Consider the following 263,874-nt stretch of genomic DNA (forward strand, 5'->3'; position numbering starts at 1 on the left):
GATTTGGAAGATCATAGATTTTAGGAACTGGTAGACACTTTTGGATTCATCAAATGGTTTTTCCTACACAAGACAAAACAAAAAGGAAATCTCCTCAACAAAATGGTGGCCCTCCAGGATCCGCTTGAATAAGTAATGAGCTTCCCTATTACAACTGTGTTTTCATTCAAATTCAGTCCAACAATATGCCCTCTACTGTGCTACAGTCATGAAGCTCAAAAAGAAATTTTTTAAAAAAGACACAACTTGAACCTACACGTGCCACTGAAATATGCAAATGCAGTCTCCCAGAGGCTGGCTTGCATCTTCCTGCAAGCGCGTAGCAATCATTTGGGTCTCAAAACTAGCCCCGCAGATTCTGCCAAGGTGTGGGAGCAGATGTAAAAGATGAAGCTCACCATTCAATCTATATGGATTATTCTTCAATAAGGTGGAACTTTACCACATAATTACTATGCTTATAATTTTTACGAAAGAATTGTGATGAAGGAAGTAGAAAACAAACAGAACACCTAGGTAAACATCATAAACTTTGTGATAACTTCAGCAACTATTCGAGTAACTTTCATTTCTGCTTGAAGAAAATCCTTTAAATTCTCATGTCTATAATACTTCTGGGTATTGTACTTATACTTCCAGCTTTAGCAATTACACGCTTTTGAAGGTATCTTTCATGCCCTGTTGTGACAGTCATTATTAATAGCTGAATTTGTCTCCAGCAGTAACCACTGATCTCTTCCCAACAACCAGATTTAGGTAAGGCTTAAAATAGCCCTCTCTCTAGCTATACCCTCTGTTCATTCACATTTCCTTTGCTAGGTTGGAAACAGAGAAGATGGAAAAATGCTCTCTTTTTTTTCACCTACCTGAGATCCTCTGACTTTCACTTTCCAGTGGGAATCTGGTTGCCTGAGTTAGTAAATTTCTAACCAGGCCAGCTCCTACACCCTCTGTGCAGCCTCCTCCTCTGATTTCCCTCACTTTTCTAATAAACAGCTAATTAATCTTTTAAAAGACCGTCTTTAGTGAAATTGACTTTCCCATAGTTCTTAAACAGCTATGAAAAGATTATAGAGAGAATTTAAGATCCTAGGTCAGATATCAGCACGCTTTTCCTATAACAACTAAATGATAAAATATTTTAGGATTTAGGCTGTATTTGTTTTCTGTTAAGACTCAAGTCTCCCCTTTTTGGCTTTCAGCTAGGAGGAGGCTAAGGTGCAACTTTCTTCGGCCGTACTAAGTTCGCCTCCACCAAGCTGCCCAAGTTCGACCCCAACGAGGTCAAAATCGTGTACCTGAGGTGCACCTGTGGTGAAGTCGGTGCTACATCTGCCCTGGACCCCAGGATCGGTCCCCTGTCTGTCTCCGAACAAGGTGGGTGATGACATCCCCAAGGCAACTGGTGACTGGAAGGGTTTGAGGATTACGGTGAAGGTGACAATTCAGAACAGACAGGCTCAGAATGAGGTGGTGCCTTCTGCTTCTGCCCTGATCATCAAAGGCCTCAAGGAGCCGCCAAGAGATAGAAAGAAGCAGAAAAACATTAAACACAGTGGAAATATCACTTTTGATGAGATTGTTAACATTGCCCGACAGATGCAGCACCAGTCTTTAGCCAGAGAAGTTTCCAGAGCCATTAAAGAGATCCTGGGGACCGCCCAGTCTGTGGGTTGCAATGTGGATGGCCAGCACCCTCATGACATCAGAGACAACATCAACAGCGGTACTGTGCAGTGCCCATCTAGCTAAGAATAAGAAGCCTAAGAAAGAAAATATTTCAATAAAAAGACGATCTGACAAAAAAAAGACAAGTCTCCCACTTGTAGCTTGAAAACAGCTGTAGACAACATGTAAACATATAGGTTTGTCTATGCTCTAATAAAACTTTATTTGTGGGCACTGAAGTTTGAATTTGATATCATTTTCATGTGTTACAAAATAGTCTTCCTTTAAAATTTTAATATAAAACCATTCTTAGCTCATAGGCAGCAGGCCAAATTTGATTCAAGGTCATAAATTGTAAGTCCCTGCCATAGATGATTAAATGTCCAAGCATGCAAAAATAGTAAATTATATGATAATAAATAGTAGTAGAACAATGAAGAAAGACATCAGCTAGGTCCAAAAAAGTCAAAAGCTTCCTGGGGAAAATGAGATTTGGGTTGAGCTTTAAAGGAAAGGTAGAATATAGACAGAGGGAAAAAAAGATGTCTTTCTCTGACCTCTGGGTGATAACAAGAGACACATAATGAAAGAAGACTCAGTATAATGATTAAAAAGGTTCAGGAAACATGGAAGGGTCCTGATATCAGAATAAAGAATTTTTAAAAAAGAATAAAGAATTTAACCTTAGTAGGGCATGGAGGTACAATCCTATAATCTCAGTTACTGAGAAGGGTTGAGTAAGAGTACTATAATTTTAAGGCTTGCTTGGGCAATTTAGTAAGACCCTATCTCCAAAAAAAGAACCTGTTGTGCTCGCTTCAGCAGTACATATACAAAAAAAGACCCTGTTTTAAAGGGGGGGAGGGGTGGGGATGTAGCTCAGTGGCACCGTGCCTGCCTCGCAAGCTGGAGGTCCTGAGTTCGATCCCTGGTACCAAAAAAAATATATATATATATATGTATATATATATGTATATGTATATATGTGTATATATATACATATATATATAGAGAGAGAGAGAGAGAGGAGAGAAAGGATGAGGGCCTGGAGATATAGTTCAATGGTAGAGTACTTCTTAGTGTGACTTGGTTCTGGGGTGCTGGAGACTCCTAGAATGCTTTCTAGGTTCTTCTTGTCCTGAGCAAAGCATTGGACAAAACAAGCAAAAAAGTGAAAAAAGTGATGTTTTACATTTATTAAAGGTAGGAAAAGAAATATGCTGTGTGGAGTGAGTGCAGGCCAATTAAAAGTAAGAAAAGAAGTGTGAGAGTGGTCCACTGTGAGAGAGACAACTCAGTGGCCAGGAGCTTAATGGCAGCCATCCACTCCTCAGGCTGAGGTCAGGTCTAGGCCTCTTATTTTTTGGTACCGGGGATCAAACTTGGGTCCTTGCACTTGCAACGCAGGTGGCAGAACCACTGAGCTAAATCCCCAGCCCAGGTCTAGGCCTCTTATCAAAAACCTGCTTGGATTCTCATGAGGAGAACTGAAGATAGTGCTTTCTGATTGGCTCCAGGTGCAGGACTTGGGCATGTCTCCTGGATCTCCATGAATGACAGATCAGGTCATACCCACTTGCCCAGCTAGTTTGCGTATCCTAATCTCTTGCCTTACTAGCATGGGTAGGGCTCTGGATTCAATCTCCAGTATTACCACTACTACTACTACTACTACTACTACTAATAATGATAATAACACATTGTTATTAAAAGAATTTACCAAAAAAAAGTTTAAAAAAAAAGCAGGGGATATAGCTCAGGGGCACCTCATCGGCCTGGCAAGCGTAAGGGCCTGAGCTCAATTCCCAATACCAAAAAAAAAAAGTTTTAAGAATTTAGAAAAGGAGACCAGGGATTTAGCTCAATGGTGCCGCCACCTGCTTTGCAAGCACAAGGTCCTGAGTTTAATCCCCAGTACAAAAAAAAATTTAGAAAAAGGTTCAAAGTGACTCTTGGAATTCAGAGCCATGGAATACAGGAAATTGTGCAATCCTTCATCAACTGCTAAGCACACATTAGGGTCACATATTATTATTTTTTGGGGGGGTATCAGGGATCGAACTCGGGACCTTGCGCTTGGGAGGCAGGTGGCAGAACCACTGAGCTAAATCCCCAGTCCAGGGTCACATATTATTGGGTGTTGGGATAGAAAACCCCATGCCACATAGACCTTACAGTCCAGTAGGAGACAGTCATGTGAACGCAAAGGCATGGTATATTTATAAGCTCTATGATGGAAGTTTGGGCAAGTACAGTGGAAATCCAGAGAAAAGAATATAATAAAATTTAGCTTGAGGAGGCATCAGAAATGACTGCTAAGAATAGCAAGATCCCATGGAACCAAATTTGTAGATTTTGGAAACGTGTGTATTCTAAGACGAGGATAAGTGAAATAAAACAGTATAAAGGTGCTCCAAAAGCTGTGATATTAAGATGTTAGCTATTTTTACATTTTACCAGAGCCTTGTAAGTAGTTGAAGTGTTAGGAAGTAATACAAAAGAAAGATAGCAAGACTGAGATTGAGCCTGGGGCAGGGTGTGGGGGTGGTGGGCACAGTTTTCCCTAACCTACACTTGGGAAAAAAGAGAATCCACCAGAAGAGAGGGGAAAGGGAGCAATTAGAATACAGATGGAAAAGATGAGGGTTCGGCGTAGCAGAGTGTGCACCTAGCATGTGTGAGGCCTTGTGTGATAGTTAACTGATATGTCAACCTGAATAAGAAATACCCAGCTACATTAGATCAGCATAGTTCTGATTGTGGCTGAAGGGATTTACTGAAGACAGAAGACCCACCCTGGGTGTGAGTGACACCAACCAATAGGCTTGTCGTCTGAGCGGAATAAAAGAGGAATGAAGAAGGAAGGCTCGCTTTCATTACTTTGGAGGAGCTCCAGTCTTCACCTTCACTTTGGATGTTGTCCCCTGGCTTCCAGCACAGACCCTTGGGCTTCCTGATATGGACTTGCACGGGACAATGCAGTGAGCTCCTGGCCTTTGACTGGATCCTTCAGATCTCCAGTGCACAGAGAGCTCTTTTGCACTTTTCCACACCTGACTCTGCAGGCGGCCACTGTAAGACAAACTTGTAAATTCTTATACATTCGTATATCTTGCATTAAATCTGTTTCTCTAGTAAGCACTGACTGATACAACCTGGATTTGATTCCCAGCACCAGAAGAAAAAGAAAAAAGGAAAAGGAAAGGAGGAAAAGATCCAAAGGATGTATAATGTCATCCATAGAGATTAGGGATAAAAAGTTTCAAAGGAAAAAATGTCAGGGATTCAAAAGCAATAAGGAGCTTGATTGGGAGAAATGGAAGAGAAAGCCCATTAAATTCAACAGACCATGGGTGAATTAAAAAAAAAACAAAACTAGATAATAAAGCTCAAATGAAAGGAACCCATCATCTTCAATAAGTGTTTGTGCCAGCACTGGGTGGAGGGAGGTGCAAATAGGATAGAGCAGGCCCAGATTGGAAATTTGGCTCAATGGACAACACAGTGAGGTCGGCCAGATATCAAATGCAAACATGGCAGGTAGGAACAGTGTGCAGCAACAGTTCAGAAGTCAGAAAGGACTCAGGAATCAGACCAAAAGACTGATGGAAACCTCCCAAAGAGTCGGGACAACAAAGGATAATCAGCTATGACAGACAGCAGCTAAAAGGAAAATAGGAACATATCCAGATGACACTTTGGAACCTACAGTACTAGCAAAATGCCTGCTCAAAATAGATACCCATTAAATATTTATTGAATGAATGAATATGTTCATTTGATACTTAGTGAATGAATGAATGCCACAAATAATAGCATATGATGCCACATGGAAAAGCATGAGTTTGAAATCAGACCTTAATTCATACCCTAGTCTATTTATTCAACCCACAAATGTTTATTATATGTGCCTGGAATATATGAGACCCTAAGAAACCAAAATAAAAGATTCTGCCTTAACTTCAGCAACTCACAATTGATTGACAGTCAGAAAGAAGCAAGCAATTGTTCTGCAATGTGATAAGTACTGTGACAAATTTGTGCACAGAGGAATAGCTCTAACCCCCAAACCCCTGGAAGAGATGTGCACCTGGGATCTAAAGGGCCAAAGGGATCAGTGGGACTGGGCAGGAAAGCTTGGCAGTGCGGAGGGGAGGTGTGATTCCAACCAGACAAGCAACAAGGGCAGATGTTCCGAAGTGAGTGAGCACAGTTTGTCCAGGGAACTCTAAATGTTTACATCTAGAGCCAAAGTGTGATGTGCTAGGTCAAGGGTGAGAAGCAGGGATGAAATAAAAGAGGTCAGAGCAATAGTGACATAGGGGTCAGAACTCAAAGGACTTTGTGTGACATGCTAAAGAAACTGGATTTTTTTACCCTGAAGGTGATGGAAATCAAATGAAGAATTTTAAGTAGGGGAAAGACATGATCAAATTTGTATTTTAGAAATAGCAACAGCATGGAGGATGGGTTGGAAGATGAGGCTGAAATTAGGGAGAATAATTTAATGGGCTACTGCAGTGATAAGTCAAAAATGATGAGGGCCCGAACTCAGCCAAGGGATAGTCAGGCATTTGGAGGTCAGGAGACAAAAGTGACAAGTCACAGCTTTTGGTCATTTTTAGGGAGTGAGGGATAGAAGAAGGCTAGGTGACCCTCATTTTCTGTCTTGGAATCTGGGAGAGGGAAACAATATAGAGGGAGGAAGTAGGCGGGGAAGGGACTGAACATCCATCAGTTTCCTTCCATGTTCTAGTCAATGTGTGAGGAACTTTACAGATATTACTTTATTTAATTTTTATACCAAACCTGGATAATGAGTGTTATTAAACCTTTTCTTCAGATTAAAAAAAACACCTAGAATTCCAAGAGCTTAACTCACCACGCCATGACAGGTCATTTTCGGAGCCTGGCCTGGGATAAGTATGTTGGAAGAAGGTGAGGACATCAGTTCACCCTGAAAGCCTATTCACCAGGGATGCCAGGAGTCTCCTGGAGCTGATTCCAGTTGTGGTGTGCTCCACAGAGGGGACTTTAATGCTGAGGGGGCCTTTCTGTATATAGAAGAACAAGTTCAGAGAGGTCTGTTCCCAAGGCAACCGTCTCTCAAAGAACTGCAAGTTGGACTTCTCCAAGAAGAATGTTATGGCTTATATTTAGATGTCCCCCCAAAGCCTCATGGCCTCATAAGTGGGGCTTTTGGGAGGTGGCTGGATCATGGGTGTGTGATACTGGATTATGGGTGTGATAACTGGATTAGTCTGTTGATTAGTTTAGCATGGTTTTGGGCGATAGAATTGCTGAAGAGGGAAGTCCTACCCTGAGTGTGGGTGGTATCAACCAATAGGTTTGATGGAATGGATGGAATATAAAGGGAAAGAGGGAAGGAAGGCTCACTGCTTTCTGCCTGCCTTGTCATGGACTGTTTCTCCTCTACCCTGCCCCTCTGCCATGCTGCCCTGCCTTGGTGCCAGCTGACTGTGGACTGAAAACTCTACAAACTATGAGCTAAAATAAACCTTTTCTCCTTTAACTTGTGGATGTTGGATATTTTGTCCCAGCAACGACAAATAACAAGACAAAGAACAAGGCTCAGAGTAATCCCTACACCCCCATTGAAGGGACAGCCCTGGACTAGAACATTTTTCTTCACTGTATGACTATCCTTAAGCATTTAATCCTGCCCTAGGGAGAGGAAGAATGCCTCCCTTCTCTGGTCTGGGATTGGTCCACTATGATGATATCTGATTCCCATGTCCTGTGGAGCTGGGTCTCAGTTGTGTCAAATTACTAAGGAAGTGCAAAAAAAATAATTCATTTATCCAGAATGATGAGAATCAAGCTGGTACAGTGGCACACACCTCTAATCCCAGCTACTCAGGAGGCCAAGGCAAGAAGATTGCAAATTTGAGGCCAGCCTGGGAAATTTAGGTAGACTCTCAAAAATTTTAAAAATTAAAATGACAATGCTGGGTATGGAGGTGCACGCCTATAATCCCAGCACTCAGAAGGCTGAGATAGGAGGATCGCTGAGTTTGAGGGCCTTCTGGGAGATCAGGATCATCTTAAACTATGTATCAAGACCCTATCCCAAAAATAAAGAAAAAAGTTCTAACAGAACTTTTTAAAATAAAAAAGGCTGAGGATATAGCTCAGTGGCAGAGCACTGATGAGTTCGATCTCCAATACCAATAAATAAATGAATAAATAAATAAATAATAGATAGATAGATAGATAAATAGATAGATAGCCAGAGTTAGAATTTGAATCTAAGTCTGTGTGATTCTAACGCTTATGCTGCTGGGGATTTAGTTCAGTGGTTCCGCCACCTGCCTTTCAAGCGAAAGGTCCCGAGTTCGATCCCTGGCACCAAAAAAAAAAACCAAATAAGGCTTATGTTCTTTCCACTTCCCACCAACTTAGATCTTATGGGAGAAGTTAGTTTGTAGAGGATTGACAATGATTCCATTTTAGACATATTGAACCTGAAATGCCCTTCTGACATTCAAGCGAAGTCATCTAATAAACTGTTGGGTACTATATATTGGTCCTTATACAAGTGATTTAAAGTCATTGAGCCTCCATTTTCTCATCTGTAAAATGGTGATATTATCTATCTTTGTGGGGGGGTGAGACAGGGTCTTGAACTGTAATTCAGACTGGCCTTAAACTCACTGTGTAGCCCAGGCTGGCCTTGAATTTGTGGCAATCCTCCTGCCTCAGCCTCCCAGAGTTCTGGGATTACAGGTGTGCACCACCATGCCTGGCTTTGATATTACCTATTTTAAAGGGTTACCACAGGTAGGTTCTTACATACTATGCTCATGTCAAGCACTCAATAAGAATAAAGAAACTCTGCACAAGTGCAAGGACCCAAGTTCAATCCCCGGTACAAAATAATAATAATAATAAAATAAAATTTTAAAAAAGAAACTAATACCTATGATATTGTACATGTTCTTTCCAGGTGTGGTGGCACATGCCTATAATCCAAGCACTTAGGAGGGTGAGGCAGGAGGATCACTGCAAGGTCAAGGCTATTCTGGGCTACACAGTGAGTTCAACATATGTAGTCTGAACTACATAGCGAGTCTCTATTGTCATGAGCCATTCTATATAGTTTTTTTTGGGGGGGGGTCATTTCATAATTAAATTGTGGTTAGGGCCTGTCTAAAGCCTAGTGTCTTCTTGCCATCCTAGCCTGCTCTGGCATTTGGAAACATAGCTCCATGTGCTTCAGTCACAGCTAAGGCCTCAATGGTCCCATGATGCTGTCATGCTCTAGGACAAGATTACATCAGTTGAAGACATCCTAGTTCCTTGAGAACTGAGTAATAATAAAAAGAGAGAAAGGTTCTTCCTGGAGGAAAGGAAAAGTTCTTTATTCGCCTGCTATCTCATCCCACCTACTATTGTAAGAATGCTTTACCATCTCACCATCCTCCTCAACCCACCATCCTCATCAACATAAGATCCTCATCAAATTGGATTACTGCCACCCCCTGAGTGACCTGATAAATAATGGCAAGCTTGGAGTGTCTTTGTCTTTGCCCACTCTGGCATGGACCTCCAACCCCCCACAAACTTTGAAAGTGTGTCTCTTTGTCTTTCTTTACCCCTTCTCTAGACAGATTGGAGGACTGATCAGCCTCCGATACTCTACCTCAAAAAAATTTATATATATTCTTTATTACACAATTTAGAGTTTGATTACTTTTTCAAGGTCTACTAAATTCCTTTATTTGGTCTTCATAAATGAGACTACAAATGTCTTTGTAATAGGAACCCTCTCTTTTCTCCCTTCTCCATGGTACCTAACCACAAAGTAGGGACTCGATAATGAGTTGCTACAGTAAGTTGTCAAGTGTGGAAGGGGATCAAGACCCAAGCATGGAGACCCTTGGTCTCCTCCAGCAGCATCTTTCCCATTTGGTGGTACCACCCTCTGCTCACATCTGTGCTACAAGCCTGGAGTCATCTGCAACTCCTCTCCCTCTTTCTCAGACAGACATTCTAGTAGTCACCAAATTCCAATGATTTCACTTCACCTGTATTTTTAAAAGCCTTCCTCTCTTCTACATCCTATCATTATCCTAGATGAGACTTAACTTGTCTCTTTGCCTCTGGTCTTCCCTCCTCAAATCCATCTTCCAAACAGCCAGCACAGTAGATAAACTGTTTAGAGTATACATCTGAGCATGTCATTTCCCAGTTTACCCTTTATAAGCTCCCTGATGCTTAGACTGACACAGGAAGTCTCCTGTGATCCTGCCCTGCCCTGCCTCCATCCTGACCTTATATCCCATCTTTCTAGCCTGGTATCTCTTCCTGCTCTCAGCCTGAAATGCTGCGCTCATAGACGTCCCCCCCCTCCGCCCCGCCCCCAGTAATGGGGATCAAACTCAGGACTCTGCGCTTGCCAGGCAGGCTCCATGCCACTGAGCTACATCCCCAGTCCTCATATCTGCCTTTTTTGTATCCAGCCTCTTGAACTTCTCAGGTTGCACCTTCTGCCTAGATTTGCTTTTTTGTTTGCTTGTTTGTTTTTGTTTTTCCTCCTGCCCAATTTGTCATCATCCTTTACAAGTGAACTCAGAGCCAGGTGTGGTGGCACATGCCTATAACCCTAGCACTCTTCAAGGCTGAGGTAGAAAGAGTGAAAGTTTGAGTTGAGCCTGAGCAATTTAGTGATTTAAGCAAGACCCTGTCTTATAATAAAAAATAAGAAAGGGCTGGAGATATAGCTCAGTGCAAAGGCTCTGGGTCCAATTCTCAGTACTAAAAAGCAAAATAAACAAACAAAAAAAACAAGGCCCCTTGTTTTAAAAAATCATTATTTCAAGCCAGGCAAGGTGGCCCCTGTTGGGGACCAGCTGTGATATGTATAGACTTGTGGGGGCCAGGAAACAGGCCCTGAAGTCCCAAGGTAGATGTTAACCTGCCTCAGGATCAAAGAAGTATGCAAAAGGCCTAGACTTCCTGGCTGTGTGGGAAAGCTGTGGTCACAGCACTCCTGAGACAAGATAATTTCTACTGAGGGCGATAAAAAATGCAAACATCCCCGTGTGGGGAAGGACCTTAACTTCCCCCTTTGAGGTGCTAAACTTGGTCCCTATCCTGGTACCCTATACTACAGTTGCTGCTCCTGGGATAGTACATTACCCCTCCCCTGTGCTCCTTGCTGACTAAATAAAAGTGGGCCCACGGTGGAGTTCATTGAAGCCTATCCACTAGAGATGGATTCCTCCCCTCCCAGTCCCCCACTACAAATTGAATTTTTTGTCGGGGGGGAGGGTACCGGGGATCAAACTCAGGACCTGTGCTTTCAAGGCAGTCAGGGCGCCACTGAGCTGCATCCATAGGCCTCAAATTGAATATTGTTTCTGTCTCTTTCTTTTATTCCCTGTTGTTCCCCCTACAGATATTCAGGAGTCTAAAGAGCTCCTGATAATGTATGCCTGTAATCCCAGCACTCTGGAGGCTGAAGCAGGAGGATGGCCATGACTTCAAGGCCAGCCTGGGCTACATACTGAGTTCAAGACCAGCCTGAATTACAGAGTGAGACCTTGTCTTAAAAAACAAAGCAAAACAAGGGCCGGAGATTTAGCTCAGTGTTTCCACTGCCTGCCTTACAAGCGCAAGGACCCTAGTTCAATCCCCAGTACCAAAAACAAAAAAAGAAACAAAACAAAACAACAACAGAATCATTATTTCAAAGCACAGCATTGCACCAAGCTGGGACTTCTCTGAATGTGGGCTCTTGTGTGACTGCACAGGTCACACACTTGTGAAGCCAGCCATGCCAGAGTTCTCAAATCCACCCCAACTTCCTCTAACTTATTAGCAGTCACTCTGTTTTCATTCTCAGCTATCCCTAGTAAGGAAGTGGGACTCCTTCCAGTCCTATACCTAGGCTTCATTTTATAGTTCTTTGTTTGTTTTCAGATAGGGTCTCATTTGTAATTCAGCCTGGCTTCAAACTCACAATCCTCCTGACTCAGCCTCCCAATTCCCTGCTAGAATTACAGGTATGCATGTGCCCACCTGGCTTAAAGTCTTTCTTTAAAAACTTCCTTCTGGGAGTCTGATGCTACATCTCTTCTTTCACTACTGGCATACACAGCTGTGAAAAGGCTCACGCTGACTCTTTGACTGTCTTCCCAGCTTATTCAGAACCTATGTACACAGGAGGCCACAGTTGTAGTTTTGAAGCTCAGCAGTTGGGAAACTTTCTGTAAATTTTTTTTTTTTTTTTTGGTACCAGAGATTGAACTCAGGTCCTTCCACTTGCAAGGTAGGCATGGTGCCACTAAGCTACATCTCTGGTACCCTTTGTAAATTTGATAAGGAGCAGCTTCTAATGAGTCATTAGGTCCTTGCCCAACACAGTCCCTCATGTGCCACCAACCAGCACTTTGTGCATGCTGGGTGAACCTCCCACCCAGGCCTTTGCCCTGGGTCCAGGGACTGTGTCCTATTGACACAGGGCACCTGAGGACTCAGAGGCCGCATATAACACATGCTCCTTGTTTTCCAGCCATTGAGAACCATTTCGTGCTACTCCAGAGACCATGGAAAGCTGGGTCAGCATGGGAGCTTGGGAAAGTTATCCCACAGCAGATTCTGTGGCCTGCATGCCATGTGTTGCTGAAAGGGAACAGGTAGGAAATCTGTTGGGACCCAGCAATAAAAAGGAACTTTCTTGTTTCTAGAATAGATAATGTTGGGAACCAGGTCCGGGGCAGGTTTGGGGAGAGGCTGTGCAGAAAGGAGACAGAAGGTCAAGTGTTTTCCAGAGCTGGCTGCTGACTCCTCCCACATTCAGGGGTCTGTGATGGCCACCTCAACACCTGAATCTACATCCAGTGGCGAAGATGAGCCCAGGAACTGTGTGGTGTGTGGGGACCAAGCCACAGGCTATCACTTCCATGCCCTGACCTGTGAGGGCTGCAAGGGCTTCTTCAGGTGAGACCCTCCTCCCCAGTAGATACAACCCCCCGCCCCAGCCAGACTCCTATCAGTCCACTTTTCCTCCCTGGAACATGCCTGAGCTTGTCCAGGTACATTACTTTCTGTATCTGAGTCTACTCTGTGGTTATTACCCTCTACTCTGGTGACCACAGCACTGTTTAAACTGCTGGCATAACAAACAGAGAAGGCCAACCATCCCATGCACATAGCCTATCAGTCAAGAGTTTTTATGGGCCTACTATCTGCAAAGCAGCCAGGCTTGCCTCAGTGATCTGGTGTCCCCATAAAAATACTTGAGATGTGTCACACCCTGTCCACTCCCAAGGACCTTTGGACACAGCTCTGATTGGCCCATGCCACCAGCTTCCCAAGTCTTTCAGACCACAGCCTCTCTATTCCGCACATGCTCACCTGCCCATTCCCTACCATCCCAGACCCTACATCCACTCTGTCACTTACAGACGAACAGTCAGCAAAAGCACTGGTCTCGTCTGCCCTTTTTCTGGAAGCTGTGAAGTCAGCAAGACCCAGAGGCGGCACTGCCCTGCCTGCAGGCTGCAGAAGTGTCTAGATGCTGGCATGAGGAAAGACAGTGAGTTGGCATCCCACTACCCCAAGAATCCATTGCCTGTGTCTGCGCTTAGTCCCTGTTCCCAACAGCACATTTCCCACATAGCAGGCTAAACAAGCGTTTTGAAGCTAGCTGGACTATGTCATTATTACTCCCAAAACCTCCAGGGGCTCCCCATCACTCTTAAAGTATGTGATTTCACGGCTGAGCTCCTGCACCCCACCTTTCAGGCTTTATTTCCTAACTCTTTCCCCCTTGCTCTGTCCATTCCAGCCACACCGACGTCCTCGAACACATCAAGTGCTCTCCTCCCCAGGGGTTGCATTCTCTCTACCTGAAATGCCCATCCCTGGATATCATAGCTTGCTTTTCCTCTCCTGTCGCCTAGCACATACTCAGTAATGGTCCAATTAATCACTGTTTTCTCTGTTCTGCATAACCAGTCTCTGCTCCCCGCAGATGATATAACGGACTCACAGACAATAACTTGTTCAAGTTCATTCAGCATAAAAGTTGTAGAGTCAGTACTCAAAGGGAAGTCTGTCTGACTCCCAGACTCACTTTTTCCATGATATCAACTACTTTATAATATGGAGCAACACAAAGAAAACCATAGAAGCCAAACATTTTGGTGTGAATTCAGTCTGCATCACTTATTTTATGACTTTGGATCTGTCACTGGAATCTAAGCTTGTTTACATTTCTGAAGTAGATGAATACTATCTGCCCTGTCTACCTCAGAGTTGGCTTTTTTGTTTGTTTGTTTATTTTGGTACCGGGGCTCAAACTCAGGACCTTGCACTTGAAAAGCTGAGACAGGAGGATTATAAGTTCCAGCTCAGCTGGGGCAACTTTGGGACTGAACTTGTCTCAAAATAAAAAAGCCTCTGTTTCAAAATTATCTTTTTTGGGGCAGGAATTTAGTTCAGTGGTCCCGGCACTTCCCTTGCAGGCACAAGGTCCCGAGTTTGATCCCTGGTACCAAAAAAAAATTATCTTTTTTTTCTTTTTGCTACGGGGAATCAAACTCAGTGTCTCACACTTGCCAGACAGGTACGGTGCTACTGAGCTACATCCCCAGCACCTGTCTTAAAATGTAAAAAGATTTAGCTCAGTGGCACTGCACCTGCCTGGCAAGTGTGAGACACTGAGTTCGATCCCCAGTACCAAAAAATAAAAAATAAAAATATAAAAGATTGTGTCTCAAAATAGAAAATAAAAAGAAGGGCTAGGAATTATAGCTCAGTGGTGAAAGCCCTGGGTTTAATCCCCAGTACTGCACACACAAAAATTACAATGTAATGCAAGCATAAAGTGGTGCATTAGGTACTAAGATCCTCAATGTTCTTCCAGAAGCCAAACACCTTACAGCTTTCCCACTTTGCCCTCCGCTCTTCCCTCTTTCTGGCAGTGAAGTTTTCTACTTTAGTGCCTCATGGGCACCTATGAGGTTGATGGAAATGTGCAAGAGCCCCCTGCCACCAGGAGCAGCCAATTTCAAGGAAGTTCTAAGAGTTGAGCCAAGCTCAAGGAAGCGTCAGAAACTCTCCTCCTCCCCCACTGTTCCTTGCGCAGGGCATCTGGAGGGCCCATCAGGGACTGGGAGATACGTGCAGTCTGCTGGGCTCAGTGCCTGGTCACATCTCTCATCCCCCGGCACAGTGATACTGTCAGCAGAAGCCCTGGCATTGCGGCGAGCCAAGCAGGCCCAGCGGCGGGCCCAGCAAATGACTCTGCAGCTGAGTAAGGAGCAGAAAAAGATGGTCCAGACCCTGCTGGAGGCCCACGCTCGCCACGTGGTGACTATGTTTGACCAGTTTGTTCAGTTCAGGGTGAGCCCCTACAGGATTTGGGCTGAGATGTAATCAAAAGGGTTCCCAAAAGGTGGCCCAAGGGAGAGGGCTGTGTGCCCTGCACCAAGAGAGGGCAAGACCTCAGTTCCCCAGCCTGGGGAAGCCCTTCAGCAAATTAGGCTTCATCCTTGGGGCCAGGGCCTCTCACACACATTCGGATCTCTGCAGCCCCCTGCTCACCTGTTCATCCATCACCAGCACTCGACCGCCATGGCTCCAGTGCTGCCTCTGCTCACACACTTTGCAGAAATCAACACTTTCATGATGGAGCAAATTATCAAGTTCACCAAGGAACTGCCCCTTTTCCGGTGAGTGGCCTCCCCTCAACTTCCAGGAAGCAAATGCTTCATAAATTGTATAGGCTCTTACCCCGCAAAAGCCACTGACCAAGTTAACACTTCTGTCTTTCTAAGCACCAGGTCTCAAATTTCATTTATTTATTTATTTATTTATTTATTTATTTATTTTTGGTACCAGGGATTGAATTCAGGACCTTAAGCTCGTGAGGCAGGTGCGGAGCCATTGAGCTACATCCCTGGCCCTATCCATTTATTTTTAAATGGTACTGTGGGATAAACCCAGAGGCCGTATGCATGTTAAGCAAACACTGTGCCACTGAGCTAAATCCCCAGCATGCTGCCCCATTTCTTTGGAGACAGGGCCTCACTATGCTGCCCAGACTAGCTTTGAATTTAAATCTTCCTGCTTCAGCCTCCCAGGTAGCTGAGATTATATTCTTGTTCCACCACACCCAGCTCCAACTTTGTGGCCATCAGGACTAAGGGTCCCTCTCCCTCTCTGAAGTTCAGGCTTACGATTCAAGCGCCCTTTTTTATGGCAACCCACAGGTCCCTGCCCATGGAGGACCAAATCTCCCTTCTCAAGGGAGCAGTGATAGAAATGGGTCAGCTTGCACTCAATACCACTTTCTGTCTCCAAACACAAAACTTCTTCTGTGGGCCTCTTCGCTACACTTTGGAAGATGGAGTTCATGGTGAGGTGCTGCCAGAGCAGTCGAAGGCACGTGTCCCTGGGCTATGGGGTGTGGTAAGGTGACTTGCAGGCTCCTAAATCCAATATCTACAACAGCCGGATTCCAGAGAGACTTTCTGGAGGGATTTTTTCGCTTCCATGGGACACTGAGACAACTGCAGCTCCAGGAGCCCGAGTATGTGCTCATGGCTGCCATGGCCCTCTTCTCTCCTGGTGAGCATCTCCCACGGCCCAGAAACTTTGGCCCTGCCATCTGTGCCCAAATGCTCAGCCCCTTGGATCCATCCACCCCCAGCCATTCAGCCTCCAAACCTAGAGGATCAGTAGCATCCACAGCCCCAGGGGCACCATGCAGGCCTCCCCCAACCTTGGCCTTCCCTGGTCCTTATCCTACAGACCGGCCTGGAGTTACCCAGAGGAAAGAGATCGATCAGCTGCAAGAGGAGATGGCACTGACTCTGGACAGCTACATCAACGGCAAGCAGCCAAGGCCTCGAAATCAGTAAGTGGGAAACTGGGGGCTTGGAGGCTACACCAGGGAAGGAAGGCTTAGGGAAACAGAACTCAGGATAAATGCTTTTTACCCTTTTGCTTTGGGAAACCAGGTGTCTTGAGGTTCTGGTCCTTCCTGCATGCCATCCCTGTCTCACATAGCTCCAGCATTCCAATTGCATTTACTGCAGCTTCATCTCACTTTTTCCAGATTTTTTTTTTATTCAGTAGAGATGCAAAGTGGTAGCTCACAGGCTCGGTATAACAGCATTCCTGAGATTGATGACATCCATCACCTCACCACTCCAACATCTCCAGACACTTCTTCCTAGGCCCTTCCTCTCCTCTCTAGTTGGTCAATTCCTTGGATTTTTCATTTCCTTTGAAGTTATGGTCATTCGTAGTTTCATGGCCAAAGCCAATCCCTGGTTCAATAGTCTATGATCTATATAGGTTCTGAGGTATGCACCACTTCTGTCTTGCTCATCGCTTAATGAATGAGTCAGTTTTCCAGAAAGGGGACACTTTATACCACAGAACAACAAGCCCACTTTCTAGAACTTGCTCCAGAAGGCCAGACCCTCAGATTCTGTACAGATGAAGTTCTGGCCAAGTCTGGGGCTTTCTTTACACTTGGCCCTCAGAGCTCTGGGTTCAGGAAAAGCTGGGCATGGTGAGAGAAGACAGTGTCAGAGGCCCTCTTGGGGACCTTTGGAATTTTTGATGTATTTGTCATACCAGAGGTTGATTTTCTTTAATCTTCTGACTTAATATCACTGAGGGATGGTTCAGGAGATCAGGGCGTCAGAACAGAACTCCCAGCTGCCTTATTTCCCTCCTGTCTCCCTGATACTTCCTCCAAAGGTTTCGGTATGCAAAGCTGCTGGGCCTGTTGGTGGAGCTCCGGAGCATTCAGAACACATACTGGCACCAAGTCCAGCGCATCCAGGGATTTCTCGCCATGATGCCCCTGCTCCAGGAGATCTGCAGCTGAGGCGGGGCTCGCCTCCTTCCCCAGCCCCCCTGGGCCACACTGGACTGGAAAGGGAAAATTGTTGGGACAACATATTGGGACCAGGAGGAAGAGAGTTCAGTGATTACAATGAAAGACAAAAGCAACTGTTGCCTCTTCATGCAGTAGTGGGGTTGACCATGGGGACAAAGTTGTTTTCTGGAAGCACAGAATATGGAGGAGGAAGCCTCAGGGAAAAGAGGTAATGCTCCTTCTGGGAATGGGGGGACACTTTCTGAGGCCACAGATTTAGCTTCTCAGCCTTGGGAGGCTGGGGGATGGGAAAACAGGATGGGGAGCTGAGTCCCATGCAGACTTTCCTGCTCTGAAGAGGAGGGGCTAGGTGCTAATCCAAAGGATTAAGGAATTTTTTCCTTAATCCAAAGGAAAAGAGAAGGATGTGAGGAGGGATAGTCAGTCAGACACACCCCTTAATCCTTCTCCCGTTGTCCAGAGCCACAAGGCTGAAGAAGGGGATATTGGGGCCAGTGGCAGAAGTGGGAGCCTCAAATCATTCCCTCATCAGCTGACCCTGTGGCAGCTCCAGTTCTGAGGAGGGTGTGGCCCTGTCCCCCACTCTGCTCCTGAGACCTGAAGGTCACCCAGCAAGGCTCTGGAGAGGGGCCTAGTGTTTGGCCCTAGGGCACCTGACTCAGGTTCAAGCTGCTGTGGGCCCAGCTCGGAACAACCTCAGCCCACAGTGATGCTGAAGCCACAGTGGAATCTGTTGCGCCAGTGATTGAGGAAGGCTCCGAGGGCCAGGGTGACAGGCAATGGCGGCATCTTCTTCTCCAGCACAGCACCTACACACCAGTTACTATCCACCAAGCCTGCAGGGGAAGGTGTATCAGCTAGGTTATTTAACTGGCCTTGGAGAAAGGAGGCTGCAGAAGTGAGGTAGAGCCCTCTCCCTGTGCGTGCCCCCCAATCCCCCCGATCCCTCAGCACTTCCCAATGTCATCGAAGTGACGCTGACCTCTAAACACCATGTTGGCCTGGGGCACACTCAGGTGGTAACCAAAGGAGAAGGTTGTGTCTTGTAGCCTTGTGTTTGCCTCAAACTCCACTCCAACCTGAACCTGAGAAACATGGGCAAGGAGAGGGCATCCATCTCAGTGAAGACCAGAGGGGTCCTCACAAGGGACCAGCAGAAGGAAGGCAGTGTGACAATGTACACCCACTGTGAGTAGGAAGAACATTAGGCTGAGATGATCAAAGCATGTTATGCACAGAGATAAATATGCAAAACTGAAACCCACTGGTCTGTATAACTACTATGCATTCTTTTTAAAAATGCCAGTGAGAAAAAAAATCCAGCCAGCAGAACTTGTGGAGATCTAGAGGGGCAAAAGTTGACAACTTTTTTGTCAGGGTAGGGAATGAGATCAGAAGTCTTACCTGTTCATTTGCCCTGTGGTAATAACTTGCATGGGCCCCACCTGATCCCACATTCAATGTAGCTACCCAGTGTACAGCTGTAAGAACCAAAAGATGGCAAAAAGGAACATTATGGTAGGGCACAGGCCAGGAACTTCAACAAAGTTCAGAATCGCCCCTCCCTGTCACTACCCCACTTCACTCCATACCCGAGTACTTCCCAGCCAGGGTCAGGATGGCCCCCTCTTCGCCTGGCCGCCGGTGATAAACTAGCTCTCCGCCTAGCACCAGCCGATGAGTGAGGCTCTGCAGGAAGTGAGCAACCATGATCACTGTGGGGGAGTGGAGAGGCATGGAGTCAGTCACAGAGACCACGGTCAGGTCTGCACCCCACCCCTAGTTACCCCCACCCCGCCTACTACCCAAGAAGTTCCTTTCCCAACCCCTAAACCAGTGGTGGCAAACCTATGGCATGCATGCCAGAGTGGGCACACAAAGCCCTCTCTGTCAGCACTCTAGCGAAGTGTATGAGTTGTTTTTTCTAAACTAAAACCTCAATATTGAGGTTTAATTGCAGTGTTGGCACTTTGCAATAAATAAGTGGGTTTGGGGTTGCAGTTTCGGCACTTGATCTCTAAAAGGTTTGTCTTCACTGCCTTAAACTATACAGAAGATGAAGAGCCAGAGCCAACATTAGCAAATAGGAAACAAAGACCAAAAAACCCTGTCCCAATTTCTCACCCGATTCCCCAATCAGGTCAGGATTTCCTAGGGTCAGAGTGGCTGTGTAATCATCTCCCCGATATTCGCCATCAAACTGCCATGTCAGGAACTTGGCCTGCTGCGTCTGAGTCGGGAGAGGGAGACAAGAAGTCAAATCTCCCTCCTTCTTTTTAATGATTACTATTGCCTCTGTTCCTCCCCTGGGGGAGGACACCCATGGAGGAGAAAGAGAAGTGCCTCAGTGGATGGAGGCAGGAACTGGGGGTCACCTGGAAGACAGCCTTAGCTCGGAGCCGCTCTGCCAACAGAAGCAGGACCTGGGCGTTGAGGCTGCCACTGCTGTCCATATCCCCTACCACAGTGGGGAAGACCTGTTGAGGAGTGTAGATAGTAAGGCTGAGCGGGGGAGCAACAATCCAAATACTACTGCGGGATTTCATTAACATTACCTAGCGCCCCCTGGTGGCGGCACAAAGACAAACTCTGGCATCTTCACAGATAGGAATGTTGCTCTACCCTCTCCAATTCAGAAGAAACTCAAAGAATCCAGTTACTGCCCATTTTTCCCCATAACATATGCATTTCCTCTTCCTCCAGCCCTAAGTCCCAGGTGAGCTTTTAAGGAGTGTGGTGCCCTCACCTCAGTAGGGCTAAGCTGCCAGTCCCCTGCATAGGCAGCATGGAGGTGATAGCCCGGCAGGCCCAGGCCACTCACGTGCACAGTGTGAGACACCTGAGGAAAGAAAAGAAAATGGAGAAGACAGCATTCCTGGTTCATTTCAATCCCTCATCCCACTCTTCATGTTCTTCCCATCTAGGGAGATTTAAGAATCTCAAATATTCCAGCATATGCCAAGTCACTAGATTTAAAGCACAGGTCCAACAGACAAGGGAGGTACAGAGAGCCCCACACGCTCCCTCATTTGTTCTACATAGCCTGATTAAGGCTGGAGTGCAAAGGAAAGGAGAAGAGGATCTAGGGACGGGCAGAGAGGGATTGTAAGAAGGGGCCAGCGATGGGGCTGGGATTTAGCTCAGTGGTACTGCGCCAGCCTTGCAAGTGCAAGGTCCTGGGTTCGATCCCCGGTACCAGAAAAGAATAAGAAGGGGCCAGAGAAGTGGGAGCACCTGGAAATGGCTGCTCAGAACCTTGTTGACCACGAGCTTCACTCCTTCCATCTGTGCTGGGAATACATCTGAAGGGGGTGAAGGGAAGGGAAGAAATGAGCACAGACGAGGAAGCCCTACCCAAAGAGGTAGTCTCCCCTTCCAATCCCAAAGGAAGCACTGGAGGAACTGATCTCCTTTCAAATCCTGCAACAAAATGCTCCACTTCATTTGGGCACCTGAACCTCCCTGAGGCTGGATGCCCCGGATGTGTTCTCCCCTTTTCTGCTCCCATCACATTCAGTATTCAAGACCTCTTCAACTTGAGACACCCTGGTGCCAAGTTCTCACCTTTGCAGAGCCGGTGCAGCTCATCGAAGCTCCCAGGATTGGGCAGAGGTTCTTCTCGGCGGGGGCTTCGGCGGGGCAAAGGCCCCATCGGTGCCAGGCCCAGAGTGTTCCCCATTTTAGTCCAAAGGACAAGGAGGGGCCGGGGTTAGCCTGGGAAAAAACGCTGTTGCTCCCTCTACCCCTCACGAGCCGCACCCCCCATCATCCAGCTCCCCAGTCCCAGAAACTTCCATATGGTCCAATGCTAGACCTAGAACAGGAAGAGTTGGGGGAGAGAGCACCGATGAGAAGCCTGAACCTCAGGCACACTCCCGCCCTATTTTTGATCCCTCGCCCCCACCTGTCACCCCTGTCCTTTCTCCCATTCTTTAATCACAGACCTCATCTATCTTGCCAGTCTCCCTACTCTTCATTCCCACGTCCCCAAAATAGCCCCACAATGGAGCAATAGTCCTTACCATCTCAGACCATCCTACTGCCCCTTTCCCTCAGGCACACCCCGGTCATCTTGATGGGGGCAGCCATCTTGAGTGCTGGCAGAACTGAGGCTTCACGCTGTATTCCCAGCGTGGTCATGAGCGCCATCTTGGAACCGGGCAAAGAAATGACTCAAAGACCCAACCCTCTCCTCTGGGCCCCTCCCAATGGACGAAAAAGGGCACCTCAATCCCCACCCAAGGAGCCAATGGGAAAGAAGGAAGTAAAAGACGGAGAACATCCCAGCCCTGCAGAGGCGGGTGGAATTCGATTCGTGGCTTATTGGTAGAAGGTTTTAGAAGTCCCGCCTCCTGGGCCGGGGATTCAGCTCAGTGGTTCTGGTGCCTGCCTCGCAAACACAAGTACCCGAGTTCGATCCCTGGTACCAAAAAAGAAAGAAAAAAAAAAAAATCCCGCCTCTCCAAAGTCAGGATAAACCTATGAAAGTACGAAACGCTAGAGGGAGCATCTCGTCGCTTAGTCCAATGAAGCTCTTTCCATTTCCCTTGAGAAAAAAAAATTATAGCCTTGAAGCTTGCGTTTTGTGAAGGGTGACAGAGGGAACAACTGTGAAGACTTTGTTTTGTTTTGTTTTTTTGTACTGGGGATTGAACCCAGGGCCTTCGCGCTGAGCTATTTCCCTAGCCCTTTTTTCTATTTCAGAGTTTGAGACAGGGTCTCCCTAAATCCCTTACGTTGCCCAAGCTAGATTCCAATTTGAGATCCTTCCACCTCAGCCTTCTAGAGTGCTGGGACTGCAGGCGTGTGCCACCACACCAGGGTAAAAAACTTTTTTTTGTATCGGGTGATCGAACTCTTAACCTTGGGCTTGCGAGGCAGGCGGTGGAACCACTGAGCTAAATCCCCAGCCCTAAAGAACTTCTTTTGAACCCTGGTTCATGTCACCTCCACCACCCAACTACCCACAGTTCCCACAGAGGCTCTGGGTAATTCTCCCATTCCTTCACGGTACACCTCCAAATGATTACCACTCACAAGGACACAGACCTGGGAAAAAAAGAGCCATTCAGATACATAGGAATAGTTTGGGCTGTAATATCAGTTGGTTTCCTAGACTTCATTGTATGAACACATCATATAATCCCAGTAGGAATAGATGTTGGTACACGGCTACTATTATCGTCTACTATTATCGTTGCTATTCCTACAAGAAGGAGGTCTACAGCTCTCCTATTCACCCTCTTGGTGAAATGCGAATGGGGATAAGAGGGGTAGAGCAGCAGGTTCTGGCAGAATGATTTCCTATAACAGCTGCCCTGAAAAGTCAACCTGCCCCTCTCCCAGTCTCAAGGCATAATGGGCAAATCAAATCAAGGAATAGGACTCCAGCCTGAGAATATGCTCCACCCCAGAGCCAGAGGCACGCAACAGAGTGACCCGCAAGCACTCTCTACTCCACAGGGAAAATAGAAGATTTCTTGGTCTTTGGTCACTACCTCCCTCACTAGCTCCCACATCTCCACCCCCAACTCTCAGGAGTGGTCTGTGTACATAGCAAGTAAGCTTTGGGGGCAAAAGAGTGAAGGATACAAATGTTCCTGGGATGTGTTTGGCTGATTCCACCTAAATGCTCTGGGCCAGAAGGATGCACCTCTTTCCTCTCTCACAGTAAGGGCTGGGACAAGGGCCAGCGCCTTGCTGACAGGAATGCTATTTGCCCCTCTGATTCAATATTGGCTTACCACCTCCTGGAACAGATAAGGTAAATAAGTGACCAGGCACCTTCATCCTTTATCCAGACAGAAGCCTCTTTCCTTGTGAGAGCTCTGGTCAGAACAGGGAGGGTAAAGGCTATTTCCTAAATTTGTTTTACTGGGAGGTAGGGTATGCTCATTGATCAGTGCCCAGGGGGTCATTCTGGGCACTCATGTTTTTCTCCCCCATCTCATTACACATTTACTCAAATGGGACAGACTTGATAGCACCTGCCCTTGGACCCTGACCCTCATTCCCCTCCCCCCAACCCCTTCACCACTTCCCCTGATTTCTCAACTCCCTTCTTTCTTCTGTTCCCCAATATCTCCTTGCTAAATTGCAGTAATGGGAGGTAGGTTTTGGGAGATGAAATCTACCCGTAGTAGGATAGAGATACCAAGGGCTGGATGTCAGAACTAAGACTCCTGTTTTTCCACTGCATAAAAACCAAGGACTGATAATCATGGGTCCCAAAAGAATACATCTTAAGCAGATCTGAAGTGTTCCCTCTTGGCCTCTTGGCCTCCACCAAGGCCTTACCCCCTGCCCCTCTCCCCATCACAATGAGTCCCCCTTGGTTGTCCCCACCTCCCCCATTTTTCCAGCTTGTTTCTCCCACAAGGTCCCTCCCCACAGTCTCTGTCACCTGACAGTGGGAGGGGAAGTGGACCTGAATATAGCTCTGCCTCTCCAGCCAGGCCAGGAACAGCCGTCAAGGACAGAGACATTGATGAGGTATGGTGAGCAAACAAGTGGGGTGGGCAGCATGCAAAGAAGGGAACCAGATTGGAATGGGCATCTATGGGAGGGGCTCCCCAGGGAGGGTCAGAAGCCCATTTGTCTACAGTGTCCCTTCGCACCACCAGCATTGTTCCTTGGCCACCTTTCCACCATGAAGCTGCTTGCAATGACTGTGCTGCTCGTTACCATCTGCAGCCTCGACGGTGAGTGTAATATGGAGAAGGAGCCCAAAGAGAGACAGTGCCAGAGGTCCTGGCCACTCATCTGTGTGTGCTCCTTTGGCCAGATCTGGTGACCAAAGGGCTCAAACATAAATAAGTAAATAAAGACCCTACCCTCTCTAAAGCCTGGAAAGCCCATCAAAGACATGGCAGGAGACCTTTTGGGGAGAGGGTGGAGAGCCGGGGCGGGTACTGGCAGAGGTGTGGCAGGAGACCGGGATTCATTCTGGAGACCCCGCTGAGAGAGTATGCATGTGTGTGCAGGGGCTCTGGTTCGGAGGCAGGCAGAGGAGCCAGATCTGCAGGGCCTGTTCTCTCAGTACTTCCAGACCGTGACCAGCTATGGCAAGGACCTGCTCCAGAAGACCAAGCCCCAGGACCTTCAGGCTCAAGTCCAGTAAGTCTCAAGGAGAGGGGTTGAGGGGCTGTGGGACCACGGGGAGAAGGAAAGGAAGATGGGAGGTCTCACAGGAGACTGAGCTCAGGGTGACAGTTTGGGTGGATTAGATTTAAATTGGAGAGAAAAACTACTCCGTCACCTGAAGATCCCATGCACCTGTTAGACAGATGAGGGCAGCAGGGAAGTGGGTCTGAATTTCAGTGTCTAGAGTCTATTCCTCTAGCCAGGAGAGGGTTTGCTTCTCCTTCTAGCAGTTTTGCTGTGCCAGGATGGACTAGGTCTACAGTCTGGGGACCTAGGTCAAGTTGTTCTGACCTCTCCCAGTGACTAAGGTCCTTCACACTGACCTCTAATCCCTCTCTACCCAGGTCTTACTTTGAAAAGACACAGGAGCAGCTGGTACCTTTGGTCAAGAAGGCTGGAACTGAACTGTTTAACATGCTGAGCAATATGATAGAGCTCAAAAAAACACAGCCTGCTACCGCGTGAGGTGTCTAGATCATTGTCCTCCAACCCCAGCTGGCCCCTAGAACACCCATGGGCCAGGTCTAGAGCCCTTCTCTCTACCTACTCTCCATTTTCTACAATAAATGCGGGAGTCAAACTGTGAGCCTTGTGTGTTTGAGTGACAGGGAGAATAGCAGAGTGGGGGAGGAGTAGGAGGAGTAGGAGGAAGGAAAAAGATAAATCAGCTTCAAAAAGGAGAAGGATGCCAGGCATGGTGGTGCACGCCTATAATCTCAGCACTCAGGAGGCTGAGACAAGTGGACTGCTGCAAGTTCAAGGCCAGCCTGGGCTACATAGTGAGACCCTGCCCTGTCTCCAAAACCAAGACAAACAAATTGTTTTATATACCTTTTCCACAACCCCCAACCCCTCCTCTGCACATAATTCGGCGACTAATTATTTTCCAGGGAAAAGGTCAAATGTATCTTTACAACTCTGGGAATAACGTTCCCTTGCACTGCAGACATTCGAACTCTTTCTATTTAACCACTCTCGTTACAAGTAACCATCCTTGCTTTTGTGCCAGCTGCATATCCAGGATTCATTATGTTCTCAAGAGACTCAGAGGTCTCTCAAGGTTATTTCAACCTTTCGCTCTCCACAGAGCAGTCCATAAACTGACTCCTTAGACTTCTGGATATTGTAGAAATGAGGGCATTGTAAGAAGGAAAGAGGGACACACGTGGGTCCACATGCAAACCTTTCTAACTGAGCCAGGCACCATGGCTCAGGGTATATTTCCCAGCACTCAGGAGGCTGAGGCAGGAGGGCTGTGGGTTCGAGGCCAGCCTGAGCTACATGGGGAGACTCTATCTCAGAATAATAAATAACGTTTTTCCCGGTATTTTCCCCCCAGTACTGGGAATCGAACTCAGGACCTTGCACTTGCCAGGCAAGCGCAGTGCCTCTCAGCTAAATTCCCAGCAAAGTTTTTAATCATACATTAAAAAAAAAGAAAGAAAGAAGGAAGGAAAGACTTGCAGCAAGGACATACTTCACTTGAGATAGAGACCTGAGAGGCGCTGCTGGCTCCGAAGGGCCAGGCGCAGCTCTTTTCAGACTAAAGGGTTGACATCCGGGGCTGGAGTAGCCGGGAATGAGGACGCTGGAAACAACTATTCTGGGATCAAGTCATCTATCTTAATGGTCACTGGTCCATTTCATGTTTGAGTAAGGTTCTTTTTTTTTTTTTAAGGGACCTCTTGGTCTGGAATGGTCTGTTCTATGAACGGGACTTAATTAGGGGTACTGATGTTTCTACAGGGCTGAAACAATATGGGGAAGTGTCAGAACTCATGGGAAGATGTCCTTCAGACTTTTCCTTACAGGCATCCCTCAGAATTTCTTCCTAATTATTCTATGAAGAGAAAAAAAGCTCCTCCAAAATTAGCCCAGTGTGCTAAGATTCTCTCTGAGCTGAGGGGACTCTGTGTTTCTTCCATCCCATAATAAAAGAGAAAGCTGCACTTACTCTACTCCCCAAAAGTGCTCTCGTCCCTCCATTCTAAACCTCTGATTTGGACCCTGTGTGAGGAAGGCCCATTCTCAGCCCTTTGCTTACCATTATCCAGGACCTGTTCATAGACAGGCTGGGCAGCCATCTTACAGCCAGGAGGTGGTAGCCATGATAGCCATTTATAGGCCTTACAGGTAATTAATTGGGTGGACACATTGGACTAGAGAAAATTTGGGAGCTGTCATACCTGAATTAAGTCAAAATGGAACAGAGATCAGGCTTAGTCAATGAGAGGAGAAATACAAACCAAAAATGTAGGACAATGGAAAATGAGGCGTTTTCCAATAAAAATGTCTTCCCACTTTATTTATTACAATGCCAGGGACTGAATCCAAGGCTTTTTGCATATTAGGTAAGGGCTCTATCACTGAGCTACACTCCCAGCTCCCTATATTATAATACTTGCTCGCCTACCCTGGCTCATTTCTTATACCTCATCTGAAATCACCTTTTTCCCAGAGACTGCAGATGGTTCCAATTTCTTCCAGGTAGTGATCGACCTCCTTAGTCTCACCTTCAAGACTCTCTCCATTCGTGATTATTCTTCTCCCTTTTTCTTTCAAATTGTCCACACTTTCTCACAAGGCAAATGTCCGGGGACAAAGAGATCTCAGTCACTCACTTGCATCAAGGTGGCTTTGGATGTGTTAATTACAGAGAGCCTGAATTTCTCCTGGGGCTTGCAAGCAGACCAGCTGGTACAAGTAGCTGAAAAATAGTTTGGAAAGTGTAAGCCACTATGCAGTGCAAAGTACTGCCCAGCACAGGGTGTTGCCGGGAGTTATCTGGAGACTCTAGTCCCATTCTGGAAGGACTTCTGGATCAGAGGTAGAACTGGAAGAGCTCTGGGAAACTCTAGGGATTCCTTGGCCATCCACCCATGTGCTGGGCAAAATGACTTCCCACCTGGAGCCAACTTGTTCCCCTCTGCCTTACCCACCTCCAACCCCTATCTGACCCCCTCGCTAAGGTCCCTCTTGCCCCAGAGTCCCCTGGAAAGTCACTGACTTCCATAAAACCATTCACTGGGAGGTTCACGTAACCTATCTCTCCTGCATATTTGAATCAGTTATGCTATTTCTCAGATGCATGTGTGGCTTGGTCCTATCTGGGCTGGTGACTATTTGGGATTAGACAGACAGGCTCCCCACAACATAACCTTGAAGACACTGAAGGCCACATTGGGTGCAGAAGTCATTTCTTCTGTCCAAATGTTTCCAAAGGTGCCTGCACTCCCAAAAGAGTGGCAGTGTACTCTCTGCTCCAGGGTCATCCTAGAGCACCTGGGTCAAGAGTTTCATCCGTCCCCCAGCCAGTCAGCATCCAGCCAGCCAGCCAGCAAAGCAGCCCTGAAGCCCATTAGACTGTGAGTTCTGTGAGGTCAGGAACTGAGCTTGCCTTTCTTAGAACTGTCTTGCCAGTACTCAGTATAGTGCTTAATGGAGGCTGAATAAACAGATGCTGAATCAATGAATCAATGGAGTCCAGTCTGTGGCAGCTTTATTGGTGGTACTCCCTTGCCATTGTTTAGTAGGAGCTGGGAATGGGGAAGAGAAGAAGGGCAGGGAAAGGGAGTGGGACTAGAAAAGAAACATCAATGAATAGCATCTGAGCCCAAGTCTTTAACAGGGAGGAGGACTGGTAGGCATTACTCTGGAGTTCAGCGTCACTATGGGTAGGGCCAGCTGGCATTAACAGTGGGGAGGCAGAGGCGAGGCCAAGAGGGGTGGGAGGAAAACTGGAAGCTGAAGAAGGATGTGACAAGGACATCTGGTCTGAAGTTACTGGGGTGGCTTCTCATGCTTCAGTGTTTCATAAGTCTCCTGGTTCCGGGTGCTCAGGCCCTGAAGGTGGAAGTCAAAGGATGAGGAGAAGCTTGAGCCCATCACAGTGCCCCCCTTTCCAAAGCTCAAAGTCCCATCCTCCTCTGCTGACTGGGGGCAGGGGGGAGCAGCTCACTCACCGTGTAAATGCCATCTGATTTCTGCAGAGATAAGAGGCAAGGCGTTAAGAGATCCACGTGCCCTGGGCGAGCCCTCAGCTCCTTTCCCACCCCAGGAGGCGGCTGGGTTAGGGCTCGGGGCAGCTGCCTTAGGCGGGAGGGGGCTCACATGGGTGCCCCCAGACTTGAACATACTTTTGTCCATGTGGCTACAAACACACATCAACACACAGCACACAGCACCCAACTCTCATGTGTTCGTTTTCCTCCTCTGCTAGATTGTGCCCCATCACCTGATGGATATTTCACTTGTGGTTTAGCTAGGTGGCTGGGTGTGTAGACTGAGGTGAGAGGAGCCTCTGGGCTATATGCAGAGCAGCCAAAGAGACACAAGCCCTCCCAGAGGCCTCCCACCAAAAGCTTGAGCCCCAGGAGAGCTGGGGGCCTGGAGAATTGCAGCAGGGTCTGTACCTCAAAGCTGGCTATAGCTGCCTTTCGCACTTGGATCTGGAGTGGAGAAAAAGCTGATCAGTAAGGGGGAAGTTAGAGGCTCATCCCTAAAACTTTGGGGGAGAATCCCTTTGATTCCCCTTCCTTCAATCCATGATGCTGCCACCCTCCCACTTCTCCTTTGAGTCCTCACCCCACCCTGCCTTACCTTGAGTCGACAATAGAGCAGAGTCAGGATTATACCATACAAGAACAAGATGGCATCCAGGATATAGCAGAGCTGAGGCTCCCCCAGGGCCGCTGAAGGGAAAGAGGGTGGGATCAGGGGCATCAGCAGGGATCTAGTGCTCGAAGGAGAGAAGGACAGGGCTCTGGGAGGCGGGTCAGGGCCTGGAGAGGAGCCCTATATGGAAGTAGCTATCTCCCTTTCTAGACTCCTATTTCTCTTTCCTTCCCTCTTCTATCACCTACCCTAGGGTAGAGGTAGGACAGGCAGCATGAAGGATTCTATTGTGGGACTTACAAGCACTAGGAGCCAATGACTCCCCCCTCAGCCCAACCCTGTCTTTTCAGCACTGCAGCTCCTCTGGCAGCATTGAGCACTTCATTCACCTCAAGGGCTCATCTAAGTTCACTGAGCTGAGACCAAAACCTCAGCCCAGCGGGGGAAGGGGAGAGAGGCAGTGCCAATTTCAGTGAAGAAACCACAGGAGTGTCTCTGCTCAGTCCTGTGACCTGTGGCTGAGGGCTGGACAGGAAGGATGTGAGCCGGGGAAGGGAGGGAAGGCAATTGCTCTATTATTGGTCATCTAGCCTGAGCCTCATGCTTTCTGCCTGGCAAGACATTTCTGAAAAAAGCAAAGTGTCCCCTTTCCTTGGCTGTACAGACACCACTGGCCCTGCACACAAGGCTGGGAGAATGATGAGAAGCTCAAGGAAATGACCACAAACTAAATCCAAATTGTAGATTCCTCCTCCATCTACTCTGCCCTTTTACTCACCCTGGGCCTCTGAGAAGGGAAGTTTTGCGTAATTTTAAAAAATCACATAGGGCCTGGGCTCCAGAGACCATTCCTGGCTCTGATCGGGGCCGACAGAGTGCATGTGACTAATATGGGTCAAGTACTGACACTGGCCAAGTACTCTTCTACTACACTCTCTCACACAAGCTGTTGCATAAATGTCAAAACTACCCTGTGAGAGAAACATCATCTTCGCCATTTTACGGATGACGAAACCCAGGCGCTCAGCAAAACTAACGTATTGAGGGCTAGAGTTGAGCGACAGCCGACTCAAATCCAGGTTGTCTGTCTCCAAAGCCTGTGCTTTCCTTATGTCCTGCCGCCCCAGCCTCCTTCATCCAGGGCAGCTGCCTAGCAGCTCACTTAATCCTTCTCTTAATCCTCACTTAAACCTTCTCAGGCTGGGTGGCGGAACTCCTCCCCTGGCACTCGCTTTCAATTTCCCCAGTTTTGCTAGTTTCCGAACTGCCTCTTCCCCAAAACTCAGCTGGCACCAACCCTCTCCAAAATATGCACACAAGGCAGCAAGAAGAGCTCCTAACTGACTAGAGCCTTTGAGCTGCTGGGGCCTTCCCTCGTCTGCCTCTACTTCTCAGCTGTGGCTCAGGTCTCCAGGACTGGGCATTTCATGGTGCCCACCCTCCTCTCAGCTGTCGACAGAATAGTGCCTTAGTGACAACCCCCAGAAGCAGAGACTGGGTCTACCTCGACTACCCCTTGCCTCCCTGCCAAGCCTAAGGACAGGCCCCTGCCGGTAGCTAGAGCTGCTCCCAGCGCACAAGACCGAAGGCACCCCAGGAGGAATGTTGAGCAGGGGAAATCGTTTCTTCCCAGACCAGCTCTTCATGCCATACAAATACCCTCTTCCCCTGCCAAACTGACCTTTCATGTCAATCCTGAAAACAGCCTGGAATGAGGTAGGGAAGGGACTAAAAAGGAGGGATCCAGAACTAGCACTCGGAGGAGGGGGTGCTGGATAGGACTAGCCTCAGGGTCTCAGTCTGAGCCCCGTGCCCGCCACCAGCCTTCTTCCTTCTGTCCTTGACCCAGCCCTTGGACACATGTCCTTGATGCCCACCCTGGAGCCCAACTCACTGGCCCTCACTGAACCCTCTCACCTGCTTGTTCAACCAAAAGGAGTAAGAGTAAGAGCACTGCTGGAAACATCATGGGCAGGGGGCTGAGGGGCCGTGAGCTGGGGATCGGACGCTCTGACAGCGCTGTGCAGCTGTGCTCGGCTAGCAGTTCCCTGACCACAGAGTTCCCCCCCTTCCTGCCCCGCCTTCTCCCACACTTTGGCCCCTTCCCCTTCCTGCACCAGAGGCCGGGCGGCACCCGGAAGGGCCAACGAGAGGAGCCAGATCTGGGCTCAGCCTCTGCCCCTCAATGACCAACCTCTCTGCCCTTGCAACCAGTGAGGAGACTCATGCTTCTGAAAGGCTGTTTTCGCCATCTTTCACTCTGCCCCACTCAGCTACTTCTGCAAGAAAGTGCCCCTCAAGTTTCCCACTAAAGCCCTTTCCTTCCCATTAGGTGTTGATATTAGTTTTTTGGCTTTTTTTTTGGTAAGAGCTTAGAACTCGGGTCCTTGCGCTTGCGCAGCAGGCGGTGAAACCACTGAGCTAAATCCCTGGCCCTCCTTCCCATTAGGAACTTTATACACAGCTTGATTTGAGGGGTTTACCAATTTGTGTGGACAGAAAGGTTTGGGCAGGGAGAACTGAGGGGAAAGGGGGAAATGGGGAATGCAAATGTGGAAAGGACAAGAGACAAAGAAGGGGATGGAGATGAGAAAGAAAAATTGCTAAGAGCTAAGCCTAACAGAAACACAAGTGAAACCCAAGAAGACAACAAGAAAGACACATCCAGCCAGGTGTGGTGATGCACACCTGTGATCCCAGCACTCAGAAGGCTGAAGCATGAGGATGGCAAGTTTGAGGCCAGCCTGGGCTACATAGTGAGTTCAAGGTCAGCCTGAACTACAGAGTGAGACCGTGTCTCAAAAAAACAAAAAAACAATAAAAAAGACATACCAGATGTTTGTGTGTAGGGGCTACAAGGCAGCTAATTTATTATTTCTCCTTTTCTAGTACATGCACAGCTAAGTGCACATGTACACACGCGCACACAGCCTCATTTCCAGTAAGGGACAGGCTCCGCAGAGGCAGCTGCTAGACAGGCGAGATCAAATGTTGTTCCCTGCTCACCGATCAACTTCTCCAAACACAATATCTTGGGTACCTAGAAGGTCAAAAGACAGAGAGGTGATGTTACCAAAGATCCAGAACTCACTGCCTCAGGAGATGGATATGCCAGTCCATGCAGAACAGGGACTATTCAGTTTCTGTCCCTACCAGAGTCCCAAACTCCCAGACTGGACACCTCCACTACATAAGAAGCTTCATACCTATGATGGCGACAACATCCGCCAACATGTGTCCCTTAGACATCATGTCCAAGCCAGCCTGGAGAGACAGAGATAGAGGCAGGGTTAGCCTGATTTGCAGCAGGGAGGAGGAGAACTCACAAAAACCTTAACAAAGGGCAATTCAGTAGTAGACTTATTTAAGTTAGAATCACCGGGATTGCTTCTTACCAGGTGGGCAAAACCAGGAGCCTTGATCTTGCAACGGTAAGGGCGGCTGCTGCCATCCGACACCAGGTACACCCCAAACTCTCCCTGCCCGAAGAGTGGGGGGAGCCTTGTTAATGGGAAGAGCACTCTTTGCCAACAGACCTCTCTGTTTATCCTCATGCCCTCTCCTCTCCCTCACTGACAGGTGAGCATTTTGTTCCCACCCACTCTCCATACAACCATTCCTCCCCCCTTCTCCTCACCTTAGGAGCCTCAATAGCAGTGTACGTGGCTCCTGGGGGGACTTGGTAGCCCTCAGTATACAACTTAAAGTGATGAATCAATGACTCCATGGAAGTCTGAAGGCGGACAAAGGGAGCATCACTGAGCCAGACCCAGTCTGCCTCCTAGGCCTTCCCTCGGCAGAGAATATAATCTCCACCCTCTGGAGACTAAAACCCACATGGAAGTCAGTAAGCAGAGAAGACACAGAATAAAAAAGGAGAGGTAGGAGAGGTTCAGAATCTTACGCAGTGAATTTTTTTGAAGAGGTAAACCTGAAAAGTAGAATTTAACCCAAGGATACTGCTCCCTGACCACTGACCCCTTCCAATACCCCACCGTCCCTCTCCCTGCAGCCGACCTTCATCTCTGAGCGCTTGGGTGGAGACACTTTGGCATCGTCAACCTTGATCTCTCCAGGAGGCATCTTGTTCAGACACTGCTCGATGATGCGAAGGGACTGGCGCATCTCCTCCACCCGACACAGGTACCTGGAGTGGATGAGAGACTCAGAGCAAGGGAAGGGCAGGCAGAGCAGCAGCTATGGGGCTGGGAACACACCTAGTGGCTGACCTCAAGAGTCAGGTAAACGTTCTTCACTCCTCTGCTAGTACAGCATCTCTTCGTGGCTTGGCTGCTCATATAAAGCCTGTAGTACTCTGATCCTACATTGAGTCCTTCCTCAAATCCATGGCCTGTAGTATTTCCCTCCTTACCCTCTTAAATACTTTTTGAACTACAGAAAGGGGGTGGGGGTTTTCAAATGGAAAACAAACAAAAACCTCACAGCAAAGCTTAGGGCCAGTAAAGAGGAATGGAATTTTAAACTTAGAATTCAGTGGAAAAGAGCACCCGACTAGGAAGATTCTAGTTTTAACCACTAACAAAATAATCTCAGGTTAATTCCTAACTTTTATGCCTCAGTTTTACCAATTACAAAATGCAGCCCAAACTAGTTCTATGTAAAACAGGGATTATATAAGGGTAAAATAAGCTGCCACAGATGTGTAACCTAGTCTTTTCTTTTGGTCCTGGGGTTAGAAGCCAGGGCCTTACAAATGCTAAACATGGGCTCTGCCATTGAGTTATATCCCCAGGCCATGGAACCACGAGTTCCCATAGATACTTGGAAGGAAATTGGAGAGGAAAGCGGCAAGAAGAAGAACCTGGACAGTGAGCTGAGAAAGGATCTGGGCCTTACCTATCATAGCAGTCCCCTCGAGAACCAACAGGGACATCAAACTCGACCTGGTCGTAAACATCATAAGGCTGGGTCTTCCGCAGATCCCACTGGATACCTGAGCCCCGGAGCATCACTCCACTGTAGGGTACAAAGGGCATCAAGGACTGCGCCCCACAAACCAAGAAAGGAGGCACATTTTTGTCTTCCCTTGCCCTCCCCCACACTTCTGTTGTGGGAATCAAATTCAGGAGATGGCAAGCGGGGTGTCCAACATCCTTGAAAGCCAAGATACTGGGCTAGAACTCCCCACTGTCCCCCCCATCCCCACGGAAAGAAGTTGTATTCTCTCACCTAAAACCATAGTTAAGTGCATCTTCGGCTTTTACAACTCCAATGTCCACTGTGCGATTCTGCCAGATCCTATTGTTAGTCAGCATCTATCAATCAGGAAAACTAGTGTGGTAACACTCTTCATAACAATCCTCAAATTCCTCTGTGTATCTTCGCAAACAGAATTAAAACCTCACAAGCCCTTTTGAGAGGAAAGGAGACTTTTCCCACCAATTTCTACCTTACCTCCTCCACTTCGTCAATCCGAAGAGAGAAGTTCTTGGAAAACTCATAAATGTCATCCATAAGGCCAAGGGGTAGGTCCTAGAAGAAGCCAAGCCGAGGAGACACTGAACACAGCCCGGCTGCTCACTCCTTTTCCAGGGGGCAGGGTTAATTCCCATCAGCCGGCACTGCCCTCCAGTGGCCATGGAGGGAAGAGGCCAGGGCTGGAAATCCCCAGGCAGAGGAGCCCACTCACCTGGTGCACACCTCCCGGGCGAATATAAGCAGCGTGCATTCGGGCTCCAGACACCCGCTCGTAGAACTCAAACAGCTTGATAGAACACAGTAGGATTTAGTGACACAGTCCTGGGCCCCTAAGTCCGACAACATGGTGGCCGACTACCTTGCCTTCTGCCTTATCCCAACCAACCTCTCAGGATACAGGGTTCCAAGTGAATTTACCTTTCTCCCCATAAATGGTCTCCCTCTTCTTTTAATCTTGTCTCCTTCATACCTTCCCTATTTCCTATACTTCCTTCCCTAACCCTGCCCGTGCTTCCCTCTCCTACCTTTTCCCTTTCCTCAAACATCCAGAAGAAAGGGGTCATGGCCCCAACGTCCAGGGCATGTGTGGTCACAGCCATGATGTGGTTCAAAAGTCTTGTGATTTCTCCAAACAGCACTATGGCAAGGGGGAGACAAGAAGAGATGCATACAGAAGCTGCAGACCCAGCCTGAAGAGCAGTCTGGGCAGACCATAGGGTCCGAATACTAAGCTTGGGTTCCAAAATGCTCCTGTGATGGGGAAGCAGTGGGCAGCAGGGCTAAGGGTCAGCGCAAACCTCGGATCCACTGTGCCCGGGGTGGAGGCTGGATGTTCAGCAGCTTCTCCACAGCCAGTGAATACGCCTGCTCGTTACACATCATGGACACGTAGTCTAGCCGGTCAAAGTATGGAAGGGCCTGGGGAAGGGAGAATCCAAGTCATATCTAAGAGGCCCATGAGCCTGGAGGCTGGTTGCCAGAAGCCTGGCATCAGAAGGTGGTGCTGCATAAGCGCTCTTTGTCTCAGCAGTCCCAGCAAGGCAGGAAGGGTATCCAGTAACCAACAGCAAGCTGAGAATCATTTCAAACCTGCCTCTCCACGGGGAGGGAGAAGCCTGATCTGTCAATTTCCATGGTAAAAATATTCCCACCCTGGCCAACTTTAAGTTGCCAACATTACACAACTGAATGCAGCACTGGGAAGAGCAACAGACCTTTACACAGTATTTCCACTGCATTTGTGTGAGCAAAGTAAATACCTCAAAGGCACAGCATAGGAAAATACACGAATAAGGAAATGAGTTTTGAGTATTTAAATTTTTTTTTTTTTTTTTTGAGACAAGGTCTCACTCTGTAGTTCAGGCTGGTCTTGAACTCACTATGTAGCCCAGACTGGCCTCAAACTTGTAGTGATCCTCCAGCCTCAGCCTCAAGAGTACTGGGATTACAGGTGGGCACCACTACACCTGGCTTTAAATTTATTTTTTAAGTAGTAGACAAAAACCTAACAACTGTACATATTAATGGGGTACCCCATAATGTTTCAATACATGTAAAGTTTCGAGTATTTCTTACTTTTGTTTTTAATATAATACACTGTCATAAACTTTAAAAAATCACAACTTTACAGAACTCAATTTTTTGTTTTGTTTTGTTTTGGTACCGGAGATCGAACTCAGGACCTTGCGCTCATGAGGCAGGCACGGTGCTACTGAGATAAATCCCTGGCCCTTTGTTTTGTTTTTTGAGATGAGTTTTCCTATGTAGCCCAGGCTGGGCTCAAACATGTGATACTACTGCCTCAGCCATCAGCAACTGGCTCCCAAAGTTCCTGAAAACAGCATTCAGGCTTTGGCAAGCCAGTATGCACTGGCTCAAGCACATCACGATAAACAGACCTCTGGTCTGGTCTGAGTAACGCCACTGTCAGAGAGTGCCTTGGACTTCTAAGTCTCTTTTTTCTCTTAAGTCTCTTATAATTGAGATAGTGAAATGTAATGAGTCATGGGAGTATCTGGGAGTGTGGGATTTGAGGAAGACAGAACACCAGGTAAAAATGGCCATCCTCCAGAGTGCCTCTAAGGCCAAGTACTAGCTGTGTACTGAACCAGTGTCAGCTTCCAGTAAGGAGGCGGGGCTAAGACCAGCTCCTTGGGACAGCCTGTTCTTGTCCTGACGTCATTGTGACACAGGATAGTTAACCGGCAGATGCTGGGCCCAGAATCCATCACGGCTAGACTCTGGGGAATCACATCCTTGTCACTGTTCACCCTGACACTGGGCTAGGTCTAAATTCAAACCCCACCATCCTGTTTTCAGGACCCCGTCTCATGGCACTAAGGAAAAACTTCAGATCTTTCCACATCCAACTCCTTCCAGTCTGAGTTTTATCATTGGGGTCACACAGCTCTGAAAACAGCACTGTCACAAACCCACTGCTGGTCACTCTGACTCATTGTTTTGAAAACAAACTTAGCTGGAAGATACAAGAATCAGCTGCAAATCCTAGGAGCAGACGTCTCTCTCCTCTCCTATGATTTTAAGGGCACTGGCTTTGACGTATTAGTATAAGAGCAGGGAAACTGAGGCACTAGAATAATGGTAAAGGGGTCAGCAAAAAGTCAGCCAGAGAAGCTTGGAGTTATAGCTCCATCTCCAAAGCACTGCTGCTGCCAGATAAACCAAATCCAAACAATTCATGCATCCTCAACACCTCCCTCCATCCTCCCAACCAAGCCTCCACTAATAACCTCAAAGGGCTATTACCCTAACACCCTCCTCCCCTGAAGTTCTGGGGACAATGCCCAGATCCTGTCAGTGGGCCCCTGTTTACCCCCACACCTGCAGGTAAGTCTTGTACTCAATGAGCTTCTCAGTGCCCCGGTGCAGGAGACCGATGTGAGGGTCGCACTTCTGCACCATCTCTCCACTCAGCTCCATCACTAGCCGCAGGACTCCATGGGCTGCTGGGTGCTGGGGTCCAAAGTTCAGGGTTAGGTTGGAAACTGTTTGTTCCTTTGGAGGGTCCACATCTGAGAAGTGGGAAACAGTACAAAGCCAAATGGTAATTCCCCTGAGAACCCCAAGAGACAGTAAGGAGTTGGTCTCTCCCATCTCACCATTCCATAGCTTGTTAATTTTCTAATCTGCAATGTAACTAAGAAGAGAACCATTAGATAAGAAAAAGGTGGCCGGGGATTTAGCTCAGTGGTTCTGCCACCTGCCTCGCAAGCGCAAGGTCCCAAGTTCGATACTTGGTAAAAAAAAAAAAAAGAAAAAGGCAAGAGAGAGACCTAAACTTCCTGATGAAAGCAACCACAAATCTGTCTCCTAGAACATCTTTTTAATAATTACAGATAACATTTTCTACCCTATGCACTTTGACTTAATTCTCACAACAATCATACTATTATCCCCATTTTATTGGAGAGACTGAGGCAAGAGAGCTCAAATGATTCCTCCAGGATCAGAGAGCAAATTAAGTGGCAGAATTGGGCCTGTTTAGTGACAGGGTCCACACACGCTTTGTGTGTGAGGGAGGATACTGGGGATGGGACCCGGGTGCTTTATCACTGAGCATCCCCAAGCCTTTTAGTTTTTTGGTTTTGTTTTGTTTTTATTTTGAGACATAGTCTTGGTAAGTTGCCCGCGCTGGCCTCAAACTTGTAATCCTCCTGCCTCGTGGTATGTGTTGCCACGCCCAGCTATACACTCTTAACTACTAGAATATAATGCCCTCCAAATGTATTTGATCAATGCCAAATAATCAGGAAACATACACTTAATGCTTAATACTACTAAATGACACTTTTTACCCTCTAGGAGCTTATATTTTAATTTGGGAAAATAAATGCATGTGAAAAATGATAACAAGTCAAATTTATAAGTTACCAAGTAAGCAAATCAGCTATTAAGTATTTAAGGGAAGGAAAGAGCACAGTGAAGACTTCATGTAGAAAGGATCTGAGCTGGTTTTTAAATACAGAAAATGGGGGCCGGGGATTTAGCTCAGTGGTTCTGCTGCCTGCCTCACAAGAGTAAGGTCCAGAGTTCGATCTCTGGTACCAAAAAAAAAAAAAAAGAGAGAGAGAAAATGGGCCAGGCGTGGTGGCGCTCACCTGTGATCTCAGCGCTTGGGAGGCTGAGGGAGAAGGACTGCTTCAAGTTTAAGGCCAGCTTGGGCTACACAGTAAGTCAGGACCAGCCTAAATTACATAGTGAGACCCTGTCTCTAGACAGATAGATAGACAGACAGACAGACAGATAATTTTTTTTTATTCTGTACCAGGAATCAAACTTAGGACCTTGTGCTTGCCAGGCAGGCACGGTGCCACTGAGGTACATCCCCGGCCTCAAGGTAGATAGATTTTCAAAAAACTATTCAAATAGGCAGAGGTCCTTTGAAATCAACACAGGTAAAATATTAGAAACAAGAATTTCTGTGGAACTCCTATCAGGACTTTCAAGAGGCAGAAGAGCAGTGCTGGGAGGCAGCACGGGGTTAGTGGTGATCATCAGTAATGTTAATAATAATTAACATTTATTAAAGACTTACATGTACCAGGCAGACACAAGGATCAGAATTTACATGTGCAAGGCATTTAATTCTTACAATAATTCTATGAATATGTTAGTTCTTTATTCATTGACAAATGGAGAGTTGAAATTGGAAGACAGAGAACACCTTTCAGCCAAAATTCTTCATTACAGGCCTTAGAGTCAGAAAAACTTGAATACAAATCTGGCCGTGTGTCCTAGATCAAATTTTAATGTCCCTATATCATAGTTTTCTCATATTTTGAATAATACTATCATAGGGTTGTAAAGATTCAGTGAAATAATGCATTCGAGAATGGTTAGCATATGATATAGCTTTGTAACCCAAGTTTTTAAAAAGTAATTGGAAATGCCGCGTTTTTAAGCAAAAGAATGAATGACATGGTAAAATGGGGAAGACGAAAGCGATGACATTGTAATGAATAGCTGGAGAAGAAAAGATAAATGGTGGAAATTCAATGAATACAATTCTGAAACAATCAAGGTCTAATACAGAGTGAGGAACAACAGTGATGGCAGTGAAAATTAAAAAGGACACAAGACCAGATATGAAACATTATGAAAGAATCCACATGGTTGTTGACTTACTGGTCAAAGATATGAAGGGCCAAAGAGAAAAAAGAACCAAAGATAGCTAAAAAGTTTTAATCCTGAAGGATTAGGAGAACAAGGATACCAATGATCAAAATCAAAGTCAAGAGGAAGTGCTAATTTTTTTTTTTTTGGTATTGGGGATCAAACTTGGGACCTTGCATTTGTGAGGCAGGTGATGGAACTACTGAGCTAAATCCCCAGCCCGGAAGTGCTAACTTTGATGGGAGGAAAAAATGATTTGTTTTGAAGTAGGTGTCATTTGAGTGCCAGTGGGAAAACCACATTGTCCATAGAGGCAAATGAAAAAAGATGATGCTAAATATTTAAATCTTTCCCCTTCTAGGTATCTTCCCAAAAGAGATAAAGTCATCATATTACAATGGTGTATGCATACTAATGTTTACAACACAATTCATAATAGCTCAATCTTGGAACACTCTGTATGTTCATTAGCAGATGAATGAAGAAAATGTGGTATTTATACACAATGAAGTACTACTCTGCCATAAAGGATAAATTTGAGTAATTTGTAAGAAAATGGATGCACCTTGAGACCATTAGTTAAGTGAAATAAATCTTAAATATCTTTTTTTTTTGGTACCAGGGATTGAACTCAGGTCCTTGCGCTTGCGAGGCAGGCAGCGGAACCACTGAGCTAAATCCCCAGCCCAATCTTGAATATCTTAATAAATCTTTTTTTTTTTTGGTACTGGGGATCGAACTCCGGTCCTTGCGCTTGCACAGCAGGCGGCGAAACCACTGAGCTAAATCCCTGGCCCCCTTAATAAATCTTAAATCTTTTTTTTTTTTGGTACCAGGGATCGAACTCGGGTCTTCGCGCTTGCAAGGCAGGCACCAGCACCACTGAGCCAAATCCCTGGCCCACAATAAATCTTAAATCTTAATATTTATCTTAAATAAAGCTTAAATATCATATGGTTTCTCTTACAGGAGAAACACAAAGTATAAGTAAGTTAAAGAGGTGTGGCTCGTGCCCAGCGCACATTGGATGCCTGGGAGCCCCAGTCGTTGGGCTCCAGCCCCTGGCTCCTGGCTGTTTTTGAGGCAAGATGTTAAGGCGCAACCTGGAAAGCCAGGACGCTCAAACCAGACAACTGCAAGACGATGTCACAAATATGGAGAAGCATTTTGGGGAGCTGTGCCAAATCTTTGCTGCTTATGTGCGGAAAACTGCCAGACTGCGAGACAAAGCAGACCTCCTGGTAAATGAAATTAACATGTATGCCTCTACAGAGACCCCAAATTTAAAGCAAGGGCTGAAAAACTTCTCTGATGAGTGCAAAACTTCAGGATTATCGACAAGGAAAGGTTGAAAGACTTGAAGCCAAAGTGGTTGAACCTTTGAAAGCTTATGGACCAATTATAAAATTGAAACGGGATGATCTCAAAGCAGTATTAACAGCAAAGAATAGAGAAGCTAAGCAGCTAACTCAGTTAGAAAGAACCTGGCAATGAAACCCATCTGATCGACATGTAATTTCACAGGCAGAAGCCAAATTACACATAGCTTCAACAGATGTTACCTGAATAACTTGTCATCTGGAAGAAACTATTGACAATTTCGAAAATCAGAAAGTAAAGGATATCAAGAATATATTTTCAGGGCCAGGGATTTAGCGCAGTGGTTTCGCTGCCTGCTGCACAAGCACAAGGACCCGAGTTCCATCCCCGGAACCAAAAAAAAAAAAAAGAATATATTTTCAGAATTTATCACAATCGAAATGTTATTTCATGGCAAAGCTTTAGAGGTCTACACTGCTGCCTACCAAAATATACATAAGATTGATGAGGATGAAGATTTAGAGGTTTTCTGAAATTCTCTATATCCACTAGATTATCCATCTCATTTCGATATTGTAAAAGCAAATTCAAAGTCACCTCTTCAGAGATCACTGTCAGCTAAGGGTGTATCTGGAACAGGACAGATATCTACCTGTTGATTAAGAAAGGATCAACATGCAGAAGATGATGAAGATGAAGAGGTAGACTTTACAGAAGAAAATTAATTTTAAGTTAATTTCCACATGTCCATTTTCATCTTAAATGACTTGGAAACTTTATACTCACTTGATAAGGAAAACCTCAAAACAAAATGATACCATAAAATGCAAAAATAAAGGAAATTTATGCTGACCAAAAATGCCCAAATGGGGATAAGGAAAAGGGGCCCAACTGTGGCTGGGCAGGTCTGAGAGCTCCTGCCAAACAACAATAACAACAAAAAAAGATAGAAACATGCCATGCATGGTGGTGCATGCCTGTAATCCCTGCAGTCGGGAGGCTGAGGCAGGAGGATCTCCATGAGGCCAGCCTGGGCTATATAGTGAGTTCAAGGCCAGCCTGAACTACAGGAGACCCTGGGGGGGGGGGGGAGTCCAAGGCCACCAGCACTGGTGGAGGGGTGCTGGAGTGTGAAGGAACTACCTCATCCCAGACAGGGGGAGGGGAGGTCCTCTGTGGGTGACCCTGACATCCGCAGGGCTTCCTGAATCACAGACCAGGTCAGCGCCCTCAGAAATGCCTCATGCTCCAAGACCATTCTTGGCCAGTCTTTTCCCTCATGTCTTTCATATCCTGCCACAGTCCTTCCCAGTAGTGGCCAATAGCATAGAAGTATAAGAGCACCAGGACTCCGATCCCAATCCACATGGATGGGGATAATGTAATGTAATATTTTTAAAAAATATTACATTTCAACATCCAAAAAAAAATAAAAACAAGTTAAAGAGATAGGTAATTGCCCATCAACTGGATAAAGAAAATGTGGTTTTTTTATAAAATGGAGTACTACTCAGCCATAAAAAATGAGAAATTAGAGACATTTATAGCTAAGTGGATGCACATTGAGGTGATACTCTTAAGTGAAATAAATAGGACACACACGTGCAAATACCGAATAGTTTCTCTGGTGTGAGAAACTGAAAGTGTAAATAAGGACTAAATGTATAATAGGTAATGTGAAATAGGAAGAAAAGGGGCAAAGGGGAAGGAAGTGGGAGGGCCAGGGGAAAGGATAGAAGGGAATGGGATTAATATGAGAAAATGGAAAAATAGGAACAAAATCTTTGTAAATAGGGAGCACTGGAGGGGTTGAAGGGAGGGCTGGGCAAGAGTGAAAAATAAGAACCAAGAGAGAATATGTAAAGGTGCAAATTTCCAATGATGAATGTCATTATATTGTATACCTAAAATGTACCAATGATTAGAATGAATAATCGATAATGTAAAATAGGAAGAAAAGGTCCAAAGGGGTAGGGGTAGTGGGAGGGGCAGGGGAAAGGAAAGAAGGGAAAGGAAAAATGATGAGAAATGGAAAAAATGGAAATAAAGTCTTTGTAAATAGGGAAGGGTGGAGGGCGTGAAGGGAGGGCTAGGAATGGGGAAAAAATAAGAACCAAGATGCATTATGTAAAGGTACAATTCCCAATGAGAAATGTATTGTGTTGTATACCTACAATGTACCAATAAAAGAATTTAATACAAAAAAAAAAAAAAGAGAGATAGGTAATAAGAAACACATAGCGCTTTTACAAAAGGGAAGGGAACCAAGAGATTGGAGGGGGAAGGGGATGAAAAAGGAATTAAGATGTGTTATGTACATGTACCAACTTCCCATGATGAATGTAATCATTATATACTATAAACAAGTACTAACGAAAATAAAAAATTTTTAAGTGGAAAAAAAATTAAATCTGGGGATTTAATTAGGGACTTTTTGGTATTGGCTGGGACCTACCCTTTCTTTCCTTTTGGAATCTTTCTGCCCTCTACCTGACAAATATGTTATTGTTGCTTTTACTGTACTATGTTCATGGCATGGTGAAAGAAGCAAGCAAGATAGGGACTAAAACTTGCTTCAGGCAAAGGGTTCAAATGCAAGTAGAAATCAGCTTGGGGCAGGGATGGGTTTGGTTTGAGACAGCAGCTCTGGACACTCACCATTCCAAGGTGGAGGTTTCCAGTGGGCTGTTTCCTTGGTGGGGTACATGACAGCGCCCCCAAACTGCTCTGCCCATTCCACATCGGGTTGCCACTGCCGAGCGCCTCTGAGGAGTTAAAGACAGATCTAAAAAAAAAGGTGCCTAACCAATGCTTGGTTCCTCCGTTCCCATTCACTCTCAAGAGATTCCAAGGAAGGATGTTCTGCATTCATCGATGCCAAGCTACTGACAGTCAAAATAAGGCGGAACTCTAGAGGTTCCATTCCTATTACCAACTCATTCCCGGAGTCACTTCACCCATCACCCTTGAACGTGTAGGTTTGGAGGTCCTAACTCCTTCATATTTTCATCATATTCCCATTCCCATCCAGGAGAATATGAATGTAAGAAAGGTGTTTATTTAAAGACAACCTAAGATAACGGAGAGAATGAATGGGAGAATTCTGCCTCCTCTGCTGAGCTCTTGAGGAGAGGTGCAGGTAAATCACTAAAGTTGAAGGGTAGGGTCTCCCACTCCACTAATTTCACGTCTTGCAAAACGGGCTCAAAACCCTCTTCCCTTTTTCGGCCGCAGTGGACGCCACAGCATTTTGGAACATGAGAAATCAGGCCTGGTGAGAGGGTCACAGGCCTGGGTCATTCGGTCACAGGGCTCACGGAGTGTCCTCTGGTTCGAGAAACTCTACCCTTGGGAAAAACGCATAGAGGGCTGCCCTCGGTCTCACCTGCTGGGCTGCACAGGCAGTCGGACTGCAGGCCCGAGTCGCAGTACTTGGGCCCCGACGCCCCGGAGGGTGCAAAGTGCCCTCAGCGCCGCCATCTTGCCCCGGCTGCAGCCTGCGGGAGGGAGAACCGGGCGGAAGTGACTCCTGCGCGCCTCCTTGTGGGCTTCCCGTAGAACACGGGAACGCAATACTGGAAGCCGGCAGAGCCGTCAATCAGGAACCTGACAATTTCCGGCTTCTTCGTTTCAGCTTCACTTACACTTAGATAACGGTGACTGTCGTCATCTTTACTAAGGGCGGGTGGTCTCTCCCGCCCCTCCTCGACGCCTGCTTAGGGGGTTTCTTCCCACTCCCTTCTGCTTTGTCCGCTTCCCGTGGTAGTTGTGCTCTGCGAAAATTGTGTCTGAGTCTTGCCCTTGCCAATTACCTCCCTATGAGGGAATCCAAAAGATTTGGAGCAGCTAAAGCCAGCTAATTTCCAGATGCCCGAATGGGGATAAGGAAAAGGGACCCAACTGCGGCTGGGCAGGTCTGAGAGCTCCTGCCAAACAACAACAATAACAGCAAAAAAAGATAGAAACATGCCATGCATGGTGGCGCACGCCTGTAATCCCTGCAGTCGGGAGGCTGAGGCAGGAGGATCGCCATGAGTTCGAGGCCAGCCTGGGCTACATAATGAGTTCAAGGCCAGCCTGAACTACAGGAGACCCTGGAGGGGGGGGAGGGGGAGTCCAAGGCCACCAGCACTGGTGGAGGGGTGCTGGAGTGTGAAGGAACTACCTCATCCCAGACAGGGGGAGGGGAGGTCCTCTGTGGGTGACCCTGACATCCGCAGGGCTTCCTGAATCACAGACCATGTCAGCGCCCTCAGAAATGCCTCATGCTCCAAGTCCATTCTTGGCCAGTCTTTTCCCTCATGTCTTTCATATCCTGCCACAGTCCTTCCCAGTAGTGGCCAATAGCATAGAAGTATAAGAGCACCAGGGCTCCGATCCCAGTCCACATGGATGAAGATTTTGTCCGCACCGCTTTGAAGGCCAGTTCCTGTCTTTCCCTCTGCCTCCAACCCCAGCTCCAGCTGGCCCACCCACCCGTCAATTTTATACAACTTTCCCACCCTGAAATTGGAAAGAAGCCTTCTCTAGTTCTCCCCTAGACAGGGTCCCTGGGACACAGCCCACCAGCAGTGTAGCAGGGTGGAACAGGCAGACCAGGGGAGTGGCAAAAACAGAGCATTCCTTGCGGCAGAGAAAGAACAGAAAGCCAGACTTATACCCTGAGAACTGACCTAATGGGAACCATACCAATGGGTGGGGCCAGATCCCTGTCTGTGGGAACTGACCGGGACCTGGGATAGACAGGCAGTCCCCACAGAGCCAGGGCAGAGGCTTAGTCCCTTACCCTCCACATTCCTCAGCCTTTCCTTAGCTTTTTCTCATTCTACAGTTGAAACAGTAAATGTGATGATAGGAGTGGGGTGGGAGGGGCTGCATTTATTTGGCTTAGTCCAGCCTAGAAATCAGGATAGACTCTGAGCTGTGTGGCCTCAGGGGGCAGCTTCAGCTGGGACTGGAGTGAGGGCTCCTGGGGGGCTGCTTAGGACACTGCATCTTTTGTGCCTTCTCCCTGCTGTAACACCACCCACACACAAGCTGGGGGCACCACTCTAAGGCCCTTTGTCTTTCTCTGCTTAGTCACCCTCTTTGTCTTCATCTCAGATGGGGGGATGGAAAGGGGCAGGAAGAGCCCTCCGGTGATAGCTCCTCTTGCCCCTGCCCCTCTGGCTCCCCATCCCTTGTGTGATCCTACAGCCCCAGCCCCAGCCCTCTCCACTTAGGACCAGAGAGGGTTAGGGTGTGTAGTGGGTCTAAAGTGGGTGTAGCAGTCACAATGGGTAGGTGATACAGGAAGTGATGGGCACGAGGGCAGGTCTTAGTGACCTGATCAGGAAGGGAGGAGGAGAGGAAGTACTCTGGTGGATATGATGTGGAGAACAGGAGGTGACCAGGCAGAGAATGAATAAGGGGATGGGGTCAAGGGGAGGTGGTCCCCCTCTGGGAAAGGGAAGTGACTGCTGACTACATTCTCCTTCCTGGGGATTTCCTGGGGAAACAGTGTCCATGGAATGGTGTGAGTAGAAATTGCCCCAGACTTCTGAACCCTTGACTTTTTTGTCTTGAGAGTCTACCCTAAGACCTCTTTTCTGAGCCCCCTCCAATCCAGAACCAAAGGAATCATTTGCTCATTTTCTCTGACAGCAATTCTGCTCCCCAGGCACTTTCCCTGCCCCAAGGAGAATGAGAAATCAAAGATTACTAGATATTCCAGGAACTATCAGGTTTTCAGGGCATGACAGGGACAGAGGAGGGAGCCAGGTGGGGATTCCCTCCACTGGGCAATTCTTGGTTCCCGAGAGCAAGTCCTTGCCTATGCTAGGTGCTCGTTGACTTGAGGCTAGGGGAGGTCTTAGGACAGTTGGGAGTGGGTAGCATCAGGGCCAAGAGGCTGGGGAAAACTGCTGAGAGCTGGGCCAGGGAAATGGGGAGTCAGGAAGTGGGGTGGGGTGGGGATGGGAAGTGGTGGCTGGGAGGGCTGTTGAGGCTCAGGAGGGGGCAAAAGGGAGGGGTGGGGGTAATTTAGGAATGAGGAGCCTGCAATGCTACCCTGGAGCCTCCCATAAAAAGAAAAGTCATTAACATTCCTGATTGCCTGCCTCCTTTTGCATATCCATTCCAGCAGAACCAGCCTACCTTTGGGCAATGAACTTCCTGATCTCTGTCTCCTGCCTCCCCAATTTGTCTCTCCGGCCCTCTCTTGCTACTTGGTCTCATCCGGAGCTATGTTGAGCTACCTCCTTCTCGGTTCTTCCTTACCTGTTCCCACCCTCTTTTCCCCAAGCTGCCCACTTGGTCCTAGAAATCAGCCTGTCGGCACAGAGGGCACCATGAAGGAGCCTTCAGAAAGGAGAGGCCTTGAGGGGTTAGACAGTAGGAGCAGAAATTCCCCCAGGACCTGATCTGCGTCGCCCAGGCCCTTTCCCTGACTCCCCACCTCCCCTGGGGCTCTGTCCCACCAAAAAGAAAAAAGAGACAGCTGAGGTTCCTTTTGGGCTTTGGGGGAAAAAAAGCTATGTCATCAGCTGGCTCAGTGCCTTTAAAATTCATCCAGCTGCTAGAGAGTCCCCTCCCCTGGGCAAGTCCCTTTTTTTTTTTAAATTAAGGAAACAAAAACTAGGATTTTGGGAAGCAATGAGACACCCTTCCACTCATCCGGGTCCCACCGACAGAACTCCGGACTGAGTGGCTTACAGATCAGCCAATCAATCGCAGGGCTCTGATTGCTTAAAAGAGCTGGCGGGGAGAGAGACTGGGAGAGCCCACGGGGAGACCCACAGACTCATAAATACGGAGAGATAGAGGAGCAGAGAGACTGAGACAAAGGCACGGCAGGAGAGGCAAAGAGGAGGGCGCAGGGGAATTTGGAGGAGCTCTCCTAAGTCTAAGGGTTAAGTTCTCATCTCCTGAGAAGGTCCTCAGCCCCTCTGAAAACTGCCTGTGGCCTTGGCATAAGGGAGCCCTAAACTTCAGACAGGAACTTTCTAGCTAAGGTGTGGCGGACTTGGTGCCCCCAGATGGCCTCTGTCCCTGCCAGCGGCAGCCCTTGTGCCATGTCCCGGACAGGCTCGCATCCCGGGAGGGGCCTGGCCGGGTGCGGGCCGTGGAGAGTCCAACCCCGCCTGCTGCCCCCCGCGGCACCTCTCTCAGGGCTGGTGTGGCTGCTTCTGCTCCCACTGGTGTCCCTGCTGCCCTCGGCCCGGCCGGCCAGCCCCCTTCCCCGGGAGGAGGAAATCGTGTTTCCAGAGAAGCTCAACGGCAGCGTCCTACCTGGCTCTGGCGCCCCCGCCAGGCTCTTGTGTCGTTTGCCGGCCTTTGGGGAGACGCTGCTGCTAGAGCTGGAGCAGGATCCTGGAGTGCGGGTCGAGGGGCTGACTGTGCAGTACCTGGGCCAGGCGCCTGAGTTACTGGGCGGAGCGGAGCCGGGCACCTACCTGACTGGCACCATCAACGGAGACCCGGAGTCCGTGGCATCTCTGCACTGGGATGGGGGAGCCCTATTAGGGGTGTTGCAGTACCGAGGGGCTGAGCTCCACCTCCAGCCCTTGGAAGGGGGCACCCTTAACTCTGCTGGGGGGCCTGGGGCTCACATCCTTCGCCGGAAGAGTCCTGCCAGCGGCCAGGGTCCCATGTGCAACGTCAAGGCTCCTCCTAGGAGTCCCCATCCGAGCCCCCGGAGAGCTAAGGTAGGCACCCCGAGGAGCGTGTGCCCCGCAGTGTCTTCTCGCCATGTCTGTCCCACTGACCCCTATTCACCCTCTCTCCACCCACTTCCACTGCTGGCCATTCTGCTCCCTGGCTTGTCTGCCTCTTTCCTTCCTCTCCACGGGCCTCCTGTCTCGGGAAGGCTCTGGCTTCTCTGCTCAGCCCTTCTTCTAACCAGACCCCCATCCACTCTGAGGGTTCCTGGAGGTGGGCCACCTATGCTAGGCTGGGAATGACCGCTCCCCCTCCCTTCTTCCCCTGCCTGGCCACAGCATCCCCTGTTGGCACCGTCCCCAGCAGTAAAGCTCTAACAGCCCCTTGGCCTTGGCTCTTTTCTCTGCCCCAATAATTTTCACCCCCACACCCAGCTAAAGGAGTGAGGTTTGAGGCCAAGCCAGAGGGATTGGCCTCCGGCTTCTGATGCTGCCTTCAAAATTGTTCTGGCAAACTGCAAAGTAGGACAGGAGTGGGCAGGGGAGGGAAGGGTCCCATACCTCCTCCTGGTCAGTCGCCATCCCACACTGTAGAGTGACTGTGGGGCTGACTGGGGCTCCATCCTTTCCCTCTTCCCTTTCCCTTACTTCCTCCCTCCTCCCTCCTCCCTCCTAGCTTTAATCCAGAGCAGACCTCCCTCCACACCACCAGGCTGAGATCTGGCCCCAGCCCTAGCTGCTGACTGAATTGTTCCTCCAACCGCATAGGGCAGACACGTTGCAGCCCAGCCTTCCAGCCCTAGTTCCGCAGGCCCCAGCCATACATACTCAGGCCTGGGAGTCCCCAAAGCTCCTCCCAGAGGCAACCCAGTGGCTTTTCACCTCAGGGGCCCACACAGCCCTGGGACGTGGCATCTCTCTCTCTCCTCCCATTCAGAACCGACAGCTGATTCCTCAGCATTACCACAAAAGTGAGGGGAGGGCCCAACCCAGACCAGCAGGAATCCGTGGGGTATGCAGGGTTCAGCTGGCTCCGCTTATTTCCAGGCCCAGGAAGCGAGGGAGGGGAGAAGCGATCCAGGGTCTGGGAAGCTATTTCAGGATCCTCCTCTCCCTCTTCCTCTCCAGCGCTTTGCGTCACTGAGTAGATTTGTGGAGACCCTGGTGGTGGCCGATGACAAGATGGCAGCATTCCACGGCGCAGGCCTAAAGCGCTATCTGCTGACAGTTATGGCAGCAGCGGCCAAGGCCTTCAAGCACCCAAGCATCCGCAATCCTGTCAGCTTGGTGGTGACTCGACTAGTGATTCTGGGGTCAGGCCAGGAGGGGCCTCAAGTGGGGCCCAGTGCCGCCCAGACACTACGCAGCTTCTGTGCCTGGCAGCAGGGCCTCAACACCCGCGAGGACTCAGACCCTGACCACTTTGATACAGCCATTCTGTTTACCCGTCAGGTGAGGCCCCACTCAGTACCACAGGCTGGGCACTGCACAACCAAGAGGCACCACTCCATAAATTGTGATGGAAATGGAGCCTGGCCCCAGCCACACTGCCATGTGGGGCTCTCTGGGCCCTGACAGTGCCGGATCCTCAGAGCCCGGGCCCCACCACCAACCAAGATTTCACCCCCATGTGTCTGCATGTTGTGGCTCTCTCCATGCACCTTCTATGACCCCTCTTCACAGGACCTGTGTGGGGTCTCCACTTGCGACACCCTGGGTATGGCTGATGTGGGGACTGTGTGTGACCCGGCTCGGAGTTGTGCTATCGTGGAGGACGACGGGCTTCAGTCAGCCTTCACTGCTGCTCATGAGCTGGGTAAGGAGGGCCTGCGAGAAGGGAGCCCCTGGGGTGGGTGGACGAGGTGTTGTAAATGAGGTGAAGGGATTGTGAGCACCGGGGTGCAAATAGGGGTCCCAAGGTAACTTCCTACTCCCTAGGCCTAGATCCAGGACCATAATTCTCTGTTCTGGGCAGAGACAAACATAAATTTTCCTATTGAATAAGACAGTATGTGGAAACCTACCATGAAGGGTGTGTGTGTGTGTGTGTGTGTGTGTGTGTGTGTGTGTGTGTGTGTGTGGAGGAGGAGGAGGAGAAAGTGAGGGAATGGGAGTTCAGGACTGAGAGTGTTGGTTCCAGTGAAAATAAGCAAGGAAAGGTCTTTCCTTTGGGGAAGGGGAGCCAGAACAGTGGGGGCTCCATGTGAGGAGCTGTCAGCATCAGCAGGAGACTGGGGCAGGGTAGGGTGGGAATGGCATCCCTAGCTGCAACCAGACTCCTGAGTCTGGGCACAGGCATGGGCCCCTGGACACTAGCAGGACCTCTACCCTCCCAGGCCATGTCTTCAACATGCTTCATGACAACTCCAAGCCATGCATCAGTTTGAATGGGCAGGGAAGTACCTCCCACCACGTCATGGCTCCTGTGATGGCCCACGTGGACCCCGAGGAGCCCTGGTCCCCCTGCAGTGCCCGCTTCATCACTGACTTCCTGGACAATGGCTACGGTAAGCAGATGGCCCTCACCTTTCCCTGGGCAGGACTCAATTGCATCACACCGACTCCTTCAAGTGCCTCCTCTGTGTGTGGAGGGTATGAGAAACTGCCTTCTTTGTGTGCCTCCCACTTCCTAACAAAATGAACAGCACAGTGAGGGGAGCAAAGTTGTGGCTCAAGAGAATTAGAACTGACCTTCTAAGGGCGAGAACTGTCCGACACTGGAGTGAGCTGGATGTGAAGGTGATTACCTTGTCACCTAGTGAGTAGCATGACTGTCACTAGGCAGAGCTGTTGATGAGAAGCAGACATGAGAATTCGAGTCAGGTAGGAAGACTTAGTGCTTCGGGTTCCTATCCTGATTCTGTACCTTAGGTGTATGCAGATGGGTAGCTGTTGGTTACTTCATCTCTTGCTGCTTGCAGCTGATATGTAAACTAGGTATAATAATGGTAATGGCCTCCTAGGTATTTGCCACAATTAAATATCACCGGTCACACACTTAGCCTGTATTCATCACATAATAAGCATCCAGTCACATGTAACTGCTATTTAAATCCTTCTATAGCCCTAGGATTTTTTTTTCTGGGATTCCCCCAGGCCTCACCAAGCCTAAGCTTTCAGCTGGGAATCCTGAATGCTCCCCTCAGCCCCTTGCTGACTTTGTGCCTCGGCTTCCTCCCAGGACACTGTCTCTTAGACAAGCCAGAGGCTCCCCTGAATCTGCCTGTGACTTTTCCTGGCAAGGACTATGATGCTGACCGCCAATGCCAGCTGACCTTCGGGCCAGACTCACACCACTGTCCACAGCTGCCACCACCCTGTGCTGCTCTCTGGTGTTCTGGCCACCTCAATGGCCATGCCATGTGCCAAACCAAGCACTCACCCTGGGCCGATGGCACCCCCTGTGGGCCCACACAGGCTTGCATGGGTGGTCGCTGCCTCCACATGGACCAGCTCAAGGACTTCAATGTGAGGTCACAGGGCAGGGGTGGGAAAAGGGCCTGAGGAGTGGGGACTCCCTAAGCCCAGGAGAGTACATTTATCCCTCCTGTCCATTTTATGCCTCTGCAGGTTCCTCAGGCTGGTGGCTGGGGTCCTTGGGGACCATGGGGTGACTGCTCTCGGAGCTGTGGGGGAGGAATCCAGTTCTCCTCCCGGGATTGCACAAAGCCTGTCCCCAGGAATGGTGGCAAGTACTGTGAAGGCCGTCACACTCGCTTCCGATCCTGCAACACGGAGAATTGCCCAACTGGCTCAGGTGAGGGTGGGAGTGCGGGGTCTCCTTGGGAAGGGAGGACTGTCCAGAATATAGGCCAAGGAGGTGTTCGCTGGGCATAGTGATGCACACCTATAAGCCTAGCACTCAGGAGGCTGAGGCAGGGGATTGTAATGAGTTTGAGGCCAGCCTGGGCTTAAAAAATACTTGTTGATGGACCCTGCAGTTGGCCGGGAGTGACTTCACCTTTCTGGAACTGTCCCTGGCAGTCTGATGTCTAAGGTTCTGAGGGGCTGGGTGAAGAGCTTTGAGGGTTGAGTGGACAGAGTGAGGAGAGGGGCTCTGACTGTCCATTTTACCCTACAGCATTGACCTTCCGTGAGGAGCAGTGTGCTGCCTATAACCATCGCACTGACCTCTTCAAGAGCTTCCCGGGGCCCATGGACTGGGTTCCTCGATACGCGGGTGTGGCCCCCCAGGACCAGTGCAAACTCACCTGCCAGGCCCAGGCACTGGGCTACTACTATGTGCTGGAACCACGGGTAAGGGCCAGGAAGACCCCAGCCCTGTCTATGCTTAGACACTCCCCAGCTGTCCCTTGCTTTCTAACAATGAAGATCCTTCTGGGCCCCCTGCCTGCCTGGCAAGTGCAAGGTCCTGAACTCATGCTGGCTTTTCCACAGCCCGCCCAGCCCAGGGGTCCGTTCAGACCTGTCTATCCGTGGGTATTGGGAAAACAAGCCCTAGGCTGGATAAGCGGCCAGTGAGGCTGCTCTGACCTGTCACATTTCCCTGCTTCTTTTCCCTCTCTCATCTCCTTCCCCAGCATCTGGTGAGATTGGAAGTGCGTGGCCTTTTGGGCAAGTCCTTAAACCTCCTTAGAGATTTCTCTCAAATTCCAGTGGTGGCAGCAGTCGGCTCATGGACAGGTGGTCCCTCAAAGGACAGGCTTCCTGGAGATGACTGATGTCCCTACACTACCTCTGTGTGACAGGGGCGGTGGGCTGAAGGCAGAGGAAGAAAAAAACCACTCCGGACAGCACTGAACTCCCTCCCTGTCCCCAATCTGCGGAGAATGCCTGTTGGTTGGCGCCCTCTAGCGTCCACGTGGAGACAGTAGCATCAGGTTTAGGGACTGGTTTCAGGGCTGAGATCTAAAATTTCCACCTTGGCACATTTGCTCGTCGTTTGTGTAGGCTTTAGGCAAGTTCCTCGACCTTTCTGAATCTCAGCGTTTTATCTCTAGAAACCTCAAATTGTAGTTGGAAGGAGTTTATGTTCATGTGTATAAAACATTTGGTACACTGCCTGGTTCATAATGTGTTTAAAAAATGTTTTTTTTCAGTATAGGGATTGAACCCATGGCCTTTGCAGTGAGCTACATCCCCAGCTGTTTTTACTTTTGAGACAAGGTCTCACAAAGTTGCTACATTGCCTAGGCTGGGCTCAAACTTGTGATCCTCCTGCCTCAGCGACCAAGTGTGCTGGGATTACAGGTGCTCACCACTGGCCTGGTGAAAACAGTGGCTTTTAGAATTATTATGATGATTATCATCTTACACAGTGGCTGGGACTCACCCTACACACCATCCACATCCCACAGGTCACTCAGCCTTTCGGATGCCCCTTCCCAGATGGGACCTAAGTCTTGTTGGCTTACCCACCCCTCCTGATTTAGGAAGAACCACTTACATCATTCCTTCTCTTCTGTTCAGGTATTAGACGGGACCCCCTGCTCCCCAGATAGCACCTCAGTCTGTGTCCAGGGCCGCTGCATCCACGCTGGCTGTGACCGCATCATTGGCTCCAAAAAGAAGTTTGACAAGTGCATGGTGTGCGGTGGGGACGGTTCTAGCTGCAGCAAGCAGTCCGGCTCCTTCAGAAAATTCAGGTTCCTTCATCATTTCTGCCCTCCTCCCTCCCCTAGATGTTGTTCTGGGTTCTGAGGATAGAGAGGTGAATTCAACCCTGTTTCCATAGCATAGTGGGGAGGCAGAGGAGGCAGTTTCTGTGCAGCGTCCCTGTGTTCGGCAGAGCACCAGGAAGACTTCCTTGGGAAGTGACTGCTGAGCTGAGTCTTGGAAGGAGATAGAAACTGGACAGGCACTGAGGAAGTGGGAGGGAAGGCACCTGGCACCCATGTCCAGAGAGGAGGGGAGAGGGCGCATGAGGCCCCAGCTCTGATTTAGGCTGCCCTGCTCCTGTAGGAGAGGAGACAACCCTCCGCACATACAAATGCACACATTTCAGATAACAGCTCAGAAGGCTCAAGGTACTTGGGAGATGCTGAGCACCCCATCTGCTCCTTCCCCACAGGTACGGATACAACACTGTGGTCACTATCCCCGCAGGGGCCACCCATATCCTTGTTCGCCAGCAAGGGCCCACTGGCCCTCGGAGCACTTACTTGGCCCTGAAGCTCGAAGATGGCTCCTATGCCCTGAATGGTGAATACACACTCATGCCTTCCGCCACAGACGTGATACTGCCTGGGGCAGTCACCTTGCGCTACAGTGGGGCCAGTTCGGCCTCGGAGACACTGTCAGGCCATGGGCCACTGGCCCAGCCCTTGATGCTACAAGTCCTGGTGGCTGGCAACACACAGAATGCTCGCCTTCGGTACAGCTTTTTTGTGCCCCGGCCAACCCCTTCCACACCACGCCTGCCACCCCAGGACTGGCTGCACCGCCGGGCACAGATTCTGGAGATCCTCCGGCGTCGCCCCTGGGCCGGCAGGGAATAACCTCCCCATCCCGGCAGCCCTTTCTGGGTGCCGGGGCCTCGGACTCAGCTGGGAAAATGAGGGGGCTTCTGCCGCTGCCTCAGGCTAAGACACGGTGGGGAGGGGCTGTGGGGTGAGGCCCGCCGCTCCTCTCTGGCCTGCTGTGCAGGCTGGCCCTGCCGTGGGGGGCAGTGATGGGTTGGTGAGGGAAAGGGGCTAGAAGACAGTCTCCTGCCTCCGCTGTCCCCTCTTCCCTGCAGGCCACAGGTGGCAGGGGGGAAGGCAGGGTGGGTCCTGGGCCCCAGTTGTATTTATTTAGTATTTATTCACTTTTATTTAGCACCAGGGAAGGGGACAAGGACTAAAGTCCTGGGGAAACTGACCCCACCCCTGGCTCAGAAATCCAGGGTGGCAATAAGTGTAAGTGCTGTGTGTGTGTGTGTGTGTGTGTGTGTGTGTGTGTGTGAGAGAGAGAGAGAGAGAGAGAGAGAGAGAGAGAATGTGTGTGTGCTTATGTATGAGGTACAACCTGCCCTGCTTTCCTCTCTCTGAATTTAATTTGCTGGGAAAGGAAAAGCCAAGGGTAGGATAGGACTTCAGGGAGTGACAGATCATCATATTTGTAAGATATATGTGGAATTCTGCTATTTATGTGCTCCTTTTGAGTCAGACAAATGTGGATTGCGTCTTGACTCCATGACTCTGAGCATAAGTTTTCTAATTTTCCAGTAATAATACCTCCTTAGAGATTCATTGTTGTGTGGATTAAATGATGTAAATAAAGGACTAGCACAACGCCCACCACTTGGTAGGTGCTCAACAAACAACAGCTGCTGTTAGTTATTATCGTCACCTTTCTGTCCATGACCACCTGCCACAGAGTCTACCAGGTACTCAAAGGTGGCAAAGAGCCATGTTAGTGGTGCCTCTCTGGCCCCCGGCCTCGGCACCTTTGATTGGCAGAACGCTGTCCCAGATTCCAAGGGACTGAGAGAAAGAGCACTCTGTCCCCCACCTCTATAAGCTCCCAATCGAGTGAAGGCGACACAGCAAACACTTGGCAACTACAGTGAATGAGAACATGAAGGTGCAAAAATAAAAAGCCCAACAGGTGCTTAGTGATAGCAGCAAGAGGAGCAGGGCTGTTGACATTGGAAGAGCCCTGGAGCAAAAGCCCATGATCTGGATTTGTGCTGGGGGCCAGCATCTTATTAGTTGGGTGGTGTTGGGTCACATGCTGAGCCTCAGGTTACTCATATATGGAATGGGACTAAACTCTGTTCCTGCAGGGTTGTTCTGGGAGCAAAGGTTTCCATACTGTCAAATAGTAAAGGCTCTGGAAATGTGAGAGGTTACTCTTGTGACTGTTGAGTGTCACTGGGGACAGGGTCCCCAGAATCAACTAATGTAAACCCAGCAAACATCTCTGAAGATGTGGAGATATGGGGTTAGAATGGAATTCAACAGGAGGAACAGGACGTGGCCCACTTGGGGACAAGTGGAGAAGCAAAAAGAACAGCATGAAGCAGAATCGGAGGGGAGGGGAGCTGGGTGTCCAGTCATGGCTGAATGTGAGAGGTGAAGGTGCTGGAATGGCTGCACTTGTCTGTCTGAGCAGGTGACTTTGCTGGAGCGAGGACCTGGGCAGTCCTGTGTGAGTGGTGGAAGGGCAGCAGCCGGACCCTGTAAGAATTTGGAGTTTTGAGTGGCAAAAGTAGGACTGCTGGGAATCAGGGAATGTACCAAATATGGAGGGGAGAGAGGAACTATGGGAAAAGAAGACCCTGAGCTGAGGGTGGAAGAGAGGAGAATGGAGAGACCAAGGATGCCTCACCCTGCCACAGCAGCCTCTGCTGGGTACGGAGCTGAGACGGTGGGGTGGAGGCAGGCCATGGAGGTGTGGCGGCTGCGTGTGCTGTGTTCACTGGAGCCAAGCTGCACCAGTCAAGGTCTGTACAGGCAGAGCTTCCTCCATGGCCCTCACTTTGCATGGCCCAGCACTGCACCTGCTCCCGCTGTGACAGTGAGAAGAGGGCCACCCATGCGCCACTTCAGTAAACCTGGCCCCACTGCTGGGCTCAGTGCCCTGGTCTCCTCCCAACCAGGCAGGAGGAGGTGGGAACAGGACAGTGGGACTAGGCCAAGCCATTGTCCATTGTTTCATCTAATTAGCAAAAGTGGACCACCAAGAATACATGCAAGGACCTCGCTGCTATGAGCTCATGGTACAGTGAGCAGAGCTCTGTGCCAAGCTACTGTGAGGCACAAACACAATACATGACCACATCCTGAAGAAGTGAACGCTGCATTCACGGGAGGAGAAGAGAAACCCTGGGACAATACAAGGAACTAGAAGATAAGGGCAAAATGAACAGTGTAGAGACTGAGCCTGGACTTAATGGGCTGTGAGGGCTGCAGAGGGTGTGCCTTGGGCTGGGTCCTGGGGACAGGTAATCACAATACCCCTTCTCACTTTCTTAACAGCTCTTGGTGATTCACCATTTGTAAATCGCTTTTATATGTGCTATTTTAAGAAGAAATCTTTTGCCCAGTGGGTAGGGTTTTTACTGGGATAAAGAAGTCTTGTTTTGAAATCACAGCAGCCTCCTCTGTGATTGGGTGGGAAGATAGGTGGGTAGAACATAGAGTGAAAGGGGGCAGAGAGAGTCAGAGCTCTTCAAAAAGAAACGATGGGGGGCCGGGGATCTAGCTCAATGGTTTCATCGCCTGCTGCACAAGCACAAGGACCCAAGTTTGATTCCTGGTACCAAAAAAAAAAAAAAAAAAGAAAGAAAGAAAGAAATGATGGGCGCCCAGTTCTCAATCCCAGGCAAAGCCTGACCCCTTTCTAGAGTGATCATTTCTGTACCACTCCTCCCAGGTTATGGGCTCCACCTAATATCCCAAACCCAGGAGTCCAAGAGGTCCTTACACGGGATACAGGGAGCACATACCTCCCAATAAGAGCCCAGGTGACCTCTGTCTCCCCCCTCCCGCCTACATACGCCATGGGCCTGAGCTAGGAGGGTGTGGATACACAAGCAGGAACAGAAACAGGAATAAAAGCAAGAGAGGCAACACTGAAACTGTTTAAGTATCTGATCTTAGAGATGAAAAGAGGGAACAAGGAGGCACTGGAAAAAGAAAAGGCAGTGGCTAGCTGATCAGGAAGTAAGCACCTCATCCCTAGCGAAGTTCAAGCAGAGTTTGGACAACTGTGAGATGCCAAGTGTTGTGCATGAGTATGTGTTTGAGGTGGGGAAGAAGACTAGAGCAAAAAAAAGAATTGGACCAATTTCTTTAAGTTCCTCCTGCCCCTGAGATTCTCTGCTTCTGTGGTTAGAACAGAGGAAATCTGGGCATTTGTCCAACCCTAATTTTTGTGGTGGAGGTGGGAGAGGCAGCTTTCTGGAGAATGCAGAGCAATGCACATTTACACTTCTACTCCATCTCTAGCTCCACTTATTTAATCTCCATACATTACTACAGTATTTTGTTTTCTAAAATACCACATTGACAGTAAGGGACCAAACCAGCCTCTCATTGGTCAGGGCTTGTGAGGAGCAAGGGGCAAGGAAGTGAAGTTCAATATATTTACATTTGATTGGCTAAGAAAATGCTTCTGAGCCAATTGAATGCTTTCCCCATTGACTGTTGCTGGGGAAAAGTTAAAATCCTTGACAGCAAGAGTAACCGGCAGCTGCAGGAAACCACCAGTTCTAAAAATGCTCGGAAAGAGTGGGGTGTGGGGAGGTGCAGGAGCAACAGTACTAAACAACTTCCCCAGACAGGACCTTATATGGGGATGGGCCCAGAGTACTTAAGTAGTCTTAGGAAGGAAAGGGAGGGGAGGAAGTAGATTTAGGCATCCTTCACAGCAACAGGCCCCACAAACCAATACAAACAGTGACACACATGTTACACACACATCCAGCTTCATAGACATACACTAGCACACTCTCCTGATAATGTAGATGCAACTAACCATTACAGAGCTGAAAATATTTTTTTTAAATGGCCTGAAAATAAGTCTGAATCAAAGGGCACACTATATTAATTGACTTAATCTCCCCCATTGAGAATGACTGCTTTTATGCCATTTATTTGTTCAATAAATAAACCATTGGCTTGTAAACTGTGGTCATCACGCTCTTGGAGCATTTGGAAAGGAGTTGGGAACTTTGAAGTCAAACTGAATCCAATCCTTGCTACTTACTCAAATGTAACAATGTGGATATAATCCACTTGTATTCTGCAAACTTTGCTTTCCTTACCTGTAAAATGAGTTTGCTACTACCTGCCTTATGGAGAGGTTGTCAAAATTTAAGAATATAACAATGTAAAAAAAAAAGAAAGAATATAACAATGTAAATGCTTAGCACTGCCTGTCATCTAGCACGTGGGCAATGTGTGCTGATTCTCTGTCCCTTGAATCTCTTCCTTTGCCTGACCTGCCTTTTAATCCTCACATGAAACCAAGGAACTGTCTAGATGAGAGCTAAGATGAGATTTTTATGGATTTTTTTTTTTAACTGCAGTGGTGATCTTTATTAGGAGGCTTCTGTGGGGCAGGGCTGAGAAGGCTGGGGTGGCCTAACCCACCCAGCTGCAGGCTTCTGCGACTTCTCAGAGCTGGGAGTGGGGTCCTGCAGGCCCAGAGGAATCAGTCCTGCTCAGGCTGGGTTGCCCGATTTTTTTTTTTTTTTTCCTGAGACAGAATCTCACTATGTAGCCCAGCCTGGCTTCAAACTCACATTCTTGCCTCAGCCTCTAGGGTACTGAGATTTCTTGTACCCACCACAGTGCCTAGTTTTTTGTAGAATTTGTGCTAAAAGTTCTGGTTACATTCAGAGGATGATAAAAGGGAATACATGGTCTCTATCCTCGGAGAGTTTATAATCTGTGACTGACATGGTCAGGTAGGACAAAGATTCCAGAGTGGCAGGTGCCATGAAAGAGGAGGAGCACTTGGAACAGAACACAAGGTCACAAAAGTGGTCCTGGAGGAGGTGTCTGCCTCCCCTTCTAGAAGTAAGCTGTAAGATGCAGGGACCCCATGGAGTCCCATAGGGTAGTGCAGGTATGGGGGAAGGATTTCTGTCTACCAGGTCAGCTCCAGAGCCCTATGTTATGAAAACTCAAAGTGAAGTGAAGGGAACTGATCAGAAACTGGAAGATGATAGGATAAGATAAGGAACAGAGTGGAGAGAGATCAGGACAAACTGTGTGGGCTGGGAGTAGGCGGGTAAGGGATGTGTTTGTTTGTCTGTGTTTTCAAGAGAAGGAAAATTTATTGGAGAATAGGAATGGGGAAAAGGATAGCTTCTGGGAGTCAGGAGGGGCCCCAAATGGGTTGCCCTGTTTGTTTTATTTTTGTTTTGTTTTTTTTGAAATAGAGTCTCTCTATGTAGTTCAGGCTGGCCTTGAACTCACTGTAGCCAGACTGGCCTCATATTTACGGCTATCTTTCTGCCTCAGCCTTGAGAGTGCTGGGATCACAGGCATGTGCCACCACGTCCAGCTTTCAGGGAGTATTTTTGGAGAGAAGCTACCATGTAGGTGGAAAATGTTAAGTGGTAGAGAGGACTTTAAAGACATTGGACAATACATTAAAATGTGATTCTGCTCGGTCTTCCTTCCCCTGCCTCCAATGTTTGCTTGGGAAACAAAGCATAGGTTAAATTATTTAATTAATTAATTAATTAATTTATTTATTTATTTTTTGGTACTGGGGATCGAACTTGAGACCTTACGCTTGCGAGGCAGGCGCTGGAACCACTGAGCTAAATCCCCGGCCCCAAATTATTTTAAATTAGCTGTAGTTACTAGACTGTGTTTCTTCTATTGTATTGTATGTCATGAATGGACTACTAGGGCCTCAGGATTTACTCAGAATATAAAAATACAGGATGTTGTGGTGGAAAGCAGCAGATTAGAATTTCAGTTTTCAGAACTGTGGCAATTATAAGCAATGAGTAAGTTCAGGGTGTAAGTATCCAGGGTGAAGTTTCTTGAAAACAGCTCAGGAAGATGTGTAGGGGTGTGGTCAGGAGATGGCAGATAGATAGCTGGGAATTTAGCTCAGTGGTGCCACTCCTGCCTTCCAAGCAAGTGCAAGGTCCTGAGTTCGATCCCTGGTGCCAAAAAGAAAAAAGAAAAAAAAATTATAAGGAGGTGGCAGGTAAAGAGGGAAGAAAGTGAAGATTAGGTCTGAAAGAGCAAAGTACCACAGTGGGACAGAGGCTCAGAGGGAGGGTCCTCTTGGAGAGACACATTTCAATGATCTGTAGATGTCAGTTTTTACTCCAAAAGCTTTTTTAAGCTTTTTTTTTTTAAAAAAAAAAAAACAAACACCAGGGCTTTGGGCTGGGAATGTAGCTCAGAGACCTAGCAGTTGCCTGGCATGTGGAAGGCCCTGGGTGAAATCACCAGCACTGCAAAAAAACTAAAACCAAACCAAAACAAAACCCAGGGCTCTTCTGGTCATGGCAGCATATGCCTGTAATCCCAGCTACAAGGGAGACTGAGGCAGAAGGATCACACATTTGAGGCCAGCCTGGGCAAGTTAGTGAGTGAGACCCTCTCTCAAAAATCAAAAAGGCTGGTAGTATAACTCAGTGGTAGAGTAGTTGTCTAACATGTGTGAAGCCTTGGGTTCAATCCCTAGTACCACAACAATAACAAAACAAAAGCCAAACAGCAATTTAAAAAGGGGCTTTTATTTGATTAGTTTGTGTCCAAAATTCAGATGTATTGAATATTGGCTGGTTGCTAGCACTTTCCCATAGTTCCCACTGTTATCACAAAACATCCTAACAATGGGTTCAATTTACCAGTGAAACTCAGAGAATGTATTGGTCACCCACACAGCCAGTGGATTTCAAAGCTGCTATAAAGTTTTCTACTCTGCAACTAGGTGAGTCAACCAGTGCCAAGTCCTGCCTGTCTCCTGAAAGTTCTCAGAGTTACCTTCTTCCCTCTCATCCTACTGATGGTACCTTATTTTGCAAGAATTTCATCTACTCTGGAGTTGTTTTTGTTTTTTTCGGTACTGGGGATCGAACTCTGGACCTTGCGCTTGCAAGGCAGGAAGCAGAACCACTGAGCTAAATCCCTGGCCCTTAGGGGTTGTTTTTTTTTTTTAAACAACACAAGAAAATGGTTATGACCATGTTCAGAGAGAACAGTAAAACATAAAAACTGTAAATACAGCATGATGAAATTACATTCAAATGATTATGCAGATCAGGGAAAAAAAAAAAAAGACTGCAAGGAAATGGTCACAAATAGTGACCAAATAGTCACAGTAGTTTTGCTTGTCTTCATATCATAATTTCCTTCCTATTTTTCTCCCTTTACCAAATAGTCAATCAACACACACACACTTCTTTTATAACAAAGAAGAGACATCATGTAAAAAAAACCCCAATATATTCATGGTTAAAATATTTGGAAGGGGCCAGGGATTTAGCTCAGTGGTTCCGGCGCCTGCCTCGCAAGTGCAAGGTCCCAAGTTCAATCCCTGGTACAAAAAAAAAAAAAAACCAACTTAAAACTGGCCTGAGGATTTAGGTCAGTGGCTCCGGTGCCTGCCTCATAAGCACAAGGTCCTGAGTTCGATCCCCGGTACCAAAAAAAGAAAATATTTGGAAATGTGCTGCCTCCTCTTCAACTTCCTGTCCTTCCAATCCCTCCAAAGATGAAGTTTTCAGGTCTTGGCAACCATAACCAAGAAACAAGGAAGGAGTTTGGGATCAATTGTTCCTTCCACAGGTGGCCAGCTCCTCCTCCCCTCCACCAGTGCCTTGACCCAGAGTCCTTACATGGCCCTGGGAGGTTGCCTCCCAGACTAGAGATGACACCTGTCATGCCAGGTGAGGAGCTGTCTCAGGAATTTTTGTCATAAATTCTAAATAGCCTTCTTGCCTCTGATCTTTACTACTTCAATAATTCTCCACATTCACCAAACTTCTGACCATACTGCTCTCTGTTTAGAATATTTCAATGCCTTCTTTTTGCCCTTGGGATAAAACCCATTTCCCCCTCAGTACTGAACCCAGGGCCTTGTTGATCTACCACTCTGCTATAACCCTAGCTCCAACCTGTTTAAAATGGTGAGTCTTTCATTATCTTGCTCATCTCCAGGCTCATATCTCAGCATTCCCTTCATGCTATTGTCCAGCCTTACTGATCTGATTTTAATTTCCCAAATGCCCTAATTTCTTCCTCATTTTCAGATTTTTGCACTTAGGGTTTTCTCTGCCTGGAACACAGATAATTTTCAGAAATAGGTAAAAAGTATGACTCACATCCTGCTAAAGAAAAAACTAGTCTGACAGTTGTTAAGACAGTGACAGCTGGTGGAACATGCCTGTAATTCCAGCACTGGGGAAGCTGAGGCAGGAGGATCAGGCTAGCCTACATAGTGAATTCAAGGCCAGTCTGAACCACATAGTGAGACCCTGTCTCAAAACAAACAAAGAAACACACACCACACACACACACACACACTAAAGAAAGAAAACACCAAAGATAACTTTATTTAGGACTATGGTGAGAGGTAAAAGGATTATTCCAATAAGGGAAGCAGGGGGTGGGGGATGGATATCAAATCCTATGCCAGGGGTGGTAGCACACACCTGTACTGCCAGCACGTGGCTTGGGAGGCTGAAGCAGGAGGATTGCTGTGAATTCGGGGCCAACCTGGGCTATATAGTGAGTTCAAAGCCAACCTGAACTGCAACAAACAAACAAACAAACAAACAAACAGAAAACCTAATACAACAAGGGCAAGGGGGAATTTATAGGTAGAATAAGGGTGTCAGTACATGGAAGGAAAATTACATCAAGGAAAGGGAAATTTCTAGTAAACTTACTTAAGGAGGTTCTTCCTGAAGACAGGTGAGGGTGATAGGTATCAAGTATGTGTGTGTGTGGGGGGGGGGCAGGCTCACTTATCTGGTTTGGGAGGATTCTTGCTAAAACTGGCTAGGCAGGCCCAAGATACATCCCAAGGATAAGAGCTAATTAAAAAGAGGACTCAGAGGAGCCTGTCCAAAGTTTTAAAAGACAATCTCCTTCAATATCCACATAAAATGAACACATGTATTATAACTGGTACAGGAGAAAATCTAGAGAACAGACATATTTACAGATCAGGTTTACAACACTGAATTAAGAAAACGGAGGTAAAACCTGCTTCTTTTGCACAAGTGGGGAGTAGGAGGTTAATTGAACCTCTACTAGACATGAGAATTTGCATGGGGATCATTAACCTATCCTCAGTTGTAAAATAACTCCCACGAAAACAGAAAACAGAATCTATAAAGCAGGATGTGCTATAGATAAATCCTTTGGGTTTCCCATTAGCCAGCACTATTTTTGGAAAGCCTTACCGGAATCCCTACGTGTGAATGTGGCATCAATTCTGTGTTATCGTATTTATCACACTATTGTTTACATCCCTTCTTCCCCACACACACAGAGACCAGAAGCTTTCTGAGGTAGACACAATGAGTAATTCAAGTCTCTTATTGTTTCCCCACCCTGCCCATTTGCTTCTGAGAAACACAATATACTAAGGGTGAGTACATAAACATATTTCTCGGAAATGTGGCCTTCATTTTACTCTAATACCTAGGGAAACACATTTTAACATTAAAGCAGATGCTGCTTTTCCCTCCACACTCAATGTTTCATTATTTTATTAACCGTTTCTATTTCAAGGTCTGCCGGATACCATGGAGATACAAAAATGCGCCAGAGCAGTCTGCAACGATGTAGCCTCAGCGAGAAACAATTTTGATACGAAGTAGCACTAAGCTGCAGGGGGCGCCATTAACACAGTGGAGAAGGACTCAGCCTGCCCCTGATGATGGTGAAGTCGTCGGATGTACCAGAAACTGTTCCCTCGGCCCCGTGGAAAACGAAAGGCGTGAGCTGCTGCCTCTACAAATTTAAGGGATGAGAAATGGAGTCTCGTTAGGACACTGCGGGTGGGAAGACTCCTGCACCCACTCGGATCCACCGCCTGCACCGCGACCCAGCAGGGCACTCCGGGATGTGCGCGCCCGGCGGCCCCGCCCTGTGACGCGAGGCCCCGCCCCGCGGCGCCCGCTTCCAAGATGGCGGCAACGAAGCATGCCCGGCTGTAGGGGTGGCGGTGACGCCGGGAAGCTGGAGGCCAGGTACGTAAGCTGGGGACCGTGGAGAGAAAGAGAGAGGGCTCGCAGAAAGGTTTGGACGGTCTGGAGAGTGCGTGTTGGGTCAAGGCTGGAGAGAAGCTTGAGCAGGGCCGGACTTCATGGGGGAATGTGGTCGGGGGCCGGTTGGCCTCACGTAGCACCGGAGGGCCGAAGCGAAAGGAGACTGGGATGAGATGGGCGTGCTCGGAAAGAACCGGATTCTAACCCCTGGCCGAGCGCTGACCACGCCTCTCCAGGTGAGCCCGCCCGGGTACCCCGGCCGTCTCTGCCCCAGCCCTTCTCTCCATCAGTGACCCTTCATCAGCCAGAAGGGAAAGGTGGAAAAGGTAGAGGACGCCACCCCCACCCTGCTCCCCGCCGCTCCCCGGTGCACACACTCCCTGCACCTGCGGAGCTAGAGCCCCGGCACGTGAAGAACGCAAGGAGCCTTTTTCCTACTTCCCTGGGTGCTCCCGAGGCCACTCCATGGTCCTGTCAAGACCGTGTCGCTCCTTGAACGGGTTTTCGGTGTGGAGGAAGCAATATCTCCAGTAGTTGCCATGTCCCCACTCCCCACACAAATCCGTCCTGGTGGGGTGGGAGCAAGAGATTGAGTACAAACCTGACAGTGTCTATACGATCACTCCAGGGAGCCTGGGAGAAAGGCCAGTGACCTGGCATCTGCTGCTCCTCTTCTTTCCAACCAGTTTTCCTCACTTCCCTGGGAAACCGGCTTCACCCTGCTCTTGATCTATGCCCATGCAGGTGGCTGGTTATCCTTGACCGCTTCTGTTCCAGCTGGTCCCAGATTCGCTGGTGGAGAGCTGGATGGAGCCTTTTTTTGTCCTCTGTGGCATTTCCAATTTTAGATAATGCCTCACATCTCTGCACCCCCGGGACCCCCTGTAGCCCCCATGATTGGGAAGAAGACAGCTTGAATCTGGGTGAGTCTCTTTTCCTCTAAAATTGGAGGGGGGAGTGCTCTCCAGAGACTTCTGACAGGGACATGGGACTTGAATGATGTAAGCATCCTTGGGGGAGGGGACTGAAAGTAGATGATGGGAGTGGTTGGGGGAGCGTGAAACTTTGGCTGGAAGTTACAGGTGGTTACTTACAGAATGTGGTGCTTACATTCTGTTTCTTTTCCTTGCGTGATTGTACACCTGTGTGCTCCTTGCTGTGACTTTGTTCTATACCTGTTTTTCCTCTTTGCCCCCGGCACCACCTTCACCCCTATCCACTTGTCTTCGTGCTGGTTTGCTCTTTTCCTGCCTGCTCCCAGCACTCCCCTCTCTCCCTCCCCAGACCTCACCTCAGGATGTTGCGGAGGCTGCTGGAGCGGCCCTGTACGCTGGCCCTGCTTGTGGGCTCCCAGCTGGCCGTCATGATGTACCTGTCACTAGGGGGATTCCGAAGCCTTAGTGCTCTATTTGGCCGGGATCAGGGGCCAACATTTGACTATTCTCACCCCCGAGATGTCTACAGTAACCTCAGCCACCTGCCCGGGGCCCCTGTAGCCCCAGGGGGTCCTCCAGGTCCTCAAGGTCTGCCCTACTGTCCAGAAAGATCTCCTCTCTTAGGTGAGTGCAAAAGGAAGAAGTCCAAGGAAAGGACAAGGTGTGGGGTGAGAAGCCTTGGGCAGGCATGGAGTGGCAGGAATGGGGCTTAGGAGATGCAGGTACTCTGAAGGTGAGCTGAGGTGGAGATAGAGGGGCCTCTGAATTCGAAGTTTAGACCAGGCTCTCCGTGTTGAGCCACAACTTTCCATTGTCTGCCCATTTATGAGCTCTTTCTGCCCCAGGCAAGGAATTATTTCTGCAGTAGATGAGCCCTGGTTTAATTAGTTGGTAGCCTTGTTCTTTTCCACCCCCATCTGCAGCTTTAAATCCTATGGAGCAAAACAAAGTTATGGAACCCTAAAAGAAGGCAAGCTAGGTAGGAACTTGTACCTTCCAGGCTTTTTATGGCAATAGGGGGAAACCCAAGGCTTATGAGATTTCTGAGAGAGGTCTGGGGGAAACTGGGCCCAGAACCAAACTGCTGGAGCCAGAGCTGTTCCCAAGCCCTGGTGCTCATTCTTTCCTCCTTGCCCCTCTAACTCTTGAACTTACATTCCCTCCCAATAGTGGGTCCTGTGTCGGTGTCCTTTAGCCCAGTGCCATCATTAGCAGAGATTGTGGAGCGGAATCCCCGGGTAGAGCCTGGGGGCCGGTACCGCCCTTCAGGCTGTGAGCCCCGCTCCCGAACAGCCATCATTGTGCCCCATCGTGCCCGGGAGCACCACCTGCGCCTGCTGCTCTATCACTTGCACCCCTTCCTGCAGCGCCAGCAACTTGCTTATGGCATCTATGTCATCCACCAGGTACCTGCTACCTACCCTCTCTGTCGTTTGTGTAAGGAGGCCTCAAATAAATGCCATTCTCCTCTCATCTAATGGGTCCCAGAGAAGCACCTGGCCTTGTTCTTCTGAACTTGTTAGTCCAGTACTTCTCATTATTCTGTGTAGGGTACTCCTTCTGTCCTATATTACTCCTTGATTTTTCCTTTTTTAAATGGCTTATGCATATTTGAATTGGGAAGATGGAAGCTATTCTAGTTCTGCAATTTGTGACATGCATGACTTTGAGCAACATACTTAAGACTCTTAAAATGAGACAAACAAGCCAGGCATGGTGGTGCATGCCTATAATCCCAGCTCTCAGGAAGCTAAGGCAGGAGAATCTCAGTGAGTTCAAGGTCAGCCTGGGCTACATAGTGAGACTGTCTCAAAAAAACAAAAAGAGAGACAAACAGCAGTAGATGATTAATATGCTCACCTGTTCCACACAGTTGTTATCTGGATGAAATGCTAAACTGCACCTTAATATCAGGCACATACTGCTATGCAAAGATTTAAAAAAAAATTGGGCTGGGGATTTAGCTCAGTGGCACTGCCCCTGCCTCTCAAGGGCAAGGTCCTGAGTTCAATCCCTGGTACTGCAAACAAACAAACAAACAGCAAACAACAACAAAATTTTTTTTAAATTATTGAATGATTAAGTGAAAAAGATAATTTATCTTTCCCTTCATTCTCCTACCCTACCTCCTACTTAGCTTTCCTTCTTAACCCTTTTGTACTTCATCCTGCTCTTCTTTATGCTACCTATCACATAACCTAGTCCTCCCATTATCTTCCAGGCTGGCAATGGGACATTTAACAGGGCAAAGCTGTTAAATGTTGGGGTGCGGGAGGCCCTGCGTGATGAAGAGTGGGACTGCCTGTTCTTACATGATGTGGACCTCCTGCCAGAAAATGACCACAATCTCTATGTGTGTGACCCCCGGGGACCCCGCCACGTTGCTGTTGCCATGAACAAGTTTGGATACAGGTAGAGGGCATGGAAGGGTGCTGGGCAGCAGGGAGATTAACCATCTTGTGGAAGGACAGCTGAGGGAATTGTGGGTTGGGATGTCTCTCCAAAAGACCTGTGGGATACGAGGATCTCTCTCTCCTAGCCTCCCATATCCCCAGTACTTCGGAGGGGTCTCAGCGCTCACTCCTGACCAGTACCTGAAGATGAATGGCTTCCCCAATGAATATTGGGGCTGGGGTGGTGAGGATGACGACATTGCTACCAGGTTAGACTTCCTGCCACCACCTCCCTCCCCATCCTAGCCTTTAAGACCACCCCTGGCATAGCCTTCCAATGCTAACCTTTGGTTCTCTGGTCCTGTACTGAGTCTACCCAAGTCAGCCTTTGCATGCTGCTTCCCATTCTGTTATCTTTGTTTTCTATGTGTGGTTAATTATATTCCTAGGAGAGCAGATAAGAGCAATAGGAAATACTGTCACGGGATTCCAGAGCTGGAAAGGGGCCTGCAGACAGTTTAGTTCTGCCTTCTTCTGGGCTTTCATCCAGACCACTTCCTATGGAGATGGGGGAGAGGGGTTCTGCTCCATGGGGCCTAGAATCACTTAGGGAAGGAAAAATGGCTGTGTCACTTGGCATGATGCCAATTCATTTTTTAGCAGCATGTGAAACATTCTGACCTCCAGCCTCAGCTGACCCAGTTTAATGTCTGGTGTGAATATTTGGGTTTGGTATGCTGGACCCATTCTTCTCCTCCCCCTTGTGTCCTCTGGGGTGACATTTACATGAATTCTCATCCTGTATGTGTGTGCAAAGCACCCAGCAAATTCAAAATGTATTCTTTTAGTTCTTTCCCAGGCCAACTCCACTTCTTGCTTCTGTGAGAATTGAGATTTGATTACCCATTTCTACCCCTTTCATAACACATAGAGGCAGGAGGACAGCAGTGGGGATAGTTTAGCTACTACTCTAAATAAGAATTGCTGGGCCAGGGCCAGGTGTAGTGGTGCATACCTGTAATCTCAGCTGAAATCTCAGCTGGGAGGCTGAAACAGGAGGATTGCTACAAGTTTGAGGCCAGCCTGGGTTATGTAGTGAGTTCAAGGCCAGCCTGGACTACATAGTGAGACCTTGTCTCAAACAAACAAACAAAAAAGGATAAGAAAGGCCTAGGGATTTGGCTCAGTGGTGCCGACACCTGTCTTGCAAGCACAAGGTCCTGAGTTTGATCCCTGGTACCAGAAAAAAAAAAAGGAGCTAAGAATTGCTGGTCTAGGGGTGTAGCTTAGTGGTAGAGCATGCACTGGTGTGTGCACGTGCACACACACACACACACACACACACACACACACGGCTGAGTTTGGGTTTATAATGTTTTGTACAATTTTGGCAAAATGGCCTTTCTCCTTGTCCTTCCCAGACTGCAAGGGCAGCTCCTGGGGCCCATTTAAGAAGCGAAGGTAGGCGGTACAAACCCACCTTTGCTAACTGCTTAAAGGCCCCAGGTGCCACCTGGCACTGGGCCCTGTGGATTTGGATACATCCAGCTTTTACATTCTCTTCACCCTTTTCCTTCTTTCTGTTTGACTTTCTCTCACCTTTTTGAACTTTGCATTTTTTCTACCTAACTAGTAATATTTGCCCTTTGTGCCTAAGGCTGTAGCTCAGTGGTAGAGCACTTACTTACCTAGCATATGTGAGAACCTGGGTTCTATCCTCAGTGCTGGAAAAAAATTTGTCCTTTTGTTTACAGAAACAGTGCAACCCCTGCCTTGCTGGCCTTTATTCTTTTTTTTTTTGGTACCGGGGATCAAACTCAGGTCCTTGTGCTTGCACAGCAGGCGGCAAAACCACTGAGCTAAATCCCTGGCCCTACTGGCCTTTATTCTTATTCACTGTCAGCAGCTTTGCACCACTCTGCATTCTCCAAGATCCTCTCACTTTTCCCATAGGGTGCGCCTGGCTGGGATGAAGATCTCTCGGCCCCCCACATCTGTGGGGCACTATAAGATGGTAAAGCACCGAGGAGATAAGGGCAACGAGGAAAATCCCCACAGGTAGGAAGGGAGAACTGCTTGGAAATTGTTACTGGATTCTCAGGGCTCTGTATCCCCAGCCAGGAAACTCCCAAGGGTCCCTAGATTCCTCACTGTTCCTTCTGCATCTTAGTGTCCAACTTTTCACCCTCAGATTTGACCTCCTGGTCCGTACCCAGAATTCCTGGACACAAGATGGGATGAACTCACTGACATACCGATTGCTGGCTCGAGAGCTGGGTCCTCTCTATACCAACGTCACAGCAGACATTGGGACTGACCCTCGGGGTCCCCGGGCTCCCTCTGGTCTCCGTTACCCACCTGGTTCTTCCCAGGCCTTCCGTCAAGAGATGCTGCAGCGCCGGCCCCCAGCTAGGCCTGGCCCTCTGCCTACTGCCAACCACACAGCCCACCTTGGTTCACACTGACCCCTTCTTGCCCACCTTACTCATGAAACTGAATCAGAGGGTTGTATTCTTCCCACCCTCAGCTCCTCATGCTCTTAGAGGGATGTGGGGGAACTGAACTTCAGTACTATGCTGGGGGTTAGGGGCCTCGCTGCACTGTTGGGCTGGAGCTGGGCTCCTCTAGACCTGGGGGATCACTCTTTCTAGGGTCACCTGCCAGGCTTTATGAATGTGAATCTTTGATGTCATGACTTTACGTGACGACTCCTGGGAGTCCCCTACCCCTGGGGTAGGAGCAGGGCTGGACCCCAAGCCCCTTCCTCTTCCATGGAGATCACTCTCTTCCAAGAGTAATCTGGCTTCTCCTGGGACCTCTGTGAATATTTATTCTATTTATGGTTCCTGGGAAGCTGTTTGGTGAAGGAAACCTTTCCCTGGTACTTTCTGCCAGTGCTGGAGAGCTCCCTTTTCTGGCCCAGGCTCACGGGCTGGGATTTTGATATATTTTCTAATAAAGGACTTTGTCTCGTCTTTGCTCCTGCTTTCTGTATCTTAGGCACACTTTACCTCTCCTTGTCTTTCTCTACCACAGATGACAGAATAGCTAGATCAGGTTAAGCGCCAGCAACTTTTATTTTCATGAGTGGGAGCTGGGGATTAGCTGTTACGTTCTGTGCCCAGGATACGGACTGCTGCCTGGCGCCCACTCTCTATACAGTCATTGACAGCAACCCCATCATAGGAGGCTCCAGCCAGAGTCAGGGGCAACCTCTGAGCAGCCAGAAACTGCATAGCCGACTCTGGAAGGAAAGGATGAAAGGAATGTTGCTGGGATCTCAATTTCTCGGCCCTCCTCAACCCAGCTGCTTTACAAGCTTACCCATTTTTTGCCAGTGACCTAATGTGTACTGGGGGATGCAGTTCTGGGGAGAGAGGAGAGGAGGCAAAAGTTTACTGTTGATTTTCCAAGTTATGGCTGACATATAAGGACAAATGTATCAATCCCTGCCTTCAAGGCAGACAATGGGGAGCTGATGGGTTTGGCCCCAACTCACCTTGTGTAGATGGACCAAGCAGTGACTTGGCTGTTCCTTCAGTCCTAATTGTGTGGCAACTGCTTCCTGTGCCTGCTGTAGGAACAGCTCCTGAGACAAGGCACAGCCACTAGCTTCCAGTGTGTGTAACCAGGAACCTCCCATCATCACCTGGGGAGAGAATACAGCACTGTCCAGCCTGGCCTTGCCTATGCTGGAACACAGGAGCCCTTTGGAAACCCCACTAAACAAAGCTGTCCCCTCTCACAGTCACTCTGAGGCCAGGGGAGCTCCCATCCTGCTCAGGGAAAGCAACTGAGTCATATACAATTCCCAGAACAACTGGGTCTTCGGAGGATGGCACTAAATGTCCAAATCCCTGAAGAGGAAGAAACCAATGGGTTAGGGGAAGGACTCCAGCTCAGCCCATATCTCCCCTTCCCCTTTTTGTCACACCTGGACAGGCAGATTAGCTCCTTGGTACTGCAGGTTCACCACAGCTACAGACACAGCAGTGATGGTACTCAGGACATGAGCCAGAGGTGCAGCATCAGCAGGGAGCAGCTTGCTGAGCTCTGGAGATCATGCAGAGGCCCGATTCAGGAAGCATTCATACCACAGTTACACCAGCTTTGGGATTAGGCTCCCATAGAGCTGACTGGTTTAGGAGCTGGGTGTGGTCTGAAGGACAGGGGGCTGCCCCATTACCTGAAGCTGGAATGGCACTAATAACATGGTCAGCCTCCAGACTGCTGTCCCCTAGACAGACCTGAGAGGATAAAAACATTTGAGAGACACTGATAATGAATTTCATGGGTAGGGTAAGACTTCTACTGCCTCACTTTTAAGTTTCCCAGGCACTCAAGTGGCAGGAAAGGCTGGGTGCTGACCCAGGATGAAGACACTGAATGACTCATCCTCACAAAGATTGCTCTTCTACATGCTCTGGGAAGTGGACCAGATGCCAGAGTGGCCACTCTGAAGTGTTCAGTGACACTAGATTGTCCTTTCTCCGTCCCTGGGCCACACAAGCACCACTTCTATCCACGGACTTGCATCAAAGGAGTCTGAGGAAGGTCCACAAAAAGGCCTAGGACTCTGGGGTACCCTCAGTCTAAATAGCTTCTAAGGCAAGCAATGAGTAACTCCAGTTCTATCAACCCTGGCCTAGTTGAACCTCTTAGACAAAGATAAAAACACTGACACAGGTTTATTATATCCAGAGGGTTCCCCTACCTTCCAGTGCCCTTCTGCCTGAAGGCTGAGCCCATAGACTGGCTGGTCTCTGAGAACATGGACCCCACTACTAGTCAGGTGGCTTTCAAAGGCCTGGGGCAACATCTCCAGTCCTCCACGGAGTGACCACTGGCTCCAGCGCTCAGCCCTAGCCTGGCGAATAAGTGCCGAGTCTGGCTGTGGCTTCTGCCCTGCAGCAGAAGCAGCAAAAAAGAATGATCAAACTAGCACCTCTTGTGCCCATCTCTCACTTGGCAGTCCTTAATATCTTCACCCTTTGAACCAATCTCCCCTCACCTGCCCCCAGCAGCAGCCCCAGGATTACAGAACGATGGCTCTGTTCAGCTTGGAAGAGACTGGGAAAGCAGGACCTGATGCTGAGCTCATGGCTGTTACCTGCAAACACTCCACGGCAGAGACTGTCCATGGCTAGAGATGCCACCTTAAGGATAAGACTGGGAATGAGAGGCCAAGGAATAAGCTGTGCTGACTGGTTTCCACCACCCCTGCTTGGTGGGGAATGGGGTGGGGAGAGGGTGAGGTGGGCGGCAGTCCTACTGCAACAGAAGGATGGGAAGGAAGCGAAGGCATTCACCCCCAACATTGAGTTTTGGAGATTACCGGGTATAAAGAGAAGAGGGCATCCCTAAGTGATACAAAAGAGCCCCTCTGCAGCTGGTTTAGGAGGGGGAGAGGCTTGAGGCCTCTGAGCAGTGTCACCTCAGGTCCAAGGCGGCGCTGGGTAAAACTGTGCACAGTTTCATCAGGTTCTTTCCCCCGGGGTTTGGTCAAGTCCCTCAGTCCAGCCCAAAACAGAGGTTTGGAGAAGGGGGGTGAAGGGCGAAGTAGCCCCCTGCATGGAAGAAGTTACAGTGAAGAGGGAGCACCTGATTTACCCACCTTCTCAGCTCCAGGGGGTCATTTCCATTCATTTGGTCCCCTTTTGCTGAAAGAGCTGACAGGGGATAACTAACTGGTAGGGAGGTGAGGATGGGGCCAAGTGGAAGGATGTGCAGTAAGGGAGAGTTGGAGTTACCTGAGGCCAGTGGGGAGAGGATGCAGCGCACCACCCACATATAGGAACCTGTTCTGGGCAGCCGGATGGTCTCCCCGGACAGGCAACACTTCTGAGTCCAAGCCAAGCTCAGAAACCTGCTCTCCACTCCCCCCCGCCCCCCAGAGAGAGCAGAAATTAAGGAAAAGTCTGACCCACCAAGTTTACTTCTTCCCCTCAGCTCTAACCCCTTAGTGAAAGCTCCCTCCACCATCTCTCTTACACATTCCATCAGCCTCTCACCAGGAGCAAGGTCTGAGCTCCCAGCACTCCCGCTGGCCGAATTCCCCGAGGTCCAAGTTCAAAGATTGCACCATCCGGCCCTCGAATCGAACGGATCCAGCCTCCCAGACGCTTGCTGCCCTCCACCAGGACCACCTGGCAACAAGTGGGGGATACTGTAGCACCATCTGCAGTTGGGGTTGGGGATGAGCCAGGACGCATCTAACTTTGGCTCTGGCGTAGGTGGGGTACTCACCTTTGGGGGGCAGGGGGCTCGGCTCAGATAGTAACTGGCGGCCAAGCCGCTGATGCCTCCGCCCAGCACGACCACGGTACGACCCATCGGGAAGCCTGGGGAAAGCGGGAGATCCTGACAGACCTAGAGGCGCCCTGCGCTCCAGAGGCCTCGCGGTTCCGCGTTCCACCCTAGGCCACTTACTGATTAATGGAAAGTCACCGCACGCGAGTGAATGGGCGGGTGGAACAGCAGTCTTCGCCCAGGGCCCAGAACTCATCCACCAGATAGCGAGAAGCAAGAGAAAATGAGGGACAGAGGAGGTAGAAGTGCTAAGACCTCCCTCGGCCGATCCCCGCTGAGTTCAGATAACGTCACACCCACGTTATCTGCTCTCTCAGGCCTCTGCCGGCGGGCTGGAAAACTGAGTTTTGAGGGGCTCTGCTTCCCGCTTCTCACCCAGCTAATTAAGTACAGTACTTCGAGAAGGCTACCCCCGCCCCCAACCTTTTCGGTCCCTCCGAGTCTCCGTCTACTCTATTTGGCGGCGCGTGTCCGAGTTTCTCTTCTCTGGTTCTGGATTGGTTGAGTCCTCGAAGGCCCCGCTCACATTCGCCAATGAGAGCACTGAACTGGCATTGACGCCATGAGGCGGAGTGAAGGCTGCTGTAGGAGTCTGATCAGTGCGACTGGAGGTTAACTAGTTCGGTGCTGAGTCGGAGAGAGTTGCTGCATCCAGCACCGCCCTCCTCAGGGGCTAGACGGCAAGAGGCGAGTCCGGGAGTTAGCATTCCCCAGCTCAAGCTTCCCAGGCCCAGCTAGGGTGAGAACCCTGGAGGGAGGGCCCCGTGAGCTTTGGTGTTAGGAAAGGTAGATAGGGACACTGGGGGCCAGTCCGCGGGGAGGCGGCTCCATAAACAGCTCCTTGATGTTAGCAACAGGGCAGGCCTACGGGAGGTAGGGCCGCCCGGCAACGTAGCCAGTGTTTGTCAACAGGGGTTTCGGGTGCATCGCCCTCGAGGGGCAGCCCCCAAATTCGGCAGAACCTATAGCCCAGTGCCTGCGCTCTAGTTTCAGGCCTCCCGCAAGAGTTGCCTTCCTTCTCCCAATACTAAATCCTCACTGCTTGGAACACAGGTCCGTCCCACTCCACTCCTGACCCTTCCCTCCTAGCCCTGAGAGCGCCCCCACCTGCTCAGAGGTGGAACTGGGTCCCAGAAGACTCCCTTTAAACTGTTTTGTTATCTGCCCCCAAGCATAAGCACAAATACGACCATCACTTTTTCTTACTAAATTTATTCACAAAAAGTGAGATTGCAGGGGTTCTGGGGGCTGTACATGGTCAAGGGCCTGGTGAGCTCTGTACACGGGGCTGGGAGACAAGGGAGCCTCCAGGTAGAAGTGTAATTTTTAATAAAAAAAATAATGGGAGCTACAACCACCCCTCCCCCCTCCCCGATTAAAAAGACACAAAAATAGACGTCTCTGAGGTAAATGGGGAGCCTGGGGGCTTAAGGGTGTTGGAAGGGTTTCACAGGTGCCAGGGCTTAAAGGGGGTGTCACAGGCACCGGGATGACTCCTGCATTAGTTGGTAGAACAGCACGTAGCCCTCACTGGATGCCACCTGGTTTTCACTGACAGGGGAGACACTAGGAAGAAGGGAGATGAGGAAGGAGTTGTAGTCATTACTATATATTCCCTCCTCCCCACAAGACAAGGTCAGAGCCCTCCGGAAGAGATAAGGAGACCACCCACCTTTCACCAAGCACTCTGCCTCCTGGGGTTTCACAGAAGGTGAGTGTTTTAGGGCTGCAGTGGGAATAGGAAAGGAGTTGAATAGGAGGCTGTTCTCACCGAGAGTCATTGTAGACATGCCAACCAGTCTGGCACCGACACAGGGCTGTGTAGTGGCCATAGTGGACACTGCCCGAGTGGTTGCAAAGGGCATACAGCTGGTATACAGGGCTTCCTGTCGGGTTACAGATGATCAACTTACACCGTCAGAGCTGTGGCCCCTCCTGAGGCACGTCAGGACCCTCTTCCCTACCAGACTCACCGGCTTTGTCACTGGCAAAGTCCCCTAGGCTCAGTCGCTGCAATGGGAAGTCTACACCTACTGAACTTTTCTTGATGGAGCCTCGAGAGGTGGAAAATCGATTCAGATCTAAGTCCTAGTTAAGGAGCATTTAGGAGGTGGAGGGTGTCTAAGAGGGACTGCAGTCCTAAATGCTGTCCCTCCCTTCCCCCAACACATACTGGGAAATGGTAGGGAAAGGTGGGCTGGTAGGCTTTTCCAAAGGAAAACTCAACTCCCAAACCTCTGCAAACATGGAAGGTGAGGAAAGACAATGTATGGGAGATTGCCTAAGAGAATTAAGAATTTGAGGATTAGGATATGAAGCACGAGGATTCGAGGGAATCTTTGTACTGTCAACTTTTTGGTACTTCGGGTTTTCTGCCGACATCGATCACACACCTGAACAAATGGCAAACAGTGTTAGGTTAATGTGCTGTCACCTCATCTGGCTTTTCTAAAACACCAGTCCACATACAAATTTAGTATACTCTCCATTATTTCTGTATCCTCTGAACCACAACCCTCTGCCCTATGAGTTATAGGATATACCTGACAAAAACCCAGACATATAACTATTATTCCTCATTCAAAGGTGACATGCATACCCTTTTATCCACATGCCCCCCCCCTTCCTGGCCTTATATGTCCCTTGTGAACCTCCACATACTGGAGCATTCTCTGATTCTAGCTCTTCTTCCTTGGTGAAAAGGCTGAAACAATCCCGCAGAGATACCTTGCCCCCAGCAAATCCTTTCTGGGGGAAAGAGGAAATAAGGATCAGCATGTTCTGAATTTCCCTTTCCAACTTCTCAGTCAATCCGGGCTTCAGCCATAATATGCTCTAGAGACCCACAGCGTTCCCGCCCACACACTGGGAGTAGGTTGGGTTGGGTCACAGAACCTGTGTTCCAGCCACCCCTGGAATCCTCTGGAATCCCACCTTGGGGATGGGCAGGGACAGGTCACAAAAAACCTCGAAGGTCGTGGAGCGATACCCACAGGCCTGGCACTTGAGACAGCTTTTCAACTGGCCCACAAACAGATCTAGACAGAAGCAAATGGGCAGAAGTCACTGCTAGATGCCTGAGATGCTTTCTTGGAATCTTCTCTTCCCACCCCTTTGCTTGACCCTCCTTTCTCACTACTAATGCTCCTAACAACTCTTGACACCAATTCACATCTTCATCCAGTCTTGGTTCCCATCCCCCTTGATAGCATAAGCTTTTCTTTCCCTCAGTCCCCCCATCTCTTCCCCCTTGCTTTGTCCCATTCCATACCCACAATCTTGCTGTCCTCTCGCTCCAGGTAACGTTTCCACATTACGTTGGCCCGGTCATCATCACTACCATAGATCAAGGGGATTGGGGGGGAGGGGTTACCCATGAGACAGCAGAAACCCTGAGTACCCCCAACACTGCTGCAGTAATCCAGAGCCCTGTATGCCCTGTACCCACACCCCAGCTCCTTCCCTAAATTTCAATTTTATTTTGTGTGTTTGGTTTTTAATTTTTTTTATTTTTTGAGAGAGGGTCTTGCTTTGTAGTCCAGGCCAGCCTCAAACTCATTATGTAGGCTGGCTTTTGACTTGCACCTATCCTCCTACCTCTGCCTCCTACCACCACACCCAACATCCTTCCCTAAATTTCTAATTAAAGGAGTAATGCTTCAGGAACTTTCTGGAAGAATCCAAAGTAAGAGGGAAAAAAATGAATGTACACAGAGAAGAACATGCTATTTTCCTCCACCTGGCTTCAAGCCCTTTTTATGTACTTTGCTGTAAATTCATTATCCCCTCCTCCCTCGATTTGGTAACATTATCTAGCACTGTCTTCTGTCTCCATCTGCATCAGCCTCCCTCCTCCTTCCTTCCTTCCTTCCTTCTACTTCCACACTGTTTCTCAAATCATTTTTTATGCTAATGGATTTCCTCTAATTTTAACTAGCTTAGTTCCATGAAAGATGGATATGGACAGTGACTACTGGGGAGAGGAGGGAGGGGAAGCACCCCTTACCTTAAATCAGGTTCTTCTAGCAGAGCCCCTCCTCGGCGGGGTGGAGAGGGAACTGGAGCATTGGCTAGGATGGGCGGAGCCCTGCGGCCTCGTCGGTTAATTTCAAGGTGTAGCCGCTCCATGAGGAGCTTCAGGAACTCTTGGGCATCCTGCTGGCTACAGCCAGACAGAGAATATGAGCAACTGACCCCCTCCCAGTCCACAGAGCTATCCTCTGCCCAGACATGGATCCCCACTTCCTAGAGGGACAGCACATCAAGGCTCAGGACAGTGCTTCAGGGGCCCTGGCTTGGCCTACCCCCAGATATGGCCAGTGAGAAATCTGATACCCTCCAGTTCTCCCACCTGTATCCAGAGAAGGAGGGAACATATTTCTGGAAGACAGCTCGGAATCGAGTAGGATTCACAGCTTCACAGGAGTCGGGGTGCCATAGGGCACCAATCACATCTGCAAAGGCTATTGGGGTGGGAGTGAGGAAGGGAAACAAAAATTAATGTCTCAAAGAGGCAAGAGGACATTCAGAGGGTAAAAAAACATAACCCCTAGGAAAAGAGACTGTGGGAAAGTGGATACAACTGTCGGACTGAAGGGTTGGGGACCATGAGCACTGGCACACAGACCTGCAAGGGGCTTGGGGAAAAGGGAACAGCAGTTGTTACCGGACCTTCAGTGAGCTCTTGGGCTCGGCCCCCTCCAGGCACCTCTTGCCGGAAGTCCCTTCGAAGACAGAAGTCCCGAAGAGGCCGAGTGCTGCTCAAACACTGTAGCACAGCATTCAGGAAGCACTGGGGAGCAGCAGGGACATTGCTGTTATCTCTCCAGACCGATGCCCAGGAGCCTTAGGAGAGCTTCAATGCGCTTTCCACATCTTTCCCAAATCCACAGGTTTTCCCCACCCCTAGCATCATTTCACATCCATTTAGAGAGGAAGGACAGGAGAATGGCTCTTACTGTATTTCCCAGATTTCGGAGGCCAACATGACCAGAGCCCAGAAGCAGTGTGTGATGAGCCTAGAAAGTCAGAATACAGTCAGTAGCCTCCCCTACATCCTACCTGACACTGATCTCTTTCAACAGCATGCTGCCCACTGCCTCCCCTGGCCCATTCATGCCCAACCTCTATCCTCTTTCCCTCACTGGTCTCCCTACCTCACTGGTCATGAGCAGTAATCCCATCACAGCTGAGTTCACCACGGACTCAGCCATGGCTGTCCCACCTATTCCCCACTTATTCCTCCGCCCAGCTAGTCGGCGTTGCAGCTCCTGGGGCAACTCCCCAAGCACTGGCATGGCTGCCCAGCTGCTCCCCACTCCCACCTTGCTGACCCCAAAGCCCCCTCCTGCCCCCGTGGCCCTTTCCTGCACCCTCTCCTGCTGGCTCTAACTGCAGTCAGCCTAGCTCACTTAGCTCAGGAAATGGGCAACCACATTGGCTCAGATGTGCTGATCCCGCCCCTCTTCAGCTCCAGAGATTAATTAGGCCTAGACAGAGTCCCAGGAGAGAAGGTGCAGTAAGGGAAACGAAGGGCCTTGGGTCTCCAAGAAGAATTCTAAATAGTTGGGTTAATTCCCTGGGGACTGAAATGGCACACCATGCTTCAGAGTCACAGAGAACCCAGAAAAGGGTCTAAAAGGCCCCAGAAATAAGGGACAGGAAAGAGTCTACTGCTGTCATGAAGGATTAAGAAAGGAATTTTTTTTTTTAAAAAAAAGGAATTTTGGGAAAAGGGGACAAGAGAGCCAATAGATGGCAAGAAAGCTGGAGACAGAGGAGCATGAGGCTGGAAGACCATGTGTTCCGGCAAGTCCTCACCATCTTGTCATCAGAGTAGAAAGGCTCGGAGGGCCGGGCAGATATCATGTGGAAGGAGCCATGGGAAGCAGGGGGCTCTGTCCGTATGCTGAGCAGAGTGGGGGGTCCAGGAAACCCCCCAAGTCGGCGGAGAGAAGTGCTGCGTCTCAAAGTAGGTGGCTCAGGCCGGAGGGCCAAGCGGCTCAGTGCAGTCCCCAAATCTCCAGCTCCTCGGTGCCCTCCCAAGGCAATCCCCATTGGACGCAAGTCCCCACTGCTCACAGACTTAGAACGGGCTAAGTTGGTCCGGGATGGGAGGGGCAGAGCCACAGTTGGGGGTGGTGAGCCAGGTAGAGGAACCCCATGATCTGCCCGAAGGGGGCCTCTGGATCGAGGGCCTGAGGTCCGTCCCCGTCCAAGCTCCAGTTTCTTGAGTCGTTCATCAGGGAGACCTGGCCGGGGAGGCAGAGGTCGTAACATGGGGTTTGGCCCAGGAGCTGGGTTGCGGCGCTCCTTGCTTCGGGCTCGGGGGGCGAATGGTAGCTTGGATCCCACTCGGGGCTGGACATTAACAGGTGGCTCTCGGGTCCGGCCCAGGCGGTGCTCGGAAGCCTGGGGCATTGTGGACACGGCAGGCTGCACCTGGGAGGAGAAGAGAGGGTCAACATTTGAGTTACGGAGGAATATGAGAACCCTTCTCTGTGTTCTGAGAGCAAGAATAGTGTCTATCAAATCAGTCATTGTATCCCCAGTACTTAGCATAGTGTCTGGCACAAAGAAAATATTTAGTATCCCTTGAGTGAACAAATAACTAAATGACTAAGCAGCTCACGACTTTGACCCTTTCTATATCCCACCTCCTCCCTACAGAATACAGCTTTACTGGAAAGCCTTTCAACCTCAATCTCAATTGTCTTTACAATCTATAAACCTGTAACAAGAGCCCCCCTCATTCCTGGCTAGTCAAGTGGGATGTACCCTGAAGCTGTGGTCAAATGGGAGTGTGGATGCAAGGACAACAACCCAAAAGACAGCACTCCATCTTCAAACCCCTGCCCCTCTGGGTTGCTGAAGCAGCAGATTGAATGGGTAATTTGCAACCCATTCCCTCCCCCACCTCCGAGCTCCGACATGGATTGGGGCTCAGGGGGCAATACTTAGGGGTGGAGGATGCACAACTCCTAGACCCCTAATCTCTGCACCTCTCCCACCACAACAGGCTTTACCCGGGTCCGCCCCCCTTGAGGGCAGAAAGGTCGAGGCCGCTGATTGGCTACAAGGTCTGGCAGCGTATTCCCCGCAGTCCCGGAATGCTGTCCCTCTAGCCCAGTTCTCCCAGGCCGCACCGGGTCCCCACGAGCCTCTGCCTTTGAGCAGAACATCCTCTGGGGTCTGGAGCAGTCTTCCCTGCCCCCCACTCCACCATGATGCCCCGGCTCATACCTGTCCCCCGTTGAGGCAGCGGGGGAGGCCAGCCGGGGCCAGGCTCCAGCTCAAGGCCACCCCCTCCTACCCCTGTGGAGCCCCCCTGCGGGCCAGGCTGCAGCTTTAACCGCAGCTGCTGCCCAGGTCGATCCCGCCGCAAGGACCGCCGCCATCTTTGTTCGTCCGGCCCGGGCACTGGCCACCGGCTTCACTGTCTCTCAAGGCGCATGCGCAACCAGACTCAGCGGTTCCACTCGCCTCCTCGGCGCTTGCGTGAGCCCGCCCCCACGGCTCCGCGGCCGACACCATGGAAACGAAGCCAACTTTAGAACCGCTAGTTCCCAGTCTGAGCCAGAGTAGTCTTTAAGCCGTTTCTCCAGAGCGAGTCCTTTAAGTATAGCCTCCAGTCACCCATACTGTGGATGTGGACCTGACAGTTGAAAAATTGTCACGAGGTTTGCAACATACATCCTTCCCGGTCAGGCAGGGTGCCAATGTAGCAAGCTGCAAGCCTGGGTCCAGCATGCAGATCAGTGAAGAAGCATCTAGCACTCTGCATATGCATGAGAAGATCCTAGAAGGAAGGGAATGCTGGACCTGTAAAACCATTCCTCAAGTTCCTTGCAGGCTCAAGCAAGGGGGCAAAACATGCTTCACTGCTGAAGGACAAACGCAGATCTCAGCAGAAGGGAGAGCAAATCTCCTTTCATTCCCTCAGCTCCTGATGACGGTAACTTCCGTTTTTCCTTCTCTAGTATAACTGTTCACGTGTCTCCACTTTTAGCCTGCTCATCCTATTAAAAACCACCAATGAAGCTGAGAGTGGTGGCACACTCTTGTTATCTCAGCACTCAGAAGGCTGAGGCAGGAGAATTATTATGAGTTCGAGGTCAGCCTGAGCTACATAGAGACCCTGTCTCAAAAAACAAAACAAGGGGCCGGGGATTTAGCTCAGTGGTTCCAGTGCCTGCCTCGAAAGCGCAAGGTCCTGAGTTTGATCCCTGGTACCAAATAAAAAAAACAAAAGCCATCAATGAAAACCACAGGCTACCACAGGAAGCAGCTTTTATTGATGGATTATCTCCAGAAACCAAAAGGGCTATGTACTCATTTTCCCCCTATGATTCCGGGAAAAAGGCCTCCATTGTCCTATCTGGGGAGAGGATATAAATTGCCTCTTGGATTCCCAAAGCCCAAGTCTTACCTCTCCCCGTACAGCCTAATTTAGAAACTCTGACATTAGTGTGTTGCTAGTTTTTTCCCCCCAGCAATGCCTGTGGCAGCTACTTAGTAACAACCAGAGGTAGAGGGTAAGGGGGGGGGGAAGCAGTCAGATGAATAAGAGCCATACACAAGAAAACAGAAACATGGCCCATCAAAGGTCCCTCTATCCCTTCTCAGTGGCTTGAGTCTTCATTGCTTGCATTTCTCTTTGTGCTGGATCACACCCTTCTGAATCAGATCAGGAATTTCCACTGCCAGCCATGGACCCAGCTGCAATGCAAGGGAGACCCCATGAGACTACTATCACCGAATCAACACCCCTTGCTCCACTGGTTCCATCTCTGCAGAGATTGTAGGGGAACATGCCAAAGGGACAACAGTTACTGTATTCCTTGTTCACTCTCAGGTACTTTTCTTATGCTGCTCAGCCCTGCCCCCACCCCAATTTACCAAATCTACTAAACTTACCCCCAGGGCCATGAGATGAGCTAGTCCAAACTTGGGTACATTCCTGGCCCACAAAGGTTTGAAGTGATCAGTCAGGCATATTTTGCCACCCCTGTTAGAGGGACAAGAGGATCGTGTTGACATGCAAAGTTTACCATACAGCATTGCAGCCTCTGGAAACACAGAAGACTACTACTGCTCAGAATAGAGAACAAAGTCAGTTAAGTACTTTGCCCAAGCTTGGCAGAGGGAGGTCTGGAGCCCCTCTAAGCCAGCAGATTCTGGGAAAATCTGCCCCTCGAGTTCTTCCCTTAGGCCTTCTTTGGTTCCTTCACATCTCCTGTTCAGTCCTACCTGTACATCTTTGCTGTTTTTCCATCCAGCTCAGGAACTGCAATCTCTGGAGCAGTAGTAGGATATGTGATAGGAATCTGGAAGAATTATAAAGCCTTAATAAAACAGAGAATCAGGATAGAGAGGAACTAATCTAATCAAACATACATATTGCTTGGTTGAGGTTCTGGGGATTTAGCTCAGTGGCACCACGCCTGCCTTGCAAACATACATACTGGTTGGTTGAACTAAAATGTTCAGTGAACTCAAGTGGCATGTACATACCAGGATTCTAGATAGGGAAATTAGTAACTGTAACTTGTTTGCTTCAAACCTCAACTGTCCCCTCCCATTTTTAAAGTTTTCTTTTCTTTTTTTTGTCTTCTGAGCAATTTAGGCAACTTAGGAAGAACCTGTCTCAAAATAAAAAATAAAAAAGGGCTGGGGAGGTAGGTCATTGTGCAGGTCTTGGGTTCAATCCCTAGTACCACACACCCACACACAAAAAGTTGTCTTGTAACAATCACCTAATCTTTCCCCTTCTACTAACCTTCATATTTCCCACTCCAACACACTCACATCAAACTCGATGTCAAACTCGTATTTGAGGAGGTCATGGATGTACCAGCATTTCCCAAACCACCTGTAATAAAGACCCAACCTCAGTCCAATTGTTCATTCCTCTCGTGTTCAGTGACTTACCTTATGTGGTCACTTACTTCAGTGATCAACCTAGGAGACTCCTGAGACAGGAACTGGGGAACTCTGGAGTGTGGAAGTAAACAGCTAACATGTTGTGTGGCAGCTCTGGCAGTGGGTTCTGGGATGCCAAATTGCTTAAGCCAAGTAAGTCTCCCACCCTATACCTCCCCAGAGAGTCTGCTTACCGGGTCCCTTCCTTGTTGGACTCTAGTCGGAACCAATCATTGTCTGCATTCTTGTTATTCTCCACATACTAAAAGTAGAAGAAGAAATCTTTGACAGGGTGTTACGGTCATGGGCTGTCCCCTTCCCCTCAAAAGAGAAATGTGATTACTTTCTTCTTCAGTATGTTTCCCTAACTTTTCTGATATAAGAAAAACTGAAGACAAGGCTATACTGGTAAACTGGGGGTTTGCCCAGAGAAGAGAATAGAATGCTTGGGTCCCATCCTATTTAGCAGGCACAAAAGATTTGCAGTTATCATCTTTTCCTACTTGTGACAATGTCTACCCTCAGCCACAACTCCATGGTATTCTCTGTCCCTTGGTGACCTCATATAGCCCAGGTTTCCACTTTCACTCATGGGCATGACTCCCAAATCATTTTTGTTTTTGTTTTTTTTAAGACAGAGTTGGGCTGGGGATTTAGCTCAGTGATTCCACCGCCTGCTTTGGAAGCGCAAGGACCTGAGTTCGATCCCCAGCACCAAAAAAAAGAAAGAAAGAAAGAAAGAAAGAAAGAAAGACAGAGTCTCACTGTGTAGTTATTATACTGGCCTTGAACTCACAGTGATTCTCCTGCCTCAGCCTTCCTACTGGGATTATGGACATTCATCACCATACCTGACTCCGAATCTTAATTTTTTATCCAGACCTTTCCTCAGAACATTAGACTCCAGTATCCAACTAAGTGTTCAAATTTTTTACCTTCATTTCATAGATACCTGAAGCTCAGAACTTCCACCTGGAATTTATACTATTTTTTCAGACCTGTTTTTCTTCCCGCATTCCCAGTGTTAGGTGGCAGCATTAGCATTCACTTAATCAGTCAAGCTAAAAACCTGGGAATCATCCTTAATTTCCCCACTGCTCTCCAGCAATCCTTCATGATGTCCTACTGATGTTGACCTACTGATTTCTGAATACTCTTCAAATCTTCCTTCTCTTTATCCTCACAACTAATTTAGATCATCACTTTTTCTCGTGAATTAATGACAACCTAACTTGTCTCCTACCTTCAATTTTACTCCTGTCAATTGTATTTTTCTCTCAATCTGACCATGTTACTACTCATCTTAAATTTCTTTGGTGGTATCTCAAAGCCTCTAAAACTCAAGTGCTCAAACCTATCTCCCCAGCCTTGTTCACCACTCCCTGCCTCACATTTTATGTTCTAGCAACTCTAGACCGCTTATTTCTTTGTACATTTCATGCTGTCTCCAGCATCTATGCTTTTGTTCATGCTGTCCTTGTGCCCTGAGTATCCTCCCACCCTTGTTTTTTCAAGCTAACATGTTTATCCTTTAAGTCTTAGCCCAAGCATTACCACTTCCAGGAAGCCGTCCCTGACCATATTCAAGCTGGACTAGTTATCTCTCATGCTTTCAAAGCATAGTAACCATTTCTCTGTGTTTCTCTCTCCACATCAACACTACCATAATGTTTTTCTCTACCTAAGTACCACCTTATTCGGCTTTGTAGCTTCCCTGGTTTCTTGAAGCACAGAAAAAAAACATATTTTTAAAAACAATACATAAATGTTGGGCTTTGAAGTAAAAATGAAGAAAAGTAAAAAAGAAGAAAAATGTTCTTCTCTTCCAATAGCAGGAAGAATGGATGAGATAGCTCGTTTCTATCTACGGGCTTTACTCGCCAAATCCACAACTAACGCCTCTGAATTTTCAGCGCTAGTACGCGTTCCTCCCTCACTAAAACTGAAGGAGGGAGCAAAGCGGTGTGTGGGGGCTAGGGCTCTAAGAAGTACTGTTGATCACTTCTGCATCCACTAGAGCAAGAGAGACACGTCACCTTCTGGGGAGGTCTAACTCCAAAATACTGCTGTTTAAACTAGAAGGTCTAGCCCCACTGTACTCCTAATGTGAGTCTTTTTTGGCTCCTCTTCAATACATGCCCTTAATCTCCCAGCTCGAGAGTCATTCCATTTCTATGCATTTTTAAATTAAATTTTAAAAACCGGAAGGGGCTTCCACACGGAGCCTATTTCAGGGGACACCTGATTTACCCGCAACCCAATTGCGAACGCAGTAGACCATAGACGCCCAACTGACCCGGATAAGGGACTGATATTCCTCCTTTAGTCGCTGCACCCACAACTCCCGATCTCGGGGTCCGGCGTTTGTCTTCAGCACTGGGATCTCAGACACAACACGGCGAGTGGCCTCGTCAGCCATCTTGGACCAGGGCACGAGAAGTGCGGAAGTGGTGTTGCCTGTAACGTACGGTCAGGGCGTCGCCATCTTTACTATGGGAAGATGAGGCGTTGGCTAAGGACTTCTGTGAATACAATCTTTATCTTGCCACAACGAAAACAAATTTGCTACCTGATCACCAGCTTGTGGGTGCATCGGGAAAACCAGAATGGAAGTGGATTATTCTGTCCTGAAGATGGCACCTATCCGTAAATCACCGGAGACGACTCAGAGTGACTTCCGTTCATGCTCAGAGACCCAATTTTAGAAAACCCTCTGACACCTTCCCAAACTTGGAGAGTCAACATTTCTGGCTCTTCTTCGCACTGTGCAAGGCGCTGCCTTCCTAAGACGCACATCTACGTGTTTCTGCTTCAGGGAAACTTCCTTAATTTACACGAACAGTGCAGCTGGGGTAGCAGAGGTCAAAGCAGTTATGGAAAGGTGTTAAACTGATAGTTATCTCTAAATATAATGTACAATTGCTGTTCTGAAGATTTAACACAACCGAATTAGAAAACTCTCTCTCTCTCTCTCTTTTTTTTTTTTGAGGCCGGGTCTCCCTTTGTAGTTAAGGCTGGCCCTGAACTCACTCCGTAGCCCAGGCTGGCCTCCAACTCGAGGCAATCCTGCTTCAGCCTCTCGAGTGCTGGGATTACAGAAGTGCACCACCACGCCTTGGCTGAGAATTCTTAATGGGTGCCAAAAAGTTTAGAAATTACAAGATTTGTTTTAGTCTATCCCAGAATTGGCATTCAACTGGCTAACTCCTGGACAGTTTTTGGAATTAATTCATCCAAGAAGGAATTGTGTCGTTTTATAACCAGTGATATACCAGTGATATAATCAGTGATAGGAATTACAGCCCTGCTCACTAGACCCGGCTTCCTTTGTAAAATTTTGTAACTTCCAGCCTGTGGCAGTAATTTTGAATCCAGCTCTGTCATCAATATGACCCATCTACAAATTCGATAGCCATCTTATTTTCCTGGTTGAAACGTCAGTACAATTTTTTCTAGTACAATATTGAATAAGTGTTTAGATATCTTTGTCTTGTGGTTCCCCTCCCCCACTGGAAATTGAACTCAGTGTCCTTTGCATTGAGTTGTATCTCAACCTCCCTCACTCATCTTCCCCCCGCCCCAAGACAGGGTCTTGCTGTATATTTCAGGCTGGCCTTGAACTCTTGGTGATCCTTCTGCCTCAGCTTCCCAAGTGCTGGGATTACAGGTGTGTGCAACTATGGCAGATTTTTTTTTTTTTTTTTTTTAAATAGCCTTTTACCTAAATTCTTAAATTGCCCAGCCTGGACTTGATCTTACAATCCTTCCAAGATGCTGGGATTACATGTGTGCACCACTCATCTGGCTTTGTTTTGGTCTGATTTTAGCGGGGAAAATCAGTCAATCTTTCTTTGTTAAGTATGATGTTAGCATTAAATTTTTCATAGATGCCCTTTATCAGGTTGGAGTTCCCTTCTATTCCTCCTATGTTGAGGGTTTGGTTTTTTTAAAATCATAAATGGATGTCAGATATATTTCAAAGGTTTTTTTTCCTGTGTTAAGTGTGGGTTTTGCCTTTTATTAGTATGCTGTACATCTCTTTCATGAGAATATTGGATACTGGATAAAGCTAAGGCAAATCTTTGTAAAACTTCACTAAGGATCACTTAGTAAATAAAGATTTATACCATTTTGGGTGTAGGCACTGTGGTGTGGTACAGACAGTAGAGATTTGAAATAAGGCTTTGCAATTTGACTGCCACAAGACTTTGTTGAGTTACAACTCTGTGAACTGGTTCTTGAAACTCTATGTATAATGTCATAATCCACATAATGAGCTCTCAGGATGAAATTCAAATAAATAAATGGTACAGCAGTTTTAAAATTTTCTTGTAGTAGTTGGGCCAGGTTTACAAACAAAATCTTACTAGGATTCTCAAAACATGAAAGTGATCAGTGCAAAACTGTCCTTGTCCAAGTGCAGGCCAAAGACTTCCAGTCCTGAAAGTTCTGTACTTCACCTATGGAAACTACTGACCGCACTTTATTGTTTCATGGTCTTGATAGCCTGGAAGCTCAAGCTAGGTAGGGAGTGTGTATCTGTCTTATCCAGTGCTATATTTCTAAAACCTAGTAAAGTGCTTAGAACAGATCAAGTGCTCAATCAATATTTTAAAAGTTAATAAATACCTTGATGTATAAGGTAAGTACTAGAAACCCTTCTTTTTTTCCAGTTCTGGGGGGGAATGAGTCCAAGGCCTTCACATTGAGTGATTTACCCAGCACCCCATTCCCTTAAATTTTTTTTTCTTCCACCACCTGCCTCGAAAGCACAAGGTCCTGAGTTCGATCCCCGGTACCAAAAAAAAAAAAAATTGTTTTTTTCCAGGTACCGGGGGTCGGACTCAGGACCTTGTACTTGCCAGGGAGGCGTGGTGCCACTGAGCTAAATCCCTGGCCCCACTCCCTTTAAATTTTGAGACAGGGTCTCACTAAGTTGCTAAATTCTCCCAGGCTAGTGCTCGCGTCGACAGCACATATACTAAATTGTCCCAGGCTAGACTTAAACTTGTGATCTTCCTGCCTCAGCCTCCAAAGTGCTGGGATTACAAGTGTTTACCACCATGCCCCACTGAAAATATTTATTTTTAAATTAAGGATTTAGCTCATTCTTGTTTTAAGTAATTCTGACAGCAGATCAAAGCTAAAATAAAAAATATTAAAGGAATAATGTATAAGCCCAAGTTTCCTTTTTTTTTCCCAGAGGAAGAATTCATTTGTGAGCAGATGTTGGTGGAATTCCTAATCTGTTCCAGGTACTGGAAATGCAGTAGTATGCAAGGCAAGCAGAGTCCCTGTCCTCATGGAAATTATCCTAAAACAGCTATGAAAAGGAAGAAGGCAGGATTGGCCAAATAACTCAATCCCGGGAAATGTACCCATGGCAGACTTGCTTGGTGGAACGGTACAGTTGTGTGCATGGGAAAGCCCCTCAAACTGGTTGAAAGTCCCATTGTCAGTCATCAGCAAAAGGCAGCTCCTGGGACAGAGAAATCAGTATTGCAGTAGAGAGACTTCAGGTTAGGGAAAAGGAGAAAGATTTCCTTTCTCTGGTCTTTAAGGCACTGGGCTCTACCATGTGAGAAGATACCTCCAAGTGGAAATGTGGACTCTCTGTAGGGAGGGAACCACTCTAGAAGATCAGTGTAGGTGGGCAGCCAGCGTTCGAGACTTTTGTTATTGTTATTGCCTTTAATTATCCTGGTGATTTTAACAAAGAATTACTGTACATTATAGCTTGGTCTTTGTTAATGCTATAGAAAATTGGGTTCACACTTAAAATTGCTTGGGAAAGACAGTAACAGTATTCAATGTTTACAGATGGTTATGTGCTGGGCACAGTCCTAAAAATTTTACACACATTAGCTCCTTTAATAGTAGCAACAACCCTGAGTGAGTACTTTGTTACCATTTACATTGGAAGAAACTGAAGCACAGAGAGGGTCCATGAAAGAAAGCTTCAGATGAATTCAGTGACAGGCCATGCAGTCTGGCTCTACAAATCACATCCTTCATCGATCAACAAACATTTTTACTCTCTCAGACCAATAAGCAATTAGCAGCAGGAAGCTGAGGCGGTGGGGTGGTTGTGGAGGGTCAGGCCAGGCACTGATGGCCCTAAAGGCTGAACAGCAATTAATCATGAAGTTGTTTATGAAAGCACAAGGAGACTGGTAGTTCAGAATCAAGGTCAGCGGAGCTGCAGCACAGATGAGACAATGAACCCCTCTCCCTCCTTTTTTTTTGTACCGGGGATCGAACTTGGTCCTTGCGCTTGCAAGGCAGGCAGCATAACCACTGAGCAAAATCCCAGGCCTTTAATTTGACTTCAACTCTACCTATTAGGAAGGTAGATCTGGGTGAGGGGTAAGGGTGTCGGAGGGCTTGGTTAACAAAGATGAAAAGACATTCTTTGAGGAAGAGAAGGTAGTACGTGGATAATTACCATGAAATAAGAAATTTTTATTGTTTAAGCAACTATGCCTGGGAGAATCAGGTAAGGGTGCTAGGAAATGAACTGGAATCCTTAGGAAGAGTACAGCAGACATGCAGGCAAGGGGAGGTGGGGGAAGTATGGGATCCGGAACAGACCAAGGAGCATGTGTAAAGGCAGGAAGGCATGAGGGAATACACGATTATATTAATAATAGCAAGTGTCCAGATCATTATTTATAATAGATGGGGGGGGGGAGCTCCTAGAAACCCTCATTATAGGGGCGAGAAGAAATTTTTGCTCCACCCTCTAAAGGTTTGATGGAATGAACTGAAAATAAACAGATTAACTAGGGAGAAAAGGCATAAAATGTATTAATATGCAAAATGGGAAATCATAGCATTGGGGAAAATCATAGGAGTGTGATTACTTACTATCATCCTAACATAATTCAGAAATGTATATACCCTTCTCTCTCTGGGGAAGGGGATAAGGAATGTCAGGAATTTTAGGGAACTCCATGGGCTTGCAGAACAAATGGCCTGGGACAAAGTTCGTTGGGCCTGGCTTGTGAATGATTCTCTATGGGACTGAAATAGAGGACGAGGTGTGTGACAGAAATCTTCTGGGAGTGCTGGGAGACTTCAAAGTTTGTTTCTACATTATGTGTTTATAGTTTTCTCTGGAAACTTGATGAAATTTCAGTAAGGAGACTGAAAGTAATTATGTTCCCCTTTTGGTGGAGCCAGCCAGGCAGATAAGGGAACTTTGCAAAACATTCTCCCTGGGTTGGGAGAAGAAACAAGGTAGGATCCAAGGCCTTTCAGAAAGACAAAGCACTAGTTTTTAGAGGATCATTTTAACTCCATTAGTCTGTTAGTTTTATGCAATAAGCTATATGGAAACAAAAATGTTTATTAAAAAAATGATAAAATCAGAACACAAAATTTCATATATGATTTAAAATATTTACTCCTGGGAACTGGAGGTGTACCCCAGTGGTACACCAGTTGCCTAGCGTGCACAAAGCCCTGGGTGTGGTCCCCAGTGCAGGAGCAGGGTGACTTGAATAGGTGATACACACATCTGCCCAAATTTAAAAAGGTACGAAAACATATACAATGGAACTTAAACCCCAATTTAATGGCTTAGTTTTCCCCCAAGGGAGTCCTCCTCCCCAGCTAGTTTTTGTCTATCTTACAGATAATTCTGTAGACATACCAATATGTACACATTTACATTCTTTTAAAAGTTCGTATGAGTCCAGTGGGGTGACACACGCCTGTAATCCCAATACTTGGGAGGCTGAGGCAGGAGGATCATAACAAGTTCAAGGCCAGCCTGGGGTACATAGTGAGTTCAAGGCCAGCCTGAACTACATAGAGAGACCTTGTCTCAAACAAACAGACATGCCTGCCTCACAAGCGCAAGGTCCTGAGTTCAATCCCCAGTACCAAAAAAAAACCCAACAAAAAAACAAAAACAAATACAAAGACAAAAAAAGTTTGTATGTTAATGGTAGCGTACTATACACATTTATGTACCTTTTGTCCTTGAATAAATGGATCTTAGCGACTGTTCCATGTTAATGGAGATAGACCTGAATCTTCTCTTCCTTTCCTTCCCCTCTTTCTCTTCTCATCCTTTAGGAAATGTATTCTGTCGTATAGATTTGCCCTAATCAATTCAATGAGACCTTCATGATGGATATTTATTTTCTCTTGCTGTGCAGAAGCTTTTTTCTTTTTCTGGTACTGAGGGTTGGGCTGCAGATGGATATTTATTTTGTTATTATATATATTTTCTCCCTATGTAGTTCAGAATGGCCTTGAACTCACTATGTACCCCAGGCTGGCCTTGAACTCACAGTGATCCTCCTGCCTCAGCCTCCTGAATGCTGGGACTACTCTTGGCTCATGATGGATATTTAGATTTTCTTTCTTTTGCAATTATAATGCTGCAGTGAAAAGCCTTGTTTATTCATTGTTTTTAGCATGTGTAATACATACTTACATATGGAACTCCCCCAACCTCCCCACAGGTTCTCATTATGTAGTCCAGGCTGGCTTTAAACTTGAGATCCTCCTGCCTCAGCCTCTCTCAAGTTTGGGGAGTATGGGTGTATGCCACCATGCTGGCAGTGCTCTCATATGGAACTCTTGCCTCAAGATTTCTGCAGATTTATTTTAGATGCTGGAGACTGAAGCAGGACCTCACACGTGCTAGGCAAGTACCCTAACACTGACCTGAGCTACCTCCCCAGCCTGCTTCCGGGAATTACTGTGTACATTTCCTTTCTTTTACATCTTTTGGGTCTAATGTTCTAGGTCTTGAGATGTATGCAAACCTCTCCAATGCACTCCCCACCCCAGTATGGCAGACTGAACTCCGGGGTTCTCTAGCACTGAGCTACATCCCCAGTCCTTTTTATTTTTAAAATTTAATTTTGTTTTTGAGACAGGGTCTTAGTAATGTACTTGAGGGTTGCCTTGAAGTCACTATGAAGCCCAGGCTGGCCTCAAACTTGTGGTGGTCCTCCTGCCTCAGCTTTCTGAGTGCTGGTATTATAGGTGTGTGATACCACACCCAGATCTTAACTTCTAAAAATAGGAATTTTCTAGTTATCTTGTTACTGACTTCTAGTTTAACTGCCATGTAGGCAAGAAACATACATTGTATAATTTCAACCCTTTAAAATTTGTCAAAACTTGCTTTATAGCACAATCTAACCAGTTTTTACTTTTTTTTTTTTGGTACTGGGGATCAAACTCAGGACCTTGCGCTTGCCAGGCAGGTGTGGCGCCACTGAGCGAAATCCCCAGCCCCCCTTTTTTCAGGTTTTTCCATGATAGGTCAGCACTCTATCAGTACGATAGATCTCCATCCCCGGCCAGTTTCTTAAGTGTTTTGTTTTGTTGTAACGAGGTCTCACTATGTAGTTCAAGTTGGACTTGAACTTACAGTTGTAGCCCTTGCTGGCCTCGAAGTCATACCATGATAGCATCCCAAGTGCTGAGATTACAGGGGTGTGCCACCACATCTGGCTCCCCACCAGCCCTTTTAAATTTTGAGATAGGGTCTCACTAAATTGCCTAGGCTGGGCTCAAACTTATGAGCCTCCAGCCTCTACCTCCTGAACTGCTGGAATTACAGGTGTATACCACCAGGTCCTGCTTCTGGGTCTTTATCCCATTATATCTTTCTCTCTCTCTCTCTCTCTCTCTCTCTGTGTGTGTGTGTGTGTGTGTGTGTGTGTGTGTGTGTGTGTTTCAGTACTGGCTACTGAACCCGGAATCTTTGCACTGGGCTATGTCCCAGCCCTTTTTTATTTTTTTGAAACAGTTTTACTAAGTTGCTAAATTGCCCGGGCTGGGCTCAAACTTTGAATCCTCCTCGTTTTCAGCCTTCCAGGGTGTTGGGATTACAGGCCTGTGCCACCAGACCCACTGTTTTTTGTTAGTATGTATGTCATTCATTCACTCAGTCATTCATTTATGGAAGCAAGGTCACTGTGTAGCCCAGGCTGGCTTTTAACTCAAGATATTCTTGCCTCAGGATCTTTTTTTTTTTTTGGTACCAGGGATCGAACTCTGGACCTTGTGCTTTCATGGCAGGTGGCGGCACCACTGAGCTAAATACCTGGCCCTTCAGCTTCTTAATTGAGCAACAAATCAAAAGAAAATTGATTAAATCTTAATTAGCTAGTGGAGTTGATGAGACAGGGCTATTATTTGTCAGGGCTGCAAAATAACAAGGAGCTTGGAAAAAGTCATCCGCATGGGGGCAGTAGAGAGTCATTGACAAAGAGCCTGTGGAATTGCTGAAAACAGTGAAACTTGTAATAGTAGTAGTGGCTTTTTGTTTTTTTGAGACAGGTTCTTGCTATGTAGTCCAGGCTGGCCTATAACTCAGAGTGATCCTCTTGCTTCAGCCTCCCTAGCGCTGGGATTACAGGCATGCACTACTATGCCCAGCTAAAATTTGTAATATCCTGAAAGTAAGGCCTAACTGGAAAATAAGCCCTAGCAGGATTTTTCAGGATGCTGGTGATATAAGCTCTACCCCAAAAGTAAGTGCCAGTTAAGGTGGTCAGTCAGACCGACCCACTTAGTATATTGCAACATAAAAAGGATGAATTGGCGGGGGGGCGGTTAGCTCAGTGGTTTCGCTGCCTGTTGCACAAGCACAAGGACCCGAGTTCGATGCCTGGTACCAAAAAAAAAAAAAGATGAATTGAATTTATTAATATATATTTAAATATAAATAATTGTATTGACATTAGTACTTAAAATAAACGATAGTATCAATTATAATTAAGAATTTGTGAATACCCAAGCAGGTGTCTTTGGACGAGAAATGCCCATGTAAACAGATGAACTCAAGATTTATTGCCAAATGATCAAATGGAGCAGACATAAGGCACAAATAATGTGCATGCACTTGATAACAGATGGACATGGCTGTATCTAATGTTAACCTTCATAATTCAGAACACTGCATGTTGTAGTGATACACTACAAGCATGCTACATTGACAGAAGCATTCATGTAAGGAGAGCTCTATTGCTGGACATGAGAGACAGGGGCCAATGGTTCTACAGGAAATGGAGTTGCAAGAAATTCAGGGTGGATTTCGGAGTTTGGAGATAGGATGGTGATCCAGAAGATGACATGACTGTATTTAAATAAATGTAGATTTTTGTACATGAATAAATGAATATAAATTTTGTTGTAGATGAATAAATAAGACATTCCCTTAAAATAAGCCTTATTGCACCTTTTGGAGAAAAAATGAATGTAAGACCCAGACTTATTTTGGGGGAAATACATTAGTTACCAAGCACTAGGCCTTGTGTAACACTTCTAATACATTGTTTAATAGGACCATTAAAAAAATGATATATGCCGTGGATGTTACACTTCTCCCTTTTACAGATGAGAAAACAAATTTAGAGAGGTTATGGAACTTGCCCAGTCATATTAGTGAAGTCACAGCTTCAGAATGAAGAAAAGGGGACAAATTGGGGAGACTTTTGTACAACAGATCATTAAGATTCAACAAATGAATGTGGCCTCTATGCTTCTATTCAGGAACCAAGAGACACCAGCAGGGCTTACAACTAGGTCTGAAACTCAACTGAGACTGAAAGCCAGTATGATCACGGGGTAAAATGAGTAAATGGTGCATCTTAGAGCTACTGGAGAACGAAGAACTAGAGCAAACTTTCAGGTTAGGAAGTTGTAGGATAAACTTCAACCCAGGGTTAGGGATATAGTTCACTGGTAAACCACTTCATGTGCGAGGCCCTGGGTTCAATGCCTAGGATCAGAGGAAGGGAGGGGTGGAAGAATCATGAAAATATTTGTGACAATAGGCTAACAGGACAGAAACTTCTTTGAGGGAATGTTTGATGTGAAAAGAGTAAGTCTATCAAAGCTGCGAAGTGGCATGGGCTGAGACAACCACCAAGGCCTTGGGTTCAATTCCCAGCACCAAAAAAAAAAAAAAAAGTATTTAGTGGAAACATGGTAGTTATCTGAAGAACTGACATGTACATATGACCTGCTGATCCAGAGAGGGAAGAATAGGACCAATGAGTGACTTTTTTGTTTGTTTTGAGACAGGATCTCCCTACGTAGTTCAGGCTGGTCTTGAACTCACTATGTAGCCCAGGCTGACCTTGAACTCATGACAATCCTTCTGCCTCAGCCTCTGAGTGCTGGAACTACAGGGGTATGCCACCTCTCCAGCTTAAAAAAAATGCCCCTGTTAATCACAGAGGATTACAGAGCATTGAGGAGAGTGTAGGAAACAGTGGAAAGAGGAGTACTTGAAGAGGAAGCTAAAGGTTGCCATGCTAAAAGTTCCAGTGAAGTGAGCTGTGAATGATGGAGCACACCTGTAATAACAACACTGAGGAAGGCTGAAGCAGGAGGATTGCAAATTGAAGCCGAGCCAACTTAGTGTCTTAGTGAGACTTTGCCTCAAAATAAAAAATGGCTGGGTCCACTGCCTGCCTCACAAGTGCAAGGCCCAGAGTTCAATCCCTGGTACCAAAACAACAACAAAAAAGGCTGGGGACATATCTCAGTGGTACAGTACCCCTGGGTGCCACCCTCAGTAGTTCTGTACCAGGGTGGGGGAAGTTCTAGTGAAGGAAGAGACAAGAATGGGAATGGAGTGTGCTGAGGAGAGAAGGCTGGCACAGGGGAGGTCTGAAGAGGCTGATCTCTGAAAGCTGGAGAGGTGCTTTCTTAGCTGAGGAAGAGACAGAGACTGCTGTGAAAGAAGGAATATGACAGGCAAAAGACCTGAGTAATGAAGAACCTACATAGGATTCTCAAGCTCTTCAGTGGAGTTCCCCCAAGTTTTGTTTTTGGTTTTTTCAGTACCAGGGATCAAACTCAGGTGTAGTGCCACTGAGCTAAATCCCCGGCGCCCCAAGTTTTTAGTTGAAGCAAGTAAGGTGGGAAAAGAACATAAGGCAAGAGACAAGTTTTTGTCTCCTCCTTTTCTTCCTCCCAGTTTGAACTCAGGGCTTCCTGTCTTCGAGGCAAGGGCTCCACCACTGAGCTACATGCCAGCCTCTCCCTTTCACTCTGAGACAGTCTTGCTAAATTGCCCAGGCTGTCCTTGAACTTATGGTCCTCTTGCCTCAGCCTCCAGAGTAAAGGTTTTTAACTATACAAATGACGTATAGAGTTTAAATTAAGGAATAATAGCTGTTTAGCTATGGCTTACAAAAAATCCTAAATGGCTGGAAACTTCCTCAGCAATGGACACGAGTGCCCATCTGGTACACAGTCATTCCTTAGGTTTAGTTCCTATTCACTCCATTCCACCTTGGAAAATCTGCTCAGCTCTCCTGATGCTGTGACCTCAAGGCTTCACAATGAGTGAATTTCCAGGGCTCCCCAAACATTCCTCAAATGGATGACTTTAGGGACAGCCAGTAAGGCAACTGTCTCAAGGCTTGGAATTTGGAAAGTGTGATTGTTAAGGTCGGGTCTCAGGGAAAAGGACTGAGTCCTACAAGTCCTGGAAAGGAAGCTCATTATTATCATCATCATTATTATTTTATTATTATTTTGGTGTGTTGAGACAGGGTCTCACTCTGTAATTCTGGCTGGCTTCGAACTCACAGTGATCCTCCTGCCTCTGCCTCCTGAGTGCTGGGATTATAGGCATGCACCACCACGCCTAGTAGCAGATTACTTTAGAAAGCCCAATGAAGACAAATCCCAGCCTTTCCTTCAGCTTTCCATTCTGAGTTCAGAAGGCAGTATCTCTCCCATAGGCTGTGATGAGCCACTGCCCGCACACTGACTAGAGAGGGTGACTCTGAGCACGGGCTCTTTTCTCTCATCCTCTAAATGACCTGGATTAGTGGAGATGGGCTCGTGGAAAGGAATTACTGCCACTGTGCCAAGACTGCTAGGTGTCAAATGGATATGAAATGATATTATTCTACTTTTAAAAAATTATTATCATTCTACTATAAGCAGTAGCACAGCTGAAGCCGGGCATGGTGGTACATGCCTATAATCCCAGCACTCTGAGAGGCTGAGGGATGATGACAGGCTTGAGCCCAGCCCAGGCAATTAACTAGTGAGACCTTATCGAAAAATATAAAATTAAAAGGGCCGGGGATTTAGCTCAGTGGCACCTCACCTGCCTCCAAGTGTAAGGTCCTGAGTTTAATCCCTGGTACAAAATTAAATATATAAAGGGCTGGAGATATCTCTCAGCCCGAAGGCCTTGGGTTCAATCCCCAGTAACACACACACACACACACGCACGCGCACACACACACACACACACACAGCTACCCCATCCCCCAAAAAAGTACCTGTGTCTACCTCTCTTTTGTGGGCAAATAAAGGACACATTACATTAAACATCACAGCTAGCTACCTCTGTCCTGATGACCATTCTTCTAAGAAAGGCTAATAAATGCTCTGTGAAGAAAACGATAAAGTGGAGGTGGTTTACAAAGGAATAATTCCAGTGGGTATGGAAGGAAAAAATGGTCAGAAGTAGAAGAGATTTTTTTACCTTTTTTTTTGTGTGTGTGTGTGTGGTACCAGGGATTCAATCCAAAGCCTCCACACAGAAGTGTATCCCCAGCCCTTTTTATTTTTATTTTTTTGAGACAGGGTCTCACTATGTAGTTCAGGCTGGCCTGAACTCACTTTGTAGCTCAGGCTGGCCTTGAACTTGCAGCAATTCTCCTGCCTCAGGCTCCCAAGTGCTGGATTACAGGCCTGCACCACCTTGCCCAGCAATTTTTATAAAGGGTCTCACTAAATTGCCTGGACTGGGTTCGAACTTTTGATCCTCCCTCAGGCTCCGAGAGTGTTAGAATTACAGATGGGGGCCCCCAAGGCTGGCTTTTTTTTTCTCTTATGTCTTGGGTGCTGGGGATTGAACCTAGGGTCTCCGGCAAGCAAGCCCTTCTGCTGAGCTATACCCTCCAGGCTTTGTCTAATGCATTCTCTCTTCCCTTTAACCTAGAGATTTTACTCTCCCATTCCTGAAACAACCCTCTCTGTGCTACACACTGCTACTTTCAGATCACTGTGCTTCCACCTTCTTGCAAAAACTCTTCCTTTTTTGAAATGCCACATGGCTCTACTTCCCTTTAGTCCTCATACTGAGGACTTCGGCACCTGTTAAATACTTCTCTTTGAGTCAACTCTTACTAATATCCTGGGCAATTTTAGGAAAACTCATAAAACATGCAGATAGTTCTTGGTCTTCTCTGCTACAACTTATACTCTCACTTAAAAATTTTTTAAAAAACATTTCTAAAAAACCATGTTTTATTGATGGCAGCTATAGGGCCATAGTAAGGACTGGAAGAGGGTAGCACTTTTTTGGGGGGTGGCTACTGGGGATCAAACTTAGGACCTTGTGCTTGTGAGGCAGGTGCCACAGAGCTAAGTTCCCAGCCCTAGGGTAGCAATTCTTGACTGCAGTAAGACTGGTGGTTTCAGATCAAGCTGGTATCAATTTCAAGAGCCAATGAAAGACCTGTACTGGAAGATGTGATGTATAAGGTACAACACGAAGCGGGCTGGATTGCCCAGTGATTCTTGGGGAAGGGGAAGTTTGAGATCTGAATTTGAGCCTTAGGCCAATCTTCCTAGAAACCTGGGTTCTGGAGCGAAAAGGCTTTTTCCTTTCCTTGCCTCTCTAGGGACACCTGACACTTGTCAACTTCTACTCTGTCGAACCATCTGCTCTGATCCTGTTTTTTGTTGTTGTTATTGCTCTTCTTCTTCATTCACTGTCCTTGCCATTAAAAGGGCTCTTCTACTTGTGCCTTAAATGTTGGAATTTCCCAGAATGCTATCAGCACTCTGCTCTTCTCTGGGGAGCTGATCCAAATCTATGGTCTCAACTACGTCCAAAATGTTGGTATTTCAGAATTTCTGGCTATAAAACTAGAGTGTTCTTAAACAGTATCTTTTTTTCCTTTTTTTTGATAATGGGGATTGAACTCAGGACCTTGTGCTTGTGAAGCAGGCGCTGTGTCACTGAACCAAATTGCCAGCCCTAACAGAAGTATCTTACCAAAAAATATGCTTACAGTAAAACAAATTCAAACAGCAAAGATGGATCTAAAGTAAAAAGTGTCTCATCCCTCCCAGACCCAGTCCTCATGGTTAATTTTCTCCGCCAATCCTAAAAACCAAGGCCTTGCACATGAAAGGCAAATGCTCTACCACTGAACTAACACCCAGCCTCATGCTAATTTTTTAATATAAGTGTAAATGTGCCATATTCTCCTGCACTTGCTTTTTTCAACTTACTATATTTTGCTAAGTTTTAGATCTGTCCAAGTATATTCAACTGCTATATTATCTCCATCTAGTGGTCCCACGTTACCTAAAACTTTGCAAATTTCCCTCATGCAAAACTCTGCAGCTATCCTCCTTTTCAGTCTACACTTTGGTTGTTTTGTTTTTGTTTTTGTTTTTTTTTGATACCAGGGATCGAACTTGGGTCCTTGTGCTTGTGCAGCAGGCAGTGAAACCACTGAGTTAAATCCCTGGCTTCACCTTGGAAAAAACTGTCTTTATACATTGTGCCTTCCCAGTGCAATTTGGTTTCTATCTCACATCTTTATGAAACAGAGTGCTCTAAATTTACTAAGTGACTTTGTTGCAAAATCCAAGGACCACGTTTTAGTCCACATCTTACCTGAGCTTCCTGTTACATTTAGCACTGGACCAGTTTCTTTGATACTTTTCTCCTGATTTTTTTCTTTCCTTCGTCTTTGCTCAGTGTCCTCTTTTCAGCTTTCTTCCCTCATCCCATTCCTGAAAAGCATGGCATCCTCTGTCCAGACCATTTTACAATTATCTATATACACACAAACACAGCTCAAACCTTTTAGGTTCCCAACCGGCATTATCTAATATTGTCTAATGGGCATCCCACAGGCACCTAAAATTCATTCTCTCCCCCCAAACAAAAAACAAAGACGAGCGGGGTGTGGTGGTGCACGCCTGTAATCTCAGCACTCAGGGGGCTGAGACAGGAGGATCACTGAGTGCAAAGCCAGCCTGAGACCCTGTCTCAAAAAACAAAACAAAACATTATCACTCAAGAAACGTTTACATCTCCTAATACAATCTTTGTCTCCTATGCCCATCCCACTTCTTTAGAATTTAATTTTTGCTGGACTGGGAACCCAATCCAAGGCCTCAAGCAGCTCTATTGCTGAGTCACACTTCTATCTCTTCTGAACCCCTAAGAATAACACAGTTGTCCTCATCGTCTCTAACTCTGGGCCCTCCAATCCATCCTTCACATTGCAAACAGTGATTTATTATTTTTTTCTTCGCCATAGATTTAACCTAAGGTCTTACTTATGGTAAGCACGCACTCTACCACTGAACCACACCTCCCCGCTCCTTTTAAACCCAAGCTGCCCTCTAAGGCTTCAGCAATCCTGATCCTCCGGCCTCGGTGTCCTAAGTTGCTGGGACTACAAGGCAGGCGCCCGCCACCACCCCCGTCCCGGGCAAGCACCTTTGCTTAGACCCTTCAAAGACTCTTCATTTCCCTTAGGATTAAAATTAATTTACAAGGCCTGGTGTAACCTAGCCGCTCACGATCTCACAAGCCTTGTGGATTACCTCTCTCCTTGGCCTGCCGAGCTGTGGGCAGCTCCGGAACGTACCTGCGCCCCCTCCTCCCTGCCCCGGTTAGGTTCCCCAGTCCTTCAAGAGTCAGCTCTGGCGACACTTCCCACAAGAAGCAGTCGCTCAAAAGGCAAATGCTGAAAGACTGAATTCCGAGAGAGGATCAGAGAATCAGAGCAGCGATCCCTGCTCCACGTCCGGGTTTACCGAACGTCCGGGTGACCAGGAAGCCCAAAGCAAAGGTCAAATCCAGATCTTGAACCTTCACCCAAGTTCACGCGACAGTCCAACCCCAGTGCTATTCCGCCCTTATGCGTCATGGCTACCAAGCTCAGTGTTTCAGTGGGTCTCGAAGTCGACACCAGCCAATTCTGGCGCCACCTATATTTCCACGCTGAAGAATGTTCTATCCCTTCCTACCGCCCGGAAAACTTCGTCTGGACAAACCTGTGTTGCCAGCTTGCCCCAAAGCAAGATGGCCGCCAATCTCTATTCTCCCCTCCCAGAGTGAGGCCATCCACTCCCCGCTTAACGCTGCTGCCAGGCTGCCCTCATTTAGTATGGCTACTCTGGTTCATGCCTCGCTATGGTCTCGAAGCCGCCGATAACCGGCCAGGTTCCGGGAGGCGCTGTGCAGGATGCAGCCGCCCCCGCCCGCCTCTCCCCTCCCCCACGCCGGCGGCGGCGGCGGCGGCGGCCGGAGCCCGGATGCGGCGCCGTGAGACGGGACGGGAAGGCGGTGCGGATGGATCCAACATGGCGGCGCCGAGCCTGAACCAAGAGTGAGGCGGCGGGGCGGCCGGAGTGGGGAGGGGGAGTAGAGCGGGACGGGGCGGGGCCGGGCGGGGCCGCAAAAGGCTCAGGGAAGGAAAGTGGAGGGGGAGGCGGTGGCGACGTCCAGCCTGAGAACCTCCGGAGAGGGAGGTGACGGGACGCTGCGAGGTGGGGGGAGGGGCGCGGCCGAAGGGGGCGTGCAGGGGAGGTGGCAACTGTGGCAGAGTGCAGGGGTCGCGGCGCGGGGTGGGGGCGTGGAGAGGGGCGTCAACAAGGGCCGGGCCGGGCCGGGCCAGGCCCGGGGTATTAGGCCGAGGTGGGGAGCTGGGCTGGAGACGGCCGGATGGGAGGGAGGTGGGAGCTGGAGGGAGAGGCTGAGGGTGCTCGGGGAAGGGGCTTGTGGCATGTGGTTGGAGGGAGGGCTGGACTCAGAGCTGTTGTGAGGTGGTAGGAGAAGGTGAGAATTGGACTTGAGACGCTTCGTGGAGGGAGGTTTTGAAAGTGTTAAATTGCAAGTGGGAGGGGGCAGGGCCTAGGCGAGAATTTGGGTGGAAAAGGAGAGAACGAAGGTTTGGGGACTGGAAAGAGTGTCGGTGTGACAAGGCAATGGGGAAAGTGAGAGACGGGAGGAAAGTTTGGGAGGAAGGGGAATGGGATGGGAGATAGGACAGTGGAGCTGCACGGGTGATACGGATTCGGGGGTTTCCCTTCCCTCTGTGGCAAGGAAGAGAGCCAAGTTAAGCAGCATCACTTGCAGCCAATTCTAATTGCCAGGGCCTTAGCTTTTAATAGGGTGGGAAGGGCAGGAGGGAATGGTCATGTGGGTTAGGAGAATTGGGGTTGAATGAGGGTTCAACTGGATTTGCTTTCCAAAAGGCTCTCTAGCTTACTGCTTCCTTGTTTTTCCTGGTTACAGAAAGAAGGGGAAATGGGGAAGCTGGTGTAGAGTGTGGAGGAGTAAAGGACTTTTCTAGGTTTTAGTCATTAGCAATACAAGACTGGGGAAACAGATGTGGCTATATTGGAGCCCTGTATGCTGAGAAGTCTGAGGAGAAAACAGAAAAGACAAGACTGGCATCTAGGCAGGCTAATTCAGAGTCATTTAGTTTTCAGACTCTTCTTTTGCTCTTTAAGTGCTAGGAGAGAGGGGGTCAATATACATATATAGAAAAACGTTCCCTGCTGAGATGTAGATGTGTGAGTGGATGCTGCCCCAGTGGATATTTTGTTCTCATTCTGTGTTAGAGAAAAGGGCAAAGATAGAATTTGAAGGATAGTTCTAGTCTGATAAATGATGGGAAATAGTGCTTTCTTTGACTGTAACCACTTTCTTCCCAGTTCTCTCTAAAGACGAAAGACAACAATAATATTGTAACTAAATGGAATAAAGAATTGAGAAGAACGGTGAGAAAGTTACCAGAGGGTAATGGGCTTTCCTGGAAGCTGTCCAATTTGAGACCTTTCTTGCCAGGAGACATTGGGACTGGAAATTCTTAGAGCTGGTATTATTTTGTGAATTGACTAACAGGGAGTTAGGGAAGCTTAAAGGTTTTGTTGTGAGTTGGTTCTTTATCTTGGAGTGGATCAATTTGATTGAAATAGCTTTAGGCTTCTTTGAATTTTTGCGACTGAAATTGACTAGCACTGTCAAAATAAAGCTCCAAGTTTGACTCCCTACCCCATTTGTTTTTGTTTTTCTGCTGGCTTTGAAACTTGTGCTAGGAAGAGACCTGGGAAATTAAGTTTCTTCCAGAGGTAAGTCTGGAACTTTTTACTTTTTTTCAAACAATGGAACAGAATGAAAATGGCATAAGCTATGTATTGGGGTAGATGCCAGGGAAAATGAGTTTTCACTCACCTAACTGAGTGCGTTAAGCTCTGTTGCACGCACTGTCTCTTCAGGTACCAGAAGATAGGAGGGAAAAGAGAGGGGAAATTAGGTGGCTTGGGACAAATCCTCAGCTTTGGTTCTTGGTCCACACTAAGAGAAACACTTTAACATATGGAAAGCTGTACTAGTGCCCTGTCTACTAAATCTTGTCCTTAGAGGGTTGCTGAAGCACTTTTGGCTTTCCTTTAGCTTTCTTTCTCTCCCAGCTGTTCAGAGTTCCTGGAATCTTCTTTTGAAAACATACTTTGTAAACTCTGACTTCCAGATACTTCGTTATATTTTCCTAGTCCCATCGTCACAAAGAACACTTTATGTCCTCCTAACCATGGATAGCATTTCTTTTATTCTTTTTTCCTCCTATGTTGTTTTCACTTGGAGTTTCAAGAGATCCCTCTTTTTTTCACTTCTTCCATATGATTTTCCTCTTAAGAACTTATGAGAGTCGAGTACCTATAGTTCTCCTGTGAACCTACAGATATCCCTTTGGGGAAGAAACTAGATTGCCATTTTCATTTCAAAGCATTACTGTTTTTTTTATTTCTTTCACATGACTTTCCTCAGGGCTTCTGAGAAAGTCAGTACTCCCAAAAAGTACATGTATCACCCCCGGATGGGATGACACTAGACTGCTTGACCATGGAAACTCAACAGAGAATGACCCATTAGGGAGAAATCCTGTAAATACATGTGGAATGTCAATTGGCCCTGGGTTTACCTAGACCCTCCAAAAGAAAGTCAGGCGTGGTGCCACACGCCTGTACTCCCAGCACTTAGAAAGCTGAGGCAGAAGGATTCCAGGTTCCAGGCCAGTCTGGATTACACACTGGAGTCAAGGCCGCCCTGGACTACTTAGTGAGACAGTGTCTCAAAAACACCACCACCTCCACACCTAGAACTTGAGAAATACAATTCAGGCTGGGGATTTAGCTCAGTGGTTCCGCCACCTGCCTTGAAAGCAGAAGGTCCCAAGTTCGATCCCCGGTACCAAAAAAAAAAAAAAGAAAAAAGAAATACAGCAGTTGACATAATTAAAAATTATTCTTGGAGGGGAGGGAGCTTGCAAGGGGGCAAATGGGATTTTAATAAAACCAGAATATACATTCAAATCCTGTTATTACTTTCTTTTCCCATGTTTATTAGAGGTTGTATTCATATTGGCCAAATCAACATAGTTAATCTAAACTCCTCAGTAAATGTGTATGCATTATCTATTCAATAAATACTCAGTTAAAAAAAAATTATTCTTGGGAAACTCCAGTGGGGGCATCATTTTAGTATCTCAAATAGATCCAGACAAGCCAGTAGTAAGATATTGTTTTCTGGAGTGTTTGTCTCTTAGTCTGTAGTGGTGTTTTAGATGCCCAGATTCAAGTTCTTTTTTTTTTTTTTTTTTTGTGGTACCGGGTATCGAACTTGGGTCCTTGCGCTTGCGAGACAGGCGGTGTAACCACTGAGCTAAATCCCCAGCTCCCAGATTCGAGTTCTTTATAATCCTCATTTTAGAGAACATTCTCCTCACCACTCTGATACCTTTCAACTAGATATTTATATTTTATACTGAGCTCCTTTGCTTCACTGCCACAGAAAGCTGAGTATATTTTGGTTTATGAGGAGGTTGATCATGTTTTTTTAATCCTGAAGATAGATTTCCAGAACCTCCATCTTAGTTGCTGAGTTAATTCATAACCCTAGATGATAATTAAGTGAGAGAGCTGCCTATTAGCCTGTGTGTCAGCCTCCTGACATTTCTCCCAAGGACATGGCCTTGGGAAACTTCTGCTATGTTTTGCCTCATTGACTAAGTAGTATAAGTCTGATCAGTGACCTAACAAGGAAGGATCTGCTTCTGGCTAGTCTCAGAATTTTAAAAATGCACCAAGGGCTGGGGATTTAGCTCAGTGGCACCTCAGTGGCCTGCCTCAAAAGCCCAAGATCCCGAGTTTGATCCCTGGTACAGGTGTGTGTGTGTGTGTGTGTGCGCACGCGCACGCCTGAAGCTTAAGAGCAGAATCCTTTGTGTCTGTCTTGAAGAGGATGGCATTTCTCCTGTTGTCACAGAACTCCAGATTGAACTAGGTCAAAGTAGAACTCCTGGGATGGGGCAGAAGGGATTGTAGCCCTACCACCTGCTGTTCACCTGAAATGGCAACAGCCTGTGACAGAGGAGCCAAGCCTGAGGTTGGATGAAACTCCTTTGTGCTAGTTGGACTCAAGAGTTAAATGATCTGACATCTTTTCCTCTGGAATATTGTTTGATGGATTTTTTTGCGGGGGGAGAGACCTGATGTCTTCCTTCTCCAATTCTAGTATGGAAAATATGTGCATTCTTTTAGCCCTTCACATGCTTCACTCAGAATAGGATTTCTCATCCTTAGCATTATTGACATTTTTAGTTAGACAACTCTGTAATGGGGGACTCTCCTGTGCATTATAGGATGTTTAGCAGCAACCCTGGCCTTGTTACATGATGGTAGCAACCCCTTTTCCTTAGGCACGACAATCAAAAATGTCTCCAGACATTGTCAAATATCCCCTGGGGCACAAATTTGCCCTTGATTGAGAACCACTGACCTAGAAGCTCTGATAATTCCTAGTACCTTGGATAATTCAGCCTAGGATTAAGGACTTAAAGGTGGCTAGAAAGGTCCCCCTTTCTCAAAATAGGGAGTTAACCCTCAGGGGATTGAGGTCTGTTGTAGAATTGCATCCATTGATGGATAATGGGGACCACAGTTTTCCCATATTTTATCTCATTTTTCAGTGGCAACGCATGTGTGGACATTATTTCTTCATTCCCTGGGTTATAAGGACCCTCCAATAGGGAACTGTAGGGCAACCTGCTGTTCTGATTGGTTGAATGTGAAATCTGCCCATCTGCTTTCTTTGGGAACCTCATAATCAGCAGCTGGCCAAAGGGAACAGGTGGGATAGGGAACACAGAAGTTGTAGGGACTCTAAAGAGGCTCAGTTTTCTCCTGCTGCCTGCTATGAGCAAGATGTTATTTTCCTTCAGCACTTCCATTTGTACCCAGTGACAGCAGCAGGTGAAACAAGAGGAAGAGACAAGGAAAACCAGTCAGTAGTTGAATAGCTATTTCCTGTGCTTTGGGTGGGGGCATCTAGGCTCTAAACTATATATGTTAGATTTCCTTCCCGCATATCAGAACCCATGGTCTGGTGTTAAGTGACTCTTAAGGGGATAGGTACCTTTGTGCTTCCATCCTTGGCTTACTTGGTCCTCAGCTTTCTGAATCCTCATCAGTTTGGTTCTGCTCAAATAGCTTATCATCTTATCCACCCCCCTGCTTGGTGCTGGGGATCCAACTCAGGGCTTTGCACATCCTGAACATGCATCCCACTATTGAACTATATCCTCTACCCCTCATTTTATAACTGATCTTATTGTTGAGTAAGGTAGTATGGTATAAATAGTTCTCTGTGGTATAGGGCCAGCACTGTCTAGGCAGAATATATACAAGGTAACCTATGTCTGTTTTTTTTTGTTTTTTGTTTTTGGTACCAGGCATTGAACTCAGAACCTTGTGCTTTCAAGGCAGGCAGCGGAACCAGTGAGCTAAATCCCTGGCCCATCTTGCACTTCTTTTTTTTTTTTTTGGAATCTTGCACTTCTTAATTGGTATTGGATGTGGTGATCTCTTAGAGATTAAGTTCAGTTCAACAGCAGATTGTTCTGTAAATGCCAGGGTCTGTCCACCACTTGGCACTAGGGATATAAAGATGAATTTGATTTAGTTTCTCTCCACGAGTTTTATAGGATCTAATGGGATAATAAAATACACAAAATAATTTTAGTACATTGATATAAAGGAAACATGCACACTGTTCCATAAGAGGACTCCCTAACCCAGGCTAGGGGTGTAGAGAATGCATTTTGAAGATGGCGTCTGAACCAGCTCTTACAGGATTGAGTTAGGAGTTAGCCATCTGAAAAAGGGTGGTTATGGGGGTGTGGAATAGAGAAGGGGGCATTCAGGCAACGGCAATAGATTGAAGAAAAGTAGAGTAAATTGCTAAACAAACTGATAATGTTAGAGAATAAAATAGATCAATGTTAAAGAAAAGAAAGTGGGATGTGGTGGGAGATGAGGTTGGATCTTGGAAGGCCTGGTCCACTGTATAAGGAATTTGGAGTGTTCTAGGTAAGGAAGGGTACTTGATTCTTAAACAGAAAAGTGATGTGGTCTTTTGTGCATGTTAGATAGCTAACTCAGATGTGGGGGATGGATTGGTGGTAAGAACTCTTTAAAATAGGTAGTTGCAGTAGTCCGGGTGAGAGGGTATTGGAGTCTAAACCGTGGCAGTAGAGGTGACAAGGTGGGGCAGATTTAAGAAACAGAAGTAGCATCCGCAGGAAGTTAGCATCAGTTGGGTGACTGGAGGTTGTGATCAGAGGGTGGACTAGTACTGGTGGTACTGGCAGGGCAGTAAGAATGAAAGACTAAGGCCGGGGATTTAGCTCAGTGGTTTTGCAAGCACAAGGACCCGAGTTCGATCCCTGGTACCAAAAAAAATAAAATAAAAAAGAATGACAGACTAGAGTGGAGGTGAAAGTTGTTAGACTGGAGGGCTAAAAATAGCTGGGTCATTGGCATTACGCAGGATGATGGAAGAACTTTGTGAATCAAATGCCAAATTATATAATGTATATAGGGTTCTGAAGTTTTGGTGAATATCATTAACCTTCTGAGCAGTTATGCTTTTGGACTTGATTGGATTGTAAGAAAAATGAGAGTTTTGTAGGGGTTGTGTCTGAGACACAGGTAAAGGATGCTTATATCTTTAGTCTTTTTCATGACTATATAAGGTTTAAAAAGTGATGTGTGTGTGTGTGTGTGTGTGTGTGTGTGTGTGGTACTTGTTAAAAATCCAATGAGAAAATACACAAAAATAGTGATGTGTGTGTGCATTTTCTCACTGGATTCTGTTTTTTTTCATCCCTTTTTATAGATGAAGGCACCTGAGGCTTTGAAGTTAGTGACTTTCTTGAAGTCACACAGGTGCCAGGTGTGGTGGTGCATGTTTATAATCCCAGCAGGAGTATTGCAAGTTGGAGCCCACCTTGGGGAATTCAGCAACTTAGTGAGACCCTGTCTTAAAAAGGTCTAGGGATGTAGCTCAGTGTGAAGGCCCCAGGTTTAATCCCCTGTACCAGGTGGAAAAATGTCACATTGCTACATAACTTGTTAATGATGTAACATAGCCAGAATTTAGTTGTAACTATTCTCAGTTTTCTTATTGTTAATCCCTAAATGCACCTTCCATATTATTTAAGAGTAAATTCCCTGTTTTGAAATCCTGGCGTGGTAGTACAGGCTGTAATCTTAGCACTTGGTAGGCTGCGGCAGTAGTATCATGAGTTCAAGGCCAGCCTGGACTACATAGCAGGTCCCCATGTTAAAAACAAACGAACCAACAAAAAAAGAAATGAAGTGAACTGGGGAGGAGAGGAGGCAGAGTTTAAATTTTCAAGAAACAAAAACTATCGTTTTGGGGGCAAGAGGAATAATCAGAGGAATATGTATAGCAACTTTTGCTGAAAAAGTAGTACTAAAGGGCTGGGGATTTAGCTCAGTGGTTCTGCCGATTGCCTCACAAGCGCAAGGTCCTGAGTTCAATCCCTGATTAAAAAAAAAAAAGTAGTACTACTAAAATTGATGCAACATTCTCATTCAGGGGAAGTGATTATATTTCTTCAGTAGAATCTGGACTTAGGGAATCATCTGTTGGGGTACAGGGAGCTATAGGGTTTATTTTTTGTTTAACACTTTAAAACATTTAATAAACTTGTATTAAGTAAGAAACTGTACCAGGTATTATGTTAGGCACTAGGATGAATAAAACTGGCTCCTACCATTGAGCAGCTCACAGGTTCTTGCCCTGTCCTCACAGTGCACTGGGGATTATAGCTGCTGAGCAGAGATTCTGGACAGCATTGTGTTCCTGAGCCCCCAGCATGGCGGGGCTAAAGCGGCGGGCAAGCCAGGTGTGGCCAGAAGAGCATGGCGAGCAGGAACATGGGCTATACAGCCTGCACCGCATGTTTGACATCGTGGGCACCCACCTGACACACAGAGATGTGCGTGTGCTTTCTTTCCTCTTTGTCGACGTCATTGATGATCATGAGCGTGGACTCATCAGAAATGGACGTGACTTCTTACTGGCTTTGGAGCGCCAGGGCCGCTGTGATGAGAGTAACTTTCGCCAGGTGCTGCAGCTGCTACGCATCATCACTCGCCATGACCTGCTGCCATACGTCACCCTCAAGAGGAGAAGGGCTGGTGAGGGTTTTTGGGTGGCTGGGAACACTGGAATCAGGGATGAGTTCTAGGGGGCCTGGAGTGAGTAGCATAGGAGCTTAAGTGGGAGGAGGGCTTGACCTTGGGGAGTATCTAGGACAATCATGAGGCCCACAGGAAGAAGTGAGGGGTGTACTTTCCCCTGAATGACTATTTTCCCCACTGCAGTGTGCCCTGACCTTGTAGACAAGTATCTGGAGGAGACGTCAATTCGTTATGTGACCCCAAGAACCCTCAGTGATCCAGAACCGAGGCCTCCCCAGCCCCCCAAAACAGGTGAGAAGATAGTACTCCTCCTAATTTCCATAATTAAGCAAGAGGACACTGATCATATCACATTCCTGGTTTTGCCAGCTTACATGAAAGGATGCCGTCTCCGCACATCTAACACCATAAAAAAATCAGGTGAGGTGTAAATGCTTCATCTGTGCCCTGTGTTGCTCTTACGTTGTGTCCTTTCAGGTCACAGTATAGATAATGCTTTCAGTGCTAAGTCTAAATGATTCCTTCCACATTCCCAGAAGAGTGTTTGAATTTCTGCCTTTACCTTACTGTATTTTCTTTCCTTCTACTTTCTGGTCAGTGCCTCCCCATTATCCTGTGGTGTGCTGCCCCACTTCGGGTCCTCAGATGTGTAGTAAGCGGCCAGCCCGAGGGAGAGCCACACTTGGGAGCCAGCGAAAACGCCGGAAGTCAGTGACACCAGATCCCAAGGAAAAGCAGACATGTGGTGAGGAAGTTCATAAATTCCAGAGGTGGAGTAGCCTTGAGGAAAAATAGAACCGTTGGGATACTGGGCAGCTTATGTTGTTTGGTGTAAAGCTCACATCCATTGTTGTTGCAAAGTGAGGTTAAATGTTTCAATTTCCAGAACTCTTCATCTTCATAGGAGAATACATTTCAACTCTTTGGAGTTAATACTCAAAGGGATGCCAAGATGACACCCTTACCATAGGAGTAACCAAATATTAAAATGAGCTCTGATGCCTATAAGCAGGAAATGATCTCCTACAAGCAGGGTGCTTTTTTTTTTTTTTTTTTTGCGGTACCAGAGATTGAACTCAGGACCTTGTGCTTGTGAGGCACGGAGTGGAACCACTGAGCTAAATCCCCAACCTAGGGTGCTGTTTTTGAGTGATACAAATAATGCTGACTTGGCTTTGTCCCATTTAAGGCAACCTCTTGCATTTAGCCAGGAATTTCAGTGATTTGTAGAAAAGGACTAATTCTGGGGAAGTGGTAGAGAAGCTGTCAGGTCATGTTCCCTACTTGGCTACTCTGCTGTTCTTTTCATTTTTCAGACTTGGGTTGTAACTTATTCCTCACTGTAACCTCATTTGCTCCCTGTCTTCTTTCCCGCAGACATCAGACTGCGGGTTCGGGCTGAATACTGCCAGCACGACACTGCTCTGCAAGGCAATGTGTTCTCTAACAAGCAGGACCCACTTGAGCGCCAGTTTGAGCGCTTTAGCCAGGCCAACACCATCCTCAAGTCCCGGGACCTGGGCTCCATCATCTGTGACATCAAGTTCTCTGAGCTCACCTACCTCGACGCATTCTGGCGCGACTACATCAATGGCTCGTTACTAGAGGCACTTAAAGGTGTCTTCATCACAGACTCACTCAAGCAAGCTGTGGGGCATGAAGCCATTAAGCTGCTGGTGAATGTGGATGAGGAGGACTATGAGCTGGGCCGACAGAAACTCCTGAGGAACTTGATGCTGCAAGCATTGCCCTGACCTTTCCCCTTCTAACTTCTCTGGGGACTGTTCCCACCACCTGCCTCTGGAGCTTACATACAGTTCTGGGGTTTGTTCTCTGCCCTTCCAACCAATCACACCCCTGCCTTTTTTTTTTTTTTTTTTTTTAAAGGAAAAGACAAAGGAGTGTGGAAGTGGTGTTCCCCAGCCCTCTCCGCACCCATGTGCCTGGGCTTACCCTGGTCCCCATTCCCACCTACCCCAATGTGTGTCTGCAGCCACCTCACCACTGAGCCGTAAGACAAACATGTAGGGAGATGCAAAGTCTATAGGACACAGTCTTTGTAAGGGATTGAAGTGAACACTGCTTTTGGGTGCATTGAGGGGTTATCAATACTTCTGGCTTTATGAGGGCTCTTAAATTTTGTCTGAAAAACCAAAGGGCTGTGAGTAAGGGAGCTGTATGGAAGGTGGGATTCGGAAGTGTATTTTGGAAATTAATCACTACCCTCTTCCAAATTACAGAATTTTTAAGAAACAGAAGCTGTGGCCCTTTCCACTCTCTCCTGGCCTCTGGTGCTGCTCCTCTCTGCCGCCTTTTCTCCATTCAAACTGCTACCTGGTGTGGCTCCTTCCTTTCTCCCCTTTGTCAATCCCTCTTCAAGGGAGTAACGTAAGAGAACTTGGTCAGCCTCATCACCCCTCCCAACTGTGGGGTGTGCTGTGTGTGTGCACACACACAGGGTGGGTGGTGAAGAGGCTGCTGACTGAAATACACTCCCCCTAAAAAGGGGAAGGGGACGTGTGACACTTTCCATGTTCACGTAAAAATAAATAACATACCCTGTAGCCCTTCTCCCCTTTGCTTTCTTCTGGCTTGGACAAAGGGCACCATAAGAGAAGGTGAAGTAATCAGTATTGACTCCTTTTTCCTTCCTCCTCTCCTACCCACCCTCCCACTTCCAGGCCTGGGAGAATGGGACTGGTACATGCACTGAGTGTTGCACTTTTTTTTAGGTAGGGGGATATGCTGAATGAGCCAGGAGGCCTAGAACTGGAGCCTAGTCCAGCAGGTACAATACCACCTCCCCGTCAGCTCCCAAAGGAGATGTCCAGACACAGACTTTGATTATTATATTTCTTTCAATGCTAGTGCTGGTCAGCCCTCAGCATAACTTCAATTTTCATGAAATAAACAGTGACTATATAAAATTCCACTTTTCTGAAACTGAAATCTGAGCTCAGGTGAAAGCCTTCTCCTTTCCCAAGAAGTTGGGCCTGTGTTCCATCAAGACAGTCAAGGTTTTCCAAGTGAGGGGAGCTGTGCTTGGGTCCTGCCTATAAGTCACAGCAGTAGCACCTCACAGTGGGGGTCTCAACTTGCAAAAGTGAAAAACCTTAAGACAGTGGGTGACCCAGCTTGCCATAGAGGTCAGGCCTGCGGTGCTGAAACACAGGCAGAAGTTGGCGCACCTGTCGAAGGTACTTGAGGTCGATTCGGGCAAGGCAGAGGCCCGGCCCCTCAGAGCAGCGGGCCACGACTGTTCCCCAAGGGTCCACCACCATGCTGTGGCCATGACTTGCTCTTTTTGCATGGTGGCGTCCACACTGTGCTGCTGCCACTACATAGCACTGGGTTTCAATGGCACGGGCCCTCAGCAGCACCTGAGGACAAGATGAGAAACACTCAAGAACAGAGCAGTTAGTGGGGAAATGATAGGAAATGGGTACTCTACCCATTATGACCATTCTGATAATTGCTTAGGAATGATTTAGTGATTTACTACACTATAATATATAAGCCACAACTCTCTGGGGCAATGAATTTTCTCACTAGGTGGGAAGAGGAAGAAAATCAACTTGTAAAGCCAAGGAGTGTGGAGGGAATGAAGTTAAAAGAAAGTCCTTATGTTTTGAAGAGGTGTCCTCTTACCTCCCAGTGGGCTGGGCCTGTAATAGGTCCAAAAGCTGACGGGTAGGTAAGTATTTCTGCTCCAGCTTGAGCCAATGCTAGAGAGAGTTCAGGGAACCGAATGTCATAGCAGATAGCAAGGCCAATCTGAAATGAAAAGCAGCATACTTAGCATCCCCGTCCTGTTTGTCACAGCATCTAGTACACCCAAGGTCCCACTCCTTAGGGCTATCTTCTGTTACCACTTCATGTATTCCTATTCCTCTCCCTCTCTCACCTTCATTCTCACAACTCCTACCTTGCCTGCTGGGGTGCTCACAGGTGACTCAAAACTGGGCCCAGGTATGGTAGAGTTGCTTTCACGCATAGGTTCCTGCCCTGGAATCTCTACATCACACAGATGCGTCTTCCTGTAAGTGGCCACTACTGATCCTAGGGTAAGAGGAAGAAGAAATGCTGATTACTGGTACTTTAGAAGCCAAGCTTAGTGACTCTTCCGCCTAAGAAGGAGACAGTTTACAAGCTCAAGGGCTAGGGATTTAGCTCAGTGGTTCTGCTGCCTGCCTCGCAAGTGCAAGGTCCTGAGTTCGATCCCCAGTACCAAAAAAAACAACTATAGGCTCAGAAGTATAAGCACCCCTAAAACCTTGGGCCAAGGAAATAGAGAAATAAAACAGTTCTGAAGAATCCAAGTTTAGGTACAAGAGCTTGGGAAGAGGCAGGCTAAAGGGTTATGATGTCTCACCCTTGCTGTTCAGAAGCACATGACAATTGTAGATTTTCTGAGTCTGCTCCCAGTCTTGGCCACGCTCATGGAAACCACCCAAGGACAGCCAGAGTCCACATTCCCTGGGGGAGGAGGGGACACTGACAACTCTTCTCAAGCCTCTACCCTCCTCTGACAATCCAGTGACATGGGCCAACAAAGATTCTACTCCCTTCCCCATTCCCTGTTACCTGGCAAGCTGGGCATAATTTTCCAAAAGGTTCCCACCCAGTGGCTCAGACAAGCGTAGTGTCTCTGCAGGGTCGTGTGCAATAAAGTCAAACGCCTCAGGCAGGAAAGCCAGGCAAGCACCCAGTCGGGCAGCCTCTTGAACCAGCTCAGCACATGTTTTAAAGTTCTGTTGCTTGTCTGGTGTCGATGTTACCTGGCACACAGCCACTAGGGGCAGTTCCCAGGAAGATGAGCTAGCCATGGCTCTGGGCCTGTGGAGTGCAGAGGCAGGGTTCTCAGATTTCCCGGCATGAAGAAACTCGTTTAATGACGGGTTCAAACCGGGAGGCAGGAAAACTTGACTTTCTTTTGACGATGCTCTTACAGAGAATACTAACCCAGGGCCCGGTGGTGCTTTTCTATCAAGTGTTCTGTGGATGACTGATGCCTTCTACCATCCAGTTAACACTGAACATCTACTGTGTACCAGGTACTGAGGACAAAACAAAACATGTTACCTGGTCTGAGCACAAAGTACTGAGAGTCCACGTATCCGGAGTCCAGGACACAGAAAGGACAGGAGCTGGTTGTTGATGAAGCCCAGCCTGTGGAAAGTGAGAAATCAAGAAATCAACCCCCTTCAAACAATACATTTCTAGGGTTCTCTGATGTCTCTTTTCATATTGTGAGTCTGAATCAGGGCCCTGACAGTAAAGGCACCCCCAAGTCTTCAAAAACATTTTTTACTGTAAGTATGGGCTATCAGAAGAGATCGTAAGGTAGGAATATAGAGGAGATTATGATCAGTGCCTGAATATCTCAACTTCCAGTGATCTGAAAATAAACTGAATCCCTTTTCTTCCGCAGTCCAAAAGTCACCTCGGGGAGACCTTAGTTTTCTCCAGCCTCTCTCTCGGATTGTGCGCTCCCACAGTTTATTGACTCAAAGCATATTTCCCTCTTTACACCAAAACTTTCGTGGGGAAGTTCACCCTCCCTCGCCCCCTACCACCCCAAGGTGGGCAATGGGCACAGGACCACACCTCAGCCTGAGCCCCCCATCCCAAGAATAGCCCGCCTTCCCCGCCTCTCCCTGGGGCGAGAATCTCTGTTGCACAAGTTAAAGCACCGCAGACAGAATTCACCGCAGCAGGAAGGGTAGGGAGTAGCTCCTACATGAAAAGGCGGCCAAAACCATTCACGGGATCCGAACCGAGCAGCGGCCTATAGCCTGCGGAACCCGGGCGAGTGGGAAGTAACTCTCGGATCGGATGTGACGCAAGGAGGGCAGGGCTATGCAGGCCGGAAGCCTGGCGGGCGGCGAAGATGGCGGAGAGCAGTGGTCGCTCCGGCAAGAGCAGCGGGAGCGGCGCGGGGAAGGGGTCGGTATCGGCCGAGCAGGTGAGGAGCCAAGAGCGTGCCAGAGGGCACCTGGCTGGGTCTGAAGTCAATGCGAGGCGGGGAGGGGTTGTCTGCCGCTTTTGGTGGCCTTCATCCCCACGTTGCGTGGCCACCCGGAGGGGAGGGTCTTGGAGAAGCCGGCTGAGCCTCTAAGGAGAGAGTAGGCGGGTGGTGAGAGCCACGCCCCCGGGTGCTGGGGAGTCGGGGAGGGGGACGCCTGACACGCAGGATCTGGGAAGATGCCCAGGTTTGAGAGCAGATGGATCATCGCTTTCTCCACCACTCTTTAGCACCCTGAACGCGATATGGTTGGTCATGGCAGCTCGTAAAAAAGCCCAGAGGACTAGTCAGCGGGCTGGTTGTGTAGTCAGTTATGTGATCCTGAAATCACGTTGACAGTCGCCGTCATTGTGCAGAGTCACGTGACTCACTCCACCAGTCCAGGGTTCTATACTGTTTTGATTCGGGAGTCACTAGTGGATTGACTTTCTTCTTTTTTTTTTTTTTGGTACCGGGGATCGAACTCGGGTCCTTGCGCTTGCGAAGCAGGCGGCGGAACCACTGAGCTAAATCCCCGGCCCGTGGATTGACTTTCTTTAGAGACCATCAGCCCTAACAGTTTTCTGACATGGGGAAACGTATGGTGTGACAAATTAATCAAAAGGCCCTTTGTGGCTTGGAAAGCGTGGGCTGCTAGTAGTAGGGCTACCGTTTAACGGAAATGGGAAGAAATCTACATGATAGAAATGAATACTGTTAGCACGTTCACGACGGGTCTGTAATTTGTTTGTCTCGCTGCCCGGTGGCTTGAACCATTGGTAGTACATGCATGACTATCCCATCGGGCAGCTTTTAAATTATTTTTATTAGTGAAAAGACAGATAAAAGTGATTAGATCCGTTTGTATCACCTGGCTGCCAGATTCAACAATATTCCATATATCACCAGTGGGGTCAAGCTGGTGGGAACCTGTTAAGCAAGTTACAATGTTTTATTTTATTTTATGTTTTGAGACAGGGTCCCACTATGTAGTTTAGGCTAGTCTTGAACTCACTATGTAGTGTAGGCTGGCTTCAGCCTCCCGAGTGCTGGGATCACAGGTGTGGGCCACCATGCCTGGCTAGTTATATTTTAATCATAGGTTCACTAATCAGTTATTATTGAACAATTAATATAGGCAAAGGTATTTGCAAAAGATTTTTCAAAACTCCTACAGTTGGGTGTGGTGGCCCAGGGCTGTAATCCCAGCACTCAGGGAGGCTGAAGTTGGAGGATCACAAGTTGGAACCCAGCCTGGGAAATTTATTGACTTAGGGAAACCTTGTCTCAAAATAAACCATAAAAGTGTTGGGCTTGGTGATGCATTTCTGTAATTGTAGCATTCAGGAGGCTGAGGGAGGAAGATCACTGAGTTCATGACCACCCTGAACTACACAGCAAGACCCCCATCTCAAGAAACTAAAAATTAATATTAATAAAAAAAGCACTAAGGATGTAGGTTAGTATGAAGGCCTTGGGTTCCATATCCAGTGCACATATGTGCGTGCGCGCACACGCGCACACACACACACACACGTAAAAACCCAAAACTGTTCTACCATCAAAGAGCGTAGTCTGGTGGGTAAACACCATATGCAAAAAGCTAATATGAGGGGGCTGGGGATTTAGCTCAATGGTTCCACTGGCTGCCTTGAAAGCGTAAGGACCAGAGTTCGATCCCCAGTACCAGAAAAAAAAAAAGGGCTAATATGAGGCAGAAGCTGTTTTAGTTTTTGTAGCCGTGGGGATTTAACCCAGGGCTCCAAGCATGCTAGGCAAGTGTTCTACCTACAACTGAACTACATCCCCAGTCTGGAAGATGTTTTCTAAGAAAAGTATAAAGTGCTGTGGGATTTGAGGAAGAGAGGAGGAGGTGATGTATAACATAGTAAGATGAAAGAACCTACTATTTTTTTGTGGGTCAGCCATGTCCTAGGCCAGTGATGGCAAACCTTTTAGAGCTTCAGTGATAACAGCTGGCTGCAGCATGCTTGCCATAGGTTCGCCACCACTGTACCTAGGCATTCTGCTGGATAGAAAGAAACAAGTATGTTTTTTGTGGTACCAGGGATTGAACTTGGGTCCTTGTGCTTGCACAGTAGGCGTCGAAACCACTGAGCTAAATCCCCGGGCCAGAAACAAGTATATGAAGACCTCTTAATGTTGCTCAGAGACTCATTTCAGAAAAGACAATAAAGATTTTTGTCCCTTCTTTATGATAGTAGAAGAGAAACTCCTGCCTGGGGTTTGGCAGGTGAGTGGAAGGGGAACTATGGTATAGTGGGATGGGTAAGAGCATTCTTGTATACTGGGCTCAGACCTGGATTTGACTTCATTTCTACTATTTACTATTTATATATGACCTCCCATGAGTTACTGCTGAGACCTCCTATCTGTACAAACATAGTAGCACTTACCTCATTACTGTATTTAGAGTATTAGGCAAGACAACCCATACAAACTTCAGTACAATGGTTAGAATACAGTATTAATACATTCTAGTTACCTTTTGTTTTTAGAAGAGAAAATTCTTCAACTTAATTCCAAAGATCAAGAAAAGTTAGTCAAGCAAAGAAAGAAGTGAAAGATTTTCTAGAGAGAGGTAATAATTTGTTCAAAAGCATTAAGGCATGAAACTGCCGGGCAGTTTGGAACGCAGGTGGAGTTAAAATTTCAGGTGGAGGGCCGGGGATTTAGCTCAGTGGTTCCGCCACCTGCCTTGGAAGTGTAAGGTCCTGAGTTCCGATCCCTGGTACCAAAAAAAAAAATTTGAGGTGGATTGCAAGACTTGAATATGGAGGAAAAGGGATACAAGGGAAGTATAGATGTCTCTCAGGTTTCTGTATTTGGTAGCTAGTAGTGCCATAGGGAATGTTGGAAGTCCGGCATGTTCGGGGAAAAAGATAAATTTATTTTAGGATTTTTGTTATTTTTTTATTTTTTGGTTCCAGGAATTAAACTCAGGTCCTTGCACTTGCTAGGCTGGCGGCAAAACCATTGAGCTAAATCCCTGGCCCTTTTTTTAAAAACTTTGAGGCAGGACCTCACTAATTTGTCCAGGCTGGTCATAAACTTGTGATACTCTAGCCTCATCCTCCCATGTAGCTAGGATTATAGACTGTGCCACTATGCCTGGCCTGGTTTACAAATTTTAATACAGGAATTTTAAGTTAGAGATCTGATCAGAGGATTGAACTTTTGAATGGTAGGAAAAACCATGGTTATAGATGAAAATCATAATTTTCTGTAGTTTGTACAGAAAGTGAAAAAAAGAAATGGAACAAGGGGTGGTGGGAAAACTTTTTAAGGAGACTGAGGAAATGTAATAACTGAGTCTAAGCCTGTTGAGTTTTGTTTTGTTTTGAGACATGGTTTTGCTATACAAACCTTTGGCACCATGTCCTGCTAAGGCTGTTTCTTTCTTTCTTTCTTTCTTTTTTTTTTTTTGATAACAAGGATCGAACTTGAGACCTTCCGCTTGCAAGGCAGGTGGAGGAACCACTGAGCTAAATCCCTAGCCCAAGGCTGTTTTTTGATTAATGTTCTCTGGCCTTTTGTTTGTGTTCCAGAGGGAACACTGAGTAAAAAAGTGCTTTCTAAAACAATCACAGGCTACAAAGGGCAGGGGATTTAGCTCAGTGGTTCCATCGCCTGCCTTCCAAGCACAAGGTCCTGAGTTCGATCCCTGGTACCAAAAATAAAATAAAATAAAAAATCACTGCTACAAATGTGAACTACACATGTTCTTTACAAATAAAATGGAAGTGGGCTGGGGATTTAGCTCAGTGGTTCCGGCGCCTGCCTCACAAGCGCAAGGTCCTGAGTTTGATCCCCGGTACCGGAAAAAAACAAAACAAAAAATCCAAATAAAATGGAAGTGAGTAACCCATTGTGCCAGGCCCTTTGTTTTATCATCTTTTGTTTAATTATTGCCATTTGAAATGAGACTTGAATTTCAGAGGCTTTGGATAGCTTGTCCAAAGTCAAAAACTGGAATAGCAGACTTTTTAATTGAGAGAATTGAGAATCAGACAAATCTATTTTTCCATTTATACCATGTTTACATTAGGGCTAATTGAACTGAGCCCTGAAATAGGTGGCAGTGGAATAGAAAATAGGGAATAGGGTAGGAAGAGGAGAGTTAGGAAAAGCATAGATTGACATAAAGTTTAGTAACTGGTTAGTATAGCTAAGTCATAAGGCACAGTATAAGTTAAAAGAATGTGCTCCTAGTTGGACATGATGGCACATGCCTGTAATCCCAGCACTCTGGGAGGCTGAGGCAGGAAGATCCCAAGCTTGAACCCATTATAGTTAATTTAACAACTTAGTGAGACCATTTCTCAAAATAAGAAATGCAGAGGCCAGGGATTTAGCTCAATGACACCATGCCTGCCTTGCAAGTGCAAGGTCCTGAGTTCAATTCTTGGTACCAAAAAACAAAAACCAAAACCAAAACACCTCAAAAAAAAAAAAAACCCAATTAAAAAGAAATGCAGAATCCCCAGTATCAAAAAAAAAAAAAAAGAAATGCAGAGCTGGGCATGGTGGGACATGCCTCTAATCCCAGCACTCAGGAGGCTGAGGCAGCAAGTTTGAGGCCAACCTGGGCTACATAGTGAGTTCAGGGCTAGCCTGGACTACACAGTGAGACCCTGTCTCAAAAAACAAACAAAACAACAAGACAAAATCAAAATAAGAAAGGGAAAAGAGCCGGGGATATAGCTCAGTGTGAAAGTATTGGTTTCAATCCTTATTACTGCAAAAAAAAAAATTAAAAAGTGGTCCTTATAGCATATTAAGTCAGGTTTTTGAGTACATAGCTAAGAATTTGGGACTTTTTAATATAAGTACTGAGGAACTTACAGAAGGATATATGTTGTGGTATTAATGTTTTTCCTATTATATAAAATAGTACATGTTTACTCTAGGGGATGTAGAAAACATAAGAAAAAGCACAGACTAGGAAATAAGTCACCCATAATCCTACTATCCAGTGGTAACTATTCTTACCATGTTGGAGTATACCCTTTGAGGGGTCTCTTCTTGCCTTATGCCTTTGTATATGTGTGTGTGATGGAAAGGGAAGTGTCTTAGTCCATTTCCTGTTGCTATAAAAGGATACCAGAGACTAGATTGCTGTAACTTCTAGAAGTTTGGGGATTCCATGGGCACAGTGTTCAGCATCTGGTAAGGCCATGGTAACATAGTAGAAAGTTGCCAGACACTCCTGGAGTAGTCTCTAGTCCCCACCTGCCCAGTGTGCGATGCAGGATTAAATCTTAAGACAGAGTTAAAGAGAAAGTGTGAACTGGGACAGCCAATGCTCCTTTGGCAAAAGGCACTGACCCATCTCTTTCACTGAATTTTATTATTCATCATTCAGGGTAAAAGGTGAAGTATGTGTATAGATGTGTAATACATGAAATTTTCATGGAAACCAATGCAGGCAAGGCTTTAAAGAGAAGAGTCAAAGCATTTTTAAATTAGAAGCAAGATAGACAAAATATATGGTTGTAATTAGAACATTGTCCTTCACGCTATGGAGAAACTAAATGTATGAATGGAATTTGGGTGTGATTACTCTAACCTCAGCTATGGATGTTATCTCGTATTAGCCCACAGCTTTATAGGCCATTACTCTTCTCTTGGCTGTGGCCGTTAGCGGGGAGGTCTTACTGACCTGGGTGCTAGTGCAGTCCTTATTAGATACTTCTGTGAATCACTTAGCTTCAGTCAGACTCACTTCTTAAAATAAGCCAATTGAGGGATTTAACTTTGCAGCCTGCGCTGCTTACAGCATGTTTTGGGCATAGTCAATATTTCGGGCTGTGGCAGAAGGTGAAGGACAAGTGAGCATTTGTAGAAGGGAGAAAGGATGAGGGCTGGCCTCACTTTATAACAAGTTAGCAGCAGTGTGCGGATGAATTTGGAGAGTCCAAAAATAGGAGATCATTTAGAAGATGATTGTAGTAGTTCAGACCAGAGGGTAATGAAGGCCTGAACTAGGATGATGTCAAAGAGCCTAAGAGAAATTGCTAAGTATATGTTTTGCAGTTGGTGACATAAGGGTGTGTTCAGAGACGAAAAGAGTGTTGGCCCTACGAGAAACAAGAACAATTTTACCATCATTTGCGGGTTTTTTTTTGTTTTGTTTTGTTTTGGTACTGGGGATCGAACTCAGGTCCTTGTGCTTGCACAGCAGGCGGCGAAACCACTGAGCTAAATCCCCGGCGCCAAGAACAATTTTAAATGACCAGCATTGAACAACCTGAGTTGAAGGTATGCATGCTGTATTTAGGTGGATGATGATCTGCAATAATAGCAGCAAGACAGGTATCTCTATTTTTTTATAAAGAGATTCAGAAAAGAAGTAATGCTGAGCATGATGGTGCACGCCTGTGATCCCAACATTCTGGAGACTGAAGCAGGAGGATGGCCATGAGTTTTGAGGCCAGACTGAACTACATAGCAAGACACTGTCTCAAAAAATAAAAAAGTAACTTGCTCATCGTCAGATTTTAAAGGCATTTCTGTCTGACACACAGGCTTCTTTCTCTAAGGGCTGAGGATATGGCTTCCCTGGTATGTGTGAGGTCCTGGGGTTGATGCTCAGCCCCTTGGGAAACAACAAAAACCCTTCTTCCTTTAACTGATAGAAGGTGTGGGTTTGCAGGCAGTTGTTGAAAGGTAGCCAGGAATGTCAACTGAAGTAGTGTAGGTATTAAAGTGAGAAGTACATCCTGTTTGCATTGTAGGAGTGAGAGAGGAAGAACTTTCAGAAAGGGAAAAGGAGTGTGGAGAGAGGACTCCTAATGGCTTTTGGTGGACAGAGTCCAGGGATGTTGCTAAACATCATAAAATGCACAATACAGCCCTGACAGAAAAATCTGTCCCAAAATGTCAGTAGTACCAGTGTCAAGAAACCCTGTTCTAGGGCCGGAGATTTAGCTCAGTGGTTCCGGCGCCTGCCTTGCAAGTGCAAGTTCCCGAGTTTGATCCCTGGTACCAAAAATAAAAATAAATAAATAAAAAAAAAGAAACCCTGTTCTATGCTATATTAGCTGCGTTTTAAAAATGGAGAAAAAGAGAAGTAATTTAGTCATTTAGCAAGTACAGTAAATGACAGAACTGGGATTTGAACCGAGGTCAGCAAGTTCAGGCTCTTTCCCCATACAGTGTTGCCACTTATAGAAAAAGAGTTTCAAGAAGCTGTAGCCTGAGAAAACATGATTGGATTATGTAATTTTGTAGGAGGTCATTCAAGATTTTTGAGGATTGTTTGATAACCAGTAATAGTTTAGTGCCTGTTACATACAGAAGACAGAAGGCAATTTAAAGTGGGTTGGGAATGAAGTAGAAGCAGTGAATATATAGTACTAAAAAGTCTGATGAAGAAAAGAGGTGAGTATTATTACTGGATAGAGTGCTAAAGTTAAAAAAGTTTTCTTAGCTGGGTGTGGTGGCACGTGCCTGTAATCCCAGAACTTGAGGCTGAGGCCCGAGGATCACCATGAGTTCCAGGCCAGCCTGGGCTACATAGTGAGTTCAGAGCTCACCAGAACTACATAGTGAGACACTGGCTCAAAAAACAAACAAACAGAAAAACCCCAAAAACAAAATAAAAAGTTTTCTTTGAGAGTTGAGTATGTTTGTCATAAAGGGGGGTGGGCACTGAACTGAAAAGAATGTTAATTAGTGGAGCAATATCACAGGAAATGATTCTGCAGATGCATCCAGTCATAATTCTCTACTTATCCTATTCTTCATTGAATCCAACCGGAGCAATTGTCATGTAAGATGAACAAAGAACATTTTGGGGGGAAAGTAATGATTGTAGATTTTTTCCTTAAGTTATTGCATTACCTTTCTCATGGCTGAGACAAAATACTCAACACCCAAAGTTAAAGGGAAAAGGTTTATTTAGCTCACAGTTTATAGAGATTACAGTTCATTGCTGGCTCCAAGGCAAAATGGCACATGGCAGAGGGGCAGCAGGTCATGGCCTCAGAACACAGCAAAGGCAGCAAGAGACAGCATCTTTCCTCCCCTTTTATTCAGACTACTTAGGGCAGGTAACACTCAGGACTAGCCCCACCATGAATCAGTCACACACTCTAGATTCAGCCACCTCCAAAATAGCCTGTGACCACCTGAGGCTTTGGGAGGACATCTAGACACAAACCATAACACTTATCAAAACTATTTGATATTGGGCCAGGGATTTAGCTCAGTGGTTTCACCGCCTGGTGTGCAAGCGCAAGGACCCGAGTTCGATCCCCAGTACCAAAAAAACAAAAACAAAAACAAAAAAACTATATGATATTAATAAGAGAAAACAAAACAGAAACAAGTCAAATGGAACTAATTTGATATTTTTAAGAGATTAATATAGGCAGCTGGGACTAAGCTATTAGTAGAAAATGGACTATTTTTCTTATTTTTTTTGTGTTTTGAGACAAGGTCTCATTATGTAGCTCAGGTTGGCCTCCAGCTTGTGATCCTCCTACCCACGTCTTCTGAGTGCTGGGGTTATGGGCATGCACCACAGCCTGGCCAAAATAGATTTTTAAGAGATGAATCTGAGTACTAGTTCTGTAGTTCGCTGTTATTTGGGGGGGGGGGGGTTGGTACCGGGGATTGAACTCCGGTCCTTGCGCTTGCAGGGCAGGTGGCGGAACCACTGAGCTAAATCCCCGGCCCCATTTCACTGTTATTTTAACCAACTCCCGTCACTCCACCAGCGTTGGATTTCTAAATTGAAGGTACTATACTCATAATCTTTTTCAGGGAGAGCTGAATTGTGGATTGAATCTAGGGCCTTCATACTAAGCTACATCTCAGCCCCTTTTTTTTTTTTTTGGTACCAGGGATTGAACTTGGGTCCTTGCGCTTGCACAGCAGGCGGCGAAACCACTGAGCTAAATCCCTGGCCCTCAGCCCTTTTCTTTTAAATTTTTTGTTTGTTTATTGTTTTTTTCAGACAGAGTCTCGCTATGTAGTTCAGACTGGCCTGGAACTCACTGTAGCCCAGGCTGGCCTAGAACTTCTGGCAGTCTTCCTGCCTAAGGAATGAGAGGGCTTTAGAGAAGTATACCTGGTAGGATGAAGATTCCACACACATGCCAGAAAGCAAATTACTCATGGCTTAAGACACTATGAATACTGAGTTAAGATTGGAGGGAAGGACTGATTGGGAGAGGTAAGCAGGAACCTAGTCTACCCTCTCCCACACTACCCTCCTCCATGTCTACCCGCCCACTCACCCATTATGGGGACTGAACCCAGGGCCTTGCACTAAGCTACCTCCTCTCAGCCCTTTTATTTTGAGACAAGGGTTTACTAAATTGCCCAGGCTGGCTTCGAACCTGGGATCCTCCTGCCTCAGCCTCCTGTGCAGCTGGAATTACAGATGCCATCACCCCCCAGCAGATATCAGATCTTTCTAGGACTTGTTCACTGTGTTGAGGTGAAAAAGAGGTCACACTCTAGATCCAGCCACCTCTGAAAAAGCCCCACCTATGACCACATGAGGCTATGAGGGGACATCTAAACACAAGCCATAACAGCTACATAGTGACTCCTGTCTTAAAATTTACAAAAAAGGGGGGTGCTTATTTTGCATTTAGAGTTGCAGTTAGCTGATTTGAGTTTGGTATTTGATTAAAAGTTTATAAATTGAACAAAAAGAAACAGGGATTTATATTAGCAAGAATGTTGGCTGGGGGTGTGGTTCAGTGGAAGTGCACATATTTAGCATGCATGAGGCCCTGGATTTAAACCCCTACTGCCATGTTGAAGAAAGGTTGACATTTTGGGGGAAAAAAAGAGAAGTCTTTGATTCCTGCTAGGCATGGTGGCATGCGCCTGTACCCAGCACTGGGGAGGCTGAGGCAGTATTGCCATGAGTTCGAGGCCAGCCTGGGCTACATAGTAAAACCTTGTAACAAACAAACAAAATTCCTTCTGTTCCTTCTAATTACTAAGGAAAATAAGTTCAGGTCTCAGAAATTTTAGACATTTAAGCTGATTGATTGATGTATTTAATAGCATACATCCAGCATCATTTGGGAGGTTTGGAGAGGGGTCTCACAGTGTTGCTCAGGCTGATCTTGAATGATTGGGCTCAAGTGATCCTGAATGCTGCCAAGCCCAGGGAATGAAATGGATATTAGCAGAATATGAACCTTGCAGAGAACAAACTAGTGATAAGGAGCCCTAGTAAGGGGAGGTGGGCTCGGCTTGGTGGCACACGCCTGTAATCCCAGAACTTGGGAGGTTGAGGCCAGAGGATTGCCATGAGTTCAAGGCCAGCCTGGACTACATAGTGAGACCCTGCCTTTAAATAAATGAATGCATGGGAGATGGTTGATCATCCGTACTAGGGCAAGGTTTCTGACAGTGAGACTGGAGATACTGCAAATGGGAATGAGAGATTTGGCAGGGGTTTGCATAGATATGTCTGAGGGGCCACTTCTGGATTTGTGGAGAAGGCCTTGAGAGTAATTACCTCTTACAGAGCTGTTTCATGCTCTTTGGTTCACAGGGTACAACAGCCTTATAAGTATCATGCACATTTTCTAGGCAAGAAAACAAAGGCTCAAAGAGGATTACCCAGTGATTCTTAGTTCTGGCTGCCTATTAAAATTATGTGGGAAGTCAAGGATGGTGATCCTTGCTTGTAATCCCAGCTACTCCAGAGGCTGATACAATAGGATTGCACATTTGAGGCCAGCCTGGGCAATTTAGCCAGACCTAGTCTCAAAATAAAAAGTAGATTAGGGGTAGAATGCTTGTCTAGCATGCATGAGGCATCGAGTTTAATGCCCAGTTCTGTAAAAAGAAAAAAAAATGAGGTGGTAGATCTTTTTTAAAACAGCAAGGCCTGACAGGCATAGTGGTGCACACAGGAGGCTGAGGCAGGAGGAACACCATGAGATCGAGGCCAGCCTGGGCTACACAGTGAGTTCAAGGCCAGCCTGAACTACATAGTGAGACCTTGTCTCAAAAAAAAAAAACTAAGTTGGGCATGGTGGTGCACGCCTGTGATCCCAGCTCTTGGGAAGCTGAGGCAGAAAGATTGCTGCTAGTTTGAGGCCACTCCGAACTACATAGTGAGACCCTGCCTGAAAATCAAAAACCAAAAACCAGGTTCCCCAGTAGCTCTCCACCCCATCAACTTGTTTTGTTTTGCTTTTGCATTGCTGCTGGAGTTTGAATCTCAGGCCTTTTGCATGCTAGGCAAGTGCTCTGCAACTGAGCTATATTCCAGCCCTATATTATAAATGTTTTCTCACCAAGTTACAAAGCTACAAGAAGGCAGAGGCAAAAATCTATTCTTTTACACCCGCTAGTGCCCAGCAGATCTCCCAGTAAGTACCTACTGCAAAATGCAGTTCTGCACAGACCTAAGAAATTGCAAACTTGTGTCCAACCCCTTTTTCAAAGTAGGTATCCACTGCTGCACCTTTGTGAAATTTGCCACCCTATGTACTTACTATCTTTACTGTCGTTTCCACTGTCTCGTCTCATCTCTTCTCTTACACCTAAGGTAATTGCTGGCTTCAACCGCCTTCGGCAGGAACAGCGGGGCCTGGCATCCAAAGCAGCTGAGCTGGAGATGGAGTTGAATGAGCACAGGTGAGAAAGTCAGAGTGGCACAAACAGTAGAGCAGGTGGGCGGGCCATTTCATAACAGAGGGGTGCAGTAGAGTGGGAGTGAAATCTGAGGTTTTGCCTTGTCCTATTCCAGCCTAGTGATCGACACGCTGAAGGAGGTAGATGAAACTCGCAAGTGCTTCCGCATGGTTGGAGGTGTGCTGGTGGAGCGGACTGTCAAAGAAGTGCTGCCTGCCTTGGAGAATAACAAGGAGCAGGTGGGTGAGCAAGAATCCTGAGTAGAAATTTTGGGCAACCAAGGAATAATGAAGGAGGGGAGGCCAGGGATTTAGGAAATATGATGGAGAGTCTGGGTAGAAACTCATGTTGAAGATAGTAGCCTGTGCCATTTGCACTATACTAAGTCCAGCTGCTTAGATGAGGAATTGCTTGCCCTACCCTTCTTCATGGGCTCGTTGATGTAGTTGAGTTGGGTAAGGAGTTCGAGCAGTGTGGTCCATGGATACCTACTTCAAAATCACTTGAAGAATTAGCTTATAGTACAACTTCCTCTTGTATTAGTGTATCATACGACTTCCTTGGACCCACTGCCATAGTGCTTTGGGACTGCTATAAGTGACATTTTAAATATAAGCAGCTAAGGTGATTCTTGTGAATATTAAAATTTATAAACAACTGTGTTTGAGAAAGGAACCACTTTTGTGTCTAGGCTAGGCTTAAAAATGTCATCGCTTTTACTTCCCCTTACCTTACATTCCAGATAGGGGAGGAAAGGCCCGAAATCCTTATATAATTCCTGTTGTTTGCCCTGTAGATACAGAAGATCATCGAAACACTGACCCAGCAACTTCAGGCAAAGGGAAAAGAACTCAATGAATTCCGGGAAAAGCACAACATTCGTCTCATGGGGGAAGATGAGAAGCCAGCAGCCAAGGAAAACTCGGAAGGGGCTGGGGCTAAAGCCAGCTCAGCTGGAGTATTGGTCTCCTAGGGACCCAGCCTCTGTATTTTTTTTTTTTTTTGGTACTGGGGATCGAACTATGGACCTTTCGCTTGTGAGGCAGGCGGTGGCACCACTGAGCTAAATCCCCGGCCCCTCTGTACTTTTTTCTACCCTGATCCCCACTTCTGATTTCTCTATTATTGTTATTATTATTATTATTTTCTCTGCTATTGTAATATTTTTTTGTTCTTGATTAAATGTTTTGGTCAGAATGGTTAGCTGTAGCCTGAAACTTTATTCCAATTTAAGGATGGAAATCATTTAAGGGCAAAGGATAGCATATGATTTGTGGCTTTTATTACCATCAGGACAGTGGCTTAACAGTATCAGAAAGGACCCATACTTTGTTCTTTTCCTTGCAAATAAAGATGTTTCTGTTTATTTACTTCCCCCCCTCCAAGAAAAAAGGATTCAAAGACAAATGCTGACTCTCAGGTTGAAATTTAATAAGCCTTGGAAGTGAGGCAGACAGCTCTGGGTGCAGTGCTTTACGGCACTATTCTTTAGATAAAGAGATCCAGGGAGCAAACCTGTGGGCTCGCTGTCCTGCCGTCCTCACCGAAGCCCCCAAGCAGGTAAAGCTGATCATTCCAGAGGCAGGTGCGATGGCCCACACGTTTCAGCCCCCGGTCTGCAGAAGGGAAGTGGAACCACAGAGAAGGAGACTTGCCTGTTGAGTAGGGGCACAGGGTGGTTATTGAGGCAAGCGATATTATCACCCATGGACACAACCAAATGCTTGCTCATTTCTCCTCACTTCGTTTGTGGGTGTCTTCAAATTTTATTCTATATACTCCTTTTTTTCAGGTTTTTAGGGGTTTTTTTTGATAACAGATCAAACTCAGGACCTTGTGCTTTCGAGGCAAGCAATGGAACTGCTGAGCTAAATCCCCGGCTGTATATACTCCTTTAATTCTTATCAATTCTTCCTCCTTCCTGCCATTCAATTACTCCATCATTTTTCTGAAGTCTAGGTTCTGTGTTGTTGTCTCCCCCACCCCGGCCACCTGCCTACCTGCCCCCCTCAACCATTAGTTTGGCTCTCACGGGTGTCATAGATGTAGAGGTCATTGCAGATGGTGTCTCTAGCTCTGGTCAGACTTTCTCCACCAAATAGCACAACAAAGGGCCCCACCACAGAACAGGAGTGATGCCGCAGTCCACGGGGCCCCTGTCGAGCCCCCTTTCCACTGCTTACAAGCCTTGCAAGCTGTTCTGTCAAGTGAGGGGCAACAGGTGGCTGCTCCTTGAGGGAGAAAGAAGGGACTCTGAAGGAATTTGGGCATCACAATTTTAGCCCTTTTCACCCTAAACAAGATAGGAGTAGATAATACCTTAATCTTCCCATGACTCCACTGCCCAGCTACTTCTGGTTCAGCTGAATTGCACCCCCCAAACAGCAAAAGCTGATGTCCTGGGTGGGGCCCAGGAGTTTGGATCAGGGCAGCAGAGTGACCCGAGCGAGAGGATGTGCGGCAGCCTTCTTCCTTGTAGCTGTGGGTATGCAGAAATGTGGGCCTGAATGGGGCTTTCTGGAAAATACGTGCTGTAGTGTTTTTTACCCTACTCCCCTTGCCAAGGATAGAAAGGCCAGGGGCAGACCCCTGGAAGGTAATAATTGGAGATCTCAGCTGTCTTAGACACAGCAGATTCTGGGAAACAAGGTGCCAGCGTGAGCCCGTGCCTAAACTGCCCGAGGGGTTTTCTCTCGCTTTTTGTTCTTCCAGAGTTGGGGAAGAAAGGTTTGAGGTTTTGGGGGAGGGATGCCATACCAGTAGGTGCGGGCGCCAGGGTCCAGCTTTAACGCGTAGATGTTTCCATAGCGTCGCTGAGTGCGGACCCCACCCTCTCGGCCGGCAACCAGCAGCTCCCGGTCTGAGAGCCGAGTGCACGTGTGACTGCTGAGGCCAGCAGGGGGACAGTTGCCAGGGGCCGCTTTCCACTCCTCCCACGCTCCACGCTCCGTGTCTAGCGCGGCCACAGCGGCCAGGCGCCGCGACCCGTCCCAGCCGCCCACGATGCAGAGCCAGCGGCCGTCCACGGGAGCTGCGTCGTGGTGACTGCGCGGGGCACTGCCTTGGGCTCCCAAGCGCACAGCCTGGGCCCCCGCCGGGTCGAAGAGCACCGTGTCACTGCTGGGAGCTGTCGCTCCACCAGCTAGGAGCCCTCCCACCAGATAGAATCGCCCTCCCAGTTCAGTGCTTGAATGAAAGGCCCGAGCCAGAAGCGCATCGCATGCCACTGGCCTCCAGGTCCAGCCCGAGCCCCCAGCCCGACCCCCCGGAGCCGCGGCCGCCGCCATGGGTCCAGGGGCGGGGGTGTGTGGCGCCCCCACTTAGCAGGCCAGATCAGCACCTCCAGACTCTGCCCGTACTCCGCCGTAGCCCAGCAACCACTGCGGTGGCTGCAGCGCGACTGCTGCAAACCGAAGTCGCAAAGGGCCAGTTACCGTGGAGACCAGAGATCGGGTGGCTCCTGGGGGTCTGACAGTGATGTTGCCCTGGCGACCGGAGACGAGCGCGGTCAGTAAGCATCCTGAAAGATCGCTAACCTCAGAAAGTCAGGAAGCAAACAGTTCTTCGAAGAACCCCTGTAGCCGCAGCTGCAAGCTGATTTGGAATTTGGACACTAGAGAGGCAGGTGTTGCTCCATGGCAGGGGCCCCGTCCTCTCAGCTTCAGGATTTCTTACTCGAACTGGCTTCCCAGAGGTGAGGGAGAAAGAAGTCAGGGTGAGGAAGTGAAAGTGGAGTCGGGAGACTTGGGCTGTAGTCCCAACTATTTCCCCTGACTCTCTAGGCCTCCTCAGTGTTCTCATTTATAACATGTGCTGTTGGTTTATCCAGTAGGCCACTAGAGGGTAGCAGAACCCAGTTTGTCAAGGTGCAATCACACACACACACACACACACACACACACACACACACACGAATGGGAATAGAATATGTGTGCGTGACTGCTGGTGAGCTTCGTTGAATTGGATAGAGGAGGAAAAATACTTGAGGCATGATTGAAGCTTGAAAAACTCAGAACTGCATCTTAGTAAGAGGAATTATTTCATCTTGCCTCATCAGGTTCATACAGCACAAGGAAACTGAGGCACCGTGGTACCTGGAACTCAGGATTAACGACAGGGAGTTTCTCTTGATAAGATCCACAGTAGAAGCTGCCCAGCCTTACAAGCTGGGTGAGGGTGAAATGGGGGAGGAGCGAGAAAAGCGGACTTGCCCCTCCCTGATACCTTCCTTTTGTTCAACAAGGTCCCTTAACTTCGTAACTCTGTCCCTCCAGGACCCAGTGAAGAGTAGTAAAGCCCAGATCTGAGCTAACTCGATTCAGCTGCAGGAGGAAATGCATAGTTCTATTCCTAGCCCAGCTGTGGTGGGTCAGAAATAGGATCTGTGGCCCCCAGGGCTGGGCTATCAGGAATAATGGCTGCTACTTTTGCCTTTGGTTTTTATACCAAAGTTGATATTCCAAGTTGATAAACCAAAGTTTTATACCAAGTTGATGAACTTGCTCCTCATTATGCCTGAGAAATTGAAGTTGTAGAGACGGGCTGCAGTGGGGGTGCACATTTAGAGGGACGACAGCATAGCAGGGCTTTTGGCGCCTGTCCTCAACTCTTGGTTGTCAGAGAACACAGCATGGGGAAGGTGTGGGCAGGAAGGCAAATTAAACTAGAAGGTTACCAGAACCTGTTACCCACCTGTATCTGAAAGCTGAGATTTAACATTGCTTTGAGACTCTCTGCCCACCCAGCTATAGTTTTCCTTATGCCTGACACGCAGGATTCTTGGTTTTCCAAGACCATGGTAAAAATCTCTTCAACAAACAAACTAACTAACTTCTAATATCTTTGGCTGAAATCTGAAAGCCAGTTTTCTCCCTAAGGCTCCTCACTGGTTCACCTCCCAACAGCTGGACCCAGATCTGACACACTCCTAAGATTAGGCAAGGAGCAAAGGGGGCGGGGTCATTTTGCTTCAACCTGATTGGCCTACATGCCCATTTTAGGCTCTTGCTTTTGCCTGTCTTTGGATGTTCTACTAGATTTTGTCTTAGCCACTTTGTCTCTTTGAATTCCCCCTCTTTAATAACTCTCTCTGTATGTGTATGTATCTGTCTCTCTCACTAGAACTTTTTTCTTATTTCTTTTTTTTTTTTTTTTTTTTTTGGTACTGGGGATCGAACTCGGGTCCTTGCACTTGCAAGGCAGGTGGCTAAACCACTGAGCTAAATCCCCGGCCCTTTTTCTTATTTCTTATTAGAGTTTTTTTTAGATAAAGTCTCACTAAGTAGTTCAGGCTAACCTTGAACTCACTGTATAGCCCAAGCTGGCTCCAACTCCCAGTCATCCTCCTGTCTCAGCCTCCCATGTGCTTGGATTGCAGGTGTGTGCCACCACACCTGAGTTAAAATTTTTTTAAAAATTTGTTGTTGTTGAGACAGGGTCTCACTATGTAGTTTAGGCTGGCCTTGAATTCACTATGTAACTCATACTGGCCTTGAACTCTTGGTGATCCGAGCGCTGGGATTACAGGTGTCTACCACCATGCCTAGTTTCAAAGAAAAATTTTAAAAAGGGCTGGGGATGTAGCTCAGTGGTAGAATGCTCATCTAACATGTGTGAGACTCTGGGTTTAATCCCCAATACTACAAAAAGAAAGAGAGAGAGGGAGAGAGAATGAAAGAAAAATGAAGTAGACCAGCTGTAGTGGTGCATACCTGTAATCCCAGCTCTTGGGGAGGCTGAAGCGGGAGGATTGCCTTGAGTTTGAGTCCAGTCTGGGCTATATAGTGAGTTCAAGGCCAGCCTGGACTACATAGAGAGACCCTGTCTCAAAAAAAAGAAAGAAAGAAAAAAGGAAAGAAGAAAAATGGGGGATATGAATCATGTCTTGTGGGAGTGGGGGTGTTGTAGAAGGCACTCAGATGCTCAGAAGGGAGTCAGGCCTTGCTCTATGTGGCTTCCACTCCCTGCTTCTCACATAGACCAAGACTCACCACCTCTCTCCTCAGCTCACAGGCTTTACTTCATTGTCTCTGGGACTAAAAACCAGTCTGGGCAGGATCCAAAGTCTCTGGGTGCAGGGAGCAAGGCCAGAAACTTGTCCTGCTGCAGCAGGGCCTCGGGGTGGGGGCTGGGAGTTGGGACCAAGAATCTGACCCCTGCTTCCCAGGCCCAGGCAGAGGGAAAGCCTGGGACCCTTGCAGCTAGGGTTCCTCTACAGACGCACCATGCCCTGGCCTCTAACTGAGGCAACTGCACCTGAGTGCTCAGCAGTGACAGTGGAAACAGGGCAGAGTTGCAGATCTGGTGACTTCTGGGTCTTATAGAGAGAGGAAAAAGGAAACTAGGGCTTACAAGATGGAGAGAGATATATGTTTGTAATCTATAGAAGAAGAAGTATGCTAAGGACCTTGAAAAGAAAATCCACCCTCTAGTCCCACTTTACACTGTGTCCTCTTAGCTCCTGCCCCTCTCCTCTAAGGTCATCCCACAGGGGCTGGAGCTCAGGCCAGGAAATGGCCATCTTCGTCCTGGAGAGGAGCCATGCCATCAGCATGCAAGCCGGGTGCTTGCAGACTGGAGTGTGAGAGACTCTAGAGCACAGGAGTTGCTTGGGGTGTCTCTGAGGGTGCAGCCTCAATGGCCAGGTTGGGCTCTGGGCGCTGCTTCCACAGGGCCCAACAGATTATCTCTCTGTGGCTAGGTGTGGGGACCACCCAGGTTCTCTCCAGAACCCACCCTCTCACCAGACTCTCAGGACCTTTGTCCTGCCCCCTCCTCACTGCAGCACTTTCCCCTGTGTTGTCACCACTGGAAGACTGAGTTCCATTAGGGTTCCTACTCTTAACCTGTACTAGCCAGCACCTATGCAAGAACCTTCTCTTTTTCTTTTTTTCTTCCCAGTACTAAGATTAAAACCAGAGCCTTCACACTCAGCTACATCCCCAGCCTTTTTTATTTTTTAAAATCTTGAGACAGGGTCTTGCTAAATTGCTAAATTGCCCTGGTTGAGCTTGAACTTGCAACCTCCTGCCTCAGCTTCCTAGAATGCTGGGATTACAAGTGTATGCCACTACACCTGGCTTCCAAGAGCCTTCTAGAAGTGCCAGTCCATCCAGAGATGTGGAATGAAATAATTAAGGTATTTGTCTCTTAGCGTGTGCTTTGCTCCCCACCTTTGTGGTAATGTGTTTACAGAACCTTGGCAAGGGCAAGGAGGTGGGACTCTGCACACAACTGGGCCTATTGAAAAGCAGGCCCAACTGTGCCTTGCCTCATGTGCAACCTTTCGCCCTGGGTGGCTCACTCCAGTTTTAGGGCCCCTGAAGTTGGGGGGATGCTGTGAGGCCATCAGGAAGAGTGGCTGTTGGTAAAGGATGGGACTGGGTATTGGGGAACCAACAGATAAGAACAACACAGCACATGGCAATGTTTAGATGGAAAATCCTGGAAAGCCCGATGCCACCATCCCAATACTGGGCACATTGATGGTGGCCCTGGAGAGGAGCAAAGCTGGCTGTCAGCAGAGGAGAATTGGGGCACCCCTGGGTCCTGCATGGGCTCTCTCCCCACACCTCCAGGGTGGGGGCCGTCCTCGGGAGAAGCAGGAGGTGTGAATTTGATGCTGCTCCCTGCAGCAGCTTCCATCCTGGGATGGGATCAAGTCCTGGTTCAGTAATCACCACATCAATCAGCTCAGCGCCTTTCTGTGCAGACTGTGTGGAACCAGGGCAAGAAGCAGACCAGGAATAGTTTACTCCACTGAGAGACAAAGCTGTCCAGAAATGGACTGCAAGCCAGGCATGGCGGTGCATGTCTGTAATCCCAGCACTTGGGAGACTGAGGCAGGAGGATCATCACAAGTAAGGCCAGCCTGAACTACACAGCGAGACCCTGTCTCCAGAACAAAATGAAAGAAAACAAAAAGGAGGGGGAGTGGGGGGGAGGGGAGGGGGAGGGGAGGAGGGGGAGGAGGGAGGAGGAGGAGGGAGGAGGAGGAGGAGGGAGGAGGAGGAAGAGGAAGCGGCATCAGACTGCAAACATTTAATCCACACTCCTTTTTTCACCTACTTGCATTCAATTTATTATTCACCCTCCTCTCTCCCAAAGCCCAAGGGTCTCCCCAGCAGCCTCTGACTCTCCTTTGACCTGAAATCTCCCTGCAGACAAATAGGATATTACTCAGCAGGAGCTCTGTCAGCTACTGTCCGTCTACCAAACCCATCCTCCCCACCCCCCACTCCAGCCCTTCCCGCTCACTCAGTCCAGTCCGACCCTCACTCTCACTCTTCCTCTCCCCCACCCCACCCCGCCCATCCTCGCCCCTCCCTGACTCACCTCAGGTCCCACTGACACAAACAGAAATTTCAGCACAACCCACTCCAACCGGTTTGGCTTAGGTGTGCAGCCTGTCATGGGGACAGGGACAGGTCTAAGTGGATGCTTGGACTTACAGTGCGCAGTTGATGACCATCCACAGTCACACACAGACAGCTCTGTGTATGTGCATGACACGTATTCACAGAGACACACAGAAGACGCGTGATGCTGGGATGGAATGTGTTATAGATGTTTTTTGTTTTGGTTTGTTTTGGTTTGGTTTTTTTGGTACCGGGGATCGAACTCGGGTCCTTGCGCTTGCGAGGCAGGCGACGGAACCACTGGGCTAAATCCCTAGCCCTGTTATAGATGTTTATGATCTGTCTTCCTTTGACTTCGGGCTCCCTGGGGACAGGGTCCGTGTGTTGTGTGTTTCCGTCACCTCCCTTCAGCCTGACACTGAGAGGTTCTCACTGAATGTCTGTCAAGGGCTGGTGGTGTGGTTCACAGACAGTGTGCTGGGTTTAATCTCTGAAAAAGAAAACAAAATCTGTTGAATGAATGCATGCATATGGGCATGCACGCAATAATGCCTCACAAATACACACGCTAAAGATGCCACCATGGCTTGAATTGTTCCAATTCTTAAGGCCCGGAATGTGGGTGGGAGGAGGGTAGGTGGTGAGGCATGAGGGGAATAGGGATTCAGTGTAGAAGAAAAAACTGAACCCCATACACAAGCCACTGATCTTGAAAAATCTCCTGGAAGCCATATTTTCTTCCAGCCCCTTTCCTGGAACGTTACTTCTCCAGGCTTCATCCCAGAAGAGGGTAAGAAAGGCCTAAGTATGTGACATAATCCCCAGGACCATGGCCCTTATGAGACTTGGTACAGGCCTGAGGGGACAAGGGCACAGAGGGACAGGGATAGATGTTTGTAGATGAGGAGAGAGGCCTCAAAGGGCTTGGTGGTAGCAGGGCTCCTGTGCTCCCTCTCAGGCCCAGAGGTGTTTACTGGGGCGTGAACATACCTATGAAGACACTCGGATGGCCCTTACCTTGACACTCCCTGTGGGAAGTTCTGCTTCCCTTCAGTGTGCCACATGGCTGGACCTGGGGTGAGTGACTGAGGGGCCCCTCTGTGGGCTCAGAGACGTCCTGACTGGTAGCACTTTGGAAGAAGGAGCACACAGAATGGACAGGCTGCAGGAGGCTGGGTAGCCAACTTGTGATCTAACTGCTTTCCCATCCCCATGCCTCAGTTTCTCCTGTAGTTTCCTGTACCTGGAGGGGAGAGTCCGTGGGAAGGAAAAGAGCTCCTCTGAAAGCAGCTGATAGGATCCAAGGTGTGATCATTATAATTATAACACAGGATGCTCCCCCTCACTTCCCCGCTGGCCCTACCCCACCCCGCCACACTGGATCTCAAAGCGGCATCGGGGTGGGGCTGTCCCCCTGGCATAGGTGGGGACCTGAGTCCTGAAGAGGGGAAGGGGTTTGCCAAGGTGGAGGTAAAGAGAAACTGAGGAGTGCTGGCATGAAGCCTGCAGGAAACAGCCCTTGAAGAAGAGGTCGCTGTGCCCCTTGCTGAGACGGTGTCACAGCCCAGAGGCAGCGTTGATGTCCAGACCACAACCCAGTTCAGGACCAGGACGGGAACACACACTTGGTCAGGATCTCCGCTCATTGATCCCACCTGACCACCTTCTCCATCCTGCTGCTCATTTGTTCAGCAATGAAGTCCTTTGACAAAAATGCATTCGGTACTCATTAGGTGCCATGAACCATCCCAGCATCCATGACTGAGATATGATTAAAAAACAAGCCTGACTTTCACAGAGTTCACAGACCACAGCTCCTCCTGTCCCTCAATTTAACGTATTTACTAAATCCCTGGCACACAGCAGGCTTCAATCAATGTTTCTTGAATTAAAGCTTACAATTTAGTTACGGAGATAAGATGTGCACAAATTATGAGCACATAAGCTATAATAAAGGGACGAGCAAAGGCTGAGGAAGAACAGAAGAGAGAAAGATTAATTTGGGGTGGGAGGAGCTGAGAAGGCTTCATGAGAGAGATGGTATTTGAAGTCACTTTGTAGAGACTGGTAAGATTTGACAGGCAAGTAGCTGGAGCTCTAGCTCAGTGGCAGAGTGCTTGTACGCATGAAGCCCCTGATTACCCTACCATAAACAAAGAAGATCTGACAGGTAGAGTTGGTGGGGTAGTAGTAGAAAATATTGTACATGAAATGACTTTCCCTGCCTTACTGGCTGTGTATGTGTGTGTGTGTGTGTGTGTGTGTGTGTGTGTGTGTGTTATTCTCCTTGAGACTGAACCCAGGGCCTTCAAGCTGAATTATATTCCCAGCTCTTTGTATTTTTCATTTTGAGATAAAATCTTGCTAAATTGCTTGGGTTAAGCTCAAACCTGTGATTGTCCTGCCTCAGCCTCCCGGACTACTGCGATTACAGGTGCGGCCATGTACCTGGTCCCAGCCCCATACTGCATCTTGATCTCTCCTTCCTTCTCCTCTCAAACATAAGGACCCTGCTGCAAGATTTTCACCCATATTTTTCTTCTTTCATTTCTATCTCTATATTTACCTGTCTTGTTTCGTTTTGTGGGGATTTTTTTGGTCCCAGTCTGCCAGAAGATCTTGCTCTTCCCGTTCACTAAGTTTTTTTTTTTTGGTACCGGGGATCGAACTCAGGTCCTTGCGCTTGCACAGCAGGTGGTGAAATCCCTGAGCTAAATCCCCAGCCCCCTTCACTAAGTTTTGAGGGGATTCACAACAGGCTCCCTTCCTCTGGCTCTCCCAGGTAGGCCAGCAGGGTTCTGACCTGAGGGTCACTTTTACACATCAAAGTGGAAGCTCATGACCAGACAATATGAGTGTACTTATGGGAGCACAGGGACACGGTATTGGAAATCAAGATTGTCCTTACAATGTCCAGACACGTGGTCTTCCCTCTGCCTGTGGGATAAAACGGAAAAGATAGCCATGGAGCTGATGGCAGAGACCCCCACACCATGCAATTTGTGCTGATGCACTTTGGGGGCTCCTGGCCAGGCATCAAGGTGCTGAAGCTTCGAGGGCCCTGAGAGGGAAGCCGGCCATCTCCACCCAGGTGAATTCCTGGCTCAGCCCCTGGCTTCTACTATACAGGATAGGGGTGGATCACTTAGGCTCTTTCTCAGGGGTCTTTGAACTGTTCCCCGCCTCAGAGACAGAGGAGTCTGAGCAAACCATGATCCTAAAATTTGTGTGTGTGTGTGGCTGTACATGATGGGGCAGGCCTGTAATCCCAACACCTGGGAGGCTGAGGCAGGAGGATCAATCACCATGAGTTTGAGGCCAGCCAGGGCTACATAGTGAGACCCTGTCTCACATACAAAAAAATTGTATGTGTCCTCTGGAAAGTCCCTTTCCCTCTTGGGGTCTGTTTCCCTCTGAAGAATGCAGTATATGGGCCAGCAGGCAGGAGGATCCTTCTTTGTTCTGGCCTTTGTCCATTCTGTGGCTCCAAAGCTAAGCCCCTGCAGAAATTCAGAAATTCGGGGAACTCGGCAAGGTCTCCCTCCAGGCTTTGCACAAGGGCCTTGTCCCTGTTTGTCCTGGCCAGGCCTGGTGCCTCCCTCTCTGAGACAGCCTGGTCCTCCCTACCCCGCCCTTGCCGCTCCCTTCACAGCCCCTTCCACACACTCAAGGGTGAAGCCCAGAGCTGAGGATGGGATCCCATCGCCCCCACCCAGGTCCTTCCTCCTTCTTTCCTCCCTCCCTGGCGCCCATTAGCTAGCTCAGGCAGTGGGGGCGGCGGCTGCCGAGCCTCCGTGCCAGGCCCAGCCCCCAGAGACGCACCTGTTCTGACCTGCTGAGCAGGTTCCCAGGTTTCTGCCGTCGTTGTTGGCCACGGCGTGGGAAGCAGCTCTGGGGGAGCTCGGAGCTCCCGATCACGGCTTTTAGGGGTAGCCACGGCTGGGTGGGTAGAACAGGGCTGGGTCCCCTAGTGGAGACCCAAGTGGGATAGGTAGGTACGTCAGCAGCGGGGGACTCTACGGCCTCCTGCCTTCCGGGCCGGTGGCTCATCCAGTGCTAGAGCCGGCTCCCAGGGAGACCTCGGTGGAACTTCAGAAACTGGGCAGGTCTCCTTCTGACCAATGCCCCTGTCCCTGGGAGCCGAGATGTGGGGGCCTGAAGCCTGGCTGCTGCTGCTGCTCCTGGCATCGTTCACAGGTAGGACTTGCCTGAACCATCAGGACCCCAGCTTCTGCGCTCAGCCTGGCACAGATGCGTGCGCACAGATACACAAACACGCACGCACACAAACATTCTCTTTCCTTGGATTCTGGATGGAAGAACCAATAACTCTCATCCCGGGTGCCAGTAGTACCCCCAGAAGAGCCTTTGTAGCTCTTCTCCATCAGGTCCCTTCTTGGCCCCCAGGCAGGTCACCACTTCTGGGGTCCCTGACCTCTGCCAAAGCCTGAGCTGTCAGGGGTGGAGGTAGCTATGGTGACCCAGGGCAAGTGGGCAAGTGGGTGGAACGGGTGAGGACCCTGCTCACCCCGGGGCTTCTTGAAGATGCCTTGGCCTGTGCCAGGGCTCCCAAGCTGCTGTTGAGAGCAAGGGCTGACTCAGGGCTGAGCTGGCCTCAGCAGTCTTGGGGCAGGAAGCCTGCTGTCTGGGGAGCAGATGGGGGATTTCTCTTTCCTCTTCTCTTTAGGGCTATCTTGGCTACCAGGACTGAGGTGCCTGTTGAGGGCTGTGGGGAAGCTGAGAACTCTTATGTGGCCCCTCTGTTGCCCAGGGCACACACACTGTTAGGTACCAGGGCAGCAGAACAGTTAGTGGGCTGGAGATCTGGGGTAGGGGGCTTCCTAGATAGGGTGTGGTCCCTTTTGTTCAGGCCTGGTCCCTCATTTCCTCAATCAGATGCCTGTACTACTCTGTACTTCCGGGCTGTCTAATGTCTGTGGAGCAGACATCAGTGATAGGAATTTATACTCTTCGGAGTGGGGGTCTCTGAGGGTGTGTGTGTGTGTGTGTGTGTGTGCATGGTGAGGCCACAGTGGGATGCCATAGGCTGTTTATTGAGTAATGAAGAACTGAGACTTTCTCTTTGGAAAGATGGGGCCCATGTGACAGGACAGTTGTATTCTCAGCCTCAGAAGCAGGAGTGAGGGAGCTTTGGTTGTCCAGCAGGCCCTGGCCATGACCCCCACCTCCACTCTCCCAGCTGAATCTCTCAGGAAGAGAACAAGGCCTGGGTGGCTGGATTGGCAGGGCTGAGGGCTGCTCTCACTCTGGTCTCACCATGGAAGGATCATGGAGGCAGCCTCCAATCTCAGGATCTGGAGCTCCAACCCCTGCTATTCCCACCTCCCATTTCCCTGTGTTTTAATTTCCATCTTCCAAACAACCCTTCTCCCTTGCTTAGGCCAAGAGGGTGGGGCCTGGTTGCTGGGGCCAGAGAACCCAGCAGGCTCTTTCCTGTGGGATCTACCTACACCTGCCGAATGGAGTCACCCTGTCTCAGGACTTGGAAGGGATCAAAGAGATCACTCCAACTTCATTTTACAGATGGCAGACCAGAGCTACAGGCAGGTGAGAGCTGCAAGATCATCCATGTTAGAAGCATAGCCAGGATTAGTGTCTTGGTCTGCTGACTCCTCATTGCATGCACACTGGGTACAGCAAGGGTACTAGATGCTGCTGAATAAGACACAATTCCTACCTTCCTTCTCCATGAAGCAAAACTGTTCTTTCCGCTAGGGATTTAGCTCAGTGGTTTCACCTCCTGCTGTGCAAGCGCAAGGACCCGAGTTGGATCCTTGGTACCAAACAAAACAAAACAAAACAAAAACAACCTGTTCTTTCCAAGAGAAGCCCAGGGAAGGGGAAAGGAAACCCCCTCCTAGTTAGGAAATTATCCCTGACCTCCCCCCAGTGCCTGACAGAAGAGCTATGTGAGGGAGGAAGCCTGGCTCCAGGATTCAGGTACCTACAGAGACCACTCTGCAGCTACTCTGTAACTGCACAGGACCAAAGGTTGCTTTCAGAGCTGAGAACTTGGTTGGATCCTAGCTTTCTAGCTCAAGGATCAGACATTCCCACCTCTACTGCCAGCTCTACTCTGGCTCTTCTGAATGTAGATATCTTCTTAGGGGCCCAGGAACCTGGAATGTTCTACATTTCTGAAAAATCCTTGGATTGAGCAGTTCTTGGGTTCTGATCCTATGTCTGCTATTGAACTAGGTGAGACCATGAGTGACTAAGAAACTTAACTTCAATAGACCAAGAGCTAGGGCTCAACCTTCTGTCTCTGAAATCCTGGGACTCTGAGTGTCCCGCCCCTGGCTAAAGGGGTCCTCTGGCTGTTGGAAGAGCGGGTCCATGTGGCTATGGAGATGGAAGGGAGAAAGGGTCCTAGCCCTATCTCTAGTGGGAATGGAGAGGCTCTTTCCCCGGGATACTGCCTTCTTTGCCTTTCCGCAACCTGGCTCCTCCAACTTGCGGGCCTTTAGAGCTCCAAGCCCCAGGGCCCTGCCCCACCCCTGTCAGGGAGAGAAGCCCAGGCTTGGGAGACGCATCCAACACCGCAGCTCTTTGTCTCTCCTTAATGAGATGAGTTTCCGGGTGAAGTCCCCTCCCTTTCCCTCCCCCATCTGCTGCCCTGGGGCTTAAGGACCCAAATCTGAGAGATGCCCCCGTTAGGATTCTGGTCCCTAGGTCTATGTCTGGGCCCAGTAGGCCCTGCAAGACCAGAGAGTGAGTGGTGCTCTGAACCCTGAGATCTGTCCTCTCATTGTTAACATCAGCTTTCTGTCTGAGGTCAGCTTCCTAAGAAGGGAGGGGCCCCATCCTTGCTTTTCTACTCCTGTTTACAGAGGGGAGCGGGCCCTTTCCTGTAGGACCTACCCAAACCCAGAGAAGCCAGAAAGGAAGGCTTTCTTCTGTGCCCAAGTGGCAAGAACTAGGAGAACCCCAGGCAAGCCCTTGGCCCTAGTGACCTTGGCTCTGCCCTTGTGTTTGAGGGAGCTGGGCTGAGAAGACCCCAGGCACAAAGATGGGGGTGGGAGCATAGGGTCCACAGCCTTAGAATTCCAAGGTCCCCCAGACAAAATGGAGTCAGCCGTGGTGGGGAGCTAGGCCAGAGTGTGTGTCTGTGTCCACCTTTTTGGCCTCTAAAACATGCCCTTGCACTGACCACAAAGTCTAGGCCGAGAGAAGGAGGGAGGTGAAGCAGGGCAACTGAGTCTGGAGGAAAGGGAGTAGAGGAGCCTTGGGGTCTGGATCTGGGAACAGCATCTACAGTGAGAGAAGTTCAGAACCAGGAATCATCCCCGCACCTCCCAGAGGAGGCTTTGGAGAGGGCGCCCGGATCCCTCTCACTGGGACAGGAGACAACCGGAGCCATGGGCCTTGGAGCTTTCCCCATGGTGTCCTACCCACCCCACCCAGGTCCTGAGAGCTGGGCTTGAGACTGAGTTGGGTGGGGAAGAGCTGGCCTTGGAGGGGGTTGTAGGCCTGGGGGTGGGGTGGGGGTGAGCATCTCAGGAGGTTGAGAGAAGCCCAGTTCTGGGTCTCCCACCCACAGTGTGGCTGTTGCGGTGACTCAGCGGGGCTCAGACTCTGGCTCCGGGGGGTTTAGGGGACTTATCTGTGCTGGGAGCTGTGTCTGGGCCAGAGCTGGCTGCCTGCAGGCCTGTCCTCCCACATTGTTCCCTCCCTCTGTGATTGCTGTGCCCCCTCCCCAGACAGTAATCTGCGGTGGGCGCTTTGCCCGGGTCGGGAAGCTCTCGCTAAGCTGGGGGGCTTAGGACAATGGGGGGTAAGTGAGGGAGGTGGATGAAGGCGGCGAGAGAAACTCTTGCGGTTTTCAAAGTCCCTTAGCACTCCAAGGCCAAGGTGATGGGGGAAGGAGGACCCAAAGGGGCTTGCTGAGGTTCATGGCACCTGTGTGGGCTGGAGGGCTTCAGTGCTTTCCTCCTAGATCTTTCTTACCACAAACTCACCCACATCCACAGCTCTGCCTGGTGGAGCAGGGGCTCAGGGGTAAGGGGAGGCAAGAGTTAAACAGGAGAATGAGACCCTCCCCCCAGCCCCCAGGCAGACCCCCCTTCCCAGCAAACCCATACCACACAGCCTTTACCCTGGGCCTGGAGCTGAAGCTGGTTTTTCTGGTGGTGGCAACGGCAGAGCCCTGACAGTTTCCCAGGGTGAGGCCTCCTTGGGGGGCCAGAGGTACTGGGGGGCCCAGGGGAGTGGCTGGGGGTGGTGAGAAGGGTGGGAGCCCCTGTAGGGAGAACCTGAGGACTAAGGGAAAGGGAGCTTTTGTTTTGTTCTGTTGGGGAGGTTTGGTGGCAATTTCCCATCACCCGGAGGGCCTGTGACCTCATCTCTGGGTACCTCCACCTTGAGCCTGAGATGAATCTGCCCTCAAGTGTGAGGGTGAGCTAAGGAGAGCTGCCAGGGGCCGCACTCCAGGCAGGCCAGATGAGCAAAGGCCTGGAGCCACACACTGACTGAGGGCAGCTGAGACAGAGAGACATTCGGAAGCCAAGATAAACGACGTGAAAATATTTACTCTGTGTGCAGAGTTCTTCGGAGAGGCTCGCATGCCGTGCACACAGGGATGTGAAGCTCACATGTCATGGTGCACGCATACAAGTTCACGCGCCAATATATAGCTCTTCCCTCTGGGCATAGAAAAGCAAGTACATGGACTCCGCTGAGGATCAGACATGAACACATATATGTGTGAAACATTGCTAAGATCCTGTGAGGAGATAGCCTTACATGCACATGAGCTAGAAAGAGCAGCAGGCCCTCCGCCAAAGATAAACATATACTCAGACACAAAAGACACAGACTTGCTCCCTCCTCCTTCCTGCAGACCCACCTCGAGGACCCCTAGGTGCACCCTATATGTCCCAGCAGAGGATGCTGAAGGATAAAGGGCCTCATAAAAAAAAGATTTCTTCCACAATGAGGCTGCCGTGGCTGGGTGTCTGCAGGTACCAGCCTCAGTTTCCCCTTCTGAGACCAGAGGCCAGGCCTCACACAGAAAGGAAAGCTGGGACGCAGGCACCCAGGGTGGGGTGCAGCCAGCCAGCCCAAGCCAGGAATGGAGGGCCTGTCTGGGAGCGGGCGGGGTACACAAAGGGCAGGGCCCCAAAGAGGCCCGAGGGGGCCTGGCCAGGGGTGGGGGAGGCTGAGGGCAGGGATCCCGTCTGGCCAGTTGGGCCTGTTCTCCTTGCGCAAGGTGGCGGCGGCTGTGGCTAGGCCTGCTGCTGCGTGGCGGCTTCTGAGTCACCAAGGCTCCTGACCAGCGTCCTGGTGCTCCCGGGACAAGGGTGGGGATGGTCAGGAGGAGGAGTGCCCAGCTAGCTAGAGAGTCCACCGGCCTCAGCAAGGTTTGCAGGAGGGTCCATGGGCCTGACCTAGCCTGGCCACCGCGTGCCCGCAGGGTGACCTCATTAGGCAGTCCGTGTGTCTCCTGGAGTCTGGTGACATCATCATGCTGACGCCAGGCAGGCACTGGGTAGGGGAGAGGAGGAGGCAGTCCTGGCCTGCCTTGGTCTGTGAGCCTGAGCTCCTGGGTCCATTTAGTCCAGGACAAAGGCTCTGGGGCCAGGTCCTCTTCACTCTGCAGCTCAGTGGATGAACAGGAGGAGGGCTTAGCCTCATCCCAAGATGCTCCTACTGAACAGTGGATTTACGACCATAAGGGGCTATAGGAGTCATCCAGAAGAGACTTTCCTGTTTTACTGGGTTCTTCATTCTGCAAAGCTTGGGCTTGTCCCTTGGAAGTGGGGATCTTGGGCTTTTTTTTTTTTTTTTGGTACCGGGGATTGAACTCGGGACCTTGACCTTTTGAGGCAGGCGGCGGCACCACTGAGCTAAATCCCTGGCCCGATCTTGGGCTTTTATAAATAGGTACAAGGAGATTAGGTTCAGATAGGTGCTTGGTACCCAATTTCTGCTGTGCCTAAGAAAAGTACCTTCTGGGAGAAATGTGGGTTACTTGTGGTGAGGAGGGGCAGTGAGCATGACTTGGAACCCCATGGCCTGAACAGATACCAGTGTTTGAAGCAGAGGATGTGCTGGGGGGCTCCCATCCCAAGTCCACCCCCAACCCTTCTTTGGTAGCCCTGCCCCCTCCAGTGCCAGGAGAAGGAGCCTGGGAGGAGTGCAAGTGGTTAGCTGGACTCCCAGGCTGGGCAGGGTGGGACCATCAACAGCTTAGGCAGGTCAGGGCCCTGGTATCTGGCCCTGCAGGTCTGTCCCGTCCAGTCCGGGCCCTCCCAGGTCCCAGCAGCATCCTCCCTCCCTCCACTCCTGCTAGTACCAGGGCACAGGGCCCCTCCTCTGCTTGAATGGAACCCTCTGGTCCAGTCTGTGCTTCACTTCCCCCCTTCATGTCTTCCTCCCTCCATTGTCCTTTCTTCCCCTGTCTAGTTCAGAGGTGCTCCCTTTGGCTGTGAACCCAGAGAGCCAGCCTATCCTGTCTCCACCCTAAGGTTGCCATGCCACCACTCTTCCTTGGGGGCCAAACAGGAACTGCTCATTCCTCCTCAGTCTACCTTTTCCTTCTGCCCATCTCACTCATTCCTTTGCTATTCATTCATTCATTCATTCCATAAATATTCATTAAACACCAATTATGTGGCAGGAATGGACAGCACATACCACTGAGCGTGAAATCAGAAACCATGTTTCCATATGTGATGGGTGACCCTGTGTCCTACTCTTACAGAGCTCAATTTGGTGGAGGGGGCAGACAAGAAAATAGTAAGTACAATCTGTGGGATAAAGTACCATGGTGCAGTAAAAGTAGTGTGCTAGGGGAGGACCAGGTACAGGCACCCAAGGCTGCCAGGGGGTGTGGTGGGGGAGGATTCCAGGAGGAAGTGATGCCTAAGCAGAGTCTTAAGGTGTGAGTAGGAGTTCTCCAGACAATGATGAGTAGGAGCTACCAGACATAGGGAGGAGGGCATTCCAGGCAGCGACAGTCTGAGCAAAGGTGAGGAACAGCAGGGTGTGTGGGGTGCTGGGCAGAGGCAGGGACTACAACCCGATGGAGTTGGTGGAGTATAGATCCCAAGGCCAGGAGCTCTTTGCCGCACCACAGTAGCCTTCCACTCTGATCCAGCCCCTGGCCCTGTAGTTCCCGTTTTACTCCAGGACTCCATGTTTCTTTCTTTCCAGCCTCAGGCTCTGCTCCCTCATAAATTACCCACCCTGGAAATGCAACTGTCTTTGAGTCTTTCCTCTCCCTCATCTCTCTTTCTAGTCAATGACCAAATCCCTGTCAAATCTCCCCAGGAACTGTGTCCTCCTTCCGCCCCAGCACCACTGTGCCTGGGCTGGAGCTGCAGCTCCTGGGTGAGTGGCTTGTCTTCCATCAGCCTGCGTTCTGCGAAGGCTGCACATTGCCACATGCCTCACACCACTCGGTGCTTAAGGAAACTTAGGTGACTCCCCATTTCCTCTTGACCGAATCTGAAGCCCTGATCCTGGCGTGGATGGTTCTGGACAATTTGGCCCCACCCTATCCCAGCCATAGTTTCCATTCTGCTCAACACACACACACACCCTACCTTAGGTTGGGTCCTCTCCTTCTTCTTCCTGAATCAGCCATTGGCTCACCTTGTTCCTTCACCCTGAATGCCTTTCTGGGTCTCTCCTCTCCCAATCCGACTGACCTCAGCACACCATGGCCTGCAACACACCACTGAGCACTAAATCAGAACCCACCATTATGAGCTTCTTTGCACCTCTCCCTCCTGTCCAGACCACAGGTCCCATGAGGGCAGGGACCAGGTGTGTATTTGCAGATAAGGTCACACAATGGGCCTCTGATTCTGAGATCCTGAGGGCTTCATCCTGCTGTTTGTCAGCATGCATGCAAAACACTGCTCCTTCGTCCCCCAGGGCTCTGATGTTAGCACTCTATCCCAACCCTGTCGCTGTGTCTTCTCTGACCTCATCTCTTTAGCCTCTGACAGGGGACCTTTCTGTCTTCAATGACTTGCTCATTCCCGCCTCTGAGCCCTGGTTCATGCCATTCCTCCCACATGGAATACCTCTCTCTTCCTGGGAATCCAGGGCTCTCATCTGCAAGCCATGAGAAGAATGTTCTGAGGGCCGACTGGTATGGCCCTTTTCCTCCCCATGTGGCCCATCCCAGACACCAGTGCTTCAGGATGCTTGCTGAAGCTCCTGGCCACACGTCCTGCATCCCACTGGGAGGTTGAGCTTGCTGTCAGTTTGTTCATGACTGTCCTGTTACTGTTTGCATCGGTCCCATTTGCTCAAGGACTCTGAGCTCCCTGAGGGCAGAGCTTGATTTCTGGTCCTGTTATAGCCTCCTGTTTTGCAGACAACTCAGGATTCAATCCTAGGCTGCAGGACGGTGTGAGCAGTCCATAAATCCTGCCTGTGTGGCCTTAGGCAAGCCACTTCCTCTCTCTGAATCTCAGTTTCCTCATCTGTTAAATGGGGATAATAACGCCTACCTCTTGCGAATGTTTTGTGGATCTAATGAGGTAATGAACTGAATGCGCTTTGCAAGCATAAAACGCTCCACTAGTTCCGGCTGGTTTTGCTGTCATTATGATGAATGTGTCCCCCGGCTCCTCCGCCAGGTCCCCTAATCCTGGCTGCTCCTGTCTGCCCCCTGCAGGCCGGTGCCGGGCGGGTGAGCTGGAGACCTCGGACCTGGTGACCGTGGTGCTGGGCCAGGATGCAAACCTGCCCTGCATCTACAGAGGGGATCCCGAAGAGCAGGTGGCACAAGTGGCGTGGGCTCGGGTGGACGCGAACGAGGCCGCGGGGGAGCTGGCGCTGCTGCACTCCAAATACGGGCTACATGTGAGCTCGGCCTATGAGGGCCGGGTGGAACAACCACCGCCCCCTCGGGACCCGCTGGACGGCTCAGTGCTCCTGCGCAATGCTGTGCAAGCGGACGAGGGCGAGTACGAGTGTCGCGTGAGCACTTTCCCTTCGGGCAGCTTCCAGGCACGACTGCGACTGCGCGTGCTGGGTAAGTGGGGCTGCTGGGCATGGTCCAGGCCGCTGCGCCAGGGCCCCAGGCTCAGGTCGAGGAGGGGAGAAGCTGCAGGCAAGAGGAGCAGAGACGGGGACTGCAGAGATAGATGAGCCAGGGGCAGAACAGGAGCAAAAGGTGGGGTCCTGTAGGCCACAGGGAGGGCCGCCCAACCCATCCTCCCACCCAATCCGGAAATTCTCTCCAACTGACTCTCTAAGATTAAAATGGGGAGGAATCCACTTACTAGGAAGTTCTTCCTTCTGATGACCTGAAATCTGCCCATGTTACTTTTGCCCTCTAGAGAAACCTAGCACAGGACTTTCAAAAAGTTGAGGACCTTCGTCATATTGCATCCAAATCTACTCTTCCCCAAGCTACATGGATTGGCTCCACCACATTTCCACAAAGCCATTGATTCAAACACTCCCTCACCATCCTGGACTCCATAGCTGTAAAATGTGGGGTTCAGATGTGGGCATGAGCCCCACCTGTTGTAGGGCCACACATGACTGGTGAGGTTAATCAGTTCCTTGGTCTGGACCTTCAGAGAATGTAGTCTGAGATTGCAGTTGCCTTTGAAACTGCTTTTATTTTTTTTGGTACCAGGGATCGAACTTGGGACCTTGAGCTTGCAAGACAGGCAGCAGAACCACTGAGCTAAATCCCTGGCCCTGAAACTGCTCTTTTACACTGTGAGCACCTGTGGCCCACCTGGACTTACATTTACCTGAAGTCTTTAACATTCTGTGCTCCGGCTGTTAGTATTTTGAAGCTAGGGGCTGGGGATTTAGCGCAGTGATTTCGCCGCCTGCTGCGCAAGCGCAAGGACCTGAGTCCGATCCCCGGTACCAAAAAAAAAATTTTTTTTGAAGCTAAAATGAAAGGCCTGTATTGGTTCCCTTTATCTGCAGGGAAGTTAGTTACACCAGCTTTGGAGTAGAAAAACCTGAGTGTGACTCTAGACTTTGTCACCTAAGAGCTGATGACCTACAGCAAGTCATTTTCACCTCCCTGAGTTTTCATTTCCTTACCTGAAAAGAGTGATAATAATGCCTACCTCACTGGTTTATTGACAGAATTAAATGAGATAACATTTGTAAAGTGTTTCACATAATAGCTGGAACATAGTGCTTAGTAAATGGTGCTATTATTATTATTATTATATAGATAATATCTAGTTTTTAAATTGCTTTGTTATTTTTATTTTAAAAAGTGAACCATGCTCATTGTAAAAAAAAATTCAAATAATGGGGAAAAATGCAAAGTCACCCAGAATTCTACCACTTACCTGGTGTCTTTGTTGGTGAAATAAGAGAGAGAAAGGGGGGCTTACAATCTGCAAGGCTGAAATGGAGCAGGGCCTCCTGGTAGGGGCTGTGCATATCCATGACCCCTGTGTCCCCACCTGCAGTGCCTCCCCTGCCCTCACTGAACCCTGGTCCACCGCTGGAGGAGGGTCAGGGCCTGACGTTGGCAGCCTCCTGCACAGCTGAGGGCAGCCCAGCCCCCAGTGTGACCTGGGACACACAGGTCAAAGGCACAACATCCAGCCGCTCCTTCAAGCACTCTCGCTCGGCCGCCATCACGTCAGAGTTCCACCTAGTGCCTAGTCGCAGCATGAATGGGCAGCCACTGACCTGCGTGGTGTCCCACCCTGGCCTGCTCCAGGACCAAAGGATCACCCACACCCTCCAAGTGGCCTGTGAGTACTTAGATGCTTGGATAGGGGGCCCCATGGGCTCCGAAAGAATTAGTGAGACACTGTGAGGCCCATGTCAGGTTGGCCCTGGGATCTACAGGGTACGTGTGTGAGAGCACTCACAGATGTAGAACCTGGAGCCCAATCTCAGGGGACCTTGGCAAATTGCCTTGCTCTCCCGAGCTCAGAGTCTTTGTCTTTTCTTTTTGCAGTACTGAGGATTGAAGCAGGGCTTTTGCACTGAGCTCCATACCCAGCACCCCCCAACCTTTTTTTTTTGGTACCGGGGATTGAACTCAGTTCCTTGCGCTTGTGCAGCAGGCGGCAAAACCACTGAGCTGAATCCCCAGCCCCTAGTACCCTTTTTATTTAGAGCCAAGGTCTTGTTAAGTCACTTAGTTGCTCACATAGGGATCACACTTGCTCTCCTCCTGCCTCAGCCTCCCAGAGTGCTGGAATTACAGTCCTGTGCCACCGCAACCAGCCACTGTCCTATCTTTGCAGAAGAGATTGCTTTGCTTCACAGTGTTGTTGGGAGAAGCAAATATAAATATGGAATTGAAAACACTTTGCAGAATACACAGTTTAGGGTTTGGAAACAGACTTGGGACAAGTCCTCATTCTGCTGTTTACCAGCTGTTATTTAATCTTGTTAGGCTTCATTTTCTTCATCAGCAAAATGAATGTAATTATGCCAACTTGACAGGATTTTGATGGGAATTAGCAACCAATGCAAAGTATCTCACACATGGCTTAAAGCAGAGGAGGCACTCAAGAGATGGTAGAGGGCCAGGGATTTAGCTCAGTAGTTCCAGCGCCTGCCTCGAAACTGCAAGGTCCCAAGTTCAATCCCCGGTACCAAAAAAAAAAGGTAGAACTGCATTTTCAGCATGAGACACTTCAAGCCCCTGGGGGATAAGAGCATTTCAGCTCATACTGTTCTAGCATTGGGCACAAAGTAAGTCTTCAACATGTGGGGTTTTTTGTTTACTGGGGATCAAACTCGGGACCTTGCACTTGTGAGGCAGGCGTTGGAACCACTGAGCTAAATCCCTGGCCCTTCAACATGTGTTTTTAAGGGAATGAATTAATAAACTAGGCGTGGTGGCGCAGGCCTGTAAATGCCAGGACTCTGAGGGGCTGAGGCAGGAGGATCACAAGTTGGAGTCCAGCCTGGGCAACTTAGCAAGACCTTGTTTTTGTTTTTTGCTTTTTTGAGACAGGGTTTCTGTATGTAGTCCAGGCTGGCCTTGAGCTCACTGTGTACCCCAGGCTGGCCTTGAACTTGTAGCGATCCTTTGCTTCAGTCTTTTGAGTGCTGGGATTACAGGTGTGCACCACCATGCCAGCTCAAGAACTTGTCTTAAAAAAAAAAAAAAGATTGGGGCCGGGGATTTAGCTCAATGGTTCCTCCCCTGCCTTGCAAGCTCAAGGTCCCAAGTTCGATCCCCGGTACCAAAAAAAAAAAAGATTGAGGATGTACCTCGGTAAGAAGGCCCTGGATTCAATCCCTAGTATGTAGTGGCACAGGGGTAAATGAACTAGCAGGGTTGTTAGGCCTTCGAAGAATCTGGCAGCATCGACGGAGCACCTGTTCTGTGACTAGCACTATGCTAAGGACCACAGGAGATCCAGAAAAAAAATGTGACGTGGGACTTCTGGGCTCGTGGCACAGGTAAACCAGTATAGATTGAGCTTGTAGAAGAGAGGGAACCACATGGCCAGAAGCCATCAGAAAGGTGGGGCCCAGTTAGGTTTGGCAGCAGATGAGTGGGCTGAGAAGGGCAGGTGGAGGTGGCTCCATGCAGGGCAGGGTTCAGGGTGCAGGGTGGGCATCCTCTGAGGAACCACATGGTTAAAGACATTGTTCCCATTCTTTCTCCTCCCACCTCCTGTTGCAGTCCTGGCCGAGGCCTCTGTGCGGGGGCTGGAGGACCAAAAGCTGTGGCATGTTGGCAGAGAGGGCGCCATGCTCAAGTGCCTGAGTGAGGGGCAGCCGCCTCCTTCGTACAACTGGACACGGTAAAGGCCTGGGCCTGGAGAAGGCCTACCTTGGGACAGGGGTCCTTCTTTCTCTGGGGTAGGATGTACTTATTTGGGCTGGGACCATATATTCTGAACGCTAGGTAAGTTGGGGCACAAGTTCCTACCAATACTAGAATATGCATGCTCATGCAATGCCTGTAATTCCAGCACTCTGGGAGGCTGAGGCAGGAAAACAACAAGTTCAAGCCCAGTTGGGCAACTTAGTGACTTAGTGAGACCCTATCTCAAAATAAAAAATTTAAAAAAAGATTGGAGATGTAGTTCAGTTCAATCCCCAGTACCACCAAAAGTGAAATATAATATAAATATTAGCATTTTATACATTTATGTGAGTGTGTGCAGTGAACAGGACAGAAAGCCAGCTGCCTGTAACTTTGTTGCACCAGCACTCCTGTAACACCACAGTGCTGCTAGTACCTCAAAAACAGCCACCCGCCTGTGCCAGTTACCTCAGGAGTCCTTGGCTCTTTTCCAGGGCCTGAGATGTCTGGAGAATGAGGGAGGGGTAGGGTGCACATGTGTGTGAGCCCATGCTAAGCATGTTCTCCTGTGTGGGCATATGAGCAAGGCATGTGGCCTTGAGCCTGGGGCGAGGTTCATTACCCTGCCATCAGCATCGCTGGTGCTGGAGCACACAGCCACATTTTCCAAGAACCTCTGAGCTCGGAGTAGAGTGTCCTGTTGTGGGGACCTGGTACCTAGTGCCGATGACGTGATGCGGTGGGAGCATGTGGGATGGCACACGTGTGGATCTTCCCCGAGTGTGTGTGGGGGTGCCCCGGTCAGGCTGGGCAGCAGGGAGAAGGCCCCTGCCTAGACCTGCCTGGGGGAGGGTGGAGCACCGTGGGAACAGCCGGGGGCTCTGGGTGACGTCATGGGCGAGAGGGGCGGAGGGCTGCCTGGGCATGTTGGGTGGTGGCAGCTCGGCCTGCTCCAGCCGGCACCCTTCAGCTTCCCTGTCCTCCAGGCTGGACGGGCCTCTCCCCACTGGGGCACGAGTGGAAGGGGGCACGCTGGGCTTTCCCCCGCTGACCGCTGAGCACAGTGGCATCTACGTCTGCCACGTCAGCAATGAGCTTTCCTCGCGGGATTCCCGGGTCACTGTGGATGTTCTTGGTGAGCAGGAGGGTGAACGTGGGCCAGGTCTGGGAAGGGGCAGCAGGAAGCAAGACCGAGAGTGGGAAGGGGGGAAGTTTATTTGGCGGAGGCTGGACGGTGGTGTGTTTTGCAGAGGGCGAGCTGAGCGGGTGTGTGTTGTGTGAGGATGGTGGAGGTGGGGACGGGTCTGGGGTGGGGCAGGGATCTGCGCAGGCACCTCAGACATCGGCCTGTCTGCAGCAGACCCTGAGGACCCAGGGAAGCAGGTGGACCTGGTGTCGGCTTCGGTGGTGGTGGTGGGTGTGATCGCCGCGCTCCTGTTCTGCCTCCTGGTGGTGGTGGTGGTGCTCATGTCCAGATACCACCGGCGCAAGGCCCAGCAAATGACCCAGAAGTAGTGAGTACTGGCTGCTCCCAGGTGGACAGAGCTGAGCTGGGAACAAAAAGGCAAGGGGGGCCTGGCGGAGGAGGGAGAGGAGATGGGTGGGCTCACAATTGGGAGCTTGCAGAGCAGAGGTGGGCAGAGTTTTGTGGGGAGGTGAGAGGGGGCTTCCAGCCTGCACCATAGCTGCATAAGTGGAACCACAGTGCCTGAGTGAAGATCAGACCCATAGGCCTAGGTGCCACAACTATGCACACATGTGCCACTTGCAGGGCTAGCAGAGCACCCACACTCTCCCAGCCCTGTCTTACATAGGCTCAGCCAGGCTAGGCTGGCTTTGGGAGGCTACCACTGCCTTCACTTGATAAAGAGGTGTCTTTTCCAGTGAGGAGGAGCTGACGCTGACCAGGGAGAACTCCATCCGCAGGCTGCATTCCCATCACTCGGACCCCAGGAATCAGGTTCGTATCAAGGCTGGGTGCCTGCATGGCGTGTGGCTGCGTAGGGGTTTGCTTGTGCTGGGCCCCTCTGCTGACTGGGAGCACAGTCTTCCCACAGGTCCGGCCGCTGACTCAAGTCTGAGGCAGGGCTGGGGTCGGGTTGGGGGTTGTAGCACTTGCTCCCTTCAGCACTGGCCTGGGGGCTGCTCTGGGAATCTGCCTTCAGTGCTGGTTCTAGGGTGGGTTTAGGGTGGCAGCGGAGGAGTGAGGATGTTTGTATCAGGGAGAGATCGGACCTGTGGGGTGAGGGAGAGCTGGTTAGGGAGGAGGTTGTTGGCAGTAGAGAGGTGAAGGGGCTGAAAGGAGGAGGCTGAGCTCTCTTCTAACTCCTCCTCCATGTCCGGGCCCTGCAGCCGGAGGAGAGTGTAGGGCTGAGAGCCGAGGGCCACCCTGAGAGTCTCAAGGACAACAGTAGCTGCTCTGTGATGGTGAGGCCCCCGGCCCCACCGCTGTCCCCACCACTCTCCTCTGGCCCCTCTCCCGGCCCCAGATGTGGTGCGTCAGCAGCCCCCTCGAGAGTCCCTCACGCCTCAGCCCCGGCTCCGTGGCCCAACCCGCACCTCTGCTCTGCTTCCTTCTCCACCTCCCCTCCCCTGTGCCCTAGTCTGGGCCCCTGATCTCGGAGCCCTGTGCTGCTGGACAGCCATTACCCACTCTTTGCCTGACCTCTGACCCTCCCAAACCCCCAACCATACCCTGCTGTCCAGCCGCCTCCCTTGGTTCTGAGCTGTCCTCTGTTCTTGGTCTCCAGAGCGAAGAGCCGGAGGGCCGCAGTTACTCCACGCTGACCACAGTGAGGGAGATCGAAACACAGACTGAACTGTTGTCTCCAGGATCTGGCCGGGTGGAGGAAGAGGAAGACCTGGACGAAGGGATCAAACAGGCCATGAACCATTTTGTTCAAGAGAATGGGACCCTCCGGGCCAAGCCCACGGGCAATGGCATCTACATCAATGGGCGGGGGCACCTGGTCTGACCCAGGCCTGCCTCCTCCCCTAGGCCTGGCTCCTTCTGCTGACACAGGGGATTCCACTCATCTTGGGGGGCCTCCTAAAATGCCCGTATTTCTTGAGGAAGATGCTCCCTGCCCCACTGACTGCTCAACCTTTTCCTCCAATCCTTCTGTTCATTGGGTGGGCTCTGACAGTTGAGTCCCTCCCACCATAAGTACAGGTCATTGTGTGAGAGTGTGTGTGTGTGTGTGTGTGTGTGGGTGCGCACTCGTGCATTTTTGCTTGTGTGCTCACTGATCGTGTGTGCATGTGTAGAGGAGTGACTTCCATGGTATGTATCCTGCTGTGCTGGCTTGTCAGTCACTATTAGAGTGAATGGTGGCGTGTTGTCACCAGATCCTGGTGATTGTGAGGGGAAGGCTGTCAGGGTTTGGTTTGTGTGTCAAGTGGCTGTGTGTGACCTCTGCCTGCAAAAGCAGGTATTTTCCTCAGACCCCAGAGCAGTATTAATGATGCAGAGGTTGGAGGTGAGAAGTGGAAACATGGGCCACATCCAGGTGTGCGGGCATAGCTGGAGCTGGAATTTGGCCTCCTAAGTGGGGGAGCCGGGTTCCTACCACTTGAGAGCCACTGGGCAAGTGTGAAGCCACGGCCCAGGGGTCTGCCAGAGGTTTGAATTGTTACAAAGAAGCCCTCTGCCCTCTGGTGGCCTGTGGACCTGCTGCATGTACATACTTGGCAAAAAGCCTTTCTGGGGAGCTTGCAGAGGACTGCTCTGACTCCCTTAATAAGAGCGACAACTTTTAAAACCTTTACTTTATCTGCATGTTTGTTCCTGGGCTTGCTTAAGGGAGGTGAGCCTAGATAGGCACTCAGCAGAGCTGGACCTCTCTCAGACCCCCACCCTAGCCCAAGGTTGACCCTGTGGCACTAAGAGGTCCCAAGGCACCTCCATCTAGGCAGGCCCTAGGGGCCTGACAGCTGCTGGGCTCTGGGACTAGGGGTGTGAGCCCTGTGGCTACTCGCTAAGAGGGGGCGGGAGGTCCTTCACCCTAGCACCCCTCCACTCTTCCCCTAGCCTCATCTCTCTCTTTTTTTCTTTTAGTTGTGTCCATGGTTGTTTGTGGTCCCTGCAGGAGTTGCTGGAACTTGGTGACAAGCGCTCCTGGTTCAGTGGTGTAGGGAGGAGAGGGCACTGATTACACAGAAGGGAGGGGGAGTTTAGACGAGAGGAAGGAGGTGCTGGGGGTGTCTCCTCCTAAGGGGGTTCTGGGTCATTGATTCAGGGCTATTCTGGCAGTTTCTTTGGATGAGGGCAGGAGTTAGATGTTTATTTTTATTTGGCCCACCCAAATATACTCAGCCAGAATACTGAGATTTAGTGCCCAAATCCTCGGGGCCTGAAATCTGCTGGCTTTCTGGACTAAATGAGAGACTCTTGTCCCTGTTCCCTGGCCAACTTGGGGAATTTGAATGGGAAATCCAAAGATCTGAGATCCTAGTATGTACATTTTGTGTAAATATGTGCATATTTGTACATAAAATGATATTCTGTTTTTAAATAAACAGATAAAACCTGTTCTGTCTAGTTCCTCTCTTATCCCTTTTGCCATATAAGCCTGGAGTGCCATGCCCTGCGTCGGTACCAAGCAGGGTAGAGGCCAGGTACCTGTAGCTGGTAGAGAAAGGCCAAAGCATTGTTTTCCACAGGCTAAGAACCAATGCCTTGGTGTGAAAAATATTTTAAATCTTTTATTGCACTGACACCTTAAAATAGCTATGTGAAGTATACGGCAGTGTATCCTTTTTACAGATAAAGAAACTGAAACTCAAGTTAAATGAGTTCCAGATTGTCAGAGCTGGAAGGATTTAAAGATCATCTAGATTGCATTCTTCATTTCCCGATGTGTGGAAACTGAGGCTCAGTGAAGCACTGTGGCTTGACTGAAGTGATAGGCACATCCGAGGCAGAGCCCGGCAGTTCCTTCCCCGCTGAGCTTTGCACAGCCCTGTGCCGCCTGCTCCCAGGCAAACCTCAGGTCTCCACGTTGGACCTGAGAATTCTGGTCTCTAGAGATGTCAGTCACCTGCTTCACCCCAGGAACCATCACCCCACCCAGGGCTCAGACATCACCTCCCCTCGACCAATGGGTGAGGCCCCAGCCACGGGTGAGGATGTGTCAGCTACCTCCCCCACCCTGGGCCCTGTGGTTACGAAGATGCTCTAACAGGAAGCGGGTTTGAGGAGCTGCACAGCTTCCTGCTCCCCTAGAGCTGTGCAGGGCCAGAAGGCCAGTGCCTGGCTGGGCCACGAGACACGGTTTTGCGCTAGGGTCCCGGCAGCTTCCTCTTCCACAGCCACTTCCGTGTGGCTGGGGCCCCAGAGGCAGGAGCTGCTGTTTGTTGCCCAGGCCACCCTCCACCCCCAGTTTGGAGCCCTCCCCCTGGGCCCAGGCCAAACCCAGTGGCTGGTGGGGATCCCATGGGGGACTGGTAGGGCAAAGGTCTTGGGGAACAGAGGTGGTTGGAACAGGGCTCTGGGGCTCCGGCCATGAAGTCTCGGCAAAAAGGAAAGAAGAAGGGCAACTCGAAGGAGCGGGTGTTTGGGTGTGACCTGCAGGAGCACCTGCAGCAGTCAGGCCAGGAGGGTAAGGAGGCCACCTCAGGGCAGGCGGGTGGGTGGGCAGCTATTGAGCTCCTCCAGCCCCATCTGATCTGAGGGACAGAAGCAGATTCTAGGTGCTCCTGGGGAAGGGGCAGTGGCCCAGAGTCACCACCTAAGAGACCCATGAGGAGGCAGAACAGGAAATGTGACTCAGAAGAAGGCAAGTGGCTCCCTGTGTAACTTTCTGGGGATGGGGTGGTCGTCGAGGCAAGTGGATGGAGAGTTTGGAAACTCAGGAGAGGTGGGTGAGACAGAGGGGAGGGCACCATGATGAGGCACAGGATGGTGGAGCTGAGGTGACCAGGTCAGGAGAGGAGGGGCTGAAGGGACAGTAGACGGTGCTAGGTTTGAATGAAAGGAGACAGGAGAAGCCTCCAGCCCCAACCACAAGAGCCTGAGGGTGGCACTTGGGGAGGAAGGGGCATTCTAGCTGGAGATGAACCCAGGGACAAGGACCTGGCTCCCTGCCACCTTGGTGGGCCACAGGAGGGTGTGGGCCAGTGATGGCCTCTTTCTTCGGTCTCTGTGATCCTCTGACTTTCCATACAGAGGAGAAACAGGCTAATGGTGGATGGCAAGGGGAGAGGCTGCTGAAAGACACTGGGAGATAAAAGTGGTGGCCTCAGGCCTGGTTGGAAGTTGCAAAAGAGGGTGGATGTGGGCCCTGGATGTGGAGGTCACCTGGCTGCTTCCCTTTGGCACCTTGGCGAAGTGGGGTCAGCAGGACCAGGGACCACTCTGGGCTCACCACTGTGGCGTGGAGCAGCCAATCAAAACTGTTTCTTAATTTGACTTGAAATTGAACCCAGGTACCCTGGCTGCCCGGCCCAGCTTGTTTTTGGCCTTCTGAGCTCCTCATAGAGACGGGAACGATTCTTCTCCCCAATTTACCCCACCCCAATCTGTCATTTCCTCTCTGCCCCCTTCTCTGCTGTGCCCGCAGTAGAGGGAGGTGATGGTGGTTCCCAGCTCATTTCCTGCTCTAAGACCCACCCTTTTGCGCCCAGGCACCTCCTTCCCTTTTCTCCTCCCCCAAAGGGCCCCATCCCTTTTGGCCTAAGGGCAGCGAAGGGAAACCCCAGCCCCCCAGGGAAGGGAGTTGAACAGCTGAGGCAGGAGTCTTCCTCTTCTCCCTGGGCGGAATGAACACAGCACAGCCCCTGAGCAGGGCTTACTTCTTAACAAGCAGTCCTCTCTGGAGTGAGGATTCTTGGCTGAGGACCTCATGATTTCACTGGAGATGATGTTCTTCTCTCAGCTTGTTGCAAACTTAGTTCAGCCTCCTCTTCCTGGCATTGCCCTTTCTTGTGGTTCCAACCCTACCTTGAAACGCTGACCCCACTCCTGGCCTCCACCCACCTTCCCAGCCGGTGCAGGGCATGCATCGGGTTGCTGAATCCTGATCCCAAGTGAACCCCAGAGCATGTGAAAAGCACCTCCTGCCCATCACCAGAGCCTCACCTGAGCCCAAGGGCGGAGAGCTAGATCTTGGGTACCAAGTGGCAGTGGTAGCCCCTCTCCCTCCCAGTTATTCCTGGTACAGAGAGGTGGGAAGTGGAAAGACAACGGGTGGCTGGTGATACCTTCTCTCTTTAAGACAAGACCCAGTAAGGAATGAAATGAAAGCCCAGGCCAGAGAGATTTCTGTTTGTGGTGAACTGATCTTCCCTGACAGTCTTGATTTCCCGCATCCTCACAGCCTGGCTCCATCTCCCCCAACTCTTTGCCTCAGTGGCTTTTTCTGCTTCAAGCCTTACATGCACTGAGTTCCTCCTGTTCCTAATCTCATCTCTTCAATACCTTGCTATGGTTTCAAATTTGCCAGGTCCCCAAGCCTCAGGTCCTCCTCCTCGACCCCACTCCCATGCCCTTCCCATCTCCATCCCTTGGACTCCAGCACTCCAACCCCGTCTTGAATTTACATCTCTGACTTATCTGTCTGATGTCTGTCTCCGCCGCAGGTGCCCCCATCTCTCTAACCTGTTAATTTCCCCCATCTCTTGACCCATTTCCTCTCTGGCTCTGACTCCTCATGCTCTTGCAGTGCTCTTTCAGGGCCTTCTCTGCAGATTTGAAATCAACTGAGAAAAGGATGGGGAAGAGCTGGTTTGCCTGATGCTCCTGTGGCAAGGACCTGGGGGTTTATTTATGAGCTAACAGAGTAATGAGGTGGCTCAAAGAGCTACTGTCTCACTGGCCACCCAAGGGCAGAGTACAGCTCCAACAGGGAGGGGCTCCTCGGCTCTGCATTCAGCACTGAGAGCCCAGGAGCAGGGGCAGCCTGGCGAATGGGAGCAGGTCCCGAGGGCACGGATGGTGAACTGTAAGGCTGTGAGGCAGAGGCTAGAGAGGTGATGGGGGTGTGATTTTTTTTTTTCTTTTTGGAGGCAGGATCTCACTGTATAGTTCAGGCTGGCCTTGAACTCGCTGTGTAGTCCATGCTGGCTTTGAATTTGCAGCCATCCTCCTCCTTCAGCCTACAAAGTGCTGGGATTACAGGTGTGAGCCACCAAACCTGGCTGAGGGTGCAAAATCTGAGCAAGTGCTCTTTCAGGATCAGAGAGCGCTAGGCAGCTCTCCCCACTCCCACCCCCCATCCCCAGCCCTTTAAAAAAAATTTTAAGGCTCAGACTTGTGGTCCTCCTGCCTCATCCTCCCAGAGTCCTGAGATTACAGATGTGCACCACCATGCCTAGCTAGGTAGCTCATTCTTTTCTGTTTTTTTGGGTACCAGGGATCGAACTCGGGACTTTGTGCTTGTGAGGCAGGCGGTGGAACCACTGAGCTAAATCCCTGGCCCTCTTTTTTGTTTGTTTGTTTTAGACAGTCTTGCTATGTAGTTCAGGCTGGCCTCAATCTCATAGTGATCCGCCTGCCTCAGCCTCCTGAGTCCTGGGATTATAGGGATGCAGCACCACACCTGGCTATGGCTAGGTGGCTCACTCTTAAACATGGTTTTGCTCTCAGGACCGTGCATGCACACTGTTGGCACTTGCACAGTCCTGAGAGTGAGGATTTCCTTCCTTCCTTAACTCTTGTACTCTAGATACCTCCCTCATTTCATCCGAGTCCTGGCTGAGGTGGGCAGAAGGGCAAAGGGTCTGAAAAACAGGTCAGATGAGGAGAGTTGAAAGATACTGACTGACGGATTCATCGATAGCTTCCTTCATTCTGAATATCTGTACTACTAAGAGCTTGGCATGCTTTCCATAACCTTGAACTACTAAAATACAGAACAAACAAGTGGAGGAATGGATTGAAGAGAAAACAGGCAGATGATCAGCACCCCGAAACTCATGTCAGGTGGTTCCACAGGGTTCCTAGAGATGAGCTTTGAGCTTCTTAGTGGTTAAAGAGATAAACATAATTTATACAAGACTCATAAGGCACATAAGAAGAAAATAGGTGGATGAGGAGAAAAACAGCTTTTTGACTCTGACATCTTAGAGGGATTTCTCTGATGAGTCCCAGTTAAAATCCAATATTTTAGCCAGGTGTGTTGGTGCATGCCTATAATCTCAGCACTCGGGAGGCTGAGGCAGAAGGATCACAAGTTCGAGGCCAGCCTGGGATACATAGTGAATTCAGGGCCAGTCTGAACTATGAAGTGAGACCCTGTCTCAAAAAAAAAAAAAAATCCAATATTTTGTTTTGTTGAGACAGGGTCACACTATGTAATTCAGGCTGGACTTGAACTCACTTTAGCTCAGGCCAGCCTCAAACTCATGGGGATTTTCCAGAGGCTCCTGCAGTGTCTCTAGTCCCCATCTGCCCAGCATGTAATGCAGGCCTGAGAAAAAAATACACTAAGAGACAGAACTAGGAGAGAAAGCGGGGTGCTGGGACGACCAGTGCCAGTGCAATTGACAAAGCCCTGGCCAGTCCCAGGCACTGACTTTTTTTTTCTTTTGGTACTGGGGATCAAACTTAGGACCTTGCGCTTTCAAGACAGGCAGCTGAACCACTGAGCTAAATCCCGGCCAGCCACTGACGTTTATTGACAATCAATTGGGTTAAAGGTGAGCTATGAGTGATTTCTATGGAAATGTAAACAAGGCTCAGACTGGACAAGACAAAGCATTCTCAAATTAGGAACAAATAGACAAAATATATGATTGTAACCAGAATATTGTCCTTCTAGTCTGAAGGTTTTATTATTTTTTTTAGGTACCTGGGATCGAACTCAGGACCTTGCACTTCCAAAGAAGGGGGTGAAACCACTGAGCTAAATCCCTGGTCCTGAAGGATTTAGTTGTGGGAACGGAATTTGGGTGTGAGTTTCTCTGACCTTGTCACTCAGGCTTTGGCCAGACTCACTTCTATAAAGGAGCCAGTTATGGGCTTAACTCTTTACAGCCAGCCTTGGGGATAATCAATATTACAGTCCTCTGCAGTGATCTTCCTGTCTCAGCCTCCCAAGTGCTGGGAAAAAGATCCAATATTTTGTCATAAGGAATATTCTTTATGAAATCTCCAAGGGATATCAGTGATTTGTATAACTGATGGATTAATCCATGGAGTCATTCAACAAACATTTGAACATTGACACTACATCTGTGCTAATGCTGGCAGTATGTTACCGTTGTTAGGAGGTATAGATACAAGAAAACTAATGCTGGGCTGGAATTTAGCACAGTGGTTTAGCCCCCTGCCTCAAAAGTACAACCTCCTGAGTTCCATCCCTGGTACCAAAAATAAAAAAACAAAACTAATGCTAACAAAGTGCAACACAGTACTGTAATACAGATACAAGAAGGACGGGGTGGGATCTCAAATACAGATATAAGCAAAGGGTTCAGAATTGGAGGCTGTTTATTTATTTATTTTGTACTAGGGATTGAAGCCAGGTCCTTTTACACGGTAGTTAAGGGACTCTACCCATGAGCTACATCCCTAGTCCCTGGGAATGTGATGTTTTGTGTTGCGATACTGAAGATCAAACCCAGAACTTCATGCTTCTAGGCAAGTACTTTATCACTGACCTATATCCCAGCTCTATTTTGTTTTTTGGTGTTTGGTTTTTGTTTTGAGACAAGTCTTACTATGTAGTTCAGGCTGGCCTCGAACTCACAGTGATCCTCCTGCCCCAGCCTCCTCAGTAACTGAGACTATAAGCAATGTGTCACTGTGCCACTAGGAGATGGTGTTTGAGATATGCTTTGAGGAATGTATAAGAGTTCACTAGTCAGAGGGCTGGGGATATAGCTCAGCAGCATAGCACCTGCCTGGCAAGTGCAAGGCCTTGAGTTTGAGTCCTGGTACCCCCAAAAAAGAGTTCACCAGTCAGAGGGGAGGATATTTCCAGGAAAGAGAATAACATGAGTGTCAGTCTGTTTTGTGTTGCTATAGCAGAATACCTGGACCAGGGTAACTTATAAAGAGATTTATTTGGCTCCCAATTCTGGAGGGTTCAGACAGCTTGGTGCCAACATCCTGGCAAGGGTCACCTGATAGTGTCACAGTGTGGCAGAGAAGTGGAAAAGGAGCTAGCTGTATGCAGCAGGAACCAAACACCTGGGTGTCCTTGCTTATATCAATCCATTCCCATGAGAATTAAGCAGCTTCACAAGACTCATCCCACTCCCAAGTTTCCCATGACCTAACTGCCATCCACCAGGCCACTCCTCTTAAATGTGTCCCTGCCACACTGGGGACCAAGTTTCTAGCACATGAGTCTTTGAAGGCCAAATCACATCCACACTGTGATGATGAGTCACGGTACCTATTTGTTCATGAACTTGTCAAGGGCTGGATTGTAGAGTTTGTCAGGGAAATGGCTACAGGTGAAAATGGAATGATAGCTGAACTTGGCCTGTGAGGGTCTTACATACCAAGCTGAGGAGTTTATGCTTCATTCTGTATCGGTAAGGTAAGCAATGGGTACTTGGCTGGAGCAGGGCTGGGGGCATGTGTAGCAAAAGATTTAAAACAAGGAAGCGCTTGGGAAATAGAACTATGTGGCTTCATGGAGTGGAGATTCAACACATGGTTTTCGAGGACCTATCGTGTCCATTTATCATGGTTTCTATCTGACATCAAGTCAGATAATATGAGGAATACAAAGACAGGTCACACTTAAATCTTGTCCTGAAGAGCTGGGCATGGTGGCACATGCCTGTAATCCTGGCCCACAGGAGGCTGAGGCAGGAGGATCATGAGTTCCAGGGTTAGGTGGGGCTGCATAGTGAGTTCAAGGCCAGCCTGTACTACACAGTTATACTGTCTCAAAAACAACAGCAATAACGAAACAACCCAAACAAACAAAAACCAAAAATCTTATCTGTAAGAGCTTACAGTCTACTGACAGGAAGGAGAGAGAATACAGCTTTTTGCTGCATTGAATTGAATCCTGGCTCTGGTGGGATGCTGCTGGGCACTGGTTACTTCTTTGATCCTCAGTTTTCTTATCAGTGAAATGGGAAGTAGCAGATGTAATTTACAAGACTAAATGACAGCACACACACAAGCAATAAGCACAGCGCCTGGCACAGAGCACTTCCCCCTTTGGAAGTCAGTCACTGTTTCACGTACTTTCCTATAGCAGAACTAATAGCCATGAGCTTTCTAACCAGAGGGGGTGCTTCAAAAGACCCCCATTAAGCTGAGCATGGCAGTGCATGCATATAGCCCCACTACCGGGAAGGCTGAGGTGGAGGATCACACAACTTCAGGAGTTTGAGGCTAGCCTGGAGGGGTTTATACCAAGGCTCCAGGACTAGGGGGTAGAGATACTGCAGAGGTTGACAGGTTGGAGTGGGTGCTCTATGACAATCTTTCTGACAAGTTTGTTGGTTTTTTTGGATTTTGCTTGTTTTTGTTTTTAGTTTTTTTGAGACAGGATCTTGTAGCCCAGGTTGGCCTCAAACTCATGATCCTCCTGCCTCAGTCTCCTGAGTTCTGGGATTACAGGCTCCATGTACCATCATGAATGTCTGAAAAGCATTTGTTCCATGAGGTCTGCCCTCAATGTCCCCAACCCGTTTCCCCGATGCTTCCATCTCTCAGATCCCTACAGACTTTCTGATTTCTTGCTCTTTGCCTGTCTGTGTCTCCAGTGCCCCAAGTGCTAAGGAGCTGTGCAGAGTTTGTGGAGGAGTATGGTGTGGTGGATGGGATTTACCGCCTCTCAGGGGTCTCCTCCAACATCCAGAAGCTCCGGTGAGTCACACGGCAGTGTGGAAGGGCTCTGTGGCTAGGAGGCCAGAAGGCCAGGGATCCAGAGGGCCATGGTAAGAGCTGCTGGGGAAAGCAGAGAGAAAGGGTGAGGGGAATGCAGAGAGAGGTACTGTCCCAGGGTGGAGCTTGGGCGAAGCAGAGACCATGGGCTGAGGCCCTACACACACACACACACACACACACACACACACACACACACACACACACACACCTCGTAAACACACACACATATAATTTCTACTCCCACATATATCATTCCCATATATATCCACTTAGCTTTTTAAAAAAAATTAGATAGGACTCACATACCATAAAATTCACTATTTAAAAATGTATACTTCAGCTGGGGATTTAGCTCAGTGGTTCTGGCGCCTGCCTTGCAAGTGCAAGGTCCCGAGTTCGATCCCTGGTACCAAAAAAACAAAACAACAACAAACAAACAGACAAACAAAAAAATCTATACTTCAAAGCCTAGTGCCACGGCACATACCAGTAATCCCAGCTACTTGGGAGCCTGAGGCAGGAGGATTGCAAGTTTGAGGTCAACCTGGGCAATTTAGCAAGACCTTGTCTCAGAATAGGAAATAAAAAAGACTGGAGATGTAGTTCAGTGATAGAGTCCCCCTGGGTTCAATCCCTAGTACTGGAAAAAAGTATAATTCAATGGTTTTTAGTATATTCACAACATTGTGCAACCATCATCACTATCTAATTCCAGAACATTCCATCATCCCCCAAAGAAACTCAGTGTCCATTAGTAGTCACTCCACATTTCCTCTTCACTGAGTTCCTGGCAACCACTAATCTGTTTTCTGTCTCTATAGATTTGCCTACTCTGAACATTTCATAAAAATGGGGTGCTATGTGTCTATGTAGTTTGTATTCTCACTTAGAATCTTTTCAAGGGTCATGCATGTTGTAGCATGTACCAGTTCTTTCTTCCTTTCTATGGATGAACAATATCCCATTGTACAGCTTTATTATGTTTTGTTTATTCATCCATCAGCTGATGGCTACTTGGGTTGTTTCTGCCTTTTGTCTGTTGTGAATAATTCTGCTAGTGTGTTTTGTGGATATACATTTTTCAGTTCTTTTGAGTCTATACCTAAAAGTGGAATTGCTGAGCCAATTGATAACGAACTATATTTTAAACTTTTAAAGTAACTTCCAGGGCCAGGAATTTAGCTCAGTGGTTCTGGTTCCTGCCTCGCAAGTGCAAGTGCCTGAGTTCGATTCCCGGTAACAACAGCAACAAAAAAAGTAACTTCCAAACTGTTTTTTCATAGCTGCTGTGTTATTTTACTTTTTACTAGCGATGTATGAGGCTCCAGTTTCATCACAATCCCTGGGAACAATTGCTACTGTATCTCTCTTATTATAGCCATCCTGGTGGGTATGAACTGATATTACAATTTATATTTTTATTTCCCTAGTAGCTAATGATGTTGAACATCCTTCTACGTGCTTATTGGTCACTTATATTTCTTCTTTGGAGAAATGCTTATTCAAATCCTTTGTTATTTGTTTTTATTTTCTTCCCTTGGTACTGGAAATGGAGCCCAGGGCTTTCCATATGCTAGTCAGGTATTCCACCACTAAGCTATATCCTCAGCCCTACCCATTTTTAAACTAGGTTATTTGGGTTTTTGTTTTATTTTGTTGGTTCACTGAGTTATAAGAGGTCTTTACATATTCAAAATGAAAATATTTTCTCCCAGTCTGTAGATTTTCTTTTTGGCATGGTTCTGGGGATCGAATCTAGAGTTCACTTTGTTGTTATTGTTTTTTGAGACAGGTGTCACTATGTAGTTCAAGTGTCCATGAACACTTTGTAGCCCAAGTTGGGCTCAAATTTATGGCAACCCTCTTGACTCAGCCTCCTGAATGCTGGGATTACAGGTGCGTGCCACCATTCTGGGCTAAAGTTCATTTTCTTTTTTCTTTTCTTTATTTTTTTTTGATACCAGGGATCGAACTCAGGTCCTTGCGCTTGTGAGGCAGGCACAGTGCCACTGAGCTAAATCCCCAGCTAAAATTCATTTTCTTGAGAATGTCCTTTGATATGCAAAAGTTCCCATTTTTGATGTTCAATTATCTATTTTCTTTGGCTGCTTGTGCTTTTGATGTTATATTTGAGTAACTGTTGGCAAATCCAACCAAGGTCACAAAGGTTCACACGTTTCTAACAGTTACATCTGTCCATTGTTACACTTACCCAGAGGTGCACATTTAGGTCCACTACCCCAGTCTCCTGACTCCACATAACCCCTACATTGCTACCCACAGCTACAGTGACGTCCTTGACCTAACCTGTCCATGCACAAACCACTTACCTATCCATACCCACACCTACATGTCACGTACACAGCGCCATAAGTGCTGGCCATATGTTATGTACACATACCCCAAGATGTATGTACACATACTCTGTCCTTGTGCCACACGTGTCACCCCGTAAGCCTGTGTGGAGCCATCTCTACAGCTCTGGTACCCTCTCCCCACTCTACCCCTTATCCTCCCACTCCTGAGCACTCTGCACGTCCCCAGGCAGGAGTTTGAGACAGAGCGGAAGCCAGACCTGCGGCGGGATGTTTACCTGCAGGACATTCACTGCGTCTCCTCCCTGTGCAAGGCCTATTTCAGAGAACTGCCGGATCCCCTGCTCACTTACCGGCTGTATGACAAGTTTGCTGTGAGTTGAGAGTGGGGGTTAATGGTGGAAGAGGAAAACCAGAGGTGGCCACTCTGGTTTTGACAGGTGTATCACAGGCCAACCAGAGTCCTCATGATCCTGAATGCCAGAGGCCACAGCAAAGCAGTCTGGGGAAAAGATCTTTCCTCCCCAAATCTCCTGACCCTGCTCCCTCTGCCCTGCCTTGGGTCTGTCTTCCTTTCCTTCTCCCTCCATAGTGTCCTCCCCCTAAGGCCCTCAGGCTGCACCCAGACTTCAGGAGATAGAGAAGAAGAGCACTTATTTGAAGTCAAAACTTTTTTCAGGGATGCCCTGCCATGAACTGTAATTGTATGTTGAACCTCTTTTGAATGAGAAAACACATGACAAAATTGGTTTCCTGAATTGAGTAACACTTTGAATAAGTTGCACTTTATTGTGCAAGACATTGAGGGACCCTGGACAGCAGTGGTGCCCTGCTCAGCCCACACAGGGTGGATGTAGGACAACTGTGTAGTCCCTGAAACCCCAGGGCCAAGCTTTACCAATGAGGATGATGAGGCAGGGAATGGCAGTGAGTTACTCCAGGTCAGAAAACTATTGAGCAGCACATTCAAGATTCAGCTGCTATCTTTTATGAAATCTGAGGTCTTTCTGCTATTCTGAGTGCTGGAGGATCAGGGTGGGAGCAGTGTGACCTTCAGCAGACTGGCCCTGAGGGCTTGGCTTGCTGGATCACCAACTCCTGCTTCTTACACCCTTCTCCTCCATCAGGAGGCTGTTGCTGTGCAATTAGAGCCTGAGCGCTTGGTCAAGATTCTAGAGGTGCTTCGAGAACTGCCTGCCCCCAACTACAGGTGTGTGAGGCTCCCTCCCTGGGAGGGTGGGAGGCTCCCCCCGCCAACCCAGTCTCTCTCCCCACTGCTGCTGGGCTTGTCCCTCCCAGCTCCCAGGCCTGGTCGGGGTGTTCCCTGTGTGATCCCTGCCCCACTTTCTGCAGGACTCTGGAGTTTCTCATGAGACACTTAGTGCACATGGCCTCATTCAGCGCCCAGACCAACATGCATGCACGCAACCTGGCCATTGTGTGGGCCCCCAACCTGCTGAGGTGGGTGTGTGGGGGCGGTGTGTGGTGTGGGGATCCTAGGAGGCCTTAACTTCCGGAAGGCTGTTCCTAGGATGGGGTGTGGCTATGTGAGTACACTGCAGAACAGGGTGGGATCTCATGAATGAGTTGAGTGGGATGAGGCCCACCCATTCGAGCCCCTTCTCTGAGATCAAGTCAAGTCCATAAAGGGAAGGCCTTTGCTTTTTCCTACCCTCTACCCCTGAGGCCCAGGACAGGAATATGAGAGGTCCTTGCCTAATGTTTGTTGATCAAATGTTGTTCAGTCTATTGGAGAACTGGCAGAGTATCACTCACAGTGGAACAGGCATTGTGAAATGCAGCACTTCTCCTAGTCTATCTTGTACCACAGTGTGAGGAGATGTGCAAAGAAATTAAAGATTAATCCTGAGGTGTCCAAGGAAGGCTTCCTGGGGGAAGTGGCATTTGAGACTTGCACATGTTCATGGCTTAAGAGGTGGAGATGAGCTAAAGGGGAAGCAAGCGAGAGAGTATGAGGCAGTGGTGGCGAACCTACGGGATGCATGCTGCAGCTGGCTGTTTGAAAGCTCTAAAAGGTTCACTATCATTGGTATAAGGGTTTTCAGGGAGAGTTTGGATGGGAAACTGTGGCGAGGCTGGGGGAGCACAGCTCCACATCTCCACAGGTCTAAGGACATAGAGGCCTCAGGCTTCAATGGGACAGCGGCCTTCATGGAGGTGCGAGTGCAGTCCATCGTCGTGGAGTTCATCCTCACGCACGTGGATCAGCTCTTTGGGGGCGCAGCCCTCCTCTCTGGTCAGTGTCCTTCATGTCCGTCACATATCACCACTCTCAGTCTGGGGAGTCTTATCAGAGTCTTCCTTCCTTTCTTTCTTTCTTTCTTTCTTTCTTTCTTTCTTTCTTTCTTTCTTTTCTTTTCCAGTATTTGGGATTGAACCCAAGGCCTTCGCAATGAGATACATCTCCAGTCCTTTTTTAGTTTTTATTTTGAGATAGGGTCTCAGTAATTCACTAAGTTGCCCAGGCTGGGTTTCAACTTGTGATTCTCCTGTCTCAGCCTCTTAGTGTGCTGAGATTATAGGCTTGCACCATCCTGCCTACCTTTGTCAGAGTTTTAAACAACATTGAAGGTTAACTAGTTCAGTTTCGCCATTTTGAAGACGGGAAAACTGAGTCTTGAGAATTGTTGGTGATGGTCAGTCACGTGGAGAGGATCTTGGAGAGATAACAGTGGAGTCAGGCCCCTTTGCTGTCCGTCCAAGGCATAGCTTGACCTCCAAGTCATTATCCTGGCTCCCAAAGCTAGTGACAGCTCACCTCATCCCCACCCCACTAGGCCAGTGTCCTGGGATCTGCTGGCCCTCTTTGTTCATGAGAACATGTTCTTGTGGAGCTGTAAATGGAGGGACTGTATTCTGGGACCACTGACTATATCCCCAGTTGGCAGTTGGTGAGGGGACATGAAGGGCTGGGGTGCCTGATGTCTCTCTCTGGGCTCTGTTCTTCACCAATTCCTTTTCTTTTCCTAGGTGGTGAGATGGAGAGTGGATGGCGATCAACTCCAGGGGCCCGGGCATTAGGCAACCCTGATGACCTCATGCCCAGGTCTCTACCTTGCCACGTGCCTAGCGTCCTGCAAGCTGGTGATGGACCCCCTCAGATACGGCCCTACCACACTATCATTGAGATTGCAGAGCACAAGTAAGGCCTCCTCAGAGCCCTCCTCGCCTGCACTGATCACCAAGCTCCAATCCCCAATTATTTCTCCATCACCTGCAGGAGGAAGGGATCTTTGAAAGTCAGGAAGTGGAGATCTATCTTCAATCTGGGTCGCTCTGGTCATGAGACAAAGAGAAAACTTCCACGGGGGGCTGAGGACAGGGGTAAGTGTGGGCAGAACAGGGGGGCTCTGGCAAGGATTTGCAAGGCCCTTGGCTCTGTGCACATCCCTGTCTTTCAGAGGACAAACCCAATAAAGGGACACTGCGGCCAGCCAAGAGCATGGACTCACTGAGTGCTGCAGTTGGGGCCAGTGATGGTGAGTATAGGGATGCTCTCCTGGGTGTGCCTATGCAGTGTGAGCAATAGTGCAGGCCTGTGTGTGGTTGTAAACGTGACCAAAAATATTTAATGAGTGCTGATTATTATACGCCAGCCATTGTGGATAGATGCCAAGTTTACATTGGTGAGCTTATCATCTACTCTATGGGCCAGTCCATGAATGTTTGTACAGGAAGGGACCATGTGGGGCATGGTGGTGGAGGGGAATAATGGCCAGTGACTGTAATTGCAGGGAGGGAAAGGGGTTTCCTAGGTATGTGTAGATGAGGTGACTTTTGGCCTGCTGGCTGGGCAGAGGCTATACAGTAATGGCCAAGGGAAGTCAGGCCTGGTACTTTCTAAGCTGCCCTGCAGTGAGCTTTCTCCAGAGCCTTCCAGAGGTGGCTAGGCCCTTGAAAGCTGAGACTGTTGCCTCCCTGGCCCTCTCCTCCACAGAGCCAGAGGGTTTGGCAGGGCCCAGCAGTCTCGGTCCAGGCCCACTGCTTTCTGAGAGTTTGGAGAACAATTCTATGGAGACAGTAGAGGGTGAACAGGAGCCTGAAGCAGAGGCACCAGGTGGCACGAACTCGGAGCCAGGCACACCGAGAGCTGGGCGGTCAGCCATCCGGGTTGGAGGCAGCAGCCGTGCAGAACGCTGTGCTGGTGTCCACATCTCAGACCCCTACAACGTCAATCTCCCGCTGCACATCACCTCGATCCTCAGTGTGCCTCCCAATATCATCTCCAACGTCTCCTTGGCCAGGCTCACCCGTGGCCTTGAGTGCCCTGCCCTACAGCCCCGGCCAAGCCCTGCCTCTGGCCCTGGTCCTGGCCCTGGCCTTGGCCCTGGACCCCCAGGTGAGGACCCAGGGATTGCTGAGGACTGGAAAGAGCACCAGACTTTAGGCTGAATTCTTATGTTGAGGATGTACCTCAGGATGGTAAAGGCCTTAGCCTACATGCTTTGGGGTGGTTACCTTTAGCTGCCTCACTGAATTCAGGATTGGGGTGCCCAGCAATGTGATCAGGTGGTGTGAAATCTACAGAGAGGGGCTCTCTGGCAGCCTTCAGATGACTGATGTACCCAAGGATGGGGTCTGTGTCACACACACAGCAGGAATTACTAAATACAAGGGTAGGATTTTTATGATAGGTGGTGGTAATAATCACAGTAGCATTAACAGCTAACTCCTACCAAGGGTTTATTATGTGCCAAGGGCTGTGTTAGGCACTTTGTAGGCATCATCTCTTTTCATTTTCTCAACATCTTATGACATAGGTATTATTGTTATCCTTATATTACTGCAGTGGAACCTGAGACTTAGGTTAAGCAATTGCAATTAACTCAGATAGGAAGAGGCAGAGCTGGGATTTGATCCTTGCTCTGACTCCAGTTCCTGAAGTGGCACAGATGAGAAGTCCTGAGGCAGCATGGGACAAGGGTAAGGACATGGGATGTAGAATTAAGTATCCTTGGGTTCAGATTTTGGCGGTGTGACTTTGGACAAGTTGCACAATCTCTCTGAGTCTCAGGCAATGCCCTATGTAATAGTTTGTTTTGCAGAGAAAATAAGATGATTTGTAAAATGTAAAACAGCATTTGGCACCTGGTAGGGGCTCCACAATGGTAGCTGTAAGCCGCTACTTAGGGATGCTGGTCTGAGGGGATCAGCTACTCAAAGTAGCTGTATTGGGTCCCTACCACGTCATTGTGACAAAGACCCACACTGAAAAGGGTCAGGGCTAGCCTTGACTTTTGTGTTCCTGGGACTATCTCTCCCTCAACAGATGAGAAGTCGGAGGCAAGGCCAGCCCCAGGTCCTGTGGCTGACTCAGGCCCAGTGGACATGATTCCTGCTCTGGAGGACTGCCTGTCCCAGGAGGTGCAGGATTCCTTCTCCTTCCTAGAGGACTCAAGCAGCTCAGAGCCTGAGTGGGTGGGGGTGGAGGATGGGGAGGTGGCCAAGGCAGGAGCAACAGGAACAGCGTTCTCCCCTGGGGAGGACGACCCTGGGATGGGCTACCTGGAGGAGCTCCTGGGAGTTGGGCCTCAGGTAAGGAGGAGCCGCACTGGGTTTGAGGGTGGTATGGAGTCCAGAGGATAGACAGGGCCACCTCATTCTGAGCCACCATGCTGTGCCTACAGGTGGAAGAATTCTCGGTAGAGCCACCCCTGGATGACCTGTCTCTGGATGAGGCGCAGTACGTTCTGGCTCCCAGCTGCTGTTCCCTAGACTCTGCTGGCCCCAAGCCTGAAGTGGAGGAGGAAAATGGGGAAGAAGTCTTCCTGAGTGCTTATGATGACCTAAGTCCTCTTCTGGGTCCTCAATCCCTGACGTGGGAGAGTGTAGGGAGTATGGAGGAAGAGGCAGTAGGGTTTGAAAGACAAGCTCCAAGGCGGGCTGAAGAAGAGCAAGAATGCTGGGGAGTTGGGGAGGACAAGGAGCCGGAGCCTGGAAAGACACTGAACATCAGAGAAGAGGCCAAGGGGGGTTCAGAGATGGAGGTGGTGGATGGAAAGGGTGGCGAGGAAGGGGAGGGGGCTGAAGGAAGCCAAGAGGGGATAATTAGCTTGGAAGAAGCCAACGGGGAAGAGAAGGAGGCCAAGGGAGAGAAGTCCCAAGGACAGGAGGCAGTTGAAGATATAGAGGAAGCTAAGAATGTGCAGGAACCAAGAGGAGAACAGGATAAAGACAGGGAGAAGGAAAAACAAATCAAAAGAGAAGAGGCTCAGCAAGGAGGAGAGGAAGCCCCCCTAGAAGTTGGAAGGGACCCAGAGCACGGGACCCAGGAACACCCTGTTGCTAAGGAGAAGTGGGATGTACACAAACAAGAGGCCGAGGGAGGCCGACAGCGTGAGGTCAAAGAGCAGAAGGGGGATGAAGATCATAAGGCAAGAGAAGACCAAGGACATGGTGAAGACGGCAGAAGCCCAGAAGCCGCAGCTGAATCAGGCGTGGTCATCAAGGAACCGGAGTGTGGGGCTGAACAGGCAGAGAGAGACCAGAGGGCTGGAGATGGCCATTTGGAAGAAGGGACCCTCTTTGAAGGGCCAGGTGTAGAGTTCCTAGAAGTTGACAGTACCAACGAGGGCAACATCCAGTTTTCTGAGATGGAACAGGCAACCCCACAGCCACCCCAGGCAGAGGAGACAGAAACTGAGGGACGGCTGAGCTCTGTGGGCTGTGATCTGTGCCCCTGTCCCTTTGGGTCAGCTGGTAGTGTGGGCATGCGCCTGACTTCCAGCCTGGTTCATGTCCAGCAGGTTCGCTCTGTACCTGTAGTGCCCCCTAAACCACAGTTTGCCAAGGTGCCCAGTACAATGTGTAGCAAAATCCACGTGGCACCTGCAAACCCATGTCCAAGGCCTGGGCGGCTTGATGGGATTCCTGGAGAGAGGGCATGGGTGTCCCGAGCTTCCCGAGCTTCTTGGAGGAATGGGGGCAGTCTTTCCTTTGATGCTGCTGTGGCACTGGCCCGGGACCGCCAGAGGACAGAGGCTCAGGGAGTTCGGCGGACCCAGACCTGCACTGGGGGTGGGGACTACAGCCTCATCCACAGAACCTCCCCGTGTCACACCATCCCTGCCTATTCACCTCGGCCCCTTAGCTGCCTGGAGCTCCCGCCTGAAGGTACGGAAGATTCTGGACCCCGGAGTCGGCTTAGTCTGCCCTCCAGAGAACCCCAGCCTCCTGTCCCCCTGTTGTCCCCTCAACGCAGATCATATGCATTTGAAACACAAGTGAGCCCTGGGAAAGGAGGACTGTGATTAGGAACCATGCACTGGGCAGAGCAGACCAACAAGTTAACCTGGAATCTCTGGGCTCCCTGACTGGCTGTCCCTTCTGCTTCCCGAGCAGCTGTAGTGTCCCCGTGTACAGGTTTTGGCCCTCCAGCAACTCTTTTTGACTGTGGGAGGCACCATCTTGGTGGGTTTACTTCAGCTTGCCTCAGACACAAAGCACTCTTAAGAGATTCTCAAGAAAGTCAGCAAGATCCTGTTCCCATGAAGCGTGGTCATTGACCAAAGGGAACACAAAGAAGACAGAAAACTTAGAGACTTTTCAAAGTGAAGAATAAGAGGGGGAATTCCAACCAAGCTCCTTCTCTGAGGCTTCTCTTTGCAGAAGTCCAAGGTAGGGGCGGAGAATACAAGATCAGGTCGGAGTTCACGTACAGAAACTTCTAGAACTTCCCATTCTTGTTCTGTTCTTAGCCCCTTAGATATCTTCTGTCCCGCTTAGCTCCAGTTTAGGAGGAACATGTCCAAGAAGCTCTTTGAATCCCCAGTGTTTGTTGGAAGGACTGGACCCCATCCTTTGTCTCTCATCATCTTACAGAAGAGAAGTCCCATACAGATTGCTCTTTTTCCTTTGGAATAATTTCCTCCCATTTTAGGAGAGGGGAATGGGATGACAGAGGACCTAGGATTGCTTCTCCATACAGGTGGGGCCACAGGCCCCACTCTAGTAAGGGTGAATGTTTCAGAATAAAAGTTGTATTTTTACATTTGAACAGCATGGTGACTCATTAAAGTTTTGGGTGATAAGGATCATATTTTCATGTATTTAGCCAAATGTCAAGGAGGGGGGATGCTCTTCCTTGGCTGTTGTCAAGGAAACTTGTGGCTAGAAACTAGAGCTGGGTTCATGGTGGTCAGGAAATGGGGAAGAGAAACTTACATTTACATAATGCTCATTTTGTGCCAGGAACTGAGCTAGATACGCTGTGTAGATAAAAACTTCACCTTTTATTTCATCGAATCCACATAACAATTCTGTACATTTTACAGATGAGGAAACTAAGGTTCAATTAAGTCAAAATACTTTGCCAAAGGGCCCGGGATTTAGCTCAGTGGCACTGTGCCTGCCTTGCAAGGGCAAGGTCCTGAGTTTGATTGATCTCCAGTACCAAAAAACCCCCCAAAAAACCAAAACCCAAAAACTTTGCCAAAGATCTGAAAGATGTGGCAGAGGTGGGTTTGAGGTCAGGATTCATCTAACCCCAGGGTCTGAATTCTTCCTATTATATCATAATACTCAAAATCCTTTATCAGTACATTCTGAATAAGAATGGGAATCAAAGCCGGGGGTGGCGGCACACGCCTGTAATTCCACACTTGGGAGGCTGAGGCAGGCAAAGTTCCAGGCCAGCCCGAACTACATAATGAGACGGTCTCAAAAAATAAACCTACCAACCATACACACAAATTGGGAGTCAAGATTCTGCTCAGGGGAAGTGCGACCCTAAGAAAATCTGGAAGCCCCGGGTCTGAGTGACTGCTGACACCAATTCAAAGGCATATGCTCACATCTAAGTATGCCCTGATACGTCCCCATCTCTAGTTGGGGCTAGTTGGAAACCCTTCAAAATGATGCCCTGACCCAAGATGGTCTCTCAAACACTGCAGCCCTTGTTAAAGATGGCGCCTCCGCCCGACGGTCTTCTTTGCTCTCAGCTGGTTCCCTCACTCCCTTTTCTTGTAATTATCAAGGCCCTGCCTAGCACAAAGGTGGAAGCCCAAGCTAGTCGTTTTTCTTCCCGTTCTGGCCGAAAAGTCCAACATCCTCCAGAATACTGCTTCTTTTCGGCACCACAGACACTCCCACAACACACACACCACACACCTACGCATCCGCCGGCCCTCAACGTGACTGAATGAACGGAAGTGGGGCTGCTCGGAGGCGATGAGTGGGCTGGGCGGGTGGCGGAGACACTTCCGCCCCTCACCGACATGGCCGCGAGCTGGGAGTGCGCATGATCAGTTGTCTATGGAGATAGCAGGGTCGGGAGAGGGAGAACACTGTCTGGGGAAATCGGCGGCCAGAGCGGCTGTGGCCTGTGAGTGAGGACCCCGCAGGAGTCTGGAGGCGGGGTGGACTGGGCGGGCGGGGTGGGTTTGATTTTGTTTCAGTTTTGGGGGTTCGGAAACGGGGAGGAAGCCTTTGTTTTGGAGGGGGCCGTTGCCCCTTTCTCTCCTACCCGCTTTGTGGGCCGGGCGCGTACATCCCCGCCCTCCTGCGCTGCCCGGCCGGGGGACCCCCCAGTCCCCGGCACCCTTTGCTGCCACCTCCGGGGAGCAGCTGGGATACACGGCGAGTGCCACGAGCCGGGCCCGGTCTCGTCGCGGGCTCGGCTCCCCGGGCGCCGTCTGTGTGCCGGGCCTACAGGGAGGCGCCGCACTCCCAGGCAAGGTCTGGGCGCCTGAATTCTTTCAAAACTTGATTTCCGCCTTTGTGTCCAGACTTAGCAAGGGCTTGTGCTGGGCCCTCCTTGCTCGAGCGTGCAAACCACAACATGCTATCCTAATTTCCGCGCCACATATTCTTAATGCTCAGGAAATGCTTCCGGATGTCCAACTAAGATTTGAATAAGTAGCCTGACCCGGTTGCAGGGTGTTCTCGGAGGCTCTCTGGCTGACAGCTGTGGGCGATAGAGATGCCTCCTATGCTCTCTTTCATTACCTTCTCCTGCAGTCGGCGCAGTCAGCCTCGGAGAGCACTTCCTTCTCTGGGTTTGGGGATGGAGATGGAGGTGGTCCCAAAACACTAGCGCTACAGTACTTCCCCTCAGGGACGGGAGTCTCCTTGCAGCGTTACTTCCCATAGATAGTTTCACTTTCAGTTCCTTTTTGTTGTAATTGTTGTTACCTTTTTTTTTCTTTTCTTTTCGAAACTCGGGCTTTCCAAGTCTTAACCGGTAAAATTTTTCTTGGATAAAAAGGTTTGGGGAACCTCGTGGGTAGAGAATTTACAAAAGTGTGACCTTTTCATGTCGGGATTTTATTGTTTTATGCTGTATAGCAACTGTATCTTTTATACTGTGTACAGTATCTGTTTTACACTGTGCAGCACTCTGGAGGCATCTGTCTGCTCAGCCCTTTGTTTTTCCTGTCCTCTGGCTGGGTGTCAGGGTCCTAAGGCAGGCACCTTGTAGATGGATTCCTTCCCTATTGTCTTTTCTTCGGCAGAATCCTGACCCTGGAGTTTTTTTTTTCCCTTCTTGCTGAGGTTCGGTTGACTTGGAGTTGTCATGGCAACATTTTAGCAACCATGTTGCTGTACACTGTATATTTTAGCAACTGTGTCGCTCAACACTTCTACTGGAAGGCCTGATGAATAAAATAGAGGAGGCCTGAATGCCATGCACTTGGGCATTAGGTTTCTAACAGATGCTATAAATCTGGAACTCCAAAACAAGAGCCCTGTGTCAGTAAGATGGGGCCCAAGAGCAGAACAGAAATTTCTTGTTGTATATTTTGTGTCTGAAAAAAGCTGTAAGAAGTATTAGTGTCCATGACCCTAGTGTTTTGTTTTGTTTTGGACAGGATCTCACCATGTAGTTCAGGCTGGCCTTGAACTCACTAGGTAGCCCAGGCTGGGACCCTGTGTTTTTTGACAGTGATGGTCCTAAAACCCCCCCCCCCCCCCCATGTAGCTGCTGTCATGGCAGATCATAATAGCTTTAATAATAGCCCATGATAGCTACAGTAACAATCCTTTCAAAAGGATGTTGTTTCTCAGTCTTCTGGTGTAGTTATCCCCTCTCCACCAGAAGTTTAAGTGGTAATGGAGGGGGTGAAGAACGCTATTTGTAAAGCTGCTGTATCAATCACTGCAGGGCAGAGCAACATCAGAATGGGTGGGGCTGGGCGTGGTGGCACATGCCTGTGATCCCAGTACGGGTGAGGCAGGAAAATCTTCAGTTCAAGGTCAGCCTGAACTACATAATGATGCTGTTCCAAGAAAACAAAAAAACAAAAAACATCAGAATGGGTGAAGCTGATTGTTCCCTGCAGATGATTAGATTATTTTACTGGCTGTGTCTTCTCTAGAGCCTAGGTTCTAGAACAGTGATGGCGAACCTATGAACCTATGGCATGCATCCCACAGCTGGGTGTTTGTTGTCATTGAAAGCTCTAAAGGTTCGTCATCACTGTTCTAAAACTAGGGAAGCTAGTTTCTTGGACTCACAGCAAACTCTGTGATTTCTATCAGGACTGCACTGAAGCCTGTGAGTTAGGAGATACAAAGACCTCCAGAAAAGGACCATTTCCTCGGATGTGCCCCCTCACAGAGAGATGAAGGGGTGAGTAAAGAAGAGACGGCCTAGGATGACAGATGGGTGGCCTGGGAGAATGCTAAGTAGCTAAAAGTGATAGCTCCAGAGCGCTCAGTTCAGGTCTCAGCTCCATCACTTAAGATAGTGTATGTTTAAGTGCTTAGTTTATTGCCTGAGTACTTGGTAGACACTGAGTGAACCCTAGTTGTTATTCTAACCTAACCCAACATCCCATGGCAATGAGTTTGGGAGCCATATGTTACTGGCCAGTGAGTTTCTTGTTTATTCTTATTCTTCCTTTTTCCTTTCACTACAAACAGGCAGCAGAAAACAGCTGAAACAGAAGAGGGAACAGTGCAGATTCAGGAAGGTGAGTGTTGAGACTAGGACCAAAGTCAGATGTGGTATCACAGGCCTGTAATTCCAGCACTCTGGGAGGCTGAGGCAGGAGGACAAGTTCCAGCTCAGCCTGGGAAGTTAAAGTCTTAATGAGACCTGTTTCAACATAAAAAAACTACTGGGTATCTAGCTCACGTGAAGGCCCTGGGTTCAATCCCCAGAACCAAACAACACAAAAGACAAGGAAAAATATTTAAAAACAAAACACAACAGGACCAAGATCAAGAACCCATCATGGCTTCCTTCCCTCCCTGACTGGCCCGCTTCCTGTGCACCTTCCTTCTTCAAAATAACATGCAAGTGGCACAGAGTGAGGAAGAGGGGCCTTTAACTCACAGACCTTTCCAGGTGCAGTGGCTACTGGGGAGGACCCAACCAGTGTGGCTATTGCCAGCATCCAGTCAGCTGCCACCTTCCCTGACCCCAACGTCAAGTACGTCTTCCGAACTGAGAATGGGGGCCAGGTAAGGGAGGGAGCCAGGTGGCTGCAGGTGTTACTTGGGGCTGGGTTGAGGGAGGTAATTGAATGTGTCTTGGGAGACCTGGCTTGGAGGATGAGGTGACAGTGTGGACTCTTGCGGGTGGAAGCTATAAGAGGCTTGGAGTCTGGATTGATGTGGGGTAAAGGTGGGGTGAAACCATCATATGGGGAAAGAAGGGAGAATGGCTGACTCTGTCTCTGCAGAAGTCTTGTGTTTCCCTGTCCAGGGGAAGCTTTATTATGGGCCCTGTGATTCCCAATGCATACTCTTTTCTTCTCTCTTCCTTTCCTGTTCTTCTCCCTTCTCTGCTCTAGGTGATGTACAGGGTGATCCAGGTGTCTGAGGGGCAGCTGGATGGCCAGACTGAGGGCACTGGAGCCATCAGTGGTTACCCTGCCACTCAGTCCATGACCCAGGTACAGTGGTATGGGCTATGGAGGGGCCAGAGCTGAGCAATAAGAGGAAGAAGGGACCCAACGGGATGGGGGTGAAACTACATCCAGTGAGGCGTCTTTGGCTGCCTTGACCCAAGGCACTAGGCTCTCCCTTTCTAGCTCTTTCACCTTCCCTCCCGCAAGGCATAGAAGCTGTACAGAGGTACAACAGGAAGACGTATCTGACTGTCATTGGACTCTGTTCTCTTACTCCTCTACCCAGGCGGTGATTCAGGGTGCTTTCACCAGTGAGGATGCAGTTGACACAGAGGGGACAGCTGCTGAGACACATTATACCTACTTCCCCAGCACTGCAGTGGGAGATGGGGCTGGGGGTACCACTTCGGGGAGTACAGCTGCTGTCGTTACTACCCAGGGCTCGGAGGCACTGCTGGGACAGTCGACCCCTCCCGGCACTGGTAAGCTATGGCACCAGGGTGCCAGCTGGAGGGGCTGGGACAGGCCTTGGGATGTGGCGGGGGCCCGTGGGCCTTTACTCGTGACCCTTGGTGATCACTAGGGCCTGGGCAGTGAGCCTGAGGCTGTCCTACTAGCAGGAGGGAGCGCAGTCTTGTCTGAGAAGGGCCCCAAGGCGCTGGTGAGGTTCTTCGTCCCAAGTCCTGACAGAACCTACCCCGCATCTTCACAGGTCAGTTTTTTGTGATGATGTCACCACAAGAAGTATTGCAGGGAGGGAGCCAGCGCTCGATTGCCCCCAGGACCCACCCTTACTCCCCGTGAGTGACCCTGTGTCTTCGCAGTTTCCATGAGTGGTTGTAATACCTGCTAAATCTTGGCTAATTCCTTACCCCAGACTCTAATCTTGTTTTTGTCCTTTCCTCACTCTGGCCACCCTGTGCTGTGTTGTCAGGAAGTCAGAAGCTCCAAGGACCACTCGGGATGAGAAACGCAGGGCTCAGCATAATGAAGGTAGGTCTGATCCAGGTGCGAAGCCAGGAGATGTCTGGTGAGAGGGCGGACAGCATGTCTAGGGGGAGGAGGCCTGATTAGGACCCTGAGTTTTCACTGAGTCACCTTGTCCTCCACTTTGGCCCACAGTGGAGCGCCGCCGCCGAGACAAGATCAACAACTGGATCGTACAGCTGTCCAAGATCATCCCGGACTGCTCAATGGAGAGTACCAAGTCTGGCCAGGTCATGGAAAGACCCTGGAGGGGACAGGAGGCCTGAATTCTGTCCTCTGGTGTTTCCAAACATGGTAGAGAGCAGGCCACAAAAGGCAGTAGTCTTTTCATATCCTTTCTGAGGCTCCTGTATCCTTGGGAGATGTTATATCACTATTTTTAGGGGAGAGGAGGAGGAATGAGGTCCAAAATGTGGTGATGTTTTTGGAGAACAAGCTAGATATCTTAAATCCTTGTCTCATTTTGTTGGCTTTGTCTTGCAGAGTAAAGGTGGAATTCTGTCCAAAGCCTGTGATTACATCCAGGAGCTGCGGCAGAGTAACCACCGGCTGTCTGAGGAACTTCAGGGGCTAGATCAGCTGCAGCTGGACAACGATGTGCTTCGACAGCAGGTCAGACCCTGGCCCTGGGACAGTGCCTTGACCCTTGTAGCCACCAGCCCAGCATGGGACCCCCTCCTCTGTTCTCCACAGAGAGCACCTTACGTTTTCCTCCTCACTAGCAGAAGTCTGAATGAGTTCAGGGACTTGGCAGGCCAACTTTTCTACCCATTCACCACGCCTCTTTCCCATGCCAGGTGGAAGATCTTAAAAATAAGAACCTGCTGCTACGAGCTCAATTGCGGCACCACGGATTAGAGGTTGTCATCAAGAATGACAGCAACTAACTGGGGACTCAGGGGCTTTGGGCCTGAGGACTGCAGATCGCCCAGGAGAGCAACAGGCTGATCCCATCTCCTTTCCTTCACCGCCCACCTCTGGCAGGGGATGGGGAAGTTCGGAAGGCGTGTCTTTGACCGGAGGCTCTGCGGTGTGGCAGCCTGCAGTGTGTGAAACTCTGGCTGTGCACTGACAGCCTTGCTGGGTGCACCATGCAGCCCCTGGTCCCTTGAGCTCCTCTTGCACAATGCATGTGCTGTCTCCATGCCGGATATGGGACACACTCAACTGAGGGGCTTGCCCTGTGCTTGCTTAGAGTGCCCAGCAGAGGGTCTGCTGACAGGGGATGCCCTGGCTCACCCCAGGACTCTGGCGCTTCCACTGGTTCTTCCTTTCCCTACAGCTGAGGTTCAGGGGTGCACCTGGCGACTGGGGAACAGGCTTAATGAAGAAGTTGGGGTGGATGCTTAGCAGTGTCTGCAGCCCCACAAAGAGGAGGTTGGCCAGCAAGCAGCTAAGGCCTATGCAGAAGTCTCTGAAGCCAGGGAGAACAACAGGCAGGGGCCCACATGGGGCCTTTCCCCTTGTGGGAGTGGTTCTTGATTTTTGTTTTTCCTTTCCTTCCTTCCCTTCTTCCCTCCCTCTCTTCCTTCCTTTTGTTTCCTTCAAAGATAAAAGTGTTCAGAGCCACAGTTGTCTGTTTTGTCTATTTTTCCTCCTTTTGTGGGCCCCAGAGCAGAAGGGAGGGCTACATTGCCCTTTGACCAATAAGAGCTGGGACAACGTTAGGGTGGGGTGCTGCTTCTGAACTTATTACCCTAAGTCCCGGTACCTGTAGCAGGCGTCGTTTCCGGCCCATCCCACGGCAAGGATCTCTCAGGCTGTTGAGAGGCTGCGGAACAGGTGCAGCGGGAGCTGGGTGCAGCCCGTGCCTTTGCTTCCGGTTCCGGTCTTGGCTTGGGGAGGAGGGGGAGATGCTGCAGGCACCGGGGCGGCGGACTGGGTTCCTGCGGCTCGCGACTGCAGTGCGCGCCATGGCTGCAGGTATCTCCTAGGGAACCTGGGCTGGAGTCTGTCGCGCCTGTGGCCGCGTGAGTGCGCTGAGGCCGGGGTGGAGGAGGGGCGAGGGGCGTGGCCGGGAGGTCCCCGTGTTCCTTGCCGTCCGCGGGCTGGGCCAGGTGAGGGGCGCTGTGGCCCCCTCCTAAAGGCTCGCGCCCCCTCTTCTAAAGGGCCCACAGTCTTGCTTCCTGAGCTCCGGGCGCTCCTAGCTTCGGGCCGGGCCCGGCTCTTCGATGTGCGATCTCGAGAGGAGGCGGCGGCGGGGACCATCCCCGGGGCTCTCAACATTCCGGGTATGGGATCAGGAGGAGGCGCCGGAAGAGCTAATGGGGCCCCAATTTAGGATGGCGCTGGGACCACGAGGTATACGTTGCCTTCAGTTCCCTTGGCTGGCACCCGCTGAAGGGGTGGTTGGAGGCGGGTCCTGCAGCAGAACCGGCCTGTCCGGTTTGCGGGGACCAGTAGCCCCTCCGCTTGACCTCCCTGAGGCGACGACCGAGTCCCCTCAGCCTCCTGGAGACCTCTGAAGCGCCTGGTTGCGGCTCGCATTCAAAGGTTGTTTGGCAGACTTCCTGCACGGTCCCTGTTTCTTGACCTTGAGTTTGGGATGGGGGAGGAGATGGCCACTATCTGTTGTTTTGGGGTCCCTGCAGATTTGTTCCATTGCTAGGACCCGGCTCTGGCAGGCCCAGCAACTGAACCTAGGAGTGCCGTCGCTGCCACTGCTGGCTTTCTTCACCTTTCACCTTTTGGCCCCTCTCCCAGTGTCCGAGTTGGAAAGTGCCCTGCAGATGGAGCCGGCTGCGTTCCAGGCTTTGTACTCCGCCAAGAAGCCAAAGCTGGAGGATGAGAATCTTGTCTTCTTCTGTCAGATGGGCAAGCGGGGCTTACAGGCCACACAGCTGGCCCAGAGCCTTGGCTACACAGGGTACAGGCAGTGCTGGCTGGGACGACTGGGGCCTGCACCAAGCCCGGCTTCCCTCACCCCTCTTTTCCTTCACAGGGCTCAAAACTATGCTGGGGCCTATCAGGAATGGTCGGAGAAGGTGGGGTAGGCAGCAGGTGGCTCACTGATGGCCCCTCCCTCCCAGGGCCACCTTCACAGAGGACAATGAAATGGCTGATTGCTGGCTTGCCCAGCGGGAAACTCCTTGTAGTGCTTTGCACATGAATGTCAAATAAAGGACACTTAGTCAAAGTACTGGAAGTACTTAATTTCAGGTGGGCTGAAAATGGTTACACTCCTGTTAATCTAGACTTCATTCCAGCTCTAGATCATTTATCTTTCCAGCATTCATCTATTCCACTCTCAACCCCCAGATTTAGCAGTTTCCTGAGATACTGCAATTCTAGAAGAGTTGTTTTCAGCCCAGGTGCACGTACTGATTTATGCAGCAGCTTCAAAACAACCTTGGACTAGGGGTAGTGGTGAGCACTTTAGTCCCAGCCACTTGGGAGGTTGAGGCAGGAGGATTGCTTGAGTCCAGGAGTTTGAGGCCTGCAATACATCAAGAACCCATCTCAGGAAAAAAAAGTTTTTTGGCCCCATCCCAGAATCTGGTGGGGGGTCCTGGGCACTTGTCGTTTTTGTTGTTTTTTGCAGTAACGGGGATTGAACTCAGGACTTTTGGCTTGCCAGGAAGGCACAGTAACACTGAACTACATCCCTGGCCCTTGGGCACTTGTGGCTTTACAGGCCCCTCTGGTGATTCTAATTGTGCAGCCAGAAGCAAATAACACTGCTCTGGATTAGAGGTCAACAAACTGACCCCAAATGTCTGTACTGCTGTGATCATTGCTTTACTTTACTTATTTTCAAGACAGGGTTTTTCCATGTAATCCAGGCTGGCCTTGAACTCATGGTAATCCTCCTGCCCCAGTCTCCTGAGCACTGGGATTACATGAGTGCATCACCATGCCTGGCTGCTCCATTTATATACTGTCTAAAACTGTTTTGGGGCAAAATGGGAGAATAGCTGAGCCACAGACTATATGTCTTCAAAAGTAAAAAATGAGGGGCAGGGATTTATCTCAGTGGTTCCACCTCCTGCCCCACAAGCGCAAGTTCTTGAGTTCGATCCCCAGTACCAAAAAAAAAAGGTTACTATCTGAAACTTTAGAGAAAATGTTTGCCAACCATTCCTTTAGACCAGTGATGGCTGCCGGGGATTTAGCTCAGTGGTTCTGGCGCCTGCCTCGAAAGCGCAAGATCCCGAGTTCAATTCCTGGTACCAAAAAAAAAGAAAAAACAAAAAAAAGCTATAGACCAGCGATGGCAAACCTTTTAGAGATCAAGTGCCTATACTGTAACCCAAAACCCACTTATTTATTGCCAAATGCCAACACTACAGTTAAACCTGAATCCTGAGGTTTTAGTTTAGAAAACAGTTGCCCTTGGCTCATGTGCCAATAGAGGGCCCTACATATCTGCTGTGGCATGTGCGCCATAGGTCCGCCACCACTGGTCTAGACCCATAGCCCCAACCTAGCATTCCTCAGACTGTCACTGGGTTGAGGAAAGGAAAAGGCAAATCCCCAGGCTTTGGGTGATGGAACCGATGATCACCCCCCATTCCTATGGATTACAGGTCTGAGGAGCCCCTTCTATACCACCCCAAACAGGTTCTTGTTTTCATCACCACTGTTCTCTAACTCCACACTGGATTTAACAAAATTTAGTTGGTTAAAAAAATATCGCCTGGGGATGTAGCTCAGCGGAGGAGCACTTGACTAGCATATACAAAGCCCTAGGTTCAGTCCTCAGCCCTGAAAAAGAAGGAAAAGACCAAATAGCAAATGCTTACTAAAACTAAATTTTATACTATGTAATAATATACATCTTCCTTTAAGCATGGTGTGTAGTGTGATGCATGTCTTTTGAAGCCTTTTACTTCTTTTGCTTTATTTTTTGAGACAGTCTATATAGTTTATACTGGCCTTGAACTCACAGTGCTCCTCCTACCTCAGCCTCCAGGGTGCTGGGATTATAGGTGTGCACTTCACACCTGGCCAATTTTTTTTTTTTTTTGAGACAAGGTCCCACTATGTAGTTCAGGCTGGTCTTGAGCTCACTATTTAGCCCAGGTTGGCCTTGAATTTGGGAAGTTTCAAGTGCCAGATTACAGACATTTACCACTGTGCCCAGTTGAGACCTTTTAATTTTTTAATGGCAGTTTTCACTTCTCAAGTTTGATATTTAGCAATTTAATTCCTTTATCTCTGGAAGAGAAGGTTGGATTAGACATGGAACCCACTTTCTGACTTTTCAAGGAGCTGAAGAAATTCTTTCAGGCATTCTTGCATTCCTTGCCCTTTCCTCACCTCCCTCTTCTCTCCTTGGCTGCCTTCTGGACTGTAGCCAGCTCTCCTCCCTCTTTTATCTCAGAGTCCACACTCAAATCTCTCATTCATCCAGGCTCTTTCGCTTGAGCATCACAGAACTACCCCACTTTCTCCCTGGGCTAATCTGAGTTTAGGTGGACATTGTGGGGCCCGGAGATCAAGTGGAAATAGTGTATGTGAAAGTCTAGCCCAGAGTCTAGTAGTTATCAGTTACTCTTTTCCCAAATAACCAGATCCCTGGTTCTCAGACAGTTTGGGGAATTTTTCCTAGGGTCTAATTCCCTTTTTTGTTTTGAGTCTTCCTTTTTTCTTTTCTTTGGGACAGGATCTCTCTAGGTAGTTAGTTCAGGCTGGCCTGGAACTCCTAGTAATCCTCCTGTTTCAACCTCCTAAATGCTGGGATTACAAGTGTGTGCCACCATATCTGGTCTTCTTTTTCACTCCTTCTTCAGTCTTTAGTATAGTTTATGAAGTTTATTTTTATTTATTTTTTAGACAGGGTCTTACTACGTTGTTCAGGCTGCTCTTGAACTAGCTATGTGGCCCAGGTTGGCTTCAAACTCACAATCCTCCTGTCTCAGCCTCCAGAGTGCTGGGAAGACTGGGATATGGCCCGCAGATTATAGAATTTCTATATTATGACAGAGGCATAATTTACCTTTGATAAAATACACCATTCTTTTTTTTTTTTGAGACAGGGTCTCACTATGTAGCCCAGGCTGGCCATAATTCATAGTGATCCTCATGCCTCAGCCTCTTGAGTGCTAGGATCACAGGTGTGTGCCACTATGCCTGGCTTAAAATACACCGTAAGTGTTGAGGCCACTGAGGTTTGAGCATGCTCACTCGTAACCACTTACCTAAACAAGAGCTGGAACACTGAAACACCCAGGATTTTCCTGTCTTCTGTCACCAGATTAGTTGTCTATGCACTGACATGTACTTTTGCCCCACAGCTGGATGTTAGAATACTAGAAGCTCACTGACCTGGCCTACCTCATAACTATGCCCTTTGGTGTGATCATTATTAAGACAACATTCCTTTCTCTCCCTCATTAACCATTTTGTTAGGAACTTGATATGCTGTTCCAACCCATTGCCTTGCCCTTGAGAATTCTCTTTCCTTATAGCTGACTCAGTGAGTGGGGCTCTAGCCAGGGTTTAACAGAGTCACTAGTGGCACTCTTCTTGCCTTTATTTATTTTGGGTACAGAGGATTGAACCTAGGGCCTTTGCACTGAGCTGCATTCCCAACCCTTCTTATTTTTTATTTCGACACAGGGTCTCACTCAGTTGCTAAACTGCCCAGGCCGGGCTGAAATTTACAATCCTCTTGCTTCAGCCTTCCAGTGTTCTGGGATTGGAGGCCTGTGGCACCCCTCCTGGCTTTCCCTTACCTTCTGTCTTATTCTTCATACTGAATTGGACCCTCCTTTCTCCCTGCTCTCTCTCTCCCAGGTTTGTGCTTGCGGGATGCCCATATCACCATATCCATTATACCACATTTCTGTTGTTCATTAGAATTGCTAACTGCGAGCTCCTCAAAGGCCAGAACCGGCCTTTGTTTCCAGTGCCTTGAGCACAAAGTCTCAGTGAGTTTTTGTTGAACTTCTCTAGTATTCTGACCTTTAAATCTTTTAATTTCAGCCCTTTTGAAGCATCACTGCCTGCCCAGTATATTTTTGTTTTGTTTTGTTTGATTTTTGTTTTTTTTGAGACAGGGTCTCACTATGTAGTTCAGGGTGACCTTGAACTCACTATACAGCCCAGGTTGGCCTCAGACTTATGGTAATCCTCCTGCCTCAGCCTCCCAAGTGCTGGGACTACAGGTGTGCACCACCATGGCTGGCTTGCCTGCCCAATCTTGAAATAACTTTTTTATCTTATAAATCAGAGTCAATAATTTACAATAAAATGTTCACAGGGGAAAGGGAACAAGGGAGGGAGGAGGGGGAAGGGAAGGAAGGGACAAGAAAAAAAGTGAAAGTAGAAGGAAAAAATGGAAACAAAACTTTTGTATGTAGGGAGGGGAGGGAGTTTGATGCGGGGTGGTGGGGGGTGGGGGGATGGGAAAAAAAGAAGAGGCAGGATATATCATGTATTGGTGCAAATTCCCTATGATGAGTGTTACGGTTATATATATCTAAAATGTACCAATAAATGTTTTGCTTCAAAAGAAAATTTACAATAGGTCCTTACTGCCTTGTGACCAGAGCACATGTCTTGGCCCAGCCTTTGAGCAGTCTGTGGTCTCGATCTGGTGTCACTCTGCCTTTCCACAGTTCTCTTCCCCTGCCTGCTCCATCAGCTTGGTCCTGTAGCGTCCTAAGCAGACCCAACTCATTTCTGACACTGGCCTTCACCTGTCTCCTCTGGTTGGGAAATCATTTGTACCCTTCGAATTTCACAAGAATTAGAAGAATGTATTTGGCAAGAGATTTACTGTTGTCATCCAGAAGGCTTTTCAACTCAAGGATAAGAGAGAAAAATAGCAGATAAAATTATATAACTGGATTCCGTGAAGGACACAAGATGCAGAGAGATGGGCTATTTATTTATTGGTGCACGGCCAGTAAGGAAACCAGAACCCAACACATAGGAAATACTCAGTAGATGACTTTTTATTGAGCCATTTAGTAATTCCCATGGAAAAATGCAAGGGAGAAGGAAATCATGTGAGTGGTAGCATGTTATTGTGGACAGAGTAATAGTCACTAAGCCAGGTATGGTGGTGCACACCTGTAATCCCAGCACTTGGGAGGCTGAGGCAGGAGGATGGCAAGTTCCAACCCAGCCTGGGCAACTTAGTAAGGGGCAGGGATATAGCTCAGTACCAAGGCCCTGAGTTCAGTCCCCAGTACCACACAAACAAAGAACGAAACAACAAAACAGTCATGAATCAAAATTCTGACTCAGTCCATTGAGTGGTTGCTGGAAGGTGCTTTAACTATTTCAATTCTTGTTTTCTTGATTTTGTTAGTGTTTATATACAGAATAATAGACCATGCCTCTTGGAATTCATATCAAAAGAGGGGAGGGATATGTGAAGCATAGACATAAGAAATGAACTATAAAGAAGCGGGATTTTTTTTTTTCCTGAGTTGGGGTCTCACTGTATAGTCCAGGGTGGCCTTTAACTTGTGATCCTTCTGCCTCAGCTTCCTGAGCATTGGGATTACAGGTATGCTCCACCATGCCTGATAGGAAAGTAGATTTTAAAATTCAAAGTCATATGTAGTATTGCATGCCTGTAATCCCAGTGCTCTGGGAGGCTGAGGCAGGAGGATTACAAATTCAATTTCTGCCTGTGCAATTTAGTAAGACTTTGTCTTAAAGTAAAAAATTAAAAAAGGGCCAGGATATAGCTCAAAGCAAAGGCCATGGGTTTAATCTGTAGTAACACACACACACACACACAAACGCACACACATGCACACACACGCACACGCACACACACACAGAAAAAGAAAATGGAAAGTCCTTAGAAATAAGACCTGATGGTATTTCCCACTGAGAAAACTTTCCAGCTCCTATCATACTCCTCGCCTATGAAGTCCTCCCATTAATTGACCTTTTCAAATTATCATGATATATTACTCTCCTTGTGCCCTTATTTTTCTCCTATGCAGTTTAGATTTTACCCAAGATTCATTGTTATCATTTCTTTGCATAATTTGGAGTACACTTGTCAAGAAAGTTCAAGACCTATGTTAATAAAATGTTAAAATACAATGAAAAGGCCTTAAAAGAACAAATGATACAAATGAAAAGACTTTAAAGGTTCTGGGTTAGAAAGATGCAACATGGCTGGGGTATAGCTCAATGCTAGAACAGTGCGTAGCATGTCTGACATCCCAATTCCATCCCCGGTACTCAAAACCAAACCTAAAACCCAACATCATAAATATATCAGTTTAGTTGAAAAGAAGAATTGCCAAAAAACCCAAAAACCAAAAAACAAAACAAAAAAAAGAATTGCCAAAAAGTCTTGAAAAAGGGAGTCAATGAGGGAGAGCAGGTCCTACCAGTTATTAAAAAATATAAATGCTGCGTGGTGGCCCACACTTGTAATCCCAGCACTTTGGAGGCTGAGGCAGAAGGATCATGAGTTCAAGGCCAGCCTAGGCCACATAGTGAGACCCTGTCTCAAAAAAGAAAACTATAGACTGGGCATGGTGGTGCACACCTGTAATCCTAGCACTCAGGAGGCTGAGGCAGGAGGATTGTTATGAATTTGAGGCCAGCCTGGGCTACATAATTAGATCAAGGCCAGCCTGAAGTATATAGTGAGAACCTGTCTGAAAAAACAAAAACAAAAACACTCCTCCCCAAAGAAAACAAAACAAAACCCTATATATACACAAATGGTTATAAATTAAGTAATGTGTTGTGGAAATAAGGACTGAGATGTATAATGGATGTTGAGAAATGGGAAGAAAGTGTTCAAACAGGAAGGGGAAGAAGGGAGGAGGGAGGGAGAAAGCAAGGAAGGGACAAGAAAAAAAGAAAATAGAAGGAAAAAATGGAAACAAAACTTGTACATAGAGAGGGGAAGGGGCTTGAGGGGGGAAATGGGATAAAATAAATAAAAATAAAAAATAAAATATCGAGGAGGAAAAGAAAGCCAAATAATCATCTTATTTTTACTTATTTAATTCCTGCTATATATTTATGTCTCTTTCCTACCAGAATTTAAACTCCAAAAAAATCAAAATTTTATTGATTCTGTTTACAGATTTATCCCTGGCACCTATGTATTCAGTATATATTTATTGAATTTGTAGATAAATGAGTTCAGGGCTGGGGATTTAGCTCAGTGGTTGTGCTGCCTGCCTTGTAAGCGCAAGTTCCCAAATTCAATCCCAGGTACAAAAAAAAAAAAAAGAGTACAATCATGTTGAAATAGCTTTCATAAAACCACTTGTAATATTAGAAGAAAATATCAAGGATTCCTGTGTCTAGCCTCATGCCTACAAAAGAAAATGAGGAAGTGGGGGAAAATTTGAGTCATTTAATATATAATGAATTGCTTTTTCTGAACCATACACACAAAAAATTAAGCGATGTGAGTAGATAGATGGGTTCCAAACCCCATATGATATACAAGATAATTTTAAATGGATCAAAGATTGAAAGTAAGAATAGAAACACAAACTCATCAATCCACTTAATTCATTACCTTAAAGTGGTTAAGACATTCTAACTATGACTCAAAATGTAGACGTCATGAAAGAAAAGACTGCTTAAGTACGAAACAAATAAACTGAAGCCTTCTTCACACTATGGTGTCCAGGCTGGGCTCAAACTTGTGATCCTCCCGTTTCCGTCTTCCAGAATGCTGGAGTTACTGTGTGAACCACCACGCTTGTCTCAGTACGATCTTACATTAAAAAAAAAAAAAAAAGAGTAAGTAACATGGATATACACATATTAATGTTTATACCGGGGATAAAAAAGCAGCTCTGGAAGGACACAGAAGAATGAAAAGTCATTCCCTTACCCATCTTTTTAGCTTCCTTCTGCTCTCTCCAACATTTGCTTAGGCAACCTCCACTGTGGTTGCACCCAATTCAACATTTATTCTACCTCTGAGGTCAAACAGTTGGTATAAAATCCCCACCAGTGCGACTGGTATCTCTTTAAATTTATGTCCAAACTGTGTAGCAGGCTCCTAACACTGCTCACAATCCCAGTGCACTGCCTTAGTGTGTGCCTTCCTGTCTCCACTTCTCCCTGCTGTTCAGATCTCTTATGCCTTCTATTCTCTGTCTTCTCTCCTGATTGCTTCACCCAATTCTACACAGAATAAAAGAATCAGACCAAATTTCCATTGTCTTTCCACCAACAGATATACCAACCATACCACATTCTTCCTGTTTGTTATGGCAGCTGAGTCTCTGCTCTTTCAATGCCAGGTAGATTGCAAGATCCCATCTCTTCTTCCACTAGGTACTGCTACTTCCCACTTTTTCATACATCATTAATATCTTCCTCTTTATTAGATTGTTGCTATCAACATATAAACATTTCCATCTAGCCAAGTGTAGTGCCACATGCCTGTAATCCCAGCACTCTGGAAGGCTGAGGCAGGAGAATCGCCCAGGGTATAAGGCCAGCCTGGGCTACATAGTGAGTTCACGGTGGGCCTGAAGTACTTAGTGAGGGAAAGGTCTGGAAAGAGTCTCCCTGAGGAGTTTGGGGGGAAGGACACAGGCCCTGACCCCTCGGCCAGAGGCAAAGCTCAGCCTGCCTTACTCCGGATTTGAAGGTTCTGAGATTGGTGTCCTCACCCTGCTCCTACTGCCTGCTGGTGCCTGCATCCAGCACGGTCCTCGGCCCGACCGCCTTCTTCATCTGTCAGCATGAGCAGGGACGCATCTCCACTCAGATGCTGCCCCGAAACTGGAGACCTAAGAAAAAAACCACACATTCAAAATCAGAGAAATTTCTTTCTTTTCTTTTTGTAAGTAAGTGTATGTGTTTTTTCTGATAGTTTTCTTTTTTCTCTTGTTTCTTTTTTCTTTACCAGTTTATTGGGTTTTGGTGAATTTCCCTTGCTTTTAATCTCTTTTTCTTCTCTTCCTCTTCTTCTTTTACTTTTTTTCCCTTTTTACTTCCTATATAATATCTTTTTTCTCCCTCTCTTTTACCTTCTATTTCTCATCAGTTTTCTCCATTACCCTTACCTAATTCTTTTTTTAAAAATTAATTTTATTGGTACATTTTAGGTATACAATATAATGACATTCATCATTGGAGATTTGCACCTTTACGTAGTCTCTCTTGGGTCCTCATTCTGTAAACATTCTTCTACTCCCTAATAGGATCCATTGTCCCCCTTCTTTCTCCTTCTTATATCATAGAAAGTTTCAAAGCTGTGTTCTTGGATTCCTTCAATAGGATAACCATAAGCTTTAATAGTATTTTCAATACTAATCTTCAATAAATCATAAAGCTTTATTAATCTTTAGATAGTTAACTACAAAATGATTGTTGATTTTTTTTCTAACACTATCGGAAATATCGCTGTTATGTTTAGTATAGATTAGCTGTCAGTCAATACCTGGGTTGATTTTTTTGTTTGTTTGCTTTTTGAGATGGAGTCTCACTGTGTAGTTCAGGCTGGCCTCAAATGTGTGGCAGTCCTCCTGCCTCAGCCTCCCAAGTGCTGGGTCCATAGGTGTGGGACACCATGCCTAGGGTGGGTTGTCTTATGTTAATATCCAATTTGTCTTGGGTGATAATACTGTAGCTGATTTGTTTGATATTACCAGGGTCACATAATTATTGCTATTAATGGGGTTTTCTCTGTAAGCCAACAACTAGATTACCTTTGTGACATTAACAATACTAGAGTACATTCCCAGAGAACTTGGTATTGAGTCAATTACACCGCATCCTCTCCTTCCAAATTAACTGAGGTAGTCAGATTTTAGGGGTGAACAAAGGATTAAAGTTAGCTACTCCCAAAGTATATCACTGGAAAGCAACTAAATAAAGAGATCTCTATACTAGCAACAAAGTCTTTACACCATAAGCATCCACAAACTTCAGCACAAATTAGTCATGACCAAAAGAGAACTTCTTTGATCCACATTATACTCAGAGTACAAGAAGTTCAACACAGGGACAAAATCTTAAAAGCTGTTAGAGAAAGGCAACAAATTACATATAAAGGTAAACCCATTAGAATTACAGCAGACTTCTTAACACAAACTGTAAAGGCCAAGAGGGCTTGGAGAGAAGTCTTTCAAGCCCGGAAAGATAACAACTTCCAACTCTGAGTTATATATCCTGAAAACTTTCCTTTAAAATTTATGGAGAACTAGGGTATTTCCATGACAAGGAGCACCTCAAGAAATTCATGACCACCAAACCAGTGTTATGAAAAATTCTCAAGGATATCCTAGAAAGAGATAATGAAGCCAATAATGCCAATAAGACAAAAAGAATGAATACATTTGGTGGGATGAGCAGCTAAGCGAATGGGTGGGGGGAGAAGAAGGAACTCAGCAACAGGAAAATAAAGCAATGACAGGAATAAGTCAGTACCTTTCAATAATAACTCTCAATGTGAATGGTCTAAATTCCCCAAGCAAATGACACTGATTGGCAGAATGGAAGAATATAGAAGAAATACATTTAATTAAAAAAGAAAGCCAAGGCTGGGGATGTAGATCAGTGGCACCATGCCTACCTGGCAAGTGCAAGGTCCTGAGTTTGATCCCTGGTACTGCAAAAAAAAAAAAAGAAAAAAAAGAAATAAACCCCACAGATTAAGAATCAAAGCATAGAAAACAAGAACCCATGCAATAAGAACCCAGAAAAAAAGGAGGAGCAGCTGTCCTAATTTCAGACAAAGGGGATTTTAAACCAAAACTGATCAAAAGAGACAAAGAAGGTCACTAATTGGTTAAAGATTACATAAAACTACATATTGGTTAAATCAAAAGGAATAGGTAATAATTATAAACATATATGCACCAAATACCAGTACACTCAACTTCATAAAACAAAAACATATGGCATGAAAAATCATAATTATATAATTATAATGGGTGACCTCAATATCCCACTGTTACAAATAGACAAAAAAAAAAATCAACAAAGAAATATTAGAATTTAACCAAACCTTCACACAAATGGACTTACTAGATATTTATAGTGTGTTCCATCCAACAACAGAATTCACATACTTTATAGCAGCACATTGAAGTTTCTCCAAAATAGATCACATGCTAGTCCATACAGCATGCTTAAATGCAAAAGAAGTGAAATTGTCCCATGCATATTATCAGATTATAGTGCAACGAAACTAGAAATCAATGGCAAAAGATACCACAGAGTCTATGCAACACATAGAAATTAAATAATACGCTCTCTCTCTTTTTGGGGGGGGGTATAGGATCTTGGTATACACTGACCTTGAACTCACTATGTAGCCAGGGCTGGCCTCAAACTCACAGCTATCCTTCTGCCTCAGCCTCCCAAGTACTGGGGTCACAGCCACTACATTTCACTAACAATATGTTCTTGAGTAACCAGTGGGTCACAGATGGAATTAAGGAATTAGATAGTTTCTACCAATCAAACAATAATGCTAGTATGATATACTGGAACTTATGGGACACAATGAAAGCAGTCCTAAGAGGGAAGTTTATTGTGGTGAATTCCCACATCAGAAAAACAGAGTGAGCTCAAATAAATAACCTAATGATGCACGTCAAGATCCTAGTAAAACAAGAACAATCCAAATACAAAGCTAATAAGAGGAAGGAAATTATAAATAGCATAGCAGAAATTAATGAAATTGAGACTAAAAAAACAATACAAAGAATCAATGAATAGATGAGTTTGCTCATTGAAAGAATAAACAAAATAGACAAACCCGTAACCAATCTTATCAAAATAAGGAAAGAAAGGACTCAAATCCAAGGTAGAAATAGTGGCTGGTTCACACCTGTAATCCCAGCACTCTGAGGCTGAGGCAGGAGGATCACTGTGAGTTTGAGACCAGCCTCGGCTACATAAGTGAGACCCTGACATAGGAGATTAGGGCGTGGCAAAGCTGGCTGGGGAAGTAGAAGTGACCTGTTAATTACAAGATCCAGGGTCACATGCACAGAAGAGTTCCCAAAGCCCTGTTTGTGGGCTTCTCAATAGAACTTGAGCACATGTTCTTTTTTTTTGGTACAGGGGATCGAACTCGGATCCTTCACTTGCAGGGCGGGCAGCGGAACCACTGAGCTAAATCCCTGGCCCTTGAGCACATTTTCAATAGGATGGGCTAGACCTGACATCAGCCTGAGGAGTGGGATCCCAGCACTGCCTCTCAGGACCTGGATGCAGAAGTTCTCACGGGTTTCCTTGAGATTTGGACAGTATAAAGGACATAGATGCCAAGAAGAGCTTTCTATTATGGCTTTCCTCACAATAGCCTGCCCTGCTTTCTCCAGGGTGTTCTTTTATCTTGCTTTTTCTTGTTTTATTCAACCCAAGCTCACTCTGCAGAGCCAGTTTCTCCCTCCCTCTCCACTTTTACTTTTTTCAAATAAACTTTGCCATTGCAGTTTGCTCATTTCATTCAATTCTTTGTTCAAGAAGAGAAGAACTTGGAATCCAACTCCTGAAAGAGAGGCAAGCAATCCAAAGCTCAGTAACTTTTATTTGGTGAGCCACTTTTATTTATTTTTTACTTTTTTATACCCCTCGTTCTTTTTACTTCAGTTTCACAGTGTCTCACTAGTTGCCTAACTGTGCTCCTCCTCATTCATTCTACCAAATGGCTGAGATTATAGGCATGCACTATGATATCAGGAGGAATAATGCAACAATATTTAATTTTTTTAACAATATTTAATTTTGAAAGGAGTGTCCTTGTTCCAAAGAAACATGAACAGGTGTGTTCTCACTTCATGTGGCAAGGCCTTTCATTTTACTGATACTTTTTAGACACCACCATAAAAAGCCCATAGGAAAAGCATATCAACATGTTCCAGGGCCAGGGATTTAGTTCAGTGGTTTCGCTGCCTGCTGTGCAAGCTCAAGGACCTGAGATTGATCCCCAGTACCAAAAAAAAAAAAAAACAACCCAAAAAAACCAAAACATGTTCCAAAGTTCAGATTAAAATTCAAATTATATTTCCTTTCCAAAGAAATCTCCAAGAAGTGTTTTATAACCTGAAAGTATTTGGCCATTTACAAGTGTCTTTGCATCTTTGACATATATTGCGAAGGTTAACAGTTTAACTTGTTTTTTTTTTTGGTACCGGGGATCGAACTCTGGTCCTTGTGCTTGCGCTGCAGGCAGAACAGTTTAACTTGTAATTACAGTATTCTGCAGTATGCAAGACACAAGTTTCACCTTGGATAGAGACTGACTTATTCTTTATATAAACTTTATGAAATGGAGTACACTGTGAGATTTGGTTAAGTAATTTACCTCAGCATTACATTTGTCAGTGTTCTTTGCAGTAGGAATTCTTTGGTGAATCCTGAGGCCACGTCCTTTAAGAATGAAATTTTTGTTTTCATTTTGAGATAGGGTCAGTGCAGGCTGGCCTTTAACTATGTAGCCCAGGCCAGCCTCGAACTTGTGGCTATCCTTCTGCCTTAGTCTCCCAAGTTCTGGGGTTACAGGAATTACCACTATGCCTGGCAAAAATGACCTTTCTAAGGTCACTGTATTTGTCTGGTTTCACTCCAGAACAAATCCCTTTATGACAACAAAATTAACACTTGATGAAAGACTCAGTATATTCATTACATGTGTTTGGTTGCTCTCCAGTTCAACTATTCTATTTCATAGTGGGTTTTTTTGGTACCGGGGATCAAACTTGGGACCTTGTGCTTGTGAGACAGGCAGTGGAACCACTGTCTATTTCATAGTTTTGATGCTTGGATAAAAGCCTTAGCATGCCCATTACCTTTGTATGGGTTCCTCAAAGATATAAAATTTGATGCCTAGTGAATTTGGAGGGTGGTAACGCATAATGCATGTTGTACATGCATTATGTTTTTTGTAACTGTTGCTATTGATGTGGATTGGGACATTGATTATTGCTTGACTTCATGAAGGTTTTGCCACCTCCCTTGCATCTGTAAGATATCACTCATGTACAAATTTGCACATTCATCACATTTCTATAGTTTCTTTCTACTATAGGTTATCTAATGTGTGCTGAAGTGTGAGCATTGAAGATAGGATTTGCCAAACGTATTACATTTTTCTATGGTTTTTCTTGATGTGTACTGAGGCTTGAGTGGATACTCACAGACTTGCACTCCCATTCCATTTGTAAGGATTCTTTCCAGTCTGAAATTTTTTGGTGAATACTAATGTCAGATATTCACCATCAAGCATAGTTACGTAGGTAAGTTTTCTCTCTGCTATGTATTAGCTTATGGTTAGTTTTGTGTTAGGTGATAACTCAAAGCTTGCCTCATTTATTCTACATGAAAATTATCTTTCCAGCAGGAACTGTCCAATGTTTCGTAAGGCTTGAACACTGGATAAAGACTTCTGCCTCATTCATCAGCTTTCTCTCCAGGATGAAATCTCCAAGGGATTCTAAGTTAGGAATTGTTATGAGAGCCCTTGGAATATTTTTTTCTAGTATGTATTACGTGCTTAGTTAGACTTACATGCTAACAGCTTTGCTACACTCATTGAATTTGTGAGATTTCTCACTTCTATGAGGGCTCTGGTGTAAAAAGTGTCAAATCTGACTCAAGATCTTGGCACATTCATTACATTACCAAGGCTTTTCTTAAGTATGAAATCTCAGATGATGTGGTAGGAATGAGTTTAGACTGAACACTGCCATATTTGTTACATTTGTAAGGGTTTTCTTTAGAATGAATGCTACAATGATGTGTAAGGTGGGAACTGCGACTGAACACCTTGCCACATTCATTACATTTCTAAGATTTCTCTCCAGACACTGGGAAATGGGAAGAAAATGTTCAAATGAGAAAGGGAGCAAGGGAGGGGAGAAGGAGAAAGGAAGGAAGGGATAAGGAAAAAAGTAAAAATAGAAGGAAAAAATGGAAAGAAAGCTTTTGCATATAGGGAGGAGAGGGAGGGCTGAGGAGGGGGGAATGGGAAAAAGAAGAGGCAGGATATATGATATACAGGTGCAAATTCCCTATGATGAGTGTTATCATTATGTATATCTAAAACGTACCAATAAAAGTTTTGCTAAAAAAAAAATTTCTCTCCAGAATGCATTTGCTGATGATTTGCTAGGTATGACTTGAGACTGAAGACCTTGCCACATTCATTACATTTGTAAGGTTTCTCACCAGTATGAATTGTCTGATGGCGTATAAAGTGTGATTTCTGATTAAAGACTTTGCCACATTCATAACATTTGAAAGGTTTCTGCCCAGCACGAATTCGCCGATGTTATGCAATTTGAGAGATATGATTAAAGACTTTCCCACGTTCATTACATTAGTAAAGTTTCTCTCCAGTGATGCTAAGATTTTCTTTTTTTTTTTTGAGCTAAATCCCCAGCCCACTAAGATTTTATTTCTGACTGAAATCTTTGCCACATGTATCACATAGAAATTGTTTCTCTCCAGCCTGGACTGTCTGATGAGCCGTGAAGTGTGGGCTTTGGTTAAAAGATTTTCCACACTCATTCTATTTGTAAGGTTTTGCACTAATGTGTGCCACTGGTTCTTGTATGAAAAATAAAGAAGCAATAAAATCTTTTTCATATTCATGAGAAATGTTTGTTTTGACACTAGAAGGAGTTCGTTGGTGGAATAAAACTGAGGAATCATTGTTGAGATTGCTCACTGTAATTCCACTCATAAGTGTTCCTTTCTCTTTCAAATATTTGCTGTTCATTCGGACTTGATTGAAAGTTTACTCCAAGCCAAATCTTAATATGTTTCATTCCTATATCTCTTCTACCATGTTCATCTCTTCTACCAGTGAGATTTTTCTTATGAGTCACACAGAATCCTGTGTCTAGTCTCTCATCTTTGCTGCAATGACACTCAAAGTCATGTATATTTGGATTTCTTCACAGTTCTTCATTGCCATGGTTTTTATGTCTTTCCAACATTACTGTTTGGGACATTTCTCTTGTATCATTTTTCCATTTTGGTGGAAATTCCTGTGTTCACACCTTTGACACATTTCTAGCTAATTTCACTTGGCCATCCACACTCCAGGGCTTTCCTCCTTGCTCCAACATGAAGACAACACTCAGGTGAAAAGGAGAGATTCCCAGGGAGACCAGGTTCCTGTAGTTCGCCAACATCATGTCCCTGTATAACGTCTCCTGAGCAGGGTCTAGGCCTTTCCACTTCTGGGAGAATTCTATGGCCACATCCCTGAATGTCAACAGACCCTGAATAACAGCCATTTTTAACTCCTTTTCTTTACTCTTCCTGTTTAAGGTTTCTTCCTTATGTAACACTGAATCTTTAAACATTAATTGTACGGTGCTGTGACCCATGGGATGCACTCTGGGGTCTCTGGTGAGCCACTTTTAGAAGAAACTACCCAGAAACAACCTTGTCTCAAAAAAAAAAAAAAAAAAAAGAAAAAAAGACCCAAATTTATATAATAGAAATGAAAAGGGGGAAATGAAATCATAACGGATTCTGCTAAAATCCACAAGATCATTGGTAACTACTTTGAGAATCTGTACTCTAGTAAAATGGAAAGTTCAGAAGAAATCAATAGATTCCTAGATACAAATGAACTACCAAAGATGAACCAAGAAGATACAGAAATCTTGGATAATCTAATATCAGGCAATGAAATTGAAGAAGTAATTAAATAGCTTTTTTTTTTTTTTTTTTGAGACAAGGTCTGGCTATGCAGTTCAGGCTGGCCTTTTGAACATATCACATAGCCTAGGGTGGCCTCAAACTCATCATGGTGATCTTTCTGTCTCAGCCTCTGGACTGGTGGAGTTACACCTGGCTGAAGAAGTAAATAATAAACTGCCAACAAAGACAAGTCCAGGTCCTGACAAATTCACTGCTAAATTCGACAAGAACTTTAGAGAAGATCTAATGCCAATACTCTTCCAACTCTTTAATGAAATCAAAAGGAAAGCAGTAATCCCAAAGTCATTCCTGGAATCAAGCATTACTCTGATTCTAAAACCAGAAAAGGAACCAACCAAAAACTCATATTAATATGGGAATGGCATAGGACTGGGAGAGAAGTGGAAAGATACCTGGGCACCACCTCCAAACTGTGTTCTACTGTTCGCCTCGCTAGCAGCCTTCACTGGCTTTGATAGGTATGAACTGAGGTAGAGGAGGAAAGGGGTTTTTTTGTTTTTTGTTTTTGTATCGGGGATCAAACTTAGGACCTTGCGCTTGCAAGGCAAGCGCGGTGCCGCTGAGCTAAATCCCCAACAAGGAGGAAAGGGAAAATAACGCCTGAGGGAGCAGGATTACAGTATCTAAAAAGAACTTTAAACAGGCGTACACGAAATACCTCAATAGTAGAAACCGATTCACACATGCCCCGCAAACTTCTCTGGTGACTGTGGATGTGTCCTTTACTTCCATTTGAGCTAACAGCAGGACCTTATCCTTGAGAATTACTCACCTTCTGGGACTAATGTTAGGGGCTAAGCCTCCTTCCTTGTATAGACTGCCCTGTCTGTTATATAATACTTAATTGATGTTTTGTTTGTTTGATTCCAGTTCTGGGAATTGAATCCAAGTCCTTCGCCCAGAGCTACATCCCTGGTCCTTTTTGCATTTTTAGACAGGGTCTCACTTAATTGGCCAGGCTGGGCCCGAACTTGTGATCTTGCCCAGACTGGAGTTAGAGGCGAGGCACCACACTCCGCCACATAACATTTAATTGAAATTCATCCTCAGCTCGTTCCACATAACGTTTAATTGAAATTCATTCTCAGCTCCTTCGCTATTTGTTGTTTCTATTTTACAGTTATTTAACTTCAGCTCTGCTAAGTATATCCAAGTTGCCTGTGGAAAAGAACTATTTGAAAAGAGTTCTCAATTCAAGTTAAAAGTCCATACTTGAGCAGGGGATTTAGCTCAGTGGTTTTGCCACCTGCTGCGCAAGCTCAAGGACCCCAGTTCAATCCCTGGTACCAAGAAAGAAAAAAAAAGTCCACACTTATCGAAACATTTTTTTTAACCTTTTGCCTCTTTCCTCTCTGCCACATTGCAAGTTTCATTCCTTTCTCCACATCTCACTAGCCAAAGTTTTGGCTTCCGGTTCTATTATTTAAAGCAATGTTTATCAAGCACATACTGGGTGCTGCTGGGAAATAACAAATAAATATAAAACACAAACCTTGACTTAATGGTTTACAAGCTACTTCTAAGACTAATACAGGAAAGGAGGCAATGTGTACCCCAAAGAGAAACTTCATATTGCTAAATTCTAACAAGTATTTGGGTGACTGCCAAGTGCAAAGTTCTGTTTTTTACCGCCAAAGGAACTTCTAAAAAAAAATTTAATTTTTATTAGTACATCTTTGCAGTACATGATTACATTCGTTGTGGGGAGTTGGCACATATGTGTAACACATCATAATTCTTTTTAAATCCCTTTCCCCTCCTGCCCTCCACCAAGGAGCTTAAAGTCTTGGGGAAATTTATATGCAGAGTTAAGTTTAGGACTACAGAGTGGGAGACAAGGGCTTGGAGAGGGGCTCAATGCATCCAGACTCCCCTCTGGCCCCTTCGGACCCTCCAGCTGTTAAGAGCGGGAGCCTCCTAAGGCCCAGGACTCCAAATGCCCACCGTTTCTGCCTAATGAAAGCTGTTCCCACAAAGCAGCGTTACCCACCACCCACCCCCAACTCAGTGCAGTGCCCACAGCACAGTGGACAACAAAATGTGTCGGATTAACCAGTGAACTTGACACTGCAGCACCACTAGAATCTGGACCTCTAGCTTCCACCTCAGCCCAGCTTGCCCTTTCCTCCCAGCAGAACCTGAACCAAGTCCTGGCATGTCTGGCCTTCCCGTGAAAAGCCAGGGCAACACCAGGCAGGGAGGAGCTAAGGCTGGCAGCCTCCTTCTGGAGGTTGAAGCAGAACAGATACAAAATGCGGGAGCAAGAGGAAGGCGCCCGGGGCCCAAGAACAGGTGGGGCTGTGTCCCAAGGGCCTCCCTTGGCTGCCTGTTCAGTGGCGTCACCAAGCTGGCTCGGCGATCGCCAAGGAAGACAGGAGTGCTTTCCACTCCGTGGCCCTCTCTAGTCCCCCTCCAGTTCTGCCTGCTTAGCCTATCCAATGCCTCCACCACCTGCCCATGGCTGGCGAAGGGCTCCCAGCTTTTCACTTGCCGAGGGATCTAAGGTTTCTATAGCACCAAGCAATTTACATTCAAACCTGCTATGAAACCAACCAACCGCCGGACGTGGTGGCACAAGCCTGTAATTCCAGCATTTTGGGTGGCTGAAGCAGGATGATCGGAAATTCGAGCCCAGCCAGGGCAATTTAGCGATTTAGTGAAATTTTGTCTCAAAAAAAAAAAAAAAAAAAAAAAAAGGCTGGAGAGCTAGCTCAGTGCAAAGAATCTTGGGTTCAACTCCCAGTACCTCAAAACAAACTACCCAAAGCAAGATCATTCTGAGTCCCAGAGAGCGTCTACCTTTTACTACTTCCTGGCAGGTTCTCTAGCTTCAATTTAGAACTCAGCCAGTCGGAAAGTCCCTACTTCAGGACCACCGACCAATCAGGGGGCCCTTACCTGCCGAAGGTGAGGAATTCGTTTCTTACGGGACAGTGTCCTGGGCCAATCAGAGGCGCCTGCAGCAGAAGTAGTAATGGGAGGGGTTGCACCTGGCTACGGTGAGTTACTCGGCCAAGCGGCGGCTGCCTTGACCAATCAGCAGGTGCAGGGGCGGGGCTCCGACCAATCCGGGAGGGTGGGCAGGGCGGGCCGGGCGGGGCTCAACCTGGGGCTGGAGTTCAGTCCTGCTTGGCTGCAGTTCCCGAAGCTGTTCCCGGAGGTCTGGCCGAGGTCGTCTCCTCGGGATCCTAATCGGGATGGGGACAAAGGCGGAAACTGGGAGGAAACATTTGCTTCTCTTTACACTGGCGAACCTATGTAAGTTCCCGGAGTTTCGGGGAGGAATCGGTGGGTCGGGTCCGAGGTTGGAGCAGGGCGCTCCCCTCGCCTCGCCCACGGGAGGGTGGAGTTGAGAAACCTGGCAGCCGCTCCTCCGAGCCTCAGCGCCCGGGCTCGTCCCTCCTGCCCCTCCCCCGCCCCGAGAGCGGCTGGCTCCGTGCCCTCCGCCCGGGAGCTGTGACCCTCCCCCTCACTCCAGGTCCGGAGCTGCTCTTTCTCCCCAGTCTCCTGGAATGACTGGGAGGGCTGGTTCCTCTCGGCCCCGTCCTCAGCCTCAGGTGCAGGTCTGCGGGCGCAGGACCCTTCTCGCCCACATACTTCTACCTAGCCATCTTCCTCCCCGCGCCTGGGAAGGGCCGTCTTGCCCATCCACTGTCCACAAACCGCCAAGAGAAGCCTTGAGCTTCTCACCTCCGGGCTGCCCAGGCTCCTTCTGGGCCCTCGGAGGAAAGGCAATGGAGGTAGGGGGAATGGAAGTCTTCTCTGGCTTTTGCAGGAGTCTCTAGCTCCTCTGAATCTCTGGAAAAAGTGTCTGGGTGCAGAGCCTGAAGAGGAAATGAAGTTGAAAGCTGAAATTTCCTAGGGCTCAGCATCCAAAATTCCTTTCTACAGTAACTACCAAGGAATCCTTAGTAAATGTTGACTGAGTGACTCTTTCCTAGGGGAGGATGTGGCTGTTGGTTGGCTGTATTTTCCTCCGAGCCAGAACTGTGCCCTACCCCTTGGCTGGGTGTGAGAGTTTTTGTTTCCTCTGTAAACTCCCTTTCCTGAGGAACAATGTGGGATACTTGCTGGGGCTTGCCTGTGACTCTAAATGTGTTTGTGTGGGGCTGATTTTGTAGTTGGTTGGCTTGAGCCTTAGTCAACTTGTGTCAGCACCTGTATGTTTATGTCTGATTTTTAAAACTTCTGTGGTGTGGGGATCAAACCCAGGGCCTTGTGTATTCTGTGATTCTTGTCAGTGCACACAGACGTGTGTGTAGTTACCTTAGTCTGTATGATTTTCCATTTCTTGCAAGGTTCATGTTTTAGGAAGTGTTAAGAGACACGAACAGTTACAATCAGTATTGATATCTTCTACAAAAGGCAGGGTTTTTTTCCTTTTCCTTTTGTTATTTTGAGACACAGTCTTGCTATGCAGTTCAGGCTGGCCTTGAACTCACTATGCAGCCCAGGCTGGCCTCCCTGCAATCCTCCTGCCTCAGCCTCATGAGTGCTGGGATTACAGGCATGTGCTACCATGCCCAGAGAGAAGACAAAGTGGGTTTTTTTTTGGTACCGGGGATTGAACTTGGGACCTTGAGCTTGCAAGGTAGGCAGCAGAACCACTGAGCTAAATCCCTGGCCCAAGAAGACAGTTTTTGAAGAGCAGAAAAATGTAGATTCTCTGCCCTAGTTGGATAGGTCAGTCATTTGTCCTTTATCATAAAAATTTAGGCCCTTTGCGGGGACAGGGCCAGCAAAATTATTCTCTACACTGTACAGATGAGGAAACAGGTCTAAGAGGGAAATGGCTTTTCCAGGCTGACAGGAAATGGGCCTGGGAGTGGAACAAAGGAATCCTGATTTGCTTTGCTTTTCCCCTCCTGGGCCCTGTATCTCAGGACCCCCTGGCAGAGGAACTGTTTGAGATACTGCTTTGGAATCTCCTGGCTTACTTAAAAAATTTCTTCCCCACCATGCTCTTCCTTCTCTCTCTTCTCTCTCTTACTCTATTCATCCACTTTCCTTTTTCTTCCATTTCCCTTTTCCTACTCCTCACCTATTTTACTTCTGCTGATACCTTAGAAATGCTAGTGACGCCCATAGTCATTGTTTGGGTTTGGTTCTGTCCCGTCTTTTGGTACTCAGTACCGCAAACCTTAATCCTTGTCTTGTGAGAGTTATTTCCTCTTCCAAACCCAAAAGTTTCTGTGAGGTCAGTGACTAACAGGTTTGGTCAGTGGCAGTATAAATACCAGAGACAGTAGATGGCAAGTGTATAAACTTCCCGGAACTGCTTCCTTCCACCTGCTTCTTCCTTCTTCTCTCTCCAATTTCCAACATGATTTGCAGTAATCTCACAATAACCACATTCTGGCACTGAAAGGATTGATAGCACTCTTTGGAGCCCGAGAGTGTCTTCGGGGACCAAGCAACAGTGTTTCAGAGGGAGCCAGAGGTGATGTTGGATTAGCTTGTTAGGACCATGGGACCCGGGAAGTGATGAGCAGAGGAGTGGACTTTGTGAATTTTAAATCAAGGTGGACCGAGGGGAGGGCACTGATTTGGTTAATGCATATGAGGATGGCAGTGGGGGCAGCCATCCCACTTGGGACTGGCTCTGCCTTGTTTGTGACCTTAGGCTACTAGTTGGGTCCTTTCATTGCAAAACGAGTAATAATCTCTGTCCTCCCCTCCTGTGGGGATAAGAGCTACCTTGTGTCCCACGTGAAGGGACTATTATTGGGCAGCTATTATCCCTTTAGAGTTTTCGAGAATGAAAGAATGCTTTTCCTAGTAGAGTAGGTCAAAGGAAGCAGGGAGATTCCAAATGGGGAAAGTATAAAACTCTTTCTGGGTATCTAGCCAGTCCTCTGCCTCTGGGAGTGTGATGCATATACAGGTTGTCTGTGAGTTCCCCCATCTGTCTGGGGCTGCTCCTCAGTGGGGTCTGCTCTCAGGGAGGAAGGGGAAAGGGCAAGATGGCATGGACCAGTCAAGCAAAGGCCCAACACCAGCCTGGGGACCTTAGTGTGGAGCAAGGCCTGACCCTGCTGAGGCAGTGACCTAGAGACCCTGGAACACTGAGCTTGGGAAGAGTAAAAGTTGTGACCGATAGAGCCGGGTATTTTTGTTCCTAGAGAACCTGTATTTAGAAACAGTTCAGCTGTTTCCCAGGCAGGAGAGGAATTCTACTCAGCACTATGTCAGTGGCCAGTGGTTGGGTCAAGTTCTGGTGTGAACTCAGGGAGGAAGAAACCTAGGTTGGAACACAGGCTTTTCTTCTCTGCTGCTTCCTGCAGTGTGGGGTCCCCACAGAGGGCAACCCAGGTGGGGGGAAATGCTGCCCCGTGTCTGGGTCAGTCTTCATCTTGGTATTTCCTGCTCCTGGCTGAGATCTTATAAACATGAAATGACTGGCTATGTAGGGACAGACTTGACTCAGAAGTATACATGGCTGAGTCATTTGTACTTTTCCCTCTCTACTCTGGAAAAGAATTGTTCCCTTGAAACTAGAAACTGGTGAGTGACAACAGCTGGAAATGGGACAGAAGTGGCAGTGGGATTCTGTGTGTTAGTCTTCCCTGGCTCTGGATCCCTTCACCTTGTGAAGTTTCACTTAAGCTGCTTTGTGATTAGGGCTTGTCTGAGGTCTCCCACCTTGTTCTGGTTTGGGGTGGAGGTGCTGTGGTTTTATTTATTTATTTTGGCATTTTGAGACAGGGTCTCCCTGTGTAGTAGATCAGGCTGGTCCTGAACTCACTATGTATCCCAGGCTGACCTCAAACTTGGAGTTATCCTCCTGCCTCAGCCTCTGAGGCCTGGGATTACAGGCATGAACCATCATGCCTGGCTGTTTCTCTCCCTTTTCTTGCACAAAAAAGGATGGATATACTTGATTGCATTATTTATTTTATTTAATGCATCCTGGAGGTCTTTCACACTGGTATTATAGGATTTGTGGCCTTGGTTGTTGGCCCCATGCTGCCTCCATGCATAAGCAAGGGGCTTGGCGCAGTTGTCATAGAAAGAGCTGAAACTACCCCCAGGCCAAAGGTAGCCTGAAATGCAGCACACATTTTACATGCTAGACTCAGAATACTGGGGCTTGTATCCACATCGAGGAGACCCTGGGAATCTTTAAACTCAAACCTGCTTCCTTGTCAGAGGCTCAGGAAGGACCTGGGTGACCACCGCAAATGTAATGGGGAAGAGGTGTCCGTGTTGGGCAGAAGTTGTGGGGAGTGATGAGTGGAGGCCTTTTGGGGGTTTCCGGACATTGAAAACCCCGAGTTTGTCCGCCTGGGACTCCCCGATAAGCAAGGTTTCTGTCTAAAGTCCAGTTGGTGTCATTTGTATCACAGTGGGGGAGGGGCCAGGAGGAAGCAGCTGGCTGCCAGGAAGCTTGAGGCTGGGTCCCTGGAGTGGGTCCTGGGCAGGCCTGGGAGCCCTTCGCCAGCCGTGGGCAGGTGGTGGAGGCATTGGATAGGCTAAGCAGGCAGAACTGGAGGGGGACTAGAGAGGGCCACGGAGTGGAAAGCACTCCTGTCTTCCTTGGCGATCGCCGAGCCAGCTTGGTGACGCCACTGAACAGGCAGCCAAGGGAGGCCCTTGGGACACAGCCCCACCTGTTCTTGGGCCCCGGGCGCCTTCCTCTTGCTCCCGCATTTTGTATCTGTTCTGCTTCAACCTCCAGAAGGAGGCTGCCAGCCTTAGCTCCTCCCTGCCTGGTGTTGCCCTGGCTTTTCACGGGAAGGCCAGACATGCCAGGACTTGGTTCAGGTTCTGCTGGGAGGAAAGGGCAAGCTGGGCTGAGGTGGAAGCTAGAGGTCCAGATTCTAGTGGTGCTGCAGTGTCAAGTTCACTGGTTAATCCGACACATTTTGTTGTCCACTGTGCTGTGGGCACTGCACTGAGTTGGGGGTGGGTGGTGGGTAACGCTGCTTTGTGGGAACAGCTTTCATTAGGCAGAAACGGTGGGCATTTGGAGTCCTGGGCCTTAGGAGGCTCCCGCTCTTAACAGCTGGAGGGTCCGAAGGGGCCAGAGGGGAGTCTGGATGCATTCTTAGAAGAAACCAGAGATGCTGGCTGGCTGGCTTCCCTCCTTTTCCTTCCTTCCTTTTTAAAAAAAATTCAAACATATGCATGGAGAAAAGCTACAAGGAAAGTTCTAATAGTCAACAGTATGTATAGAGAAAACAAAGGATTTCCTACTAAAACGTGGAAGGAAATAGCTCTTCTGGTTGTAGCTCAGGACGCTTCTCCAGGCACTTGCAGGGGCTCTTTCTCTGTTCTCAAGGAGTAACAGGCTCGGTGACCAAGAAGAACACAAAACAGGGCCGGGGATTTAGCTCAGTGGTTTTGCTGCCTGGTGCGCAAGCCCAAGGTACTGAGTTCGATCCCCGGTACCAAAAAAAAAAAAAAAGAATACAAAACAGAGTACGTCAGGGTTGTCAATAAAGCACAAAATGTTTTGGGAGCATAAAAAGATACAGAAGCATAAAAAGATACAGAGCATAAAAAGATACAGAAGCGCACCCACGATCCTATCACTTGCCAGGCTGAGGCAGGAGGATTGCCAGGAGTTTGGCCAGCCTACGCTACATCATGAGTTCAAGGCCAGCCTGGACTACATAGCAAGACCCTGTCTCAAACCAGGCCCCCCCCGCAAAATTAAAGGGTTACAGAGTAATTTTTTTTTTTTGGTACTGGGGATCAAACTTGGGTCCTTGCGCCTGCACAGCAGGCAGTGAAACCACTGAGCTAAATCCCCGGCCCATTACAGAGTAATTTTAAGAAAAAAACTTTTTTTATTAAAGTGATATATGCATGTAGTCAGTGCAGTGGTGCTTATCTGTAATGTCAGCACCCCAGGCTGAGGCAGGAGGATTGTCACAAATTTGAGACCAGGGGGTGGAGATGTAGCTCAGTGGCACACTGCCTGCCTCAAAAGTGCAAGGTCTTGAGTTGGATCCCTGGTACCGGTAAAAAAAAAAAAAATTTTGAAACCAGCTTGGACTACATAGTTGAAGGCCAGCCTGGTGTACATAGTGAGATCCTGGCCAAAAAAAAAGCCTAAAGTGATATATGGATGTGTATATATGGTATGCTTTCAACAGCTAAGCATTATAGTACACATCTCTAATAGCATTTGGAAGACTGAGACAGGAGAACCACGAGTTCCAGGCCAGTCTGAACTACATAGCGAAACCAAAAAAAAGCACCTTTAATCAAGAATCATTCTATGGTATTCTACTCTGTGATTCATAATTTACTGAACTATTCCCTTTAAGGATTTTTTTCTTTGCTTTACTAAGTAACATTAATCTTTAAGCTTATCTTTGATATTTTCTTAGGTTGTATTACTAGAAATTGGAGATTTTTTTTTTTTGAGGTAATGGGGATTGAATTTAGGGATACTCTACCATTGAGCCACATCCCCAGCCCTTTACAATTTTTAAAATTTGTATTTTAAGACAGTGTCTCAGTAAGTTTCCCAGGCTGACTAGAATTTGGAGTCCTCTTGCCTCTGCATGCTAGTACCTGGGATAACACTGTCTGCTGAGAGAATTTTTTTCTTTTTTTGAGACAGGATCTTGCTATGTAGTTCAGGCTATCCTTGAACTCACTATGTAGGCCAAGCTGGCCTCGAACTCATAGTGATCCTCATGCCTCAGACTCCTGAGTGCTGCGGTCACAGGTGTGTGCAGTGTGTGCCGCTAGCCCAGCCTGATTTTTGTTTTTTGAGACTGGATCTTGCCATGTAATCCAGGCTGGCCTTGAACTCACTATGTAACTCAGGCTGGCCTCGAACTCATGGTGATCCTCCTACCTCAGCCTTTCAAATGCTGAGATTACAGGTGTGTGTCACCATACCTGGCTTTGAGAGATTAATTTTAGCTGAGGAAAATCACAGTGATCAGGGGACATTTGAACAGGACCTTGAAAAATGGATGGGATTTCCTTAGTTGACCAATGGAGATGTGGTGTGGCGTAATAATTTTAATGCAACTGTTTCTTTTCTTTTTTCTTTTTTTGGTACCGGGGATTGAACTCGGGACCTTGCGCCTGCATGGCAGGCGCCGGAACCACTGAGCTAAATCCTCGGCTCCATGGCGTAATAATTTTAGAGTCTCAGAATTGGGCAGATGTGGGTCAGCACCTTACTATTTATAGCTGTGTGATTTGAGGCAAATGTTACAAGCCTCATTATAAAAATGGGAATATAAGGCACTAACCGTAATGTGAGGGTGCTACATGTCACTCCTTTTGGCAGTCACTGGACTCTTGTCAGACTCAAGGGAAGGAGCCGTAGATTCTACCTTAGTCGATTCTACCTTAGTCGCAAGTAAGAAAGCATGTGGGAGGAGGTAAATACATAGATATGCATGACCATTTTGGAAAGTGCAAGATACATAGTGATTAATGATTTCCAGGAATTGTATTGTTGTATCTACAGTGTTACATGTTTGCACAGCAACCACCTTTGTGGTACCTTTTTGTTTGTTTGTTTGTTTGTACCAGGGATTGAACTTGGTCCTTCCACTTGTGAGACAGGCAGATAGGCTGTGGAAACACTGAGCTAAATCCCCAGCCCTTGTTTGTTTTTGAGACAGGATTTCATTATGTAGTTCAGACTGGCCTTGAACTCATAGCCCAAGTTGGTCTTGAACTTGTGTCTGTACCTTGCTGGGATGATAGAAGTGCGCCACCATGCCCAACTTCCTTTTTCTATTTTTTACTTTGAGATAGGATCTAGCTAAGTTGCTGAGTTGCCCAGACTGAGTTTACACTTGCAATCCTCCTGCCTCAGCTTTCCAGAGTGCTAGGGTTACAGATGTGAGCCATCATGCCCGCCATAGTTCCCTTTTTTGTTTTTTTACCTTTTCCCATACTGGTATTGAACCTAGGTCCTCTTACATGCTGGGCAAATGCTCTACCCGCCCCCATTGCTTCTTACTTAAGGTTCTGTTCCTTCTTGTGACCTGCTTTCATTTCTTTTCAGTCTTCTTTCCCAAATTGTTTTTTTCAAAATTATAATATTTTCTTTTAAGTTATAATATTTGCTTGTTACAGAAATATAGGCTATGCAAAAGAAAAATTACCTGTGTTCTCATCTCATAATAGTGTAGTGTCAGTGTGTTTTTTTTTATTTTTTAGTTCTTTTTGGTACCGGGGATTGAACTGGGGTTCTTGCGTTTGTGCAGCAGGGGGTGAAACCACTGAGCTAAATCCCTGGCCCAGTGTGTTTTTTTTAAACAGGGTCTCACTGTGTAGTGCAGGCTGGCCTTCAACTCACTATGTAGCCCAAGCTGGCCTTGAACTCTCTTGGTGATCTTTCTATCCCAGCCTCCTGAGTCCTGGGATTACAGGCGTGGACCACCACGCCCTGCCCAGTGTTTAGATTCTAATCTTAGAGTTTTTAAAATGTATATACTTGGGTTATTTTATTTATGAAAGTAGGATCATATTTTATATAATGTTTTAATATTTTGGGGCTATTTCTATGCCGGTAAAAGTTGATCTACCTTGACTGGGGATGGCCATATTCACGTCTACATAGCTGTAGTAGTCAGTGCAGTGTCATGTACTGGAATCAGGTGACGTGGATTACAGTCTTATTCCTGCCACCCACTGGTTCTGTGAGGTTGAGCAAATCACTTGATTTCTGTGCCCGGATTGAGTCCTATGTGAGATAGGAGCCACAGTAGTATCTATCTCAGAGCACTGTTGCAAAGATTTAATGAGATAAGCCATATAGGGCTTCAAAGAGTATTTTGAACATAGTATTCAAAAAGTTAGCTGTTCTTTTTATTTTATGCAGCATTTTTCTTGGTGTACTCAGTCATGTGTGAAGAGAAAGGGTGAGGGGGCATCTGCCAGCATTGGAGGAAAACAATGCTGCCGACCTTGGGCTGTCAAAGGCCTCCCCACACTGTAGTGATGTCTTCTGTGCACATGTACCTCTCACCTACCAGACCAGAAACCCCCAGGAGCAGAGAACATGAGTTGTTTATTATTCTGGGTCTTCAACCCTTAGCATAATGCCTGGTACAAGTTGACATTCAGTAAATGTTTGCTGGAGAGCACAGAGCAGTGAGGGTGGAACTTTTGGAACTTTCAGTGATAGAAACAGCCCATTGCTGCACACATGCCATAGGTTCGTCACCACTGGCATAGAGCACTAACAAATGAGTAATAGCAGACTGTCTATTAAGGTTGACCTATAAAGATAAGCTCTAAATTGAAGCCAGGGCCTTTTTCGCACTGAGCTGCATCTCTAGCCCTTTTATTTTTATTTTTTAATTTTGAGACAGGGTCTCCCTAGCACACACACATTCCAGGTGTCTTTGTGTCCCAATATCCTCTTCTTACAAGGACACTGGTGGTCCCATTTGAACATAATCTCTCTAGAGGCCCTGTTTTTAGTCACATTCTGAAGTACTAGGGACTCTGACATAAGAATTTTTGGGAAATAATTTAGTCCATAATAACCACAAATCATTTTGAAGTTCACCTCTGCAAAAAACGAGCTCTAGTCTTGCCTGGGGTGGGGGTGGGGTCCTTCTCATTTCCCTTGGGTTTACATGGAAATTCTCTGTTGCACTTGTCATGAAGACAATGAAAATGGTTTAGATGGATCCATACCCTGCATTTACCAGATCATTTACTTTTTCTTTTGTTCTTTTTTTTTTTTGTTTTTGATACAGAATCTCATTATGTAGTTCAGGCTGGTCTTGAACTCACTATGTAGCCCAGCCTGGCTTCAAACTCATGGTGATCCTTCTGCCTCAACCTTTCGAGTGCTGGGATTACAGGCATATGCTACCATGCCTGCAGTTTTGTAATTATAGTATTTACCTATGAATAATTTGTATAATTTGCCACTGGATCTGATTTCTTAGCTATCATCCACATAAGGTCAACAAATTCTTGCAGAGAAAATCTAATCTAAATCTAATAAAATTTGTAAACACTGAATTTGGCCAAATGAAAATATTTTGTTAGTTTTTTCTTTTTTTGGTACTAGGGACTGAACTCGGGTCCTTGCGCTTGCGCAGCCCACTGAGCTAAATCCCTGGCCCTATTTTGTTAGTTTTTGCAGAACATTTGTCTTTCAGCAATTTCAGTTGGCAGTTTTCTTTTCCTATCTGCAAGAGCATATATTTCATCACAGGACTCTAACCTTTGGTACCTACTGGATAAAATAGCTCAGAAAGCCATGGGACACATTAACCTTTGTTGTGCCTGATTATGGGCACTGTTAACTATTGTCTGCATTGTGGCTGTATGTGCTAAGAGAGGACAATTCTCAGGGAGCTTTCTCTAAAACCTAAGGATCCTGAAAGGTTGGATCCTAGAAACTGGACCAAAAGAATCCTCTTTGATATCTTGGCCTTCATTTTTTTTTTTGTACTGGGGGATCGAACTTGGGACCTTGTGCTTGCGAGGCAGGTGGTGGCACCACTGAGCTAAATCCCCAGCCTGGCCTTCATTCTTATAATGCACATCTCTCATCCACAGTAAGGACAAAAATAGTGACTTCTTGCTGTTTTGAAAGTCTTTGTTTCTATTTCAAATGGATCCTAAGGAGATGGTCCACCTGTCTTACCTAGCAATGAGGAAATCCAAATGGACTGAGCTACCTCTAGGCCAGTATGACACAGGAGCCCCCAGCCTGTTTGTATCATGAAAGCACAAAAAGGTTTGCCGACACTGCTCTAGGCATTGCCCGGGGGCCAGAGAGAACCTGCCCCAGGAAGCACTTTAAAATTTTTTTAGAAGGGGCCTTGGTAAATCACCAAATTTTCCCCAGGATGAGCTCAAACATTTGTACTCCTTTGGCCTACCAGTGTGCTGGGATTAGTGGTTATGCCACCATGCCTGGCGTGGCATTAAACTTTCGAACAGAGTAGGGTTTGAATCAAGTTTGGTTTTCCTTCAGTTGGTCATACTCCATTTGCTAGTTTAAAATTTGGACTATTCAGGCATGGTAGCATGTGCCTGTAATCCTGGCACTCTGAGAAGCCGAGGCAAGAGGGTCATAAGTTCAAGTCCAGCCTGGGCAAGTAAGTTGTTAAATACAACTTACTGAAACCCTGTTTCAAAATAAAAAAGAAAAACAAGGGCTGGTGATGTAACTCCATGTGAAGGCCCTGGGTTCAATCTCAGGTGCCAGCAGGGGAGTGGGTGGAGAGCTTATCTTCATAAGGAAAGGTTACGGCAGACTGTTTGTGGTGACCTATTTGTTGAGCAGACATTATTGAATGTCAGCTTGTACCAGGCGTTATGCTAAGGGTTGAGGACTCAGAATAATAAATGACATACATTCTCTGCCCCCTGGGGGTTTACAGTCTGGCAGGCAGTGTGGGAAGGGCTTGGGCTGTTTTGCATGGGATAATGAAAGCCTAGGAAGAGGCTTTGAGCTGGCTGACGTGAGGGTTGGGGTGTAGTAGGTCATTTCCTGCAAAAGAATGTAGATGAACAGGTGTCAGCCAGATAAAGAGGGAAGAGGGTGTTGCACATAGCTGAAATAGCTGGGGGGGGGCAGTGTCGGGCAGAGACTATGAGACAGCTGGGTCTTTGCTGTGAAGTGTAGTTTTATGTTGCTAGAGAGTAAACTGCTACCCTAGAGTGGGTGAGAAAAGATAAGCTTATCAGGTGGTGCTGGAACTTGTTAGCTTGCTGGTAAATTTGGATTTTATCAAATAGGCAATGCAGGAATCATCAAAAGCTTGAAGCGCAGCCAGGTGTGGTGGCAAATGCCAGTAGTCCCAGTCCTTGGGGAGCCACAGCAGGAGGACTGTCAGTTCTTGGGCTACAATAGCAAGACCCCCACCCAAGCCTGCTACAGATTTGTGTCTTTAGGAAGGCTGTATAGTACAGGGTACCACAGCCTCTCGACCGGACTGCATTTGTTGCAGTCTGCGCCATCACTATCACTATTTGGCTTTCAACAGTTTTCTTAACCACTCTGGGCCTTGGTTTTTCTTATGTAGAAAACAGGAGGTGATGATAATACTGTCACCCACCTCTGAAGGTTGAAGGGATGAAAGGATGGCCAATGTCACAGGCTTGCAGCCATGCCCCACACGTAGCAACTGCTCACTTTTTCATTTGGCAAAGGGTTGGAAGTTGGGTTTCCTGTACTTGGACCCAAAACCCAAGCAGACCAAAAATCTATTGATGCTTTTAACTTTGTAGCTTTTCTCATTGTGACTGTGAGTTAAACTTTACAATGGAAAGGATGAAATGTCCTCCCATTTTGGTTCATCATGTGCATTAGTAGTTTGCAGGCGTGTGTGTGTGTGTGTGTGTGTGTGTGTGCGCGCGCGCGCGCGTGCGCGCGCGTACCCTAAGGCAAATACAGATCCATGGTTAAGAGCGGAGCTGTGCTGGTGCCAGGGAAGATATGAAACCAAGGAGGACGGGCAGGGAACTCTCTGTCCTCGTGTAGATGTGGCCCTGTGAGGGAGAGAGGCCTGAGCTCTTCTGTCCCTCCATGAAGGCTCTAGAAGAGCCAGCCTTGCCAAGGTGGTCACAGTGAGAGGAGGAGAGGGCTTGGGGGGCTGGAGTTCAAGCACTTTGCAGACACTGTTTATTATTTATATGTCTTCAGAAAACTTTGAAGTCTGAAAGAGAAGTGTCTAGGGAACAATACTTATCTGGCACTTCTGGTTGGTCGCTCACTGTTCTAAGCACTTTGTATCAGCTTGTTCAACCCTCACTATAGCCCTTTGATGTAGAAACTGTTATTATCCCCATTTTACAGATGGGCAAACTGAAGTTCAGTGTGGTTAAGTGGCTTGCCCGGGTCGAATAGTCAGTAGGACAGCTGGGATTTGAATGCAGAGGATGGTTCCAGAGCCCTGTTCAGGAACCGGAAGGGGAATGTGGACCAGGATGGCCAAGGTGTGTTGTGGTGATGCCAGGGCATGGTGCTCGGGCTGGATTTGACCTGTGGGTGATGAGCAGTGGCACAGCTGGGCCACAGCAGGCAGGCTCTTTTGGGCCTGGAGGAGAAGGTCTCTGTATTGGTAACTAGAAGTGCACAGCATGAGCCAGGTGGTGAACGCCTGTAGTTCCAGTAATCCCGAGTGCTCCCGAGGCCTCCGAGTGCTGGGATTACAGGCATGCGCCACCACACCTGGCAGAATTTGTGTATTCTTGTTTGCTCTCTTTTTTTTTTGGTACCTGGGATTGAACCTGGGTCCTTGCGCATGTGAGGCAGGCAGCAGAACCACTGAGCTAAATCCTTGGCCCTTGTAGTCTACTTAAAAGTAAAATTTTTAAATTATGATTTTTTTCCTTGTCTCCTTCTTACCTATCTTAATTTCTTCTACCTCAGGACTCTACAAAGAACTCAAGTAATAGAATTAGAACCAGCAGATTCATAGACTGTGTGGGGTGTGTCTCAAAGGCTAGTTTTTAGTTTAATTATATGCTGCTCATTATTTGGTGGTGTAGGTTGGGTTCCTGGGGCGCGCTGCCTCTGAGATATCAATTATCATACAAGACACTTATTAGGGAGAACTCTTAGGACCCACAGCTGTGTAAAGGAGGGGAAGGAAGCAAGATTGGGCAGAGAGAGAGGTGGAATTACACTGTAGTCCCCATGAGGCCAGACTATCGCTCGGAGCTCTGGGGGCTGGAATGTTGGGCGGTAGAGCTGGGACAGGCACTTCTGCCTCCTGTCAGGTCAGGCACTAGGTTCCAGAGTCCTTGCAGAGGGCTGATGGCTGGAGCTCACAGTGGGGCAATAAGTCCTTCATTCCCAAGAGAGATCTTCACTTGATCTTAGCCAAGAGGCCAAGAAGTGATAACATTTGCATGAATTTTTTTTTTTTTTTTTTTTGGTACTGGGCATTGAACTCAGGACCTTTCGCTTGCAAGGCAGGCGGCGGAACCACTGAGCTAAATCCCCGCTCCCCAAGAGGGATCTGGACCAAGGAGCACACTTCACATTGCAGGAGGCAAATTGTTAAATTTAAGAATCTTTGAAAAACAAGGTTCTCGTCAGCAAAACAGGGAAGGTAGACATGCAAGTCCAGGCATTTCATTATTAGCATTCTCAGTAAACGCTGAGTAAGAGCTCGCCACAACCTCAGGAGTTTCCAATGGACTAAGGGCCATTTGATTTAATTTCTGCACCTGTTATTATATTTGAGTATAGATTTGGTATTAAAAATGGAAGAAATATGCAGATACAAAGTAATATGAGAAACCAATTCATAGATTAAGATTAAAATTGACCTGTTTTTTAAAAGAATAGCATTTTATCAGCTGGTCATGGTGGCTCCTGCTTGTAATCCCAGCACTTGGAAGGTTGAGGCCAGAGAATTCCTGAGTTCAAGGTCAGCCTGGGCCGCATAGTGAGACATTGTCTCAAAACAAAACAAAAATTAAAAGAATAGCATTTTGCTACATAGTTCACCTTCGTTAAACCAAGAGCTGTTCTCAGAAACAGCTTGGTTTATTTTACCAATAAAAGAAGGAATAAGAAAAAAGGCTGGAAGCTGAGGCAGGAGGATGGCAAATTGGAGTCCAGCATGGGGAACTTAGCAATTTAAACCCTCCAAATAAAAAAGGGCCAGGGATGTAGTTCATTGTGAAGGGCCTATAACCCAGCACTTGGCTGCTGCAGGAGGATTGTGAGTTCAAAACCAGCCCTGGCCTGTATAGTGAGATTGAGACCCATCTGGACTACACAGCAAGACCCTGCCTTAAAAAAAAAAAAAAAAGGATATGGGAGGAATTTGTACAGTATTTTAGCTCTGCCATTTCCTTGCCATGAAACCTTGGGCCAGACAGCCTTTGAGACACTTGATTTTCTCATCTATGAAATGGCAGAGACAATACTTATCTGTACTAATACACAGTGTTGTTATATTAGGCTGAAAAAAAATGTATATAAATAATGTCTATCCCGGTGCTGTGGCACATACCTCTAATCCCAGGACTTGAGAGACTGAGGCAGGAGTATTCCCATGAGTTTGAGGCCAGCCTGAACTACACAGCAAAACTCTGTCTCAAAAAACATCCCCAAAACCAAATACCTTCTAAACGTTAATGCCAAAGCAAAACGTTTAGTGGGAGCAATGACCTAAAAGACATCTAGTTCAAAACACTCATTTCAAATAGGTTAGAGGAGCCTGGGTTGTCAAGAGACCATGTTAAGTCATGTAGATACTTAAATAAAAGAAAACGTTCTTGAATTTTGCATTTATCTAAGAAGACTATGGTGTGACTGAAAGCTATAAATAAAGCCTTCGTGTATCTGAGCTTTGAAACATGAGTGAGGCTAATTGTGTAAGTGCAGGTTTGTAACCCTGTCTGAGATCCCAGAATCCTGTCCCTAGTTTAATTTGGCAGGTTTGGGGCCCACCTGGGAACCCTGATTCCTCTCCTCCCCTTATTTAATTAGATCCCTCGAACCTTGCTTCCTTTACCACCATCCACAGCACTTTTCCTTTTATTTTTTTATATTGAAATAGGATCTTGCTAAATTATCCAGATGGGGCTCAAACTTTTGAGCCTCCCTCAGCCTCCCAGAGTGCTGGGATTGCAGGCGTGCACCACCGAGACCAGTCTAGGAGATTTATTGGGGTGGTCCAAGCCCAATTCTAGCCTCATCTCAGATCCAGCAGCTGTGGGATCTTAGGCACATTTCTTCACTTCGTGTAGTCTCAGTTCCTCATGTAAAATCAGGGTAATAATACTTGTCCTGCTGATATGTCATGCTTCTTTCAAGGATCAAACTATGTAATGTATCTGAAAATGCCGTGAACAGCAATAAATGCTCTACTAATGTCAAGTATTATTATTATCCTCATTACTGCACCCCTTTTCGCTCCCTTCCAGACCTCCAGGGTGATGGCTTCCTTCCAGGGTTGCCTTGCCAAGTAGCTGCAATTCTTTGTTGAGAAGCTTTGTCTGAATCATGAAATGTCATTCTGGAAGAGCTGCCCTTGGACTAGCAGGGATTTAAGTGTATTATTGGGAGTCACAGAAGGAACCATTAAAAAGGAAAGAAATTGCATTTGAAAGAAGTGTTTTATTTCCATTGGTAGAAGCAGCATTGGCCTGCAGGTGTAGCAAAATGATTGATTGATTGTTTTGTTTTGTTTTGTTGGAGACAAGATCTCCTATGTAGATAGTATTGAACTCACTATGTAGCCCAGGCTTGACTTGAATCCATGGAGTACTCTTGCTCCCAAATTCAGGGATTAAAGGCATGTACTGCCATGCCAGGCTGCAGAACACATTTAAGAAGGATAGCTTGGATACTGGCAGGAGGATGTCAGCGCTGGGCAGGGAGGAGCTTGCATCCCCATGCACCGTGGTTTTCACTGTCCCCTTCTGATGGAGCCCATCTCTGTCCTCCTCAGTCTCCCTGGTGCTGGGCAAGGGTTCCGTGTACACCTCCAATCCTGACGTCCAAGAGGCTGAGAATAACCGTGAGTGGGGCAGGGTATGGAGGGTGGGCAGGATGGGGGTGAGGGTGCTTTGGGGCTGTTCCGTTCCCACCTTCTCCCCTGCTCCTCCTCTTCCTCCCTCTCATTTCGATCCTATCTGCAGCGGTCAAGTTGCCCTGCACCTACTCTGGCTTCACCTCCCCCCGTGTGGAGTGGAAGTTTGACCACGGCGACACCACCAGGCTCGTTTGCTATAATAACAAGATCACTGGTGAGTGGCCTCACCTCCTCCCTGGTGGCTGAGTTTGTGGAGGGATTGACCCTGGATGCCAGGGGCAGGGTGCACCCTGGGGTTCGAGTCTCCGAGGCTTTCCCATTGCCCTTTCTGAGGAAGGAGAGGGTGCCCAGGTACCATGGATGCCACCTCGCCAGGCTCCCTCAGCTCTCCAGTTCACCCTGTCTCTGCCTCCTTCTCCGAGGGTAGCTTCCTATGCGGACCGTGTTACCTTTTCAACCAGCGGCATCACCTTCAGTTCGGTGACTCGGGAGGACACAGGGACGTATACATGTATGGTCACTGAGGACAGTGGCAACAGCTACGGGGAGGTCCATATCCAGCTCACTGTGCTTGGTACGCACCACCTCGTGTGTCTTCCCTGTGGGTCTGGGACTGGCTGCTTCCCTAAACTCCACAAACAGACTGCTAAGCTTTGGAACTCATTGATGGTGACAGTGTTTGCTGATGGGGGTATTCAGAGTCATGGTGCCACTAGAGGGAAGTTAAGGGCATAAGAGAGGGTGGCTGGAACCGAGTGGATGGGGTTCCCCACCCTTGGTTCAGCAGCTTGCTTCCTTCTATCTTACCCCCCCAGTGCCTCCGTCCAAGCCCACAGTCAACATCCCCTCCTCCTCCACCATTGGCACCCGGACGGTGCTGACCTGCTCCGAACAGGATGGCTCTCCACCCTCTGAATACTCCTGGTTCAGGGATGGGGTCCTGATGCCTGAAGATCCCAAGAACACCCGTGCCTTTATCAATTCTTCCTATACCCTGAATCACAAGACAGGGGAGCTGGTATGCACAAGGCGGAGCTAAAGACCTGGGGGTGTGGGGCTCAACAGGTTGAGCTTGGAGCTAGTGTCACAAGAAGTAGATTCTTTCTTCTCCAAGCCAACTATCTCTTCACAGACCTTCAGCCCTCTGACATCTGCTGATACTGGAGAGTACTCTTGTCAGGCACAGAATGGGGTTGGGACACCCATGAGGTCAGACAGCATCCGCATGGAAGCTGGTGCGTGGGACTGGGCTGGGGGAGTGGGCTCAGAACTGGGTGGAAAAACCAGGGTCTGCTCCTCATTCTGTGCTGTCAGTAGCATTGTCAGCACCGTGACTGAGCATCCAGGTGCCTGACCTCTGGTTTGTGTCTCACAGTGGAGCAGAATGTGGGGGGCATCGTGGCAGCTGTCCTCATAACACTGATTCTCCTTGGAGTCTTGATTTTCGGCATCTGGTTTGCCTATAGCCGAGGCTACTTTGAGCGTAAGTATTTGCCCTCCCTTTTATCTTCCCCAGTCCAGGCGTGGTTTGTGGGTGCCACTGAGTACGGACCCGACAGGATACTCCCTCAAGGAGGATAGGTGACTGGGTCCTCGCCCCATCCCATGCTCCCAGCTGCTTCCCCAGCCTGCCACACCAGCCTGTGCTCTTCTTCTGGTGCTCACCATCTCCTTTTTTCTCTTTCAGGAGCAAAGAAAAAGTGAGTGAAATGTAGCGCCAGGGTTCTCTGAGGCTGAGAACATGGATGTGTGCGGTTTGAAGCTGAGAGGGGCCCTGGGCGGGGGGCATGGGAGTGAAGTTTGGAGGTGGAGGCCACCAGCTTGGAGGGAGGACACCTTCTGCCCATTTGTACCCTGGACTTGGCCTCTTTCCCTTTCCCCACACTTCCCTACTGAGCCCTCTACTTCTGCAGAGTTCTTAGCTGTGGCCTCTAAGGTTGGCATGGAGTGTGGAGGAGGGCGGAGGGGCCTGAGTGCCTCCATGTCTGACTCATCCACAGGACCTCGTCGAGTAAGAAGGTGATCTACAGCCAGCCCACTCCCCGGAGTGAGGTGAGTGCGCCTGCCTGGGGAGGGGCCCTCTTGGCTGCCTTGGGGGGCTTTCTGGCCGGAGTTTCTGTGTCTCCAAGTTTATTAGCCAAAGAAGACTAGAGCTGACTAGAGGTTTTCTTTCCTTAGGGGGAATTCAAACAGACCTCGTCGTTCCTGGTGTGACCCGGGCCGGCTCATCTCTTGTTTCTGATGCCCATGTTCCTCAGGAGCTCCTAGACTCTGGTCCTGACATCTGTAGATTCACAGGATGCCTTGTTTTCTAGACCCACAGGATCCCCCACTTAGTTAGGATGTGATTTTAACAATGTCAGCTTTGTGCACCTTCCTCTTCACCACATTCCCTCCCTTTCATACCACTGCTGAGTGGTTCCCCTTCCCCTGCCCTACGGGAGAGCGGGAGAGCGGACAGGAGCCTGGGTGCCTACTGACTTCCCCTCTAAGTAGACAGCTTAAGTGATGGGGCTCCCGGCAACCTGAAACCACTACCTGGCCTGCCTGTGGCCTTTGGATAAGGATCTTGAGCCTGACTCCTAGGCTTTCTGCTTCCCCGGTGGGGACTGGAGAGCGAAGCAGCTGAAAGAGTGGTTTGGTTGTGATATTGGCTCTTCCGTCTTGGAGCCCACCTGCCTATCTTCCCATGAAAAGTGCCACTGGGACCCTCCTGCCCTGTCTTCCTGAACACAAGCAAACTGAAACTGTGTCTGTAAGAAAATAGGGAAGCAGAGTAAATTCTCAGAGACCTGGAGCAAGAAAACGTTTAAAACCATGGATCTAAAGGAAAGAAAATTGGAACAACTGGACAGACCTTTAGAATATACCAGGAGGGATGTGGGGATGTGTGTGTGTGTGTGTGTTAGTCTGGGCTCTTTGCTGAGAGAAAGAGAGTGAGAGAGAGAGTGAGTCCGTGGTCTTTGCTGTATGCTGACTGAGTGGAGTGGTTGAAGAGCTTCTTAGCTCTTTGGTGAGCTGCAGTTTGTGTGTGGCTGAATTAGCTGGATGTGTTGGAAATAAAAACTTGGTTTGTCAATGCTTCTTTCTGTGGGGAATGGGGAAATGAGGTCATTGAGGGTCCCTGGGCTCCTTTGTACAAACAGGAAAATGCCTCAAAGCCCTGCTTCCTGGCCACCGGGGGCTGGTCTCCAGGGCCCTGTGCTGCCCCTTCACTTCTGGAATTCAGACCCTTGTTCCCTGTATGTGGCTCCCTTCCTCTGCTGGGGGAGGGTGCTGGGGAGAAGCCCGGGGTGTGCTCACTTCACCAGGTGAAAGGAGGAAGTGCCTGCCTTCCTGCCTAACAGGGTGCATTAATGGGCTCCCCAAAGCTAGAGGAAAATCTGCTATGAACGGTGATTTCTGGGATTATTTGGAAAACGATTTTTATACTAAATTAATACTTTAGTGAGTGGAAGGTTCAGAAGATATTTCAGAGATAGCAGGAATAAATAGGATAGGCCTGGTTGTCAATGAATTCCTCCTCCCATTTGGACCTTTTTATTTTTTATGGTGCTGGGGATCGAACCCATTAACTTGTGCAAGGTAGGCAAACCCTCTACCACTGAGCTACAGTTCCAGCTTCCCCTTCCCACCATTTTAAAATTTTGAGACAGGATCTCTAAGTTGCCCAGGCTGGCCCCCGGCCTCAGCCTCTGGAGTGGCAAGGATCGGTCATGTATCCCCATGTTGAGCTATTTTGGACTCTTCTGCCCTTAAGTTTCAGTTTCCCATCTACCACAAACCTGCAATCTATTAAATAGTAAGAGGACAAATAAAAGGGTCCTCTAGGTTTGCTTTTGTTTATTTACTTGGAGGATAGAACCCCCTAACAGTCTCCAGCAGTGGAGATTGAAACTAGGGTCAGGGTTACAAGGGCTCTAGCACCAAGGCACAGCTCTCTCTTTGAGACAGGGTCTTAAGTTGCCTAGGTTGACCTTGAACTTTTGATCGGGCCACCACCTCCTGAGTAGCTGGGATGATAGGCATGTGCCACCACACCCCTAAATGTACAATCAAGGACCCCCCCCCCAAAGCGAAACTCTATCTGTTAATGATTATGTATTAATAAAACGTTTTCTCCAGGGGAAATAAGATACTATGAGATGACAAAAATGAGATGGGTCAGTAAGGATGAAAATTTTAAAGTATGTCCCCGTTTTTAGGGTTTATCTTTGGTACGGGGGATTGAACTGGAGACCTTGTGCTTGTGAGATGGCAGGGTGGGAGGGACCTGAAGGAGTGCTTTGAGGAAATAAATGGGTGATTCTCTGCTCTAAGTCCGAGGTGAGGTGACGTTCTTCACTTGGCCACTTGTGAGCCTGAGTCATTCCTCAGCTTTGGCGTTTACCTTTCTAGCTTACAACAGCCCTTTGGAGTTGGAAAAGATTGTGTCTGCTTTCATCTTAAAACATCAAAACTAATTTTTGTAATAAATGTTTATTTTTCACATTGAGTTTGTTTGAATCCTGAAATTCTGAATTAAGAAAATTGAGGCTTCCAGAGTGCCATTCAGATCTTGATAGTCCTGGTAATTAAGATTGCAGTCCTCTCCAGAGGCTGAGGCAGGAGGGTCACTGTGTGTTTGAGGTCAGCCTGGATACCGAGTGAGACCAAGCAGATTGCAGGCCAGGACTGGCAATGCACTCCTGTAATCCCAGCACTTGGGAGTTTCAGGCAGGAGGATGACTGAGTTTGAGGCCAGCCTGAACTACATAGCAAGATCCTGTCTCAAAAACAAAAATATTTTAGATTAGTGATAACCGTACATTCTTTTCTTTTTTTATGGTACTGGTGATTAAACCCAGGGGCACTCTACCACTGAGCTACATTCCCAGCCCTTTAAATTTTGAGACAGGACCTCACTAAGGAGCCCAGGCTCACCTTGGATTCCTGATTCTTCTGCTTTAGCTTCAGAGATACCTGAGATTACAGGTGTGAACTACCAGACCTGGCTGATAGTTACATTGTAATTTAGTTTTTTCATACACCTGTGCTTGAATAAGAATGACCTAGAAGCTGCCATTTCCTATACTAAAGGCAAATTTGGGAGAAGGGAAATTCTGCAGATTTTGCTGTTTCCCATAAGACATGAATCCACTGTCATCTAGGCTAAAACACTTGAGTGGTGAGGATGTGTTCCTTTTTTCTTTCCTCAAGATTATAAGAAGACTGATGTGTATTGTGTAATGATTGGAGCACTTGTCTAGCAAGCATGGGGCCCCAGGAAAGAAGTTTAACAGCACTCATGTTCTACCTTAGACACCCAGAAGTTGCTTTAAGCAGCATCGTTGTGCTGCTCTTAGGATCTACAGGTTAAGTCTACACCAGGGACTGCTGGAGGAATATGGAATTACCGCACTTCTGAACAAGGGGCAGGTTATTTCACAGGGTATGCAGACAGTTTAAAGTGGGACAAGTGGAGAAAAAATACAGTTTACTCTGAATAAGCTTTAATTCTCACAGTCTTCCAGTGTATTGTTCCTTTTCTGATACTAGCTGTGTTTTCCCTGAGTTCCGGAGATCAAGCCCAGGGCCTTTGCCCTGAGTTATATCCCCAGCCCAATTTGAGACAGGGTCTCACTAAGTCACTAAATTGCTCCGGCTGAGCTTGAACTTGTGATCCTTTTGCTCAGCCTCCCAGAGTGCTGGGATTACAGGTGTGTGCCACCATGCTTGGCTCTAGCTGTGAAAATCTTGTGAAGTGGAAACTTTTCTTATCAAATGTGAACTTATTTAGTAGCTACTATGAGTCCCCCTATTTCACCAATAGGGAAGAGGGCACCGACATGCTGAGGAACTTGCTGGTGGTCCTAGTAGTAAGCAAGTGGTAGAACTGGGATGGCGATGGCTAGGGAGGGAGGCCTGGATGCCCCATGTCCTCTCCAATGGGCCTGTGTGGAGAGGGATGCAGGGAGGAGGCTGGAGATCTACAGTAGTGGTTGTGTGGGTGTTAGAGGTCATTCAAAGTAATGATGTCCTTTTGACGTCCGCTTGGGTTCCTCTGAAATGTACAGAATCTTACTGTCATGGCCCTGCATGGCTGAAGGGTTTATGGAGTGAGAAACGATGGTGAGAGATTAAGAAACTTAATAAGACAAAGAAGACAAAGGCTTTGACAGTAAAGTTTATAAAGCTGAGACCAGACAAAAAGCTTAGCTTGTATCTTTAGCACCTTTATTTATAGTGCAGATAAGGAAACTGAAAGAGGATGTTTGATTGGAGCAAGGAGAATGGCTAGGGTTTGTAGGAGTTAGTGTTTGATGTTTCTTTTGGCCAATGGGTGGGAAGGAAGACAGTCTTCTTTTTGGCTAGGCCTTGTTTTATCATGCCCTCTGGGAGGCAAGTTAGGCCACAGTGATCTATAGCACATCCGCTCTCAGCATCTTACTCTAGTCTGCAATCCCGGAAGGGTCTGTAGATTTGGAAGACTATTGAATTCCAGGGTCTTGATGCAATGGAGGCCCTGGGTTGGAGGTGTAGCTCAGTGGTTGGGCACTCCCCTAGCTGTGTGGGAAGCCCTGGGTTTGATCCCAGCACGGGGCAGGCATGAATGCCACCTTGTGGAGCAAAGGCATTTTTGCCAGATGAACAAGGCATGCAGATCACATGTATGAATGGTGAGCAGTTAGGAGGAACAACTGGAACAACTTTGGCTCTGACAGCAGCCGAGATACACTCCCTCTTACCAAGCAAACTTCCATAGTACTGAGTGCAAAACCCTGCCTTGGGGTTCAAAACATCATCTTCAGCATAAAGTAGGAAAAATGTAGAACATGCAGAACTCTGGAGACCTGATGCTTATGGCTGTGTACCATGCATCACATTCTCCTTAGTGTCAAACATGAAGAGGATGGTAGACAAGTTCAGAGGAAATGCTCTGGATGGGAAAGGACCTAAATCTATACAGAAACTTCTTTTTTTTTTGTACCGGGCATCGGACTCAGGACCTTGTGCTTGCCAGGCAGGTGTGGTTCCACTGAGCTACATCCCCAGTTAAACAGAAACTTCTGAAAGAATCAATGTTAAGGCTGAGTGAGATGTAATCCCAGCACTCAGGAAGCTGCGGCAGGAGGATCGCTGTGAGTTTGGGGCCAGCTTGGACTACATAGTGAGTTCAAGGCCAGCCTGAACTACACGGCAAGACTTCGCCTCAAAAAATCAAAATCAAAAACAAAATAAAGAACTCAAAACCACAAAAAAGCAGGGTGTGATGGCAAAGGTAAGAGGATAGAAAGTTTGAGTGCAGCTTGGGCAATTTAGCAATTCAGTGAGACCTTGTCTCAAAAAAAACAAAAACAAAAACAAAACAAAAAAACTAAACCCAAAACAGAGCTGTTTGATGTAATCCAGTGAGAAGGTTCTGAGCTCAGTTCCTAGTATCAGTATGGTTGGCCTCAAGGGAGGAAATATGGGCCTGTGGACTGACTGAGGTTGGTTATACTTCAGAACATAGTTGTCCTGTGTGGTCGTGCATCCCCTAATCCCAGCACTCGGGAGGCTGAGGCAGGAGGATCACCTTGAGTTCAAGTCCACACACACACACACATATACATACAAAGAACATAGTGTTCTACAGAGAAAGAAGGAGGGATGTTTTACAGTGAAAAGAATTCCAGCTTTGGACTTGATTCCAGACTCCTTGAATTTGACAGTTTTACCTCAGCAAGTTTTCTTATCTATGTGATGCTGATAATACCTATCCTTGTAAGTTTTTTTTTTTTTTTTGATGTGTGTGTGTGTTGTACTGGGAATTGAATCCAGGGCGTTTGTGCTGAGCTACATCCCCAGCCTTTTTTAAATTTTGAGACGAAGTTTTGCTTAGTCACTTACTTAGTTACTTACACTAAGCTCAAAATTAGCAATCCTCCCACCTCTGCCTCCTGTAACCTGGGATTACATGTGTGTGGCCTGAGTCCAGCTCCTGTGTTTTGCTATGTAAACTCACCAAGATCTGCAAATCACTCTGTCATGACTCACGTAAGAGTTGTTCATGGTTGATTTCAAACCGGATATTCTAGGCTATGCATTGGCAAACTTTCTATAAAGAGCAGGACAATTGTGTGTGTGTGTGTGTGTGTGTTTGAGACAGGGTCTTACTATATAGTTCAGATAGGCCTCAAACGAAGAGAAGAAACTTTTAAAACTTTTTGGACCAGTTAGCTCTCTCTCTCTCTTTCTCTATCTCTTTGACTCATGGTTTCTATCCATACTACTATACAAATTGGCAATTATATCAGGAAAGCATCTACAGACAGTAAGTGTGGCTGTGGTCCAATAGAACTTAATTTAGGAACGCTGAACTGTGAATTTTATATAACTTCCAAGTATTATGAACTTATCCTGATTTTTTTCTAGTCATGTATAATGCAAAAAATATTTTTATGCCTCAGTCTGCACAAAAGCAGTTGCTGAACTAGCAACTGGCAATTTAGCCATAGTTGAAAATAAGCTAAAAAAAAAAGCAGCTACCCCAGCCACGTGCGTAGTTCTCTGTTAGACGTTTAAGATCCCTTTGCTCTTGGTCTGCGATGTCCTGGGGAGGAAAGAAGATAAAGTGGGGTGGGGTGGGGGAGCAGGCAGAAAAGAAGGGCTCAGTCATCAGCCCTGGCCTGAGAGGAAAGGGCTGAATGGAAAACCAATGAGAAGTGTTGAGCGGGGGAAGCCCAGACCTATCAAATGATTTTGTAGCAACATTAGAACTCAGTTTCTCCTTCCAGTTGATTCTTAGAGCAAATGATAACTCTCAGGAACACATCCTACATTTCTGGCTCCTCAAATTCCGTCACTGACTTCCTCGAAGGCCAGGATCTTGTGTTCATCATGCCAAACAGAAAATGGGGAATAAACTGGCATCAAGTTCCAAACTCTGGTTGAGACACGTTGTGATCACTGAGGCACTCTGAGGTCAGCTGTCACCAGAATTACACTCTCCTGTGGTTGCATGCACATCAAGTGAAAATAAACCTGGGGTAGGGGTGGTGGTAAGCATTCTACCACTGAGCTACTAGATTCTTTGCCTGTCGTATTTTGAGACAGATCTCACTAAGTTGCCCAGGCTGTCCTCAAACTTGCAATCCTCCTGCCTTGGCCTTGGGAGTAGCTGGGATTATAGTCGTGCACCACCATGCCTGGCCAAGATGGTCATTCTTTAGAGCTTGAATAAACAGATTTTCTTCCTTGACTCTTTATTATGAACATACATTAATTATACAAATAAGTGGCTTTCTTCATGACATTTTCATGCATGCATTCCATATATGGATCCATGCATTGATCATGTCTATCCTTTCTTGCCCTCCAATGAATAATCAGATTTAGGTGGAAAGCAGTGTTATATTTTCACTTATTCACCCCATAGGAGCTGCACTCTTGGAAGGTGGGACCTCGAAGCCATATTTGCATAGTGCTTTACATAACAACAACAACTAACTTTGAGAATGTATGAGCTAGATATGATTCTAAAAGCTCTGCTTGTCCTGTACTGACCTGTTTAATCTTCCTGACATAAGAAGTAGGTTCTCGTAGTCTCTGTCTCTGTCTCTTTCTCTGTCTCTTTTTGTGGTGCTGGGGATGGAACCCAGGGTCTTTGTGCACGCGGGGCAAGTAGTCTACCATTAAGCTACATCTCCAGGCCCAGTCTCCATTTTCAGATGAGGAACTGAGGCACAGAGAGGCTGAATGCCAGATGGGGATGTAGCTCAGTTGTAAGTGCTTGCCTAGCATGTTCAAGGTCCTGAGTGCAATCCCTAGTACCCCCAAAAAAGGTTAGTCTAAGAGAGGGTGGAGCATTCCTGTAGTCCCAGGACTGATGGACTGAGGCAGGAGGATCATTGTAAATTCAAGCCCAGCCAGGGCACTTTAGTGGAAACTTGTGTAAAAATTTAAAAAAAGGGCTGGGCATGGTGGTATGCACCAGTGATTCCAGCACTAGGGAGGCTGAGGCAGGAGGATCACTCTGAGGTTGAGGCTAGCCTGGACTGCATAGTGAGTTCAAGGCCAGCCTGAACTACATAGACCCTGTCTCAAACAAACAAAACATAAAAAACAAAAATAAAAACAAAATAAATTTAAAAAGAGTAGGGCTGGGGATGTAGCTCAATGGTGCTGTACCTGCCTGGGAAGAGCAAGGTCCTGAGTTCAACCTCTGGTACAAATGGAAACAAAAAGAGCTGAGAGTGTCACTCAGTGTGAAAGCTCTGTGTCCAAGCCCTAGTAATACCCCTCCCTGACAAACAGGCAGTCACGATGTGAACATTGAGCCAGAATCACAAGCCAGATAGACATGTTCCAGAATCCAAATTCTGTTTTTTTTAAGACATGGTCTTGTTGTGTAGTTTGGCCTGGGCTTGAACTTGCTGCAATCCTCCTGCCTCAGCCTCCTGAGTTTCCATGGAATTACAGGCATGCACCACCATGTCAAGCTTCGGAGGTCAAACTCTGAACACCATTCTGCCTCTGCCAAGGTGACCAAAACAATCTTCCCTATCAACAAGATCAACTGCAGGATTGTAAATTCGAGGCCAGTGTGCACAACATAGCAAGACCTTGTCTCAAAACAGAACAAAATAAAATAAAACAAAACAAGAAAAATGAATGAAAAACTTCCCTAAAAAACCATCACTAACACCATCACTCTTTATAAAAGCTCCAGAGGCTTTTCGATAAGTTGGTAAATAAGAAAACCTTTGTTGGGAGGTAAGAGCTGGATCTAAGGTCTGTTTTAAAAAGCATTTCTCATGGTTGCAGGAGAAATTTTCATATTCGCTGAAAACTTCCATATTCCTGAGACAGGGCCTCATGGTGTTGCCTTAGGCCTTAGGTGTGTGGAAGTGGAGAGGAAAGAGGGACACTTAGGTGCTTTGTAGTGGAGCTGGGTGAGGTGAACATAAAGGAGGTGCGGGCTCGGGCCACTGCATGTTCATGTCGCTTCATGGAGCTGTGTTGGGACACGTGTGTGGAGAGGCCAGGGGATCCCTGTGATTCTCACTGAAGACTGTCTCTCTGAGCAGGACAGGACAAATAAAAGATAGGTAGAAAGGAGGCAAGGAAACCATAATTACAAGTTGTGCTCTGGAAGAAGACTGCAAGTTCTAGGCCTTAGCTGAAGTCATCCAAGACAGCCCCATACTTTCAGTCCTAGGCTAGGTTTACACCTCTTCCCTACCAGAACATCACTAAAAGGCCATAAAAGGGCTCAATGAAGAAAGCAAGGAACAAGGGAGTCTGGCCCTGAGATAAGGACTGCCCCAGTGTCAACACTCCTAGGCCAGACTTACATTCCTTCCCTACCAGACCATCACTAGAAGGCCATAAATTGGCCCAATTAAGAGAGTAAACAAAAGGTTGAGTGAATCCAGAGAATGTTTAAATTACCCATAAAAACAAACAAAACAAAACAAAACAACACAACACATGCCTGGGAACGGGCTTGTACTCTTTTGATGGGGGTGGTGAGTGGACACTTTTTCCCTAGCTTTTCACTCCCTCAAGAAAGTATAAATGTACTCACTCCCAAACTGTAATGTGTCTCATTTCTCTGAGCACCTGACTCCCTTCTTGAGTGTGTACTGCATGCTCTGTGTTTGCCTAATAAACCTTGCTTGGTTTTTTTCTGGCTCACCCTGAAAATTCTTTTTCTGTGACTGGAGTCAGTGAACGTGCTACAGCGGGGTAGGTTAAGTTTGGGGAACCCTCAGACCCAGCCTGGTGACATCTTTAGCTGTGTGGACCATTGCATTCACTCTATGTTTGGCATTACTGGTCAGTTTGTCCACATTGTCCAGAGAGACACCCCCCGTTACTGAGCAGACTGAGAGGCACATGAGGAAGGTTTTTGGTTCATACCAGGCTGTTACCAAGCCTCTTGGTGCTAAGGTCTAACAAATCGAATGTTCAAAGAGAGAAATTTATTTGGAAACCAGAAACTCTAGGCTGGATTTGTTATAAAAATTACAAGAAGCTATTGTTTTGGGCTAAGCTCTTGTACCAGGCCCTAACAGACTAGGCTAAAAATAAAAATGGAGTCACTCAAGGTAAATTTCACCAAGTGAAAACTAAGCTGCTTATCTGACCTGAGAAATCAGGAGAAGGATGCCAGCCAAATTTCCCAACAGGCCAGTTTCAGTTGTGATAATGAAATTAATCCTTACACAAAAGAAATAACCTGAAATGAAGTGATGTTAACTAAGGAGTTATTTTCTTGTTTTTCTGTTTCCATGTCCTTATTTTACAAGAAAATTAAGTTATATGTATGCACCAAGGAATGGAGCCTCATAACATCTGCATGCTAAACTTGTGCTACACCTCGAGTTCAGGAAAGTAACTTGGAAATGACTTATTGGCTTTTGTGTTTTTGTTTCTGCTTTTTTCAGCCTTTCACAAAAGCAACTTTTTTTTTTTCCTTATGGATGGATGGATTTTCCTATGGATTTTTTTCCTGGGGATGGATCTCAGGGCATTCACAATGAGCCGCTCCCACTGCTTTAAAAATTTTAAATTTTGAGACAGGGTCTTGCTAAGGCTGGGCTCAAACCTGTGATCTCCTGCCTCAGTCTTTCAGAGTGCTGGGACTACAGATGTGTTCCTGGCTTGTTTTCCTTTTTTTCCATTTAGAGAAGAAGGGGCAGGAAATTTAGTAGCTAAGGAAAAGCCAACGTAAAGGCACAAACATCTATACAGGTACAGGCCCTGTAACTACATGTACTACCACGAGGTGGAGCTAGATCCTTCTGGCAAGGGACTTCTAAGCAGTGATGCGAGGTCATTGAATAATTTGCTGGAGATAGAGTTAAGTAGGAGAGGTTAAAAATAGCTTCACCTATCTGGCAAAAATTCAGAAGCATGCCAATACACTCTATTGGCAAGGCTGTGGGGAAACAAGCACTCTCTTTTATTGTTGGAAGGAATAAAAAATGGTACAACTTTGACGGAGAGCAGTTTGGCAGAGTCTTAACAAAACTACATATACGTTCAACATTTGGCCCGGCAACCCATGTCTAGGAGTTTACCTTGAAGACATACCTCTAAGAAGAGGAAAATATGTGTGCACAAAGTTAGCTGGTTGCAGCATTATTTATAATTGCAACATATTAGGAACAATCTAAAAATGCTCAAATGTAGGAAATCAATTCAATAAACGGTGATATATTCCTACAATGAAATACTCTGCAACTGCAAAAAATAGCAAGGAACATCTCTACAAACTAGTTGGAGATACTTTCCAGGATATATTGTTAAATGTGAAAAGACAAGTCTATCTTTTTGGAAGAAAGGAAGGTGTATGGTGGTGCACACCTGTAATCCAAGCACTTTGGGAAGCTGAAGCAGGAGGATCACAAATTCAAGCCCTGCCTGGGCAACTTAGTGACTTAGCAAGACCCTGTCTCAAAACAAAAAATAAAAAAAGAATCTGGGGATGTATCTCAGTTTGAAGGCCCTGGGTCCAATCTCCTAGGCAAGAACATAGTGAAAAAGATACATGATGGATTCTCAGTTTTCTATACCACTTTGTCTAGTTTTTTTTTCCCCCCCTGTATTGGGGATTGAACCAGGCAAGCACTCTATCACTGAGCTACAGTTTGTCTAGTTTTAACTTTTAGAATGTTAAAGTTTTTACATTAAAAAAAATCTAGCAGAAGCCAGGTGCAGTGGTACATGCCTATGATCATAGGTACTCAGAAAGTTTGTTACTGGTGGAGGGTCCTGTGAAGCTTTTCCCCAGGTTCTTGGTTTCTCAAACAAAGATCTGGACAAGACACACAGAAAAGGCAGTGAAATTGTACATTTATTGAAGGCAGAAAAAAGTATGCACCACAGACTGGGAGCAGACTAGTGAAAAGCTCACAGTGGCCCTGAGGATAAAGGAAAGGGGTCTTTTGTATTCTCTTTCATGCAAATAAGGCATTGGGAAGGACATCCTGTCAGTCACTTGGCATTGTGCCATGTATAAGCTGTGACAAGGCAGAGGGATGAGGCCACCCAGCAGGCTAGAGGAAAGCAGAGAGGCACAGACTTTATCCACCTGGGGAGAGGTGGACTGAGGGCAAGAGGCCTGTCAGTGACGAACAGACAAAAGGCAGGGGTTTTCATAGAAGATTGGAAGGGAGGGGTGCAAACATCTTGGTCAGGGTCCAGGCAGCAGTCGAGGCAGGGAAGATGTTATGTTGAACTGTATGTACTTTGTGTTGTGCTTTGTGGTCTTTCTGTAACATCCCGTCCTGTGTTCTATCTGCTTGAAGACAGCACGGCCTGCATCTGGTCTGGAGGTGGTGAGTCTTGCTGAGGGCTGTTGTTTCTTTGTATCTGTCAAACTGTAGCTTAGAATTAAGCAGCATATTCATTAACCATTTGATGACCAGGTCAAGCCTGACATAAAGTGTCTTATCCAAAAACTCGCCTGGCTTCCAGTTACATGTAAATGAATGATCAGAAATAGTGTCTTTTGATTGGTTGTGCTCACATACAAATGAAGGATTGGAAAGACCAAGTTTCTGGCCCCAAATAGTACTTTTCTGATTGGTTCTGTGTACAGTGAGGATGGCATCATTGTCTTAGGAGTGTCTCTCCTCCTGTGAGTGTCCTTCATCCTGTTTCCCTATCTTGGGCTGAGGCAAGAAGATTGCAAGTTTAAGACCAGCCTGGGGAATTCAGTGATGAAACAGAGAAGTTGAAATAGAGTTTAAAAATTTGGAATTTTAAAGCTTTAAAAGTAATTGTCTTAGGGCTGGGGATGTAGCTCAGTGGCGCTGTGGCTGCCTGGCAAATGCAAGGGGTTGAGTTTGATCCTCAGTACGGGGGTGGGGGATGGGAGGGGAGAAAAAAAGTAATTGTTTTAGACCCAGCCTGGTGGCACACAGCTGTAATCCCAGAACCCTGGAGGTTGAAGTAGGAGGATTGCTGTGAGTTCGAGGCCAGCCAAAAAAAAAAAAAAAAGTAATTGTCCTATAAGGGTACTTGGAGGACTATGTCTATTACCAGGTTTTTTTGTTTGTTTGTGGTTTTTTTTTTTTGGTACCAGGGGATTGAACTCAGGACCTTGTGCTTTTGAGGCACGCTGCTGCACCACTGAACTAAATTCCTGGCTATTACCAGGTTTTGACTGGAGCAACCCATACATTTTCCTGGTAGCATGGAACTGTTTCAGGCAGGCATATTAAGGGGGGGGGAGCAGAGTCAGCCTTTGGTTGGTAGAAGCCATGGTAGAGTTTGGTCAAAGAGAGAGTCTTTGTCACCTGGTCCTTCTGGACAGATCTATTTGAATACCATAGACCAAGTGATTGGTGGAGTGGATGGTGATAATGATTCATGTGCCCGATTTATAGCTAGGATCAGGCAGAGGTGGAAAGCTTGTCCTGCTTTTGGAAGGCAGGGAAGCATCTCCACAAGTTTCTGGCCATGGACATTCAGGGGAACAGGGTTGGGAGAGAGGGTCAGTGGGAAGCAATACACTTAGGAAATAACACATAACATGTGAGTGACTTTTTTGCTGCCCAAATTCCTGCTGTTAGGGAAACACAGTGAAAGATTTTTTCAAAATTGTGAAATGTCTGAATACAGGCATCCTTGTACTGGAATACTGGGCTATGTCTAGATAGGAAGACCCTTCAAGGTTTTCTAACCCTCCAGGGATCCTAATGCGGCATTATCTTTGACCAAATTTTCAACTCTTGTTGGGAAAGAAGTTCACTTGTAGAACCCTAATAGCGATGTAAAGGCTACCTGTTTATAGAAAAGCAAATGAGTTTAGTCTGGTAGAGATGTAATTGATTCACTCTCTATAGAAGATGATTCTAGAAATTAAAAATTTGCTTTGTAGAGTTAATAGGCAAACTAATTGTTAACACATACTCATTTTATATTTTATGGGAGTCATGTTACCTTTTTAAAATTTATTTTTAATTGGCAAATACTAATTGTATGTATTTATAGGATACAATATGTTTCTATATATATATTCATTGTGGAATGATCAAATTGGGCTAATTAACATATCTATCACCCCAAACAGTTGTTTGTGGTGACAATGATTTTACTTAAAAAAAAATCTTGCTGATGGTGTAGCTCAATGGTGTGGACATAGGAGGATAAAAACATTTTTGCATTATGGACAGTAGGACAATGAGAATGCTATCAGGTTCTGGGGTTCTGTAGACTTTTTCCAGATTCTTGGTGTCTTGAACAAAAAACTGGACAAAACATGTGAGGTTTTACATTTATTAAAGGTAGGAAAAGAAGTATACTCTGCAGTGAGAGTGAGCCTCTGAGAAAGCTCACAGTGGCCATGAGGCTGATGGCAGACATCTTTGGTATGTACCACCCATGCTTCAGGCTGATGTCAAAGGTAGGTTGTCCTATCAAAACCTTGCTTGATTTCATGCCAGAAGAACTGAAGATAGTACTTTCTGATTGGTCCCAGGGAACTGTGCATGTGTCCTGGATCCCTGTGATTGATAGGTCATGCCCTCTTACCCAGCCAGTTGGCCACATCCTAATCTATTTTTTTTTCTATTTTTTTCCTAATCTCCTACTTTAAGAACATTTCTCATATCTTGGGCCCCAGGTTCAAGATACCAAAATGTGAACTTCCCCAAGAACATAAGCACACTCTGTACTTGGTTGTCTTCAACTAGGGCTGCTATTGCCAAAGACCAACATCAAACTCACCCCCATCCACCTTAGAAAAAGCATCCCTTCCAGGATCTAAGCTTGGCCACCCCCCAGCTGTCCCACTGCTTCTCAAATGTGAATTTCAATAATTTTCCTTCTGTACTTACTCAACTCTTGGCAAATTCTTTTACCACCTACATTACTGGCCTTTCATACATGGCCTGGTGTGGCCAATGGTGGAGCACTTGCCCAGCATGTGCAAGGCTGGAGTTAGATTCCCAGGACAGTAGTTAAAACAAATTTCAGCTACCCAAAAGTGATTGAAGGATCTGGCAGTCAGCACCAGAGTAGATACTGGTTTAGTGGGGTTGAAATTTTTACAATTTGGGGATCTCCTTAAGAAAAGTAATACAGCCAGGCATGGTGGCACATGCCTGTAATCCTAGCACTTGGGAGGCTGAGGCAGGAGGATTGCTGCGAGTTCAAAGCCATCCTGGGCTACAGAGTGAGTTCAAGTGTGAGTTCATAGTGAGTGCAGCCTGAACTACATAGGGAGACCTTGTCTCAAAAAAAAGAAAAAAAAATAGAAATAAAAAATGAGGTGGAGCCTCAGAAGACATTCTGAAATGTAAGCTTCTTTAATATCAAAATGACCCTGCCTCTGACCATTTGACCATTTTAAAAGACATTTTTTCAGTAAAAAGTAAAACCATAAATCTTGCACAGATGTAAAAATGAATCCAGGTTAGAGACTTATTTTACTCACACAAGAGAACCATTGGGCTTGGTGGCGCATGCCTGTGATCTCAGCACTCGGGAGACTGAGATGTAAGGACTGCTGAGGGTTTGAGGCCAGCCTGCATAGCAAGACCCTGTCTCAAAAAACAAACAAACAAGTAATAGCTGAAACTTGGAAGCAACCCAATTGCCTGTCAACTGGAGACTGGATAAAGGAATGTGATTTTTAAATAAAATGGAGTACTACTCAGCCATAAAAAATGAGAAATTAGAGACATTTATAGCTAAATGGACACACATTGAGGCCATACTCTTAAGTGAAATAAATAGGACACACATGTGTAAATACCTAATACTTTCTCTAGTGTGAGAAGCTGAAAGTGTAAATAAGGACTAAAAGGTATAATAGATAATGTGAAATAGGAAGAAAAGGGGCAAAGGGAAAGGGGAAGTAGCAGGGGTAGGGGAAAGGAAAGAAGGGAACGGAATTAATATGAGAAAATGAAAAAATGGAAACAAAGTCTTTGTAAATAGGGAGGGATGGAGGGGTTGAAGGGAGGGCAGGGTAAGGGGGAAAAATAAGAACCAAGAGAGATTATGTAAAGGTGCAAATTTCCAATGATGAAAGTAGATATTGTATATCTAAAATGTGCCAATAAAATATGAAAATGTTAAAAAACAAACAAAAAGACAAACAGAACCAAGCAGATCTAGTAACTGATTAAATGAAACTACAAAACAAGACACAAATTATATTGAAAGGAAAATCATGGTGAAATGAATTGCAAATGGGAGTTAAATTGCTTTTTGGCTGGAGGTAGGATGGGGGTGGGATTCTATTACATTAGTCACAAAATTTGAGTTATTACTTCTGGCTTAAAGTAGCTCAAGGAAGTATGGCAAAAGTGCACTTATTTATTTGAGACCAGGTTTCACTATGTAGCCCAGACTGGCTTCAAACTCATGGAGATCCTCCTGCCTCAGCCTCCTGAGTGCTGGGATTACAGGTGTGCACCACCACACCTGGCTAATAGCACAGTTTAAAAATCCTGATTTTCTTGCCTCTTTTTTGCTTATTAAAAATTTTTTTTTATCTTACTGTTATTGGAATGTCCTGCCTATGCCAAAATGTTACCAGTAGCTCCTTTTAAAACTGGCTCACCAATTAAATGTTACCAGGTTCTGAGTTGCTTGCCTCTCCCTCTGGAGTTGGGTTCCAGGTTTTCACATCTTGAAGTAAGAACTGAACAAGGGGCCAGGGATTTAGCCCACTGGTGCTGTGCCTTCCTCATAAGTGCACGGTCCTCAGTTTGATCCCTGGTACTGAAAAAAAAAAAAAGAACTAAACAAAATGAGCAAAAAGCAGTGGCCAGTTTATTTGAGAAAGGGAAAGTGAAGAGGGAGAGAAAAACTGGCTCTGCAGAATGAGCTTGGGGCAAGTAAAAGAAGAAAAAGCAATAAAAGGACACCCTGGAGAAAGCAGAGTGGGCTATTGTGAGGAAAGTCATGATAGCAAGCTCATCTTGGCATCTGTGTCCTTTATACTGTCCAAATCTGAGGAAACCCATGAGAATTTCTACATCCGGGTCCTGAGAGGCAGTGCTGGGATCCCACTTCTCAGGTTGAGGCCAGGTCTAGCCCGTCCTATTGAAAACTTTCTGGAGCTCTTGAAAGAGTCCACAAGCAGGGCTTTGGGAACATGTTCCTGGATCTTTGGAATTAACAGGTCATGCCTACTTCCTTAGCCAGTTTTGCCAAGCCCTAATCTCCCATCTCACTATCTCAATTCCAGTACTTTAGAAGGCTGAGGCAGGAAGGTCCCCTGGGCAATTTAGCAAGAATCCTATTTCAAAAAATAAAATGGCTGGAGATATAGTCGGTATGAAGGTTCTGAATTCATTCCCTGGCACTGGGGAAAAAAAGAGAGGTGGGCATGTAGTGGAGAATGGCCTCTCAGTCTCCTCTGTGCAGGTCTAATCTTTGAGGGGAATTACTTCACATGTCTTGCTGATGCTAGGGTGGGTACTCCCCATCTTGGTGCAAAGAAAGGCTGTGTGTGCCCTGCAGTTCCTTCATCACCAGGAGGAAGAGGAGCAATGGGGAGGTTGTGGGCTGGTGTCCAGGGCTGCTTCCTGGGAACAAAGAACTGGGAGGGCTGGGGTGTATGGGAGGGTGTAACTGATGGGTCCAGTCACCTGGCCCGGAGCCCCAGTTTTCACCAACACCACCTTTCTGCCACCTCAGCCTTCCCTCTGACCCACCTCCCAAGTAGGGATGGAGAGAGCAGATCCGGCCAGACCAGTTCCGAACTTGTGTGATGCAGAAGTCTAGAGAGGCCTGAGGTGGAAAGGCGCAGGCAAGAGCTGAGGTGCTTACAGGGAAGTTTGCTGAATCCATCTTATAAAGCCAAGCCAGGAAGCACTAGGGACAAGAGTGCTGGGTGGTTTCTTGTGGACGAGGGGAGCAGGATGGGAGAAAATAAAGAGAAAAGGGATTATGAAAACTGTTCCTGAGATTAAGGATTAGCCTTTTTCATTATCTGGTAAGGAGGCAGTACTAAAGAAGAAGTTCCTCCTAATTACCTTGGGTTTCAATAGTTTTCAAACCAAGTTTGTTTTTGGCAGTCCTGGGAGTTTAATCCGGGGCCTTTGCACTGCTACTTCCTCTACGCTTTTTATTATTTGTTTTGAGATAGCCTTGCTAAATAGCTAAATTGCCCAGACTCCTAGGGTGCTGAGATTACAGGCGTCTACCACCATGCCTGCTTAGCTTTTGAACTTTAAAAAACAATTAATTTTATTGGTACATTTTAGATATACATAATGATCACATTCATCATAGGAAGTTTGTATCTGTACATAATATATCTTAATTCTTCTTTTTTCCCCTCCCCTCCCTTCAACCAGTTTTTGAACTTTCACATCTATAAAATTGTAACAAATATTAACAGTGACACTGTTGTCATGGATTTATTTATTTATTTATTTATTATTTGTGGTACTGGGGACTGAACTCAGGACCTTGTGCTTTCAAGGCAAGCGACAGAAGCACTGAGCTAAATCCCCAGCCATTATGGTTTTAATTTTGCCATGCCTTCATTCACTTAAGTTCTAACTCCCCAGGACCTTCAAATGTGACTGCATTTGGAGATAGGGACTTAATTTTTAAAGAAATATTCTTATCATTATTGAGACAGGGTCCTGTTATGTAGTTTGGGCTGGTTTTGAATTCACTATATAGCCCAGTCTGACCTCGAACTTGTAGCAATCCTCCTTCCTTTGCCTTATTAGTGCTGGGATCACAGACATGCGGCACCCTTTGCACAACTGGCTTGATGTATTTTTGGGCCATCAGGGTGGGCTCTCATTCAATGTGATTCATAAAAAGAGAGATTTACAAAAAGAGAAATTAAGTCACAAATATAGATCAAGGATCAACTGTATGAGGATGCAGGAAGAAAGTACGGTAATTGGGAGACTGAGGAAAGAGGATTGCAAGTTTGAGCCTAGCCTGGGCAACTTAGTGACAGCTTTCTCAAAATAAAAATAGAAAGGGCTGGAGATGCAACTCAGTAGTGGAGTGCTCTGGGTCCCCTTCCCAAAGGTGCCCATTCACAAGCCAAAGAGAGAGAGGTCTGAGAAGAAGCCAAGCCCATTGATACCCTGATCTGGGACATCTAGTCTCCAGTACAGTGGACCCTTGACTTACGAACTCAATTTGTTCTCGAGGGCTGGTTATAACTCAGGTTGGTCAGTTGAAGGCTCAGGGTCCTCTACACAGCCTTCAGTCTCCTGTACACAGGCAGATCTCAGTGTCCTTAGAGAGGTACTGGCCCGGGATTTCTCAGTTAACCCTATATAGGAAAGGATGTTGTAACGTTCCTTCTGAGCTCTTTAAGGGTTAAATCTGTATATGAGACCATCTGGAAGCACAAGTGGCCGGCATTCGGGTCATAACTCAAGACTTTGTTCACAAGTTAAAATTCCAGTCATTACCTAAGTTGTTCATATATCAGGGTGGTTGTAACTCAAGGGTCCACTTTATTGTGATAAAAGAAATTTCTGTTCAAGCTGTTCAGCCTGACATGTTTTGTTATAGCAGTTCTGGCTGACTGATGCAACTATATTTAAGGACAATGTCTATTGAGCCTACTTTTAACTTGTATAGGAAAAATAATCTTGGCATTACTTCAAGACCCTATTCCTGCTTGACATTTTGACCCATAATGCAACCTTACTGTTATTGGCAGCTAAGTTAGAAATTAATAGGTAGTCAGATAGGGATGGTCTCTTAGTTACTTTTCTTATTGCTGAAACAAAATACTCAACACCCAAAGTCAAGGAAGAAAAGGTTTATTTGGCTCACAGTTTGTAGAGGTTTCAGTCCATAGTCAGCTGGCTCCAAGGCAGGGTGGCACAGCAGAGAAGTATCGCAGAGGAGAAACAGTCCATGGCAGGTAGAAAGTAGCAAAGCAAGCAAAGGATGACTACATCTCCTTCTATCCCTTTTATCTTTTCCAGGCTATCGAGGGTGGGTAGCACTCACACCCTTAATCCCAGTGTCACACACTCTGGATCTAGCCACCTCTGAAAAAGCCCCACCTATGACCACATGAGGCTTTCTTTGAGGGGGCATCTAGACACAAACCATAAAAGATGGGCCCTCGAGAGAGTCAGTGAAAAAGAGAAGAACACACAAAAACTGTGGCTGGAGGTGCATCCTCTGAAGGCCAGGCCTCAAGATAAAGATCCAATGACCAGGCCTACATGCCTTTCCAAGGGATAAGTGATAATTTGAGATTGTACTGTGATTGGTATCACCTGATACAGTAAAGTCTACATAGACATCAGTCACCCAGGTGGGTGGCCAGAGTATCTGGACCCATCCATTCCCCAAAATGCCTTTGTTCTTTTCATGTACACTTGCTACATGACTTGGTTCCCTATTGGATCAATATTAGCTAATCCACAATACTTGCAATCCTATAGGTTGGTTGTAGTTTGACCCACATTGTACTCATGTTGTGACTTTGCTATATAAATTACTCCTGACAAAGGGGCTTGGTGGCCACCCACTTCTAGGACCCCTTTTGTCTTTCAGGAGATGTCTTTCAATAAATCTATCCTACTCTTAACCTTCTTTGTTCTTTGGAATTCAATCTTTGATTTCAAGGGATGAGAACTCAGCACTTCTGACAGCTAGCAGGTTGGGAGTTATATTTCTCCTGTATCAGCACTTTACTCAGACCCTCTGGTGCCCCTTTGGGTCTCTGAGTCCTGTCTGGAGTCAGATCCTCCTGAGGCTCACACTATATGGTTACAACTGCAAGGCTTTATTTCCTGTCAAAGTCTTCTGCAGTTCCTGTCCCCAGCAGGTCTTATGCATTGGAGGGCAATGTGGCTGTTCTCTTTAGAAATAATTCATATGTTAGGTGGTCCACAGTGCTTGTTTTTCTTTAGGCAGAAAAGAAAGAAAGCAGGAAATTACAAGCAGCATTTAAATTGAGAATCCATTTTACATTTATTAATTTATAGGAAAGCAAAAATAAAATCAGCTGGGTATGTGGTGGCCCGTGCCTATAATCTCAGCACTCAGGAGGCTGAAGCGGATAGATCACTTCCAGTTTGAGGCCAGCCTGGGCTACATGGTGAGTTCAAGTCCAGCCAGAACTATAACGTGAGATCTTGTCTCAAAAACCAAAAACAAAACCGAAAAGCACTAAATACCCAAACCAAACCAAAATCACTAAAAAATCCCTGTATCAGCAATGCAGGACATTTATGGGAAATAGATAAACTAAGGGCCTGTTGGTAGTCACAAGCCTTTTTTGGAGCACATGACAGCAGCATATTTCAATGGCCATAAAATTGTTGACACCCTAATATTCAGTACTCCCTTTCATGCGAATGAGTCCTGAGGAAATAATTAAGCAGAAGCAAATGTTCATATACATCTATATGTGAAAGAAGTTCATTGTCGCATGGTTTATAAGAGCAAAAAATTGGAAAGAAACCAAACTCTCAACAATAAGCAAATTGTTAAGCTAGAGCACACAGGTCAAGGAAATACAACACAGCTATTAAAAACGACAATAATGAAGGACTTGTAGAAACATGAAATATGTTTATGGTTTTATGAGAATATACCTAGTTAAAAAGTAGACTGTAAGCCAGCATCCATTTTATGATTATATATATGTGAAAAATTTTATATCTCATTTAAATCTTCTACATGTGAAAAAATAAATCTATATGAAAAATGTCATATGGGCAAAAGTGGACAGAAGATAAAGAAATAAAAACAATTTCCTAGAGTAGTAAGTTTAGAAATTTTTCAAAAATAAAATGTATGTAAAGTATATATTCTAATTTTGATAGTAAAAGTAAGGCCTGATTATGTAGGACTAGTAAAGTTAGAAACAAAGGAGCCGAGAGAGTCCCACACTTCCCTCCATTTAACTGTAAACAGCACCCTACTGTTATTCCTGCTTCTATTATCCCAACAGAAATAAAAAATAACAGCATAGAAACCTAGGAGATCGCCACACCCTAGGCACCAGTGTGAGATTCAGAGGGAGGCACCCGAAGCAGAGGTATTTGGCTTTTCAGTTCTGAAAGCCGGGGTTATTTGCCTCCTTTCCGCCCTTTCCTGAGGCTGTTGCTCCCTTCCTGGTGGTCATCAAGAAGTGTAGCTACTTGCTACTGGATATATGCTTGGCAATTCTTTCCGTGTTGTACACAAGAACTTGGATTTTTATTGGCCCATTCAACTGTTACAGTACTATGCTAGTGGGCTCTGTTGATCTTTAAAGTTAGAAACATGTCTCTCATACAACTATAAAATGAGTATGTGTCAAAGTTTTAACTCGTTTATGAGTAAATGAGCACATAAGCTGATTTGAAGAGCGTTTGAGTTTAGGGCAGATAAAGTAATTTTCTCCCATTCATAATTCTTAGTTGGGACCCTTCTCCAAAATACAAATTTATTTATTTATTTTCCAAATTACAAACTAACAAGAGAAAAATAAACAGAAGTTTGATCTGTAGGGCAGTCTGCCCTTTATCCTTAAAGGGTAAGTTCCAGAGCTGGGGATTTAGCTCAGTGGTTTCACCGCCTGCCTCGAAGGCGCAAGGACCTGAGTTCAATCCCTGGTACCAAAAAAACCACAAAAAAACCAAAAGGGTAAGTTCCAAGACCCCACCCTGGCTGTCTGAAACTATTGTAGACAGCTAAATTAGATAGAAATATTATGTGCAGTCAGACAGGAATAGGCCTTAGAAGAAGTCAGTGCTCAGTGCGGAAGATAAGAACACATCACAACTGTGGATGAAATGACTACACCTCCATACTTCCCCAAGGGATGAACCATGATTGATGTTCTAAATAGGCCTCAGTCCCCTTGGGTGGGGGACCAAGACCTCCTGACCCATCCCTTCTAGGGAAGGTCCTTGTTCTTTCCATGTACACTTGCTATGTGACCTGCTTCCCCATTAGATCAATATTAATTACTTATATACTTGTAACCTTATTGGTTGACCTTAGTTTTGTCCCATCTTATGCCCACCTCGTAATTTTGCTCTATAAAACTTCTTTGAGAAGTGAGCTCATGAGCAGTCTACTTTCTGGGTCCCTTCCTATCCTGTTCAGGCAGGAACTGTCTTTTCCTCAATAAATATTTCCTCCTCTTAACCTCCATTGTTCCTAGAATTCATTCTTTGAGAGAAAACACAAACTCGGCATATCTGACATCTAACAGGTTGGGAGTTTTAATATTTCCCTTATATCATTTGGAGGTCCTATATCATCCCTATATCAAAACCATGGCTAGTGCCAGATTCTACACATGTTATATATTATGTCTTTCCATGTATCTATGCCTATGATAAAATTTAATTTATAAAGCAGGCACAGTAAGTGCTGAATAACAGCAATAATATAACAAAACAGAACAATTATAACAATATGTTGTATTACAAGTTGTGTGAATGTGGTCTCTCCCTAAATGTCTTATACTTTTACCTTTTAATTTAAAGGCAGCACTTGAAGGCTTCTCTTAGCCACTTCTGTATTACCTCTGTCATTGCTCTTCCATTTTGGGGCTATTATTAAGTAAAATAAGGGTTACTCAACATAAGCATTGTGGCAATAATGAAATCAGGTGAAGCCTAGACACACCCAGACACAATTCCTTACAAGACAAAGTTCTTAAGTTGTCTTTCAGGAAACTCAAGAAGCTACTCCAGGACAGTCTGGAACCAGCTTTTCAAGAATGGACCTGTGCAGAAGAAACCCACTCATCTGGTCAATGAGCTTGTAATGTTACAAGCTCGAAATCCCCTGGCACAGGACATGATACCCCCTTCCCTGAAAAGAAACAAGGGACCTGTGAAGAGGCATGATGACCCTTGAAGCCTGCACACAAAAATCAACCAACCAATGAAACAAAACCCTAAAATTCCCCTTCTCATCATCTGTTCAATAAGTGACTTCTACCCTCTTCTTCCTATAAATCCCTCTGCAGGCAGAGTTGAGCTTATAGGGCAGTGGTGGCGAACCTATGGCATGCATATTACTTGTTTTTCTTTTAAGACAAAAGATGTTACTATATGAGGTTTTTTTGGTAGCGGAGATCGAACTCGGGACCTTGCACTTGTGAGGCAGGCGGCAGAACCACTGAGCTAAATCCCCGGCCTATGAGTTGTTTTTTTTTCTAAACTAAAACCTCAGTATTCAGGTTTAATTGCAGTGTTGGCACTTGGTGATAAATAAGTGGGTTTGGGGGTTGCAGCTTGGGCACTCGTCTCTAAAAGGTTCGCCATCACTGTTACAGGGTCTGGCATCCGGGCCATGGCGTAAGGAGGCTAGGAATTGCCTTTACATAGATGCTTCTCTTCCCTTTGTCCAGAATTCTAAATTCTAAAGAAAAGCTGCTCTTAAATGATTAAGGTGTCAACTGCTAAACAATCTTTCTTTAGATTTACAGAACTCAGAACAACTGGTGACCTTCAGATAACATGGGAATGTCTAATACTTTTCCTTACCCTTTAATCCTGTGCGTCAGCATGTTAATGCCTGTGGTGTTGAACTTGCAGAAAAGTAATATGTTTGCTCAAGGAGTTCCAGGAACTAGCCCCGGGAGGTCAGGGTCAATTGCAAGGTGCTAGCCTGGCAGAAGAGACAGAGAAGATAGATTGAGATTTCTTGGATGAAGAAGACCCCTCCCAGCAGACCCCACATGGTCTTCTGGCCCATTCCCTCTTGCCCACCTCTCCTTCCCTATATGAGCCCTATTAAGGAACTCAGTTCCCTAGGATGGTCTTTCTGAGAGTGGCTGGAATCTTCTCAGAGTGCCAACACTTGAATAAACCTTATTTCCTTCCCACCAACTCTCATCTCCTGCATATTGGCTTTTGAGCTGTGAGCTGATAGGACTCGGGTTGGGTAACAATCGTATTGGCTTCTGTGTGAGTCAGGCAGTGAGTCTGTCCTAGCTTGATAACAATACCTTAGCTGACACAAATTTTTTCCTCTTCTGTAGATTCTCTTCACTCTGTTGGTTGTTTTGCTGTGCAAAACCTTTTTATTTGATATAATGCCATTTATTGACTCTTGGTATTACATCTTATGCAATTGGGGTTTTATGCAGAAAGTCCTGGCTTCTGCTTATGTCATCAAAAGTTTTACCAATTTTATTTTCCAGCAGATTCAGTGTTTCTGTTTTTTTTTTTTCCGGTACTGGGGATCGAACTCGGGACCTTGAGCTTGCGAGGCAGGCAGTGGAACCACTGAGCTAAATCCCAGGCCCCAGTGTTTCTGCTTTTATATCTAGATCTTTGATCCATTTTGATTTTATTTTAGTACAGGGTGAGAGATATGGATCTAGATTCATTCTTTTGCATACAGAGAATAGTTGCAGAAGGTTAAATGTTGCATGATTTCTCTCATAGGAGAGGCTCATAAAATAAAGAGCAAAATAAAAGAGAGATGGGAGGAAATGGGGGTAGACTGTGGAGATGAGAAGGGGACCTGGAGGCGGGGGGAGGAGGGCTAGGGGAGCAAAAAATTATCAAGGTGCAACATATGTGCATGTATCAATTCCCCAAGATGAATTTAATTATGTTTGAGAACATATACTAATAAAAAATTTTTAAAAACGCCACAGTTGACCTGATAACCTAGATGATTACTGAGTGCCTAACAGGTAGGTAGTGTATGCAGCATGGATATTTCACATCTCATGGTAAGAGATGGGATAGTGTGAGATTTTTATGATACTACTCAGACCTGCATGCAATTTAAAATGTAGGAATTTATTTCTGGAATTTTCCATGTAATATTTCTGGAGTGTGGTTGATCATGAGCAACTGAAATGATAAAAAGCAAAAGCGTGGGGCGGAGGAGGGCATTCTGTATAGCTGGCAGCCAGCCACAGAAACAGAATCTCCAGCAGGTGGCTTTCAGTTTCAGGGTGAGGTTTGTTATGGAGATTTAAGTCAGTACTTTCTCCTTTGATAAGTTTAGAGAAGTAGTCATCCTTCCCTTCCTGCTACGGGGGAGTAAGACTTTCCCTGAAAATGGAGATTTCCTTTTTGGATATGAATTTCTCTCACAAAAGGGTAACTTCTACTTCGTTTTTAGAGCAGTTTCTCCAAAAACTCAGATCAAAATATTCTATCAAAAGACAAAATCCCAGCAAGCTAAGCTGAGCCAGGCCCTGGGCTCCGTTCATAGATCTACAACTAAATTTGCCATAGCTTTGTCTGTTTGGCTCTGGGGATTGAAGAATCTCTAATTGGCTTTTATTTGTAACTCATGAATCCGGGCGGCTTCAGAACAGAATGAAAACTCACTGGGTAGAAGCAGAACAGGAGGCAATAAGGAAACAGAGCGGTAGGGGGAAATAATAACCAGATCGGTAACATCATGTTTTTGTTGCGATTAAAGCAGAGGGTACTTCCTCATTATACTTATTCAGATAACTGAATAAGTGTCTTCTGTGTTCAGGAAAAACTGGTCTGTTTTAAGATCTGTCTGTCTTCTTAGAGTCTCTGATTATGTGGCTTTTAGAATGGGCGACTCCTTTTTGGGTTGGTCTGGTCTCTTGGGGCCAGTACAGGAGCTCAATCCAAAACAGTGCCCTCCCATAATTTCTGTTTAATAAATCCTTATGTCAAGGAGGCATATTTTGGTGTTGCATATTCTGGTCTTGAGTCTTTTTTTCCCTCTGGTACTGGGTCTTTGCACTGTGCTACATTCTCAGACCTTTTAAAATATTTTATTTTGAGAGAGTCTTGCTAAGCTGCTAAATTGTCCAGGCTGAGCTGGAACTTGTGATTACCTGCCTCAATTTCCCAGGGTGCCACTATGCCTCACTATTCTCTCTCCTCTCTCTCTCTCTTCCTTTCTCTCTTGTGCTAGGGATGGAGCCCAAGGTCTCATGTATCCTAGGCAAGTATCTTACGACTGAGCTACATCCCAGACCAGTACCATTTCTTAAGGGCTAAGCTGTATCTACATTTTTCCTGCATTCTATTGGCCAAAGCAAGTCAAATATCAGTTGAGGTTACAGAGAGGAGAAATAGATTCATTTATTTTTTTAAAAAATTATATTAGTACATATTTGTCATAAGTAACGATCACATTCATCATAGGGAATTTGTACCTGTACATAATATATTTTAACTCTTTTTTTCCCATTCCCCTCCCCTCCCCTTCCCCAATTGCAAAAGCTTTGTTTCCATTTTTTCCCTTCCATTCCCCTTTTAAAATCCCCTTTCTCTTCTTTTTCTCCCCTCTCCCCCTGCCCTTGTTCCCCTTCCCATTTGAACATGTTCTTTCTATTTCCCAGCATCTGTCCTCTGTTTTGCTCCTTATTTACCCCTTAGGTTTAGAGAGGAGAAATAGATGCATTTCTTTTCTTTTTTTCTTTTTTTTTTGTACTGGGGATCGAATGCAGGACCTTGTGCGAGGCAGGCAGTGGAACCACTGAGCTAAATCCTGGCAGATGTATTTCTTGATGGGAAGAGTGGCGTGTGTGTACGAGGAGGGGAGAGATTGTGGGTGACATTTTAGGATTCTGTCTACCACGTCCACATTTACCAGTCCTCTGGCAATTTGCAGGGGCATTGGACTTGTTTTTGACAATGGGCTGTGAGCAAAATTGATGTATTTCACATCCAGACTGAAGCACAGAAAAACTTGAACAGTTCTGTCATTCTTCTGCAGTCAGAAAAATCTCACGGTGCGCACACCTGTAATCCCACTACCTGGGAAGTTGAGACAGAAGGATTACAGGTTGAAGAGCAGCCTGGGCATAGTGAGTCTTTCTCTGTATCTCTCTGTCTGTCTTGGTCTCAGTCTCTGTCACACAGACACACACACACACACACAGGTGCGCACTCATGGTGAAATAACTGAGCTGCTCAGTAAAAACAATTACCCAGCAGAATCACCCAGACTTGCAGCAGAGTATTAGCAAGCAATAAACCCCTGTTGTGTTAAGCCATTGGAATTTTATTAAGGCAGCATAATTAAATGAGTCCATCCCCATTACATACATGGTTTTTGCCCTTACCTTGCCCCTATACCTCATGTTGATGATGCTTCTGCAGCTCTCACTTCTGGCTCCCTGCCTCATCTATGGGACATGCTCCTTTAGTCTGTTACTTTTTTTTTTTTTTTTTTTGGTACCAGAGATCAAACTTGGATCCTTGCGCTTGCACAGCAGGTGGGGAAACCACTGAGCTAAATCCCCGGGCCCTTGTCTGTTACTTTTGACTTCTCTGGGCAAACTTTTGCCTAACAGCTTGGCCTTGGGACCCTACACTCCCTGGTTGCTGCTGTACCTGCCAGGCTGGCCTTAGACTCTCCAGGAAGTCCCAATAAGGTAACTGAAGGTTCTGTGGCTGAACAGGCAAAAAGGAGGTGTGCAAGGTTTGTTTTCAGACACAGAGTCTCTCTTTGTAGTCCATGCTGGCCTTGGACTTGTTCTGTAGCCTAAGATGGCCTCAAACCCTCGGTCTTCTTGCCTCAGCCTCCTTGGTGCTAGGGTTACAGTCATGCACTACCATACCTAGTTCCCAAGATTTTTAATCTGGAGAGTGATTGAAAAAAAAGGTGTTTGAACAATAATTTGCTGATGAAAGCAGGATATATAGCAGAGGGGTGATCGTTAGGGAAATGGTAGTGCAGTTGTTCATGTCAAAGGTAGCAGTAATTCGATTTGGGTGATGCTTTATAGCTGAACTTTTACTTATACCATTCCTTTTTAATCCTCTTAATCCTCTAAGATAAGCATTGCTCTTTGTAGCTTGAAAGTCAAGTCTTAGCGAGGCTTCAGATTTGCAATTACTAAGAAGCAAAACAAGTACTTTGGTTTCATTCATCAGTTCACTTATGCAGTCTTACTTGATTTAATTCTTATCCCCCCTTTAAAAATAATCCTGCTACAGCCGTGGTTGCAAACCTTTGAATCATGGGGCACACATTAAAGGATAATCCTTGCCTTGTGTTTCTGGGGAGGTGCTCTTTGGTGAACCCCCTGCCCCCTAGAAAAAAGCTTTCTGGTGTTGGGTGTTATACCTATGGTCTTTTGCCAAGATAATAAGAACTGAATTTAGAACATATACCGAGGGTGCTCTGCCCTCAAATATATTTCATTCTTCATCTCTCTCTTTCTCCCTCTTTCTTTTGACAGGGTCCCAGCTGCTCTCAAAATGGCAATTGTCCTGCCTCTGCCTTCCAAGTAGCTGAGATTATAGCTGTGTGCCACCACGTCTGACTTTCTTTTAGTTCCAGATACTTTGACATTTGGGACCTTGCTGAGCCTGGACAGACATTCCTCTCACCTCCCTCCAGGGGTAGCTGATTCCTAAAAGAGCAAACAACCTGCCTGTGAGCAAGCCTTTCACATGGAAACAGAACACCAAAGAGCTCACACTCCAAGCACTTCCTCTATGGCTCCCATTCTGGGCCACCGTCCACCTGCCCTAACCACCTGAGGCCAGGTACCAGACCAGGAAGGACAGCCTTGTGTCCTGGAGTGGGTGGGAATTATTCTACCTAGCAACCCGACACTCGTGTATGCTGGTTTGGCTCTCTCTTCCTGTAGAAACTCCAGCTAGATAAAGACTCCCCTATGTATTTTCCTTGCTCTCTCAGCCTCCTGACTGACCCTGGTGCTCCCTCACCCCGTGCCTCCTGTGAGCCCCACCCACTGGACTCCCCACCTGCCCCACTGGTGTATGGGGAACATGAGTATAACAATTTAATTTTTCTACGCCAGTTGTCTTCTGATCTGTTGGTCTTTCCAATTCCTAATCATACATTTTTGAAGTCTAGTTTTAAAAACTTGATTACCAATGAGATACTAACACATTGTACCCCAGCTTCAACACTAGTGAAGTTCTGGAATTAGTCAGGAAACACAAGGGCCAAAAAACCATTCCTTTTATTTATACGGTAGTTTCTCAGAAGAGAAACCATATGATGTTCTTTAAAAAAAAAATTTATGGGCTGGGGATTTAGCTCAGTGGTTTGGCTGCCTGCTGTGCAAGCGCAAGGACCCGAGTTCGATCCCTGGTACCAACCCCCCACCCTGAAAAAAAAAAACTTTGTGTCTCTGACATCTTTTTTTCTCTACACCTTACAAAATGAGGTATGGTAAAAAAATACAGTGAATCTTTAAATTTTCAAAAATTTATTATCATAAAAGACATTGCCATTAATCTCCCTCAATATGTACTCTACACTTTGAATACTATTCCATCATTCTTGCCTCTTTCTTTCTTTCTTTCTTTCTTTCTTTCTTTTCTTTCTTTTTTTTTGGCACTGGGGATTGAATTCAGAACCTTGCACTTGAGAGGCACGCGGCAGCACCACTGAGGTAAATCCCGGGCCTTCTTTTGGAATTTTGAGACAAGGTCTTGCTGCATAGCTCAGGCTAGCCTTGAACTCCTTGTGACCCTCCTGGTTCAGCCTCCCTGAGTGCTGGGATCACAGGGGTGAGCCCTACCCTCCCCTGCCTTGAGCCATGCGATTTTTAAACTTGTGTGCCTGATTTGTTTCACTTAATATTATGGTCGCAAGGTGCATCCATTTTCCTGCAGATGATTCAAATTTATCTTTCTTCATGGCAGAGTAGTACTCCACTGTATATAATGATCACAGTTTCTTTATCCCTTCATAATAGGAAGTAGGGAGATAGATCTTTCTTAGAGAGGAAGGGGATCAAGAGATGAACAAGGGGGAGGGGGTGGAAAAGGGATAAAAAGAGGAATTAGGATGTCTTAAACTCACGAATCAATTTCACACAAGGAAGGTCGACATTATGTACTGCAAACATGTACAAAAAAGAGAAGGGGATCAAGAAATGAGTGGAGGGGGAGGGAGGAAAAGGAAAGGAGATGAGAAAAGGAACTAAAATGCATTAGGTACATGTACCAACTCCCCACAAGGAATGCAAACATTATGTACTACATGTAAGTACTAAAAGAAAAAATGTTCATTTAATTAGCAACTAAAGCAAAGGCATCAATTAAAAAAAATAAACAATTTCTGGAAATTGGGACTTTCACGAACTTTAAAGGAGATCCTAGTTCCTGGGGGGGGATTTTTAGACTGCATCCTTTTCCTCCTGAACCCAGGGGCCGTTTGACAGAATCAGGCTCATTCAGGCTGGTCCGTGAGGCTGAGGACCTCCTGACGCTGGGGAGCAGGCCTTAGGGGTGAGATTGGTATGTTCACTACCATGAAGAAATTATTACCTGGTGTTGGTACAGCACTCTCCAGTCACGAAGTGTCACTGATAAACCGTCCCATTCGATCGTCAGGATGGCTTGTTGAGAGGGTTAGCGGCCCCACTTTCCAATGAAGGAAACGGAACTTCCCCTGGGCCTGGGGGTTTGCTTTCCTAGCCCGGCTGCTGCACTGTTCAAGACGTTCGCGATCCCCGGCCTGGATCCCAGAGTCTTTATCTGCGCATGCGTGTGTGCTCGGGCGCCCCCTTGAATGTGGTCTCCCTTTGATTGCTAGCCCTGCAGCGGGTGCTTTGGCTCTGTTTCCAGGCCTCAGATGCTGTATGAAGGGTCCTGCTGTGCTCTGTGGATAGGATGGCTTATAAGGATCTTTGGCTGAGAAAAGTCTGCTGCCACTGGGAGTGAGAGTTGAAAACGTGCCTCCCACATGCATGATGGTATATCTTTGCTGAGAAGCAAGCGCCCCGGGAAAACAGTGCGGACAAAGACTGGCCAGGGCCTGGGTTCCCTAGTGTATCCTGCAGTCCCTCTGCATTTCCTTCATCTCACTTTGGTCCTCATAGGACACCTGTGTCCACTTAACAGGTGAGAACAGTGTCACCCGCAGAAGTCAAGTGACCAATGTGAGTTAACACCACTAGCGTGAGAGAGGTCTGTGTATTTTCTCCAAGGTCCTCTTCCCAGGCCAACCAGACACCAAGGGAAATGTACAAAAGTCAGAGGGAGGAACTTTCATGGTGATTATTTTTCTAGGGAAATGAAATGGGTTCTATTTTCAGGATACCTTTTACAATTTAGTATATAATCAGGATCTCCCAGTTTTTGTCACAGATAAACACATCGTTCAGTAACACTGAGATAGTATTAAAACACTGAGTAATAAATATGCTTAGTGGAAACTTGTTTGCATGATTTAGTGATTTTTTACTTATTTCTCATGCCATTGTTACTGGGAATTGAACCCAGGGAGCACTGAGCTACACCTTCAACCTTGTTTTTTTCTTTTGGTACCAGGGATCGAACTCGGGACCTTGCACTTTCAAGGCAGGCAGCAGAACCACTGAGCTAAATCCCCAGCCCCTCCAACCTTATTTTTTTGAGAGAGTCTTCTTAAGTTGCCCAGGTGGGCCTCAAACGTGGTCTTCCTGCTTCAGCCTCCCAGGAGCTGGGGTCACTGGCATGTACCATCATGCCAGGCAGAAGTATTTCATATTTCAGAACAACTATGGGATTTTGTGTACTGGTTAAAAAAAAGTTTTTTAATACTAGAGAAATATCTAGAAATTTGGACTGACCTCACCATGATAATTTAGAGTCCTGGGAAGGCATTGGCTTTACAGACTTAAGGGACCAGCTGGTGATTCCTGCAAACGGGACACTGTGTGACACACAGAATAGACCATGGGTCAACAGAAGTTTCCCCAGACCTTATGGTCCTCTGGCCCCTCTCTTTTCTTCCTAAGTCATAGGGCATTTGACACAACAGGCACATTCAAGAGGCCTTGCTTTGGCTTTCCTTTGATGCAATAGTATCTGAAGATCAAGCTTTATGGAGCAGATGGTGAGCCCTGCACTTCTAAACAAGAGAGTACAATCTAATGTTGTCTCAGTGTTTTATAGTGTACACAGTTTGGGACCATGCTTTGTCTCCATCTGAACCTTTTTTTTTTTGAGATAAGGTCTTGCTATGTAGCCATCACACACAGTCCTTGGTTAAGGATAGTGGAGGAAGGACAGCCAATGCATTTTCCCCTAATGATTTCATAATATACTTTTCTTTTTCTTTCTTTTTTTTGTGGTATCGGGGAACTCAGGACCTTGTGCTTGTGAGGCAGGCATGGTGAGACTGAGCTAAATCCCCGGCCCTCATAATATACTTTTCTTGTTAAGCAATGGATTTAAAAAGGCAACATCAGTAGAAAATTGCAAGGCTTGTAGAAAGAATCTGATTCTAACTGGTTGAGCAGAATGAATAAATTTGATACCATTAATATAGAAGGAAGGAAGAGAGGATGAAAACAGGAATTTCTATTGTGTCATAGTTGGCAGTGAATTGGGAATTTCAGAGAGGATGTGCCATCACTCTCTCAGAGAGGATTTATGTTGCTCCTGGCATGTGCTCAGAGGTGCTATTACTTAGGGACCCTCTTAACTCAATTTTAACAATTGAGATGATTCTGTTGTTCCAAGGTACATTATGATGTTTCGACATTTGGAAGGCCTCCAACTCTCCCTTCATCTCTATTATTTCTCTCAAAACAAAACACTTTTCTGCCCTACAACTTGAAATTCTAAAATTTCAATTTTAAACATAATTTTCAATTATTTGTTGAACATTTCATCTTCCTTTTTATTACCTTAAGTGTAGAAAACATTAAGTCCATGTCTGATAACGGTTATCTGGATGCCTTATGGGATTGTGACTATTGTCTCTCTGTTTTGGATACATAGGTTTTCCATACATATGCTAGATTATGTGTGATTGGATGCTTGCCTTAGTCTGCTCAGGCTGCTATAACAAGATGCCATAGGCTGGATAGCTTATGAACAACAGAGTTTATTTTTCAAAGTTCTGGAGGCTGAGAAGTCCAAGATCACAACACTGGAAGATTAGGGGCCTGGTGAGGGTCTGTCTCCTCACTTGTAACCTCATCTGGTGGGAGGTGTGAGGGACGTCTTTGGGACCTGTTTTATAAGGGCATGAATCCCATACATGATGGCTCTGCTTTCATGACCTAATCTCACACAGTCTCTCCTTCTAGCCAGGCATGGTGGTGCCTGCCTATAATCCTAGCACTTGGGAGGCTGAGGCAGGAGGATCACATAAGTTTGAGGTCAGAGTGGGCTGCACAGTGAGTTCAAGTCCAGCTTGAACTATACAGCAAGACCCTGTCTCAAAAAACTAACCAACCTCTGTCACACATTCATTGTTAAGTGTTAGGAAAAATGAAGCATAAAATTGATTTGCTATTCGTTTTTTAATTATTCAAGTACCTTGATCAAACAAGCAGTTCATCTTTATTTAAAAAAGGAGAAATACAGTAATATACTCAAACTTTAAATGCCCATGTGAAGGTTTATGAAGGGTGTTCCTAAAAAAATAGAAGGGTATCCCTCAAGACTGACAAAATGATTTTCTTTCTGTTCTTGACTCTGACATGAGTGTTTTCTTATTGTAAGCAAGTGAGTTAATTTTCTCAATTTACTTTCCATTTAAATAAGAGCAATTGGTATCCACACTTACAGATATTGAGTTGGTAGAATTCCTAAATACATGTGAATCCCATAATAAAGGGGAAAAAACCCAACAAACAAACAAAAAACAAAAACAACAACCACAAAAAAACTCCAACCAACTAACCAAAAGAAAACCAATCAACCAAAAAACAAAAAGGTGGAAGCAAAAGAATCAGACACACACAGAAAGGAAGATGTGATAATGGAAGAGGAGGTTGGAGTGGTCATAAGCTAAGGCATAGGGGCAGCCCTTAGAAACTGAAAAAGGAAGGAAGCATTCTTTCCTAGGGCCCTGAGAAGGAAAAGCTTTGCCAACCGTAAGACTGGTTTTAGGGGCTCATATGACTCATTTTGAATTTATTTGATTATTTTTGCAGTACTGGGTTTTGAACCCAGAGCCTGATGTCTGCTGGGCGAGTGCCTCCCACTAAACTACACCCTCACCCCCCTCAGTTTGAGTCTCTGACCTCCAGACTTGTAAGGCAATGACTTTGTGTTATTCTAAGCCAATGTATTTGAAGTAATTTGTTAACAGTGGGGATAGGAAGCAAGTTAAAAAAGAGATAATGAACGTCTTCCCATAGGCATTTTCCCCTAAATGTCTTCAGTTAATACTTGCTTCCCACATAGAGGAATTAAGAATAATAAACTAAAAAAAAAAAAATATTATTTTAGGGCCGGGGATTTAGCTCAGTGGTTTTGCTGCCTGCCTTGTAAGCACAAGGTCCTGAGTTTGATCCTTGGTACCAAAAAAAAATTTACTATTTTATGTAATTAAGTTGGCTATGATTAAAAGTTATATGGTTTTCAAACTTAAAAATTTTAATACACTCCTGTAAAATCAAAATCTCATCATCTTTCTCAACAATGTTTTCTCTGTAAAAATTTACAGAAATTGGCCTAAGAAACAGAAATTTGTGTTTTATCAAGGTAATTTCTTTTGTTTTCTGCTGTTAGAATTTTAGTTACCTAGGTAATTAGATCTTAACAGAGTTAGAATTTAAGTGTTAATTTATTGTAAAGTCTTTTAAATGATCAGGCTATAATCCTGATTAAATGAACAATTATCATTTTAGATTATTGAACTTTATACTATGTATGTTTGTGACTAAAGATATATCTATATTGATATAGATATATAAGAACTAATTATGTCTGAGGTTTGTAAATAGGTACAGTTTATAAATTTAAGTAAGTTTAGTAAATACAAGGTAACCAGTAAGGGTTCTCTTTTAAAACTTTTTGCCAACTCTGCTTTTTATAATCAATAAATTCTACAATTTAACACTTGATCTACATCTATTGGCTTTGACTGAACAAAGTTTTTTTTAATAAAAGAGAATACACTTATATATTAAGTAATGTCTACTTTTGGTAGGTAACACTAAGCTTCAATGAGACCTAAAGCTATTGTTTGATTTTTTTGTTGTTGGTGGTGTTATTAAACTTTGTGATTCGTTAAATACAAAATCACTTGATTAATGATATACTACTAAGCCATAGATTTTAAATTTTAGATTTTAAAAGTAAATACTAAGTTAACATTTGTAAAAGACTTCTATATAGAAGTCCTCTGCTAACTTCTTGGTATAAGCCTTCTGAAATGCTTTAAAACTTAGAACATCCTTTGAAACTTTAGAAATCCTTTAAAACTTAAGAAAACATCTTGCCATACTGGTATCTTCAACCAAAATTGTTCATGATGATAGACTTTTTTAGGCTTGTTGTTTATGTGTTGTGTTTATTAGGAAATTGTATTATGGTGGTTAAATGTGCCTACACACTGCACTCTAGACACTATCACTCTAAGGATTAAAGTTTGGGCATGAGTGACCTATAAAGAAATCTAGGCCACTGTTTTCTCTTGCATGGTGGACTACCCTACTTTTACTTGGCCCAAACTAATTCTGCAGAGCCTGTTTCTTTTCCTACCTTTAATAGAACTTTGCTATCATTTGTGCTTGTCTTGACCAGTTCTTTGCTCAGGACAGAAACAACCTAGAATTCACCTCTAGAAGGAGATGCTAGCACCCTAAAACCCAGTAACACATTTGGCTTAGCCAGCCAGGAGAGCAGGCAATGCCCTTTGGCACATTTGTTTTTTGTTTCTCTCTAAAATGCTATGAAAGTTTTTTCTTCTTTTCCTGTCTCTCTCCCCTAGGCTGGGGAATCCAGGAGACCATTCTCATGGGACTGGGAAAATCTTTCTGGCGTGTCCCACCATGTGGGATAGGGCAGTGGGAGCTCATGCCCTCTGTGGGGGTTTTCTCCTCTCTCTCAGCCAGTAAGAGGCTTATAGGCCTGCATCATTTATCTCCCCTTTTCTTTCTTTTTCCCATTGGTAGTCACTCAGTGGGTGTGGGTTAAATAGCCAGAGAGCCTGTTATTATGTCCTTTGGTCCTCACATTTTTGTTCTCTGTAATACTTTACTCAGCTTTCTCACTCTTTTGGGGAAAAACAGCTGTTGGTAATTTGGTAGCCTTCCCGAGTAGCTGCCTACTCCAGTTTACTCTTTTTTGTGCTCAAAGTCTTGTCTGTGCCTTTCCTTTAGATGGCTCTTTCTCAAGTGTTATCTTAGTCAAGATTGCCATCTTGTCTCATCACATGACTGGCCACAGTCTTGTCACATGACAGGCTGGTTTGGATCTTCGGGAGTTCCACCATGTTTGTTTTCCTTCCTTGTTTCTTCTAACAAAATGCAGGTAATTTAGAAACATATGTCTGACAGCCTGAGCAGAAAAAAAGAACAGCCAGTAAAGCTTAACCCAAGTGACAGGAAGTCAAAGGTAGTAGAGAGTCATTCTTAGAATTTTTAAAGGTTTTTTTTTTCCTTTAAAAGAGATTTTCATCCCTGCTGCACAAGCGCAAGGACCCGAGTTCGATCCCCGGTACACCCCCCCCCCCCAAAAGAGGTTTCCATCTCTACTGCCTTAAACATATTACCAAAATTTTTACTCTTGGGGTAAATGCTAGAGATACTGTTTCTCAAGTGGCTCCACCCTGCTTAAGTATAAGCCATCAAGTGGTTTAACATGCCTAAGCAAGTCCTGGTGGGGAGGACTGATCTCCTGAGAGTTTTGAAGAGCCAGGTAGACCAATCAAGTGGCTCAACACTCCTTTCTCTAAGTAGTTAGTGGGCCCCCATATGGAGAAAAAAAGCCCTCAGTAGGCTTTGTTTCTATGAAAGACATGGGTGTCATTCTGAAGAACCCTAGTTAGCAAGACAGACACCATATTGCTGCTGGATGACCCACCTGCCTGCCCTTTAGATGAACTTAGAAGGAGGAAGCTTAGAAACCTCCTCCCCTTAGGAAGTCTCTTAGAAACAACAATTAATCAACTATTGTTTTACAAATGTTCTAACAGCAGGACATTCCGCTTCTGTACCTTTCGCTTGCTTTGCTAGTTCTATCCCATAGGGGGGCCTGGAAACTGTTGGCCTCAAAGGTGTATAAAATATATTTGTCTCCCCCCAGTTAAGGCTGGAGTCCAATGCTCACCTCGGGTCCCGGCCAGTAATAAACTCCTGTGTGGATTTAATATCGGTCTCTGGTTGGTTCTTTCTCACTGGGTCTAACAATTCTAGCCTTGGACAGAGATGTCTGTCTAGTAAATCCTTGAATCTCACAAGTGATGGTTTGTGGGCTCAAATTCAGTTTCCTCCTTCTGCATGAGATGCCATCTTAAGGACCCCAGACCTAGTTGTCTCTCTATAGGCCTCAGGATAAGCCATGAAAAGCCTCATGAACCATGCCTCACAGATTCCACCGACTTTGACACTAGGCCGTGTCCTTGATCAATGGGAAAGGTTTGACCGGGACAATTTGAAAAAAGAACCTCTTATCTACTATTGCGATGCAGTTTGTGTTCAGTATGAACTAGGAAATGGTGAGAGATGGGTACTGGATGGCAGTTTAAACTATGAGACTTTTTCAATTAAATCATTTCTGCTTAAAACATAGAAGGTGGAATGGAATCCCTGATGTTCAGGCTTTTGTGATCCTTTATATAAGGAAAAGCCCAGAAACTATGGTATTTAGAGTGGCCCCTGAAGAAGAAAAAGATATCTTTGATGATCCTGTCCTTGGATCCCCACTTGTCTCTCAGGGGGATATGAGTCTCTCCCATCTGTTTAATGAAGAAACTTCAGATGGGACCTCAGACACTATGACCTACTTGCAGGACATGATCTTTTCTGTGCTCAACAATTGGGATCTGGAAGTCAGTCAAAAGAGAAAAGCTAGAATTATAGCTGTCCCAATTGGCAGTACTTTAAACTCACCCACGTAATCTAAGGGAAAACTCAAGGCCAACTGAGGTTCCTGTTTTAAGTGCATTGGGCACATGACTAGACCAAGGCACTGCTTGGGCCCTACTCTGAGTGTGAGGCAGCCAGTATTCCTGACTCATAGCACTGGAGGGTTAACTGTCTCTGATCCCAGAGAGGGGCTGGGCCAGAAAAAACTCTTATTTACTGCTCTGAAGAGGCCCAAGGGGGATTTAGCTCAGTGGTTCTGTCGTCTGCCTCACAAGTGCAAAGTCCTGAGTTTGATCCCCGGTACAAAAAAAAAAAAAAAAAAAAGAGGCCCAAGGGAACCTACAGTGCCCCTGTCCATGGACATCACCATCTCCTATGAGGAACCCTGGATAATGTTGGCTGTCATGAGTGAGCCAATTCAATTACTTCATTATGTTTTGACTTACTTCTTTGGAAAACTCTCCTCTAGATCTATAGTCATAGTTGGGATTGGGGGGAACCCTAGTCAGAGATTCTTCACTTCTGCTATCACATATCATTTTGAAGGCCAACTATTTAACCATGTATTTCTAATTGTCCCACATGTCCTACTTCCTTGCTAGGAAAAGATTTATTAGAAAAAATGAGGGGCAATTCTCAAATTTCAGAAAAGGCCAAAATGGATTTTATCTGTTGGGACTACACCAAGTCTCCCTGAACAAATTAGCTAACAGGTAGATCCTACTGCATGGTATAATGGAAAATCTGATTTATGAAAACACTTCTTTGGGGCCGGGGGTTTAGCTCAGTGGTGCCGCCACCTGCCTTGAAAGCATGAGGTCCTGAGTTTGATCCCCAGTACAAAAAAAAAAACAAAACCCTTTTCCTCTACACATTAGAAAAGAAGGGAATTGGTTTGGGTGTGTTGGCCCAAAGACCAGGACAAGATCTGCCCATTAGAATA

General features: G+C 47.1%; 19 protein-coding genes, 1 long non-coding RNA gene and 3 pseudogenes across 86 annotated transcripts; 13 read left to right on the forward strand and 10 right to left on the reverse strand.

Annotated features, from left to right (window-relative positions):
- Positions 1-1,217: 1,217 nt before the first annotated feature.
- On the forward strand, positions 1,218-1,847 carry LOC101700710 (large ribosomal subunit protein uL11 pseudogene; annotated as a pseudogene).
- Positions 1,848-12,141: 10,294 nt separating this feature from the next.
- On the forward strand, positions 12,142-17,603 carry Nr1i3 (nuclear receptor subfamily 1 group I member 3). 9 transcript variants are annotated; one of them, XM_087190898.1, is made up of 9 exons: positions 12,142-12,329; positions 12,494-12,633; positions 13,101-13,231; positions 14,786-15,042; positions 15,232-15,371; positions 15,912-16,057; positions 16,153-16,269; positions 16,453-16,558; positions 17,413-17,603. In XM_087190898.1, the coding sequence occupies exons 1-9, from the start codon at positions 12,240-12,242 to the stop codon at positions 17,540-17,542; spliced, it is 1,257 nt and encodes a 418-aa protein (XP_087047024.1). In that variant the 5' UTR covers positions 12,142-12,239; the 3' UTR covers positions 17,543-17,603. The 9 variants fall into 9 exon arrangements, with proteins under 9 accessions (XP_087047024.1, XP_087047026.1, XP_087047027.1 ...); XM_087190900.1 differs by having other exon boundaries at positions 14,873-15,042; XM_087190901.1 differs by having other exon boundaries at positions 12,145-12,329; positions 12,465-12,633.
- Tomm40l (translocase of outer mitochondrial membrane 40 like) lies at positions 16,747-21,711 on the reverse strand. 2 transcript variants are annotated; one of them, XM_004858655.4, is made up of 10 exons: positions 21,577-21,711; positions 21,119-21,368; positions 20,789-20,856; positions 20,301-20,393; positions 19,930-20,031; positions 19,679-19,784; positions 19,147-19,269; positions 18,959-19,035; positions 18,537-18,639; positions 16,747-18,390 (listed from the first exon to the last, which is right to left on the reverse strand). In XM_004858655.4, the coding sequence occupies exons 2-10, from the start codon at positions 21,231-21,233 to the stop codon at positions 18,251-18,253; spliced, it is 927 nt and encodes a 308-aa protein (XP_004858712.1). In that variant the 5' UTR covers positions 21,234-21,368; positions 21,577-21,711; the 3' UTR covers positions 16,747-18,250. The 2 variants fall into 2 exon arrangements, with proteins under 2 accessions (XP_004858712.1, XP_021095335.1); XM_021239676.2 differs by having other exon boundaries at positions 21,119-21,268; positions 21,577-21,667.
- A 2,205-nt stretch (positions 21,712-23,916) lies between these two features.
- Positions 23,917-25,283, forward strand: Apoa2 (apolipoprotein A2). Its single transcript, XM_004858661.3, has 4 exons — positions 23,917-24,046; positions 24,178-24,255; positions 24,538-24,670; positions 25,042-25,283. Exons 2-4 carry the CDS (start codon positions 24,204-24,206, stop codon positions 25,160-25,162), a joined length of 306 nt encoding a protein of 101 aa, XP_004858718.1. The 5' UTR covers positions 23,917-24,046; positions 24,178-24,203; the 3' UTR covers positions 25,163-25,283.
- Positions 25,284-28,170: 2,887 nt separating this feature from the next.
- Positions 28,171-31,388, reverse strand: Fcer1g (Fc epsilon receptor Ig). The gene is made up of 5 exons (XM_004858663.4): positions 31,229-31,388; positions 29,297-29,388; positions 29,110-29,145; positions 28,660-28,680; positions 28,171-28,540 (listed from the first exon to the last, which is right to left on the reverse strand). Exons 1-5 carry the CDS (start codon positions 31,278-31,280, stop codon positions 28,478-28,480), a joined length of 264 nt encoding a protein of 87 aa, XP_004858720.1. The 5' UTR covers positions 31,281-31,388; the 3' UTR covers positions 28,171-28,477.
- A 761-nt stretch (positions 31,389-32,149) lies between these two features.
- On the reverse strand, positions 32,150-48,661 carry Ndufs2 (NADH:ubiquinone oxidoreductase core subunit S2). Its single transcript, XM_004858662.4, has 15 exons — positions 48,473-48,661; positions 44,589-44,700; positions 43,862-43,968; positions 37,592-37,782; positions 35,548-35,668; positions 35,275-35,387; positions 34,962-35,036; positions 34,727-34,804; positions 34,502-34,587; positions 34,169-34,288; positions 33,329-33,458; positions 32,949-33,044; positions 32,707-32,790; positions 32,518-32,575; positions 32,150-32,351 (listed from the first exon to the last, which is right to left on the reverse strand). Exons 2-15 carry the CDS (start codon positions 44,681-44,683, stop codon positions 32,314-32,316), a joined length of 1,392 nt encoding a protein of 463 aa, XP_004858719.1. The 5' UTR covers positions 44,684-44,700; positions 48,473-48,661; the 3' UTR covers positions 32,150-32,313.
- On the forward strand, positions 40,972-42,021 carry LOC106010613 (CBY1-interacting BAR domain-containing protein 1-like; annotated as a pseudogene).
- Positions 47,957-56,104, forward strand: Adamts4 (ADAM metallopeptidase with thrombospondin type 1 motif 4). The gene is made up of 9 exons (XM_004858664.3): positions 47,957-48,888; positions 49,969-50,292; positions 50,524-50,656; positions 51,177-51,347; positions 52,022-52,308; positions 52,411-52,597; positions 52,922-53,097; positions 54,271-54,446; positions 54,872-56,104. Exons 1-9 carry the CDS (start codon positions 48,220-48,222, stop codon positions 55,296-55,298), a joined length of 2,550 nt encoding a protein of 849 aa, XP_004858721.1. The 5' UTR covers positions 47,957-48,219; the 3' UTR covers positions 55,299-56,104.
- Positions 56,105-65,354: 9,250 nt separating this feature from the next.
- On the forward strand, positions 65,355-71,785 carry B4galt3 (beta-1,4-galactosyltransferase 3). 9 transcript variants are annotated; one of them, XM_004858666.4, is made up of 8 exons: positions 65,355-65,464; positions 66,227-66,405; positions 66,744-67,041; positions 67,588-67,823; positions 68,639-68,829; positions 68,957-69,079; positions 70,764-70,868; positions 71,002-71,785. In XM_004858666.4, the coding sequence occupies exons 3-8, from the start codon at positions 66,780-66,782 to the stop codon at positions 71,273-71,275; spliced, it is 1,191 nt and encodes a 396-aa protein (XP_004858723.1). In that variant the 5' UTR covers positions 65,355-65,464; positions 66,227-66,405; positions 66,744-66,779; the 3' UTR covers positions 71,276-71,785. The 9 variants fall into 9 exon arrangements, with proteins under 9 accessions (XP_004858723.1, XP_004858724.1, XP_021095270.1 ...); XM_004858667.4 differs by having other exon boundaries at positions 66,767-67,041; XM_021239611.2 differs by having other exon boundaries at positions 65,369-65,464; positions 66,331-66,405.
- Positions 71,786-71,863: 78 nt separating this feature from the next.
- Ppox (protoporphyrinogen oxidase) lies at positions 71,864-76,146 on the reverse strand. Of its 5 annotated transcripts, XM_004858669.4 has the most exons (13): positions 75,240-76,146; positions 75,057-75,151; positions 74,822-74,956; positions 74,561-74,676; positions 74,245-74,377; positions 73,822-73,966; positions 73,525-73,715; positions 72,997-73,057; positions 72,745-72,863; positions 72,557-72,667; positions 72,310-72,459; positions 72,135-72,177; positions 71,864-72,054 (listed from the first exon to the last, which is right to left on the reverse strand). In XM_004858669.4, exons 1-13 carry the CDS (start codon positions 75,313-75,315, stop codon positions 71,912-71,914), a joined length of 1,518 nt encoding a protein of 505 aa, XP_004858726.1. In that variant the 5' UTR covers positions 75,316-76,146; the 3' UTR covers positions 71,864-71,911. The 5 variants fall into 5 exon arrangements, with proteins under 5 accessions (XP_004858726.1, XP_004858727.1, XP_004858728.1 ...); XM_004858670.4 differs by lacking the exon at positions 72,557-72,667; XM_004858671.4 differs by lacking the exons at positions 75,057-75,151; positions 75,240-76,146 and having other exon boundaries at positions 74,802-74,956.
- Positions 76,147-76,311: 165 nt separating this feature from the next.
- On the reverse strand, positions 76,312-83,239 carry Usp21 (ubiquitin specific peptidase 21). Of its 5 annotated transcripts, none has more exons than XR_015443017.1 (13): positions 82,362-83,239; positions 80,940-81,560; positions 80,078-80,137; positions 79,791-79,911; positions 79,471-79,582; positions 79,126-79,281; positions 78,391-78,455; positions 78,015-78,157; positions 77,781-77,867; positions 77,438-77,512; positions 77,093-77,204; positions 76,792-77,005; positions 76,312-76,685 (listed from the first exon to the last, which is right to left on the reverse strand). XR_015443017.1 is itself a non-coding variant. In XM_087190905.1 (13 exons), exons 2-13 carry the CDS (start codon positions 81,537-81,539, stop codon positions 76,595-76,597), a joined length of 1,698 nt encoding a protein of 565 aa, XP_087047031.1. In that variant the 5' UTR covers positions 81,540-81,560; positions 82,362-83,239; the 3' UTR covers positions 76,312-76,594. The 5 variants fall into 5 exon arrangements, 4 of the variants coding, with proteins under 4 accessions (XP_087047031.1, XP_087047032.1, XP_087047030.1 ...); XM_087190905.1 differs by having other exon boundaries at positions 76,891-77,005; positions 78,054-78,157; XM_087190906.1 differs by having other exon boundaries at positions 76,792-76,845.
- Positions 83,240-83,391: 152 nt separating this feature from the next.
- On the reverse strand, positions 83,392-103,226 carry Ufc1 (ubiquitin-fold modifier conjugating enzyme 1). 12 transcript variants are annotated; one of them, XM_087190916.1, is made up of 9 exons: positions 102,621-102,848; positions 101,680-101,798; positions 87,610-87,887; positions 87,337-87,497; positions 85,235-85,302; positions 84,927-84,990; positions 84,369-84,445; positions 84,036-84,126; positions 83,392-83,837 (listed from the first exon to the last, which is right to left on the reverse strand). In XM_087190916.1, exons 4-9 carry the CDS (start codon positions 87,457-87,459, stop codon positions 83,757-83,759), a joined length of 504 nt encoding a protein of 167 aa, XP_087047042.1. In that variant the 5' UTR covers positions 87,460-87,497; positions 87,610-87,887; positions 101,680-101,798; positions 102,621-102,848; the 3' UTR covers positions 83,392-83,756. The 12 variants fall into 12 exon arrangements, with proteins under 12 accessions (XP_087047042.1, XP_021095277.1, XP_021095276.1 ...); XM_021239618.2 differs by lacking the exons at positions 87,610-87,887; positions 102,621-102,848 and adding an exon at positions 103,074-103,226; XM_021239617.2 differs by lacking the exons at positions 87,610-87,887; positions 102,621-102,848 and adding an exon at positions 103,074-103,209 and having other exon boundaries at positions 87,337-87,530.
- A 69-nt stretch (positions 103,227-103,295) lies between these two features.
- On the forward strand, positions 103,296-113,485 carry Dedd (death effector domain containing). Of its 11 annotated transcripts, none has more exons than XM_013077501.3 (7): positions 103,298-103,408; positions 105,123-105,155; positions 111,202-111,590; positions 111,777-111,884; positions 111,963-112,013; positions 112,192-112,338; positions 112,971-113,485. In XM_013077501.3, exons 3-7 carry the CDS (start codon positions 111,266-111,268, stop codon positions 113,345-113,347), a joined length of 1,008 nt encoding a protein of 335 aa, XP_012932955.1. In that variant the 5' UTR covers positions 103,298-103,408; positions 105,123-105,155; positions 111,202-111,265; the 3' UTR covers positions 113,348-113,485. The 11 variants fall into 11 exon arrangements, with proteins under 11 accessions (XP_012932953.1, XP_012932955.1, XP_087047041.1 ...); XM_013077500.3 differs by lacking the exon at positions 103,298-103,408 and adding an exon at positions 103,484-103,568; XM_087190912.1 differs by lacking the exon at positions 103,298-103,408 and adding an exon at positions 103,535-103,550.
- A 942-nt stretch (positions 113,486-114,427) lies between these two features.
- Nit1 (nitrilase 1) lies at positions 114,428-117,692 on the reverse strand. 6 transcript variants are annotated; one of them, XM_021239613.2, is made up of 7 exons: positions 117,589-117,692; positions 116,676-116,762; positions 116,178-116,429; positions 115,966-116,069; positions 115,519-115,652; positions 115,242-115,367; positions 114,428-114,973 (listed from the first exon to the last, which is right to left on the reverse strand). In XM_021239613.2, the coding sequence occupies exons 3-7, from the start codon at positions 116,417-116,419 to the stop codon at positions 114,707-114,709; spliced, it is 873 nt and encodes a 290-aa protein (XP_021095272.1). In that variant the 5' UTR covers positions 116,420-116,429; positions 116,676-116,762; positions 117,589-117,692; the 3' UTR covers positions 114,428-114,706. The 6 variants fall into 6 exon arrangements, with proteins under 6 accessions (XP_021095272.1, XP_004858747.1, XP_004858746.1 ...); XM_004858690.4 differs by lacking the exon at positions 117,589-117,692 and adding an exon at positions 117,371-117,522; XM_004858689.4 differs by lacking the exon at positions 117,589-117,692 and adding an exon at positions 117,334-117,513.
- Pfdn2 (prefoldin subunit 2) lies at positions 117,425-130,437 on the forward strand. 2 transcript variants are annotated; one of them, XM_087190922.1, is made up of 5 exons: positions 117,461-117,558; positions 123,800-123,879; positions 129,149-129,237; positions 129,350-129,473; positions 130,031-130,437. In XM_087190922.1, exons 2-5 carry the CDS (start codon positions 123,850-123,852, stop codon positions 130,205-130,207), a joined length of 420 nt encoding a protein of 139 aa, XP_087047048.1. In that variant the 5' UTR covers positions 117,461-117,558; positions 123,800-123,849; the 3' UTR covers positions 130,208-130,437. The 2 variants fall into 2 exon arrangements, with proteins under 2 accessions (XP_004858743.1, XP_087047048.1); XM_004858686.4 differs by lacking the exon at positions 123,800-123,879 and having other exon boundaries at positions 117,425-117,558.
- Positions 130,438-130,644: 207 nt separating this feature from the next.
- Klhdc9 (kelch domain containing 9) lies at positions 130,645-132,670 on the reverse strand. 2 transcript variants are annotated; one of them, XM_021239612.2, is made up of 4 exons: positions 131,992-132,670; positions 131,554-131,713; positions 131,267-131,465; positions 130,645-130,850 (listed from the first exon to the last, which is right to left on the reverse strand). In XM_021239612.2, the coding sequence occupies exons 1-4, from the start codon at positions 132,519-132,521 to the stop codon at positions 130,723-130,725; spliced, it is 1,017 nt and encodes a 338-aa protein (XP_021095271.2). In that variant the 5' UTR covers positions 132,522-132,670; the 3' UTR covers positions 130,645-130,722. The 2 variants fall into 2 exon arrangements, with proteins under 2 accessions (XP_021095271.2, XP_004858741.1); XM_004858684.4 differs by having other exon boundaries at positions 130,645-130,889.
- An 8,742-nt stretch (positions 132,671-141,412) lies between these two features.
- On the forward strand, positions 141,413-158,866 carry Nectin4 (nectin cell adhesion molecule 4). 7 transcript variants are annotated; one of them, XM_013077339.3, is made up of 9 exons: positions 141,418-141,788; positions 150,244-150,603; positions 152,021-152,311; positions 154,210-154,330; positions 155,322-155,470; positions 155,693-155,849; positions 156,220-156,295; positions 156,688-156,762; positions 157,086-158,866. In XM_013077339.3, the coding sequence occupies exons 1-9, from the start codon at positions 141,713-141,715 to the stop codon at positions 157,308-157,310; spliced, it is 1,530 nt and encodes a 509-aa protein (XP_012932793.2). In that variant the 5' UTR covers positions 141,418-141,712; the 3' UTR covers positions 157,311-158,866. The 7 variants fall into 7 exon arrangements, with proteins under 7 accessions (XP_087047054.1, XP_021095398.2, XP_012932793.2 ...); XM_004858693.4 differs by having other exon boundaries at positions 155,696-155,849; XM_087190926.1 differs by lacking the exon at positions 141,418-141,788 and adding an exon at positions 141,805-143,159 and having other exon boundaries at positions 155,696-155,849.
- Positions 158,867-159,006: 140 nt separating this feature from the next.
- Positions 159,007-177,463, forward strand: Arhgap30 (Rho GTPase activating protein 30). Of its 5 annotated transcripts, none has more exons than XM_004858695.4 (12): positions 159,007-159,935; positions 167,008-167,110; positions 169,676-169,820; positions 170,574-170,656; positions 170,800-170,907; positions 171,573-171,703; positions 172,438-172,609; positions 172,688-172,791; positions 172,869-172,946; positions 173,405-173,806; positions 174,737-175,002; positions 175,095-177,463. In XM_004858695.4, exons 1-12 carry the CDS (start codon positions 159,839-159,841, stop codon positions 176,715-176,717), a joined length of 3,312 nt encoding a protein of 1,103 aa, XP_004858752.2. In that variant the 5' UTR covers positions 159,007-159,838; the 3' UTR covers positions 176,718-177,463. The 5 variants fall into 5 exon arrangements, with proteins under 5 accessions (XP_004858752.2, XP_087047049.1, XP_021095474.2 ...); XM_087190923.1 differs by having other exon boundaries at positions 174,737-174,831; XM_021239813.2 differs by having other exon boundaries at positions 159,886-159,935; positions 169,680-169,820.
- Positions 177,464-178,644: 1,181 nt separating this feature from the next.
- Usf1 (upstream transcription factor 1) lies at positions 178,645-184,819 on the forward strand. 2 transcript variants are annotated; one of them, XM_004858701.4, is made up of 11 exons: positions 178,645-178,789; positions 180,946-181,036; positions 181,330-181,379; positions 181,757-181,872; positions 182,205-182,306; positions 182,548-182,743; positions 182,974-183,061; positions 183,196-183,254; positions 183,384-183,478; positions 183,732-183,860; positions 184,046-184,819. In XM_004858701.4, exons 2-11 carry the CDS (start codon positions 181,029-181,031, stop codon positions 184,133-184,135), a joined length of 933 nt encoding a protein of 310 aa, XP_004858758.1. In that variant the 5' UTR covers positions 178,645-178,789; positions 180,946-181,028; the 3' UTR covers positions 184,136-184,819. The 2 variants fall into 2 exon arrangements, with proteins under 2 accessions (XP_004858758.1, XP_012932991.1); XM_013077537.3 differs by having other exon boundaries at positions 181,757-181,841.
- A 94-nt stretch (positions 184,820-184,913) lies between these two features.
- On the forward strand, positions 184,914-186,384 carry Tstd1 (thiosulfate sulfurtransferase like domain containing 1). Of its 2 annotated transcripts, XM_004858700.4 has the most exons (4): positions 184,914-185,171; positions 185,357-185,479; positions 185,952-186,114; positions 186,190-186,384. In XM_004858700.4, the coding sequence occupies exons 1-4, from the start codon at positions 185,102-185,104 to the stop codon at positions 186,239-186,241; spliced, it is 408 nt and encodes a 135-aa protein (XP_004858757.3). In that variant the 5' UTR covers positions 184,914-185,101; the 3' UTR covers positions 186,242-186,384. The 2 variants fall into 2 exon arrangements, with proteins under 2 accessions (XP_004858757.3, XP_004858755.3); XM_004858698.4 differs by having other exon boundaries at positions 185,952-186,384.
- Positions 186,385-191,131: 4,747 nt separating this feature from the next.
- Positions 191,132-205,941, reverse strand: LOC101713281 (uncharacterized). Its single transcript, XR_205813.4, has 3 exons — positions 205,740-205,941; positions 194,819-194,938; positions 191,132-193,908 (listed from the first exon to the last, which is right to left on the reverse strand). It is a non-coding gene; the product is annotated as an uncharacterized LOC101713281 (long non-coding RNA).
- On the reverse strand, positions 198,206-205,634 carry LOC147823966 (zinc finger protein 347-like; annotated as a pseudogene).
- Positions 205,942-205,945: 4 nt separating the features above from the next.
- On the forward strand, positions 205,946-226,790 carry F11r (F11 receptor). 2 transcript variants are annotated; one of them, XR_002387533.2, is made up of 10 exons: positions 205,946-206,099; positions 222,212-222,280; positions 222,402-222,509; positions 222,723-222,869; positions 223,111-223,313; positions 223,428-223,530; positions 223,671-223,778; positions 223,983-224,044; positions 224,296-224,347; positions 224,474-226,790. XR_002387533.2 is itself a non-coding variant. In XM_004858703.4 (10 exons), the coding sequence occupies exons 1-10, from the start codon at positions 206,039-206,041 to the stop codon at positions 224,507-224,509; spliced, it is 900 nt and encodes a 299-aa protein (XP_004858760.1). In that variant the 5' UTR covers positions 205,946-206,038; the 3' UTR covers positions 224,510-226,790. The 2 variants fall into 2 exon arrangements, 1 of the variants encoding a protein (XP_004858760.1); XM_004858703.4 differs by having other exon boundaries at positions 223,983-223,995.
- Positions 226,791-263,874: the final 37,084 nt, after the last annotated feature.

This window comes from Heterocephalus glaber, unplaced genomic scaffold, assembly GCF_053883595.1.
Source record: "Heterocephalus glaber isolate CG9 unplaced genomic scaffold, H.glaber_assembly_v1.0 deba00001561, whole genome shotgun sequence".
Classification (NCBI taxonomy): Eukaryota; Metazoa; Chordata; class Mammalia; order Rodentia; family Bathyergidae; genus Heterocephalus; species Heterocephalus glaber.

What these genes read in the sequence shown, in the direction of transcription:
- Nr1i3 (XM_087190896.1), top strand. Translation starts at nt 12,240, where the DNA reads ATGGAAAGCTGGGTCAGCATGGGAGCTTGGGAAAGTTATCCCACAGCA. An exon ending in GTGTTGCTGAAAGGGAACAG is followed by an intron (nt 12,330 to 12,454) that starts GTAGGAAATCTG and finishes CAGAAGGTCAAG; the next exon opens with TGTTTTCCAGAGCTGGCTGC. An exon ending in TTTGGAAGATGGAGTTCATG is followed by an intron (nt 16,058 to 16,152) that starts GTGAGGTGCTGC and finishes TATCTACAACAG; the next exon opens with CCGGATTCCAGAGAGACTTT.
- Tomm40l (XM_004858655.4), bottom strand. Translation starts at nt 21,233, where the DNA reads ATGGGGAACACTCTGGGCCTGGCACCGATGGGGCCTTTGCCCCGCCGA. An exon ending in GGCAGCTTAGCCCTACTGAG is followed by an intron (nt 20,032 to 20,300) that starts GTGAGGGCACCA and finishes ACTCCTCAACAG; the next exon opens with GTCTTCCCCACTGTGGTAGG. An exon ending in GAGCTAAGGCTGTCTTCCAG is followed by an intron (nt 19,785 to 19,929) that starts GTGACCCCCAGT and finishes CTCCCGACTCAG; the next exon opens with ACGCAGCAGGCCAAGTTCCT.
- Apoa2 (XM_004858661.3), top strand. Translation starts at nt 24,204, where the DNA reads ATGAAGCTGCTTGCAATGACTGTGCTGCTCGTTACCATCTGCAGCCTC. An exon ending in TACCATCTGCAGCCTCGACG is followed by an intron (nt 24,256 to 24,537) that starts GTGAGTGTAATA and finishes ATGTGTGTGCAG; the next exon opens with GGGCTCTGGTTCGGAGGCAG. An exon ending in GACCTTCAGGCTCAAGTCCA is followed by an intron (nt 24,671 to 25,041) that starts GTAAGTCTCAAG and finishes CTCTCTACCCAG; the next exon opens with GTCTTACTTTGAAAAGACAC.
- Fcer1g (XM_004858663.4), bottom strand. Translation starts at nt 31,280, where the DNA reads ATGATGTTTCCAGCAGTGCTCTTACTCTTACTCCTTTTGGTTGAACAA. An exon ending in CCTTTTGGTTGAACAAGCAG is followed by an intron (nt 29,389 to 31,228) that starts GTGAGAGGGTTC and finishes CTTTCCCTTCAG; the next exon opens with CGGCCCTGGGGGAGCCTCAG. An exon ending in AATCAGATGGCATTTACACG is followed by an intron (nt 28,541 to 28,659) that starts GTGAGTGAGCTG and finishes TTCCACCTTCAG; the next exon opens with GGCCTGAGCACCCGGAACCA.
- Ndufs2 (XM_004858662.4), bottom strand. Translation starts at nt 44,683, where the DNA reads ATGGCGGCGCTGAGGGCACTTTGCACCCTCCGGGGCGTCGGGGCCCAA. An exon ending in GGATTGACGAAGTGGAGGAG is followed by an intron (nt 34,588 to 34,726) that starts GTAAGGTAGAAA and finishes CCTGATTGATAG; the next exon opens with ATGCTGACTAACAATAGGAT. An exon ending in GCACTTAACTATGGTTTTAG is followed by an intron (nt 34,289 to 34,501) that starts GTGAGAGAATAC and finishes TGTACCCTACAG; the next exon opens with TGGAGTGATGCTCCGGGGCT.
- Adamts4 (XM_004858664.3), top strand. Translation starts at nt 48,220, where the DNA reads ATGGCCTCTGTCCCTGCCAGCGGCAGCCCTTGTGCCATGTCCCGGACA. An exon ending in CCATTCTGTTTACCCGTCAG is followed by an intron (nt 50,293 to 50,523) that starts GTGAGGCCCCAC and finishes CCCTCTTCACAG; the next exon opens with GACCTGTGTGGGGTCTCCAC. An exon ending in GAATTGCCCAACTGGCTCAG is followed by an intron (nt 52,598 to 52,921) that starts GTGAGGGTGGGA and finishes TTTACCCTACAG; the next exon opens with CATTGACCTTCCGTGAGGAG.
- B4galt3 (XM_004858666.4), top strand. Translation starts at nt 66,780, where the DNA reads ATGTTGCGGAGGCTGCTGGAGCGGCCCTGTACGCTGGCCCTGCTTGTG. An exon ending in GATGACGACATTGCTACCAG is followed by an intron (nt 69,080 to 70,763) that starts GTTAGACTTCCT and finishes CTTTTCCCATAG; the next exon opens with GGTGCGCCTGGCTGGGATGA. An exon ending in AACGAGGAAAATCCCCACAG is followed by an intron (nt 70,869 to 71,001) that starts GTAGGAAGGGAG and finishes TTTCACCCTCAG; the next exon opens with ATTTGACCTCCTGGTCCGTA.
- Ppox (XM_004858669.4), bottom strand. Translation starts at nt 75,315, where the DNA reads ATGAGTTCTGGGCCCTGGGCGAAGACTGCTGTTCCACCCGCCCATTCA. An exon ending in AGCGCCGCCTTGGACCTGAG is followed by an intron (nt 73,967 to 74,244) that starts GTGACACTGCTC and finishes CTTATCCTTAAG; the next exon opens with GTGGCATCTCTAGCCATGGA. An exon ending in GAGCTAATCTGCCTGTCCAG is followed by an intron (nt 72,668 to 72,744) that starts GTGTGACAAAAA and finishes CTTCCTCTTCAG; the next exon opens with GGATTTGGACATTTAGTGCC.
- Usp21 (XM_087190904.1), bottom strand. Translation starts at nt 81,539, where the DNA reads ATGCCCCAGGCTTCCGAGCACCGCCTGGGCCGGACCCGAGAGCCACCT. An exon ending in CTAGAAGAACCTGATTTAAG is followed by an intron (nt 78,456 to 79,125) that starts GTAAGGGGTGCT and finishes GATCTATGGTAG; the next exon opens with TGATGATGACCGGGCCAACG. An exon ending in AGAGGACAGCAAGATTGTGG is followed by an intron (nt 78,158 to 78,390) that starts GTATGGAATGGG and finishes GCTTCTGTCTAG; the next exon opens with ATCTGTTTGTGGGCCAGTTG.
- Ufc1 (XM_021239618.2), bottom strand. Translation starts at nt 87,459, where the DNA reads ATGGCTGACGAGGCCACTCGCCGTGTTGTGTCTGAGATCCCAGTGCTG. An exon ending in AGTTTGACATCGAGTTTGAT is followed by an intron (nt 84,446 to 84,926) that starts GTGAGTGTGTTG and finishes TAATTCTTCCAG; the next exon opens with ATTCCTATCACATATCCTAC. An exon ending in AAAACAGCAAAGATGTACAG is followed by an intron (nt 84,127 to 84,368) that starts GTAGGACTGAAC and finishes TCCCTCTAACAG; the next exon opens with GGGTGGCAAAATATGCCTGA.
- Dedd (XM_013077499.3), top strand. Translation starts at nt 111,266, where the DNA reads ATGGCGGGGCTAAAGCGGCGGGCAAGCCAGGTGTGGCCAGAAGAGCAT. An exon ending in TAACACCATAAAAAAATCAG is followed by an intron (nt 112,014 to 112,191) that starts GTGAGGTGTAAA and finishes CTTTCTGGTCAG; the next exon opens with TGCCTCCCCATTATCCTGTG. An exon ending in CAAGGAAAAGCAGACATGTG is followed by an intron (nt 112,339 to 112,970) that starts GTGAGGAAGTTC and finishes TCTTTCCCGCAG; the next exon opens with ACATCAGACTGCGGGTTCGG.
- Nit1 (XM_004858688.4), bottom strand. Translation starts at nt 117,355, where the DNA reads ATGGTTTTGGCCGCCTTTTCATGTAGGAGCTACTCCCTACCCTTCCTG. An exon ending in GTACTTTGTGCTCAGACCAG is followed by an intron (nt 116,430 to 116,675) that starts GTAACATGTTTT and finishes TGCACTCCACAG; the next exon opens with GCCCAGAGCCATGGCTAGCT. An exon ending in TGTGCTTCTGAACAGCAAGG is followed by an intron (nt 115,653 to 115,965) that starts GTGAGACATCAT and finishes CTCTTACCCTAG; the next exon opens with GATCAGTAGTGGCCACTTAC.
- Pfdn2 (XM_004858686.4), top strand. Translation starts at nt 117,484, where the DNA reads ATGGCGGAGAGCAGTGGTCGCTCCGGCAAGAGCAGCGGGAGCGGCGCG. An exon ending in GGTCGGTATCGGCCGAGCAG is followed by an intron (nt 117,559 to 129,148) that starts GTGAGGAGCCAA and finishes CTTACACCTAAG; the next exon opens with GTAATTGCTGGCTTCAACCG. An exon ending in TGGAGAATAACAAGGAGCAG is followed by an intron (nt 129,474 to 130,030) that starts GTGGGTGAGCAA and finishes TTTGCCCTGTAG; the next exon opens with ATACAGAAGATCATCGAAAC.
- Klhdc9 (XM_004858684.4), bottom strand. Translation starts at nt 132,521, where the DNA reads ATGGCGGCGGCCGCGGCTCCGGGGGGTCGGGCTGGGGGCTCGGGCTGG. An exon ending in CCTGGCGCCCGCACCTACTG is followed by an intron (nt 131,714 to 131,991) that starts GTATGGCATCCC and finishes GCATACCCACAG; the next exon opens with CTACAAGGAAGAAGGCTGCC. An exon ending in GGAGTCATGGGAAGATTAAG is followed by an intron (nt 131,466 to 131,553) that starts GTATTATCTACT and finishes TTCTCCCTCAAG; the next exon opens with GAGCAGCCACCTGTTGCCCC.
- Nectin4 (XM_087190924.1), top strand. Translation starts at nt 143,072, where the DNA reads ATGGAGTCACCCTGTCTCAGGACTTGGAAGGGATCAAAGAGATCACTC. An exon ending in CCACACCCTCCAAGTGGCCT is followed by an intron (nt 152,312 to 154,209) that starts GTGAGTACTTAG and finishes CTCCTGTTGCAG; the next exon opens with TCCTGGCCGAGGCCTCTGTG. An exon ending in CCTTCGTACAACTGGACACG is followed by an intron (nt 154,331 to 155,321) that starts GTAAAGGCCTGG and finishes CCTGTCCTCCAG; the next exon opens with GCTGGACGGGCCTCTCCCCA.
- Arhgap30 (XM_004858695.4), top strand. Translation starts at nt 159,839, where the DNA reads ATGAAGTCTCGGCAAAAAGGAAAGAAGAAGGGCAACTCGAAGGAGCGG. An exon ending in GGGCGCAGCCCTCCTCTCTG is followed by an intron (nt 171,704 to 172,437) that starts GTCAGTGTCCTT and finishes TTCTTTTCCTAG; the next exon opens with GTGGTGAGATGGAGAGTGGA. An exon ending in ATTGAGATTGCAGAGCACAA is followed by an intron (nt 172,610 to 172,687) that starts GTAAGGCCTCCT and finishes CATCACCTGCAG; the next exon opens with GAGGAAGGGATCTTTGAAAG.
- Usf1 (XM_004858701.4), top strand. An exon ending in CCACTCAGTCCATGACCCAG is followed by an intron (nt 182,307 to 182,547) that starts GTACAGTGGTAT and finishes TCCTCTACCCAG; the next exon opens with GCGGTGATTCAGGGTGCTTT. An exon ending in AGGACCCACCCTTACTCCCC is followed by an intron (nt 183,062 to 183,195) that starts GTGAGTGACCCT and finishes CTGTGTTGTCAG; the next exon opens with GAAGTCAGAAGCTCCAAGGA.
- Tstd1 (XM_004858698.4), top strand. Translation starts at nt 185,102, where the DNA reads ATGCTGCAGGCACCGGGGCGGCGGACTGGGTTCCTGCGGCTCGCGACT. An exon ending in AGTGCGCGCCATGGCTGCAG is followed by an intron (nt 185,172 to 185,356) that starts GTATCTCCTAGG and finishes CCTCTTCTAAAG; the next exon opens with GGCCCACAGTCTTGCTTCCT. An exon ending in CGGGGCTCTCAACATTCCGG is followed by an intron (nt 185,480 to 185,951) that starts GTATGGGATCAG and finishes CCCCTCTCCCAG; the next exon opens with TGTCCGAGTTGGAAAGTGCC.
- F11r (XM_004858703.4), top strand. Translation starts at nt 206,039, where the DNA reads ATGGGGACAAAGGCGGAAACTGGGAGGAAACATTTGCTTCTCTTTACA. An exon ending in CCAAGAGGCTGAGAATAACC is followed by an intron (nt 222,281 to 222,401) that starts GTGAGTGGGGCA and finishes TCCTATCTGCAG; the next exon opens with CGGTCAAGTTGCCCTGCACC. An exon ending in CAGCATCCGCATGGAAGCTG is followed by an intron (nt 223,531 to 223,670) that starts GTGCGTGGGACT and finishes TGTGTCTCACAG; the next exon opens with TGGAGCAGAATGTGGGGGGC.